This window comes from Chiloscyllium plagiosum, unplaced genomic scaffold (genome assembly GCF_037043375.1).
Source record: "Chiloscyllium plagiosum isolate Xiang-an unplaced genomic scaffold, Cpla_swu_hap1 HiC_scaffold_4, whole genome shotgun sequence".
Lineage (NCBI taxonomy): Eukaryota > Metazoa > Chordata > Chondrichthyes > Orectolobiformes > Hemiscylliidae > Chiloscyllium > Chiloscyllium plagiosum.
In genome coordinates, this window is record NW_028270142.1 from 27,929,287 (window position 1) to 28,215,491 (window position 286,205).

The following is a 286,205-nucleotide window of genomic DNA, read 5'->3' on the forward strand; positions in this document are numbered from 1 at the left end:
TCCCCCGATGTTGGAAGTTGGCATCAACATCAAAGCAGGAAATGCAGTACCAAGACTTTGGCCTTATTTCACCTCAAACCTGAAAGTATCCACAATGTGATCAGGCTGAGATATCAACACATGCTAATTATTTGCATTCCACACTGGCAGTGATTGTTTTCTGACTTGTACCCACTTGCTGACGAATCTCTGGACCAAGTTGAACATTTCAACTAAGTGCAGAAATTGTCTCCCCAGATCGTGCTATCCAGACCAAAGGTATCAGGTGCTGCCTACCCTGGATTATAATGAACTGGCACCTGCCAATATCCATGTATGTAGATTTTTCTTCCAAAGTTGTACAGTAAAGATTAGTGTGCATTGTAAGTGAGAGACTAAATGAGCTCCATCTGTCATAATGTGATGCATGGTGGGCAGTAATGTGATATTTTGATAAAGGTATTTAAAAAGGTAATGAGGCAGGAGGAGGGGGGTTGTTGCATTTTTGGAAATTTTTGCTTGGAACCATTCTGGGTTGTTATGGCATACACAATGAATGCTTCAGTGCTGCTCCCAGTGACCATTCCAAGTATTCCCATATGCCCTTCACATTCTTCAAAAGAATTTTGGTCAGAAGAATTGTTTGAATTCCTAGATTATTGAAAGGTTGAGGGAAATCAACTTGCATTACTTCTTTCATTCTACATTAAGTTTTCAACTTCTTTTTTACCTGCAGAATAACTTACTGTAGTATGGGTGATCCTTTTAAATTTAACTAGTATGCTGTCCACATTTGACCTTCCATAACATAATTGTTCCATGGATCCATTCAAAACTAGTCCTCAGTCTTTAGGAAGATTATCTACAAAATTGGATGATGGTTGATCATTCACATTGTCTTTCTAAAGCCCATTTAAACTATATTTCAGAAAATGACACCAAAGAGGATAATGTATTGTCAGATTTTGGCTCAGGTGACAATGCAATTTACAAGAATAGTCCACGAATTGAGAAACTTCACTTGTGAGGACTGTTCTCCTTGGGGAGGGAATTTGATAGAGGTCTTTAAAACCATGAGCAGGCTGGACAGGGTGGATTGGGAGAAGCTGTTCCTGCTCACAAAATCAGCAAGAGTGAGACGGCATTGATTTAAAATGATGTGCAAAAGAAGCAAGGGTGATGTGAGGGAAAAACCTTTTAAACTGATTGAGTAGTTAAGGTATGGAATACACTACCTGAAAATATGGTGCAGGCAGGTTAGATTAAGACATTCAAGAGAGCGTTGGTTGATTGTATACTATTTCTATTCAAACAAAGATATATGGAAAAAGCAGGAGATTGGCATTAGGTAATGATGTTGATATGAAGAATTGGTGCAGGTACAATGGGCTGTAAAACCTCATCCTGCACCAGAACAATTCTGAGATTCTGTGAAATGCATTCGGAGTTGTTCTGAGACCAGCCATGATAACGTGGTGAGGCTGATGGATTGTGGATGGAGCTGGGGAATACTGGCCCTGGAGCAGTCACGGCCCTATTGGTGAAGAGCCATTAAAACGGAGGCCTGGAGAAGAAAATACCAAATGCTGTCTGCCAGGTGACTGCGCTGACCCAAGATTCACCCGACTGAAAACATTGACTCTGCTTTCTTCCCATTGATGCTGTCAGACCTGCTGAAATTTGCCAGCAATTTCAATTTTGTTCATTCGCTCAATCTATCAATGCCCTTGAGCAAATCTCTGCTTCCATCTTAACCATTTACTGTACTACCTTCAAACAGTCTTCCTGTTCACGAATTACATTGTGAAACTTTGGAATGATCTGCTCTACTCCCAAATTTTAACAAAGAGGAGTTGTACAGGCATTACTGATGAATGGTCACTGTCCAAACCAAATTTCTTTAACTTTTGAGAAATGCTTTCAAAAATATGATCCACTTCATACCTTTATTAATCTGATCATAGAAGCATTTAAAACATGTGACTGATACATGATAAAATGTTTTTCTTTCTCATGAGCATTTTTCCCCGTGTGCACGCACGCATCTAGGGTACACCACTTTGCCCATACGCAGACCTTCATAAAATTTACCTCCTCTTCACCTTCTCGTCGTCCCATAAGCCTCCGGTTCCTCGACAACATTGGGGTTTGAATTGCCTTAATGTCCACTTCGCCTAAATGCCTCAGCCCTTTTCCTTTCCAACTGAAACTGAAACATAGGCTGTCATGCTGATGCATTATTGAGAAACCAAAGGAAGTCTGTTTCTCTGTCTCTCCTCACCACCACGCCATGGTTCATGTGCAGAATGAACTTCCAGAAGATGTGGTGGGTGTGGATACAGTTATAACATTTAAAAGACATTTAATTGAATACACAAATAAATGCTTGGGGGTATATGGGCCAAGCATAGGCAAGTGGGACTAGTTTAGTTTGGGATTATGGTCAGCATAGGCTGGTTGGACCAAAGGTCCATGCTGTATTATTCCAACTCTATATCCCTGTTCCATCCACAAACAAATGTTGCAAGACAGTCCTCTTACAAAAAAATACCAACTAGCAACTTTATTGAAATACATATAAATATGATGGCCAACTTTAAATTTCAAGGTTCCCAGGGACACATATTTACAATATCATAGAAATGACAACATGACATTCAGTTCATTATATAGTCCTGGGTGTATTCAAATAGGAAATTGTTCAAAGTAGTGCTAATTTTTTTAATGCAGTTTTAAATTTTTGGAAAACTTCCAATTTAGCCAACTTCAAAAGTTAGAAGTAGAAAATGAATGAAAATGATTTCTGTAACTGATTCACACTGTGGTATTTATAGCAGCCAATCCGAAATTAAGTATTTTCCTACTATGTTCTACACTTACCATTTTTGGCTAAAACCATTGAACAGATGAGGGAATGTTCCCGTTCTACTGTCTTGTGCAGCAGGAATTTAAAACTTCAAAGGTTATGTAAATATATTTACTGTCAACCTTGAATCTTGTTATGAGCATATACCAGTGGGTTGACAGTAGGAAATGGCTAACTCAGCTGTTACTGTAGACAGACTACACGTCACTATCTCCTGAACATCAGCAGACTGTCTGAACTTTGGGCGCTGGAGTTTTCCTTCTGATCTCATTCCAACAATAGACTGATTGCCGTTCAGTCATAAGGAACTTGATGTATTCTGAGAAAGGACACATTTCATCAAAGTTTAGTTTTGCCTTGTGCTGTTCAGGACCTTTGAATCAGTATCAAACTGACTGCTTTTGGGAGGAAGGTCAGGACATGTGATGGGGAGGAATCTGAAATCCTTCCTGTGTCAAAAATAAGAAACATCTGGAGGGCATGACTGATGTTTCCTGCTGGGAATAGAGCAGAGAACAATTTACCAAATAATGACCTAAGTATTTTCTAAAAAAAAAGAACGGCAGTACCACAACTTTTGTTTTTCCCATGTTAGGAAAGATGCTGGCCAAAACTGAAAGAGGAATCCACGGGCAACAATATATTGAAACTGGGCAGGATTTTCCATGCCCTTGTTGGGAGTGGTCTCAGTAGGAGCATGTAAAATAGTTTGGGTGCTAAATCCAACACCCACCTGTCCATAACATCTGGGTGTCAAAATTGGCAGCCTGTCCACCATACATCAATAATTAACAGCTTATAAAAGGTTTCTATACAGATACAAAATGCAATAAGGAATGCCATTCTTTAATATGAGAGGAATTGAACATAAAACTAAGGATGCTATTGTTCAGTTATGCAAGACATTGGTGAGACCATGTCTCAAATACTGTGTACAGTTTTGATACATTATTCAAGGAAGGATGGAAATGCATTAGAAGTAATTCAGAAGAGATTTGATAACTGGAATGAGGGAGTTCTCTTATTAGATGGACAGGTTAGACTTGTTTCCTTTAGAATTGAGCAGAATGGGAATGATTTGATTAAGGTTTATAAGATCCAGAAAGGTCTTTTGTGGAAAGGAACTTTTGGTCAGGCCAAAACTAGAATCACTCATTTAGAATTAGGGATTAGCCTTTTGAGATGGAGCTGAGGAGAAATATTTTCGCTCTCAGTATTTTGCAACTTTGGAAAATCCTGCCTCGAGACTAGAGGCAGGATCATTGAATAGTTTTAAAATGGAGGTGGATACATTCTTCTTAGGCAGGGGAACCAAAGGGTTATTGGGGTTACTGAGAATGTAGAAATTGAAACACAGCCATGATCTTAATGGTGGAGCAGGCTTCAGGGGCTGAATGGTTGGCGTCTGTTCCTATTTTATATCTTTGTATGTAAATAGTTAAGACCAATTGAGCTTGGTCTGGGTAGGTGGGTGAGAGTAGTCAGCGTGTCTTTTTATCAAAGCTTTTAAAAGTGTGAGGGTAAAGGAAGATACTGTCTTTGGAATGTGGTCTTCGCCCATTGGTGGCACATCATCGCTCCCAACCCCTGTAAATTTCAGCCCAGCATTGTGCATTCTTGCATATTGAATCTCAGCAGAGTAATGATGAATGATGAGATCCCTTATGATTGAGCCCAATTTGCTCAAGCTTTTATAAAAGACAGGCTGACTATGTCAAACACATGCAAACATTGGCTTAGGAGCCCACTGAGCCTATCCTGCAATTCAGTATGAACACAATTATTGGCCCACCCCAACCTCAGAATGTTGTACATCATAGCTGATCAAAAATTTATCAATCTCTTCCTTTATAATTCTCAATGAGTGAACATCTACAGCTCTCTGTTGTACAGAATTTCAAAGATTCAAAACCCTCTGAATTAAATTATTTCTCCTCCTCTTGGACATAAGTCCATGGGGCAATACAGTGTTTCAGTGGTTAGCACCGCTGCCTCACAGCACCACAGAATTGCATTTGATTCCACCCTCGGGCAACTGTGTGTGTGGAGTTTACACATACTCTCGTGTTTGCATGAGCTTCCTCCAAGTGCTCTGGTTTCCTCCTACAGTCCAAATGTGCAGGTTGGGTAGATTGGCCATGCTAAATTGCTCATGGTGTCCAAAGATGTGCAGGGTAAGTGAATTAACAATGAGAAATTCAGGGGGTTACGGGGATGGAGTGGGTCTGGTTGGGTTGCTCTTCGGAGGGTCGGTGTGGACTCAATAGGCTGAACGGCCTCCTTCCACACTGTAGGGAGCCTTTGATTCCCCTAATTTTTAACTTGTGCTCCCTGCTTCTAGAATCTCCAACTTTGGGGACCATCTTACCTACATCTACCCTCTCCTTTTAACTGGGTGGCATGTAGCCCAGTGGTTAACACTGCTGCCTCACAGCTCCAAGGATCTGGGTTCGATTCCCACCTTGGCAATTGCGTGGAGTTTGCCCATTCTTGTCATGTTTGCTCTGGTTTCCTCCCACAGTCAAAAGATGTGCAGGTCAGGTAAATTGGTCATTCTATAATTGCCCATAGTGTTAGGTGCATTAGTCAGGGGTAAATACAGGGTAGGGGATACTCTTTGGAGGGTTGGTGTGGACTTGTTGGGCCAAATGGCCTGTTTACATACTGTAAGGAGTCTAGTCATAATCATTTTCTGAGTTTCAATGAGATCACCTCTTATTCCATGGAAATCTAGAGGATATAGGCCTGGTTTGCCCAGTCTCTCTCTGTAGGACAGTCATGTCATCCTGGAACAAGCCTGGTGTTCCTTTGGTGCACTCCCTCCATCATTAATATCTTTCCTGTGATAATGAGATCAATGCTCCACACAATTATTCATGTGTAGTCTAACCAAGAATTCACTAATCCTGTGCATAAACCTCTTGTGATAAAGGCTAACATTCTATTAGCCTTCATAATAGCTCACTGCACCTGCATGGTAGCCTTCAGTGACTTATCAACGATGACACCTAGATCCCTTTGTATATTTACATTTTCCCACCACTTATCATTTAAGGAATATTCTGCATTTTGTTTCTCCTACCAAAATGGTTAACCTCTCATTTTTCCACATTGTATTTCATTTGTCACGTTCTTGTCCACTCACTACATCTGTCAAAATCCTCCTGAAACTGCTTTACATGTTCCTCACTTTGCACACGTGCCCACTTCGCTTTATATCAGCTGCAAATTTTACAAATATTACACTTGGTCCCTGCCTCCGAAAATGTTGATTTTTTTTGTTTGAACAGCTGAGGTCCAAATGGTGATCCTTGTAGTACCCCACCTATCACAACCAGCCAACAACTTATGAAAAGGATCCATGTATTCCTACCCTGCTTTTACCAGCTTTACATTGCCTCCTACTACACATGCTTTAACATTTCTAACTGATATCCAGCACAGTACTTTATCAGAAGCCTCCCAAAAATCTAAGTACATTACATCCATTGACTTTCTTTTATCCGTTTTGTTTGTGGCATCCTCAAAAAATCGCCACAATGTTAATCAATGCATGATTTTCATTCACAAATCCATGCTATCACAATCATATCATCCTTTACAACCAATTGTAGCATTTTTCATACTAGTGATATAAAGCTAACAGGTCTGTAGTTCCCTGTTTTTCTCTCCCTCCCATCCTAAGCAGTGAGGTGACATTTGCTCCCTTCCATTCTGCAGGAATCATTTCAGAATCTATGGAATTTTGTTAGGTAATCACCAATGTATCACCTTTTAATGTATTTTCTCAGTCCACCTCAGCCAATTGTGCCTCATGCCTTCATACTCTCCCTTATTCAAATTTAGCACCCTTGCTTCAGAGTGAAACATAATGTAAAATTCTGTTACACTGTGGTCACTTACACCTAAGGGTTATTGTTAATTATTAATTGCTACTTTTACATAATACAGGATGTAAACTAACAAGTCCTCTTAATATACTGCTCCAGAAATTAATCCCTGACATACTCTAGATTAGATTCCCTACAGTGTGGAAACAGGCCCTTTGAACCAACAGGTCCACACCGACCCTGCGAAGAGTAACCACCCAAACTCCTTTACCCTCTGACTGATGCACCTAATTGACAATTTAGCATGACCTAACCTGCACATCTTTGGACTGTGGGAGGAAACCGGAGCACCGGAGGAAACCCACGCAGACACCGGGAGAATGTGCAAACTCCACACAGTCAGTCACCTGAGATTGGAATCGAACCCGGGACCCTGGTGCTGTGAGGCAACAGTGCTAACCACTGAACCACCATGCTGCCCCAAACTCTAGAAACTTATCATTCAAACCGCTGGTCCTCCATCGATTTACCCAGTTTAAATGCAGATGGAAGTCATCCATGATTAATGTGTTGTCCATTCTACATGCTTCTCATGTCTCCTCGTTAGGATATTCCCCACAACACTACTAGTTGGTGATCGGTAAGTAACTCCAAACATGATCTGTTACCTGTTGCTTTTCCTTAATTCCACCCTAATAGAATCTACTCATTGTTCTTCCAACCTGAGATCCCCCCCTTCCCAATGTACTGATCCCAGTCCTCAGCACATGTCCATCTCCATTTACTTCTTGTCCCTCCTTCTTAAACATCCATCATCCCTGAATATTCAATCCCAGTCCTAGTCACATTGCAGCCATGTTTCTGTAATGGCAATTAGATACATCCATGTATCTTTATTTGTGCCTTTAATGGATGTACTTTGTTGTGAATGCTGCATGCGGGGTAGAGTGCCCCCAACTTGTCTTGTTTCTCCCATTTTATAGTGACCTGAGTATCTTTTGGTCTTCCGGTTACCAGCTTTACTTCCTCCCAGTTTGGGCCACCCTCACATTTCCAACCTCCTGTCAAGATAGTTTGCACCCTGCCTAACAGCACTAGCAAATCTCTCTGTGAGGGTATCAGACCTGGTCCTGTTAGAGTGTAATGCATCCAGCTTGTACAGATGCCAGAACCAGTCCCAATTCCTCAGAAATCTGATGCTCTCCATCTTACATTAGTTCTCCAACCACATATTCAATCTATCGATCCTCTGGTGCTCACTAGCATGTGGCACTTGAGTAATCCTAAGATTACTGCTCTTGAGGTCCTACTTTTTAAATTTTCTTCAGAATTCCCTGCAATCTGCCTTCAGGACCTCATCCCACTATCTACGTTATTGGGATCAATGTGGACTATGGACTTCTGACTTATCTACCTCCCCAAGAATGATGTCCTGCACACACACACCAACTTGCCAATAGATGGCATCAGAAGCAAGATTTCTACTGCCTCGCCTATTAATTTGCAGACAAATTAAAAGTAAACCAACATTGCTCCATTTGATATCACAAATAAAATCTGGATTTGTGTAATTCAAATCTATGGATCTGAACCTAGTATCCTTGGAGCCCACAATTTGCATTCCTGCAATGTATGTGCATGTTTATAACATTTGCAATGTGCAATAAAAATAGGAGCAGATCTGGAGAGCATTACACTCAGGAGAAGATTGATGCAAAATTGCTGAGGTTATGAATCAACGGTGCGAGCATATTCATAGCAGTAGAGACCAGCGCTAGCATTGTGCTGACAGTTACTCCAGAAACAAAGGACAGGATGCAAATACTGTGGAAGAGTTTGGTATGCTTTCCTTTATTGGTCATAGTATTGAGTACAGGAGTTGGGAGGTCATGTTGCGGCTGTACAGGACATTGGTTAGACCACTGTTGGAATGTTGCGTGCAACTCTGGTCTCCTTCCGATGGAAAGATGTTTTGAAACTTGAAAGGGTTCAGAAAAGATTTACAAGGATGTTGCCAGGGTTGGAGGATTTAAGTTACAGGGAGAGGCTGAACAGGCTGGGGCTGTTTTCCCTGGAGTGTCGGAGGCTGAGGGGTGACCTTATAGAAGTTTACAAAATTATGAGGAGCATGGATAGGATAAATAGACAAAATCTTTTCCCTGGAGTGGGGGAGTCCAGAACTAGAGGGCATTGGTTTAGGGTGAGGGGGGAAAGATATAAGAGAGACCTAAAGGGCAACCTTTTCATGCAGAAGGTGGTGTGTCTATGGAATGAGCTGCCAGAGGAAGTGGTAGAGGCTGGTACAATTGCAACATTTAAAAAGCATCTGGATGGGTATATGAATAGAAAGGGTTTGGAGGGATATGGGCCACGTATTGGCAGGAGGGACTAGATTGTGTTGGGATATCTGGTCGGCATGGGTTGGGTCGAAGGGTCTGTTTCCATCCTGTACATCTGTGTGACTCTATTTTATGATACAAAGTGACCAAGCAAATTCCAGTCATTGCAGCTGGCATGAGTCTAACATTTGGCTTGTAACCCTCAATGTGCTGAAAGAGGTTTGCACTGTGTCCCAGCAAAATAATCCACTGACCATGGAACACATCCCAGATAAATACAACAATGTGTTTAAAGGGTTAGGATGTATGCCAGAAGGTTATCACTTCTAAAGTAGGTGAGAATGCAAGATCAATCTGCTGGGGAAGTGTGCAGTAGCCATAAGGCCAGCCTGAAAGACAAGGTAGACAAAACCTGAAAAAGAGAGTAATCCTTCCAAGTATAATCAAGGAAGAGACAACTATAGAACACATCAGGAGCATGGTCACAGTAAAACAACTTTGAGAGCTGAGTGTGCACACTGACTCAAAGGATCCAAGTAAAGCCCTGAAGAGATCTCACTACCTAACCTAACCATAAAAAGGACTTTTCTATGTCCTACAAATGTAAAAGTTTTCACCAACTTAATTGCAAATGGTTATTGCTAAGAGAAGTAAGTAGCAGCTCTCTAACTACATTCTGGAAGCCCTGCAGGATGATTGTCCATGTCATTTGGCATTTCCACTGCTCCAGGAGAACATCAATGCAGACAAAAATAGTTCATGGCCTATCTGGGAAGGAAGCTACTGGGGAAGTTCTGCTGATTTACAGATACAGAGGCACAATGGAAAAGCCATCGTTGACCATAATCATAATCTAGTCTAACTGATCGACAGAGCTTGCCAGATGAACCTGAAGAAAAACTACAATCATTGGACAGCACCTTCCAAACATATGGTACTGCCATCAGGAAGGACAGCTGATACATAGCAGCACCACCACGTGCACATTCCCTCCAAGCCATTCGCCATCCTGTCTGGGAATATACCACTGTTCCTTCAGTGTTATTGGATCAAAATCCTCAAATTCTCACCTTAACAACATTGTGGGTCAACCTACAGCACATGGATTGCAGCTGTTCATGAAGGCAGCTCACCACCACCTTCTCAAGGCAATAAATGCTGACCTGGCCAGTGGTGCCCACGTGCTTTGAATTAATTAAAAAACAAACTTCTCTGCATTAAAACTCATCTGCCACCTATCTGCCCACTCCATCAACTTGTCAAGATCCTTTTGAGCCCCGCACTGTCCTCCCCCCAGTTTACAATTCATTCAGGTTTTGTGTCACCTGCAAACTTTGAAACTGTTCCTTGCATACCAAGATTCAGGTCATTGATATACGGTAAAGCAACCATCCCAGTGTTGACCCTGGGAAACCCCACGAGAAAACCTTCCTCCAGCCCAAAAAATATCCAAAATATCCGTTGACCATTATTGTCTGTTTCCTGTCAGTCAGCCAACTTTGCATCCGCATTGGTATTGTCCCTCTTATATCAAATTCACTACTAGGTCACTAACTTTTCATCACAACTACAAAAATATATAAAGATGATAATATTTCCCCAAAGGCTTGCATAGAACAAGGACAAATTGCAAAAAGATGTCCTTTTGAGTTCAGCTCTGCATGCTTGCCCTGGTCAGGTGTGCTGGTGCCAGGGAATATGACAGCCTTACTGGCTTGGACAGGCTTTACCCCTAACACTGTAAGCTTTTAACAATAACAAGCCAGTCTGCATATGATTGAGACTTCTCATGATCTGATTGACATCAATTAAGGGTTTGTTCAAAGAAACAGCTTGACTTTTTTTATTGCAGAAGTATACTTTATTCATAAAAAGAATCTTTCTATACATTCATAGATACTAAAGCAGTTCTGTACCGCCTTTGCATATGAAGAGAAACAAACACTGGAATTTGACATTCTCTGCAGTTGTAAAAACCAAGATATTTCTTATTCACGTAGGACAATATTTACATACATCTGAGGCAACAGAAGGGTTTGATAACTGAACAAACTTTTGTTAAACATTGCCAGAAATCCTTCGATGGTGGTCTTTCCCCACTGTATCTTGGCAGCAGTTACCCCAAGTTTTAGTGTCTCTCTCTGGACGTAGTCCTAGACCTTGGAATGTGCCAGTCTATAACACTCAGTCGAGGTCAGCTCTTTACACTGGAAAACCAACAGGTTTTGGGTAAACCAAAAAGTGTCTTTCCCTTGATTTTGAAGGAGCCAAGTAAGTGAAGCAGTTTGTTCTCATAAGAGCTTGGAAGAAATAGTCTACATGATCATGCGCATGGAGAAAGTGAGGACTGATGCTCCACTCCTTGGATGCTGCCTGACCTGCTGTGCTTTTCCAACACCATACTTTCGACCCTGGTCATTCGCATACCTCATAGATATAGTAAGAATTGTGAAAATATGTTTCTCGTTTTTGGCTGATAAATCTGTGCCAATGAACATAATTACAGTGGGTTGGGGTGTTAATGAGTATTCATGAAATGCTAATGAATGCTAAACAGATTCTTGATTAACCTGAAAACTTCTGAGAAGTTATACAGCAAAACTTTTACCTGGGTGTCAGGAAACTGAATATTTGCTTTCCGCTAAAATACACTTACCTCATCCACCTTTCTTAAAATTCTGGCCAGACCTGGAAAATTGTCTCGGAGACCTGGCAAGCATGATGTTTTGTCTTTCTTTGCGAGTGGTATATAACAATCCATGATATAAACCCCAGAAAAATCATGGAACGTAAGATCTGGATAATATGTTTGTCTTCTACCTTTAATCTTTTTATGGTCATGTTATCAGGATGGAAGAGAATACATATTAGGAAGGAATAGGATTAGAACGGAGTGCTTTTGGCTGATCAACGCATATCTCATTGTGACTCACCTTCCTGCATTGGTGCAGTATCCTTAATAGCCTTGCTTAACAAAAATCTTTCACAGTGTATGGAAAGCTGGTTTCCAGTTTGCTAGTTAAAGGGTTAAACTAAGAAGAAAAAAAATGTCAACTTGACAACGCTGCAACAAGATTTGCAGCTGTGAACTCCAACTATATATAGCATTCAATTATATGAGAAAGTTCTACGTACTTCAGATCTTTAAGTAAATTGCTTGAAATTTTGTGAAACCACATTTTTCTTCTTTGATCAACATTTTTGGAAGCTCCTCACAAAAACAACATTTTGCAAGATCAAGTTGATACCAAACTATTGCTTCACTCATTTAGAGCCCAATGACACACTTCAGAAATCTCGCCAAAACCACCTAAAGATATATCAGAAAGTTATAGATAATGGAAAATAAATCATTAAAGAATATGAAGCCACAAAACTCATGGATACAGCAGGCAGAAAAGACTGGTTGTATCCTAACAAATTAATTTGTTACAAGGCAACATGAACATAATGTCAATTTGTTTACATGTCTTGGCACCTAATTTCAAATGAGAACATTCTGGTCTTTTTTAATGTCACTGCGATTAAGCAGAAGTGGAATTCTTGATGGTTTCATATAATTCATGGTTAATCCTCAGAGATCAACTTGGCTATAAATTCAGCCTGCAATCTCACATCAAGAAGATTTTCTTCGCAGACTGTGGGAAATACTGGCAAGGCCCCATTTATTACAAAAATATCTTTCCAATCCAAACATTCAATTTCAGGAAATATGGGCTTTGTTGTCATGTCAGTAGAACTGCCACATTGATGAAGAACTTTCAGCTTTTCTGAACCAATTCCAACACCTGTCATAAAAAAAACCTAAAAGAACTGCAGATCCAGTCTCATTTGTTCCAATGATGCCAACTTTGTCAAGGCAGCCTCTGAAATGTACACCTTCTTCAACCAAGGATTCTCGAGCACCATTGTTGACAGGAGCTCCATCCCCTGCACTTCACCGCTCTCCCTCTATCTTCCCCCTGGCAATAGTGATAAGGTCCCCCCTGTCATAGAACATAGAACAATACAGCACAGAACAGGCCCTTCGGTCCACGATGTTGTGCCGAACATTTGTCCTAGCTTAAGCACCTATCCATGTACCTATCCAATTGCCGCTTAAAGGTCACCAATGTTTCTGACTCTGCCACTCCCACAGGCAGCACATTCCATGCCCCCACCACTCTCTGGATAACGAACCTACCCCTGACATCCCCCCTATACCCTCCACCCTTCACCTTAAATTTATGTCCCCTTGTAACACTCTGTAGTACCCAGGGAAAAAGTCTCTGACTGTCTACTCTATCTATTCCCCTGATCATCTTATAAACCTCTATCAAGTCACCCCTCATCCTTCGCCTTTCCAATGAGAAAAGGCCTAGCACTCTCAACCTATCCTCGTACGACCTATTCTCCATTCTAAGCAACATCTTGGTAAATCTCCTCTGCACCCTCTCCAAAGCTTCCACATCTTTCCTAAAATGAGGCGACCAGAACTGCACACAGTACTCCAAATGTGGCCTTACCAAGGTCCTGTACAGCTGCAACATCACATCACGACTCTTGAATTCAATCCCTCTGCTAATGAACGCTAATACACCATAGGCCTTCTTACAAGCTCTATCCACCTGAGTGGCAACTTTCAAAGAGCTATGAACATAGACCCCAAGATCCCTCTGCTCCTCCACCTTACTAAGAACCCTACGTTAACCCTGTATTCTGCATTCTTATTTGTCCTTCCAAAATGGACAACCTCACACTTGACAGGGTTGAACTCCATCTGCCACTCCTCAACCCAGCTCTGCATCTCATCCAAGTCTCTTTGCAGCCGACAACAGCCCTCCTCACTATCCACAATTCCACCAATCTTAGTATCGTCTGCAAATGTACTGACCCACCCTTCGACTCCCTCATACAAGTCATTAATAAACATTACAAACAGCAGAGGACCTAGAACTGATCCCTGCGGAACTCCACTTGTAACTGGGCTCCAGGCTGAATATTTACCATCTACCACCACTCTCTGACTTCGACCAGTTAGCCAGTTCTCTATCCAACTGGCCAAATTTCTCATTATCCCATGCCTCCTGACTTTCCACATAAGCCTACCATGGGGAACCTTATCAAATGTCTTACTAAAGTCCATGTACACTACATCCACTGCTCTACCCTCATCCACATGCTTGGTCACCTCCTCAAAGTCCTCACCTACCATCCCACCATCATCCACATTCAGAGGATTGTTAGCCACCATTTCTGTCACCACCAGACGCATATTCCTCTCCCCTGTCTTGCCTCATCAGCCTTCTGCAGGGACCGCTCCTTCCCGGAAACTCTGGTCTACTTTTCCTTCCCTCCCAAAAAGTATCCAAAGCCTCACAGCACCTTTTGTTGCAACTGCAGAAGGTGTAACACCTATCCATTCAATTCCTCCCTCCTCAGTGTCCAAGGGCCCAAACACACCTTCCAGGTGAAGCAGTGCTTTACCTGCACTTCTCACAATCTAGTGTACTGCATTTGCTACTCACAATGTAGTCTTGTCTACATTGGGGAAATGAGGCGTAGACTGTGTGACCGCTTCACAGAACACCTGCAGTCTGTTCTCAAAAAAGACCCTGACCTTCCAGTTGCCTGCCATTTCAACACACCACCCTGTTCCCCAGCCAACATCTCTGTCTCAGGCCTGCTGCAGTGCTCCAGTGAAGCTCAGCGCAAGCTGGAAGAATAGCAACCCATTTTCCACTTGGGGGCCCTGTAGCCTTCTGAACTCAATATCGAGTTCAATAACTTCAAGGCTTTAAACCCTCCCATGTCCTTAACCCAACCCCCACAAACCAGGCCTTGTTAGCACAGTCTGCTATTTCATAAACCCCATTGTTAGTCCCTAACAGTCCCCATTAACAGCTATTCACTCTCCTAGCCAGGTCATTATCCACCCCTTTCTCTATCCAACTGCTCTTCTCTCTCTTGGGGCTGTTTCTCCACCTATAGTTTACCCCTTATCCCCTTCCCCCTTCCTATCTTCTGCACATAAACTACATATACCATTAGCTTTTAGGAAGGGTCAACCCAAAACATTAACTTGGATTTCTCTCCATAAATGCTGCCAGACCTGCTGAGCTTTTCTAGCAATTTGTTTTTACCTGTGATAAATAGCCTTGTCAGAACAATTTGAGGGAACCTGATTCCAGAAACATTGAGCTATAAATCCTACATTGACTCTTGAAGGCCTTAGAAAGGAGTAAAAGAAATACCTCTTAACACTAGTCAGAGTACAGAGAGCTTGATTCTAATTGTTGGGCATATTGGATGATGTAGAGCCCTATTCTGCTATAGCCTTATTTGACATGTTCTGACATTGGCTAAAACAAAGGCTCCCTTACCTGGAGTGTTCTCGCTTTTTAAGGAACTTGGATGTGAAATATTGGCTGCTGTTGCACAGAACTATACTGTAAATGTCATCCTTACTGCAGTATATTAAGGATTATGGAGAGGAAATAGTGTGAAGAGATAGGGTTTAATGAATATGCAGATGAGACTGAGGTATGCTGTGATGCAACTGTAGTTATGTGAGAGTACCAATGATACTACAATGGAATAAAGCAGCATAGAACAGAGATATTTGCTGCTAGATCATGTGTATAGTTTGGAAAAAATACCGCTTCAAGAAATACGTTGATATCTGGTCTAAGTCTATTTGAACAGAAAACCCACATTAATATGGATTTTGAAGCTCAGATAATATTTTACAAGCATGAAGGGGATGTCTAGGATTTATTTTTGAGAAGAGGGATGGTAAAGGCAGGTTTGAGGGGACAATGGACAGCAGGTGAGGAGACAGAACTGGGAGCAATATCAGTTAACGTGAGACCTAGAAAGGGAAGAGGGTGGTCAAGTAGTTTAATGGGACTAAGATCACAAGCATTTTCAAAACTAAAAAGCTGAGCTACAAGAGAATTGTGAGGAATTAGGAGAGAAACTAGAGAACAGTACAAGTCCAGGACTGGAGCAGAGGCTGAAATGACCTAGCTTGGCTTACGTTATGAGGAAGTGCGAAAGCAATGACTCCTAGGAAGTTGGCAGCCTAATGGTATTATCACTAGACTATTAAACCCAATTATCCCAAATAATAATGATGTTCCAGGGACCTGGATTCAAAGATGGAAATGTGTTGCTGGAGAAGCGCAGCAGGTCAGGCAGCATCTAGGGAACAGGAGAATCGACGTTTCGGGCATTAGCCCTTCTTCAGGAATCCACCTGGATTCAAATCCTGCTGTGGCAAATGGTGGAATTTGAATTCAACAAAACAATTGTGGAATTTAGAGCCTAATGAAACATTGCCAATTGTCAGGAAACCCACATGCTTCTCTATTGTGCCATCCTTACTTGGTCTAGTCTATATTCAGCTCTGGACCAGTGATGTGATTGACGCCCCATCCTATGCATGAATATTTTTAAAAAACACGAGGCAACTAATGGTTTATACAAGAAACCAAAGAAGTCCATGAGCTTGTTGGAGTTGTGGAGGAAGGCAAGTAGTTTAAAAAAAATTACAGTTGGCAAAAGAAACTGGGTATTATTTTTGCATAGCAGCATGATCCTAGAATAGCGAGCATTATTTATGGATGCTGTTTTATGTGATTAAAACAGATCAGCTGACAGAGGTGGCTGCCTGTCAGTTGCATTCAAGTCTGCGTCCCTTAAACTAAAAAGGGGCAGATATGAGGGGAAGTGGCCAAGTTGGAGGGAGTAATTGTTTTATTAGGGACTGTGGCAACAACTGTGGAGATGTGAATAGAGTTATCCTATAGAACAGATTTCAATCAAAGTAAAAGGAGGTATGTGGTGCAGCAGAAGTGATAATGGACCAGAAACTCTGGAGCTTAAACTGTGAGCCAGGACTTGTTGGTCACAAGGAGAGCACTCATGAAATGTTTCAATAGACTGATAATCAGCACAGGAATCCTTTCACCACTATTCCACAAAAGGCCAAAACAAATTTATGTAAATATATGCCAAAAAATTTAAATAAATGTGAAATAAATTTTGTGCTGCATTTTCTGTTTCTGGAATGTTTGCGACCCATATGTTGAAATAATAAAGATGTGCTTTTTCTTTAAAAATATATACATACTGAAATCAATCGTAATACACTTGAACAGCCTCATCATAACTATAAATCAGAAATGTGCTAATCCATTCAAAGAATTAGTGAGGAAAAATGAAATCCTTTTTCAGAGAATGATAACCATCACACTTTGAACAAATCTTTGGCTCATTCTTGCAACATGCCAAAAAGAATCCTCAACAACATATCAAAATTTGGCAAAATTTATATTCCTCAGATTAAAGCATAACTTGAATATTTGATTAAATACTATTTTTGTATCAACCTTGAAAACAAATGCTCACAAATTATGCTTTTCTAAGCTTTATAGAGTCATAGACTCATATAGAGAGATAGACCCTTGGTCCAACTAATCCATGCCGACCAGATATGCTAAACTAATCTAATCCCATTTGGCATCACTTGGCCAATATACCTCTTAAACACTTCCAATTCATACACACATCCAGATGCCTTTAAAAATGTTGTAATTGTACCAGCCTGCACAACTTCGTCTGGCAGCTTATTCCATACATGCACTTCCCACTGTGTGAAAAAGTCCCTTATGTCCCTCTTAAATCTTTCCCCCCTCACCCTAAATTTATGCCCTCTAGTTCTAGACTCCCTCAAACCAGGGAAAAGACCTTGTCTATTTACTCTATCCATGCCCCTCATGATTTTATAAACCTCTATCAGGTCACCCCTCAGCCTCTGATGCTCCAGGGAAAACAGACCCAGCCTATTCAGCTTCTCCCCATAAGTCAAACCCACAAACCCTGGCAACATCCTTGTAAATCTTTTCTGAACCCTTTCAAGGTTCACAACATCCTTCCTACAGGAAGGAGACCAGAACTGTACACAATATTCCAAAAGTGGCCAAGACTCCACTTTCAAGGAATTAATCTGCACTCCAAAGTCACTTTATTCAGCAACACTCCCCAAAACCTTACCATTAATTGTTTAAGTCGTGCCCAGATTTGCCTTTCCAAAATGCAGCACCTCACATTTATCTAAATTAAATCCCATCTGTCACTCCTCGGCCCACCTTATCAAGATTCCATTGTACTCTGAGGTAACCTTCTTTGATGTCCACTACATCTCCAATTTTGGTGTCATCTGCAAACTAACTATACCTCCTATGTTCACATCTGAATTTTTATTTATGTAAATGATGAAAAGCAGTGGACCCAGCACTGATCCTTGTGGTGCACTACTAGTCACAGACCTCCAGTCTGAGAAACAACCCTCCACCACCACCCTCTATCTTCTACCTTGGTGCCAGTTCTGTATCCAAATGGGTAGTTCTCCTTGTATTCTGTGTGATCTAACCTTGCTAACCAGTCTACCATAAGGAACCTTGTTGAATGCTTTACTGAAGTCCATATAAATCACGCCCACCGCTCTGCCCTCATCAATCCTCTTTGTTACTTCTTCAAAAAACAGTCAAGCTAGTGAGATATGATTTCCCATGTACAAAGCCATGTTGACTATCCCTAATCAATCCTTGCCTTTCCAAATACATGTAAATCCTGTCCATCAGGATCAAATTGCTTTGAAATGAGAAATAGCCTGAAAACCTTCACAAACCTTGCCAAGCCTGAAAAATTACACCATTTCCCAATGTCTTAACTAGAAAGTCAAGATGACTTTTGGATGTTGATTGACACTATCACTTTCATCCATCAAAACCTTGCTGACAATAGCAACCAGCAGGTGAATTGACCGTCAAACTGAGTATTCTTGACAAATAGTTCCCTTCTTACCCCCTTAAAAAGTCTCCACACAACCTAAACAGCTCTTGGAATGAAACAGCTAGCCAGTAACTTATTGCCCTTGAGAAGGTGGTGGTGAGCTGCCTACTTGAACCTTTGCAGTTCACATGCTGTAGGTAGATCCATAATGCCCTTAGGGAGGGAATTCCAGAATTTTGACTCAGCAACAAAGAAATTGTGATATATTTCCAAGTCAAGATGATAAGTTGCTTGGAGAGGAATTTGCAGGTGGTGGTGTTCCTATTGTATCTGCTGTCCACGGCCTTCTAGGTGGAAATAGAACTCGGAAGGTGCTATCTAAAGATGTTTCCTGAATTTCTGCAGTGCACTTTGTAGATAGTACACACTCCTGCTACTGAGTGTTGGTGATGCTTGTGGATGCAACGGCAACCAAGTAAACTGCTTTGTCCTGGATGGTATCAAGCTTCTTGATCGTTGTTGGAGCTGCACCCGAGGAAAATGGGGAGTATTTCATCACACTCCTGCCTTGTAGGCAGTAGACAGGCTTGGGGAGCTACTAACTGCAATATTGCTAGCATCTGATTTGCTGTTGTATCCAATGTGTTTCAATGGCGAGTCAAGTTGAGCTGATCAATGATAACTCCCAGGATGTTAGTGGAGGATTGAGTGATGATAATACCATTGAATGTCAAGAAACAGTGGCCAGATTGCCTCTTATTGTAATTGGTCATTGCCTGGCAGTCATGTGTTCCATAATAAACTTAAATCATGGAGTGTTGTTACTATCACTGAAGTAGGCCCCACTGTCTCCCTTCCAACACCTGTCTGACTTCTTTCTCCAGAATTAGGTCCAGTGCATTACCAACCCCTGTAGGATCATCCACCAGTTGATTTGAAAAGCTCTCCAGTACACATTTCAATAAATCAAATGATTGCAGGAGGACTTGAATGTGTAACCTCCCTGGTTAATACCAAAGCCAGAAACATTAGCCAACTAGATGGCTTTTCCTAACAATTGACAATAGTTGCATGGTCATCATTAGACTCTTAATTCAATAAAAATCTGGAATTCAAATTTCACCATCTGCCATGGCAGGATTTGAACCTAGAATTTTACCTGGGTCAACAGTCCAGCTGCCCTTCTTAATTCAATACTTCTCTTGGCTAGTCGTAAGGTAATGGATACCTGTTGCCAATTCAAGCATATTTATATTTTAAAAGGAGCCAAATTAAGCATTCGTTCAGCTAAAGAAAAGCGTGGGTGAATTAACTAATCATGAGGAAACAATAACAAAGCTTAGACATACACACAGATTAGAGATGTGAATGGAGTTTAAAAAGAAATTAAAAGAAATACAAATCAGTCCCTGGATTCCCCGAAATGTAAATGTAAATGTAAACACAAATGTAATAGCAACACTTTAATAATCAGACTCTACATGCAAACCAATCAGCAATCTCCTTTCATGAAATACAACTGTCCCTTTCCCCTTAAATTAGTATTTTTAAGAACTAACCTGATGAGTGCAAGACAGTTTTTATCTATCAGTTCTTATTTTTATGTCAGTTTCTCTGACACATTGCAGGAGTTCATAGAGCCACTTACAGCTGTCACAAGTCTATTCTCAGGAGTTAGATGATTTGTTTCTTGGCTTGTAGGTTTTTTTGAAAAAATACACACCCTGCATACAATTTCAATATGCTCATAAGGAACGTGGATATGATTTGGAGATGTCGGTGTTGGACTGGGGTGTACAAAGTTAAAAATCACACAACACCAGTTTATAAGACCATAAGACATAGGAGCGGAAGTAAGGCCATTCGGCCCATCGAGTCCACACCGCCATTCAATCATGGCTGATGGGCATTTCAACTCCACTTACCCGCATTCTCCCCGTAGCCCTTAATTCCTTGTGACATCAAGAATTTATCAATTTCTGCCTTGAAGAAATTTAGCGTCCCAGCCTCCACTGCACTCTGCAGCAATGAATTCCACAGACCCACCACTCTCTGGCTGAAGAAATGTCTCCGCATTTCTGTTCTGAATTTACCCCCTCTAATTCTAAGGCTGTGTCCACGGGTCCTAGTCTCCTCGCCTAACGGAAACAATTTCCTAGCGTCCACCCTCTCCAAGCCATGTATTATCTTGTAAGTTTCTATTAGATCTCCCCTTAATCTTCTAAACTCCAATGAATACAATCCCAGGATCCTCAGCCGTTCCTCATATGTTAGACCTACCATTCCAGGGATCATCCGTGTGAATCTCCGCTGGACATGCTCCAATGCCAGTATGTCCTTCCTGAGGTGTGGGGACCAAAACTGGACACAGTACTCCAAATGGGGCCTAACCAGAGCTTTATAAAGTCTCAGCAGCACAACGGTGCTTTTATATTCCAACCCTCGAGATGAATGACAACATCGCATTCGCTTTCTTAATCACGGACTCAACCTGCATGTTTACCTTTAGAGAATCCTCAACTAGCACTCCCAGATCCCTCTGTACCTTGGCTTGACGAATTTTTTCACCGTTTAGAAAGTAGTCCGTGCTTGTATTCTTTTTTCCAAAGTGCAAGACCTCGCATTTGCTCACATTGAATTCCATCAGCCATTTCCTGGACCACTCTTCCAAACTGTCTAGATCCTTCTGCAGCCTCCCCACTTCCTCAGTACTACCTGCCTGTCCACGCAACTTTGTATCATTGGCAAACTTCGCTAGAATGCCCCCACCCAGTCCCTTCATCCAGATCATTAATATATAATGTGAACAGCTGCGGCCCCAACACTGAACCCTGCGGGACACTGCGTGTCACCGGCTGCCATTCCGAAAAAGAACCTTTTATCTCAACTCTCTGCCTTCTGTCAAACAGCCAATCCTCAATCCATACCAGTAGCTCAGCTCGAACACCATGGGCCCTCACCTTGCTCAGCAGCCTCCCGTGTGGCACCTTATCAAAGGCCTTTTGGAAGTCTAGGTAGACCACATCCACTGGGTTTCTCCGTCTAACCTACTTGTCACCTCTTCAAAGAACTCCAACAGGTTTGTCAGGCACGACCTCCCCTTACTAAATCCATGTTGACTTGTTCTAATCCGACCCTGCTCTTCCAAGAATTTAGAAACCTCATTCCAGAATTTTACCAACAACCGAGGTTAGGCTAACATGGTTATAGTCCAACATGTTTATTTGGAAGCACTAACTTTCAGAGTGCTGTTCCTTCATCAGGTGGTTATTAGATTAGATTAGATTAGATTACTTACAGGTCCACACCGACCCACCGAAGCGCAACCCACCCAGACCCATTCCCCTACATTTACCCCATTCACCTAACACTACGGGCAATTTAGCATGGCCAATTCACCTAACCTGCACATTTTTGGACTGTGGGAGGAAACCGGAGCACCCGGAGGAAACCTCCGGGTCTGAGGAAACCCACGCAGACACGGGGAGAATGTGCAAACTCCACACAGTCAGTCGCCTGAGGTGGGAATTGAACCCGGGTCTCTGGTGCTGTGAGGCAGCAGTGCTAACCACTGTGCCACCGTGTCGCCCCATATGGAATAAAAGATTGTAAGACACAGAATTTATAGCAAAAGTTTAGTGTGATGTAACTGAAATGATATATTGAAAAAGACCTGGATTGTTTGCTAAGTCTCTCATCTTTTAGAATGACTATGTTGGTTTCAGTTCTTTCATACGTAAATCGCAAAACTTGTTTAAAAGTTACATTCTCAAGTGAACTTTAACAATAGGTGTCATGTCGGCCCAGATAATGCATTGAAGGTGTGAGCTGCCCTGTGAGAGATGGTCTGTGCCACAACAGTCAGACTGATTCTAATCTAAAAAATGGATTTACAGAATCTTACATGGATTCATGCAGTTTTTTTTAGCTCAGTAAAATGTAATTCTGCAAATGTACATGGAGTTATACTCCATTATACAATTGAAGGAAGACTTCACTACTCCTGTACTCTCACGCTTTTGCATTACAGTGTCATACAGCACGGAACCAGTCCATGCCAAACATAATCCCAAAGTAAACCAGTCCCACCTGCCTCCTCCTGGCCCATATCCCTCCAAACCTTTCCTATTCAAATCCCTATCCGAATGTCTTTTAAACATTGTAAATATCCCCGCATTCATTTCCTTAGGGGGTTCATTCCACATGTGAACCACTGTATGAAAGATTTGCCTCATGTCTTTTTCTTAAATCTCTCTCCTCTCACCTTAAAAAGTGTGTCCCTTTCTTAGGGAAAAGACAACTACAATCAACCCTATGTGTCATTATTTTATAAACTTACCAGGTCACCTCTCAATCTTCCACATCCTAGTGGAAATAAGTCCCAGCCTATACAGCCTTTTTAACTCAAATCTTCCAAATCCAGCAAAATCCTGATAAATCTCTGCTGAACTCTTTCTGGTTTAATAATATCCTTCCTGTAACTGGGCAATCAGAACTGGAGACAGTATTCCAGAAGAGGCCTCATCAATGTCCTGTACAATCTCAAAATAACATCCCAACTCCTATACTCAAACGACTAAGCAATGAAGCAAGCATGCCAAATGCCTTTTTAACCACAATGCTAACTTTTTAAAAAACCTTTGTAATAGCATGATGCAACTGCACATTTGTCTTCAGTGACTTATCAACAGACACCTAGATGTCTTTGAAAGCATACATCTTCTAACCTCTTACCATTTAAGAAAAACTCTATACATGCTTCACCTGCCAACATGGATAACCTCATGTTTGTCCACATTATATTCCATCTGCCATGGTTTTTGCCCATTCACAAAGACTCAAAATTCTCAATCTCATTTACATCCTCCACACAACACGCGTTCCCTCTTAGCTTTGCATAATTTGAAAATACTATATTTGGTCCTGCCTCCAAATCATTGACATATTGCACCAATGGAGCCCAAGTACTGATCCTTGCAATACCCCAGTTCTCACAACCTGCTGCTGAGAAAGACTCATTTATTACTTTTTTTATGTCTGCCAATCATTGATCCATGCCAGTACCATATCTCCTAATCCATTAACTCGTCTCCTGTGGAGGTCCATCACCAAAAGTCTTCTAAAAGTTTAATATTCTACATCTATTGCTCCTTTGTCAGTTTTATTAGTAATATCTTCAAAAAAAACCTCCAAGTTTGTCAAACATGATTTCCTATTCACAAATCTATGCTGACTATCCTAATTAGAGAATTATCAACCACATGTCTATTTATGCCATCCTTTAGAATAGATTGTAGCATTTTCCCGAATAGTGATGGAAGGCTGACAGGCCTGTGGAGCCCCATTTCTCTTGCTCCCATCTTAAACTGTGGGGTGACGTTTGCTACCATCCAATCCACAAGAATCATTATCTCTGGTATTATTCTGTTTGTTTTTTAATGGTTTAGTCACATGATTCTTCTTTGTAATCATAATTATTTTTCAGACTATGCTCCTAATCTCTTAATATTCTTATAGGGGCAGCACGGTGGCTCAGTGGTTAGCACTGCTGCCTCACAGGACCAGGGACATGGGTTCAATTCCCGCTTCGGGCAACTCTGTGTGGAGTTTGCACATTCTCCCAGTGTCTGCGTGGATTTCCTTCAGGTGCTCTGGTTTTCTCCCACAGCACAAAGATGTGCAGGTAAATTGCCTATAGTGTTAGGTGCATTAGTCAGGGGTAAATATAGGGGTCTGGGTGGGTTGCTCTTTGGAGGGAAGGTGTGGACTTGTTGGGCCGAAGGGCCTGTTTCTACACTGTCGGGAATCTAATCTTATCATAGACAGCTGAAGGGTATCTGTACGTAATGTATGCCTCTTCCCTAACCTTTAATTGCTCCACTTTATATCTTAAATTAGTCACAGAGTCAGTCTATTCCCTGATTACTGACTCCATCCCTGTCACTAGCAGATTAAGCCAGTCTGTTTGCAGCCTGTCATATTTGTGTCTATTTCGAAAATCACCTTTTTCTACCTCTGTATCATCACATGACTTGCCTTCTATCTTATTTGCTGTTGGAATCATCATCCATGCTTTTGTTTTTTCTAGACTCAACTATGCTAATGTGTTTCTGCTGGAGGTTATCAAGAATTTGCTGCCTGCACCTCAACTCACAGGCAAATCACATTCCTCTTTCACTTCTGTGCTCACAGACCCATTTAGCTTCAGGTCAAGCAATATCTTGATGTTTAAACGCTCATCCTATTTTTCATATTTCACCATGATTTTGCCCCTCTTTTCCTCAACAATCCCCTCCAATCCCACAATTCTGAGATAGCTGCTCTCCTTGAAATCCGGTCTATTAGTGCATTTTACAGTTCATAATTACTTCAGTGACAATGGTTTGAGGGATGAGGGTCTTTACTTCAGTTATGTGGATTGACTGACATGAGAAGCTAGCATTGTTCTCCTTACAGCACAGAAATTTAAGATGAGATTTGATAGACATGCTTGACAACATGTATGGGTAAGATAACAGGAAATTACCATAATAGTTAGAAGATTGATAACCAGACAGATTTAAAGGTAATTCATAAAAGAATCAGAGTCAACTTAAGGAAAACCCTTTTTTTTTTACACAATGAGTGATTAGGATTTCGTTAGGAATTGCCCAAATATATTGAACAGTAGCTTTCATAAGGGGATTGCCTAAATACTTGAAAGAAAACAATTGAAGGGATATGGGGGAAGGAGCAGTGAGCAACAGTGATTGGATTTCTAGCTGAAACAGCTCATGTAATCTCAAAGATTTGAAGAACCACCTTTTGGACTATACTATTATGATACTATTTCAATACACGAGTGAATTTTCTTCCATATAACTGATCTCTTTGTTAGCAATAAATTTATTAGAATGTAATAAGAAGTCAAAAGTATCATGTCTTTGTGAATACAAAAGGAAATGTTAAACTTAAAAGGGCAGCACATTTAGAATGTTATAGAAGAAAGTGGGGGGAGAAATAGTTGAAGCATGTCACTATCACATCAGACAGAAAGTTCTCAATTATGTCTACAATCTGAAGAAGGGATAAAGTAAACCAACTGTTTGATTGGCATCTACAACACCTAAAAGGCAAAATGCATAAAGGGGAGAAAGCACATCAGTTACAGTACACAGATTTACTTACAGATACAACAAAGAATGCATTGATAGGATTACTGGAAAACCACAGGTACCACAAGAACGAAGCAATTAGGAACCCTTCAATAGTGACTTAAGAAAACTAAAATATCAAATGAGTATTATCAAATATCATTTATTTTTAACAAAAACCAAATCTTACAAAATTTCCATTTATTTTCTAGTCTTTTAATGATTTATATCTATAAAAATGAACCAATGTAATGCTACTAATTACAGAAGCAGAAACTTAGGGTACTGTGGGGTGCAAAGGATAATGGAATACTGTGTGGAACAAATTCATTATAAATAGTCAAAATTAATAACCATAAAGAAACATGCAGCACCAGAATATGTACCCTTGGGACTGAAATCTGCCCTAGGAATGTCAGTAACCATCTAATAATTATTCCAGTGCTCCTGAAGCAAAAGGGTTATCTTGTGGAAGAGAAACTAAGGACATAACATTCTGAATCCCCCTAACATAACCATTTGTGCCTCTAGGTAAGACTTAAAGACTGGGGTGAAGGTTTACATGGAAAGTTTCTTTGTCCAGTATTGGCAAAGGAATTCTTACAGAGGTTGCGTCTCACTGGAGTGGTTCCAGAGAGATACAGTTCCAGTTTTCTGCAAAAGTTTGAAAAAGATCAAATGCAAATCTAAATCTTTGACCGTAAATCATGGAGTAAAATGACTTATGCAATTATTTATTTTAGAAATGAAAAAGTCTCTTCTTCCAACCCTCAAGCTTAAATTCTAAAAGGCTTGTTTCAAGTTCAAACAAATTAGTCTGTAACCTTTAATGTCATTAACGACACCTTTCAGTACTTTATGAAAAATTTACATGCCAGAATTTCTTGAATTGCACCAGCTATTTAATTGGAGATTAATATTTTTTATACTACAAATAGCCACCACCTATCATTCGTGCAACTAATACTTTCAGCAACTCTTCTGAAAATGAATGAATTCAAAAGAGCTTTGAAAAGTAGTTAACAAACATTAAAATCCAAGGGTGCGATGCATAAAGCTGTTCTTATTTCTTTGATTTATATCAGTCAATCCTAAATCTGTCTGGCATTTTAAAAATCAATTTTATGCCCTGTTTTGTTTGTAAATGTTACTAATTAGTCCCAAGCACAAAACGAAAATGGGCATTCCAAATAGATGAAATGGGTCAGCAAATGGCAGAGATTTGATTTGGGGGAAGAAAACTGCAAGTGTAATGGCTCTGGAGCGACAGCATGTAAACCCTCCTTTTACCAGAATCAGCTAGCAATAATTGAGATACAATTCTATCAGTATACATCTGCAAATGTACACAAAGAATGGTAGCTAGTAGGAAGTGTGAAAAAGCTTCCAAGCTATAAAGAGAAACAGAAAAAGCAAAAAATGTAGTGAAAATGTGGAAATCCATTTTTCAATATCCATGTTCAATAGCACAGATGCATTTAAGCTGCAAATGCTTCTAAGAATACAATTAAATTAATGAAGATATCTGCATATGATATGGAAGTCTTTGGTGATACTATCTATACAAAGGTTACTTTAGATGGAACTATAATGTTTAGAAAGCTAATGCAGTAAATCACAATATATGGCTTTGTATTCTCTCCACTCCTCTGTAGGTTTAATCCCACTAACTGTGTGTAGTCATGTTATTCCAACCAGTGTAGGGATTTTTTTAATATAAAGCAATGATACGTTATGAAAAACATTGGAAATGTTAGAAAACCTCAAATGTACATCTTATACAAAATATTTTTTGTTTTGCTTTACAGTTATCCATCTAATTATTCCCACATTGCTTTGTCAATCTGTTTGTAACCATACACTATACACAATTCTGTCAGAATAATAAATATACAAGATTATGTACATTATAACAAGGCCTATTTTTCACATCCTTAATTATGAAATGTCTAAATGTGGATTGGAGATTCAGCACACGAGATGAATTGGGATTTCTATTTAAAATAAATGAATTACAGATATAAAACTAGGCTGAACCATTATTAATCAAAATAAAGTGATTAAAAGGCCACACGCTCAGCACTCCTTCAAGTGTTCAGACATTCAAGTACCTGTGAGCAAAGGCTAACATAGCCCTGCCATTAAAAAATAGAACTTTATATAGTAACAAGGAGCTACCCCTTGTATGAGCACCATATGTGCCATTCACTTTAAAATACACATAGTCAATGTTTCAGATCCAAAGGTCAGCCAAGCGACCCTGTAAAAGCCATACAGGAAGTCATCTGTAAGGCATATTAACATGCAGGTATGTGCACACATTTCAACTAGCAGTTTCTATTTTACGTGGCAGATTCAACCCCCCCCAACCCCCCCACCCCCCTCCCCACAACTGATGAGGATGGAATTCTAATAGTAAACATGCTAATAGTAAACATGGCAGACATTATTGGTGAAACCCAACCGCACGTTCATTAGTCACAACTGCCTTAGTGCCCATTCCTATACAAGTCTGATGATTACACATTCCAAAACATAATTCAGTTTTCCTAACTCGTATTTAGCTTAAGTGGTATAAATAAGCTTTAAGATAAGTTCAGACCAAAATTTAAGACACGCGTTTATGATCAACCGAATAGTGTTTCACTTGGTTCTTCACAGTGCAGATGAAATAATTATTTATTGACTTTCACACTTTCAATTCATGGACTTTGAATTTATATTCCTCCTGAAAAGGTATTAGACCTGTTACACTGGATTGATAAAACGATTTTAAAAAATCCTAATGGTCATATAGATCTGTTAATCAATAAGCTGATAGCAGAAATCTTCTTCAGTCAGTCTGACAGGTTCATCAAGGACTAACTGCCCTTAGTCACTTTGGACAACATTATTTGCTGAGCTCAGGAGGGGTGTTCTTTAAGCTGGCTTTAATCAGAGTGCTATCCAACAATCAATGAGTCATTAGAGCCGCTCAATGTCCCGATACTTCTTTCGCAGTATGGAGACCTGATCTTTGAAGAGAACTGGATCTAGTCGCATCTGGGAGTGGATCAAAGGCATGAATCCAAACCAAGTTGCAAACGTGTTCATGCAGGTTTGTCGCTGAGCAAAATGATCAGGATCAGCCCATCGGGAAGCTCTGGAGGACTGAAAAGTAAAGATCGATCATATATTGACCAGAGTTCAAAAAGAATGTGAAGCAGAGTAGAGGTATAGTTAATAAGTTTGCAGATGACACCAAAATTCAAATGTGCAGTGGACAGTGAAGAGGGTTACCTCAGATTACAAAGGGATCTTGATCAGAAGGGCCAATGGGCTGAAAAGTGGCAGATGAAGTCGAATTTAGATAAATATGAAGTGCTGCATTTTAGGAAAGCAAATATTAGCAGGATTTATACAATTAATGATAAGGTCCTCGGGACTGTTGCTGAACAAAAAGAACTTGGAGTGCAGGTTCATAATTCCTTGAAAGTGGAGCTGCAGGTGGATAGGATAGTGAAGGCGGCGTTTGGTAAGCTTTCCTTTATTGATCAGAATATTGAGTACAGGAGTTGGGAGGTCATGTTGCAGCTGTACAGGACATTGGGTAGGCCACTGTTGGAATAATGCATGCAACTCTGGTCTCCTTCCTATTTCAAAGATGTTGTGAAACTTGAAAGGGTTCAGAAAAGATTTACAAGGACGTTGCTAGGGTTGGAGGATTTGAGTACAGGGAGAGGTTGAATAGACTAAGGCTGTTTTCCCTGGAATGTTGGAGGCTGTGGTTTATAGAGGTCTATAAAATCATGAGGGGCTCGGATAGGATAAATAGACAAAGTATTTTCCCTGGGGTGGGGGAGTCCAGAAATAGTGGGCATAGGTTTAAGGTGAGAGGGGAAAGATATAAAAGAGACCTAAGGGGCAACGTTTTCACATAGAGGGTGGTACGTGTATGGAATGAGCTGGGAGAGAAAGTGGAGGAGGCTGGTACAATTGCAACATTTAAAAGGCATCTGGATGGGTATACGAATAGGAAGTGTTTGGAGGGATATGGGCCATATGTTGGCAGGTGAGACTAGATTGGGTTGGGATATCTGGTCGGCATGGACGAGTTGGACCGTGCTGCACATCTCTATGACTCTAACCAACCAATAGGATAAAAACAATATACACATTATATATAAACATATATTGACATATGAACAACAAAAAATGAAAAAAATAGACAGCCCATTAGCATCTGAAGTGAGAAAATGACAGGTTAATCTTTTGGTAGAGATGTTTTGTGAACACATTCTTAACTTTACTACTTGCGTGACAACCATTTCTCTTCTCAGACCATTATTCCTGAAAACATGCTGTTTGCCTTTATGTTTGTTTCTGAATTCAAGGTTGGGGACCAAATTTGCTTAGTTCCATCCTTTTCCATCTAGGTGAAGCCAGAAACGGCTCCTCTCTCTCTTTCTACAAGTCTGAAATACTCTCAAAACTCTATCAAGGTCTTTTTATTTCTCATCTGAACGTGGCGCATTTGGCATCACCCAAAGATACCAGAAGATTCACATATGCTGGAAACATCCTGTCTCATATGACCACAAAAACTTGTGTGCTGTTTCACTCACTATAATTTGCGATGATGCTTATCCAACATTCAATTCCAAATAAGCGCTGATTTACTCCAATCAATCATGGCCTTCATTCTCCGGTACAAACTTGGTTCCCTAGACAGAGGCTCCATCACTTTCCCTTGTGACCACCAAAGTTAAACCAGATCCACCTACAATACCTCTGTATCATTGCCTGAATGTTGCCTCAGCTCACCTGCTGAAACTTACTCATGCCTGCATTACTTGCAGACTTGGCCATACAAGTTTCATTCGACTGTGTCCTTAACAACACTTAATATCATTCAGTTTGGCAGTCCATAAATTTTAAAATGATCATTGTTTTCAAATCTCTCCAGTTTTCTCCCATCTCTGCACCCAACCTCTAAACCTAGAAGGCACAAACTTTTGACTATATCTAATGTGTCCTCTTGAACATCTGCAATTTTAATCCCTTGACCATTGGCAAACTTCGTCCGTTGAAAATGTAAGCGCTGGGATTTCCTCAAGTCTCTCTCAGTACCCCTTCTCTTTTACGATGTTCCTTAAAACCTCTCTTTCTCATTGCACTTTGTGGTTTGCCATCAAATATTTGCAATATTTTCAGTGAAGAGCCTTCAGACATTTGAACATATTTGTAAATATGAATTGTTAGATATTTACCACAATTTCTCTCTTTCAAAAATGTACAGCTAAAATAATGGACAATTTTAATCTATATAAAGATAGGGCAAATCAAATTAGTGACAATATTGTCGAGGAGGAATTCCTGGAGTGTGTATGGGATGATTTGTAGAATCAATGTGTTATGGAACCAACTAGAGAACAGGCTATCCTAGACTGGATATTGCATAATGAGAAAGGGATAATTGGTGATCTAGCTCTGCGAGAGTCTTTGGGGAACAGTGACCATAATATTAAAGAATTCTTCCTTAAGATGGAAAATGATATGTTTGATTCGAAGACTGGGGTCCTGAAGCTACATTAAGGAAATCATGATGGCATGAGGTGTGAGCTGACTGTGATAAATTGGGGAACATTACTTAAAGGGATGACAATTGATAGACAGTGGAAACATTTAAAGAACGCATGGAGGTAATGCTATAATTGTAAAATGGGAAAGGTGGCCTGATCATGACTAACGAGGGAAATTAGGGACAGTATTAGATCCAAGGAACAGGCATACAATTTGACCAAAAAAAATACCAGCAACCTGAGGATTGGAAGCAGTTTAGATTTCAACAAAGGAGGAGAAAAGAATTGATTAAGAGAGGGAAAATAGTGTATGAAAGCAAACTTGCAGGAACATACAAACTGATTGTAAAGGCTTCTATAAATATGTGAATAGAAAACGTTGTGTGAAGACAAACGTATTGAAGACTACTATCAGAAACAGGGGAAGTTATCACTGGCAACAAAGAGATGGCAAACCAATTAAATGTGTATTTTGGTCTGTCTTCACAAAGGAGGACACAAATAACATCCCAAAAATGTAGGGGAACAGGTTGTAGTGAGGGAGAGGAACTGAAGGAAATCAACATTAGTAGGGAAACGGTGGGGAAATTGATGGGATTAAAAGCTGATACATTCCCAGATCCTGATAATCTACAACTAAGTGTTAAGATATGGGGTAAACCCCTCTGCTAATTCAAATCCAACACACTTAGTGTTGTAATCTGTGAAATTCGGGAGGCAAAGAACTATCCCAAAAGTCACTATTTAAAGTGAAAATTAACAACTTTAATTTTTCAAAGTATAACAGAGAATAATTAACTAAACTATTTACAACTCATTTACCTAAACCTATCTCTTCCCTTCCCCTCTACAATACTAGTCTGATAAAACCCCCGATTAAGATTTACAGAAAAAATCAAATTTTAAAAGCAGCCAGCTGTTGAATCTTCTTTTTGTATCTTTCTCTGTCTTCTTTTCTTCTTAATGATTTATGTTTCATAGGTCATTGATAGATAAAGGTACACCTGGGTTAAAACACACACACACCTGGGTTAAAAACCTCTCCCACAGACAGCTCACAGGCACAGAAAGAACAATACTGGCCAAGGGGCTCAACTACAACCACAGGGACGCCAAGACAGCAGACTTCCTAGCAGCACTAGGATGCACACTCAGGAACAATGGACTGACAGAAGAGACACAACAAACAGTGAGGCAAACTGTCGTACCTATGAAAATAAGGAAAAGACAAACACATAACCTCAACACCAAGGAGAGGGAAGCACTGAAATCACTAAGAAACGATAAGAACATAATCATACTACCAGCAGACAAAGGCAGAATGACGGTCATTCTAGATAAATCTAATTACATCCAAAAAGCACAACAACTACCAAAAGAGGGAGTTTGACCCCACCCCACAGCTCACCAATAGGATAAATAACACACTAAGGAATCTACAAAAAAACGGACAGATAACCAGAGCTGACCTACCAAGAATGAAACCGGAAAGCAACAACACCCCCAGATTCTATGGATTACCTAAAGTACACAAACCAGACATCCCACTCAGACCCATAGTATCACTGCCAGGGACACCATCACACAAACTGGCCAAAGAACTACAACAGAAACTGAAACACCTGGTCAGCGGATCCAAACACTCTATACAATCAACACAGGAATTCTTGGACATCATCAGAAATATACACATAGACAAAGAAGAAACCATGATATCATTCGACGTGACGGCACTGTTCACTTCGATTGACAAAACCCTAGCCAGAGAAACAATAACCAACCTACTGGATATACAGAACAGAAAACAGGACGCTGAACCTATCAACAAAGACGGCATACTTAAACTACTGGACTTGTGCCTCACAACACACTTCACATTCAACAACCAGATATACGAACAAATCAACGGAACACCCATGAGATCACCAATCTCGGGACTCATAGCAGAGGCAGTTATGCAAAGGTTAGAACAAACAGTCCTACCACAAATTCAACCCAAACTCTGGGTCAGATATGTCGATGACACGTTTGTAATCATTAAAAACACGGTAATAGAAAAAACACACCGGATCATCAACACCGCACTCACAGGAATCCGATTCACGAGAGAAGAAGAAAAGGATAGCCAACTCCCATTCCTAGACGTGATGGTACAGAGAACACCGAACGGAGAATTCACTACAAGGGTATACAGGAAAGCCACACACACAGACCAAGTCCTAAACTATGAAAGTAACCACCCCAACACACACAAACGAAGCTGCATCAGTACACTATTCAAAAGGGTCACAACACACTGCAGTACACCAGAACTGCAAAAAGAAGAAGAGGAACACCCATACAAGGTATTCGCCAAAAACGGATACCCGCGCAACTTCATCAACAGATGCCTAAGAGAAAGACCACGGAACGAGGACATACCACAACCAAAAGGACTAGCCACACTACCATACATCAGGAGCATCTCGGAACTAACAGCCAGACTACTGCGACCCCTAGGACTTATAACGGCACACAAACCAACAGCCACGCTCAGACAACAACTCACCAAAACGAAGGACCCGATACCCAACATGAGCAAGACAAATGTAGTGTACAAAATACCATGCAAGGACTGCACTAAACACTATATAGGACAAACAGGAAGACAGCTAACAATCCGCATACATGAACATCAACTAGCCACGAAACGACACGACCAGCTATCCTTAGTAGCCACACACGCAGACAACAAGCAACATGAATTCGACTGGGACAACACGACTATCATAGGGCAAGCCAGACAGAGAACAGCCAGGGAATTCCTAGAGGCATGGCATTCATCCACAAACTCCATCAACAAACACATCGACCTGGACCCAATATACCAACCACTACAGCGGACAGCTGAAACTGACAACTGGAAGCGGCAGGGACAGACCACTATAAACACCGGAGGAAACATCAAAGAAGCGCTTCGCAGGAGGCTCCCAAGCACTGATGATGTCGCCTAGCCAGGGGACGAAACGTTTGCAACAAAAACTTCCAGCTCGACGAACAGAACCACAGCATAAAGGTACCTTTAAGAGAGTTATTCTCTGGGCAGTCTGCATATATTGGTGGATTGGCAGTTCTCCTCCTCAACTATTCAATTTTCCTGGTCTTATACCCAAAAGCATCAGGTCATTTCACTGGTTTTTAATCTTGTCAATATCCTAAATTCAAACTTGATTGGAGGTTGGTAATTTGGGGTATAATTTAAACAGATTGGCCAAATTTGAATTTGTTTTTATCTCCAAGCAACCCAGTCAGTGCTAGCTGTTCTGAACCAAAACTTACATTGTAAATTCTCCAGTACTTTGTGTGCTTCTCTAAGTCCTTGCTAGCTTTCAACTTTCTTAAAGGTACAGTACCCGTTACACCTTCATAACACCAGAGTACTTAAGGAAGTGGCTCCAGAAACAGTGGATACATTAGTGGTCACCTCTCAAATCTCTGTATAGTCTGGAACAGTTTGTATTGATTGGAGGATAGCTAATGTAACCCCACTATTTAAAAACAAAGTTGAGAGAAAACAGGAAATTACGGACTGGTATCGGTAATGGTAAACAAAAACAGAAATTGCTGCAAAAGTTCAGCAGATTTGGCAGCATCTGCAGAGTGAAAACAGAATTAACATTTTAGGTTGAGTGGCACTGCTCAGAACAGAAGGTAACTAGGAAAATGTCAGTTTATATACAAAAGATGGGGTTGTGGAAGACGATAGGGAGTAAATGATAGGTAGGGAAACAGACAGAACAATTGGACAGACAAAGCAGTGGATAATGATCTGGCTGTTAGCGACTGCTGGTAATGGATGTCAATGAAAGATTTATAAGCAGAGCACTTGGAAAACAGAATCAGCACAGATTTATGAAAGTGAAATCATGCTAGAATTTTGAGAGGATATAATCAGATGATAAGAGAGCCAGTGAATTTGGTTTATTTAGACTTTTAGTGGGCTTTTGACAAGGTCCCACGTAAGAAATTAGGATGCAGAATAAAGATAATAAGATTGGGGATAATGTACTGACATGATTAGAGAACTACTTGGCAGAGAAAACACAGAACAAAAATAAAGGGTCCTTTTCAGAATGACAGGCAGTGACTAATGGGCTATCACAGTCATCTGTGCTTGGACCCCAGCTATTCACTTTATATATAGGTGCAGCAGGCAACTGGGATGCTGACCTTCCCAGGTGGAGGGTTCAGTGCAGAAGCAGGATGTCTTGCTGCAATTATACAGGATCCTGATGAGACTACACCTGAAATATTACATGTATTTTTGATCTACTTATCTAAAGTAGTATGTTCTCTCCGCGTAGGGAGTGCAACGAAAGCTTACCAGATTGATTCCTGGTAAGGTAGGACTAATGTATGAAAGAAGACTGGATCAGTTACTACTCTATAAACTTGAATTTAGAAGCAGTGGTATCTCATAGAAACCTATACAATTCTAAACAGGACTTAACTGAGTAAATGCATGAAGAATGTTCCCAATGACTGGGAAGTCCAGAACAAAGAGTCACAGACAAAAGGTAAAGGTAGGCCATTTAAGATTGAGATGAAGAGAAATTTCTTCACCCAGAGACATATGAGCCTGTGTAATTCTCTGCCACAGAAAGCAGCTGAGATCAAAACATTGAATGTTTTCAAGGAGGAATCAGACATAAATTGAGGGATAGAGAGATCAAAGGGCAGGGGGAAGAAAGGTACTTCTGAGTTGGATACTTGGCCATGACATGTTAAATGATATAGCAGGCTTAAAGGGCAAATTACCTACTTTTTTTTTGCTGTTTCCTTGCCTCTTCTGGATTGTGATGATGATAAACAACTTCCCATTTATAAGATAATGCTAATTTTTATTACGTTTTTGGGTTTGACTTACTGACTACGAATTATTTCATCTTTTTTCATTCCTAAATTTGTTTTTGAAAATAGTTCATCTATTGTGTCACTACTTGTACATTTTATTGGCAACTTCAATCTATAATTCTAGAAAGAACTGAATCTTGGCAGTATCAATTTGTATAATGCCTGTCTGAAGACAATCCGACCATAAATGGCAGCATAGTCAGACTCAACCTTATATCTAAACATGTACTACCCAGCAGCAATCACTGGCTGAAAGTTAGAGGTAGATGCTATCAAGAAAGATTGAAGGTTTCTAAGAAAATACATGGCTGAATTGCTTCTCTCATTTGTACTTGGTTCAGATCTTGAAGTAAACCACGTAAATAAGGAAAATTCACATATATCAGAATTGGAATGCAGCAGGAGGCCATTCAGTCCATCGTGTCCACACCAGTTTTCTAACCATTTTGACTTGGTCTTTTCTTTATAGCCCCTCACACTGTTTCTATTCAAATAATCATCCAATGCCCCCTTGAATATATTAATGAACCTATACCCACACACTTCCAGACAGTGCATTCCAAATCTAAACCATGCAAATGTTTGAAAGCTTTTCTCATCTCATATTTACTTCTTTTGCAAAGTACTTTAAAACAATATCCTTTGGTTCTCATTCCTTTTAATAGCAGGAACATCATCTGATTTTGAAAATTTCCATCAAGTCTCTGAACAGTCTTAACTTTTCCAATATATCCTTATAACTGAAATGTCCCAATCTTGAAATCATTCTTGTAAACTATTTCTGCACTCCTCCAATGCATTCACATCCTTCCCGAAGTGTGGTACCCAGAACTGTACACAATACACCAGGTGAGATCTAACCAGTGTCATATGCAAGTTCAGCAAAACTCTCTGCTCTTGTACTCTGTGCGCCAATTAATGAAGCCTACAGTAATGCATTTATTTTTCTCTACCAGTCCTGCCATAATGAATGTCTTATATACATATACACTCAGGTCTCTCTTCTCCTGTATACCTTTAGAATAGTATTCTTTATATAATACTGTATCTCCACATTCTTTATATCAAAGTTTATTAACTGATAACGTTCTACATTGAGCTACTTCTGCTACCTACCATTCTGCCAACTTGTCAATGTATTTTTGAAATTCTACACTGTAGAACTCTGTTGATAGTATTGCCCCACAAACCTTCCAAGATTTGTGTGATCCACAAACTTTGAAACGAGCCCCTGCACAGCAAGATCATTTATATATATTAGGCAAAGGTTCCTAATGCTGACCCATGGGGTAAACCTTCCTCCTGTTCTGAAAATATCCATTAATCACTACCTTGTTTCCTTCACTCAGCCAATTTTGTACCCATAACCTATTATTCTATGCCTTACAACTTACCTGAAGTCCACGTGTGGTACTACAACACCTTTTAGAAGTCCAGGTATACAACATCAACAGCCTTGCCATAATCAACTCTCTCTGCTATCATGTCAAAATACTCCAGCAAATTTCTTGAACACTACTTTCCCTGAACATGTTAATGCGGACTTCTGAAATGAACAACATCTCATGATAATTATTTTGCAAAACCAAAGTTAAATTAAATGGTTTGTAATTTCTGGGCCTACCTTTATAACCATATTTTTTAACGTCGTTTGGAATTTTCCATTCCACATGCATCATCGTGAATGTAGAGAAGATTGAAAGATTATTGCCTATGCACCTACAATTTCTACACTCGCTTCCTTCAATATCCTTGCATGCATTTCATCTGCTCCCTGTGCCTTATCAACTTTAACATAGACAGTCATAGTTATTGAGTTTACAGCATGGAAACAGACCCTTTTGTCCAACTCATCTGTATCGACTAGATATCCTAAACTGATCTAGGCTCACATCCCTCTAAACCTTTCCTATTCATTTATCCAAACAGATGCCTTTTAAATGTTGTAATTGTATCCACCTCCATCATTTCCTCTGGTAGTTTGTTCCATACACGTGCACCACCCTCTGCATGAAAAAGTTGCTCTCAGGTCCCTTTTTAATCTTTCCCCTCTCACCTTATACCTATGCCCTCTAGTTTTAGATTCCCCAACCTTGGCAAAAAGATTTGGCTATTCACCCTATCCATAACCCTCATGATTTTATAAACCTCTATAAGACCATCCGTCAGCCTATTCAGCCTCTTGCTATAGCTCAAACACTCCACTTCCAGTAACATCGTTGCACATCTTTTCTGCACCCTTTTAATTTGAACAACAGCTTATCTAACATCTCACCAATTTTAAATGTCTCTGGTGACAGATTCTTCTTCTATCACCATGGCCTGGCTGGCATCTACCATGTGGGTGAAGACAGATGCAAAAGTATTTATTTAACACCTCTTGTCTCCATATGCAAATCCTCTTTTTGGTCCTGAATCGGATCTACTCCTCCTGAAAACATATTTTTACTGTTAATGCGCTTATAGAAGATGTGGATTTCCCTTTGAGAGAATTGGCAGTTCTGTTTTCTCTCCTATATCTCTTCTTGCTTCTCTTATTTGGTTTATCACCTTGTCTTCTGAACCTTCTGCATTCAGCTTATTTCTGAATTGCATTTACTACCTCACGTGTAATGGCACACTTTTTCTCCTTTACCTTAGTTTATATCTCCTACATCATCCAGGAAGTTCTGGATTTGTTTGTCGTTTTCTTTTGAAGGAATATACCTTGACTACGCCCAAGCCTCCTCCACTGTGACGGTCGCCCATCATTCTGCCGCTGTTTTTCCTTCAACCATTGGCTCCAGCCTACCTAGCCCAGGTCTGTTCTTGCCTGATTATAGATGGTTATCTGCTGGTTGATTATTTTTACTCTGGTTGAATAATGTAATTCCCCATCCTCAAATGTTCTCCCCCACTGTCACTTGATCGACTTGGCTCATCATATTCTTACTAGATATTTTCTAATCAACCCACTGATATGTTATTACACACCTCTGCAGCCAGTGGGACCTTGAACCTGGGCCTCCTGGCTCATTACATTCTTGGTATATTTTTTATAATATCAACCTGCTCAGATGTGGTATTGCAGGTGGCACTTGAATGTAGGCCTTCTGGCTCGAGGCTGAGGCACTACCACTACACCAGAAAAGGCCAAACAAATCCTTGGTACTACTTGGTCATTTTAAGGTTGCTGGTGAAAATTGTAATTGCTCTTAGTCCTCAGCTCTAGCCTTGATCTGTCCTTGAACCCTCTAAAGCCGCTACCTTCTCCAGTACTGCCATGATTGCTTTCACCAAAAATAACACTTCCCCCTGTTTCTTCCCTTCGAAACATTTTAATATTTTCTTATCAGAAGTACCCAGATCTGCCACTTCCATGGACAGCTGTCCATTCTACTCGAGAAATTGGGAACAAAAGTCTTAGGTGACACTTCAGTGTTATATTGACAAATCGCTGCATTGTTACAGAAACAGTTTTTAAAAGATATACTAAGCAGAGGAACAATCTACCTGCTTAGCTAAATGTAAAAGATTCCATAGCATGATTTCGAGGAGAAGAGTTATTCCCAGTGCCTTGACCAATATCTATCCTTCAATCATCATACAAAAAAAATTGTGTATTTTGGTTATGTTCTTCTTAGAACAGTGACTGCATTTTAAAAACACTTCATTAGTTGTAAAATGTTTGAAGATATTCAGTGGTCACGAAAAGCCTGATATAACTAAGCCTTTCTTTCAATCCCTAAACTCTGGTATCACATCAGTATTAAAGTTCAACAAATCCATTTCAAAGACCATAAAATTTACGTTGTCTGGGTTTCTTTACTTTACAGGAGAAAGTGAGGTCTGCAGATGCTGGAGATCAGAGCTGAAAATGTGTTGCTGGAAAAGCGCAGCAGGTCAGGCAGCATCCAGGGAACAGGAGAATCGACGTTTCGGACATAAGCCCTTCTTCAGGAATTTCCTGAAGAAGGGCTTATGCCCGAAACGTCGATTCTCCTGTTCCCTGGATGCTGCCTGACCTGCTGCGCTTTTCCAGCAACACATTTTCAGCTTCTTTACTTTACACCCAATTAAATTACCTGCTGCATCATTGTCTCTTTATACTGTTTTTTCTGAGTGACTTTAACAGGAGGCAGCTTGGTGACAGCTGAAACCAAGAAGTTCATCAATATGTCTTCACAGTTGGCCAGTTGATCCACCATGTTTTTTAGACTGGAAGGCAGATAATGAGTGTACAGGTAATGGTAGTACCTACAATAATAAAAGCAAAGCCAAAGAATTAATCTTAAGTGTCTAAAATACAATATCACTTTTAAGTCAAATACATTACTGAAGTACTAGTTGATAATCTGATTGACAACCAGTTAACTTGCATTCAAAGAAAACACCCTGTTTCCTTAAGTCAAACTACTTCAGTGCAGGAAATCATACAATAAAGGAAATTACTCTATCATAATTTTATCTACACTAAGTTACATGGTTAAGAACTTACAAGTAGAAAAATCAATTAACAGAAAAACTATCAGTAGCTAGTGGGAGGCAAAATCAGGAGGGGTGAATGGTGAAGAATGTATGAAAATATAATTGCTCATACATTTTCAGAAAGAGAATATTTTTCCAATTGTACAAGAGAAAAATGAAATTCATGTCATAAAATTAATGAGAAATTAATCGTTAAGCAATTGATTTAGTTAAAGTTCCTCTGCCAATCAATTTCGAAACTCTTCAGTGACTCTTCATTTTCTTCTAAAAACAAAGTTTAAAAAAACTTTGCACCCCAAAGCTCATATTCACTTCATGTTTCAATTTTAGTTTTCATCGATACATGGCTGAAATGATGCAGGAATGTCACTTGATTTAAAGAGTTCTTGTAATGCAAAGTCAAAGTCATTTAAACTAGTTGCAGGTCTGCATAGATATAGAAAGACATAGAAAGATATAGGAACAGAAATTAGGCCATTCAACCCATCAAGTCTGCTCCACCATTCAATCATGGCTGCTGAGTTTCTCAACTGAAAATGTGTTGCTGGAAAAGCGCAGCAGGTCAGGCAGCATCCAAGGAACAGGAGAATCGACGTTTCGGGCATAAGCCCTTCTTCAGGGCTTATGCCCGAAATGTCGATTCTCCTGTTCCTTGGATGCTGCCTGACCTGCTGCGCTTTTCCAGCAACACATTTTCAGCTCTGATCTCCAGCATCTGCAATCCTCACTTTCTCCTGCTGAGTTTCTCAACCCCAGTCTCTCACCTTCTCCCTGTAAACCCTATTGAATTTAGCATCCACTTACTTATATGACTACTCTGCGGACATAGAGTTTAATAAACATTGAAAATCTCCAACAAAATCAGCAGGAACTAATATTCTAAGCTATTGCATTCAACATGTAGAGTTGTGATACATCATAATGTACCTTTATTGAGATTAGCTAAAGCAAACAAATTCTTTAATCATAAAAGACACTACAGAAAACAATTCACATCAAGACTTATTTGCAGCTTGTATTTATGGCTATAATAGATCATTTTAAAAGTGAAACACTCATGTCCTGTATTAATCCCATCTGTAGTGGAACACAGGGAGAGATTATTACAGACCCCCTACCAATTGCATCTTTCCCATTTATCCTGCACAGCTGCTTACCTTGGGGTAAATAATTTCATATGATCAATCTCAACAATTATAAAAGGTACTGCATAAACTATATAAAATATACTAGCTATTTTGGATCATGAAGCAGCTGTTTGTGCCTTGTTAAAGTGTGATTACCTGTCATTAAGGGTTGTTATTTCTGTGAATTTACCCACTGTTACAGCAGGCTTCACTTTAATTTATTCCCCAAATCTAAAGCATTGTAACAGAAAGGAACAGGCATGTTTGGAAGAGTGATCTGCTGTTCATCCCTGATAATTAGGTTTATCGTAATTCTGGTACAAACTCAACTTTTAATTGAAATCAGACTCTTCCAACATGTTTCTTCCTCATCATATTTCATGGGAAAATCTGCAAGAGGTTTATATGCACTGTAACTCAGGTTTTGCCAATTTGCCATGTAGTGCCCAGCAGATTCTAAAATTTTTAATTGGATGTTAACTGACATCAGAAATCAAGTTCTGCAAAAATATCACATTCATTGACATTGGCTACTGCAAATACATAAAAACATCAGTATCCACTGTGCACTTAGATCTATTAAACACAGATAAACAGTTGAAGCAAAAGGCTGACAAATTTATTGGAATTCTTTGACGAAGGAACAAGCAGGACAGATAAAGGGGAGTATTTCAGATGTAACACATTTGCAGTTAGACTTCACTGTGTTGTATGCTGGAAATCAAACCTCTGTTTTCTTGACTTGTCACAAAAGTTAAAAAAAATTATCCAAATATGCAGTTTACCTTAAAGACTTAGGTTAACAGAAAGCAAGTATTAGAAATAAATAGATTCTAACCAAGCTAAAAACAATGAACTGGTGGCATATAATTTTACTACTTAGAATTCTTACACCTTTCAAAAACTCCCTTACATATACATACAGACAGACCCAGATAGATTAGAAAATATTGATGTTACAGGTCGAAGGAAAACAAAAATTAGGGGAACTATTCAATAACACTAGTCCTCATGGTTCAATGGGGTGCTGCTTTGTTTCCCAAGTCCTTCATATCTTTGATCTTTTCCTCCAGGTTCTTTCACTTCTTCAGAGGAGCCAAAGAGAGACATGTTCACAAATTATAAAGTCTCTGACTCACTGGTTAAAAACAACAGTTTCCAGTAACTGCTGGGAGAAAATAATGGATTTTTTTTCAGATTTTAAGTATTTCACTGGGGGAGGGGTAGAGACACAGAGACGGAGGGGGGAAGGAACAAGAAAGCAAAAGCAAGTGTGTGAAAGGCTACCTCCACTTCCAAAGGCTGGACGGCTTCTCCCTGTATCGTTCGGACCCACAAGCTGTTTAACTACCCAGGAACCAGATAATTGTCAGGTTGATGACTTTCAACATTCACAATTGGGTACAAATGCCCAAAACAGTTACTTGTTGCCGACCACACAAAACCATTTGACTTCCTTAACATCTTTCCCAGTGCTTACAAAGCAACAGCGTAAATATGATTTACAATGAATTTCAATAACTTATATTTCAAAAGTGCAGCAATTCCTTTCTCTGCTCTTTGTTGTGAAAAAGTCCTTTGGTCAATTTTATCCACAACCAAAAATAAATTAAGATGTGATCTTTACACTCCATAGGTGTTTGATAAGGTAGAACCATTAGCACCACACAATAAGAACTGATGATATTGAGTGTAGTGTATTAGTCTGTTTTACAGTACGGAAGAAGGCCCTTCAACCCATTGTGTCTGCTCTGGCCACTGAACATCCATCAATTCTAATCACATTTCCAACCATATTCATACAGTGCAGGAAAAATACCCTTCGGCCCATCCACATGCACCAACAGAAGTACCACTAAAAATGCACTAATCTAAATTTCCTGCTCTTGTCCCATTTCCTGCTCTTGTCCCATCTAAAGCTTTTTTAAAGGTTTTAAGTTTTCCAACCTCCACTACCTCCCCAGGCTGTACATTCCAGATTCCTAACATCCGCTGAGTGAAATCACTTTGTCCCAAATCCCCTCTGAAATCTTCTACCCTTTACCCTGAAACTATGCCCTCGTGTCTGACCCCTCAACCAAGCGGAACAGCAGCTCTCTATTCACCGTATCCATACGTCAATCATGACCCCCACCTCAGTCTAGTCTCTCTTCATAATGGAATCACTCCACCCCAGTCAGCCTCTGGGGTGAATCGCTTCTGAACCTTCTCCAATGCAATCATATTCTTCCTTTAGTGTGATAACCAGAACTGCACATTGTACTCGAGCTGTGGTTTAACTCACATCATAATCTCTTTAATCATGTTGAATGCCTTTACTAATAAAGGCAAGTATTCTGTCCCATAGTGAAGGAGGGTCACTGGATCCAAAACATTACCTCTGTCTTCTCTTCACAGCAATTTCTGTTTTTGCTTCTGATTTCCAGCATCCGCAATTCTTTTGGTCTTTTGTTTAGTGAGTATCCCTATGTCTTCTTAACCACCTTCTATTTTAGTTTAGAAAGCAGTCTTGGTGGGCCAAAGAGCCTGTTCTTGTGTTGTACTGTTCATTGTTTTATCTATCTGTCTGACTACCTTCAAAGATCTATGTACTTGCAAACCAAAGATCCCTCTTATTTTTTGTACTTCCTAGTGTCCTATCATTTAACTTGCCTTGTTAGTCCTCCAAAAATGCATTCTCTCTCATTTTTCAGGATTAAACTCCATTTGCCACTGCTCAGCCAGCCTATCATCCTGCAGTTCATTGCTTTCCACCTAGTTATATATCTTGCCAATTTTGGGGTCATCTACAAATGAACTGATCACACTCCTTACATTCATGTCTAGATTATTAACGTACACAACAAGCAGCAAGAGACCCAGCAATGGGCCCCATAGTATGCCACTGGACACAATTTTCAATCATAAAAATACCCTTCAATCATCACCCTCTGCTTCCTATCAGCTTCTTGGCTCTTCAACAAGCCTGCTGTGCAATACATTGTCAAAAGCCTTACTGAGATTCATGCATCAATCGCATTACCCTCAGCTACACATGTATTCACTCTCTTTGAAAACTTGCATCAAATTTGTAAGGCATGATCTACCCCTTAAAAAGCCATACTGACTATGCATGATTAATCCTCACTTCTTTAAGTGGAGCTGATTTCTGTACCTCAGAATATTTTCCAATAGTTTTCCAACAACAGATATTGGACTTGTAGTTTCCTAGTTTATCCCAACTACCCTTCTTGAATAGTGGTACTACATTAGATGCTCTCAGGCCCACTGACAGCTCTTCTGTGCCATAGATTCATAGAGATGTACATCACAGAAACAGACCCTTCGGTCCAACTTGTCCATGCTGACCAAATATCCCAACCTAATCTAGTCACATTTGCCAGCGGTTGGCCCATATCCCTCTAAACCCTTTCTATTCATACTCCTATCCAGATGCCTTTTAAATGTTGCAATTGTACCAGCCTCCATCACTTCCTCTGGCAGCTCATTCCATATACGCACCTCTGCATGGAAAAGTTGCCCCTTATGTCCCTTTTGTATCTTTCCTCTCTCACCCTAAACCTATGCCCTCTAGTTCTGGACTCCCCCACCCCAGGGGAAAGACTTTGTCTATTTATCTTATCCATGCCACTCATGATTTTATAAACTTCCACGAGGTCACCCCTCAGCCTTCGACGCTTCAGGGAAAACAGCTCCAGTCTATTTAACCTCTCCCTATAGCTCAAATCCTCTAACCCTGGCAACATCCTTGTAAATCTTTTCTGAACCCTTTCAAGTTTCACAACATCTTTCCAATCGGAAGGAGACCAGAATTGCACGCAATATTCCAAAAATGGTCTAACCAATGTCCTCTACAGCTGCAACATGACCTCCCAACTTCTGTACTCAATACACTGACCAATAAAGAAAAGCATATCAAATACCTTCTTCACTATCCTATCTACCTGTGACTCTACTTCCAAGGAGCTATGAACCTGCACTCCAAGGTCTCTTTGCTCAGTAACACTCCCTAGGACCTTACCATTAAGTGTATAAGACCTGCTTTGATTTGCTTTTCCAAAATGCAGCACCTCGCATTTATCTAAAATTAAACTCCATCTGCCACTCCTCAACCCACTGGCTCACCTGATCAACATCCCGTTGTAATCTGAGGTAACCTTCTTTGCTGTTTACTACACCTCCAATTTTGGCGTCATTTGCAAACGTACTAACTATATCTTCTATGTTCATACTGAAATGTGGCCAGAGGGGATTTGAAAATTAATATCAGAGGCCCTGCAATCACCTCCGTTGCGTTTCACAGCATTGTGGGACTAGGGTTTATCCAGTTTAAAAGCCTGCTAAAATTTACCAATACTTTCTCTCTATCAATGCTAATTCAAGTACTTCACAGTCACCCCCTCTATTATATTGGTCATAGTTTTCACTTGTTTCTAGTACTTAAAAGTACACTTTCCTAATTTATAGCAAATTACAGGTAGCCCCAACAGTTGTTTCTTACCAGCCAATTAACTTAGATCTGCTGTGCTGATACTTCTGTTTTTTTTTCAAAAAGTAGTGACTGTAGGGCACACTTTGCAGACTACTTCATTGCAATGCTGATTGCTAGAGACTCTTCCTGGACTGCTTCACCATGATATTGATTGCAGGTATCTCTTCCCAGAGTGCTGCACTGCAGGACACACTTCCTGCAATGTTTTCCAATCACCACTATGGTGAAGCGATCTTCCTGAACTGCTTCACTATTATGCTGACTGTGGGACACTCTTCTTCGATTCTTAGTATGAATGGAAGACAGTGTGGGATAAAAGGGGGTATCTTCAAGGCAGCAACTTGTAACTAGGGCACTGTTACAGGGATCAATGGTGGGGCTACAATTAGTTACAATACGATTAATGACTGGAATGAGAGAAACAAATGTGCTATCTTCTGTTTTGCAGATGATATAAAAATAGGTACGATGGTCAGTGGTGAGGATGTCAGCCTGCAGAAAGATACACAGAAGAACCTCAATTATCCGAAGGACACGGAGAGAGAGTATTTCATTCGGTTAATTGAATGCCGGATAACATAGTTTAGCCAAGAATCAGGACCTTATGATCTTGGTTGGATAATCCGAAATTCGGATAATCAAATGCCGGATAATTGAGGTCCCTTTGTAGACAGGTTGAGTGAGTGAAGAGAAACTTGGTAAATAGAATAAAATGTGGGGAAATTAGAGGTTGTGCACTTCAGTAGAAAGTAGAGGGGAGTGAATGCTCTTTAAATGAAGAAAGACTGCAGAGAGCTGCAGCACAAATGGACTTTGGGCATTCTCGGGCGTAAGTCACAAAAGGCTAGCATTCAAGTTCAGCTGGTAATAGGGAAAGGCAAGTGGTCTGTGATACAAAGCCTCTTTGCTCTTTTTGACACTTTGCAAGCCACCTTCAAGACTGATGCGCCCAGAATTATACACAATACCTCTGCTGAAGTTAAACAGAAACTTTCTTTCCCATCAAAGAAGAATTAAAGCACTCTCAGTTGCCTTCTTAAGTTGTCATGCTGTCTATAAGGATTGTGACTATGAAAAATTTTAACCTTAGAAGAAAATTAAAATACTTTGCCAAAGGTCCGTTGGATAATGACTTACCAAATTCTCTGTATAGTTGAATTCAGCTTTACAGGAAAAATATACATGGTTATTGTACAAGAAAGGTTTAAAAGCAATGTTTTACTGCCATGTACATACCTATGGTAGAAAGCAGCGCCTGTTAGGACCATAGAGTAATCATTGGTCCATTTAGATGTGTAACCCCATCTTTCTTTTGTGCTGTCCCAGAAATGACTGCGAGCTGGGTATCCCACAATTCTTTCAGGGAAGCTTTGCCACACAATGAAGGCAAAATCCACCTAAAATAAGATGAAGCCTAATCATTTTTTTTTCCACAAAATTAGGAACAAATAACCTGCATAATAAAGAAGAAATGTTATATCTGTATGCAGGTGACTTACAACAGCTATAATCTTTTGTCATTTTCACAACTTTTAAAAACAGTCCCAGCCTATTCAGGCTCTCCCTATAATTCAAACCTCCAACCTTGGCAACATCCTTGTAAATCTTTTCTGAACCCTTTCAAGTTTCACAACATCCTTCCTTTTGGAGGGAGACCAGAATTGCACACAATATTCCAAAAGTGGCCTAACCAATGTCCTGTAGAGCTACAACATGACCTGCCAACTCTTATACTCAGTGGTCTGACCAATAAAGGAAAGCATACTAAACGGCTTCTTCACTGTCCTATCTACTTGTGATTCCACTTTCAAGGAACTATGAACCTGCGCTCCAAGGTCTCTTTGTCCAGCAACACTCCCCAGGACCTTGCCATTAAGTGTGTAATGTCCTAATTGCCTTTCCAAAATGCAGCACCTCACATTCACCTAAATTAAACTTCATCTGCTATTCCTCAGCCCACTGGCCAAACTGATCAAGATCCTATTTTACTCTGAGGTAATCTTCTTCACTGTCCGCTACATCTCCAATTTTGGTGTCATCTGCAAAGTTACTAACTATACCTCCCATGTTCACATCCAAATCATTTATATAAATGATGAAAAGCAGTGGACCCAGCACCGATCCTTGTGGCACACCACTGTTCTCAGGCCTCCAGTCTGAAAAGCGACTCTTCTCCACCACCACACCTCTGTCTCCTATCTTTGAGCCAGTTCTGTATCCAAATGGCTAGTTCTCCCTGTAATCCGTATGATCTAACCTTGCTAACCAGTCTCCTATGAGGGACTTCATCAAATGCCTTACTGAAGTCCCTATAGATCACATCTAATGCTCTGTCCTCATCAATCCTCTGTTACTTTTTTCAAAAAACTCAATCAAGTTAGTGAGACATGATTTCCCACACACAAAGCCATGTTGACTATCCCTAATCAATCCTTGCCTTTCCAAATACATGTAAATCCTGTCCCTCAGGATTCTCGCCAACAATCTGCTCAATACCAATGTCAGGCTCACCGGTCTCTAGTTCCTTGGCTTTTCCTTACCGCCTTTCTTAAATAGTCGCAACATGTTAGCCAACATCCAGTCGTCTGGCACCTTATCTATGACTATCAATGATCCAAATATCTCAGCAAAAAACCCAACAGTCACCTCCCTAGCTTCCACACAGAGCTCTTGGGTACACATGATCAGGTACTGGGGATTTATCCACCTTTCCAATGAACAACATCTCATTTTTCACTTGGGTACTTTACAGGTTCTAAGTCCTAACATTGAATCTTATAACTTCAGAAAATTCCCGCCTCAGGCGACTGACTGTGTGGAGTTTGCACATTCTCCCCGTGTCTGCGTGGGTTTCCTCCGGGTGCTCCGGTTTCCTCCCACAGTCCAAAGATGTGCAGGTCAGGTGAATTGGCCATGCTAAATTGCCCGCAGTGTTGGGTAAGGGGTAAATGTAGGAGTATGGGTGGGTTGCGCTTCGGCAGGTCGGTGTGGACTTGTTGGGCCGAAGGGCCTGTTTCCACACTGTAATGTAATCTAATCTAAAATGACTACACCATGCCAGTCTTCCATTTTTCTTTTGTTTTCTCCAACCACCTCCCCACCCCTTTCTGGTTTGTGCTTGGTTTGTTTATTTTGCTCTCAGCAGCAATGACTCATTCCCCGCCTTTCAGACCATAATTTACATGTATTTTACACCTTTTTCTCTTTTGCCATTCTTTATCTTGGGCACTGGGCCTCAACACCATGTCCTTCACCCTTCCTCCATATCTGTCAAAAAAAACATTTTCCGAGACCTTTCAGTTTTTAACCTCACAATGAAACTGACCAGGTTGGGAATGCAGCAGGAAGAAACTCGCTACCCACATCCTTATCCCACACCAGTGATCCCTTGCCCACCATTTTTGAAGGACTTTGGAGTCAGCATAACACTATGAAAATCTGGTCTCGTATTTGTGCTGGATCTTTGCTGTGGTAATCAAAAACAAATCCTATAATCTAGCCTTTTCTTTAAATTTTTGCAATGGAGCTCCACTCTGTTCTCACTCAACATGTGCACAAATGCTTTCCAGCACAGCACATCCAATAGGAATGAGGAACACTAATCCGAGCCACATTCTCTTCTCCTCAGCCAAGACGCATGAAGCCAATTGCGGTGTCCCCATCACCAGCCTCAGTGATGTCCAATAGCTCAGTAGAGAGCAATAACATTCAAGATCTTCTTAAGCTGCACAACTTCCCAAACAGGACAGTAGGTTTCAAGCTGAGCTAAAAGATTGGTGTACCCTTACCTCAGTGGTAGAAAGAACAGTGTCTTCATCAAGGCTAAGTACTGCATGCGTATTGATGGCATCATAGGGAAGAAAACGACTACTCATAACCTATACATAATGTAGAAGAAAATTGATAATTAATTTTGCATCTTTAATGACAATAAAGTCAGGACCTGAATAAACCGAGTGAGGAGATATGAGGGGGCTTGGCAACTTGAAAAGTGGATAAGTCTGTAGGCCCAAATGAGGGGTAACCCAGGCTGTCAAGGGAGAAGATATCAGAGGATCTGGCAGCAATTTTCAAATAACCTTTGGCCACAGGTAAAGTGCCAGAGGTTTGGAACACTGCTAACATTGTCCCATTATTAAAAAAATGGAGGAAGGGATGGACTAACAAGTTACAGGGCATTCAATCTTACCTTCATGGTGATTACGTTTTTAAAAAGAATTCTGAGGGACAGAGTACAGTATATTCCCACTTAGAGACATGCATTAATCAGGGATAGTAGGCATGGATTTATTCAAGGAAGGTCATGTTTGACAAATTTGATCAAATTTATGCAGAAGTAACGAGGAATGTTGATGAGAGTAATGCTTTTAATGGGGTCTACACAGACTTCAGTAAAATTTTAGTGCATCCATCATGTAGACTGGTCAAGAAAGTGATAGCGCCCATGGGACCAAAGGCAAAATGGCATACTGGATCCAAAATTGGCTGAGGGGCAAGAAGCAGACAGCGATGGCAGGGAGATAATTGTGTGACTGGAAATCTGTTTTCAGCGGAGTTCCACAGGGCTAAATATTGCAGCACTTATTGTTTATGGTGTACATTAATCATTTGGACTTAATGTAGGGAATATGATTAAGATGTTTATATAAGATATGAAAACCTGTAGGGTAGTACATTGTGAGGAGGATCACCAAAATCTGCTGGAGGATTATCAATGAACTGGTCAGCTGGACAGAGCAGTGGCAAATAGAATCGAACACATAAAAGTAAGGTAATACATTTCATGTGGACTAACAAGATAAGAGATTATATGATGAATGATAGATTTTTTTAGAAGGAACTGATGATCAGAAAGACCTTGGTGTGAATATCCAAAAATCCTTGAAGGAAGTAGGATAGTTAAATAAGGTGGTTAAGGTGGCATGAGATACTTGATTTTTATTAAACGAGGCAGAAAGTACAGGAGCAAGAAAGATGTACCAGAACCATAAAAAGTACACTGGTTAGGCCACACCTGGAGCATTGTGTACAGTGCTGGCCACTGTGTTATAGGAAGATGTAATTGCACTAGAGAAGATGCAGAAGAGATTTACTAGAATACTACCTTGCTGATCTATGAGGTCTGATCTATGAGGAATCACTGGATAGTCTTTGAAGCAACACATATTTGGGAAAGTTCTGGACAGAGGCATATAAGATTATGAGGGACATTGGTAGGGTGAATAGGAAAGATCCAATAAGAGTGTTGAGGAGAATATTCTTTTTCGTCAGAGAGTGGTAGGAATCTAGAACTAACTGCCTGGAGTGGATGAATTAGAAACTCCTGCAATATTCAAGCAGTATTTAGATATTCACCTACGTTGACATGGCACCCAGAGTTATGGACCAGAAGATAGAAAACGGGATTAATGCAGTCAGATCTTTATTGACTAGCATAGATACATAGGGCCAAACGGCCCTTTTCTGTGCTAACAATTTCAGAAAAATCAGTTTTATATGTGAAGTTTAGAGCCTGTAAAGTGCCAGGAACATTAGAATAGTTGTGCATATGGATAAGACTAATAAGCTGAAGCAACATGGAGATGGGTTTTGTTATGGAATATGGGTGGTCTTGGTGAAGGGAGTGACACTCATAGCAATTCTCTAGGCCTGACAGTACTTGTTAATATTTCCAAGTACTTATTTTAGAAAATGATGAGTTGATGTAACTTATTACAAAATTAAAACCAATGTGACAGACAAACATCTTAGCTGGTTTGAGAGAAAGGACGAAAGAAAGCACTAGAGGACTCTAAACACATTCCCATGGAATTTGCAACCTTAGGATATTATGGGAGAGATGAGAAGGGAATGACATGAATCACAGAGATATCTTAAACATTAAACTCAAAATTGTTTTCATAAATATACATGATAATTTTCAACGTCAAATATGGATTTAATTTTAACATTCTAAAGGTTTTAAATTGTTTAGCCTTTCCCCAAATAGACTTGCATTTTGGAGCACAATTCATACTATACATTTTCAAGCAGGAAATTCATTAGGCAGCAGAAAGGGTTAAAAAATAAAACAAAAATTCAGCATACTTCACTTTACAGTATAAATATTGTATCAATGACAGCCTGTGCTTAGAAGTTTAACTCAACTGTTTAGTTGATAGCTTGAATGTTACTGATTCACTCGCCTGGCTTGCATATTTTCATGGCAGCCACAGCTTGAACTAATTTCCAATGAATGTCCCCCCATGAGCCAAGACACTTAATGTGGTCACAGCACAAATTATAAAAAAATTGATCTACCCACAGTTTGCATCTATGAAAGCTACTGAAACATTTAATTTAAAAATAAACCCTTACATGCAATGATTTCTCTCATTATTACAAATTGCACAGAACACAGATCCTATAAACCATTAGTATTACTGGAATTCAAATTACTGGGCCCAATGTCGTCAGCTATGTTTTAGAATACATTTGAACCTCATTGCATACTCTCTGCATAAACACTGGAACAGTCAGAGTGCTTGGTCATGGAGTTAGGACAGTGACAAATATTGACAAACAGTTGAAAGCCTATAAGCAAAAAATCAAATATACTTTAATCTGATGACAGTGCATTTTTGCTTTAAATACTTACAATTTTTTTGGCAAATGTCAAAGCTATATTCAGAAGTACACAAAGTTATCAAAGCCTGCAAATCCTATGAGCAATCGCCCACTGTCAACACACAGATCATAATGAAGTATTTTGAGATTGAAGTGTGCAATCTAAGAAAACTTACTTTATTTTCCCCTTCAATTACCAACACAGGGACAGTAGTGGAGGGCCACCGATGTTTGGCTGGCAAAGGTTTGTCACAGTCCCATAACACAATAACCTACAACCAACCAACAATTGGGATTAATATACAAAATTTACACTGCCTTTAAGTTTGTGCCAATTAAAATGCTCTATTTCATAAATTATGCATTGACAACATAATTACTTACTTCAAAAGGACAATCATTAATTTTACTTTGACAATACTTTAACATTTCCCAACATTTTATTTGTAAACACATCTTGACAACATTTCAACAAATATAGAGCAATTAGACTAAGATTTCAGGTAAAACAATCCCAATTCAAAAGGAGCAACTAAATGTAGACCTCAAAAGTGCGCACCTTATCAGTTTAATTTTGCATACTATGGTTACAAAGATAAGGGAAGGATATCAAATCAGCCCATATTCAAACTGTCGATTATGTTTTAACCCCAACAAATGTAAAAACACCACAGACAAGTAGTTGTTAACATCTGCCATTAAATACCTTACAGCCAATTTAATGAGGTAACAGTAAGATATTTGACACTTCTGCCTTCCAGAGAGCAGAAAAGAAATTTGAGAGGAGATTTTAAAAGCACAAATGTCCACAGTGTTGAAGAAACATTTTATCAGCTATCAAATAGAAAAAAAATGGACAATTTACCTGGGCACAATATTGGGACTTAGCAACAGCTACTAGGAGCTTTAATATTGGCTGTGACTGCGAAACCAGCGGAGTCACTACGTGGATAACCGCAGTAAACTTAGATGAAGGCTTTATACCTGAAACCAAAAACATAGGAAAAGGTTAAAGATCAAAACTATTCAGATAATTTAAGCTGCTGACACTCGGAAAGAAATTTAAGACAGTTACTTAAGCAGGCAGTGCATTTGACAATATATACTACAGCTCACTAAAACTAGGCGAAAAAACATACTACCATTCACAATCAGGATTCTAATACAAATCCCACATTTGAGCCGAGACACTCATGATATGTTCCATTAGTTACACTGGTTTCCCTCAGCATCAGCTGAAAAGAAAACTTTGTGCACTGCGAATTGCTGACAGTGGAGCTGGTAAGTGTGGAAGGTCAATTTGGCCCTGGTGAAATAAGTGTTGTTATTATATGACTGAGAATGAAACAAGAATATTAGAGAAGAAAGCAAAGGAAAATTGGGTACAAGAAACAAATAGAAGTAAATAAAAACTGATTTTGAGCAAGATACAGAAAGAAGGGAAAATACTGAATTTATTATCTGCAGGAATGAAACTCCAAAATTTTAAATATTGATTTTGTGAGCCAGAAAAAAGTCTGTGAACTTGCAAGAACATAAACACCTGTTATTTATAATATATGTAAATGATCTGGATGAAAATGTTGATGGTCTGATTAGTAGGCTTATTAACAAGACTAAAATTTGTGGAATTCCGGATAGTAAGGAAGCTTACCAAAGCAGAATATAAATCAGCTGAAAAATTGGGTCGGAAAATAGAGATAGGGTTTAATCCGGACAATTGTGTGGAGATGCAGTTGGAAGGTCATATGCAACAGTAATTAGCAGGACCCTTAAGGAATACTAATATACAGAAGGATCGTGGGGTGCAAGTCTATAGCTCCCTGAAAGTAGGAACACAAGTGGATCAGGTGGTAAAGAAAACATACAGCTTGTTTGCCTTTCTTAGTAAGTTGGCAAGTCATATTGCAGTTGTATAAAATTTTAGCTAGGCTTCATCTGGAGCATTGTGTGCAGTTCTCGTTGCGAAATTATAGGATGTAGAATCTTTGGACAATGTGCAAACATAGTTTAACAGGATGTTGCCTGGATTAGAATGTAATTAGCTATAAGGAGAAGTCAGACAAACTTGACTATTAATATGACAGCATCAGAAGCTGAGGAGGCGACCTGACAGATATATATATAAAATTATGAGGGGCATGGAAAGGTGTGCAGTTGGAGTTCTTTTTCCCAGGATGGAAATGTCAACGACTAGGAGGCATAGGCTTAAGGTTAGGGGGTTAAGTTTAAAGGAGATGTGCAAGACAAGTTTCAGTTTTTACATAGAGGGTTGTAGGAGCCTGGAACATGCTGCCAGGGAAGTTGATAGAAGTAGACTTGATAGCAAAGTTTGACAGGCATATGGGCAGGGAATGCAGACCAAGTGCAGGCATACAGGATTTGTTTAGAATGGCATAATGGTAGACACAGGCTTGGTGGACAGAAGGGCCTGTTCCTGTGCTGTATTTTTCTATGTTCTATCAATATTACAGGAGTTCTCCTGTTGTGAGGGATCAGCCTTAACTTTCTGGGCCATGTATAGTTCTTAAGTAATGACAAATGCAACAATTTCTCGAAAGTCAGGTGGTGGTTGGCAACGAGTTACTGTTTTTACAAGGGTAATGTATAGTAGTGCAAATCATCAGTAATTTGAGCGAATATGCAATTAACATAGTATCTTTTCCACACCATAAATAGTTGAAAATCAATGGTAATGTGTGCACTAAATGGTATTTTCAATTGAAATTTGTTAAATACAACTATGAAAAAGCAAATTGTATTAAAATCACAATCTGCATTATTGCAGATTCATTTGAAAAAAACAGGAGGAGGAGGAATCCAACTTTACAATGGTCATTCCAAAAATGTGAGTCAATAAATATTTGGCAATAAATGCTGACCCACAAGTTGGGTTGTATCCAATATCAAAAATCAAAAACTAAAGACTACTACTGAAATTATTATTGCATTCATAAAATTCTTCCACAACTATATCAGCACAGAATCAGTCAGCAGTGAAATTTCAGGTTGGCATGCTTGCAATCCCTACCATTTCCATACAAGGAAGCAATCTAACAATGAGATTAAATCTTGTTTTGTTTGTAACTTATAGCTAAAGCCTTGTGTTGCAAATACATAAATGTGATGTCAATATACTTTGTATAAGAAAAGGATTCAACATATGAAAAGTTACCAGCATATTACGATTCATGAATACTTGCATTTCAGCCTGAATTATTTTGCATTCTACTTACCTAAATAAGAATAATAAAAAGGAAAATCTCCTAGATGCGTTGAATACTGTGGTTGACTAAATAATCCCCCTGGAGGTTTATTCCAAATTAAACCATTGCGAGATATATGGTTAAGAATTCGATCTTGAATTATCTATCAAAAAGATACATCGTTAGCAATTCTACCATTTTCTGACCCAATGACTATGGGGATGCATAATTCCCAAACAAATAGAATTAATGGCGACATATTTTGCAAAATCCATTTGCCAGTTCCTGCTTATTTAGTTTCCAGAACAACTCCATATAAAGCGCATAGATTATGCTTACACAAATATACTTAACTTCAAAGCAAGTACAGTAAATATTGCAACATCATACTTATACATGTTTGAAGATCATAGTTTACTTAATGAAAGCTAAAAGTACACTAAGAGTACCACAATTAAATCTACAGTAAAGTAGCAAAAATAACAATTTAGGAGGCAATGAGCTTTCACTTTTGCCATGATACAACTTAATCCTGTGTTTCAAGATAGAATCATAGAATCCCTATAAGCATGGAAGCAGGTAATTCGACCCATCGATTCCACACTGCCCCTCTGAAGAGCATCCCACACAGATGCACCTCCCCACCCTGTCACTCTACATTTCTCATGTCTAATCCACCTAGCCAAAATATCCCTGGACACTACAGGCAATTTACCATGGCCAATCCACCTAATCTGCACAATTTTGGATTGAGAGAGGAAACCAGAGCACCCAGAGGAAACACACGCAGACATAGGGAAAATGTGCAAATTCCACAGTCGCCCAAGGTGGGAATCTTGAACGAATCCCTGACACTATGAGCTAGCAATGTTAACCACTGAGGTATAATGCCACCCCCAATATAGGCTATTATGCAATTTGTTTTAACAGTCTAATAAGCAAAACACAAAGTCAAACTAAACCAGAAATTTCCAGACTCTATTCCCAGTATATTTAAATAAATTATTTATTTTAGCTAGCGAAATAATTAGAAGGTAAAAATTTGGGGTGAGGGTAAACTGAAAGATAAACCGCGTTCCTCACTGTTGATTGCTATCCAATTATAGAGACTTTATTTCTTTATGATTATAAGGGATGCATACAATCCTGGTTAGGCTAGAAGATGACTGCAGTGAGCAATTGTCTTTCACTACTGCACTAATCCAGCCTTGGATTAAATATAATAATGCCAGTCATCTAGATGAGCTAACAAAAGCAAGATATTTCAGATTTCCAGCACCTGCACTAAGAACAGAAAACTTAGTGAGAAGATTTGTAGTGTAGGTTGAGGATGTATGTTTGCTTGCTGAGCTGGAAGGTTCGTTTTCAGACGTTTCATCACCATACGAGGTAAAATCTTCAATAAGCCTCCACAGGAAGCACTGGTGGCATAACCCACTTTCTATTTATGTGTTTGAGTTTCATTGGAATCCAAGGAAACTCAAACATATAAATAGAAAGCAGGCTATACCACCAGTGCTTCATTTGGAGGCTCGCTGAAGATGTTACCAAGTATGGTGATGAAACATCTGAAAATGAACCTTCCAGCTCAGCGAGCAAACCTACATCCAAGAACAGAAAACATTGGAAATACTCAGCACATCAGACATCACTGTGGAAAGTGAAGCAAAGTTAATGCTTCAGATCGATGATCTTTCACCAGATCTGGTAAGAGGTTAAGAAACATCAAGTTTTAAGTAAGTAGAAATTCGGAAAGTGGTAGCTGTGTGGGGAATAAAAACAAATGGAAATGTCTGTGATTAAATGGAAAATAGGAGTGATTAAGTGACAAATGGGATGATGGTGTGAGGTGAACACGACTGACAATAAAACAAGAAACTACTAATTAATCTAGAGGTGGTGTAAATGGCAACAGTAGAATCCATTACCAACAGTTGCTATTTTTAAAAAAAAGCAGTCTATGCTGAATCACTGATAGAGGTGTTGCACTTTCAGCTTCATTAGATGCTGGAGTGGCAAATTAATATGACTGGTGGTTGGAAGATTAATGTAATGCATGCAGTCTGAATGAAGTGTTCCACACAGCACTCAACCAATCTGCATTTCGTCTTCCCACTGTGAAGACTGCTACATTGTGAACAGCAAGTATAATATCTGAGACTGAAACTACAAATTGATAACTGATGTCCCTGCAAAGAATATTTAGGGTCCTGCACAAGGAAAGATTAATTTACACATTGGTTAAACAATAGGATTGTCTCAAACATTCACCCTGTGAAACCCTCATAGCCAGCCTGTTTGGATCTGAGGTAATGAACTTTCTGTTGAGAATTACATTGCCTATCCAATTTTAACTCCTTACATTATGATTTTAACTATAAAGAATTCACACCAAAAGTTTTTCTAAGCATGTGCTTGTCACATGGCCTTGAAGAATAAGTGCTGTCAAATCCACTTGAGTAAAGTTTGGAAGGGCTGTTTATAGCATCAATGCAGTTTCAAATTTAAGTGGAGTATAATATCATTATTCTTACATCCCTGCCATCTCACACTAAATCTAAGCTTTCAATTATTTGTATTTTGTAGTGATATTCCAGGAAATGATGTTGGATAGGCTTTCTACATTTACTATTTACATTACATTTACACTGGTTAAGTCAAAACTTCATTCGTCACAATTTTGTCATAATAAGCAGAAATTAATCTAAAAAAATCAATTGCAGATAACATGTCTATTTTATGCTGAAATCTTAGAGTTAAATAATTTTCCAAATTAACACCCTCAAAAAAATACAAAGTTATTTAGAACTAGTTAAGCATGCAGAAACTTTATTACTAACAACTAGAAAAGTATAGAACAGATTTCATTGTTGGATTAAAGGATAAATTGGCATATGTTAAACCCATGTCATACTCACTTCTAATGTAGTCAATACTATTCTCTCAACTGAAGAAAAATATGCTTCCCATAAGAATTGTGTCTGTTGCTTAAGTGCTAGGATTTTGTCATGGTTAATAGACCTTATTGTTGAAGGTATCTGTAAGACAAGACAATGAACAATAACCAATGCAGAAAATGTGTGCTAATCATTTAAACATTCTAATTGATGAATAAACCTCCAGGTCAGTGAGAAAATCTGCCAATTAACATAACTACACTAGTGAATTTGCAAGACAGTCATGCAACAGCTATACGCAAGTTAGATCTGTAATTAGAACGACACATAAGGCAATACAAATGCAGGAAGGATGCTCTCAAAGACTGCGAAGTCCAGAACCCATGGCCATCGTCTAAGGAAATGGGATAGGTCATTTAGCATTGAGCTGAGGAGACATTTCTTCATCCAGAGCGTGGTGAACCTGTGGAATTCTCTGCCACAGAAAGCAGTTGAGGCCAAACACTGAATGGTTTCCAGAGGAGTTAGACAGTGTTCTTACTTTATTCATTTGTGAGACCAAGGTACCCTTGGCTGGGCCAGCATTTATTGCTTGTCCGTGGTTGCCTTTGAAAGGTGGTGAGCTTCTTCAACCGCTGCAGTCCATTGACCCACAATGCCCTTAGGGAGGGAATTCCAGGGTCTGACCTTGAGACAGTGAAGAAATGGCAATATATTTCGGGGCAACACAGTGGCTCAGTGGGTAGCACTGCTGCCTCACAGCGCCAGGGACCCGGGTTTGATTCCAGCCTTGGGCGACTTTGTGTGGAGTTTGCACATTCTCTCAGAGTCTGTGTGGGTTTCCTCTGGATGCTCCGGTTTCCTCTCAGTCCAGAAATGTGCAGGTCAGGTGAATTGTCCATGCTAAATTGACCATAGTGTTAAGTGAAATAGTCAGAGGGAAATGGGTCTGGGTGGGTTACTCTGGAGGGTCGGTGTGGACTTGTGGGGCGAAGGGCCTGTTTTCACACTGTAGGGATTCTCATCTAATTTAATTTCAAAGTCAGGAAGGCAAGTGATTTGGAGGGCAACTTGCAGGTGGTGGTGCTCCTACCCTTATTGTTCTAGATAGAAGTGATCGTAGGTTTACAAGGCATTATTTCAGGATCTTTGGTGAATTTCTGCAGTACATGTTGCAGATGGTACACACTGCTGATATTGAGCTTTGGAGATGTGGTGCCAATCAAGTGTGTTGCATTGTCCTGGATGGCATCAAGCTTCTTGACTGAAGTTGGAGATGCATTTATTCAGGCAAGTGGGGAGTCAGGAAGCGAGTTATCCACCACAGTATTCCAAGCCTCTGACCTGCTCTTTTAGCCATTGTGTTTATCTGGTGATTCCAGTTGAGATTTTTGTCAATGGTAACTTTCAGGAGGCTGATAGTGGGGGATTCAGTGTTAGTAACGTCACAAGCAGCAGTGGTTAGATGTCTCTTATTGGAAAAGGTGTCAGCATTTGTCCATCTCAACGTACTCTCAGCAGCTGTTGGACTATACAGTGTACAATCCCAACACTCCACAGGACTGTAAGAAGAAGGTATAGTGGGAGTATTAACATCAAGTAGGACTTCACAGATGTCAAAAGCCTTAAGGTTAAATGCTCCCCCATTCCCTTTGATGAACAGATGTTCCAGAATATCTCAGCCTTTGGTATTCACTGACCTATTTTTCTAATCAACCTGTTCAGAGATTTTATTACACACCTCTGGAGAAGATGGGATTTGAACTCTGGTCTCTTGGTCCAAGGGTAGGGATACTACACTAGGCCACAAGAGTCTTCTGGTATGCACTGAAGTATCCACTGTGTAACAATTCAGGTGTGCACAGTTGCAACAGAGCCTAGAGATCTCTCAAAGTTTCCTTTCTCAAGCAGATAGAACTTTTACTCCAAACAATTTATTGCAAAATAAATATTTCTCATCAATGAGACATGTCAAATAGCAGACACAGTGGCCTCCAAGATGGTCCACAACAAACAAAACAGTAAAGGAAGTATGTATATTGGTTTAGGTCCTGGAAGTGTGTGGCTATGAGGTTTTCAGGTGACTCTGGCTCGTCTAATCATTCCCTCTTATATTGGTGTCTGTGAGGGGTCTCCTGGGCTATCTCAACATTAGCTTCCTCCTCAAATTTAACCCCTCACTTCTTGATCCTTTCCTTGCCAAGAAACTCCTTTCGTCAGTGCAATTTGTGGAGGGCACAGCAAACAACCAGGATGAGAGCCACACTGTCTCGGGATTATATTGCACAGTACTGCCTCAGGCAGAGGCATCCAAATCACATTTTCAGGAGACTGCTCTACTACAGCCCAAATGGAAGTATGAGCAACATTGTACTTTTTAGTTGGTGTCAGTCTGTTGGTTCATTTCAGGGTTTGTCAGATGCAGACATCTGTGGGTGCCCCAGAATTTAGGGAACATGACAGCTCTCTCGATAATGTATGCAGTTTACATTATCTGACTGATGTGGTCACAGATTGTCTGCATATTCATGGACTGGGAGATTTTCCTGTCCATGAACACTACTAGTTACTGATAGTCAGAGCACTTACATGGATACAAGTCTGACTGCTCCAGCTGCCTGACTCACACCATCAAGGGGAAATTTGCCTGCTTGGTACCTTTCCTGGCCCCATTTCAATCTTGGAGGAATGCTCCCAAGACTACATGCTGAGGGACACACTAAAAACTTGGGGCAACTGCTGCCAAGGCACAGTGAGGAAAGACCATCGAAGGTCATTCCACCAAAGTATAATGAGGTTATCAGACTCTCTCATTGCCTCAAAATGAGTACAGTTTTAAAAAAGGTGCAGCATGGTGGCTCAGTGGTTGACAATGCTGCCTCACAGTGCTGGGTTTGATTCCACCCCATGTGCGACTATGTGGAATTTGCACATTTTCTCAGTGTCTGCGTAGGTTTCCTCTGGATGCTCCAGTTTCCTCCTTAGTCCAAATATGTGCAAGTTAGGTAGATTTGCCATTCTAAATTGCCAATAGTGGCCAGGGATATGTAGGCTAGATGGATTAGCTGTGGAAACCGCAGGGGTATAGGGATAGGTCCTGGGTGGGATGCTCTTCAGAGGGTCGGTATAAATTCAAATGGGCTGAATGGCCTGCTTCCATTCTGGAGTGATTCTATTCTATTCCCTTTGGCAACCATACCCCTGCTGCTTCTGTTCCAATATCTTTACTTTCCTCTGGCTCTGCCCTTTGCTTTAGCCCCCTTAATCTGTGCAAGCTTTATTACCTTCTGTGGGATCTTTGGGATTATTTTAGCTCTCTGCATCTACATTGAACCTTGCTTAATCCCTTCAGCCTTGCCAACATCTTTGGACTGTGCTGACCCCCTCTTTGAAGATATCGCCTTACAACAAGCTCAGTCACTATCTGATTAAAAGTCCTATGTAAGCTTTGCATCATTCCCATCAATTCTAGTCCCATAACTAGCTTGCTCTGCAGGTACATCTCTATCAAAGGAACATTCCTGAACCAGTACTCGGCTTCACTCTGCTTTCAGGAGAGAATTGCTATCTCCTGCCACAAGCTGAATTTGCAAACAACTGGTTTCTGAGAATGCTTTTTTTTTTTCTGGCTTTTTAGAAAAACTAGGAGTCATTTTCCCCTCTAAATAAAATAGCCTGGTCAGCATTTTGGCCCTCTGCCCTGTTAAAGCACAAGCCTATGACCTGCGAGGCTACAGATGCTTATGCTCGGAGGGATGTGCAGTTTGGTGAGGCAAGTGGTAGAATTCGTTAAGATGGGAGGCTCATCTTGATGTCAAGACTTGGTGGAAGATTGGTGTCGTCGCAGAGATAGTGAGTGTGAGGTGTCACTTAAGTTGGCAGAGTAAAGAAGGGCACTGTCCTTCTTCGATTACTGGACATTCACTGAAGTGACTGAGACAGCTGCATCCAAGGTAGTAATCTCAGACCAGGCTGATATGGTCTGATGTTGTGGCTTCCACTGCTGGTTCTGGAGGAACAGAAAGTCCAGCCTCTCCACCACCCCACCCAGCAGGAACTCCAAGACCGTGCCTACAAAGTGAGTGTCGATTTCACTTTTGTCAGCTATGCGCAGGCAAATGTCAGGAACTAGGCAGGGCAAGCTGAATGTTTGTCTACATATACAATGATCGTAAGGATGGTATTGATGCCAGCGTTGCCAGTTTATTCCAGGATCTCCCACTTTGGTGAGTTGCTTTAAGAATAACACTCGATAAGATGGGGCAAACGTTGGATATGACACTCACCAAGAGGGCTAAAATGTCAATTAACATGACAAGAAAACTTGTTTTCTTTAAATGCATTCACGGGATGAAAGTGTCACCAGCTGGGCCAGCATTTATTACTCATCCCTAGTTGCCCAGAGAGTAGCTAAGAGTCAACCACATTGCTGTGGTCTGGTGTCATATGTAGGTCAGACCAGAAAGGATGGCAGTTTCTTTTCCTCAAGGACATTAGTGAGCCAGAAGAGGTTTTTTTTGACAATTAACAATGAATTCATGGACAGCATTAGACTCTCAATTTCAGATTTTTTTATTTAATTCAAATTTCACCATCTGCCATGGCAGTATTCAAATCTAGTCTCCAGAACAAAATTGCAGGCCCAATTACACTGTACCTTTCTCAAGCAAACATACATCGGAAGAGACTAATCCCCTCCCCACACAAACCCAACTACCCACTCATGCATTCATGAACTGAAAGACCTTTAGAACTTTAAAAACTTATCTGGATATGGTAGCTACAGTTGTGAAAAAGAGGCAAATCCTCCCTTGTTCTATTTCTTCTTACGCCTAATGACCTTCCCCTGAAGAGGTTGCACTGACCCTTCAACTCTTCAGCCAGGATCCATAGATAATGGTTGAACAATTGTAAAGGGTTTGGCTGTAGAAGTGTTTTCAGACATTGTCAATGCATGCAGCATTGATACTGACTGTAAGATTTTGGCCTTTTTTTGGGAAATCAATACCATTTTTAATTTATAACATGAGAAGAATGCAACAAAAGTTCATTCACATTTTAATTCACATAATATTTTATAAATCATCAGAAAAAATGAAGTAATCTTCGAATTTGAAATCAGTTTGGAAATGGAGAAAGACATAAAAAATTATTCTTTATATATTAGGGCAATGACAAATTTTGGCTAATTCAAACAATTTTCAATTCAAATCTAAACCACGAGAAACATCCTGTTCAAACATATCATACACCAACATTTCATAAATTAAAAGTTTAAATCTCCCTGCAATATATTGATTTGACTAATAGAAGAAGCACCTTCACGAATCTGCCTAATACCATTGCTAATATTTATTATTGAGAAGTCAAAATGTACCATCTCACTTACTGACAGTTGTATTTCCTTTATGTATTTGCATGTATTCCACAATCCTATTTGTGCTTTATAGGATTTCCTTTGGTTATTTGTAACATGCCTCCTATTTTGGTGTTGTCTTGCAAATCTCATCATACATGAGAATAATTAATGCATTTTCCTGTTTATTTGTTCATGGGAAGCAATTTTGTTAACATTGTTGGCCAGACTAGCATTAAAACTCTTGCAGAATTACCCTCAATAAGATGGTAATGAACCACCATCATGAACTGCTGCAGTCTGAGTGTTATGCATACACCCAACATTGCTATAAGGGAGTATTGCAAGACTTTGAATGAACAACAAAGAAATAACGCCTATAAAATTTAATTTAGAATGAGACTTCAAGGGGCATTTGCAGGTGGTGATGTTTCCACATATCTGATGCCTTTGCTTTTCTGGATAATGAAGGTTGTGGAATGCACTATTGAAGGAGCTTTGATGAGTTACTGCAGAGCATCCTGTAGGGACATGGTAGAGGGAGTGGAAGTGGACTCTGTGCAAATTAGGCTGGCTGCTCGGTCTTCGATCTTGTCAAATTTCCTGAGATTTGCTTAAACTGCATTTCAAGGAGGAGGTAATGACTTAGTGATACTATCATCAGACTATTAATCCAGAAACTTAGATAATGTTCTGGGACCTGGATACAAATCCCACCATGGCTAATGGTGGAATTTGAATTCAATAATTCAAATCTGGAATTAAAGAGTCTAATGGCGACCTTGAATCCATTGCTGATTGTCAGAAAATCCTATCTGGTTCACTGATGTCTTTACATGGTTTGGCCTATATGCAACATCAGACTGATAGCAAAATTGTTGGTTCATTACTGCCGTCTGGACAATTAGTGATGGACAATAAATGCTGGCCAGAAGAATAGCTGGACACTCCTTTGTCTGTCCAAATGTTGTTCTCTCTCTTTGGACTTTATCCCCAGCTATCGTTTACTCATTACACACTCAAACCCCCCCCCCCCCCCCCACTTCTATATATATAAATCAATGTTTTCCTAGCTACTATCAATTCTGAGGAAGGGTCACTTGACCTGAAATGATAATGGATTTCTTTCCTCAGATGTTGCGAGACCTTCTGAGCTCTTCCAGCAATTTCTGTTTTAGTTTCTGATTTACAGCATCTGCAGTTCTTTTGGATTTTTTTAAATATAAAGGATCCAGTTACTGGATATTTACAAAATAATTGTCTCCACAGAGTGGGAATGGGAAAATAGGTTTAACAAATCTGATAATTTTTTGAGGATGATAGTTGATTTTGATAAATTCCCCCACAGTAGGTTAGTAAACAAAATTGAAGCCCATGGGATTAGGGGTAACATACTCACACGGATTGAGGATTGGGTAACAGGCAGAAAGCAAATAGGAATAAATAAGTCACTCTCAGGTTGGCAGGGTGTAACCAGTGGAGTATGTCAAGGATGAGTGCTTGGGGCCCAGCTGGTCCAAATCCAAAACAATGACTTGGATGTGGGAGGTCATTGTAATAATTTACATGATACATAACTTGATGCGAATGAGCACTAAGAGAATGCAAAGAGGTTTTCAAGGTGATTTAAACAGGTTGATTTAATGTGCAAAAGCATATAGATTAAATATAACGTGGATAAGTAAGAGTTACCTATTTTGGTAGGAAGAAAAAAGCAGCAAACTATTTCTCAAATGACAAGTGACTGGAAAATGTCAATGCCCAAAGAGACTCAAGTATCCTTATTTTAACTACTGACAGTTAGCATGCAGATGCACCAAACAATTTGTAAGCAAATGGTATGCTATCCTTTATCATATGAGGATGAGAGTACAAGAGCAAAGAAGTCTTAATTCAAATGTGTAGAATACTTGTGAGACCTCATCAGGGATTGTGCGCGCAGTTCTGGTCCCATTGACTAAAGAAGTCCCATTGACTTCTGATAGAGAGACTGCAGCAGAGGTTCAACAGATAGATTACTATTTTGACTAATGCCACAACATAGTGGAAGTTAATTTAAAAAAATTCAAGACAGATTGATGGATTTTCTGTTACTAATATCAATAAGATATGGGAATAGCATGGGAATGCAGCATTCAGGTAGGTCAGCTATGGTTTAGAATTATGAAGGCGACTTGAGGGGCAGAATGGTAAACTCTTGTTCCTGTGTTCCATGAGTTGTTCAAGTACAACTTTCTTTCTGAAATTTGCACAAAGCACTTTTAATGATTTTCTATATTTAAATAATTAATTTCACATTTAAAATCTAAAACCTTCCCCAAATTAATTGGTCTGTAATTGCCCAAGTTCCTGGCTCTCCTTTTGAAAATATGTAACATATTGATTACTCACTGCCAGTGCTACAACAGAACTTTTCCTTATCTACATGCTAGTTCTCCAAACGTTTCCTTGACTTCAAACTGTTTTAATAAGCTGTGCCTGTGAAACTTGCTCGACAATGCTTCTACAAATAGAGAATCCATCTAGTTGCTCAACCAAGGGCCTGTTTTTCATCTATGAACTCAGGCAATTTCACCATCAGTTCATCCAGTTGAGCCCCAGTAATGGTTCAGCAAGGACAATCAGATAATGCTCTGGAACCTTGCTGATCTTCCTCACCTGTTCTGATGTTGAGACATTCATGTAAATTATAAGGTTCTTTCAACATGAGGCAGATATAGACCCCAGAATTTTGTCATTATGGGACTGAAGAACAGGCTATAGGTCTTTTGAATTCAACATTTTGCTATACAATCATTGATGATATAAATAAAAATTTGGAAACAATGTACATTTGCCTATAGTTTCTCTCTTTTCCTGTTCAAAATGGTTGAACATTAATTTTTAAAATATGAATGACGACAGAGCTAAATCCATATTGTTAAATATAATTCTCCTACCTGCAGCAATAACCTTTCATCCCCAACGACAATAGCTTGGTTCCAGTCAATTACTTCTGAAAATGGCAGCTCCCATCCATTACTTAGCATCACTGGAATACATGCAGCCTGTGATAGTTATAATAGAATATGTACAAATATAGGTCAAAGATAAAAATATCTAAATAAGGATGCAAACTTTTAACGAAATATAGCATCTACAGTGAGATTTTAGACATGGGAACATTTTCACAAACCAGCCTGTGTAATATACATATAATATATACATATTGTTGGGCCGAAGGGCCTGTTTCCATACTGTAGGGTATCTAATCTAATCTAAAAGTGAAGTACTAGAAGTGCTGGAAAAACTCAGTGAGCCTGGTAGAAATAGAAACAGGGTCAATATTTTGAATCCAATATGATTCTTCTTCAGAATGGACTTAAATATTGTATTTCTTTTTCCTTCTTATTTGATAAACCTTTTATGGAGGACAAAATATGGAAGTAACAGATTCACTGCTTGAACATAAACATTTAACGCAGAAGAGCTGCACATTTTTACTCAATGTTATGCAAAAAGAAAAGTCACAAGATATTCAATATTAAAAATGCACACATTTTGATAATTTATTAACCATCAGGTAAAAGCTCTAAAGATTGCCACTGAACAAATCATTAACAAATTCCATGACTTGCATGACTAAACAAATGAAAATACAGTTCTGTAAAACAAAAGACAAAATGGAACAAAATGACAAAGGTTTACAAGTTTCTAATTGTGATCATTTTATACCACTTACGGTTTTTAAACAGTTGCTTTCATTTGTGGGATTTTGCATCAGTTAAATGAACACCAGCTATTAGCTTTTATTAAAGAAGAAAATAAAATAAATATGATGCTGTGCCATCTTGCATACAAACTGATAGTTTGAAACCAACACTTAGGATTTGAGTGCAATTGAGGAGCAAGATTCCTGATGTTGTTGTTGCCCAGTAAGGTACTTCTCACTCTCTTCCTCACTACCCTCACATTTCCCAATACCAAAGCTGCTGTGATGGAGAACTCTGTGCTGTCAGAATTTTGGCTGAGACACTTATTTTAATGCATATTCACTTAGCTCCATTTCTTGGAGGTAAAAACAATGTTCACACTTCCTTACTGAATGCTCAATTAATTTGTGAAAATATTTAGTTATCATCTTGAGAGTAAAAACTTGTTTGTATATTGTGCCTTCTGACATTGGAAATATATACCAAAGTGCTTTTCAGCTAATGTATTATTTTGAAGTAAAATCACTTATGTAAGGAAATATGACACCCAACCTAACACAAAGGCCCCACAACAGCAATGGTGATGAATTACACGTTGAATCAGTACTTATTAAACTGCTTTGGTTAATTTGATTAAGGTAAGGAAAAACAGCCTGATCATCTTCCAATAACACTATGGGGTATTTAGCAAAGAAATAAAAGACCATGGTTAAATATCCCATTGTGGTTCTGTGTCTCGTTTATACCATAAATATTTAATTCTAATGTTTAGTATTAACAAAACAATATTCCCCATTAATTATTGAATGTAGAAAGGGACAAGTAACAGAGATTAGGGGATTTACCATGGAGATTGAAGCAGAAGGGTAGAATTCAGAAATAGTCTAAGAGTTAACATTAAAAAAGCCACTATAAACCATCTATGGCCTGCCGCTCAACATAGAATAAGCAGAAAGTAGGCTGTTTTAACAAAGAAGTTCGAAGTGTACAACTGACTTTGATTCATTACAAATTGACTGCCATAACTTTTCACTGGTTCAATGCCTTTCTATTGCCAAGACCAAGTACTGTTAGCCATACCTTACATGCACTAAGTAATCAATTAATCTAGAGCACCAAAAGATGCTATCTCATGATACAATACTGGTTACCCAAGGGAATATCTGAACTGTACTAGCTTTATTATTCATTCACTAGTCTTTAATAGGCTGCGTTTCACCCAGAACCTAAACTGTACAGAACTGATGCCAACCGGATATAAATATGAAACTTAAAATTGACTGAAGTATCCTTTATTTAGCTTTGCTAATCACTATTTCAAGTATTTCATGCTCAGAAGTTTAAAAAAAAAGTAAGAAATATGTGGCGCCAGAATAATTTAGAAATCACTTCAGCTCACTTGAGGTCCTCTACTACACTAACGGTGGTCAGACTTCATTGGAATAACGTCATATCTGAACTCATCCAATCCAGTACTGTAGGTGTCCCATACTTTTTATCTTAGTCGGTTGCATGAATGTGTATTGGGGAATTTCAGAGGCCATGAGTTAAGTTTAAATCTATATTGTCATTAACTTGGATCACAAAATGTTGAAACAGAACGCCGTGCATTTAATTTATGATTTATTTGTGAAAAAAAAGTTATTTCTGAAAAAACTCAAATAGGATAATACAGGTAATATAAAACAAGAATAAATAGCCTCAAGACTGAGTTTGAGGACTGGACAGCTAGACGTCGGGATCACAGTTATACACTGCAAGGCTCTATTTGAGAAGATTACTTAGAGTCATAGAGATGTACAGCATGTAAATAGACCCTTCAATCCAACTCATCCATCCTGACCAGCTATCCCAATCTAATCTAGTCCCACTTGCCAGCACCCAGCCCATTTCCCTGCAAATCTTTCCTATTCATATACCCATCTAGATGCCTTTTAAATGTTGCAATTGTACTAGCCTCCACCACTTTCTCTGGCAGCTCATTCCATACACGTATCACCCTCTTTGTGAAAAAGTTGCCTCTTAGATCTCTTTTATATCTTTCCCCTCTCACTCTAAACCTATGCCCTCTAGTTCTGGATGACTCTACCCCAGGGAAAAGATTTTGTCTATTCATCCTATCCATGCCCCTCATGATTTTATAAACCTCTATAAGATCACCCCTCAGCCTCCAACACTCCAGGGAAAACAGCCTATTCAACCTCTCCCTATAGCTCAAATCCTCCAAGCCTGGCAATATTCTTGTAAATCTTTTCTGAACCCTTTCAAGTTTCACTTCCAATAGGAAGGAGACCACTACAGCATGCAATATTCCAAAAGTGGCCTTACAAATGTCCTGTGCAGCTGCAACATGACCGCCCAATCCGTACTCGATACTCTGATCAATAAAGGAAAGCATACCAAATGGTTTCTTCACTATCCTATCTACCTGCAACTCCACTTTCAAGGAGCTATGAACCTGCACTCCAAGATCTCTTTGTTCAACAACACTCCTTAGGACCTTACCTGCTTATAAAAGGTTATGCACACTTAGTCTGGTTGAAGTTTTGAACCAGTGCAAAAGGATTAGAATTGGCCTTTGCCTTTATATCTTATCCAATGGGACCCTGAATGCAAGTATTTCCAGACAGTAAAGAAATACCTGCAATAAAATAGCATTTCTCACAATGACAGTATCCCAAAGCACTTTACGACGAGAAGTTCTGTTGAAGTGCAGTCACAATTACAGGAAACAGAAGAACAAACCTACGCCATGCAGCTTTGACAAACAGTAATGAGTAAACAGCAAATTGTTATTACTCATGCAAACGAGGTAAATATACACAAAAGTGTCAGCTATATATTTTTCAGCTCAAGATTATGTGGCACAGCATCATCTATATGTGCCATTCATGAATTACCTGTAAAGCCTCCAGAAACCGGAAAGATCCCAATCTACGGCCACGTGGAACCAAACAGAAAGTGGAATTGTGTAACATTTCACGATAATCATACCTGGAAAAAATAGGAAGAAACAGACTGTTTTTTAAAAAAAATACAATCGAATTGCAACACAAAAAAAGGTGTTTAATCATTTCAACATTTTATTCTTGGCATATGATGATGCTCTAACCAAATGGCTTTCCAGGCCAGTACGGAGGCTAATTGGGAATCAGTACATGGGCCAGACCAGTCTGTGGATTTGAGAGGAGTCAATTTAAAAAAAAATTCAAGTTCAAGTTCTGACTGCAGTGTCAGCAAAATATGTAGTTTGGTTTGGACATTGACTTAAGCTTGCTAGTCAATAATAAAGCTTCATAAACACATGCCATACTGATCAGATCTAACTGCTCAAATTTCAAAGAAATGTAGGATAAAATGCCATCAGGTTAATGAACTTCACAGCGCTCTGAGGCAAACTGCTTTTCTGTTATACTTGTTGTTTCTACTGAAGACTGGAGCTCTGCTCTTTCTAGTAACAACCTGAATCTAGACCACAGGAAAAGCAAACTCTTTAAAAGTTTTTAAAAACGTGGGCTCCATTCCCACTATGATTTACTCTTAAACCCATTCCCTCATCCTATCTGCTGCATATTAACAAACATTTTCCCAGCTACCATCAGTTCTGAGGGAGGGTCACTGGACCCGAAATGTTAATTGATTTCTCTCCACAGATGCTGAGTAACCTGCTAAGCTTTTCCAGCAGTTTCTGATTTTGTCCCTTTTTTTAACAAAGGTAAAGCTATTTTTTTTGTTCACACAGGTTAGGTAGAAGGCAGTAAGCCCACTTCCATTCAGAATAGAAAGCTAGTACAGTAGTGTGAATGCACTGAAGACCCATTTTCTGGAACAAACCCATAGAACTAATTTACAATAGAAAGATCACAATAACTAGATTAAGAGTGTTCGTCCCTGAGCAGATAAAACAGATTTTAAAAAATGCTGTTAGTTAAACACAAAATTGATTTCAAAGTGGAATTCTTTTTCAATTACTTGTATTTTTAGCCATCTTTTAAAATGCAGAGACACAGTTAGAATTGTTTTGTACTGGTTCAAATTATTTCAAAATCAAGTTCCATTCTACCAGGTGAACTTTATTCATCCAGAGAAGTCAGGAAAACGAGTGCCAAAAATTTCAGATTCAATAATTTACTGAATAAAACCTACAACCAGCAGCATGCATTAATTTTGGTGATTTCTCAATAGTTATAGCCCAATATTCCAAAATGACAGAACCCAAAACAGCAGTTAACTACCTTCCGTTTCTATGCATGCAACCTTTCCACATTCCACATGAAGCATGATGATTTTATATATAGTGGATGAATAAGACATTCAATTTATCATTATTGTTTGAAGCACAAGAGAAACATGACCGCATCAGCCAGGGGATATGTATGTGCTTGTTTCCCACCCTTTTCCCAACTTAATGCAATGGAATAAAATTAGAGTTGAAGCATTGGAAAGATTCAGCATCCGTTCTATATACTTTCCATTTGCTGGAAGATTGATGTAGTGGTGGGAAGTGGTTTTACTATTATACATCAGGTGCTAAATGTTAATGCAAACAACTTTCCTGCACTTTACTCAAACATCTGAGCCAATCAGTACTTAAAAGCTCATTTTAAAGAACATGGAACATTAAATCTAACAAATCAAAAATGGGCAGAAATAACGACCAGTGATGAAAATGAAAACTGAGAAAGCAAACAAAATTCTTCAAAATACATGCTGTTCATTCTCTCAATCATACTTTTTTTGTGAAGCCGAGTACTTACTACTTCAAGAATTAAACAAAGAACAAAAATAATTTACAGTACAGGAACAGGCCCTTCGGCCCTCCAAGCCTGAGCTGATCCAAATCTTCTGTCTAAACCTGTCGCCTAATTCCTAAGCATCTGAATTCCTCTACTCCCCATCTACTCATGCATCGGTCCAGATGCATCTTAAATGAATTTACCGTGCTTGCCTGTACTACCTCTACTGGGAGAAAGTGAGGACTGCAGATGCTGGCGATCAGAGCTGAAAATGTGTTGCTGGAAAAGCGCAGCAGGTCAGGCAGCATCCAAGGAACAGGAAAATCGACGTTTCGGGCATAAGCCCTTCTTTAGGAATGAGGAAAGTGTGTCCAGCAGGCTAAGATAAAAGGTAGGGAGGAGGGGCGTTGGAAATGCGATAGGTGGAAGGAGGTCAAGGTGAGGGTGATAGGCTGGAGTGGGGTGGGGGCGGAGAGGTCAGGAAGAAGATTGCTGGTTAGGAAGGCGGTGCTGAGTTTGAGGGATTTGACTGACAAGGTGGGGGGAGGGGAAATGAGGAAACTGAAGAAATCTGAGTTCATCCCTTGTGGTTGGAGGGTTCTTAGGCGGAAGATGAGGTGCTCTTCCTCCAACCGTCGTGTTGCTATGGTCTGGTGATGGAGGAGTCCAAGGACCTGCATGTCCTTGGTGGAGTGGGAGGGGGAGTTGAAGTGTTGAGCCACGGGGTGGTTGGGTTGGTTGCGGAACATTTCAGAGAACACCTCTGGGACACCCGGACCAACCAACCTAACCACCCCATGGCTCAACACTTCATCTCCCCCTCCCACTCCACCAAGAACTCGATTAAGTTGGTAAGGCACAATCTCCCCCACACAAAATCATGTTGCCTATCACTGATAAGCCCATTCTTTTCTAAATATAAATAGATCCTATCCCTCAGTACCTTCTCCAGCAACTTTCCCACCACTGACATCAGGCTCACTGGTCTGTAGGGAATATCCCTATTACCCTTCTTGTACAGGGAGACAACATGAGTCCTCCAGCACCTCACCTGTGTTTATGGATGCCACAAAGATATCTATCAGGGCCCCAGCTATTTCCTCTCTCGCCTCCCTCAGCAACCTGGGATAGATTCCATCTGGTCCTGGATACTTGTCCACTTAATAACCTCTAGCCTATCCAACACATCTTCCCTACTTATGTCAACGTGATCCTGAATAATCAAACTTCTATCTCTCATCTCAACATTCATCTTGTTCCTCTCCTCAGTGAGCATTGATGCAAGGTAATCATTCAGAATCTCACCCATTCTCTCAGGTTTGACACACAGCCTTCCTTCATTATCCTTGAGTGGCTCAATCCTTTCTCTAGTTACCCGCTTGCTTCTTATTTAAGAATAAAATGCTTTGGGATTCTCCTTAATTCTGCTCGCTAAAGCTTTTGCATGACCCCTTTTAGCCTGCTTGATTCCTCATTTAATACTCTTCCAATATTCCTCCAGGACCCATTCTGTTCTTAGCTGCCTGGACCTTACATACGCTTCCCTTTTCCGCTTGGCTAGTCGTACGATTTCTCCTGTCATCCACGGTTCACAAATCTTGCCTTTCCTATCCGTTACCTTTAACGTGCCTATCCTGCCCTATCTTTAACCTATCTTGGAAAGCCTTCCACATATCAAATGTGGACTTCCCTTCAAATAGGCGTGTCCAATCCACATTTCCCAGCTCATTAAGTCATATAAATTACAAAAAAAATGTAAACTTATTTAAAACCATTTCTATGTTGAACATCCTCCATCTCAAGCTAGTTTAAAATTAAGTTTCTTTTAAACAGTAAATTTATATGTCTTCAACATTTTTCAATTTTTTCTGACTAAGTTTGAAAGCAAGAACATGCATGCTGTAAACAACTTAATGTCTTGTAATTTCCTTTGGCATTCAAAAGCTAAGATGGATTCACTGTTTCTGGTACATTGTTCTCAAACAAACAAAATCATAATTTATATTTCCAAAGCTTTTCCAAGAATAATCAGCTGTGACATCTTAAATAGGGAATCGAGGGTAATAGGGGCAGACAAGAAAGAGGAGTTGAATACATACTAGGACAATCTTAGATCGCCCCATCCAACATTCGTGAACTGATTGAATAGTGGAGCAGACTCAAAATGCTATAAGGTCTTCTCCTGCTATGTGTAGTTTTGGTCTTCTCATCTGAAGAAGGATGTTCTTGCTATAGAAGTATTCCATCAAAGTTTTACCAAATTGATTCCTGGGGTGGCAGGACTGATGTGTGAGGAGAGACTGAGCTGGTTTAAATTGTATTCACTGAAGTTTAGAAGAATGAAGTTGGATAGGGGGAATCTCAGAAACCTATAAAATTCTACCAGCACTAAACAGGCTAGAGCAGGAAGGATACTCCCAATGATGAGGGGAATCCAGAATCAGGGGGTCACAGTTTAAGGATAAGGGTAAACCAATTAGGACTGAGATGAGGAGAAATTTCTTTACCCAGAAAGTGGTAAACCTGAGGAATTTACTACTATAGTAACTGGTTGAAACTACAACATTGTGTGTTTTCAAGGAGGAAGTCGATATAGCTCTTGTGGCTAGTAGGATAAAGGGATATGGGGAGTGGTGGTGGTGTTGGTGGTGGGGGGGGTGAGCCTAGGGCATTGAGCTTAATGATCAGCCATGAACGTAGAGTCACAGAGCACAGACACAGATGATCAGTCCAACCTATGCCAATCAGACCTAGTCCCATTTGCGAGCATTTGGTCCATATGTCTCTAAACACTTCCTATTCATATACCCATCCAGATGCTTTTTAAATGTTGTAATTGTACCCATCTCTAGCACTTCCTCTTGCAGCTAGTTCCATCCATTCATTCATTACCCTCTGCGTAAAAAAGTTACACCTCAGATCCCCTCCATATCTTTATCCTCTCACCTTAAACCTATGCTCTCTAGTTTTGGACTCCCCCACCCTAAGAACTCTATCTATGCCCTTTATGATTTTATAAATCTCTAAGTTTATATGGAATGGCGGAACAGGCTTGAGGAGTTGAATGGCCTACTCTGCTCCTAGCTTCTACGTTTCTATGTTCCTTTGTGAGTCAATACCAATTGCGGTTTTCAGGTTAACTAGGGTGAGTGGGAAGTGAGCCATGGCTGAGAACAGATTCTGATAAGAGACCAGCAATAAAGGAGAGAAGAAAAAAAAGTATGGACTCAAGGAGGAAAAAAAAGAGTATAACTGGGAAAGGTAGAGTTACAGGTTATGCAATAGTATGTGAAGGTTTGGAATTTGTTTGGGGCAAGGGTGAGGAGAGGAAATCGAAGGTGGAAGTTAAAGAAGGATTACCAAGTAGAGGAGAGGTAGCAACTCAGCAAGAAAGAAAAATTACAGTTGGTTACTTAAAAGCTAAAAGGAAGAGAAAGCTGCCACACTGCTGTCCCCAACATTATCAGTATTCTAAGTATGGGGAGAGCAAGACAGGGCAAAGAAAAGGAAAGGGAGAGGCATGGTAAAATTAAAACAAGAGTCCTTCTGCAGGAACATATGACAATTATATTAAATGACACAGGGCTAAAAGCTTGAATCAATTAGTTAGCAGGTGCAAGGTTGAAAATTTACTATTACAGAACTTAATTACTCCTGTTCAATATTGTAGGTTGCACACAAACTTCATGCTGCCTTTTCACCTCTATGGTTTTGTCATGCATACTTACTTGAAATGAGCTGCTTACAGACTACATGTTTAACAAAAGGTCCAAGTACTTGCACAACTAGCACAACGTACAGCTATATTGTACTTACTAAGAGCAATATGGCCCTCTTACTGTTTTTGAGATTTCACGTTGGAGAACACAAACAATGGAAAAACAGGCCGAAGATAGGGTGCTCAAGATTACTAATGCGGGGCTGGAAGCTCAGTTTCAATACCTGTCCCCATTAACATGTGGCTCCCAACCACCTTCAGGAAATTCCACTAGTCTCCTGCTGCTTTTCTCTGGCTTGTTCAGAAATTTATGAAGACACTACAACCGAACATATCTTAGAAAGTTGGGTTTCTTGTCGGTCATTTCCCTGATGTAAGAACTGTGGTACAAAGCCAGTGTTGCCAACTCCAGCTAGAAAGCAGGTATATTAAGTAAAATGAGAGCAGTGATGATTATCATGGTCATTGGCAGTGTTAACCTCACCCTGTGCAGATGCAGGTCGAGTTGGAGTAGGACAGTGATCATCTCCTTGGCTAAAGATAACTGCTTTAGATACTGTTTCTACACGAAGTGGAGATAGGATGAATCTGTTCCAATAATGCCTTCTTCCATAAGGGAGCCTCTGACACATCCTCCCTTTTCCTCAAATGAAGATTTGCCCCAATGCCACAGTTGAAATGGCTATCAACTGTGTCCAATTTATGTCTTTGTTCTCAAATTCATCAATTAAAAAACAACTTTGTTGCAGGTTAGTATCTCAGGTTGAACCAAACTGTTTGCAAATGCTGGATCCTACTTGACCATGAGTTGAATTGCTGTCATTATATCCTCTGTCCTGTTCACAAATTTCGCACCCAAAGATCCATGAATTTACAGTCATAAAGTCAAAGAGATGTACAGCACAGAAACAGATTCTTTGGTCCAACTCGTCCACGCTAACCAGATATCCCAACTCAATCCAGTCCCACCTGCCAGCACATGGCCCATATCCCTCCAAACCTTTTCTATTCATATACCCATCCAGATGCCTTTTAAATGTTGCAATTGTCCTAGCTCCACCACTTCCTTTGGCAGCTCATTCCATACACGTACCACCCTCCGTGTGAAAAGGTTGCCCCTTAGGTTTCTTTTATATCTTTCCCCTCTCACCCTAAACCTATGCCTTCTAGTCTCTCATCCCAGAGACTTTGTCTATTGATCCTATACATGCCACTCATGATTTTTATAAACCTCTACGAGGTCACCCCTCAGCCTCCGACGCTCCATGGAAAACAAACACAGCCTATTCAACCTCTCCCTAGAGCTCAAATCCTCCAACCCTGGCAACATCCTTGTAAATCTTTTCAAGTTTCACAACATCCTTCCAATAGGAAGACCAGAATTGCCGCAATATTCCAAAAGTGGCCTAACCGATGATATGTACAGCCGCAACTTGACCTCCCAACTCCTGTAGTCTATGCTCTTGACCAATAAAGGAAAGCATACCAAACACCTTCTTCACTATCCTATCTACCTGCGACTCTATTTTCCAGGAGCTATGAACGTGCACTCCAAGGTCTCTTTCATTTAATTGGCATAAATTGGTTAAAACCTAGATTGAGAGAAGTCTTTATTAATCTCGTCATTTTGAATTAGCAGCTAGACAGCCTAGCAAAAAGGCAATCTTATTTTGAAGGTGAATCTGAAACATCTGATACTTAAAAATGTGAACAAACTCATTACTGATAATGAAGAATCCCAACATTAATTACATTAATCATGCAAGTTTCAATGTTTCTATGATTCATAAAAATAGAAATTACATTCAGAAACTCCTTACTGCTTTAAATCAAATGGATTCAGATTTATGTCTGCCCATTTCATCATACTTTCACAATCTGTTGTGCCAGCTGAACAGTTAGTAGTGGCAGAGACATGACAGTCTGAGCTTTGCTGTGATTACTCCTGTGCTGCTTATCCTGATTCCTGACTGCAGTAACTGACATCAACTCCACATTCCACTGATTTCCCAGAAGAGAACAAAGGAAGTACCACATTCCAAAGCACAATAGTTAACGATACATTAAAGGCATTTCATTCCTTTAGGTTTTCCTATCTATTATTCTTGTTCCTTATTTAGGAACACTAAATCATGATCAGGAAGCTGAAAGGTTTGTGCAGAGAAATATAAACATAAGACTAAATATGTAGCCATCCAATGTAGTATTTTACTAACATTTCAAGTACTTTGCTATTCCAGGTTGCAGTGAGTTTCTTAGACAAGATCTTTGAAGTGAGAGAGATACAAGGTTTAGAGGAGCAGAACTCTTCTCTGGAAAATTTAGAATTTACATTTTAAAAATGTGCATTATGATTAATTGTGAACACTTTAAACCCACAGGTCTCAATAAACAGTCTACAAATAACCTCCCATTTGAACTTATCACCTCAAAACCTTCTGTCCCTTTCTTGAAACATTGTAAAATCGTTTCTGACAAGTGGCAATTGGAATGAATGAGTTGGTGATGAAGGAAGTCCAGATTGGGTTGTTAGGGTTTGGTGATGGAGGAGGCCTCCCCACTCACTTCCATCCAAGGCCCCAGAGGACCCTTCCACATCTGACAGAAATTTACCTGTACCTCCACTAATGTCATCTACTGTATCCATTGCACCCGATGTGGTCTCCTCCAAATCGGGGAGACAGGACGCCAACTTGCTGATCGCTTCAGAGAACATCTCTGGGACATCTGCACCAACCAACCACACTGTCCCGTGGCTGAATACTTCAACCCCACCTCCCACTCCAGCAGTGACATGCTGGTCCTGGGCCTCCTCCATCGCCAAACCCGAATCACCTGACACCTGGAGGAAGAATGCCTCATCTTCCGTCTTGGGACCCTGCAATCACATGGGATTAATGTGGATTACACTAGTTTACTAATTTCCCCTCCCCCCCCACCTTATCCCAGTCCCAAGCCTCCAACTCGATACCACCCTCTTGTCCTGTCCATCACCGTTCCCATCTATCCACTCCACCCTATCACCTTCTCCCCCACCTTCAAATGCCTATTGCATTCTTAGCTCCCTTTCCCCTAGCCCCAGTCCCTCCCATTTATCTCTCAGCCCCCCAGCCCACAAGCCTCATTCCTGATGAAGGACTTATGCCTGAAACATCGATTCTCCTGCTTCTCAGATGCTGCCTGACCTGCTGTGCTTTTTCACCACCACACTCTCGACTCTGATCTCCAGCATCTGCAGTCCTCACTTTCTCCAAAAAAAAAACACAATAAAGCATTAAGGAGAGAAGTGTATATAATATATATATCTTTTTGGAAATATATTTCTTCATTAGCCACTCATCTTTCAGTTGGTATAAGCATTCAAGTTCCTTGAATGGTTTGCAGAGATATTTAGAAATTCAGGTGTACTTCATCCATGTTGCCAATGTGACATATAGATACTCATTTTTGTTGCAATGACACCTCATTAGAAAATCCTAATTTTGGCCTTACAGTCTCCAAGTGACTATGGTTTTAGAACATAGAACATTACAGCACAGTACAGGCCCTTCGGCCCTTGATGTTGCGCTGGCCTTTGAAACCAATCTGAAGCCCATCTAACCTACGCTATTCTATTCTTGTCCATATGCCTATCCAATGACCACTTAAATGCCCGTAAAGTTAGTGAATCTACAACTATTGCAGGCAGTGTGTTCCACACTCCTACTATTCAGTAAAGAAACTACCTCTGACATCTGTCCTATATCTATCACCCCTCAATTTGAAGCTATGCCCCTCGTGCTAGCCATCACCATCCTAGGAAAAAGGCTTTCACTGTCCACCCGCTCTAACTCTCCGATTATCTTGTCTGTCTCAATTAAGTCGCCTCTCAACCTTCTTCCTTCTAACGAAAACAGCCTCGAGTCCCTCAACTTTTCCTCATAAGACTTTGCCTCCATGCCAGGCAACATTCCAATAAATCTCCTCTGAACCCTTTCCACATCTCCCTGTAAGGCTGTGACCAGAACTGCACGCAATACTCCAAGTGCAGCCGCACCCGAATTTTGCACAACTGCAGCATGACCTCATGATTCCAAAACTCGATTCCTCTACTAATAAAAGCTAACACACTATATGCCTTCTTAATAACCCTATCAACCTAGATGGCAACTTTCAAGGATCTATGTACCTGGACACTGAGATTTCTCTCTGCTCATCTACACTACCAAGAATCTTACCACTCACCCAGTACTCTGCATTCCTGTTACTACTTCTAAAGTGAATCACCTCACACTTTTCTGCATTAAACTCCATTTGTCACCTCTCAGCACAGCTCTGCAGTTTATCGATGTCCCTCTGTAACCTACAACACCCTTCGGCACCATCCACAACTGTACCAACCAGTGTCGTCCGCAAATTTACTAACCCATCCTTCTACACCCTCATCCATTATAAAAATGACAAACAGAACTGGACCCAAAACAGATCCTTGCGGTATATCACTAGTAACTGAACTCCAGGGTGAACATGTCCCATCAACCACCTCCCACTGCCTTCTTTCAGCTAGCCAATTTCTGATCCAAAATGCTAAATCGCCCTCAATCCTATGCCTCTGTATTTTGTGCAGTAGCTTACGATGGGGAACCTTATGAAATGCCTTACTGAAATCCATATACAACACATCAGCAGCTTTATCCTCATCCACCTGTTTGGTCACCTTCTCAAATAATTCTAAGGTTTGTGAAGCATGACCTACCCCTTCACAAAACCGTGCTCACTATCCCTAATCAACTTATTCCTATTGAGATGATTATAAACCCAATATCTTGTAATCTTTTCCAACACTTTACCCATGACCAAAGGAAGGCTCACAGGTCTATAATTACCAGGGTTGTCTCTACTCCTCTTCTTGAATAAGGGAACAACATTTGCTATCCTCCAGTTTTCTGGTACTGTTCCTATAGACAATGACGACAAAGTTCAAAGCCAAAGGCTCGGCAATCACTTCCCTGGCTTCTCAGAGAATCCTAGGAAAAATCCCATCTGGCCCAGGGGATTTATCTATTTTCACATTTTCCAGAATTTCTAACACTTCCTTCTTGTGAACCTCAATCTTCGTAACTTGTTTCTCAGTATTCTCCTCAACAACGTTGGCTTTTTCCAGTATGAAAATTGACGAAAAATATTCATTTCGTGCTTCCCCTATCTCCTCTGACTCCATACATAACTTCTCATTACTGTCCTTGATTGGCGGAGAAAGTGAGGACTGCAGATGCTGGAGATCAGAGCTGAAAATGTGTTGCTGGAAAAGCATAGCAGGTCAGGCAGCATCCAAGGAGCAGGAGAATCGACGTTTCGGGCATAAGCCCTTCTTCAGGAGTCTTACGCCCGAAACGTCGATTCTCCTGCTTCTTGGATGCTGCCTGACCTGCTGCGCTTTTCCAGCAACACATTTTCAGCTCTGTCCTTGACTGGCCCCATTTAGTCATTTGTTTATCCCTTATATACCTATAGAAAGCTTTAGGGTTTTTCCTGATGCTATCCGCCAACAACTTCTCATGTGCCCTCCTCACTTGTCTTAGCTCTCTCTTTAGGTCTTTCCTGGCTGCCTTGTAACCCTCAATCGCCCTAAGTGAGCCTTTACATCTCAACCTAACATAAGCCGCCTTCTTCCTCTTGACAAGAAATTCAACCTGAGCTCAACTGTCTGACAGGTACATACTTATCAAGGACACACAGAAGCTATTCCTTGAATAAGCTCCACAATTCTATTGTGCCCATCCCCTGCAGTTTCATTCCCCATCCTATGCATCCTAAATCTTGTCTAATCACATCGTAACTGCCTTTACCCCAGCTGTAGCTCTTGCCTTCTGGTGTATATCTATCCCTTTCCATCACTAAAGTGCTCACCTACCTCCAAATCTAACACCTGGTCGGGTTCATTACCCAGTACCAAATCCAATGTGGCCTCACCCCTTGCTGGCCTGTCTACATACTGTATCGAAAACCCTCCTGCACATAATGGACAAAACCTGACCCATCTAAAGTACTTGAACGATAGTATTCCCATCTTTGCTATCCTTTCCTCTAAATCTCTGGAACTATTCAGAGGCCTACAGAAAACTCCCAACATGGTGACCTCCCCTTTCCTGTTTCTAACCTCAGCCCATACTACCTCAGTTGATGAGTCCTCAAACATCCTTTTTGCAGCCGTAATACTGTCCTTGACTAACAATGCCACTCCTGAAGAAGGGCATGTGCCCGAAACGTCGAATCTCCTGTTCCCTGGATGCTGCCTGACCTGCTGTGCTGTTCCAGCAATAAAGTTTCAGCTAACAATGCCACTCCCCCACCTCTTTAACCATCTTCTCTGTTCTTACTGAAACATCCAAATCCTGGAACATACAACAACCATTCCTGTCCCTGCTCTATCCATGTCGCTGAAATGGCCACAACATCGAAATCTCAGGTACCAATCCATTCTGCAAGTTCCAGATGCTCCTGTCGTTAAAATAGACACACTTCAAGCCAACGTTTTGCTTGCCGGTGCCCTCTTGCGACCCTGAAACCTTATTTTGGTTGTCCCTACTCTCAACCTCCTCTGTATTTGAACTACAATTTAGGTTCCCATCCCCCTGCTGAATTAGTTTAAAACCATCTAAAGAGTATTAGCAAATTCCCCCCCCCAGGATATTGGTACCCCTCTGGTTCAGTTGACGACCATCCTGTTTGTAGAGATCCCACCTACCCCAGAAAGAGGCCCTAATTATCCGGGAATCCAAAACCCTCCCTCCTGCACCATCCCTGTAGCCACGTGTTCAACTCATCTCTCTCCCTACTCCTTGCCTCACTAGCACATGGCACAGGCAACAAACCAGAGATAATAACTCTTTGTCCTAGCTCTAAGTTTCTACCCTTGCTCCATGAATTGCTGCCTTAAATCCCCATCTCTCTTCCTACCTATGTCATTGGTGCTGATGTGGACCACAAGTTGGGGCTGCTCCCCCTCCCCCGCAAGAACCCCAATACATGAAAGGAGACATCACAAACTCTGGCACCTGTGATGCAACACACCAACCGTGAATCTCTCTTGTTCCCACAGAACCTCCTGTCCCCCTAACTATAGAGTCCCCAATGACTAATGCTCTGCTCCTTTTCCCCCTTCATGTCTGAGCAACAGGGACAGACTCTGTGCCAGAGACCTGTGCCCAATTGCTTACCCCTGGTAAGTCGTCCCTCCCAACAATATCCAAAACGGTATACTTGCTGCAACAATCTTGTTCCATAAAGTAGCTACACTAACCACCATGTTTGAAATCTTTGCTGGACTGTTCGTTATGCCTAGTTAATTATGTAAATTCCCATTGTACCTCTGACGACAAGGTAATCATTCTGATAATTTTCGAGAATTCATTTCAAAACATGTTTCTGAAAAGGACACATTACATCTTTTGAATCTTCTTCAGGACAAGTTTTTTTCCCTCCCCATATTCACACAAACTTTTCACTAACATCACATTCACAATGCAGGACAACTATTAATTGAGTTAACATACATCACAATTTCCACCTTAAAACCAGCTTCCTATTTCATTATTTTCTCAAGAGGACCAATTTCTGTTTGTTAGTTGCCAATGCGCTGAATTTCAAATCAGTAAGGGGATTGAAGGTTAGAGGATTATCAGATCAGCCATGATCTCATTGAGTGGCAGCAAACTCAATGGGCCTCATACGTCTACTCATCCATTTTATACTCTTATGGCTGGAGGGGAGGAGAGAGAGAGACAGCAGAATTCTGATCCCAAATTATCCTTCAATCTGCGCCCCTCTTTGCTTACAGATGGGGCTGCTATAATGGATTACAAAGTTCTGGTGTGGGTCAAAAAGAAAGAAGAGAATGTGTCTCTCTCAACCCCTGCCAATGACCCAGAGAGAAGATGAACCTTCATGGATGTCAGCTAAGGCAGAGCTTTGCAGTGAGGACATCCTCCTCAACCACGACCCGATCAAGTAGCTAACCAAGACAATATGGAGACTGATACATGATCCTTTGGACAAAAAGGTGGAAGACCATTGACACCCCTAGAATCATACACAAAATTGGATCAGTAAGAGGGTTGCCTGGCATTATCTGAAGAGGATTGGAAAGGCACTCATCCGGAGCATGAACATGCCATGGACCTAACTGGCCAAATGGCCTGATTGTGGGCTGCAAAAACCATGTAATCTTTTTAATATAAGCATAAGGATAAACTAAGAACAGTGGAGTGAATCATTGTTAGTGCACTATTTATCCTCCTGGCGAACTTAAGTTTGAATACGACTCAGACAAACATGCCAAAAGCACAAGAGCTTTAAATGTGATGAGAATAGATACAGTCTTAAACAAGTTTAGTGGGTATAGATCTCCAGCAAACAACTATTCTTTCATTTGGCTTACTGAATAAGACTGTCACAGGAAGATATGCCATAAAGATGGCAACTGCAGGAAACAGAAATCAAAGCAGTAAATTTCTCAGTCCTAGAAACAATTGCAGCAGTGTCAAATGTTTACCAACATCAAAATGTTAACATTAACAACTTGAGACATGAAAATGAATAGTCGCATCAATTCATCATGGTAGGGAATGGTAAGCTTAACTTGTTCATGAAAGCAAATGTCTGGGACATTCAAGCACAGTCCTTCATGAAATCGGAGAGGTAAACAGAAGGGGCTTTGGTCTCTAACTAACTTGCATGGTTACATACTTAAGATTACTTAATGCTGAAAGTTGACAGAAGAATGAAATAGCTTGCTACTCATCACTAACACAGTTCATTTGGTTCAACTCACAATCTTACCTAATATAGAAAATAAAAACTTATCAACAAAAAAATACATGATACATAAAAGTGGAAAAGACTGGAATGAGGCAGCAAACTCACATTTCAGTCAACTGTCAAGTTGTGATGCTAATGTTTGCCAGGCAAATCTCTAATAGAGAGGGAAGGAAGAGTGGGAGCGGTGGGAAATACAAAGACCTATTAATCTCCAACAATACTGACTGGTTAAGAATGGCATCATAAAAAATAAAATCACATGGAGTTATTGAACTTTGTTACTTGAAAATGTTTTTAAAATCCAAAACTAAGAGTCAGTACGATTCAGTTCTTTTGCTTTATCAAAGGTTATAAGGAGTAAGCGACGTTTTTAATATAGAAGAGGAGTCAGAAGCACGAAATCTACTGCCAATCAGAACTATTGGTCAGTATACATACGCTGTGAATTAAGAATTAAAATACAATTTTCTCACATCTCCTTACACTCCCCATCGTTATTTTACACATCCCAGATTCAGTTTTTTGGGAATACAGAAGTGCAATTAGTACATTTGCAATAGCCTGCACACTTTTCCAAAACTGAAGCACAAGCTTTTCTCAATCAACGTACTCAAAATGATTAGTTCAAAGTGGTATGAAGTCTAAAAACTTCTGGATTCATCACAGAAATGTCTCAAACGAGGATCCAAGGTATCAAACTTAACAAGAAATCTGCTGTGCAGAACAACTGAACCTTTCCATAGTCATGAAATGAAATACTTTACATTTATCTATTCAGCATTACAAAAGACAATTTGTCTCTGCAAAGAGGTTGATTAAATTGTATGGTATTGAACTTTATATAAACTCAACCTGATTGGAGATATCTGAGCAAATGGAACTTCACATCAGGTTCTGCACTGAACATGTAACTACCAAATAAACAAGAGTATGTATTTTTTCCTTCACAACTCTGTTGGATTTTGATAGGTTTGTGTCAGCATGGTCCTTCATCTCTCTTCTAGTCCAAATGAACATATTAATTCATATAAAGCCAATAAATGCAAATGTAAAGATTAAACCATAATGCAATGGTTAAATATTTCAATCAAACATAATAAAGTGGTTATTGATGGAATTATTATTATTCACCTTCAAGTAAAAAAATCTACATGGCCGATGCCAGAGGTAGGGAAGGAAGCCAGTTAGCTTTAAAATACATAATTATTCATATTGATCACACCACAGTTGGGAAAAAAATCAAAGGAGAAGACTGAAATTCGGTGCTTGTGTAAATATGTTTGAATATATAAAGTTATTTGCATTTAGCCAGCTTAAGAACTTATAACCCTTCTATTTAGTTTGCAGGAAGGAGGAAAATACAAACTTGCATTAATGGAATGATTTATTGTGTTCTTTAGAAATATCCTAAACACACCAATTTAGAATAAATCGATGTTTAAATTAAGTAATCAAATATGTCAGCACTTTCGCATTTTCCGACCAGACAATACATCAGATACTCACTAAATTTCTGACAAATATGCTTTCCAACACTCTCTAGGTCTCTGAAGGTGTTATATCAGTTTACTCAATCTTTTCTGCAGTTTTAAACAGATATTTTTGAATTTGTATTTAGCATTCCATCTGCTTTCAGGGAAAAAAGATGTGCAGCTTAGCCTTTCATATAAAACATTTGCTATAGTATAAACAACTTCTCTATCAGCAGAAATGGCAGTATTGTTATTTATATAATAAAACATCAATTAATCAGAGCTACAGAAATTGTGTTTTTCCTCAGATGATCAAAATCCCATTACAGCATTTCACACACTTTACATATTTTGCCGTAGTGCACAACATGAAAGTGAAAGCTATTCCAAGAACAATTAAAATCTCAAATTTCAAATCAGTACTTTGAGGAGGAAAGATTGACATCCAAATAGATGTGTAACAGAATTTTAATTGCTTTAATTATAATTAATTTGAAAATTCCAAAATTCTAATTTATTCATCTGTACGCTTTGGTAGACCTTGAATTTAAATAAACAACATCTCCAATAGTGTTAAACAATGTCAAAATTAATGTCATAGTCAAACAAGGTATGAAGGTGAAGAATGAATGACTCAAGGCAAAGGAGGCTGGAAAACAAAGGATACAATTGGGATGGGGAAAGGTGCGACAATAAGGGGTGCTAAGGTTGGGAGGGAGGCTTCGGGGGGCAGGGAGCAGAAGTGAAATGATTTTGTATGTAAAGGTGGACAGGTATGAAAAGTGAAGAATGGGCAGCAAACTGTTTCATGAATAGAAAGAATGCCTGCTGATTGACAATGGATCAATATATAGCTAACCAGAGCTGTGTGTGTCAGTACTTAACTCGACGTTGTAAAACACACGAATGAATGAGACAATGAGAGCCATTGTGACAAAACCAGCATGAATTTTGTTGAGGTTGTACAGGACATTGGTGAGGCCTCTCTGGAATACTGTGTCCAGTGATAGGAAGGATATTATTAAGTTGGAGAGGGTTCAGAACAGATTTACCGGATGTTTCTGGGTATGAAAGATTCAAGTTGTAAAGAAAGGCTGGACAGGCTGGATCTTTTTTTCACTGGACCATAGGAGGTTGAGGAGTGACCTTACAGCAGTTTATAAAATAATGAGGTACAGTTAATGGTAAATGTCTTTTCCCTGGGAGGGGGGTTTTCAAGACTATGGTCACATTTTTAAGATGAAAGGAGAGATATTAAAAAAAAGACACGAAAGGCTTTATTTTTAAAATAGAGGGTGGCTCATATATGGAATGAACTTCCTGAGGAAGTGGTGAATATGGGTAAAATTACAACGTTTAAAAAAAACATTGGATAAGTACAATAATATGAAAGGGTTGGAGGGATATGGGCTATGAGCAGGCAGGTGGCACTTGTTCAATTTGGAATTATGTTTGGCATGGACTGGTTGGACTGAAGGGTCTGTTTCCATGCTGTATGGCACTGAATTCTAAAACAAATCTTTCGCCCATGCCTATGGCAGGAAAAATGCTGTAGTTGCAGAAGGGAACAAAGGCTATTTTACAAATTGAACTTGCATCTCTTTTCAGAACAGTCATTAGAAACAGGTCATACAACCAGATTCCTTTCTAAAGGATGGGCACTGATGTTCCTGACAGTGAACAGAGCATGAACAGATTTTTGAACAACCTATTAGAACCCTTGCTGATTTTTCTTTTTCTCATTTTATTCCTTTAGAATTTTGGTTTGATGTTGTGAACTGCAAACTGAGGTGTGGAAATGATTTGTAGACTTGGGGACAGGAAATAACAGACCAAACTTACTCCAGGGCTGGCCTCACAAAGAACATTGGCCTAAAGGCTAATTGCAGGCTGATTCATAATTAAAAGGATTCAAACAGACACAGTGACCCTTAGAAGAGCATTGTCATAGAGTCAACGTGTTTAAACAGACAGCAGAAGTTGGCCATTAACAAGGATAGTACCTGGAAACTGGTTCCAACAAGTCTGGAAGAGACCATATTTTCATGCAGATAGTAGATACTGATGGCACTGGAGGCCTCAGGAAGTGACAACCTGTTTAGCAGAGCAGAACCAGCTTTGAAGATTTTTTTTAAACTATGTTTTCTGGGAGACTAGCTTGGCTGCCCAATTCTCACAATAGCTTCTGGAAAGGTAGAAAGCAGAGTTAGAAGCATTGCTGCCTTTGCCTAGGTGAACTGAGTCATTGATAATGATAATGTTTCAGAAAAGCAACTAAGGAATCTACATCTATGCTTCTGAAACAACGCATTGTGAAACCTATTTAAGTAATTTGGCCAGTTTTGTTACGTTCTTTTATTTATCCTTTACCCTGGGCTTGCCTGCTTGTCTTTTGTGTCACAGGGGCTGAAAACAAATGACAAATACAGAATAAACTTTAATCAGTTTGCCGTGTTTTGTATTTCCTCTGCTAATGTTATGTGTATTTAATAAATAATTAAGTCTTTTGTTTTAAATATAAAAATGGTGTCTGGAATTAATTATATACGAAGTCCAGGATTAATTACTCAAAAATGCGGTCAGGAACCACTGGAGTAATTATTGGGGGGGTTATTTATGTGTGAGACATGGGTGCCTTTAGCTGGCCAGCATTTATTCCCAGGCCTAGATGCCCTTGAGAAGGTGGTAAGAAGGTCTTCTTGAACCTTGTAGTCTAGTATATAGACACAGAATGCTCTTTGGGAGGGATTTCCAGCAAGGGAATGGTGATATATTTGCAAAATAGAGAGTGACATGGGGGGGGGGGGGGGGGGACGACTCATAGGTGATAGTGTTCCCATGTATCTGGTGTTCTTGCCCCTCCAGACAGAAGTGATTGTAGGTTTGGAAGGTGCAGTCCAAGGATCTTTGGTGAATTTCTGCATTTGACTGCTATCAAATATTGGTGGGGGAGGGAGTCATTGCTTATGGATGCGGTGTCAATCAAGTGGGTTTCTTTGTCTTGGATGGTTTAAAGCTTTCTGAGTGTTGTTGGAACTGCACTCATCTAGAGAAGTTGGGAATATTCCATCACAATCCTGACTTGTACCTTGCAGATGGTGGACAGAGTTTGAGTGCCACGTGGTGAATTACTGCAGTATTCCTAGCTTCTGACCTGCTACTTTAAGCACTGTATTTATATGGTGGGTCAAAGTTCAGTCCACTTCAGGAAACATTCTTTTTACATCAATTTTGTCATATATTTTATATACCACAACTAGATCTCCTTTCATTTGTCTAAACTCCAGAGAGCGCAAGTCTAGTTGATTGCTTTTTGGAGAGTACAAGAGCTGCATTATACTCTACTATCATTAGACAGCAGAAAAATTCCACTAATCCACGAAGAATAGATCAAATTGGACAGACAGAAAGATGTTGTTGTTTCAAAGTCTGGATCCTAGTGTGAGGTTCAAGTGTTGATACCATCCTTGCACTGTGTCGATATAGTCAACCAGTATGAACTTCCAAGGAGCGGCCGATTTATAGCCTGAGCATGTGTTTCTTGTTTAATTTGGGATAGCAGGTGGATTTTTTGACACAAGAGTACCATTAGCAGCTCCTCCAGTATTCACAGTGCATATCTTTTGAAATTGAAAACAAAACAACCACAGCTGTTTACTTATTATTTTGGTGGTGGAAGAAATTTTACGAGGGAGAAGAGTTGTATAATTGGCCCATTATTCACTTCAACTGGCTATCTCCAATATGTGAGCGCATGCACGTTGGGCAGATGGGTTGGGAGAGTGATGTTGCTGCATTGCGAAACACAAATTGGAGGAGAGATTTGCCTGTTATTTAGGCATTACAAACTTCAGACTTTGAAATGAAGGGTTAAATTATTTTAAGATGTTGTATAAATTAAAATTAAATACAGTTATCAATGAAAAGGGGAGGTTAAACAAAGATGGCAAGCAAATGACTAAGGTATGCTTTACAGAACTTTAGTCCAAGACACCTTTGTGTCAATAAAACTAACTCTCTTTTTATATCAGCAATTTCCCAATACAATTCTGAATGGTGCTGGTGATGCCTGTCTGGTGCTAAACAAAACAAACAGCAAGCTAGTCATTTACAACAAGCAAATATATTGCTTTCTCTCGGTTTTCATTGGTAAAGCAGTAAATTCCAAATGTTTTAAAAATATAAAGATGGAGGATAAATAGAGAAATGTATATTTTCTCAGTCTTAACTGCTGAATATTGCACAGAAAATGGTGGTCAAAAGGAGGAGCTTTTCAAGAGGAATATGATATTCTAGAAATTTCAGCAAGATAATCAGCAAGCGAATTTGAAGTAAACAAAGCCCCTATGTGAACAAGAAGAAATTAGGACATTATAAATCATATCAACTTGGAGAAAATGAGGAAACATCTGGTGAATAGGGTTTGAAGGTACAACATCATATTCCTTTCTCTGAAACTGCATAAAATCTTTTAGTCATTACCTGGATTTGAGGATATTTCTGAATTGGCTAATGAGATAAAAGCAGTGTCCATTGAGAAAAGCACAAATAATGAAGTTGTTGTACATTATAGACTTTTAAAATGCAAAATAAAATTCTGTTCAATTCAAATTGGTTAATTTGTCAAACTTCAGATGGAGTACATCAACAAATGCCATTATAATATACAGTCAGTCCCTATGGGTGCATTATGGCGATATTCAGCTATATTTCCATTGAAGTAAGAGTATGTCAGACAACACTGCATAGTCCCTACACAACAAAATTGAATCTTTCTGTAAGGCACCATGAGTAGTTTTCCATGTTGATGTCATATTCATAGAGATTTATCAATCTTTACTAAAGGGAAGAATACTAATGAAGAGGAGAATTCTGCAGTTATGAAGAGCAACAACCAAGAGCTGTGATGGATTAAAGAAAAATCTTTGCTTTCATTACCATAAATAACTAAGTAAAATGCTGGAGTTCAAGAGGATCCTGAGGGACATAAGGGAGGAAACTGCAGCAGTACTGGGAAATAAATTTCAGAACTTAATTGAACACGGATGCATGGTAGAGGACTAGAGGGTGGCTAATGTGGAACCTATTTTTAGGAAGGAAGGCAGGGTTAATCCTACTAATTACAGGCTAGTTAGCTTAACATTTGCAGTGGGGACATTTTCTAAGAGTCTTTAATTAAGGGTTAAATTATTGTGCCAAAAAGAGTGAAAAATGGAAGCAGCCAGTGCCAATTTAAAAATGATGAGCATACATGACAGAGAATAACAGACATGTTACATATGAAATGCAATGGATGTATATACACGGACTTTGGCAAAGTACCACTTGGTAAATTACTGAAGATAATTTTAGGGTACAAAATTAGGGGGTGGATAGCAATCTGCTCTACACAATAGTTCGGAGGAAGAAAATAGAAATGAAGGCTAGTTTTCCAGGAGCAGTTGAAAAGTTTTGGTACTTGCACAAGGTTCACTTCTGGGGCCGTAGCTGTTCATGGTGTGTCATTTCTTGGGATATAGACATAGAAGGAGTGGCATCAGAATTTGCAGGTCATATCAAATTAGGAGGCAAGGGTCTTAGGAAGGGTCACTGGACCCAAAATGTTAACTCTGCTTTCTCTCCACGGACTGCCAGACCTGTTGAGTTTTTTCAACAATTTCTATTTTTGCTTCTGATTTTCAGACTCCACAGTTCTTTCATTTTTTTTTTTATTTAGGACGTAAATCTAATTCTTCAGACTGGGAGAGAACCAGCAAATTAATATTGTTGAGACTGGGAAGGAGTTAAAATGTGACAGGTGGAATTACGTAATCAACACAGCAAAGAAACAGCCATTCACCTAAACAGTTTATGCTGATATTTCTGATCCACTAAAACTCTTCGCATCTTTTATGTAATTCTATAAATGTATCTCTCTAATCCCCTTATCCCTCGTGTGCTTATCTCGCCCCCGACCCCTTAACGTCACCTAACTATTGTATCACTCAGTGGTATTACATTTCCACATTCGCCCACTAGAAATTTATTCCAAGTTTCCTGCTGACTTTTTGGTAATCATCTTATATTGATAACCTGTCCTTTTGATCTTCCCACACATGAAAACTGTCTGCCCACTCTCGGAAAAACCTTTCACAATTTCAAAGTCCTCTATGCCATCAATCCTTAATATTTCTCTTTCAAAAGGCAACCCGGCCTATTCACCCTCTCCTGAAAGGTATACCCATAGTTTTTGATTGTCAGCCTTCTAATTTCCTCTGTTTTTAAATCTATGACAAAATTGTACACAGATTAGACCACATGTAGAATATTAAGTCTGATACAATAAAAGAACAGCTTATGCTGGAAAGCTAGAGCAAAAACAAACTGCTGGAGAAACTCAACAGGTCTAACAGCATCTGTGGAATATGAAGAGGGTTAGAGACTCAAAACGTTAACTGCTTTCTCTCCACAGTTGCTGCTAGACCTGAGTTTCTCCAGCAATTTCAGTTTTTGTTTTAAGTCTGATAGGAATTTAACAAATTCTCCCTAATTTCAATTTTAATAGCCAATGTTGATACAGCTGGTGTTTTGTGTGCTTGTGTGCAATCCTTTACTTTTTAGTAAGTAATACGTGTGACCTTATTTTTCTAATCAAATCACACTCATTTACCAACATATTTTAGAATTATGTACCCATTCTGCAAGGTTATTGATACTTATCAACCTCTTTAGTTTTGACTATGACCTAATTGGTATTTTCTATGAATCTCGAAATGGCTTTAATTTTAAGTCAGAATTGATAATATTGATTGTAAGCAACAATGTTCCCAACATTTGTTCTTGTAGGTCCTCACTCTCCACTTTCGTCCACTTTGTTTCTTAAATGGTAAAGACAATGACTGCAGATGCTGGAAACCAGATTCTGGATTAGTGGTGCTGGAAGAGCACAGCAGTTCAGGCAGCATCTGAGGAGCAGTAAAATCGACGTTTCGGGCAAAAGCCCTTCATCAGGAATAAAGGCAGAGAGCCTGAAGCGTGGAGAGATAAGCTAGAGGAGGGTGGGGGTGGGGAGAAAGTAGCATAGAGTACAATAGGTGAGTGGGGGAGGGGATGAAGGTGATAGGTCAGGGAGGAGAGTGTGGAGTGGATAGGTGGAAACGGAGATAGGCAGGTAGGACAAGTCCGGACAAGTCATGGGCTGAGCTGCAAGTTTGGAACTAGGGTGAGGTGGGGGAAGGGGAAATGAGGAAACTTTTGAAGTCCACATTGATGCTCTGGGGTTGAAGTGTTCCGAGGCAGAAGATGAGGCGTTCTTCCTCCAGGCGTCTGGTGGTGAGGGAGCGGCGGTGAAGGAGGCCCAGGACCTCCATGTCCTCAGCAGAGTGGGAGGGGGAGTTGAAATGTTGGGCCATGGGGCGGTGTGGTTGATTGGTGCGGGTGTCCTGGAGATGTTCCCTAAAGCGCGCTGCCCAACGTACAGGAGACCGCATCGGGAGCAACGGATACAATAAATGCTATTAGTTGATGTGCAGGTAAAACTTTGATGGATGTGGAAGGCTCCTTTAGGGCCTTGGATAGAGGTGAGGGAGGTGGTTTTACAGTTCCTGCGGTGGCAGGGGAAGGTGCCAGGATGAGAGGGTGGGTTGTAGGGGGGCATGGACCTGACCAGGTAGTCATGGAGGGAACGGTCTTTGCAGAAGGCGGAAAGGGGTGGGGAGGGAAATAAATCCCTGGTGGTGGGGTCTTTTTGGAGGTGGCAGAAATGTCGGCAGATGATTTGATTTACGCAAAGGTTGGTAGGGTTGAAGGTGAGCACCAGGAGTGTTCTGTCCTTGTTACGGTTGGAGGGGTGGGGTCTGAGGGCAGAGGTGCGAGATGTGGACGAGATGCGTTGGAGAGCATCTTTAACCACGTGGGAAGGGAAATTGCAGTCTCTAAAGGAGGCCATCTGGTGTGTTCTGTGGTGGAACTGGTCCTCCTGGGAGCAGATCCGGCATAGGCGGAGGAATTGGGAATACGGGATGGCATTTTTGCAAGAGGTAGGGTGAGAAGAGGTGTAATCCAGGTAGCTGTGGGAGTCGGTGGGTTTGTAAAAAATGTCAGTGTCAAGTCGGTCATCATTAGTGGAGATGGAGAGGTCCAGGAAGGGGAGGGAGGTGTCAGAGATGGTCCAGGTAAATTTAAGGTCAGGGTGGAATGTGTTGGTGAAGTTGATGAATTGCTCAACCTCCTCGTGGGAGCACGAGGTGGCGCCAATGCAGTCATCAAGGTAGCGGAGGAAGAGGTGGGGAGTGGTTGTATATAGATTGTAAGAACAGCACTGATGAAACAAGGTTTGTTTTGACTGAACATACAAAGGCCAAAACTATGCAGTTTAAGTGGATTGACCATGCTAAATTGCACTATTGTGTCCAAGGATGTGTAGGTGAGGTATGTTAGTCACTAAATGCGGGGTTATGGCGAGAGTGTGGGATGCTCTTCAGAAGGTTGGTGCAAACTTGATGGACTGAATTGCTTCTATCTGTACTGTAGGGATTCTCAGATACTAAGATAAGCTCAAATTGATTCACATCCTATATTCATCAGCTAAGTTACCTGCACTTAATCCACACTTCTCACTTAGATACCAGCGCGAATAACCTTCTTGTGATACAGTGGTCATATTCTTACCCCTGGCTCCAGAGGTGTATAATAATGTCTCTGAACATTATGGTTAGAAAAATAGGTTACATTTTTTTTAAACAATTAAATGCCAGTTGCAGGGCCCTCTTGTAATACTGTTAGCATCCCTAGCCCTGGACTGGGAGGCTCAGGTTCAAGTCTCACCTGGTCCAGAGGTGTAATAACATCTCTGATCAGGATGATTAGAAAAGTAGGTTAAATAAACAAAAAATGCAGGTGTGTGTGCGCGCACACGTGTTGCATCCCCACCTTTGAGCCAGAAACCCTGGTTCAAGTCAGATCTGTTCCAGAGGTATGTGATAACATCTCTGAACAGGTTGATTAGAAACTAGGTTTTTTAAAAAAAAAAGTAGATGCTTGTGAGAGTCAGGTCCAACTCCCATATACTCCACTGTGTTTAATAACATTGCTCAATACATTGACTAGAAAATAAATAGATGCTAGTGTGCTAAGGAGTCTTGTAGTCCAGTGATAGCATACTAACTTCTGAGCCAGGAAGCCCAGGTTTAAATCCCAACTGCTCCAGAGGTCTGTCATAACATGATTGATCAGGTTAGACTATCTAGATCCATTGTTAGGGCTCATGAGACATAGTTCTAGTGTCCTTACCTCTGGATCAAGAGGCCCAAATTAAAGTTTCTAATAACATCCCGGGTTGATCAGAAAATATGTAGATGGCGATATAATTTTATGACAAAGACAAATAATAGTATAACACAACCGGGCTACCATGCAAGGTTATTTCGGTAGTACAGATGTATAATCAATTACACTACACCAGAAACTTATACATGTTATGAGAAGATCCCTTCAACACTTTCACCTTGGCATTCAATGGACAAATTAAAGCATCATTGTTTACCTCAATTTCTCAACATCTTGCTAAAAGTTTTCAGACTCTCAGTCTCCACTGTAAGCAGATTGTTGTCATCTTTTCCAAGTCTAATACCTTGCAACCTCTTCCCAATCGAACAACCCATTTTAATTTGTTCATGGGGTATGGATATCACTGGCTGGGCCAACATTTATGGTCCATCCTTAAGGGCCCTGGAGAAGATTGTTGTAAGCTGCTTTCTTAAACTTCTGCAGTTCTTAAAGTGACACAGTGCTATTAAAATGGGAGTTCTAGGATTTAGATCAGCATAAAAAGAACAGGATGTGAGAAACTTAGGGAAAGTAGAAACTTATAGGCAATGGCACTTCCAGGTAGTCTTCCAGGTGACACAGATTATGGTTTGGAAGGTTCTGTCAAAGCCTGCCTTTGATCTCTAACAAAGCAAGATCTCTGCTTACTTAGGCAGACTTCAGAATAACATACTTGACCCCCTTATTTCACATTAAATCTAAAGCAAAGCATTACAACCGTATAAACTTCATAACTGTAACACTTGGAACTGCAAGTAAAATTGCAGGTAGCAACTAAAGTGACTATTTGTGCTGTAAATAATCCCTTTACTGCCTTTCTGGCCATTAAAAGTCATTTGCCCCCACAAATTAAAAAAATCCTTATTGTGAAGTAACAAAATATGAAGGATAAATCCTGGTAGTAAATGGAAACCATTTTTTGAAATGGTCACAAGAAAAAGAAAGCAGCTAAAAGTGAATCTGAACTTCAAGGCTCATTTTATAGAGCAGTGCCTGGAGTGAAACTGATCACAATGGGAAACATCTCAACTATGTAAAAGGTCATGGTCAGTCCATTGGTAACTAAGCAACATTTTCAGAAATGGTAGTGTAGGTATGCGGTAATCCTCGCAAAGGCATACACAGAGGAGCAGGCAATAACAATGGCTTAATTCACATCATCAAAGCTTTTAAAGATACTGAGGTTAATCACTAAACTCTTATGTTAAGGTACTTTTCAATACGTGAACAGGGTACCTATCCTCTTACTGCAAAAAGAAACATAAACCTAATCAGTCTGATTTAAAATAGAATGGGAAAATATATACACAGATTACATATGATCAGTATTTTATTAAATTATCCTCGGGTCCTGTAGTACAGATGATTAAAGCAATTGTGATCCAATTAATAAGTTTTATTATAGACTACAAAGTGCAACTTAATGGAATTAGAATCAACAATCTTGAAATCTATTCAGAATATAACCTAAAAATAAAATGCGTTGTTGTATAGAAAAAACTCAAACCCGCTTCAAACCAAACTGACTGAAGAATACAAATGCTACAATGTCAATATACAATTTAGAGTACATTACTGAGAAGATCAGTTTAGGTACACAAATGACTTTCATTAACAAAACAGACATTCAGCATAGTTGTTTAAGTTATTCTTCTGCCTGCTGCAGATATAGAGCAACAGCTATAATTTTACATTCAGGTGGCTAAGCCAGATAACTGCATCAGTAATGTAGCATTTCACTTTGATACCTCTTTTATATGTGTGAATCATATAAAGTTGTTGATTCTTCCATATCTATGCTGGATGATCATTGTTGCATACAGGAGTTTTTAACTTTTCATTAATACTCAAGCACCAACATCTGTCATGCTCTATGATGATGTAATTGAGACTGTCCATGAGGTTTGCAAAAGATTGAAGTCAAGGATCTCGCATCAGGTTTTTCATGATATGTACATTTGTGACTTCATATAACTCCATTTGAATATCTGAATTTCTTAAGGGCTGAAGGCAAGTTTTTGAAGGTTTGGTGCACAGGTCCAGAGCAGCATGCACAACTTCAAGGTATTGACAGACACTAATGAAGTTTAGGTGGATGGGACAACACAAGACATAGCAGAATTAAGCCATTTGGCCCACTGCTCTGCTATTCAATCACAACTGTTGTGTTTCATATTCCCTGAACTCCTGTGGCATTATAGAAAACATGTGAGGAACAATGTGAGAAACAAACAGCACGGGCATCAACGGGATGGGGTTGATTCAGAGGATCCAGTGATACATTGCCTTCACTGTTCAGCTCGATATCAACAAATGGAGAATGATTGGTCGACAAAGCTGCATAGTACTCAGTTGCAGAATACCCAAGGGCTATTGCTGACATCTTAAGCACTGATGCTAATGAACTCTAGCTTATGTTTGCTAGTTCCTGCACTATTTGATCCTAGTCTTTGCCGTGATAGTCACCTTCTTCAAACAGTCATGAAAGGTTAGAGTACAATCCTGCTATACTTAGATTGGTTGGACTTGAGTCACATCAATAGTATTGCTACAGAAGAATGCACTTTGCAGTGTTTCTCAAAATTTTGTGATAGAAGACGACAGCTTTGCAAATCAGTTAGACAACAGATAGTCCAATCTAAATTATAACACTATGTAATTCACAGTGAAATGTTTAATGCAAATGTTTTAATGATGCTTTAAGAAAAGTTATGCACTTGTAGATACCAATGAACTTGTCGTGCCTACTTTGCTCTGAAGAGTATCCTCAGTAGGAGCATGAAGAGACCACTGGCTTAGCATTCCTGTTATCAGGAGGAATGCAGTGACTGTGATTTACAATGATTTAGCTAGAGTTTCTATTTCCAGAAATTTGCTCCGTGGTGCTCTGGAGACCAATGTGGACTCAGTGCTTACAGTACAATACAATGTATCCTTTTCTAATCAAGAAACATTAACACAAGTACAATTTAACTATATTCCCAATTAGGCTTCTCTACATCACGAGACGGCACATGTAAGAAATTTAATTTAAGTTCTGTACCATATTCTAAAGTCAGAATTACACTTATAGAAGACCGTTTATCTGTTTAGAACTTTCGTATTTGCTGGAAAACTTTAAAATCACATAAATGTATCCAGCAAATGTTTTGAATAAAGGTTGATTATTGCAGCATAAAAGATTAAATCTCGAGAACAATGACTTAAATGACACAAACACTGATGTCGCTGAATCCCTAGCCAAATAATCATTAATCATTTGTGGCTATAGAGAACATTGGTTAGTTACTTTTGGAATAGTGCATGCAATTCTGGTATCCCTGTTTAGGAAGGATGTTGTGAAACTTGAAAGGGTTCAGAAAAGACTTACAAGAATGCTGATAGAGTTGAAGGGCTTGAGGAATAGGGAGAGGCTGAATAAGCTGGAGCTATTTTCCCCTCACACATGAGGCGGCTGAGGGGTGACATTATAGAGGTTGATCAAATCATGAGGGCCATGGGTAGAGTGAATAGACAAGGTCTTTTTCCTGGCATGGGGGAGTCCAAAACTAGAAGGCACAGGTTTAAGGTGAGAGGGGAAATATTTAAAAAGGACTTAAGTGGCAACTGTTTCATGCAGAAGGTGGGACGTGTATAGATTGAGCTGCCAGACGAAGTGGTGGAGGTTGTACAATTACAACATTTAAAAGGCATCTAGATAGGCATTTGAGTAGAAAGGGTTTAGAGGGATATTGGTCAAACGGGACTAGATCTATTTAGGATATCTGGCAAGTTGGACCGAAAGGTCTGTTTCCACGTATACAGCTCCAAGACTCTATTAATCAACTCATTAAAGAGTACCTGGACCTAAGAGTTTATCAGTAATCATTACTAATCCTTTCTTTCAAGCTGCCACTAAATCTCATTTAGCCATCAAGATACTATATATGCTGTGTAAAGTAGCGCATGCCAGCATCTCAATTGTTACTTATATTTCAATCTTTCACTGATAAATGATTAGGCAATATATGACCATTGTGGCTGATTATTTGAGACACATTCATTTTAAGCAGTTAACAAATAAACATGTTTCAAAGGAAAATCAGCACTCTAAAAAAGTTAATTTGCTCTATTTCATTTCCTACATTTAACACCCATGTCTTTTCATGCAGATTTAAAACCATTCATGCATCATTCATCTGCCAAAACACCTGTAGAATAATTTTTATCATGGGAACTAGATTTATTCTTTTCTCAAAGTCACTAGGTATCCATATAACATCAACAACAACATTTAGAATGACATTGTTTTAACAAAGCCAGTTGCTGGAATTTCAAACTGTTCCAGCGTTAAAATTGATTGAAGGAGACTCTAAATGCATGCATTCTACACAGGCTTTAAGTAAAAAGAAATCTAAAGTTCACAACAATACAAATGCAGCAGTCAATGGACAGTAACCCTAACTGCTAGCAATACAACTCGGAATAGAAAATTATGCAAAATAATCTGAAATTTTTGATTGATATTTTAATGGGAGACCAAACATTTTCAGAAACTAAACTTTTTGCGAGATTTAAATCAAAATGATGCACTGTAAGTATGTTACATGTTTGATATTGAGCTTATCACAGATTTTGAAATAGATCATCATTTATTCATGCATTTATCTCTGAACAGAGATCAGTTTGTCAACAAAGCAACAGTAAAGTCAAGAATACATATAGGGCTTTTATTCCACACACACAAGCCATCATTTATTTATCAAAATTTAAGTGAGAAGGCTATAAAAGATTTTAGATAGTTTCTAATCAACCTGTTCAGCAATGTTATTACACACTTCTGGAGCATATGGAACTTGAGCCCATGTCCTCTAGCCAGAGGTAAGGACACAATCACTGTGCCCCAAACACGTTCTAAAACTCCAACCACGGAAAACTTCTAATCCTATTTTCCAGCACTTGATCCATCACCTTGATCACAATTTTCTTATTGAAGAGGTGAAATGCTGCAGTTAAGCCAACCATAGTTTCTAATTAAAGAAAGTTACCGTCTACATCCTGCATCACATTCTCTGCAACACTACTGGTGACATCATGACCACACTTAAACCATTTGCAGAAAACAAATTAGCATCTACAGAGTACTTTTTACGAAGACTGAATGTCTAAAAGCACTTTACAGCCAATGAAGTACTTTCATAATGTAGGAAATGCAGCAGCTAAGGTTTACACAGCAAACTCCCACTCAAACTAACGTGATAATGACCCAGCATTGTTTTGCAATGTTTATTGAGGGTTAAAAATTTTCCCAGGACATTAGAGATAGCTCTCTTTCTCTTTCTGAAAATAATGTTATGAGATCACTTACATCCCACCTGAAGCAGAAAACTGTTTTTAGGTTTCACGTTTCATCTGAAAACCAGAACCTCCAAGACTGCAGCACTCTCTCAGTACTGAACTTAAGTGTAACAATGCAAGCTATGGCATTAGACTGCAGCAATTGTAATTGTAGCAATTTGGGAGAATTTCCTGTTCAAATTTATTTACTGCCCAAAATAAATGCGATATTCCAGAGTGGAACAGAAACAGAAAATATATTCAAAGCTAATGATTTATTTGCAGAATTTATTTGGAATGCAGCTAAATCTTTTCATTAGGAATAGAATTTATCCCAAATGATTTATTGTTTGAATATCTACAAATATTTAGCAATAGATAATATAAAACTGAACCATATCATTTTAAAAAGAGATGGTCAATTTTATAGTTTATATGTAGATAATGGCAGGCAGTTTACTGACAAGACAGCTATAAAAGTATTAAACACAAATAAAGAGTTTTGTACAAATTGGCACTTGAATTGTTTTAGAAATAGACATAAGATAGTTAAGCTTCATTCGTGCCATTTATTGTGTTTTCCAGTTTGGAAAAAACAATTATTTTCTGATTTCGATAAAATGCCTTCTGCAAAGGCAAATCACAGATTGAAACCTCTCCTTTTAATACCGAATAGGTCAAGTATCAGTCTGATCTTAGGAAAATTATAACAGACTAAGAAATTAAAATGAATGTGGAAATGGAACACAAATAGAGTCGAGTCATCATGAAGGGAGAAAACAATAACTGGAAAAAATAGAATAAACTGGCACAAAAACAGATATTGCTGGAAAAGCTGGAAATACAATTAAACATCCCAAGGGACTTCACAGGACTGTAACACAACAAAATATGACAATGAGCTATATGAGATGCGGTCAGATGGCAAAAAGCTTGGTCAAGGAGGCAAGTTTAAAGGATCATAAAAGGAAGAAAGTGAATTAGAGAGAGAATTTCAGAGCCAGGCAACTGAAGGTATCAATGATGAAGCAATGATAATTAGAAATGAAGCAGAGGCCAGAATGAAAGAAGCAACAGATTTATTGGAGGGTTATGTGGTTGTGGGTTGAAGGGCAAGACGAAGAAGGAATTTGAAAATATTTTAATAATGTTCACAATCCAGCCTGTTTTATGCTGTAAATAAATAGAATCAAAACCGATTAGAAGTATAAGGTACAGATGAGCATTTAGGTACAGGCTGCTATAAAAATATGCTGGACCATTCTCGAAGATTAAGGTAGTTGTTACTGCTCACTTACTGAGCTACAATAGTTGAGTTTATTCAAGTGCTGTGGTTTGGTTCTGGAATTGAAACTAGTCTTATACAAGCAAATGACCTTCTGATTCTATAATACACTACACCAAATACAATATGTTTTCTAGACTTTGCTGCGAGTGACATTCACATTATTGATTATTCAAACTGTTAGGAACGAGGACTTCTGCACCAGTTTCCTCCCTTTGGGAAAATAGGTTCTAGGCAAATCATTATGCATGAATTTTTACTAAAAATTCCCATGAACTTACAATGCATGTTCATTGTTGTTGTACGCTTACACGCTAAATGCAATAATGGGTTAAGCGAGTATATCAACTATATCCTCAGTTATGACATTAATGCTTAGTTTAATATCTTCAAATTTTTTATATGAGAGATTCCAGTTACCATTAAAGGAGCAAACTAAATAACTAGAATTATATTTTACAGTTAGTTTAAATGAATCTGTGCTCAAACAGGAATAAAGATGTAGTAAATGCTATTTCCACCCCCCCACAATACTTTAAAAAAGTACAAACTTACCCTGAAATTTTTCAAAATAATAATGACTAGACCTTCAAAACTTAACATGCAGAACCTGAAATCATGCTACAGGCATAAACTATTAAGTGAGTCATGCTCATGGAACTTATTAAATGATTCAAACCGACAGGGAGACAAGCAATAACTTGCATTTATATGGTATCTTTCATGACCTTAGGACATTCCAAAGCATTTCACAGACAATTAAGTCCTTTTGAAGACTTCACTGTTGTAAAGTAGAGAAAATTGGGAGCCAATTTATGCCAAGTTAGGTCTTCCTAACAGCTTCATGATAACGACTAGATAATTTCTCTATTTTAGTGATGTAAATTAAGGTACAAGTATGGCGCAGACAATGGAGAATTCACCTATCATTTCTTATACAGTTAAAAAATCACAACACCCAGGTTATAGTTCAACAGGTTTATTTGGAAGCACGAGCTTTTGGAGCGCTGCTCTTTCATCAAGTATGATGGAACAGGATCATAAGACAGAATTTATAGCAAAAGATTACAGTGTCATGCAACTGAAATGATATATTGAACGAACCTAGATTGGCATTAAGTCTTTCATCTTTTAGAATAGGTTGCAGGTTTCAGTTTAACACATAAATCCCAGAACTTGCTTGAAGTCACATTCTCAAGAGAAGGTAAGGTTTTGTTAAAAAAGGTGACATCTCAGCTCAGACAATACATTAAAGGTGTGAGGTTAGAGTCTGTCTGTATCCCAATCTTGAGCCAGATTGATTCAATTTCCAAAGTAGGAATTTATAAAATGTTACGTGGATTGATTGCCTACAGATTGTGCGCCTTTTGAGCAAAATTGAATGTATCTGAAAATGCAAATTCACCCAATAGACTTGTGTGTGCGTGCATGTGTGTGCGCGAGAGAGAGAGAGAGAGAGAGAGAGGCGCGCGTGTTTGGTATAGTGTGAGAGAGTGTGAAGTATAAGCCTGTGAAAGGGTATGTGTGGGATGAGAATGGGGGCTGTATTGTGTGTGCATGAGTGAGAGAGAAGGTCTGCATGAGTGTGAGAGTAATTAAGAGTGTGCGCGCGCACTTTTGTGTGAGAAAGAGTGCGTATAGTGCAGCAGGGTCACATGTAGTGTGACATGAACCCAAGGTCCCGGTTGAGGCCATCCTCATGGGATCCGAACTTGGCTATCAGTCACTGCTCGGCCACTCTGCATTGTTGCGTATCCTGATGTCCACCTTGGGCATGGTCACCCAAGGATCCGAGGCTGAATGCCCAGACTGCTGAAGTGTTCCCCAACTGGGAGGGATCACCCCTGTCTGGCGATTGCTTCGTGGTGTCCATTCATCTGTTGTCGTAGTGTCTGCTTGGTCTCCCCAATGAACCATGCCTAGCGTCATCCTTGCCTGCAGCATGAGATAGACAACGTTAGCCGAGTCACATGAGTGCCGTGTACATGATGGGTTGTCACCCCACGTGTAATGGTGGTATCCATGTCGACAATCTGACATCTTGCAGTGATTGTCATGACAGGATTGTACTGTGTTGTGGTTCATGTTATCTTGAAGGCTGGGCAGTTTGCTACGAATAATAGTCTGTTTAAATTTTGGCAGTTGTTTAAAGGCAAGAAGTGGAGGTGTAGGGAAGATCTTGGCAAAGTGCTCATCCTCATCAATTATGTGCTGCAGGCTACAAAGAACATGGCGTAGTTTCTCCACTCCCAAGACATACTGGACAACGAAGGGTGTCCTATCGGTTGCATCCTGTATCTGTCTCCTGAAGAGGTAATTATGGTTTCTCGCTCTAGCACGTTGGAACTGTGATTGATGAGTTGAGCATCATACCCTGTTCTTACGAGGGCATCTTTGAGCACTTACTGTGTCTTATGATCCTGTACCACAGCTTCCTCATGAAGGAGCAATGCTCCAAAAGCTAGTGCTTCCAAATAAACCTGCTGGATTATAACTTGGTGTGTGAGATTTTAACTTTGCCCACCCAGTCCAAAACCAGCTACTCCACATCATTCTTATACAGTGGCAAAATGAAAAAAAATCTACAGACAGAATCCAATTTGCTTGCCGACATCTGGTTTTAACTATAAGTTGAAGTTCTAAATTGGAGGAAGACAAATTTTGACTATATTAGGGCAAGAACTTTCAAAAGCTGATTGGGGGCAGATGTTAACAGGTAAAGGGATGGCTGGAAAATGGGAAGCCTTCAGAAATGAGATAACGAGAATCCAGAGAAAGTATATTCCTGTTAGGTTGAAAGGAAAGGCTGGTAGTTGTAGGAAATGCTTGATGACTAAAGAAATTGAGGGTTTGGTTAAGAAAATGAAGGAAGCATATGTCAGGTATAGACAAGATAGATCGAATGAATCCTTAGAAGACTATAAAGGCAGTAGGAGTAGACATAAGTGGGAAATCAGGAGGGCAAAAAAGGAACATGAGACAGCTTTGGCAAATAAAGTTAGGAAGAATCCAAAGCGTTTTTACAAGTACAATAAGGACAAATGGGTAACTAGGGAGAGAATAGGGCTCATCAAACATCAGCAAGGCAGCCTTTCTGTGGAGCCGCAGGAGATGGGAGAGATACTAAATGAGTATTTTGCATCAGTGTTTATTGTGGAAAATGTCATGGATGATACAGACTGTAGGGAAATAGGTGGTGACATCTTGAAAAACGGCCAAATTACACAGGAGGAAATGCTGAATGTCTTGAAACACATAAAAGTGGATAAATCCTCAGAACCTGATCAGTTGTAACCTAGAACTCTGTGGGAAGCTAGGGAAGTGATTTCTGTGCCCCTTGCTGAGATATTTGTATCATTGATGGTCACAGGTAGGGTGCCGGAAGACTGGAGGTTGGCTAACGTGGTGCTACTGTTTAAGAAGGGTGGTAAGAACAAGCCAGGGAACTATAGACCAGTGAGCCTGATGTCAGTGGTGGGCAAGTTGTTGGACAGGCAAGGACTGATTAGAGATAGTCAACATGGCTTTGTGCGTGCCAAATCATGTCTCACAAACTTGATTGAATTTTTTTAAAGAAGCAACAAAGAGGACTGATGAGGGCAGAGCGGTGGACGTGATCTGTATGGACTTCAGTAAGGTGTTCGACAAGATTCCTCATGGGAGACTGTTTAGCAAGGTTAGATCTCATGGAATACAGGGAGAACAGGCCATTTAGGTACAGTACTGACTCAAAGGTAAAAGATAGAGGGTGGTGGTGGAGGTTTGCTTTTCAGACTGGAGGTCTGTAACCAGTGATGTGCCATAAGGATTGGTGTTGGGTCCACTAACTTTCATCATTCATATAAATGATTTGGATGTGAACATAAGAGGTATAGTTAGTAAGTTTGCAGATGACACCAAAATTGGAGGTGTAATGGACAGCGAAGGAGGTTACTTCCACTTACAATGGCATCTTGACCAGGTGGGCCAATGGGGTGAGTGACAGACGGAATTTAAGTTAGATAAATGTGAGGTGCTGCATTTGGGAAAGCAAATCTTAGCAGGACTTATACACTTAATGGTAAGGTCCTAGGGAGTTTTGCTGAACAAGACCTTGAAGTGCAGATTCATAGCTCCCTGAAAGTGGAGTCACAGATAGATAGGATCGTGATGATGATGATGTTTGGTATGCTTTTCTTTATTGGTCAGAGTATTCAGTACAGGAGTTGGGAAGTCATATTGCAGCTGTACAGGACATTGGTTAGGTCACTTTTGGAATATTGTGTGCAATTCTGATCTCCTTCCTAATGGAAAGATGTTGTGAAACCTGAAAGGGTTCAGAAAAGATTTACAAGGATATTGCCAGGGTTGGAGGATTTGAGCTATAGGGAGAGGTTGAATAGGCTGGGGCTGTTTTCCCTGGAGCATCAGAGGCTGAGGGGTGACCTTATAGAGGTTTATAAAAGCATGAGGGGCATGGATAGGATAAATAGACATAATCTTTTCCCTGGGGTCGGGGAGTCTAGAACTAGAGGGCGTAGGTTTTGAGTGAGAGGGGGAAAAATATAAAAAAGACCTAAGGGGCAACGTTTACATGCAGGTGGTACGTGAATGGAATTGACCTGCAAGAGGAAGTGGTGGAGGCTAGTACAATTGCAACATTTAAAAAGGCATGTGGATGGGTATATGAATAGGAAGGGTTTGGAGGGATATGGGCTGGTGCTGGGAGGTGGGCCGAGATTGGGCGTGGATATCTGGTCAGTATGGACGAGTTGGACCGAGGGCCTATTTCCGTGCTGTACATCTCTCTGTCCCTATGACAGATGGGACGGGTTAGAGGACAGTTTACAATCAATTCACACACAGGAACCATGCTGTCATTTTAGACATTATGACAGAGCTACAGATCTCATTTGCATTCACCATTTTGAATTCAGTGTTAAGTATTTCTCTTTCCTGTATCTTGTGCTGGGTCAAGAACATTGCCCACCTCACTCCACCCCAGATGATTACAGATTTACATGTTATTTATAGTCTCGTCAGAAGACCTTGTCCCACTCAACTGAAAGGCAAACACAAACTGGCCAGCTATGGGGACATGAAACCTGAAGGTTAAAATTCCAGTGTGGGGTAAGCCCCATACTCAAATTCCCTACATTGTAATGCTACATCCCTACCCCCACAAGATCTTAGGAAGTTAATTAAGTTAAATTCCAGGCCCATGTTATGGAGTAATTTTGGATTTCACAAACTGCTATAATCAGGAAGGCAATGTTAGCATTGAATCAAGAAAAACACTCAAGGTTGCAGAAATCATTCATGGAGCACTGAAAATCTGTAATGGCATACTATGCATCGCATAAAACACTAAATTACATATGTACTGGAAAATTGCAATGCTAAGCCCAATATTAAACAGTTTAGGAAATGCAAATAAAAATTAATTACAGAACGAATAGATTTCAAAACTAAAGGGCAACACCGGACAGCTCCAATTTGTGTGCATTTCTACTGCACACCAAGCAAAAGTACAGTAATACAAAATAGGAGATGTGATTAAGATGTTCACTTTCTAAGTTACATTACATTCAAACAGGTAAAATACTCAAAACAAATTTCTGCATTAAAAGTTAGATCCAGTTTTCCCAGTTGTAGCAAGTTTAATAGCATCTGGAATTAAGAGGAATGTAGCCAAAGGGCTGAATAAAGGTGCTTTAGTCTGATAATGCAGCACTTCCTCCTCAATGATTTTAAGTAAAAGAAAAATGCTACAGTAAATAACATACTACCTATGGTGAACTTCAGTGTGCTTTTCAATCATTTATCTTAAAGATGTAAGTAATAATCTTATATCTAACATGCATCTATAATGTCAGTCAAGAAAACAGTAACTGACTCAAATTAGGTCGAAGCCCTGTCTCCCTGTTCAGTACCAGGGAATCCCTTGGCATTTTTCAAAGTATAGCTTTGGAGTTCTGCCAGTGCCCTGCACATCTATTTGATGGCACAGCCAGCAATTCAACAGTCTCTGAATACTGAAATATGAAATACGATGACGTGTTTCGTTGTTAAGTGGGAGCTGAACCCATGTTCAGAGGAAAAAGTGAGATTCTGAATCCTGACCCAAACTGACCACTATCTCATCATAAGTACAGAGCCTTTAGCTGGAGTGAAAATGACACGTAACTTGAAAGAATGAGGGTGCAGAACGTGGGCAGGTGAAGGAATAACAGAGCAGATTTCTAAAATAAACATGTAGATAGGTGATTTTGGTTTTGCAGGCTGCTGTGAAGGATTGTTTGCAAGCGGGACTCAAAGAATTGGAAGATTATTGTAATATCAAATGTCTAGGAAAGTTAATTTGATACTAATTTTGTAGAGATGAGAAAAGCAGTATTATGTGTTGCCTGATAAGGGTTCTGTGGAAATGTTAAAACAATGCTCACAATTCGCTTATTTCACCTGTTTTGCACAAAAAAGTAGCAGTGTTCAGCTATGTAACAATACATTTCAAAAGTGATTCACAGGCAACAAACTGCTTCAGTGTAAAACTGAAACATGGAACGTGTTAACACAAATTCTACTTGCGTCTTTCTGCAAGAATCTCATGCTTTTGCAATACACTCTATTACATGTTTTAGAATCTTAAAAAAGAACTGTAGATGACGAAAATCGGAAACATAAACACAAATTGCTGATGGACCTTATAGCATTTGTGGAGAGAAAGCAGAGTTAACATTTTGGGTCCAGTGATCTTTTTTCATGCTGAGGAAGGTCACTGGACTCAAAGTGTTAACTCTGCTTTCTCTCCACAACTCTGCTTTCTCTCCACAAACTTCAACATCTTCTGCAATTAGGCCAGATGAATCTTAGATGAAGAAAACCCAAAAGGAATGTGGTACAATGGAGATTTGGGTTGCCTTTAATGAGATACAGTCGAGTTACACTGCCACAAGGAGAAATATAATGTAAGCAAAGTCAGAGCTACCTAAATGGTGAAAGAGATAGTGAATAAGATGAAGTAGTTAAGGGGAGGGGGACCATATCATTAACATCAGGTTGATTGTACAGGAGAAGCAGGTTGAATATGGAAAATTCAGAGATGAAGTGAAAAACATAATGAGAGGCAAATAAAGATTATGAGAAGAGAGTGGGAGTTAATATAAAAAGAAACTAAAACTTTTCTAGAAACATATTGATAGTATAAAATGTAGCAAGTAGACGGGCAGAACCAATTAAAGATGAAAAAGGCTATATGGGTATTCAGGCAGGGTGAATGAGGCATTAAATTAGTATTTTGCATCTGTTATTATCAAGGGAGAAGTCACTGCTGATATCAGAACAAAAGATGAAGTTGTTGATTTGCTGGAAGGTCTGAAAATTAATATAGTGAAAGTATCAAAAAGTTTCTTGGTATTTCAAATTGAAAAGTTTTGAGTGGCTTACTCCTTCTCTTGTGTCTTATAGCATTGTTACCAAGTTTGAATGGGATGTGTCTGAGGATGCTGACAGGAGAGTGGAAATTGCAGAGACACTGCTCAAGGACTGGAGAATCACAAATTACATATTCTTCTTCAAAGAAGTGCAAGGATAATCTAGCAATTGCAAAACGGTCAATTTAGCCTCAGTGACAGGAACATTTTCAGGAACGCTAATTTGGACCAAAATTAACAGCAACTTTCACTAGTGTGGATCAATTAACGAAAGCTGACATGGATTTAGAATAGATTAGACCTCTAGATTAGATCCCCTACAGTGTGGAAATAGGCCCTTCGGCCCAACAAGCCCACACCGACACTCCAAAGAGTAACCCACCCAGTCCCATTTCCCTCCGACTAATGCACTTAACACTATGGCCAATTTAACATGGCCAATTCACCCGACCTGCACATCTTTGGACTGTGGGAGGAAAGCGGAGCACCCGGAGGAAACCCACGCAGACATGGTGAGAATGTGCAAACTCCATACAGAACCAGAGGATGGAATCGAACCTGGGGCCCTAGTGCTGAGGCAGCAGTGCTAACCACTGAGCCACCGTATTGCCCCGAATTAGATTCCTACAGTGTGGAAACAGGCCCTTTACCCCAACAAGTCCACACCAACCCTCCAAAGAGCAACCCACCCAGACCCATTCCCCTACATTTACCCCTGACTAATCCACCTAACAGTACGGGCAATTTAGAATGGCCAATTCACCTAACCTGCACATCTTTGGACTGTGGGAGGAAACCCGCACAGACACGGAGAATGTGCAAACTCCACAGAGAGTTGCCCGAGGCAGGAATTGAACCTGGGTTCCTGGTGCTGCGAGGCAGCAGTGATAACCACTGAGCCACCATGCCACTTTTTTAATGCAAGCTGGTTTCTAACTAACTTAAATTGAGTTTTTGCGAGCTAAAATGTTTGAGGACTGAAATTCCTGAAATAAAAAGGACAGGACAGCTTAGAAACAAAGTTGGATGAGTGACAAGACAAATTAAGTACATGAGCGAAAAGCAAAAGATGGCCGTTGACAAGTTACGTCAAAGTAACATGGGAGAAGGGTCATGTTGAGGATAAACAAAGGCATTAATCCATTGGGGGTAAATAGGCTGCTTTTGTGCTGTAAAATTATGAGCACCAATGTGTGACATAACTACTATTTGAATCCTACTATAAAGCACCATATGCCCAGCTCAAGTGAATTTGTCCATGCAGTTAAAACAAAACAAGACACTGTTCCCATTTGGACCTCTCAAATATACAGCAAATAAGAATTATATTTTGAACTGATTGTTACAAGCTACTTATTAGCGAGCAACCACTTTTACCCTCTATGACTAGATGCTTGGACTGTCACAGACAATTACATGTGTGGTGAAACACCACAGTTACAGTAGGAAGACAAAACCTGTAATAAACATCGAGGCCTTCAATAGCCTGACATTACCACTTGCCCTAGCTTTTTGACCAAGAATAGTACACAACATTCATAAGAAGATACTTCTGTAGGCATAGCTGTGCAGATTTTTGCTCAGACCAAACTTTACAGTGCACAGTTAATCAAATAGATTTAGCACTGAGTTAGCTTAAGCCTGGTAAATAGCTGGTTTGCAATGCAGAATGATGTCAACACAGTCCTTCTCAACTTCTCTCCTCACGGGAGACATGGGACCCTCAGGTTAAACCATCAACAGTCAGCCCTGTCTAATGAGAGTGCAGCCTTATGGTCTGAAGGACAATGGCAACTTTACCTTTACAGTTAATAAAGGTTCAAACCACTTCTTCATAAAACATCACTATCTAATCAAGTCATATCAATACAATAATTCCAAGCGTTGCCTTGATGAATATACCTTTCCTTGCTCAGTACTCTGTGTTTATGGAGAAAAATGTACATAGTACAACAATGTTAACTGGAATATTGAATACTCTTCTTTCTTGACTAAATCAGTAAATATAATTTACTAAGCAAGAGACACAAAGCCACAGCACCCAAGACATGGGAAATTGGGGGTGGTGGGGAGGGAAGAGATGGGAAGGAGTGCAAAAGATAATAAAGAAACAGCAGAAAACAGTCCAGGGCAAGAGTGAAGTGAATAGTACAAAGATAATACTTTCACTTATAAAGTGAATTCCATGCATAGTGCAATCTCAAACAATTCAAAGCCAAATTTAAGTAAAAGCCAAAGAATGCTTGACTGTTGACTGTTGTCACAGTGGAAAAAGGAACAAGTAACATTTCAGGTTGATGGCCTTTTGTTAGAGTTAGAGTCAGATTTACCTTAGCGGCTAATGGAGAAGCAGATTTGTGCATCATGACGTCTAACAAAAAGCACAATTAACCTTATTTGGAAATGTTATTTTAAAAAGTTTATTATTGGTCAGAAAGCCAGGAGAACGCACTGCCTCACTTGTACTTCTCATCTGATGAGTTATGCCAGGTATACCTTCCATACTAGGTAGAATAGTTAGCTTCAATTACAGGCATATTTTAGGATCATGAAAGAAAATCAACAGGGTTTCTGGACACTAGTGACAGTGTAGGAAAATTACATCAAGGAGATCATCAGCCGTGATTTAGAATGGTGGAGTAGATGGAAGTGGTTATGGGTTTGGAAGGTGTTGTCTGAGGATCTCTGCTGAACATCTGCAGTGCATGTAGATAGGACATGCTGCTTCTGAGCATTAGTGGTGGAGGGAGTAGATGCTTATGGATGCAGTGTCAATCAAGCAGGATACTTTGTCCAGATGGTGTCAAGATTCTTGAGTGTTGTTGGGGCTATAATCATCCAGGCCAGTGGGGGGGTGGACGGTATTCCATCATATTCCTGACGTGTGCCTTGTAAATGATGGACAAGTTTTGGGGAATCAGGTAGTGTGTTACTTCCCACAGTATTCCTAGACCCTGACCTGCTCATGTAGCTATTGTGTTTATGTGGTGAGTCCTGTTGGGTTTCTGGTCAATGAAAACACCCAGGATATTGACAGTGGGGGAATTTAGAGATGGTACTGTCAAGAGGCAGTGGTTAGATTGACTCTTATTGGTGATGGTCATAGTCTGGTATTTTTACGGCATGAACATTACTTGCTATACATCAGCCCAAGCCTGGATATTGTCCAGATCTTGTTGCATTTGGACATGGACTGCTTCAGTAGCCGAGGAGTTGTGAATGGTACGGAACATTGCGCAATCATCGATGAACACCCCCACTTCTGAGTGAGGGTCATTGATAAAGTTGAAGATGGTTGGACCTAGGACACTACCTGAGGAACTCCTGCAGAAATGTCCTGGAGCTGAGATGACTGATCTCCAACAATCATGACCATTTTCCTATGTGTCAGGTTTGACTCTAACCACTGGAGTGTTTGACCCTGGATTCCCATTGATTCCAGTTTTGTTGGAGCTCCTTGATGCCACACAAGGGCTGCCACTCTCACCTCACCACTAGAATTCAGTATTTTTGTCAGTTTGTACATCTCTATGACTCTATGTTTGAACCAAAGGTGTAATGAGGTCAAGAGTTGAGTGGCCATGGTGAAATCCAAACTGGGCATCACTGAGGAGGTGCTGCTTGACAGCACTGTTGATGACACCTTCCATGATGTTTGATGGTATACTGAAGGGACGTTAATTGGCAGGGTTGGATTTGTCCTGCTTTCTATGTGCAGGACGTACTTGGGCAATTTTCCACAATGTCAGGTAGATACCAGTGTTGTAGCTGTATTGCACCAGCTTGGCTAGGGGAATGGCAAGTTCTGAAGCACAAGTCTTCAGTACTATTCCCAGAATGTTATCAGGGCCCATAGCCTTTTCATTATCCAGTGTCTCCAACCGTTTCATATGGAGTGAGCTTAAGACTAGTACCTATAATGCTGGGGACCATTGGAGGCCAAGATGGATCACCCACTTGGTGAAGACTTCTGGCTGACTTCTGGTGAAAGCTTCAGCATTATCTTTTGCACTGATGTGCTTGGTTCTCCCATTATTGAGAATGGGGATTTTGTGGAGCCTCCTCCTCCAGTGAGCTGTTTAATCATCCATTCATGACTAGATGTTGCAGGACTGCTCGGCTTAGTTCTGATCGGTTGGGTGTGGGATTGCTTAATTCTATCACTTGTTTCTTATGCTGTTTGGCAAATAAGAAGTCCTGTTTGGTGGCTTCACAAGAATGAGGTTTCAACCTTAAGGATACCTGGTGTTGCTCTTGGCTTGCCCACCTACAACCTCCCCCATTTGAATTAGGATTGATCCCCTGGCTTTATGGTAATGATAGAGTGGGGATATGCTGGGCTTGGAGGTTACAGATTGTGCTAGAGTGCTAGAGTACAATTCTGCTGCTATTAATGGCCCACAGCACCTCATGGATGCCTAGTCTTGAATTACTAGATCTGTACAAAGTCTGGCCCACAACTCACCAGAACAAAGGACCCGATACCCAGCATGAGCAAAACTAATGTAATGTACAAAATCCCATGCAAGGACTGCACAAAACACTATATAGGACAAACAGGAAGACAGCTAACGATCCGCATCCACGAACATCAACTAGCCACGAAACGACACGACTAGCTATCCCTAGTAGCCACACACACGCAGACGACAAGCAACATGAATTTGACTGGGACAACACTACCATTATAGGGCAAGCCAAACAAAGAACAGCCAGGGAATTCCTAGAAGCATGGCACTCATCCACAAACTCCATCAACAAACACATCGACCTGGACCCAATATACCGGCCACTACAGCGGACAGCTGAAACTGACAACCGGAAGCGGCAGGGACAGGCCACTATAAATGCCGGAGGAAACACCATAGAAGCGCTTCACAGGAGGCTCCCAAGCACTGAGGATGTCACCTAGACAGGGGACGAAACGTTTGCAACAAAAACTTCCAGCTCAGCGAACAGAACCACAGCATAGTAACTTAACTTACGCACCCCTCAACTCACTGCTATCCATGTGCACGTCCAGCAGTCGCTTAAAAGTCCCTAATGACTCTGCTTTCACCACCACAGCTGGCAACACATTCCATCCATTCACAACTCTCTGCGTAAAGAACCTACCTCTGACATCTCCTTTATACCTTCCTCCTAATATCTTCAAACTATGACTCCTCGTACCAGTCAATCCTGCCCTGGGGAAAAGTCTCTGGCTATTGACTCTATCAATTCCTCTCATTATTTTGTACACCTCGACCAGGTCTCCTCTCTTCCTCCTTCTCTCCAGAGAGAAAAGTCCGAGCTTATTCAACCTTTCTTCATAAGGCAAGCCGTCCAGTCCAGGCAGCATCCTGGTATACCTTCTTTGCATCCTTTCCAAAGCCTCTGTGTATCTTTCCCATAGTAGGGCGACCAGAACTGGACACAATATTCCAAGTTTGGTCTCACCAGGGACTTGGAGAGCTGCAGCAAAACCCTGCAGCTCAAACTCAATTCCCCTGTTAATGAAAGCCAAAACACCATATGCTTTCTTAACAACCCTATCCACTTGGGTGGCAACTTTGAGGGATCTATGTACTTGCACACCCAGATCTCACCGTTTCTCCAAGAATCCTGTCTTTAATCCTATATTCAGCATTCGAGTTCGACCTTCCAAAATGCATCACTTCACATTTATCCAATTTGAACTCCATCTGCCATTTCTCAGCCCAGCTCTGCATCCTATGTCGCACTGCAGCCTGCAGTAGCCCTCTGTACTATCGACAATACCTTCAACTTTTGTGTCATCTGCAAATTTACTAACCCACCCCTCAACCTCCTCATCCAAGTCATTTATATAAACTCTACAAAGAGCAGAGGCCCAAGAACAGAGCCCTGCTGGACCACTCAACACTGACCTCCAGGCAGAATACTTTCCATCTACAACCACCCTCTGCCTTCGGTCAGCCCACCAATCCTGAATCCAGACAGCCAAACCTCCCTGTATCCCACACTTCCTGACTTTATGAGCGAGCCTACCATGGGGAACCCTATCAAATGCTTTGTTGAAATCCATATACACCACCTCCACTGCTCAACCATCGTCGACCTGTCTTGACACCTCCTCAAAGAACTCAATAAGATTTGTGAGGCATGACCTGCCCCTCACAAAGCCATGCTGACTGCCTTTAATCACACTATGCTCTGCAAAATAGTCATAAATCCTATCCCTCAGAATTCTTTCCAAAACTTTGCTGACCACAGACGCAAGACTGACGGTCTGTAATTGCCCTTTCTGTGGAACAATTGCTCATATGTTATTAGACATGTGCACATAGGTTTTGAACTGGAACTTGCTGGGGATTTTTTTCTTTCGTATCGAATTGTTGCCAGCATTAATATTTGGATCTTTAAGTTTTAATTTAGCACAGAACTATTGTTGCATGACAGGATCCCTTGTTAACTAATTAAAGCAAGTGACTTCTTAATATCTTCACAAAAGACTAAGAAATGACAATGGAAAGCTCAGAGAGAGAGATTGCTTTTGGAGTCATAGGTTAAATGATCAATTACTATACAATTGTGTCACCATGGTCTACATGTGAAGAAATGACACTTGTGAAAAACATTTTTTTTTTAAAAAGTGACTGTGGACCTTTCACAAATTATCAAATGAACTCAATGACAATTGTATAATTTTCTGTATCTCATTTGTACCAATTCAAAAATAACTATTTTAGCTCCCATCAGAATAATGGCTAGCTGGGAGTAAAGGAAATCAGCACGGTGAGGTTACTGCATTTAATTCATAGATAAAGAGTTCAGATCCATCTGCAGTTTTTCTGATTTCAATTGAATTCTAGGTATCACTGTTTTTCTGACAGATTTTCAACATGGGATTCCATCTTAAAATGGTGAAAGAGATCATCTCGTTTGAGTCCAAATTCTTTGTGAAAGCTTTACAGATGTAGAACTACTTCAGATAACATTTAAACATAAACAAATTCATAATCACAACTACCATGGATAAAAATAAACTAATATCAGCCTTACAAGAGTTGGAAAAATGTCCCAGATTTTTAGGAAGGATAAAAAACGTAGTTTTTTTTCCAATATTTTTCTTTTGTATTGACTTGCTACCAGAATTTATATTTGTATCTTGAAGTTTTAATTTAGCACAGCACATTGAAACTATACAGTATAAGACTGTTTTAACTGTCAAAGACAAAAATGTTATAACAGACTATTACAGCGATAACACTTCAGTATACAAATTCTGTTTGAATCTTTTATAAATGTGATGATAATTTGTTATAGTATAATAAAATTAGAATCTAATGAAAATAATAGACAAGCTTTTGCAGTTTTTAAAAATTAAAACTATAATTCGCAAAGATACTGGATTAAGTACGTGCTGAAACCACCCCTCGTGACAATAAACATTGCTCCATCAGCACCCATTACTTCAACTCAGATTTAAGCATTAGTACTACTATTTGTATGAATCAACATTCAACATTCTATATAATCACACAACACAAAATACCACATTCTGAAACTTCAAAGTGTTGTTTTCCAGACAAGGTTCTACCTTAAAGAGGAACATGCAACAGTTAAGTTGTTCTCATAAAAACAAAATACAATGGGGTAGACATGTACAGCCACAGAAGCAGTCTCACAGCACAATGCATCTCAACATACACATTCCACTCAAGGTAAATAATCCCAACAGTTATTTGAAAGGCCTGAAGTGCAAAACATTGAGCGTAAGATTATCTCACATCACAGCATTGTTCAGTTATTACATCTTTATTTGTGGATATGGCATTAGTGCATTTTTGTACCTCAACGATGCTATTCAAGGTTCATTAAAACTGCCCTGCATCCCTGTACAACATTATCAAAAAGCTCATTGTAAAAAAAATGCAGTCACTTTTAACTACAGAATATTATTAATCAGCAAAATCAGCAGTTGTGAGCTGAGCATCACGGAATCCTGGGTAAGAAAGATCCGGCAATGTTCTTGTATCATAGAAAACAAGAAGGAAATGTTTTAAATGAGGAAAACTTATTCAGCAACACTGGAAGTCACATATGTAGAGAAAAGGTTGCATACTTTAGGGGAAGCAACTGTTACTGAACCACTTTATAAGTTGAAAAACAACAAAAAAGGTTCCCACTCTTGATATCCCTGCAAGTGTTACATGTTCTAACTGTATGAGATTTCAAATAAGCATAACTACATGAATGGTTCATTTCTGAAAAGTGCAAACACTAAGTCTCCAAAAGAAAGTGCTAGAAATATACAGTAGCCGAGTTAGCATTTGTAAAGAGACTAGATTTTTTATGCCCTGTATCTTCAGAACTAAGGATATATGGCATACAATGTTATCAGTTGCCTCTTCTCTTTTAAGATGCTGATTGACACACTGCATATTACCAGCGATTTCATGTTCTTACTGAATTATTCCATGCAATTATTTGTAACGTTCACTTAAGGAATGAACAGGTGAGGTTTACTGCCTATAAAACCATTCCAGAATGTGAATCCCTTAAGAATGATACGCTAAACATGTTAGAATTCTTTTCCTCACCTGCAGAAAATAATAAAATTACATAGGGTTCATTCATAGGTAGGCCAGTTGGAAAGGATCAATACAGAAAAAAATCATGAAAAAACATGCAAGCCCAGGATTCTGAATGTATTTCCATATGCCATTGCACTTACTAATAATGCTTTGGTTCAAATTTCACCATTGTACATCACAATTATATTTCATGCTTTTTTTGTACTTAACCCCGTCGCAAGCTTCAGCCTGGTGTCAGTCGAGAAATATTCAACTTTTATCAACAGGAATGAACAGCATTTTAGGTTCAGTGCAGATTTCCAATCAGTTACCTTTAGCTCCTTGCCAATTATTGAAACCAGACACCAGGAACAATCTGTGGCATGAGTAGACAAACCAGCAGAATTTGTCATACATACAGCTATCACACAAATATGCAGACAATTAGAAGTAATCTCACTTGAATGTTTAGCTATTAATAATAGATACCTGAAGCTTCCATCTAAATATCACATATTTTACTTCTAGGAAAAGAATTAAGAACACCACGTCAAATTGACTCTAAGTTCAGCTTCAATTTTATCAATGTCAAGGTTCGGAAACTACGCCTTCATGTTGTATGATCAGCAAAGTAGATAAAAATGATACTGGAAAATATGGTAGCGATGAAAAAATACTGGGGCCAGTAAGCTCTGTTGGCTAGACGGCTGGTTCGCGATGCAACAACGTAAGTTCAGTTGCAACACTAACAGATCATCACAAAGGACTCTCCTTCTCAACCTTCCCCCTTGCCCAAGACCTGCTGACCCTCTGGTTAATGAGACAGCAGCATTATAATCTGTAGCACTGTAGCAACTTTACCTTTACTGCTCATAAGCCATAACTTATTTTTTGAAACTACTGGCAGTGTTGTAAGCACTATGCACAAAACAAAACATGTTTGCAAAACCGAAGAAAGTTCTGATCTTAAGTAGCTGCTTTCCAACATCTACAGTGGGGGTGAAAAGAAAGGTGCATCCACAGATCAAAGTACACTTCTTTAAAGTCGTTCTCAAAAGGGGAGAACACAACATATTATGCAACAGGTTTCCTGAAATTACCATTACGCAGAAATGCCATTCCAGTTATTTTTGGATATCCCTAAGTACTTTGCAGGAAATTAAAGCTTTAAGTGGAGTTACTGCTGCAATACAGAGCACAGCATCCAATATATGCAATGCAACCTGTTGGAAACAGCAATGAGTTAATAACCACGTTGTTTGCAATGATGTTGCTGAATGAATAAATATTGGCCAAGACAGCTTAGCGAACTCCCTTACTCTTCAATTAGAATCATGCAATCTTTTTACAAAAATCAGCTCAGGCCTCATTTTAGCATCTCCACCTACTGAAATGCACACACACTCAGTACTGCATTGAAGTATCAATAAATTTTAGTACTCAAAGGTGTGAAGTGAGGCCTGCATCCATAATCTGACTCAGCAACAAAATAGCTCCTCTCAAAGCCACTGCTGGCATTGTTACTAAATACTAGCACTTCAATTGATAGCCAATTCAAAAATCTATTCAATACTGCACACAAAGAAAACATTCCCAACATGTAGGTCAGGGATGCCTAAATGTGTTAAACCAACGCAACTTCATCAGGCTTTTTAGTTAAAATAAATGGATAACCGAAATAGAAATTAAATGTAATAGTTTGAATGTGGAGGTTTCTGGTTCAAACAAACTCAGCTTTAAAACTGGACTTTTTCACCACTACTGGTGAAAGCAGTTGACAGATAAATTAGTATGCAAGTTATAGGCCAATTGTAAATAATTATACAATAACATTTTCAAATAAAAATGTATATTAAGATAATTGCTTTCTTCTTCCCCATTAATACTGAATTTTTTATTCCTACCCTTTACTTTCCATCTTGAATAGTTATTTTCTCAGACTATGCTGCAATAGCAACTACAACATTTACTCAATTGTGTTATTTGTTACAGCAGTGACAGAGTTTGGGTGAAAAAAAGTCTGACAAAAAATTATTGTTGGGGAATGCCATGTCTTGGCATTTCTGAAACCAGTTTATTTGGACAAATTTCAAATTTTAGACTCATACAGGACAAAAGAATACTTTGCCCCAAAGTTCTTCTAATAGCTCATTAAAAGCTTTCCAGTCATCGAGATGTACAGCATGGAAACAGACCCTTCGGTTCAACTTGTCCATGCTGACCAGATTTCCTAATCCAATCTAGTCCCATCTGCCAGCACTTGGTCCATATCCCTCTTAAACCTTTCTATTCATATACCTAGCCAGATGCCTTTTAAATGTTGTAACTGTGTCAGCCTCCTACACTTTTTCTGGCAGCTTATTCCATACATGCATCACCCTCTGTGTGAAAAGGTTGTCCTTTAGGTCCCTTTTATATTTTTCCCCTCTCAGCCTAAACCTATTCCCTCCAGTCCTGGACTCCGCCACTCCAGGGAAAAAAACCTTGTCTGTTCACCCTATTTCTGCCCCTTATGATTTTACAAACCTCTTTAAGGTCAGCCCTCAGCCTCCAACGCTCCAGGGAAAACAGCTACAGTCTATTCAACCTGTCCCTGTAGCTCAAATCCTCCAATCCTGGCAACATCCTTGTAAATCTTTTCTGAACCCATTCACGTTTCATAACATCCTTTCGAATAGGATGGAGACCAGAATTGCACACAATATTCAAAAAATGGCCTAACCAATGACCTGTACAGCCACAACATGACCTCCCAACCCCTGTACTGACCAATAATGGAAAGCAAAACCTTTTCCACCATCCTACCTGCCTGCCACATCACTTTCAAGAAACTATGAACCTGCACTCCAAGGTCTCTTTGTTCAACAACCCTCCCCAGGACCTTACTATTAAGTGTATAAGCCCTACTCTGATTTGCTTTTCCAAAATGCAGCACTTCGCGTTTATCTAAATTAAACTCCATCTGCCACTTCTCAGCCCGTTGGCCCATATGATCAAGATCCAGTTGTAATCTGAAATGACCTTCTTTGCTGTCCACTACATCTCCAATTTTGGTGTCACCTGCAAACGTACTAACTATACCTCCTATATTCACATCCAAATCATTTATATAAATGACGAAAAGCAGTGGACCCAACAAAGATCCTTGTGGCACACCACTCATTATAGGCATCCAGTCTGAAAAGCAAACCTCCACCACCACCCTTTGTCTTCTACCTTCAAGCCAGTTCTGTATCCAAATGGCTAGGTCTCCCTGTATCCCATGAGATCTAACCTTAGTAGCCAGTCTACCATGAACTTTGTTGAATGCCTTACTGAAGTCCACATAAATCATGTCCACTGCTGTGTCCTCCTCATCAATCCTCTTTGTTCCTTCTTCACAAAACTCAATCAGTTTAGTGAGACATGGTTTCCCACGCAGACAGCCATGTTGACTATCTCGAATCAGTCCTTGTCTTTCCAAAGGCATGTAAATCCAGTCCCTCAGAATTCCCTCCAACAATTTGCCGACCACTTATCTGATTTCAGGATCACCAATCTATAGTTCTCTGGTTTTTCCTTACCACCATTCTTAAATAGTGATACCACGTTAGCCAACCTCCAGCCTTCCAGCACCTCACACATGACTATTGATGATACAAATATCTCAGCAAGGTGCCCAGTAATCACTTCACTCGCTTCCCACAAAGTTCTCAGGTACACCTGATCAGGCCCTGGGCATTTATCCATTTTCATGCATTTTAAGACATCTAGCATCTCCTCCTCTATAATAAGGACACTTTTCAACATGTCACCACTTATTTTCCCATATTCTATATCTTTCATGTCCTTCTCCACAGTAAACATTGATGCAAAATATTTGTTTAGTATCTTCCCCCACCTTCTCTGGTTCCACACACAAGCTGCCTTGCTGATGTTTGAGGAGCTTTATTCTCTCCCTAGTCACCCTTTTTGTCCTTAATGTATTTATAGAATCCCTTTGGATTCTCCTTAACCCTATTTGCCAAAGTTATCTCATGTCCCTGTTTGCCCTCCTGATTTCCCTCTTCAGTATACTCCTACTTCCTTTATACTCTAAGGATTCACTCAATCTCTGCTATCTATATGGTTCCTTCTTTTCCTTAACCAAAACCTCAATTTCTCTAGTCATCCAGCATTCCCTACACCTATCAGCCTTGCCTTTCACCTAAACAATACTGCCTCTGGACTTTCGATACCTCATTTTTGAAGACTTCCCATTTTCTAGCCGTCCCTTTACCTGCAAACATCTGCCCCCTGTCAACTTTTGAAAGTCCTTAACTAATACCTCCTGCTCTATTCCCAAATTTCGTGCAAAACAGCCTTTTCAAAAATATATCCAAACTTACTCTGTCATTTTAAAATGTTAAATTAAACAATTCTAACTGACTATTCTGGCTATTAACTGAACTAATCTTGTAACTTAAAGGAGTGAGGATACACTAGTCATGAGATTGCTGATAGCAAATATTCATTCTTCAGCTAAACCTACAGATGGGGAGGGTCATAGAGATGTTCAGCATAGAAACAGACTTGTCCATGCCAACCAGATATCCCAAACTAATCTAGTCACATTTGCCAGCACTTGGCCCATATCCCTCTCAAACATTCCTATTCATATACCCATCCAGATGCCTTTTTAATGTTGCAATTGTACCAGCCTCCACCAATTCCTCTGGCAGCTCATTCCATATACGTGCCATCCTCTGCGTGAAAAAATTGCCCCTTAGGTGTCTTTTATATCTTTCCCCTCTCACACTAAACCTATGCCCTCTAGCTCTGGGCTCCCCGACCCCAGGGAAAAGACTTTGTCTATTTATCCTATCCTTGCCACTCATGATTTTAAAAACCTCTATGAGGTCACTCCTCAGCCTCAGATGCTCCAGGGAAAACAGGCCCAGCCTATTCAGCCTCTCCCTAGGTCAAATCTTCTAACCCTGGCAACATCCTTGTAAATCTTTTCTGAACCCTTTCCAAGTTTCACAACATACTTCCGAAAGGAAGGAGACTGGAACTGCACGCAATATTCCAAAAGTGGCCTAACCAATGTCCTGTACATCCCAACTCCTATACTCAATATACCGACCAATAAAGGAAAGCATACCAAACACCTTCTTCACTATCCACTTTCAAGGAGCTTTGAATCTGCACTCCAAGGTCTCTTTGTGCATCAACACTCCCTAGGACCTTACCATTAAGTGTATTAGTCCTGCTAAGATTTGCTTTCCCCAAATGCAACACCTCGCATTTATCTAAATTAAACTCCGTCTGCCACTCCTCAGCCCATTGGCTCATCTGGTCTAGATCCCATTGTAATCTGAGGTAACCTTCTTTACTATCTGCTACACCTCCAATTTTGATGTCATCTGCAAACTTACTAACTATACCGCCTATGTTCACAAACATATCATGTATATAAAATGGCGAAAAGTTGTGGACCCTGCACTTGTGCCCCTCCACTGGTCACAGGCCTCCAGTCTGAAAAACATCCATCCTCCACCACCCACTGTCTCCTACCTTCGAACCAGTTCTATATCCAAATGGCTAGTTCTCCCTGTATTCCATGAGATCAAACCTTGCTAACCAGTCTCCCATGGGTAACCTTGTCTTACTGAAGTCCACGCAGATCATGTCCACTGCTCTGCCTTTATCAATCCTTTTTGTCACTTCTTTCTTCCAGAGGGGAAGTCATATTAGAAAAGGAAGCAATACTGCCAAGGAAAATAAAAGGTTTTGGTAATTGGAAAGAAAACATAACTCATTTGAAAATTGCATGTGAACTCAGCACTCTAGTTTTGTGGAAAGGGTTTTTTTTAGTCTGAATGGAATGCAGTTTGATGAAACTGCTCATATTCTTTGCCAATATAGTTCAGATTCTCTCCATTTTACAATGCTTTACACTTTCCCCTTCCTGCTTGATGCCACATTTAGTATTACTAATATTAAATACTGTGATGCAATAGAAGGGCAAAAAAGAAATGCAAGTCAGCACTGTGGTTGCTGATAGTACTGCAACAGCCATTTTCTTCTGTTAAACATTCCTGATTACCTAACTGGTCAACAATTCCTCCAAAGGATCATGTTTAATAGGAGGCTTGTCAATCAAACAAGTGAGATTTTGTTTTGATCCTCAATTTATCATTAATCTGCACCAGTCATTTGCTTTCATTTGCTATACAGCAACTCCAACTGGAAGAAAGCAGCAAATGAATGCACATAAGGCAACAGGGAATGCTCTCAAAGCAAAAGGTACAGAGGAATGTCTTTTAAACATAACATTCGGACAGGCAAAGGCTAACTATTTCAATCCTCCAGGAGGATCTTTGGAGATGGAAAGGCATGCAAACTCTACTAGAATCTATCAGATTCGCAGTGAAATTACCCGAAGCAAACGGTGTTATTAAGGAGCTTTGCTCCCATTTATGATGGCATTTCCACATCTGCACACCTGCCACATATGTTGTGGCTTTGCAGTACTGCTAGTGTAGACATCTATTAGAGGAAAGGTGAATGATTGCTCTATTAATTAGTTTAACTAGTTTCCTATGATTGATGAGTGGACAGATGTAGCCGCTGGGAATCCACCTCCAGGAAACATTCATGAGGGCACATGTCACAGAGGCAAAAGTGACGACTACAGATGCAGATGTCACAGAGACATGTGCCCCTTGTGAACTTTTCCTGGAGGTGGATCCCCAGCAGCTACATCTGCCCACTCATTAACCGTAGGAAACTAGTTAGTCTACTTAATATAGCAATCGATCAACTTTCCTGTAATAGATGTTACACTAACAGTACTGCAAAGCCACAACATATGTAAACTTAATAATCTTTCCCACAAGAGATATTTGGAAATGATAATACACATTAAGATTAAAAATTCACTTTGTTCATAATATGAGGGTGGTGGTGGAGTAAGAGGAAGGTGTGCAGATGTGAAAATGCCATCATAAATGGGGACAAACCTCCTTAATAACACAATTTGCTTCAGATTGCTTTCACTGTGCTGCTTTCACAATTTGCTTTCAATGTGACAACACTTTCATTTCTGGTAATTTGCCAACTATGTATTGAGCAACTCCTAACAGCTTAAGCATTTTCTCTCTTGTGTCTCAACTTGAGATAAGTTTTAAAAAGAGCCACAATCAACTATGGTTTGAGCAAAATGAATGATGAGTTTGGGTATGGAAAGGCACATTATTCAAAGCTTATTTAATAATTACTATCAGGACTTAGAACTTAAGTCTGTTTATCTACTTGGACTGATAAGCTTCAGTCTTTTGGGTACACTTCAACCATTTTTGGTCTCAGTCTCTCAACCAATGGACATCGGTCAGATTTTTTTCCCCCTTTTATAACTTAGATGCTAAATTATGTTAGAAGCTGCTAAATGATTCTCATCTGCTAAAGCGTTACAAAACCTGATCCCCTCTCAAACTTGAAAGTCATGTTACTTTAAAATCCTAATCAATTGAATGGCTAATACAATCTATTGAAATACTGAATTTCAACTGTGGCATTTTTACAAGTAAAGATCATCTGGAAAACGTGATTTGGCAGTGCAAAGGAACCACTGAAGATGTGACAATTATTCTGGTTCTCTCAACAAAATTTTGTTCTGCAATGCTTGTACTCAATAGGATTAAACAGTTAAAATTATCTGTTGAATCAGCTCTTGCTTTTTTCTCCCCCCACATGGTTCAGTCAATCATGATGATTTTCAAAGCAAAAAATCTCTGTTCATAATCAAAAAACCCTTAGCAATAAAAGATCGACTGAGTTTTTTTATCTCAACATTACACCTATTTTACCTACAAATCATAGGATAATATACTGATTTTCAAGAGAGTTGCAGTGATGACCCTTGATGTCAAAGTAACAAATGAATCAGTGGCACTGTGAAGTCCTAGCAAAACTGCAGTGAAAGGGAATTAGAGGGGAATCTCTCTACTACCTAGCACAAAGGAAGATGGTTGTAGTTGTAGGGGTCAATCATCCCAGTCCTCGGTTATTACTGCGGGATTTCCTCAGTGCAGCCTCCTTCGTCCAACTATCTTCAGCTGCTCCATCATTCATGATCACTCTATCAAGTCAGAAATTCTTCGATTATTGCACAATGTTCAGCCCCATGCCAGACTATGCAGATACTGAAGCAGTTTGAGTGACATGCAGCAAGACCAAGATAACAAAGGCCTAGTTAGTACTTAAATAGGAAATCATCTGAGAATACCACCTGTATTTGGGAGAATTCTTGGGGAGCAATGGTAGTGTCCCTAGCTGTGAACCAGTTCCCATCTCTAGAGGGTAGAGGCAGAAAATATCTAGAGGCATGGCACATGTGTGCCACACAAGTGCCAGATAATGACCATCTCCAACGAGAGAATCTAAACGTCACTCCTTGACTTTTAATGACAGTACCACCAGTGAATCTTCACTATTACTATCAGAGTATAAACAATGATGAGAAACTGAACTGGACCAAACATATAAGTACTATGGCTACAATAGTCAATCAGAGGCTAAGAATTCTGATGCAAGTAACTTATGTCTCCCAAATGTCTGTCAATCATCTACAAAGCATGAGTCAGGAGAGTAAAGAGATGCTCTTCATTTGCCTAGATGGGTGCAGCTCCAATAATACTCCAGAAACCTACACCATTCAGGACAAAGCAGCCTGCTTGACTGGCACCACTTCCAGTTTTACACTCTTCACAACCAATACACAGTCACAGCAGTGTGACACTTACAGGAAGAACTACAGTTACTCACCCAAGTTCCTTTACCAGTGTCTTCCAAACATGTGACCTCTACCAACTGACAGGATAAGAGCAGCAGATGCATAGAACATTACCTGCAAGTTCTTCTGATGGACAGGAATTTTAAATAGGAATTTTAAATAGGAGTCTAAATCCCGTGTTCAGTAGCACAAATCGATCTTTATTGGAACTCTTTACATGCAGTGAGATCCCTAGGAGACTCTACCTTTCCCAATAAAGTATATTTATACATTCTGCATGAGTGATTACCACACTTGCCATCCCCTCTCTGGCCATTATGCCCTTCCCCAAACATTTGCCAGCTGCATCATACTGAGTGGATGCTGTTTGTCACTTTGTGAAGCTGCAATTATTTTCTTGAAGTCATAATGACTAAGTAATGCGTTGCTATTGTTCCCTTTTAATATTGTTTGCTGGTATCCTTTCACAAGGTTCTGTTTATATGCCAACCATTCCCTTGGTGTTTATGCCATTTGTCCTTCAATTCCCCCCGCTGATAGGATGGGGGTTTCTCTCTATAACTATTTGTCTTCTAAGCTCTAATGAATAAAATCCTAAGAGCTTAGAAGAATAAGGGGTGAATTTATTGAATAAAGGATTCTGAGGAGGCTTAACAGAGTAAATGCTGCAAAAATGTTTCTACTTGCGGGAAAATCTCACATTTCGTGACAAACTCACAGGGACTCTTAAAACTGAGATTTTCTTCTCCAAAGGAATTTATTCTTCAGGTTAGTGAATTCCTGGAATTCTCCATCCCAGGGCAACATTCCATTTAATTTTCTTACTGGATGCGCAGACCTCTGAGGCATGTGCATGGCATTGACTTCAGGAATTTAAAGTTTATGCTGTGATCGGCATCAGAAACATTGGAATGGCTGCATACGTGCAGTTTCAAGGGAATGTTGCTCCTGGTTTATGGAGGTTAGATCACAAAGTATATAAAGAGAAAGCAGACAGATATTTGAAATCGGGAGTTGAGAGCTATGATAAACTGACACAATAGAAGGTTTTGGCCTAGGGCAGATCAGCCACATCTTATCAAATGACAGTCAGGCTTGAGGGGTCAAATAATCTACTTTGCTCCTTTATCTTATGCTATTTATGACTAAATTGAACAAAATAAAAGATTCACATGAAGACATTTGTTTTTATGATCATTCTTGAAATTGAAAAACAGTGATCATTAAATTCATTAGTCAGATAAAATGATGCCTTTATATTGCTTTACACAGGAGAAAAAGTTTTGAACACTTAAAATTTCTTGCCAGATAGACCTCCGGTTTTGCAGCTGTACAATAACTTTTCTTTCCAATATGGCTATGAAGCAAATAATAGTGCTATGTAATGGATATCTTTCATGATGGGACTGTTAATGATAGATTATTACATCAGTATAATGGTAAGAGGTGGCTAGTTTCGAGCAGAAATACCAATGTAGCCCTATTGGACTGAATAGCATGTTTTTGTGCTAAACACACTGACACTCCAGGAACATAAACAACAGCTGACATTTCCATGCTGTATTGAAAAAGAGTTATACAGAAGTGCCATACTTCACTCAAAGCTTTAAACCAAGACCATATTTGCTCTCTCCTGATTCTATTTCCCGGGTTACAATTGCAGTTTGTGGAACACATTTGTATGAAAATTGGCTGCTGCTTTTCCTGCATTATAACAGGACTTAAGTATTTCCAAAATGCTCGCTGTTGTGTTAAATTATTGTATAAATTCAAGTCAATATCTCTTAGATGATGTAATGGAGTATATAAAGAACACAAAGTGGCTTTATAAAATAGATACGTATCTATCATAGAATGTGGCAGGCTGTAATTTCAATATGGAACATATGGCTGCCTACAAAGACAACAAACAACGGCGTGGTGGCTCAGTGGTTAGAACTGCTGCCTCACAGCGCCAGGGACCCGGGTTCAATTCCAGCTTCGGGCGACTGTTTCTGGAGTTTGCACATTCTCCCAGTGTCTGCGTGGGTTTCCTCTGGGTGCTCCGGTTTCCTCCCACAATCCAAAGATGTGCAAGTTAGTCAGAGTCAAACAACATGCCCTTCAGCCCAACTCGTCCATGCCAGCCAGATTTCCTCGTCCCATTTGCCTGCACATTTGGCCCACATCCCTCCAACCTAAATTAAGCGAATTGAACATGCTAAATTGCCCATAATGTTCAGGATGTGTAGGTTAGGTGCATTAGTCAGGGGTAAATATAGGATAATAGGGTAGAGAAATGCATCTGAGTGGGTTACTCTTTCGAGGGTGGGTGTGGCCCTGTTGGGCTGAAGGACATGTTTCCACACTGTAGCGATTCTATGAATCGCATAGGACAGAGTGTTCATATTAACTTACGGAGACTGTCATAGTACTGCTGGTTATACCAGCTACAAATTGTGCGCTAATCATGTCTGCACAAATGTGGCAGCTATACTATGTTTTAGTCCTTTTACAAGGACACATATTTCCCCTCATTCACATTTCCTCATTCACCCCTTCTGTGACATAGCTCACAATTTATAAAGCAGGTTTGTTACATTTTCCGTTCAGTGTTGGTGAAAAACACTCAAGAGTAATACATATTTGTCCATTTTAAATCACAATTATCTTCAGTTTATTAGACGCTTATTATTCCTGAAGAAGGGCTTATGCCCGAAATGTTGATTCTCCTGTTCCTTGGATGCTGCCTGACCTGCTGCGCTTTTCCAGCAACACATTTTCAGCATTAACTTGAATACACTTGTTCAGTGATGCAAACCCAAAAGTTCCATTTCAAAGGATTTACTGTTAAAACAATCAAATCCTCAACACAAAAATTCATGTGTGAAAATTAGATTTAAAATGATGAGCACTTTGTGCAATGTTTTCAATGTAATAGTGATCAAGATGACTTCAGGCACAATAATGGGAGGTGGCAAACAGTTTCCAAAACATTCAACTCTTAAGAGGGGAAAGGAATTATTCAGTCCTTCTGCAAGGATAACTATAAGATAAATTAACTTCACAACCTGTGTCATTTTGTGATCTTAAAAATTCTTATACAGCCTCAGAATTGAAGGCAAATTACTGACTGGGAAATTGGTCGAGAAGCAGGTGACAAGAAGTAGTATTAATGGGTAGATACTCAAATTGGCAGTATGTGACCAGTGGTGTCCCACAAGGATCTTTGTTAGGCTCTCAATTACTCACATTATTTATTAATGACTTGGATAATGGCATAGAAAGTCACATATCCACATTTAATGGTAATGCAAAGTTAGGTAGTAAGCTAATAGATTGCTGACCTTTATATCCAGAGAGCTGGGAGTATAAGAACAGATGTAATGCTGCAGCAAATCAAAACCCTGATTAGAGCCCACTTGGAATACTGTGAAATCTGAGTACCACACCTTCGAAATGATACATTGGCCTTGGAGGGATTATAAGGTTGTTTTACAAGAATGATACCTGGACTTCAGGTGTTAAGTTATGGGAAAAGATTATACAAATTAGGCCTGTTTTCACTAGAATTGAATAAGCCAAGGGGTGATCTGAAAAAAGTCTTCAAGATTTTAACAGAAATGGGCAAAATAGATAAAGATAAACTATTTCCACTGGTTGAGGATTCTAGAACTAGGGGACATTGTCTAAAAATTAGGGTCAAATCATTCAGAAAAGACACTTAGAAGCACTTATACACAACGGGTGGTAGATGTTTGGAACTCACTTCCATAAACAGTAGTGGATGCTAGGTCAGTTGTTAATTTTAAATGAGATCAATAACGTTTTTGTGAAGCAGAGATATTAAGGGATATAGATCAAAGGCAGGTATTAGGCTATAGATCAACCATGATACCAGTGATTGGCAGAACAGATTCAAGGGAATGCAATGGTTCCTACTGTTCCTACGTAAATAAAAAAAGTTTCCCCTGATACTCTTGAAGTTTAATTCTAAATTCTATATTCTGCAAAGAAAACAATTAAAAACAATTAAATAGATAAATCCAATCACATTCCATGGATAGCAACATTGTGCACACAATTTCTTTTTTAAATTACCAATACTTAAAGTGAAATACAAGACAAAATACAGCTCCATGCAGCAATAAGCACCAAAACTCTAAGTTGTCAGAGGGGAAATATTTAAGAAAGGCCAAATGTATGCCTGCAATGAAGGGAAAAAGTCACAAATCAACAGAAAATCACTTCCAGTCCATGAAGATCACCTACTGCATTAAAAAAAAAATTGGCTTATGCTTACATCCCACAACTTTCAATTATTTAAGACAGTCTGGTGATTAAAAAAAGGAAAGATGAATGATTGATGCCTTATATTCTTATACTTCAACAAGCTTTCCAAAGAAAAACATAACAGTATTTTGCTTTATTCTAAATAGTAACATCATAAAGGTTCCTTTAACTCCTAAATTCCTAAAGCACAGGCCTTATGATCTAGGAATTCCTTATAATTTTGGAATGCCAGTCCATATTGCCAAGGAAAACATTTGTATCACTGCAGATGCAGAGAATGACAACATATAAAAAACAACACACAGAAATTCAACAAAGGTACATACTAAAACAATCTAATGTGAATATGCAAATGTGAGGTAATATTTAGGCAATTGTATATTTTAATAAACAAGGATTGGAATACATGCTCAATGGAAAGACACTGACAAGCACAAGACTTGTCAGTGCTTGTCAGTGACAAGCACTGACAAGCACTGACAGTTCAAATGCATGATTTTCTCAAGTTTTGGTACAGGTAAGACACATCCATTAAAGAACTCAATAAAACTTTGTTTCATAAATATGCACATACAGAATAAGTGAGAAAAAAGTGCAAAAAACATTATACAGAACAGCAGTTAAGCGATAGTTAAGACAACAATTCTTCATCATAGAATGGACAATAAAATCACACATAATACAACATGGATTTTCCAGGTTAATACTGGAGAGGAAACTATAGTTACAAGCTAAGAGGATTATTCCCAGCATTTGAGAAGCTCCTTGATAGAGGCTGCAAAAATACAAAAGATTTGATAAGCAATTTGTTTTTTTTTGTTTAAAGAGACTGTAATGAGGAATTAGTTATGTCAAACTGTCACCAAGAAGGAGAAAAGGAGTCAGGACAATTTTATTACATAGGATTGTTGGGCATAGAATATTCTATTCAAGAAAATAGTGTAGGTGAAGGCTATTGTATCTTTCAACTGAGTAAATATTTGAAGCAGATGAAATAAAGGACTGTGAGTAAATTCATTTTAACTTCTCTAGTGTCAAACTGTTAAAGATCAGATGGGCCAAATGGTCTCCCTTCTGTGCTACAATACTCAATGGTTCAACGATAAAATGGTCAAATTAAAATGAACCAAAATGTAATCAAGACATTTTTAACTGAACTGAGACAAAGTCCTGTGCAAACTCGAGCTAGGTGTGATGAAAACTGTTGACCTTGCTAACTAAAAAACAACGTACACCGGAACATAAGATGTAAACTTACACATACTCCGCAAAGTATTTCTTTTGTTGTGAAGCACGCTTTCACGCTGTCTCTTTACAGAAGACTAAGTGCCAAGTTCAGAGATAACAAACCTTAAACAAAACTGAAACAGCTTGTCATGCAACACAAGCATCATTCAGGATGCCTCAACTCTCCCAGACAGGTGGTAAAATGACACTCCTGTCCAACAATAAAGCTGCAGCCCAAACTCTCTCAGAACTCACTAAATATCATACACTATTAAAAAAAAGTATAGATTTTACTCCTGAATGGAAGTATTACTAATGAGTAATAATCAATAGTGAGTGTCTCAATTCCTCGCAATGTTGCCAGATTGGAAAGGAAATAACACATAGGAAGACTTTTTATTCCTGAAATCACTATTGGGAAAAGGCAGCTGTGAGAATGTTAGGGAAGCAGGACGTGGCTTAATACTGACATTCTTCACCCTCAGATTGTGACATCACATTAATGCATTTTCCACTCACATATAATGAATGGCTGCTTGGCTACTATACCAAGACTCCTCACACTGACTGTATGGATAAATTCCCAATGTGGAATAATTCAACTTGCACATCTGAATGGTGATTGTGGCTTTAAAATGTACTCCTTTAACTGTTCCAATCCATACATTTATATGTTATATGAAACAAATTTGAAGACTGCTCACACTGCTTCATTCTAACTCAACACATTCAAAACAAATTCAAGACTGAAAATCATGTAAAACATATACCAAACTCTCAACTTGGGTTGAATATTTCTTTTAGAATGGATTTGAAAACAACATGGATATGTAAACTGCCCAATTTATCACTGCTTCAACAATCTTTATCCTCTTTTTTCTGAGGTGAGGGGTGCAATTTGATAAATCTGGCTCTCACTACAACCACTAATCAGTGACAAATATGCAAACATACCCTTTGGTCGGAAGTCTGACCCACACTGGTACCCAGTCTGGTACCTCATCAATTTAAAAATGAATAAAATCAGGAAAGAAAAAAAAACACTTTCTTATTCTGGTTTTTAACTTACCCCATAGCCTTGCTACTTTTTAGTTCCGTTCTTCTTTTAGCTCTTCAAATCTTCACAATCATTGTACTTCCTAACTTTGGCCTTTAGGATATCCCAGAGTTTTATCATTATCAATGATGGCCAAACTTTCAACTGCTTAAATCTTAAGTTCTGAAATGTCTCCCTAAAATCGTTCTACCTCTTTTTTTTAAGAAAGTGGGTAAGCTGTATTGAAAGCAACCCATGTAATATGACAATGATGTAGCAATATGCAAGAATGGATGACAGTGCTAAAACCAAACCAAGTCATAACAGGACAGGAGGTAAGGTGGGTAAAAAAACATACAAGGATGTTAATGAGGTTAATGTTAAGTCCTACAGGCTATAGGATCTCCAAGGAGAAAATGAAATGTTATTCTTCGAGCTTACGCTGAGGCTCGATGGAACACTGTAGCAGGCCTATGACAGAAATGCTGGCAGGGAATATGGTAGTGTGTTTGTGCTAGCATTTGGACTGCAGCAGTTCAAGAAGGTAGCTCACTAATTTTAAAAATCACACACCAGGTTATAGTCCAACTGTAGAAACTTGATGTTTGTGTCGATATGTGCAATCTTCTTGGAGATCCTCTCCACTTTAAGCCGGCGGTTAGTGGTGTCGATAGTAGTCATGATTTGGAGATGCCGGTGTTGGACTGGGGTGTACAAAGTTAAAAATCACACAACACCAGGTTATAGTCCAAGATTGGACTATAACCTGGTGTTGTGTGATTTTTAACTTTGTACACCCCAGTCCAAAATTGGCATCTCTGAATCATCACTAATTTTAAAAAGGGCCTATTCAGTTTCTCCAGCAATTTCTATTTTTGTATATTTAACAAAGTTAGATGATCAATTATTTTGCTCCTGTTCTTCTTTACAGAAGGTCACTTTTCTCAGGTTTCCCAAAAGTTCGCCACGCTTTTCTGTTTAACTGATAAAGTCCAAATAGTCACATACTACTCGACAATGATTATTAGACAAGGTTTGTAGGATTCTGAGAGAAACCCCACACCACTTTCTGTTCCTGTGATTTTCAGCTATTTAGCTCAGAACTCAGGGGAAAAATACTCATTTTAAAGTGGTGATGTACACACAAATCAAATGCTCAAGTGTAATTTATATCATTTCTGCAACAAATGTAGCTATAATCAGAAACAGATAGTCCCCTATAGGGCAGGTTGCCTTTTCCAAAAAGTTTTTTGTGACTTGCAGCCCTTTTAACAGTAACATCACTGACTCTTTTAATAAAAACAAAATCAAAACCATTCACAAAATGTGGACGGCACTGGCAATGCCAATGTTTATCACCCATCCCCAACTGACCTTGACAAAGTGATGGTGAGTTATTTCCTTGAATCACTGCACTCTATAATTTGGAGGCACATTCCCAATGTGATCACATAGCTTATTGGAAAGGAGCTCTGGGATTTCAAACCAGCATCAGTGATATAGGCCCAAGGACGGCATGCATTCTGGGAGGGAAATTTGCAGGTAGTGTTTTCCCTTACATCTGGTCTATACTTTTTGGTGGTAAGGATCATATGTTTAGAAGGTACTACTGGACAAACCCAAGTGCTTGGCTGCAGTGCATAGTGTAGAAGGCAGACATCCTGACTGTGCAGGATTCTGGATTAGTGGTGCTGGAAAAGCACAGCAGTTCAGGCAGCATCCGAGGAGCAGTAAATCGATGTTTCGGGCAAAAGCCCTTCATCAGGAATACAGTATTCCTGATGAAGGGCTTTTGCCCGAAACGTCGATTTTACTGCTCCTCGGATGCTGCCTGAACTGCTGTGCTTTTCCAGCACCACTAATCCAGAATCTGGTTTCCAGCATCTGCAGTCATTGACATCCTGCACAGTCAGGTAAAAACAAACAGCCTGTTTTATCCTGGACGGTGTCAATTTTCTTGCATATTTCTGGAGCTATACTCAATGCAAGAGTGCAGCGTTCAATCACACTATTAATTTGTACTTTGTATATGGTAGACAGGCATTAGGAAAACTGGAGGAGAGTCAATTGCTGCAGAATTCCAAGCCTCTGGCCTGCTCTTGTAGCCACAGTATTTATATGGCTGATCCAGTTCAGTTTATGGTCAATAGTATCCCCCAGGATGATAGTTCGGAGTCAATATGGTAATACCATTGAACATCAAAGGGAAATAGTCAGTTTCTGTCTTGTTGAGGATGGTCATAGCCTGGCATTTGAGTGGCCTGTATGTTATTTGCCAATTACCTTCCCAATCTGCATGCTGTCCAGGTCTTTCTATATATGGATACAGGCTACTTCAGTATCTGAGAAGTCACACAGAACAATCAAACATCCCCACTTCAGATCCTATAAATGGAGGAAAGTCATGGATGAAGCAGATGAAGATGGTTGGACAGAGGATACTATGCTGAGTAATTCCTGCGGCAATGTCTGGGACTGACGTGAATGACTTCCAGCAGCCATAATCATCTCCATTGAGATGAGCATGATTCCAACCAACAAAAGGTTTTCCCCTCCAATTCCCAGATTTGAATTTTGCTCAGGATTTCAAGGGTATCTGAATTTCAGATCTTTTATCCACATTTGGACCAAGATGTAGTGAGGTCATCAGCTGAGTGGCCCTGTTGGAACCCGAACTGTGGGTCAATAAGCAAATCATTGATGAGCCTGTTCAGAGAGAAACAGAGTTAATGTTTTGAGTCCAATACGACTCTCCTTCGGAACTGCTCTGCTTGTGATATGATCTTTTGATAGTTGCAGCGTTGAATAATTGTGTGATCATGCTGTTTAGTACGTATACACTGCTTACTCAGGAACCTAATTTGAAAAGGAAGTGTAAAAGGAAGGAAATGGCACACATCCTTTATTATACACTTGGTGAAATATGTCTCTAAATAGCAAACAGTGTATAGCTCAGCATTTAAAACAATGTGGCCTATGATTCAAATTATATATGAATTTAAAAAGCGGAAGGCTATGTATCCTCAATACTGTAACAAATTTAACTCTGGCAAATTTCATAGGGTTTTGTTTTTAGTTCGTAAAAGTATGCATATTAACTCTGGACAAAATTTCAAAGGTGATTTCAAAGGTTTCTTAGACCTTGTTTCAAAATGTTTTTGAAATCAAAACATGCAGACATTTATTAAAGCATTGGTTAAAGGATGGGGTTGGGAAACATATCAGCCATGATCGAATAGTGGAGCAGACTCAAAGACGCTAATTCTGTTCTATATCTTATCACCTTACAGTTCATGACCCCTATGCAGACTGAAATGCAGATGTGGAACATGAGCATAGCATCTGGTTTCTGCAGGAATAACCAGTTAATCTTTTTCTTGTGGTAAAATGGGGGAATGGTAGCAAAACAGCACAACTGCTCATTCTCCCTTCAGTGTCATGGCTACTGCTATAAAAGAAAAAAAGTGCAACTTCTTGAGATTTTTACTATCACAAAACAGACATAGAAACATTGAGACATAGGAGGAGTAGGCCATTTTGACCCTGTTCCGCTTTTCATGATGATCATAGCTGATCATCCAATTCAATATCATTTCTGCTTTTCTGCTACACGTCCTTTGATCCCTTTTGCCCCAAGCTCTATCAAACTTTTCTTGAAATCACCACTCTGTGGATAAAGGAATTTATCATCTCCCTGCCTCCCTTTTAAAATAGAAGGTTCCATAGTCATCCGCCAATCTGTAGAAAGTTTCCAAAGACTGCAGAATTTTGGAAGATGACCACTAGCGCACCCACTACTTCTAGGGCCATTGGGTTGCAGATTACCAAGCCCTGGAGACTTGTTTGCCTTCCATCCCAGTAATTTCCCAAATACCATTTCCCTACTGATACTGATTTCCTCCAGTTCCTCCCTCTCACTAAAATCTGCATTCCCCAACATTTCAGATATGTTGTATATGTGTCCTCCTTTGCGTACACAGAACCAAAGTATGTACAGTATTTAATTGGTCAGCCACTTGTTTCCCATTATAAATTCCCTTGTTTCTGACTGTAAGATTTGACTTCATAATCTTATCCCTTCATATATCAATACGTTTTTTTATGTTCTTCATAAACTTACTCTCATACTCAAGTTTTCCCTCACTTAATCAATCAGTTGTTTCTACTTCGCTAAATTCTAAACAACTCGCACTTCTCAGGCTTTTCTTTAAGGCCAATTGTATGCTTCTGCCTTGGACCTAATATGATCTCTAATTTGTATAGTAAACCACATTTTACCTTGTGCTGAAACTTTATTGCTGGAACAGCACAGCAGGTCAGGCAGCATCTAGGGAACAGAAGATTCGACGTTTCGGGCACATGCCCTTCTTCAGGAATACCTTGTGCCAGAGAGGAATGGAAGGCTGTTGCAATTTGCTATTGCCTTTCCACTATCATTCCTTTAAATAATGTTCCCCAATTAATCACACTCAACTAACGCCTAATAGCATCCTAAATTCCTTCATTTAGAATCATGACCTTAAGGCTCAGAATCAACTACATTGCTCTTCATCTTTATGAGGAACCCTTTTATGGTCACTCATCTCAAGGGGCCTTGCACGATCACCAATTATTTGTTTCACATTACGCAATACCTAGCCCATGATGCCTGTTCTGTAGCTGATTCCTCTAAGTATTGGTCCAGAAAACCATCCTGTATTCACTTCAGGAATTCCTCTGTTACCGTATTGTTACTAATTTGATTTATTGATCTACCAACCATAATTATAAATGTCCTTTATTGCAAGTCTCTACTTTCCTGTTTAATGCCATTCACAACATCATCCTGACAGTTTGGGAGTTTATATGCAACTCCCACTAATGTTTTTTGCCCCTTGATGTTTCTCAGTTCTACCTATACAGATTTCACATTGTCAAAGTTAATACCCTTACTCACTGATGAATCAATTTCCTCTTTAAACAGCAATACTGCATTTTCCTTCTTGACTGTGTATATGCGTCTCTATGGGGTTGGAGTCCCTTCCGTTGAAGACAAATCTGAAGTCAGTGCTAAGATTATACAACTGATTGTGTTTTTATATGGAAAAGGCATCTCCATTTATGAGTAAATGGAAATAGGGTGCTTCAGTCTGAGGCTGCTTGACTTTCCTAGAGTTTAAAGCATGTGCAGCCTGAAGTTATTGCACTTGCGCTTATTTTGAAGTTGCTTGCTCCTTATCTTTGGCAGTTGTAAATTCCTTCTTCAATTGTTAACCTCAAAGTAACTCACAGTGGAGCTAGAAGTAAAGAATTCATTGTAGTTACATGTTAAAAAATCAACATTAAGCTGTAGAAGCTACTAGTACAATTAATGAATTGTGTACTTGCGATCGGTAGCACCACAATCCAACTGTGGATTGATTACTACTTTAATCACAGAAGACGTTCGTTCATTCCTAAATAGTTGAACCTTCACCTCAGTAATGCCTGTTACTTTCAGCAACAACTGCATTAATCAAACTGTATGACTGTCACTATTCCCAACCCCCAGAACCCCGAAGGGAACACTACCCCTACTCATGACTCCACCCCCATTCCCCCCACCATCACACCCACTCCAGTTACAGGTTCCGCCCCCACTCCCAGCTCTACACCCACACCAGATCCGAGCTCCCAGCCCTGCCGAGTTTTCACCATCCCTCCAGACCTTCCCCTCACGGAGGACAAACGATCAGTCCTCAGCAAAGGACTTACCTTCATCCCCCTCCGTCCACGCATCAATGAATTTAATACACACCGTGACGTTGAACAATTCTTCCGTCGCCTCCACCTCCGAGCTTACTTTCACAATCAGGACTCCCGCCCACCTTCCGAGGACCCCTTTGCCCACCTCCAACACACTGCATCCACCTGGACACCCCGCGCTGGCCTATTACCTGCCCTCGACCTCTTCATTTCCAACTGCCACCGGGACATTAACCGCCTCAACCTGTCTACCTCCCTCCCCCACTCCAACCTCTCACCCTCACAACGCGCAGCCCTCCAATCCCAACCTCACCATTAAGCCAGCGGATAAAAGGGGCGCAGTGATTGTCTGGCACACTGACCTCTACACCGCTAAAGCCAAACGCCAACTCGAGGACACCTCTTCCTACTGCCCCCTCGACCATGACCCCACCCCCCATCACCAAACCATCATCTCCCAGACCATACAGAAACTCATCACCTCAGGAGATCTCCCACCCACAGCTTCCAACCTCAATAGTCCGGGAACCCCGCACTGCCCAGTTCTATCTCCTTCCCAAGATCCACAAGCCTGAACACCCTGGCCGACCCATTATCTCAGCATGTTCCTGCCCCACTGAACTCATCTCTACCTACCTCGACACTGTCCTATCCCCCCTGGTCCAGGAACTCCCCACATACGTTCGAGACACCACCCATGCCCTCCACCTTCTCCAAGACTTCCGAATCCCCGGCCCCCCGCCTCATCTTCACCATGGATATCCAATCCCTCTACACCTCCATCCGCCATGACCAGGGCCTCCAAGCCCTCCGTTTTTTCCTCTCCAGACGTCCCCACCAGTACCCTTCCACCGACACACTCATTCGTTTGACTGAACTGGTCCTCACCCTTAACTATTTCTCCTTTGAATCCTCCCACTTCCTCCAGACCAAAGGGGTAGCCATGGGCACACGTATGGGCCCCAGCTATGCCTCTCTCTTTGTTGGCTACGTACAGCAGTTGATCTTCTGTAATTACACCGGCACCACTCCCCACCTCTTCCTCCGCTACATTGATGACTGCATTGGCGCCACCTCGTGCTCCCGCGAGGAGGTTGAGCAATTCATCAACTTCACCAACACATTTCACCCTGACCTTAAATTTACCTGGACCATCTCTGACACCTCCCTCCCCTTCCTGGACCTCTCCAGCTCCATTAATGCCGACCAACTTGACACTGACATTTTTTTACAAACCCACCGACTCCCACAGCTACCTGGATTACACCTCTTCTCACCCTACCTCTTGCAAAAATGCCATCCCGTATTCCCAATTCCTCCGCCGGATCTGCTCCCAGGAGGACCAGTTCCACCACAGAACACACCAGATGGCCTCCTTCTTTAGAGACTGCAATTTCCCTTCCCACGTGGTTAAAAATGCCCTCCAACGCATCTCATCCACATCCCGCACCTCCGCCCTCAGACCCCACCCCTCCAACCGTAACAAGGACAGAACGCCCCTGGTGCTCACCTTCCACCCTACCAACCTTCGCATAAACCAAATCATCCGCCGACATTTCCGCCACCTCCAAACAGACCCCACCACCAGGGATATATTTCCCTCCCCACCCCTTTCCGCCTTCCGCAAAGACCGTTCCCTCCGTGACTACCCGGTCAGGTCCATGCACCCCTACAACCCACCCTCCCATCCTGGCACTTTCTCCTGCCACCCCAGGAACTGTAAAACCTGCGTCCACACCTCCTCCCTCACCTCTATCCAAGGCCCTAAAGGAGCCTTCCACATCCATCAAAGTTTTACTTGCACATCCAATATCATTTATTGTATCCGTTGCTCCCAATGCGGTCTCCTCTACATTGGGGAGACTGGGCGGCTCCTAACAGAGCGCTTGCTTTAGGGATCATCTCCGAGACACCTGCAACCAATCAACCACATCGCCCCAACATTTCAACTCCCCCTCCCACTCTGCTGAGGACATGGAGGTTCTGGGCCTCCTTCACCGCCGCTCCCTCAACACCACACGCCTGGAGGAAGAACGCCTCATCTTCCGCCTCGGAACACTTCAACCCCATGGCATCAATGTGGACTTCAACAGTTTCCTCATTTCTCCTTCCCCCACCTCACCCTAGTTCTAAACTGGCAGCTCAGCACTGTCCCCATGACTTGTCCGGACTTGTCCTACCTGCCTATCTCCTTTTCCACCTATCCACTCCACCCTCTCCTCCCTGACCTATCACCTTCATTCCCTCCCCCACTCACCTATTGTACTCTATGCTACTTTCTCCCCATCCCCACCCTCCTCTAGCTTATCTCTCCACTGCCTTTATTCCTGATGAAGGGCTTTTGCCCGAAACATCAAATTCGAAGCTCCTTGGATGCTGCCTGAACTGCTGTGCTCTTCCAGCACCACTAATCCATAATTTGCTCAATGTGGCCTCACAATTTTTCCACTATGCTAGAAAGAGAAAACTTGTGCATATATAACATCTTTTGCTATATATGCACAATTCACAGTTTATGAAATGCTTTTGAAATTTGCACCACAGAACTACCACAGACAGCTACAAGATAATAACCAGGTAATTTTTTGATACTGAATGAGGGTTTATTGGCATGGACACTGAACAAGACACCCCTGCTCTTCTGCAAACAGTGCGGGGGGATTTTCCATGTTTGAACAGTGTAGACAGGGTCTCCGTTTAATGTCTCACCTGAAATACAGCACCCAAATAACGCTACATATGCTACACCTGAAGGACATACATCACACAAGGTTAATTTGCAGATAATGTGGCTCAGTTAACACAGCTGTCTCACAGTACGAGTGTCCTCAGTCACCCAAGGCTGGAATTGAGCCGTCTGTGAAATTTGCACATGCTCCCAGCGTCTGCATGGGTTTCTTCCAGTTGCTCCCAGTTTTCTTTCACAGTCCAATGATGTGCAGTGGTGTAAGCATGGTAAATGTAGGGCTATGGGAATAGGGTAGAGGACTGGGTTAGGTGGGATGCTCTTCAGAGGGTAGGTAACAGACTCGATGGGTCAAATTATTGCTTTCCAGACTGCAGGGATTCTACAGCAAGCAATATGGATGGTGAATGGAAATTTCTTTATTATTACGGGAATTTTTGCTGCATTTATATTGGTTGAGAGACCACATCTGGAGTACGACAGAGTTTTGGGTCCTTATTTGAAAATGGATATAACTGTACTAGAAGCTATAAAGTGAAGTTTGCCTCAGTATTTACAGTAGAAAAGGACGATAAGTAATTCTTCAACATTAAAAAAAAAAGAACTGCAGATGCTAGAAATCAGAAACTGCTGGAAACACTCAGCTCATCTGCCAGCATCTGTGGAGAGAAATGAGTGCTAAAGTTCCAGGACCAGTGATCCTTCTTCAGAAGGGTCACTGGGCCTGAAATGTTAACTCTGCTTTCTCCATGGATGCTGCCAGACCTGCTGAGTTTTTCCAGGATTTTCTTCTTTTGTTAGTTATTCAACATGCTTACCAGTTCCACATAGTCATTACCAATTTCCCAACTTTCATGGTCTTTAATGTGTCGGTCTTCAATGCTCCTTACCACTCACTTCCTCTTATGTAACTATAAAATTTCTATTATTGATTTTGATGTCCCTTGCAAGTTTACTTTTATAATCAATTTTAGAAGCTCTTATGACTGCTTAGTGGCCTTTAGCTGGTCTGTATATCATTCCCAGCACAGGATCTGTGCTGTTTTAAGCTCTTAATTCTATGCTACCCCATGTTGCTGTAGTTGTGCATGGCTATTTTTTTCTGTGGAGTGAAGCTTTTTCTCTCAGGGACATGAACTGGCACTATATTGCATTAAATGTTTCTTGAAACATCCTCCACTGTTCAATTGTTTTACCCATTAACAGATTTCCCAAATTTACTGCGGACAGTATCTGTCTCATCTCATTAAAGTTGGCCTTTTCTAAATCTGGAATTCTTGCAGCTGATTCAGCTCTGTGCTTTCAAATACTACACTGAACTCCATCATGTTATGATTGTTATTTAGATTCCCTACAGTGTGGAAACAGGCCCTTTGGCCCAACAAGTCCACTCCAACCCTCTGAAGACTAACCCACCCAGACCCATTCCCCTAACACTATGGGCAATTTATCATGGCTAATTCACCTGACCTGCACATCTTCGGATTGTGGGAGGAAACCCACGCAGACATGGGGAGAATATACAAACTCCACACAGACGGTCACGAGGCAGGAATTGAAGCCGGGTCCCTGGCACTGAGGCAGCAATGCTAACCACTGAGCCACCGTGCCGCCCCTAATGGATGAAATAAGAACAGCGTTCACTCTGGCCCTAGGCAGTCTCGAATCTCAAACTTTCAGTTAACAGCCGAGCACACTGACCAATTGTGCCACAGAAATTTGACAAATGCTCATGCACAATTAGGTTAATTAATTAAATCAGGCTTGACACATTGTCAAATTCAATATTCCTATCCCCTTGTCCATCCTCCAGAACAATTTACAGTAGAAAACTATCCTGGAACCTCCAGAAATTCACTATCTTGCTAACAGATTGGGAGATGCAAGCTAGCAAAGTTATAATCCTCCTCAATACTACTCCACCGTTGTGCTTAATTTCACAATTATACAATCTCGCACTTCACACATGCTACCAGAGGACTAGGCACAACACCTATTACAGTTTTAGAGCCTTTACTGTTCCTCAGTTCCACCTATACATTTCAACTGGATGTTTTCTCTTCATTATATTCTCCCTCACTTCTAATGTGGTTTTGTTCCTAATTAGTAAGGCGGCTCCAACCCTTGTACCATTTTCCCTAACATCCTTGGTAACGTGGTTATATTTAGTTCCCGGTCCCACCCATCCTACAACCATGTCTCATTAATTGGTTACTACATCAAGGTCCAATTTGAATTTAAGCCCTCAGCTCATTTAAATTTATTCTTTATCCTGCATGTATCTGTACATAGAACTTGTATTTGGGCCAGACACATTAATCTGTCCTTCAGCACTAGTGCTTTATTCACCTGTTTAATCTTTCTTCTGGTTTAAATCATTACACTTATACTTTTGCCATTTCCTGCCTTGCCTAAAGTAGGATTCCTGACTGCTTCTTTACACACTGTCCTATTAATTGCTTTTGAAACTGTTGATTTTTGAGCCCTACCTCACTTTTTATTAGGTTTAGGTCATTTAAAGTCCTCCCAATGATTTGGACCTGGGGATCAGGAATAATATTACCAAATTTGCAGATGATTATATAGCTATGTCAAGATGTGTGGTGTGAAGGAGCAGCAAAGCAGTTTCAGGAGAGTTTGGACAAGCTTAGGTGAATGGACAAAATTACGGCAGAAAGAAATGTGGAAAAATGTAAGGCTATCCATTTTGGTAGGTGATGCAGATGTGCCAAATATTTCTTAAATAATGAGTCTGGAAAGTGTAAATTTATAAAAAGACTAAGGTGACACTGTTGACAAATCAGAGGGCCAATATGCAGGTGTAGCAAACTATTAGGAAGGCTACTGGAATTTTAACCTTTATTAGAAGAGGATGAGTGGTGAAGTCTTGCTTCAAACGAATAGGAGCTTGATTAACCCGCAACTGGATAGTCGAGGTTTGATCTCCTTATGTCAATGAACATTCACCTGACAAGTTCTTGGGAAGATTATTTTTCGACTCAGAAGACAGTTTTCCCTGTAGAGGGCAGGTCATTGAATAATTTTAAGGTTGATGCTGACTCCTCCCTAGTCAATCAAAACGTGTCTACCGTAATAGTGTGTAGAGAGGCCACCTTAGACAGCTTTGACTATCAAATGGTAGAGCAAACAAGAGAGCCTAATGCTCTGCCCCTGCCCTTTAACTCATACACATGCTCATATGTAATTTCTGATTCAGAAATTAAACTGCTAGCAACTGAACTATAGCTAATGTATTCATGACATGGTGTATTCTGCCAATTTCTCTCAAGAAACATTCAGTCAGTATGCTTATCACTACTATATGAAAGTCAGTGCAATTCACAATAAATCACATTGCTGCCTTTATGTCGTCTGGTTGACAAGTGATCCCAGACTTACAGCAATGTGGTCAACAATTAACTGCCTTCTGAACAATCAAGGATGGGCAAGAAATGCTGGTCTGACCAGAGATGCCTATATCTTATGAATGAATTGAAAATACAGCAATGGATTTAGATTTAAGATTTAGATTTTATTGTCATGTGTACTCAAGTACAGAAGTACAAGAGTTCAGTGAAAAGTATCTAACGTTATCACATATGGTGCCATCTTAGGGACAAAGGTACCTAGGTACTAAAACCTCAGGTACAATGCAGTAAAAGAAACAAAGTTAAAAGTTAAGCATCACAGATCTTCATGGAATAAGTATAAAAATAAAGAAATAAGGTAATAGTTAACATTAAAGTCCTTCTGAATATAATCTAGGAAAATAAATTAATAAAATTAAATGTTCAAAAATCTTTGAGTGCTTGCTGAGGCCCCAATATCCTCCAATTAGTTCACTCCCCAAGAGACTTCAGCTGCCTGTTTTATTAGATTAGATTACTTATAGTGTGGAAACAGGCCCTTCGGCCCAACAAGTCCATACCGACACGCCAAAGCACAACCCACCCAGACCCATTCCCCTGCATTTACCCCTTCACCTAACACTACGGGCAATTTAGCATGGCCAATTCACCTAACTTGCACATTTTTGGACTGTGGGAGGAAACCGGAGTAACCTACGCAGACACGGGGAAAATGTGCAAACTCCACACAGACAGTCGCCTGAGGCAGGAATTGAACCTGGATCTCTGAAGCAGCAGTGCTAACCCACCGTTCTCACCACCGCCAGTTGCCAGGAGACCTCCCTCACTGCGTGGTCTTCCTACATCCTGCTGCTGATGTCACTGAAGCTACTGCCTTGGAACTTGCCTGGGAAGGGCCACTCGCAGTCTCTGATCACCAGGCATGCACTGGGCCCCACTCTCACTGTCAGTCACCTCAAGCGCTGGGATGAGAAACTGCAACGGGCCACTAAGACACCATCATGGGCAGCAAAAGAGTCCTGCACTGTGCCAGGAGGATGCCTCACCAGGCTGAGAGGACAACTTGTCAGGTGCATGTTGAGGCCAGGAGAAGGAAGAAAGAGGAAAAAAAAAGAGAAACAGACGGAGCAGACAAGCTCTGCCTGAAGCATCCTAATCTGCTGCCATCTTAAAAGGTTTTGAGGGTTGATTATCTTTTCTCACCTTTAAGAATTAGACATCTGAAAAATTAGTAACATTATTATTATTTTTTACATTAGGATTAAACCTCGGCACAACGTCGTGGGCCAACTTTCTGTGCTGTGCTTTTCTATGTTCTGTGAATGAACCATGTGGAAACCTGACAAAATTCAGCATTTATCATATGAAGTCTATCTTTGTAGCTGGACATTTCAAGGAAATTAATGCAGACAGTGAATTTGTCAGGAACCACTGCTCTGGTTTTTTCTGTTCCATATGATGACAAGCCTAAAGATCAGTAGCTACTTACTACACAAATTGATCAAGTCGATAATGCTCCAAATCTGCAAGGGAAAATCCCATGCAAGATCCAAGAAGAATCTGCACTATTGTCAGCACAGGGGCTCAGTGGTTAGCACTGCTGCCTCACAGCACCATCAACCCAGGTTCAATTCCAGCTGCAGATAACTGTGTGAAGTTTGCACATTCTCAGTGTCTGCGTAGGTTTCCTCCGGGTAGTCCAGTTTCCACCCACAGTCTAAAGATGTACAGGCTAGGTGGATTGACCAAGCTAAATTGCCCATTGTGTTCAGGGAAGTGTACGTTAGGTGCATTAGTCAGGGGAATGAGTCTGGGTTGGATACTCTTCAGAGGGTTGGTGTGGACTTGTTGGGCCAAATGGCCTGTTTCCAAACTGCAGGGATTCTATGATTCTATGCTGGTTAGATAGGACGACAAATCTGCACGGACTGAAGGCAGATCTTGCATTATTACAAAATGAACTTAATGAGAGAGTCTACAGTAAAACTTTCTGTTCCAGGAATACCTGTTTGTGAACAGGATCTCACAGAAAATAAATGTGAAACATCTATCTACATTGTTGTGTGTTGACATTTGCAAATAATAGATAACCCAATACGGTCAGATGACAAGATGACCAAACATTTCTTTAATTCTCATTTCAGTAAGGGTACATGTAAAGAGTCTGATATTGCAGAATGACAAACTAATTGAGAAGCATCTCTAATACGTTCCGACAACATATGAATCTGCAACAGGAGTAAGTCAGTCATAAGATCATGGTTGACCTGATTAGAACAAAGAAAATTACAGCACAGGAAAAGGCCGTTCGGCCCTCCAAGGCTGCGCCGATCCAGATCCTCTATCTAAACCTATTGCCTATTTTCTAAGTATCTGTATCCCTCTGCTCCCTGCCCATTCATGTATCTGTCTAGATACATCTTAAATGATGCTATCATGCCCGCCTCTACCACCTCCGCTGGCAACACATTCCAGGTACATCCCACCCTCTGTGTAAAGAACTTTCCACACATATCTCCCTTAAATTATTCTCCTCTCACTTTGAACATGATCCCTAATAGTAGAGTCCCCCACTCTGGGGAAAAAGCTTCTTGCTGTCCACCCTGTCTATACTTCATGATTTTGTAAACCTCAGTCAGGTCCCCCCTCAACCTCCGTCTTTCTAATGAAAGTAATCGTAATCGAGTCAACCTTTCTTCATAGCTAGCACTCTCTATACCAGGCAACATAGTGGTGAACCTCCACTGCACCCTCTCCAAAGTATCAACATCCTTTTGGTAATGTGACCACCAGTCAAGAACTGTACGCAGTATTCCAAATGTAGCTGAACCAAAGTCCTGTACAACTGTAGCATGACCTGCCAACTCTTGTACTCAATACCCAGTCCGGCCATATGCCTTCCTGACTACTCTACTGACCTGCATTGCCACCTTCAGGGTACAATGGACCTGAACACCCAGATCTTACCCCAGGGCTTTTCCATTTCCCGTATAGTTCGCTCTTGAATTGGACCTTCGAAAATGCATCACCTTGCATTTGCCCAGATTAATCTCCATTTGCCATTTCTCTGCCCAACTCTCCAATCTATCTATATTGTGCTGCAGTCTTTGACAGTTCCATTCACTATTTCCACTCCATCAATCTTAATGTCATCTGCAAACTTGCTACTCAGACCACCTATACCTTCCTCCAGATTATTTATGTATATCACAAACAACAGTGGTCTCAACATGAATCCCTGTGGAGCACTACTGGTCACAGTTCTCAATTTTGAGAAACTTCATTTCACTACTACGATCACCTACTACCCAGCCAGTTCTCTATCCAGCCACACCCTGGACCCCATTCGACTTCACTTTCTCCATGGGGAACTTATTACTCTGCTACCCCTCACCACCTAGCTTATCAAGAATCTATCCATTTATAGAATCAGAGATGTGCAGCCCGGAAACAGAACCTTCGGTCCAACTCATCCATGCCGACCAGATATCCTAATCTAGTCCCATTTGCCACCACTTGGCCCACACCAGTCTAAACACTTCCTATTCATATACCATGCAGATGCCTTTTTAAATGTTGCAATTGCACCAGCCTCTACCACTTCCTCTGGCAGCTCATTCCATACATGCACCACCCTCTGCATGACAACATTGCCCCTTAGATCCCTTTTAAATCTTTCCCCACCCACTTTAAACGTACACCCTCTGGTTCTGAACTCCCCCACTCCAGGGAAAAGACTGTCTATGCATCCTATGCCTGCCGCTCATGACTCTATAAACCTCGATAAGGTCACCTCTCAGCCTCAGATGTTCCAATGAAAACAGCCCCAGCCTATTCAATCTCCCCCTATAGCTCAAACCCTCCAACCCTGGTAACATCCTTGTAAATCTTTTCTGAACCCTTTCAACCTACACAACATCCTTCCGATAGCAGGGAAACCAGAATTGCACACAATATTCCAAAAGTAGCTCAACCAATGTCCCGTATAGCTGCAACATGACCTCGCAACTCCTATACTCAATGCACTGACCAATAAAGGCAAATATACCAATGCCTTCTTCGCTATCCTATCTACCAGAGACTCCACTTTCAAGGAACTATGAACCTGTACTCCAAGGTCTCTTTGTTCAGCAACACTCCCTAGGACCTTACCATTAAGTCCTGCCCTGATTTGCCTTTCCAAAATGCAGCACCTCACACTTACCTAAATTAAACTCCACCTGCCACTCCTCAGCCCATTTGCCCATCCGATCAGATCCCTAAGGTAACCGTCTTTGCTGTTCACTACACTTCCAATTCTGGTGTCATCTGCAAACTTACTGAGTATACCTCCCATGTTCACATCCAAATCATTTATAAAATGTCAAAAAACAGCGGACGCAGCACTGATCTTTGTGGCACACCACTGGTCACAGGCCACCAGTCCGAAAGGTTACCTTCCACCACCTTCAAGCCAATTCTGTATTCTCCCTGAAATCCATCCAATCCCAGCTTGCTGACCAGTCTACCATGAGGAACCTTGACGAACGCCTTACTGAAGTCCACATAGATCATGTCCACCGTCTGTCCTCATCAATCCTCTTCATTACTTGTTCAAAAAACTCAATCCAGTTCATGAGACAAGATTTCCCGCACACAAAGCCATGCTGACTATCCCTGATCAGTCCTTGCCTTTCTGAATACATGTAAATCCTGTCACTGAGGATTCCCTCCAACAACTTGCCCACTACTAATGTCAGGCTTGCCGTCTATAGTTCCCTAGCTTTTCCTTACCACCTTTCTATAATAGCAGCACTATGTTTGCTAAACTCCAATATTCCGTCATCTCACCTGTGACTACTGATGATACAAATATTTCAGCAAGGTGCCCAGCAATCTCTTCCTAGTTTCCCACATTGTTCTAGGGTATACCAAATCAGGTCCTGGGATTTTTGCATTTATACCCATCTTTATGCATTTTAAGCCAACCAGCACCTCCTCCTCTGAGATACGGACATTTTTCAAGATGTCACCATCTATTTACCCACATTCTATATCTTTCATGTGCATCACCACAGTCAACACTGGTGCAAAATCCTTATTTAGTATCTCCATCTCCTGTGGTTCCACATATAGCTGATCTTCGAGGGGTCCTGTTCTCTCCCAAATTGACTCCCTTTTGTCCTTAATGTATTTAGAAAACCCCTTTGGATTCTCCATAACCCTATTTGCCTCAGCTATCATGTCCCCTTTTTACCCTCCTGCCTTTACACTCTAAGCATTCACTTGATCTCTGCTGCCTATACCTGGCATTTGCTTCCTTCTTTCTCTTGACCAAAAGCACAATTTATCTAGTAGTATTCCCTACACCTACCAGCCTTGCCTTTCACTCTAACAGAGTGTGTCTCTGGACTCTTATCTCATTTTTAGGCTTCCAATTTTTCAGCCAGCCATGTACTTGCTAACATCTGCCCCCTATCTGCTTTTCAAAGTTCTTGCCTAATACCATCAAAATTGGCCTTCCTCCAATTTAGAACTTCAAGTTTTAGATCCAGTCTATCCTTTTCCATCTCTATTTTATAACTAATAGAATTATGGTTGCTGGCTCCAAAGTGCTCCCCCACTGACACGTCAGTCATCTGCCCTGCCTCATTTCCCAAGATTAGGTTAAGTTTTGCACATTCTCCAATAAGTACATTCTCACACAGAATCAGAAAACTTTCTTGATTATCTCAAACATATTCAAAGACTTTGCTTCTATCACCTTTTAAAGGAACAGAAGTCCAAAAACTCCTAACCCTCAGATAACAAAGTTCTCATGTTCATTTTAAATGGGTAACCACTTATTTTTAAACAGTGACCCTACCTTCACAAGAGGAACCATCCTTTTCACATCCATCCATCAAGACCCCTTTGGATCTTTTATGATTCAATCAAGCTGCCCCTTATTTTACCAATAGAAGAATAGAAGGCTTGCGGAGTTAGGAGGTCATGTTGCGGCTGTACAGGACATTGGTTAGGCCACTGTTGGAATATTGCATGCAATTCTGGTCTCCTTCCTATCGGAAAGATGTTGTGAAACTTGAAAGGGTTCAGAAAAGATTTACAAGGATGTTGCCAGGGTTGGAGGATCTGGGCTATAGGGAGAGGCTGAACAGGCTGGGGCTGTTTTCCCTGGAGCTTCGGAGGCTGAGGGGTGACCTTATAGAGGTTTACAAAATTATGAGGGGCATGGATAGGATAAATAGGCAAAGTCTTTTCCCTGGAGTTGGGGAGTCCAGAACTAGAGGGCATAGGTTTAGGGTGAGGGGTGAAAGATATAAAAGAGACCTAAGGGGCAACTTTTTAACGCAGAGGGTGGTACGTGTATGGAATGAGCTGCCAGAGGATGTGGTGGAGGCTGGTACAATTGCAACATTTAAGAGGCATTTGGATGGGTATATGAATAGGAAGGGTTTGGAGGGATATGGGCCGGGTGCTGGCAGATGGAACTAGATTGGGTTGGGATATCTGGTCGGCATGGACGGGTTGGACCGAAGGGTCTGTTTCCGTGCTGTACATCTCTGTGATTCTATGTATTCGGATAAGCATCAGCAACATTTCCTCATTAAAACAACACATCCATGCCAAGTATAAATCTAGTAAAGATTTGTTGAACTGCTTCTGGTGCATCTGCATTTGTCTTCTAATGAGAAGGCCAATACTCTGTACACTACTGCAGATGTGTTTTCACCAAAGCTCTGTATGACTGAAGCACAATCTTTCTACTTATGTATGAAATTTTCTTAATAAACGTTCCATCTTAAGGTAATTTAGATAATTGCCAGATTTATACTGGCGTACTCTGAAGTACAGGTACAAGAATCAATGCCACGTGGATTGCACAGCATTTCTAGTTTATGCTTAGTACTAATTTTAAACTGGAATTATGATACTTTTGAACAACAGCCCACATTTTCCTTCTTTAAGGGTAGTGAATACAAAGAAGCTCACTGTTGATGAGTAATTCTCTGATACAACTTCCAGCCAACTCACTCCAACCAAAATGCAAAAGTTATTGCACACCTGAATAGACTCTGAAGGAGTTCACTCTGATGTTCCTACCGATCCATTCTTAGAGGCAGGGACCACGTTTTCAAGAATTTGGTTTATTTTCAGACTATTTGCAGATACTTTTGTGTGTGTGTCTAAGATTTTAGGCCTAATCACTGAAGTATGCCAGCAAACTGATAGGACAGATGACAGCTTTGCTGTTGCAAAATTATACAATTAACAATACACATTTTCATGATTCCCTGACTTTTTTCATCCCACCTCAGCTCTTCTCCCCCCTCTCAAGTATCCTAGCCGTTTCCAAATTGGTAAACCTGAGCAGCTGGAAGTTTGTAGAGATATGCAATAAAAATAATTGTCAGCAATAAACTACTGCATTTTTTTTTAAGTTTTCAAAATTTTTTTTAAAAACAAGTTATATTTAAAGTAGTTAGAAGAAAGTTTTTAAAAGTTGCAGATTAGGTTAAAAATAATCTAAAAATATTTTACAAATATATTAAGAGCAAAAAAGTAATTAGTGAGATAGGACACTTTAAATGACCAATGAGGTCAGCTTTGAGTTGAACCTCAGGAGATGGGGGGAGATATATGAACATTTTGCATCGGTTTTTACTGTCGAGAAAGAAATGGAGTCTAGAAAATTCAGGGAATAAACATCAATGTTTTGAAAACAGATCATGTTACAGAAGTGGAATTGCTGGAGGTCTTAGAAAACAGATGTCGTTAAATCTCCAGGACATGATCAAGTATATCCCAGGATGTTACGAGAAGCTAGGGAGGAAATTGCGGGGCAGAAACACTTGTATCATCTATAAACACGGATGAAGTACTGGTGAACTGGACATGTGACTTATGTTCTGCCATTGTTTAAGAAAGGCTGCAATGATAAGCTGGAAACTATTGACCGGAGAGTCGGACATCGATGGTGAGCAAGATGTTGAAGGTGATTCTGAATGAAAGGATTTAAATGCTTTTGGAGAGGCAAGGATTGATTGGGAACAGTCAACATTGTTTTGTGCGAGGAAAAGAGTGACTCAAACTTGACTGGGTATTTTTAATGAAGTAACCAAAAAAGACTGATGAGGGCAGAGCAGTGCTTATTGTTTACGTGGACTTCAATATAGCCTTTGATATGGTACCGCATGGTAGACTAGTTAGTAAAGTTAGATTCAGGGTGAGCTTGCCAACTGGAGACAAAATTAGTTTGACGGTAGGAGACAGGGTGGTGGAGGAGGGTTGTTTTTCGGATTAGAGGCCTGTAACCCAGGTGCTAGGTCCATTTTTGTCTGTCATTTTTATAATTGATTTGGATGAGAATATAGGAGGCATGGTTGCTAAGTTTGTGGATGACACCAAAATTGGTAGCATAGATAACCTTCTTCACTTTTCACTAAGGTTACAAAGACACCTTGAAGAATCGGGTCAATGGGCTGAGCAGTGGCAGATAGAGGTATTGCATTTTTGTAAAATAAACAAGAGCAGGAATTATACAGTTAATGGTAAGGCCTGGTAATGTTGTGAAAGAGACACCTAGGGGTTCAGGTACATAGTTCTTTGAAATTTGTGTCATAAGTAGACTGGTGAGGCAGGTTAGGTGGGGGGTGTGGATAGCAGTTAGGAAGATATAAAAATACATTGGAAAAGTTAGAACATTTTTCACTGGAACATAGGAGGTTGAAGGGTGACCTTAGTAAGGTTTATAAAATGAGGGCATAGATAAGGTGAATGACAAGGGTCTTTTCCCTCGTGTAAGGGAGTTAAAAACTGGGGGGCACACTTTTAATGTAAGAGGAGAAAGATTTAAAAAGAGCCATGGAGGCAGCCTTTTTATCTAGAAAGTGGTTTGCGTTTGGAATGAACTACCAGAGGAAGTGGTGGATGCAGTACAGTTACAACGTTTAAAAGACTTTTGGGTGAGTTAGTGAATAGGAAAGATTTGAAAGGATATGGGCCAAGCACAGGCAGGTAGGACTAGTTTAGTTTGAAAACATAGTCAGCACGGACTGATTGGACTGAAGGGTCTGTTTTCATGCTGTTTGACTCTACAACTCCATATCATTGTAAAGCACCAACCTTAATAGTGACTTGACTGTTTGATCTCAAGGGGTGCAAATTCAGCTAATAACATCAATAGCACCATGGACTTGCAGAGAACATAACTGGCCACTAGACATTGGACAGAAGTTCACTGCCAGAATCCTGCAGCAGCCAAAACAGCAAGTTCCCTGTGAACCATACAGACAAATTAAGCTTCATTCCTTTTATGCAGTCAGCACAGCTTCAGCAGACAGAGGAAAAGCTGGGTCATAATTTCAAATTATCAAACAGGCAAATCAAACCTGACATTAAACAGTTTTGTATTTATTGTGTGGCTGAAAATGACTGCAGTTTGCTTAAATTGAGTGTCAGCAACCAAAACTTTAGGCTTATAACAAATTACTTTGAAAAATATTCCAGATCACTAACTCTCACCTCAGACTGTAAAAGCCATCAGGGGCAGTTCTACATGCATAACCGACCCAAACCGTGGCTTTCAGTGACTCTTGCCATCTCTCCATGAGGTGGGAGGAAATTGTTTTGGGAACGGTCATTCCTAACATTTTCTGTTCTAATTCATTTCTTAATTACAGATTTCAGTTTACTTCACAAAACTTAATTTATCCTTTTACTTCAAATGATTAAGTCCACAGACTGATTCACTCTAACTTACATGGTCTCTATGCACATGTAGGAAGTGCTCCCCTCCAGCACAAATACTTCCAGGTTTCCAGATACAGTGATAATCTCTGCAAACCAAATGTGTATGGTAATACAGAAATAATGTAACTTTATGATTCCTTCCTGACTCATCTGAAGATACGGATACTTGTTGTGGTAATATGCAATTGATAGAACAAGCTTTCCAGTACTCAACCTACATTTTTATTTTAGTTTACATCATAGTGACAATTCTGCCAAATCCCTGAAATCCTATTCTGTACAATCATGTGAAAAAGCTAATTATTAAAATAGCTTGAAACACAATGTAACAAAGAAAGCTCTTGTATTGAGGTTATTGTTCAGTTATTATAATTCCACAAATCATAGGCCACAGTAAACTCGACATGCCTTGCTTTAGTGTGTTAAATGGCTCCACCCCCTGGAAAACATGTTTATTGTTAGGCAATTAACTATCACTGCTCAAAGTACTTCACAATAAGAGTTGGTTGCACTTGACCGTTTTCTGGAGGATTAACTTATATTAGAACATTTTAACTATAGCATTTGGAACTTTTTAAAAAAACTGCAGTATATCAATTTCACAAATGTAAACATATTTTAATGCATCATATTTAGCAACTAAAACTCTGCTATAATGTTTCAAATTCATGTGTATTTTGTTTTCAATGAATATATTCACATCGCAGGAGAGGAGAGGTTAAATACTTTTATTTCTCAAAATGCTGGAAAGAATGAAAAACCTGATGAAACACATTTTTCAAGTTGTCTAAAGCAGATCTTATTCTTACATATCTCAATTGCTCTGCTCTTCTAAATCTCAATTCTAATTCTATCAGAATTACTTACAAAATAAAAACCGAAAGAACTGATGCTGTAAGTCAGGAAAATAGAAATTGCTGGTTCTAAGGAGGGTCATAACAAAATATTAACTCTGATTTCTCTCCACGAACACTTTCAGACCTAAACTTTTCCAGCAATTTCTATTTTTACTTCAGAATAAATAACAATGTTCTCTTAAATCTAATTTTAATGTTGATCTTGCTCTCTGCAGCTGTAACATTATATTTTTCGTTCTATTACTCTAATGCATTTTGTATGGTATGATCTGCCTGTACTGCACATAACACAAAACCTTTCATTGTACCTGGGGGAATGTGACAATAATAAATCAAATTGAACTGTTGAGATCAATTCAGTTGTACAAGATATTTTCCCTTCCCACAAGATTTACTCTTGTGGCCTCCAAACAAGATCTCAATGTTATCAATTATTCACAATTCAATGCTATCAGAGATAAGCAGCATAGAAACAGACCCTCTGGTCCAACTCATCCATGCCGACTAGATTTCTCAATTGATCTAGTCTATTTGCCAGCATTAAACCCTTCCTACTCATCCAGGTGCACCTTACATGCTCTAATTGTACTCTCCTCCACCCTCAACTTAAAAAAAGTTGCCCCTTAGGTCATTTATAAATCTTTCCCTGCTCACCTTAAATCTACACCCTTTAGTTTGAGATTCCCCTACACTGGGAAAATAGACCTTGGCTATTCATCTGATCCGTGCCCCTCATGCTTGTATAAGGTCACACCTCAACCTCCGATGCTCAAGAGGTAAAAAGTCCTATTTGCACCCATAAGGATCTCAAACTAACCTTTTGAAAACCTAAGGCACACGCCATACGTAGTAACAGTACTTCAAACAAACAATCAACAGATTCATTTGGAGATGTTACAAAAAGCCACATTGTTGTCTTTTAAAACATTCAGAGAGACCACATGACATTCTAAAACATTTAACAGAGTTCCACAGTACTGTAATTTAACTTTTACATTTAGAATACACAGATATTAAATGTAATTAAATAGTACCTGACAATGGGGATGACAGAAAATAACAAAGCAAAGTCTAAGTTATCAAGTCAAGCTATTATGGAATCCAGCTTGAAAGAACATTGCTCATGACAACATGCCTCCCCCCGCCCCAGAACAATCTGAACTTAATGCCATGATTGATGAAAGCATACAAAAAGATAGCAATCTCCTTGATTGTGCATAGAATGTGACTTTCAATCTAATAGCTTAAACATAGAAAGTACAATATGCAAGTTCATCAAAATAACCAGAAAAGCAGCTTAGCAAAATGGAATATAACAGTGGGCTGACATTCCATCAGTTGGCTGCAGTTCATATCCAGAAACGCAGACAATGGAAGAGGCGAGATTCTGCTCTTCTGATATTATTTTTCATGTGCTGTCAAAGAGTTCACTGCTTATAATCAAACTGAGTTAAATGTGGCACAATGAGAACAAAAATCAAACTGGAAGGAATAACCTCAAGGTACCAAGACATCAAAATGGAAATAGAGGTTATTAGATTTTGATAATCGGCACTTATGACATAATGGGGAATTCAAGGACATGTCACCCTTACACTAAAAGAAGACAACAGACATGTCTCTAAATGCACACAAGGCATCCTCTCATATGTGCTGAAAATGTGTTGCTGGAAAAGCGCAGCAGGTCAGGCAGCATCCAAGGAACAGGAGAATCGACGTTTCGGGCATAAGCCCTCATATGTCTCTGAAAGTAAAGTGTTTCTATGCTGGCATTTCGTTCTGTTATAAATAAGGTGTTTACAAAGCTCACCTGTGCAAGTCTCCAGTGAAATATTCAACGTGTTGCTTTTTACTATCCTCCATTAATATTAGGGCAGATACTAATTATCTACAGTAACATAATTCCACAAATCCAGCTTTTAAGTGCAAACGTTGTTGCTTTTTAATTATACCATGAACTTGTCTAACTAATGTTAGAAAGGAGGACCATTTCTATTTGAGATGCAGTTTGTAAACTGAAATATCACATTTCAGGTCATTTTGATGAGCATAAATGATTCATTAACAAATGACTGACAGTGATTTAATGGATGATTTACATGACAACAATGTAGCACATTCAAATGTAAATGCTGCTGTTCCTGAGAAGCCTTTAAAGAACAACAGTGAATAAAACATTTCTTTCTTGGAGGAGGAATCTGAATAGAACATCCCTGTTTCACATCCATTTGTCACCTGCCCTCGCACCAAGAATTCATAAGTGGCTTTTAATAGAAAATTCTGCCATCCAACGAATAAAATCTTTCAGCTTCCCTCTGTAAAATATTGGCAAAAAATAAAAATCCCAGTATATCATTCCAATCGGCACATAACAAGAGGTATAACAGAAATTGAGACATATGCCACGATGAAACATCAAAAAAATCTTATTTCCAAATTGCCATGAATAAAGCCTCATTAGATGTGTCCAATAAGATCTCAAACAGCAATGAGATATATGACCTGATCATCTGATATAGGTTGAAGAACAAACAGCTAGGATACCAGGAGACTTACCTTGTTTTTCTTAGAATATGGCACGAGATTTTTACCATTGGAGGAACAAATTGGGCAGGCAGGCCTTGGTTTAAAGTTTTACACAAATGGTGATAGCTACAGCTGTGCAGTAATTCTTCAGTGCTTAAAATTGTATTGGCTTTTCAAATCCTAACTGGTATCTTAATTAGCAAAAGATTACAAATCAGAAGATCAGTTACTGCTTCACAGTTGGGAATTTCTTTCGATGTTGAATGCTAAATAAGCACCAGTTTTGTTGACCTTATTAGTTGTAAAAGTTTATATCTCCACAAGCTAACAAATGATTACCACTGCACTCATTACTCAGCTGACCAGCTTTCCCTTTAAGACCCAACTAAACAGCAAATTTTAAGTGAATCAGTAGCTTTTAGCATACTCAGCAGTGATAACTCATGATTGTAAATTAAGTAAATTCACCAAAGTCAACATGCTACAGCTTTGCTTGTTTTGAATTTTTATGTCAGCTTCACTTGGGGAAAAACACCAGGTTACACACATTTTCCACAAATGCAGAAGAAAACGAATTAGTTGCTTCAATGCCAATTAATTCAAGAACAGTTCAGTAACCAGACTAGTTTCCAGTATTCTGACAGGAAGTGAGAGAGATATTCAATTTACAGCAGTGATTTAAAGCACAAAGGTCAATAGAAAATTCTTGACCAGGCTATTATTTGCATCATGAGAGCCAATATTTGTTCGCACACTTATTTCCTGGTCAACAGGCAAAGTTGCTGCTAAGGATTGGAAAGGTTTTTTGAATTCTGTTCCATTCTAAGGCATTAACTGTAAGCATTAGAAATCCTCAGTTAGCACACAGTTGAAAACATCCCACCACCACACCCCAATGCCATCACACCCCAATCATTTCACAGATCAAACAATCTTCATACTCTGGAGATTGCCCACCAATCCCAATTGATGATGATTACAATAAGATATGTGCTACGGAACCCTCATAATTTGGTCAAAAACTCTCAACCCTACCCAAATTCATGTAAAGAACATACAAAAGCCAGTAGTATAACTGCTAATTTTAGGGAACAATGTGGCAGAAGTGTCAGTAGGGGAGTATTTCAGTGATAGTGAACAAAACTCAAGATTTAATTAAGATAGACATGGAAAGGGACAAAGATGGACTGGAAATAAAGATTATGAATGGGGGAAGAGAGGATGTGAGCAACTTTAATACGATAAGACAGGACCTGGCTAAAGTAGATGGGATGTGGCTTCTTGTAGCAAAACCTATATCAGAGGAGAAGGACCCTTTCAGAAAGAAAGTGCAAGACTAGCACGCTCCCATAAAAAGGTGAAATCCAGAGATGCTCGATGTCAAGGAATGTAAAGGATTGGATAGGCAAAGCTAATGGCAGATACCTGGGGCTCAAAACCAGAAATCCAGGAGGTATATAGAATGTGCAGAGGGTTATGCAAAGAAGAAATTAGGAAAGTGAAAAGGGAACATGCAAAAACACTAACAGGTAACATTAAGGAAAATCCAAAGGCATAAGTATAATCAGGGTAAGAGCAGGGGCTATTAGGGCCTAAAGTGGCAAATGGCATGTGTAGACAGAAGACATAGGTGAGGCTTTGAATGAGTATCTTGTATTTGTATTCACTGTAGAGAAGGACAGTGTAAATTCAGAAACCAGAGAGAAAGGCTGTGATATGCTTGAAAGAATTAGAATTGGTTTTAGTAGGTGCAACATTAACAAAGATCCCAAACAAGATGTTGGTCAAGCTGCTGTAGGAGGCAAGAGAACAGATTGTGAGAGCTATGACATTAATTTGCAAATCTTCTTAGTCACGCATTGGATGCCAGAGTCCTGTAGGTCTGGCAATGTAGAGACATTATTCCAGAAGAATGTTAGGGATAAATTAGAGACTACTGGCAGACAGTCCAACAACAGTGGTGGGGAAAAAAAATTGAGGGACAGAATTACTCTCCATTTAGAGAGACAGGACTAATCAAGTTTAGTTAGCATGGCTTTGCCAAGGAGTTTATGTTTAGCAGGTTTGATTGAATTTTTCCAAGGAGATTACTAGATCAATAGATGTGGATAATTCAATTTATGTTGTCTACATGGACTTCAGTAAAGCTTCTGACTAGGTTTCACACAGGACTCTGGTCAAGAAGCTAAGAGCCATAGTATCCATTATTGGTGCAGTGGCAAGAGGCAGGGGGTATTTGCCAAACGTTGCTTTCGTGACTGAAAGCCTGCATCTAATGGACTGCAAAGCTCAGTGCTGGACCCTTTGCTGTTGGTAATGTATATCAGTGATCTAGAAATAAATAATTGGAGGTTTGATCAGAAAGTGCGTAGATCCTACACTCATCAGGACTTAACATTCATTGAAGGGTAAAAACCAACATTTATATTGCACGAGAACGCAGTACTGATTGGTTGGCAAGTGATCTCTGATTGGTAGAGATTGATTATTCATGCAAAATGCACCCATGAATACTGATTTGGAGATGCCAGTGTTGGACTGGGGTGTACAAAGTTAAAAATCACACAACACCAGGTTTAATTGGAAACACAGTAGCTTTTGGAGCGACGCTCCTTCATCAGGTGACAACCACCTGATGAAGGAGTGCTGCTCAGAAAGCTAGTGTGCTTCCAATTAAACCTGTTGGACTATAACTTGGTGTTGTGAGATTTTTAACCCATGAATACTGGTTAACAGATGACTGCCAGCTTCTCAGGTTTAAACCAAGCAGGTTAACTTAAACTGGCCAAGGCATTACCCTGAGAAATTAATCTCAACAGATGCTGCAACTTACTGCTACTGTGCAACAGCACCATTGTGGTGCTTACTACTAACAGAGTGCTGCAACCAAATTTTTAAAATATTCTATCGTACAAACAAGTACCAAGATCTGTATATTTCAGTGGCGAGATGCTAGATTTTTAGGTCCTATGTCCAAAAGGTAGATGGCTAACTATTTCAAGCAAAGTACTGCTGTCCATACAAAAGCAGCTCATGCTTGCAAAATTCATAACTATGTCCAACACAGTGATTCTGCATTTGGATAACATTTGTTGGATAATCTTGTGTGCGAGAAGAATTATGCTGACAATTAATTTAGGATTGTCAGCCAGACTATGTAGAGCACTTGAATGTGCTGGAAGCCTGGCAATTAACTGTTAATCAGCATTAATGGGTATATTCTCCATGGCAATGCTAGAGGATACTTGCCAACCAGCTTTCTACTCTCATGCAACATAAATGGTGACTCTTCCCTTCTTCACGAATGCCGAGTGCAAGACAAAAGCTTTGACAAAATGTATCTCCTTTTAGCAATTCTAATTATGAATCACCAAACGACTAATTTTATTCTGTTTACATTAACCTATATAAAATCAATAGATCAATGGGAAGCTTCATTTCAAAGTTTTCAAGTTATCCACTTCACAACAGTTGTGAACATGAAGTTTCATTTTAAAACGTGAAGTTTTCTTAGGGTAATAAAATTGTTAATTGTAAAATAGACATGCAAAATAAGGAGCTAAGGAAATCATCTACTAGAATAACGATTATGATTACGTAAGGATAGTGCTTATGTTTGTCATGCACCAAGGCAGCAATGAAAAAAAAAGTTGACAAATATATTTTAAAAATCTGAATAAGTGCCCTGTGTTTGATAAAAGCAGGGACAAACAATGTCATTTAATGCCAAGTAGAAAGCTAATACTAAATCAAAAACATTAAACTACTTTCCTAATAGAATGCTAGACATACCTACACCATGTGGACGGCATGAGTTCAAGGTTGTGGATCCCCACCACTTTCACAACAACTGTAGATGCTGGCCTGGTCAAGAACACTCACTTACCATGAAAAAAATTGTATTAAAAAATGTTGGCAACAGTTACATACCTCAATATTCATTTCCACCCTCCTCTACACTGTACACCTGAACCAAAAACAAAACATAAATCCATGATATGGATATTAAGAATTCCTGGCTTCACAACTTGCCAAAATTACATTCTGCATTTGCTCCAAATCCACAATATTGTCAAAAATCACACAACACCAGGTTATAGTCCAACAGGTTTAATTGGAAGCACACTAGTTTTCGGAGCGACGCTCCTTCATCAGATGATTGTGGAGGGCTCGATCGCCACACAGAATTTATAGCAAAAATTTGCAGTGTGATGTAACTGAAATTATACATTGAAGAATTGATTGTCTGTTAAGCCTTTCATCTGTTAGAATACAGTGATAGTTTCACTTCTTTCATGTGTAAATCATCAAAACCCTTTTTATTAAAAAGTTGCATTCTTGGGTTAGCTGTTAACAATGGTGATAGCTAGACAATATGTTGAAGGTGTTAGCCCCCTGTGTTCTCTGTCTATGACCTGATGTTTAGATTGGTTCTAATCTAAAAAGTGAGATAACAGAGTTTTACATAAATTCACACAGTTTTTGAGCTCAGAGTTCTACATTAATGTATGCAGTTTTTGAGCAAAGTGCAATGTAACTCTACAAGTACAAATTCACCCCACAAAATATGTGTGTGCATATGGGTCTTTGTCTGTCTGTCTGTGTGTCTGTCTGGGGTGGGGGCTGTGAGTGCGAGAAAGTGTGTGTGTGCAGAGTGTCTTATGTCTGTGAGGGGGTGCATGCGTGGGAGTGTGTGTGTCTATAAGGGTATGCGTGGGTGTCTGTGTGTACCTGTGTCCGTGTGTATGAGAGAGTGAGAGCGCGTCGCTCCGAAAGCTAGTGTGCTTCCAATTAAACCTGTTGTGTGATTTTTAACTTTGTACACCCCAGTCCAACACTGGCATCTCCGAATCACAATATTGTCATTTGACTTATATGCTGCTGGGCTGTATATTAAGGAGCTCGCACAGTTACAGCATAAAAGACTGATGAAACAGCATGAGGAAGTAGATATATTTTAAACATATGTCATTTGATATCCACCAGAATCTGCAGCCAGATCTGTAAATACAGGGGATTATCTGAAAACTAAATTATCCGAATTTGAAGATATATTAATTGATATTTATTAAAACATACTTGAAGACATTTTAATAGCATATTAAAACTTAGGGAAATTCCAACAAATCTGCATTTATAATGTTAACATTTATAAACTCTTAAATTATACTATGTTTCCTCTTGGTATGAAGTGAAATTAAAGTTGGCATCATTTGAGAGCCAAATTAATTACTTTCAGGTGAGCTCAAGAGTTTCGGTGCACAAACTTTGTGGATGGTTATCAAATTCAACATCAAAAAGATTAATACAGCAGATTTGAAGACACTTTTCTTTACACAGTACAGCTGGTGAAACTAACACTCCATGGTAAAGGTGTTTCTCTCCTCCCCCTTTAGTTACAGCTCCCCTATGAAACTGAAAAGATTGGATCAAAGTAATAGCCAATTCTGAAGTTTTCTTGGTACCATTGTCCCTTATTGACAGTAAGCTGGAAGCTGGGATCACTATTCTGAAAATGCCAACAGCTCTCTGCCCTTGCAGGAGAACAGCTCTTTAACTAAGGTCACCAAGTTGCCTTGACTACAATTACCAAAGTCTTGAAAAATGAAGTGGATTTCTGCATCCAGCTGCTAAACATGACCAGGCTAGAGTATTGAAGCTGCTGACAAAGAAATACCTTTCAGTGAAAAAAAACTGTGTTTTCGTTTTCTTTGTTCATGTCAGTTGGAATAAAAGTACAAGCTACTAATTTTTAGCTTGAGATATAAAAATTAAAAATTTCTTGACAAGCGCTATTTCAATATAATTGTCTAGGCAATTATAACAACTGATTTCACACTGCAGAGGCATAAATTAATATTAAATTATCCATAAATGTCAATTTACTGGTATCAGAGACAAAGTCAGGAACTGTTCAACACATTCCCTAGACATTCCTGAAATGTGCTGAAAGAAAAGGGGAGTCTACCTTGTTCCAAGTACTCTTCCACCCCTTGAGAAATAAACCAGATCACAAATTCAAGATGGAGCACACAAGCAGTGCCCAAAAGTGAATGATTTTGCATTTCTTTTCAAGAAAAACACTCCAACAGTAGGTCTGACGAGAACTGTAGACAATCAGGCCCTCATACTTGTTTCATCATTCAATGGTGATTGCTTTGTACTTGAATTCTACTCTCCTTTGCATTAAACTCCTCAATACCTTTACCTGACAAAATCTCAGGTTTTGAAACTTAATTATCCCAGTATGCACAGTCTAATGAAAAAAGCAATTCCACAATTCCACTACCTTTGAGAGATACTACTACAAATACGCAATGGAGAAAAAGAATACACAAGAAATCAAATCAGTGGAAGAGTGTGTTAAATGGATGGATCTGTGGTTCTGGGGAAGGTTAAAAATGCAGGAGCAAGCTAGCTTGCAAAAGAAATTTAAAACAAAAGGTTTTAAATTTGACACTCTAGGGTCTGACAGTCACATTAGGTCATTTATGACTGATAATTGACTAGGACTTTGTATAGGACAGTGTAGTGTCCTATAAGCTGATGTTTATTGAAATTATTTCAACTATTATTTTCAACTCATAGCCTACCCTTAAATGTCTTCCTTGTTGATTTTCCAATCCTTGAATGGTCTTTTGTGTTTTAAATGTGCCCAATTTTCATCATAAAACTGAAAGAATTGCCATTTCATATGAATTCCACAAAATCATGATTCTTAGAGATTGTATCAGCACCTCTAAACACACGTGACAATTCGACTACTGCTACTGGTGTAGTTTGCAAACATTGCTTTCATCTTCATTCTTGAACAGCATGAAGCAGTAAACAAAATATACTGATAATTTAAAGAAATGAAATAGTGCTAAAACAAAAACAAATGTGCAGGTGTTTCAAGTAACAATATATTCTCTTACCCTGAATTTTTAACTGAATCGTAAAAGGTGGACAGCTCAAAAAATAAAAACAAAATCATTTTCTGAAAAATGCAAATATATGACTTACGCAAACCGAAAGGATGCAAGAAACAGATTCAATTACACAGTTACATCTAACAGTACTGTTATCATGCAAATATGTTGTGTGCTTGGAATGAGCTGCCAGAGGACGTGTTGGAGGCAGGTACCATTACAACATTAAAAAGACATCTGGACGAGTATACAAATAGGAACGGCTTAAAGGGATATGGGCCAAATGCTGACAAATGGGACTAGGTCAAATTGGGATGTCTGGCTGGTGTGGATGAGTTGGACTGAAAGGTCTGTTTCTGTGCTGTATGACTATAAATATATCCTGTGAAGCAGCAATAAAAGTCTCCATGAACAAGCTTGTAAAATCTCTGCATCCAGCCCAGTTCTGATCTCAATGAAGGTTGCAAGACCTGGTGAATTGCACCGACATGCAGGGCAGTGAACCATGGCAATCTCAATTTCACAGACCGGATAAAATACTGAGCAACTGTGGCAGACCCCTTCGTCCTGTAGTTATCCAGACGATGAACATCAATATACATTCCATTACCAAGCTAAACCTGCATTTCACAAAAAGTCACGGTATGACCTATACAGGACAAAATTACCAACACCAATTTAACACTTGTAAATAAACTACTTTAACAAAAATAAATGATCTGTATAACTTCAGGGCAAACTTTAACACAGCTTTCATGAAAATTCAGCTACAATTTCTTTAAACTCCCAACTAGACTTATGAAGTCTTCATTTTCTTGACCTTGCTACAATCTAAGGAATGAGGCTGTTCATAAATACAAACCTTATTTTCTCAGCTACATTATAATGAGCAACACAAGTTAACAGTTTGGATGTTTAGAAAGAAGCTAAATAGAAAAATAAAATGCAAGGCACACCAGGGATAGAATGTTTCCAAAAAGAAATTGGAAATCAAAATTAAATACCTAATAGAAAATTAAGTCAATACAAAACAAAATCAGTGTTGGCAGATAACAATTACTGAGGCAACTTTTATAAAAAGGAAACCCATTGTTGCCAGCAAAGTTCAGAGAGCATAGAACATGGTAGCTTAAGCTGCATCTTACTGCTGTCAAATGCTGGCAGTTTCTTGGCCAGACATTCAAATTTCTCTTTCTGAAAATAACACCAACGACCCATGAATTGCTATGAATTCATTTAAATGAGCCCAAGTAAAGTAACTGGATAGTCTTTATGTGCCTGTAAAGTTCAAAAGCAAATTCTGACAGTGACTGCTCCACGCTAGTTCAATTGAAAAAAGCTCAAGGCCCAGCCAAGCCACAGCTTGAAAACTGTAAAGGCATTTCAACAAACTTTCTCACAGCAAACTGATACAAGGGAAAACCAAGTACTGAACTGGAGGGGCAGTCTATTCAAAAGCACTATTGCTCTGCCTCTCCTCCTCTCAACACATACCATTTATAGCTTATTTAAATTCAACACAGGAGCCTGTGTCAGACAAAAATAAGGGGACACCACATGAAAAATTCATAACAAGCAGCTGCTGAAGATATAGACAACTAAAGTGAGGAAAACTCTCAGACTGACTCTTCAATATTCCTGCAATAGAACAGCCTTTAAACCTAAATGGAAGAAAATACAAAACAACCTAGAACTGTTAAGCTTAACTTTTAGGGAACTTTACAAAAACGATATTGCCTTGAAAGAGTCAGACAGTAAATTTAGGAATGAGTTAATCTAAATAATGTTGTCCTCACTACTTGATATAAAATTCATTGCAAAAATAAAATGCCAGCTCAAAACAGAAAATGACATCAGCTCTGCACAACAGACTGTAAAACTTTACTACAATTCTTTGAGGTGGTAACAAGCAGGATAAATAAAGGAGAAGTAGTTGGATACATTTGGATGGATTTTCAGAAGGTGTTTGATAAAGTGCCACACATTACACTAAGTGTATCAGCGTGCAGAAAGGACTAATTAACTAAAGACAGTTTTTTTTTGGGGGGGGGGGGGGGGGGGGGGTCAGGATGGCAACCTATAACTAGAGAAGTGCTACATGGTAAAAACAAGGACTGCAGATGCTGGAAACCAGATTCTAGATTAGAGTGGTGCTGAAAAAGCACAGCAGTTCAGGCAGCATCCAAGGAAAATCAACATTGCTGGCAAAATGAAGGGCTTTTGCCTGAAACGCCGATTTTCCTGCTCTTCGGATGCTACCTGAACTGCCGTGCTTTTCCAGCACCACTCTAATCTAGAAAGTGCCAAGGTCTCAATTATTTACAATATATATATCAAATCACTTGGGTGAGAAAAGTGAATGCACTATAAATAAATTTGTGGAATACATAAAAATAGGTAGGAAGACAAGTGGTGAGGATGACACAGTCTGCAGAGGGACATAGATAGGTTAAATGAGGGGAAAAGACTTGGCAGATGGAACATAATGTTGAAAAATCTGATTTTTACATGGAGAAAGACTGCATAAAGTTGCTGGAGGGGGATTTGGGAGTCCTCACACGAATCACAAAAAAGCTAGCATACAAATTCAGCAGGGAAGGCAAATGGGATGATGGTCTTTATTTCAATGGAATGGAGAATAGAGGTAGAGAGATTTTGCTAACACTATAAAAGACACGAGTCAGACAAAACTGTCAACAGTTTTGGGCTCCATATCTAAGCAAAGATATACTGGTCTTGGACACAGTCCAGAGAAAATTCATTAGGCTGATATCAGATATGAAGGTGCTGTCTTATGAAGATAGGCTGAGTAGACGGGCACATATTTGCCCATAAGAGGTGATCTTATGGAAACAATAAAAGATTCTTCGAGTGCTTGATAGGATAGATGAGGAAAGATAGTCTTTTGACCCTCTTTGTTTCTACAAGGTGAAACAATCTCAGAATAAGAGAAAGATAAAATGAGAAGGAACATCTTTTAGAGGGTTGTGAATCTGTGAAATTCTTGTCCACAAAAGGCTGTCGTGGCTGGGTCACTAAGCCAGACAGATTTTTAATCTGTAAGCAAATCAAGGGTTATGGAGAAAAGGTAGGAAAGTGGATTGGAGGATAATCAGTTCAGCTATGAGGTCATTGAACCCTGCAGTAGACTCAATGGGCTGATTGATCTACTTCTACTCTTATGGCTTATGGTCTTTTAGCTGCTAAACCTAATTCAAGAACATAACTAAACATTTTAAACAACAAAATTTCCACTTTTTAAGAGCAGCTATATAACAATTTAACAACAAAAAAGGGGGCTCTGCACTAGACCTGTTTCCAGACTCAGTTCAGGATCTTCCCAGAAGCTATAATGTTGCAAACTGCAGCTGCGTGGGGGGGCATGAGATGCAGATGGACTTCTAGGAGTGGAAAGTAGGAGTCAGCTGTGAAATTGTATACTTATGTTAGACCATAAGACAGAGGCAGAAATCAGGCCATTTGACCCTTCGAGTCTGCTCTGCCATTAAATCATGATTATGTTTCTCAACCCCATTTTCCTGCATTTGTCCTGTAACCCCTTAATCTCCTTACCAACCAAGAACCTATTTCTATCTTAAATACACTTAATGACTTGGTCTCCAGGTCTCTGCAGCAACGTGTTCCACAGATTAACCACACTCAGGCTGAAGAAATCCTCATTTCAGTTTTAAAAGTCTACCCCTTCATTCAGAGGCTGTATCTTGGTCCTACTCTCTCATAGGAGTGAAAACATCTTCTCAATATCCATTCTATCCAGGCTTCTTAGTATTCTACAGGTTTCAATGGGAATGCCCAACCCCATCCTTCTAAACTCAAGAGTCCAGTCCTAGAAACAACAAACGCTCCTCATATGACAAGCCCGGTCATTCCCGGGATCATTCTTGGAAACCATCTCTGCACACTCTTCAACATCAGCACATCTTTCCTTGAAATTTAAGACCAAAACCACACTCAGCATTCCAAATGCAGTCTGAACAGAGCATTATATAGCCTCAGTAGTACATTTCTGCTCTTGCATTCTAGTTCTCTTTAACTGAATGCGAGCAATCTTCCTAGTGGCTAACTGAACCTGCATGTTGATCTTAATCAAAACCTGAACTAGGACTCCCAAGTCCCTTTATGCTTCAGATTTCCAGAGCCCTTCCCCAATCAGAAATTAGTCTATGCCTCTAATCATCCTACCAATGTGCATAACCTCATACTTTCCCACATTGTATTTCTTTGCCCAGTCTTCTACCCTGTCCATGTCCTTCCACAGACTCCTTGCTTCCTCGACACTACCTATCCCTCCACCTGTCTTTGTGTCATCTGCAAACTTGGCAACAATGCCCTCACAGTTCCTTCATCTAGATTGTTAAAGCATAACATGACTTCTTGTCTATTACTAGCCAGTTTACCATCATCTTCTCCCCCAACTTTCTTTTTTTGAAAGTTATCTTCTGCTGGCTTTTAAAGGCTTCCCAATCTTCTAGCTTCCCATTAATCTTAACCACAATCGTATACTTTTCAATTTGCTTTTATCTGGTCTTTGACTTCCCTTGTTCGCCTGTTGCTTTATCCTCCCTTTGGTTTTTTCCCTGGGATGAATTTCTGCTGTGTCTCTTAATTATCCCCCAGAAACTCCTGCCATCGCAGCTCCACTCTCTTCACTGCTAAGCTCTCCTTCCAATCAACTCTGGCCAGCTCCTCCCTACGCAACTATAATACCATCATATCTGATTCCAGCTTCTCCCTCTCAAACTACATATACTTATCCAGATGTCTTTTAAATGTTGCAATTGTATCAACCTCCACCACTTCCTCTGGCAGCTCATTCCATACACGCACCACCTTCTGTGAAAAAGTTGCCCCTTAGGTCTCTTAAATTCCCCCCCCCCCCCCTCACTCTAAATCAATGCTCTCTAGTTCTGGACTCCCCTACATTTAATATTATCCATTTAGAAAATATTCTGATCTATCCTTTTTCAGTCCAAAATGGATAACCTCACACTTGCTTACACGGAAACCCATCTGCCACACTTTTGCCCATTCACCCAGTCTATCACTTTAACATAGTCTATAATGCTACCTTTCGGTCCATTAGAAAATTTGGATATATGACTTTCAATGTCATTATCCAAGTCATTAATAACTAATACCCTAGTTGGACAACACATCCAGCAAATTCAGTGATAGCAGGAATCAGTGGATCTGTACTGTGAGCATAAAGAACGATGCTGAGACATCTTGGTCAGTAGGTCACTGAAGTGATGCAGCCTAAGGACCCCTTAAAAATTCGGAGATAAAGAAGCTAACAAAATGACGGTAATAAAGAAACTTGGTTACTCAAAGCAAGTCTGTAATTTATCATTCCTAAGATTTTTGTTAAACTTGAAGCTGGTTGAAGAAAATCTAATGAGAGACAATCAAGCTTGGAAAGCTTCAAGTTGGAGAATGCTCAAGATAATTGCTTTTCAAAATAACTTACTGCTGTCAAATGAATTAATTTCAACCATTAGCAGCATTGAAACTTCTTGCACAGTACAAAAAGAATTAGAAGTTGAGAGTTTGATTTTAAAAAGCCAGGTTACCAAAATAAAAATCACATGGCATGGAAGAGCATTTCTACAGTATTTGTCTCTCATTGTCTTACTATCATGCTTTTTAATGTAATATTTTTGATTGAAGGATTCCAACTAATACAAAACAGACCAGGAGTTGAGCATGTTTAAATCAAAATTTTGCTAGTTTAAAAGAATTTTAAATATATGCAGGCCATCTGGGATGCATAAATCTTCAAAATACCAAACATTGCTTTTCTACATGCCCCTACCCAAGCCCCCCAAAATAATGACTATCAAATTTAGGAAGAAGGGTGAAGCAAGCCACATTTCGTAGCTGAGCGAATGAGGCTTCAATATGCATTAGGTTATTGTCTACTCTATAGGTAAAATGCACTAAATACTGGGCATACTCAATTTTCATGTTACGTTCATTTGCAAGAACAGAAGATATTTTTTAGTACCAAGGGCTGCACATTTATAAAGCTGGTTCTTCTGTGCAATCAATCACTTTGTTAAAGTCAGCAGATTGTTGACTGGTGGTTTTGAAGTGGTAAGGCCATGACCGAACATCTCTACAACTTTATTTTTATGACCAGCTGTTCAGGGTCAAGAGTGACAGCTGCACTTAAAATTATTTTTGTTCAAAATTACTGATGAATTTCTTGATAATCAAGGTGGTTTCACTTTTGTTCATAACAATTAAATAAATAGCAAAACTAAGGTGAGATAACTATCAGGAAGGACTGAAACGGTTCAGATTCTTTTCTCTGAAAAAAATGGCTGAGAAAAAACGCTTTGATGGGGTAAAAGTAGGAAAGATAATTCCACTTGTGGGGGAGCTGAAGAGTCCAAAACTGAAGGTAATAATCTAAGGTAGGCCTTAATAAATTCAATGGAGAATTAAAGAAAAACTTCTAAACCAGAGAATGTGGAGTCCGACACCACAGGGAGCAGTTGAGTTGCAGAGCAGGGATATAACTGAAGAGGAAATTTTAAAAAACGAAGGAGGAATGGCTAGAAAATCATGCTGATATAGTTGAGAGATAGGCGAGGTGGTCCATGTGGAGCATTGTTCAATGAGGCTAAATCTCTATCATTCATTCTATGCAATTTCCACGTAAAGTATCAAAGCCCTCCTATCAATTTTGCATCACTATTTTAAAAATATTACTACATAAATACACTTTTAACAATGTATCTTTTTCAATTTTATTATACATATATATGCTTAAAGATACAAAGACAATCTGAAAAGAACTTCACAAATATAAAACACTTGAGGCCAACATTTAAGCATCCATTAACTGCTTCACTGGTTCCCTTTAGAATGCAATACCCAAGATTGACAGCAGTTGGCCTGCTCTGAGTCCACTCATGATTTCACTTTTCAGTAAAATGGGTATATCAAATCAAATTTGGCAGGAAGCTTGCATTCTGCACAACTTTATGTATTTGCCTACTTTTAGAACCAGGTTACAGAACATTTTGAATAATACACCACAGTTCTTTTGGCAGTTTTCCCAACTGATGGGATTTATTTCAAACTACATCTGGGCATTCCTCCAACCATACAGCACCATCTTCCAACCAAGGGTGGGCAACCTGCTCCCACATTTCTGCCAATTCCACTACAAAGATGCTATTTTGGAAAAATAATTCCACATACATTTGCCCTCTTGTAGAAAGGTCACAAAGCATTCAAAGCAACAGTGCAGCTTTTGGCTCAGCTATGCTGAACAAAAATTATGAAAAATTATTCAGTATACATTTCTCAACACTATCCTTCTAGACAGGTGAAACTCCCTCAAGCTGAGGGAAGGAACATGGGCATTTAAAACTAAAATAATTTACTGACTGCAATCCTTAATTAGGCAAAAGTTAAGAACAATTACAATTATCAAATACAGGTACAAGGCATTCCTTTACTCTTGCCTGTAGTGAGTTTCTAGTCTCACCTAGTCTAATTCTCCCAAGAGAAAATAAAGCACGCCCCTATTTGGTAGAAGGGGGAAAGATGATCTATACAAAATTCAGACTATGTTTGGATTTTTAGCATGAGATTACCAGTGTACAATTGGTAGGTTTCTCACCTATTGAATCGTTCAAAGAGCAAGTTGCAGCTGATAGCCTGTCTTTACCACATATTTACTTCTGACATCAAGTTCGTTTAGATTGGTGTGGTGCTGGAAAGGCACAGCAGGTCAGGCAGCATCCGAGGAGCAGGAAAATCAATGTTTCGGGCAAAAGCCCTTCATCAGGAATGGAGGCAGGGAGCCCCCAGGGTGAAGAGATAAGTGGGGGATGGGGTGAGGTGGGGAGAAGGTAGCAAAGAGTACAATAGGTGAATGGAGTGGGGATGGAGGTGATCGGTCAGAGAGGAGGGTGGAGCGGATAGGTGGGAAGGGAGATTGACAGGTAGGACAGGTCATGAGGACAGTGCTGAGTTGGAAGGTTGGAACTGGGATAAGGTGGGGGGTGGAATTGAGGAAACTGGTGAAATCCACATTAATGCCCTGGGGTTGAAGTGTCATCTGGAACACTTCAACCCAATCTCCCTTCCCACCTATCCGCTGCACCCTCCCCTCTGACCTATCACCTCCATCCCCACCCACATTCACCTACTGTACTCTTTGCTACCTTTCCCCCATCTCTTCTGTTTCCAAAACTTTCACGAGAAAGCTTATAAAGCTTTGGAATAAGAAAAAGTTCATTTTTAGAAATGTAAAAGTAGTACAGCTGTAAAATAAACTCATCTGCAGCTAATGTAGAGTTGCTGCAGGTAAGTCCTTTTGACAGTTTTATTTAACATTTTAAACTATTTGAGGACCAACATTTTGACAGAGCAATTTAATTCAGAATTTTTTGAAAAAATAAGCAATTGTATGAATAATAATGATCTGCACATGCTCAGTGAACTTGATTTTGAGATAGTGATTGCAAGAGGAGAAGTGGAGAATGTCAGGGTGTGTTTTCAATCAAAAGAGAACAATTTAAACATGACTAGGAATTAAGACAGAGCTGAAAATGTGTTGCTGGAAAAGCACAGCATGGCAGGCAGCATCCAAGGAACAGGAGAATCGACGTTTCGGGCATAAGCCCTTCTTCAGGACTTGAAGAAGGGTTTATGCCCGAAACGTCGATTCGCCGGTTCCTTGGATGCTGCCTGACCTGCTGCGCTTTTCCAGCAACACATTTTCAGCTCTGATCTCCAGCATCTGCAGTCCTCACTTTCTCCTCCTAGGAATTAAGACAACAAGACAAGTGAACTGCTTGAACTTTACCCAGTGGTATGATTCAGGTTTCGCTATAATCTATCAAAAACATGTAAATGTCAAATTTACATGAAATTGATTTAATTAAATTCAGCCGATACTTTTAATTAAATTTTTCAAGTTTACAGGTGATGAAAGTGACAGTGGGGGAGCATTTTGGCACCAGTGACCATAGTTCTATTAATTTTAAAATAGTTATGGAGAGGGACAAAAGTGGTCCACAGGTACAAGTTCTAAATTGGGGCAAGACGAATTTTGATGGAATTAGACAGGAGCTTTATAGAGAATTATATGGGCTCAGCGGTCAGCACTGCTGCCTCACAGCACCAGGGACCCAATTTCAATTCCAACCTCAGGCAACCGTCTGTGTGGAACCTGCACATGCTCCCAGTGTCTGTGTGGGTTTCCTCTGGGTGCTCTGGTTTCCTCCCACAATCCAAAGATGTGCAGATCAGGTGAATTGGCCATTCTAAATTGCCCATAGTGTTAGGTGGTTAGTCAGAAGAAAATAGGTCTGGATGGGTTACTGTTTGGAGGGGTGGTGTCGACTTGTTGAGCTGAAAGGCTTGTTTCCACACTGTAGGGAATCTAATCTAATCTAAGATTGCTGAGGTTGATTGGAGTAGCTTGTTTGCAAGCAAAGGGACCTCTGGCAGTTTGGCAGGAATAGGGAACCCTGGATGACAAGAGATATTGAGGCTTTGACCAGAAAAGAGGAGGCTGCGTGGCTCAGGTACAAAGCAGCTGGTTTCAAGACAATCCCTGGAAGTATGCAGGGAATACAGGAGTTTACTGAAAAAGGAAACCAGGAGGGCAAAATAAAGGGCATGAGATAGCCTTGGCTGAGAAGACTAGGCTGAATCCAAAGAGGTACTTGAAGTATATTAAAGAAAAAAGAATGAGAGGGGGAATAGGGCCCCTCAAGGGGTTCAGGTTCACAGTTCTCTGAAAGGAGTCACAGGTAGACAGTGCAGTGCAGGCTTCTTTTGGCACACTGGCCTTCATCAGGCAGGGCACTGTGTATAGAAGTTGGGAAGTTATGTTGCAGTTATGCAGGACATTGATGAAGCTGCACTTACAGTATCGTGTTCAGTTCTGGTCACCTTGTTATAGGAAGGATGTTATGAAACTGGAAAGACTGTAGAAGAAATTTAAAAGAATGTTGTTTGGACTCAATGGTCGGAGTTCCAGGGAGAGGTTGGATAAGCTCAGACTTTTTGCTTTAGAGTGGAGACGACCGAAGGGGACCTTATTGAGGTGTATCAGATCATGAGGCGCGTATAGGGCGAATGCACTCCATCCTTTTCCAAGGGCTCGGGAATCAAGGACTAGAGGTTAGTGAGGAAAGAATAAAATGGAACCGAGGGGCAACTTGTTTTTAAACAGAGGGTGAAACACATATGGAACGCAATGTCAGTGGAAACAGTTGAGGCAGGTACATTAACAATATTTTAAAAAGACATTTGGACAAATACATGGATAGGAAAAAAGGATATGGATCAAGTGCAGGAAAATGGGGATAGCGTGGCCGGACATTTTGGTTGGCATGGACCAGTTACCATGCTGTATGACTCTAACATTCAATCTGTTAAATAAAGGATGATGAAAAATAAATTATTTTACCAAAAGGTTGCAAAGATAACCTCGAGTTATCATTTTCTTTGTGACAGATTTAATTGGTTAGTGTTTCTTTTTAATTTTAAATGTTATTATCACTTCAACAAAAAAAAAGTACCTTAATGAAGCTAAAAACAATAATATGAAAATATTTGTTCAATCGTTAATACAGGAGGGGAAAATCTGTGTGTGACACATTAATTCCAAACTTATTGACAATTTAAGATACCAAATACCATCTAAATACAGAATGGAAGACCAAGAATACTATTTTATGTATGCGCCAGAAAATTTACAATTGATAACTGGAAAAATACAGCAAATTTGAAGCAATACAGCAATTTAATCAATGTTCAAATTTAAAACCACAATCACCAAATCTAACATAATAAACCCATCTCTCAAAAAAACTGTTATACCTGTACATCAAAAAAAAGACAGAAATTGATCTCTTCTCATTCTTACCAAACTTATTTGTTCTACTTGTGAAAACTTAATATTTTCTTTCCATGCTGTATCTGTACTCAATTGAGCAACCTACCAGTGCACTTTATAAAAAGAACGAACAAGAACATGGCAGAGGACATATAACATGGAAAAATGTGAGGTTATTCACTTTGGTAGGAGAAAAGGATGTGCAGAACATATTTTTTTTAAATAGTAACAGTTTGGGAAGTTAGATGTTCAAAGGAACCCAGGTGTTCTTGCAGATAAGATTGAAGGGTAATATACAGGTGTAATAAGCTAGAAGGGCAATGGAATGTTCATTGCAGGAGTAGTGAGGTCTTGCCTCAATTGTATAACAGCATGGTTTGACCACACCTGGAGTACTATGTATGTTTTGATCTCAGCAAGAATACTACCAGCACACAGAGCGTAACAAAGGTTCACCAGACTTACTCCTTGGACAGTAGGTCTTCTGTACAGAGAGACTGGGCCAACTGGAACTGTATTCAGTAGCGTTTTGATGAATGATAGGTGATCCTATTGAAACCTAAAAAATATTTAAAGGAATAGGCAAAGGAGATGCAGGTAAGATGTTGAGTCTAAAACTAGGGGGACAATTTTAAAATAAAAGGAGGATGCCATTTAGGTCCAAGATGAAAAGAAGTTATACTACTCAGTGGGTTGTGAACATTTGGAATTCTCTTCCACAAAAGGCTGTGGAGGCTCAGTCTTCGAGTATGTTTAAGATGGAGACCGATACATTTTTGAATGCCAGTGGCATACATGGTTCTGGGAATGGGGTGGAAAGGTTTGAAATGTTTGATCAGCCATGATTGTATTAAATTGCAGACGTGCTCAACAAGCAGAATGGCCTACATCTGTGCCAATGTAATAAAATGAATTAATGTGGCATATTTATAGTGTACTAGCTTAAATACTTCCATAAGACCAAAGGGGAAATCCTCTAGCAATTTCTGATTAGTGGAATAATAAACCAAGTCTCTCAGAAATAATTATATCACTGTTTTTAAAACGAGATGCTTGGAGCTTAGAAATTTAAGTGAAATAGAGAACTAAGCTACATTAATTATGATATCCACCTATGCAAATTTGAGAAGGAGAAGCATGGGGGCCTCCCTTCGCCCCACTCCTTTTTCTGTCTTTTCTACCACCCAGGCCTTTCCCTATTCTCAACTACTAATACATACGTGGGGAATAACATTCATGCTCTGTCTGTCAGCAAAAGCAGCCAAAACCTTATGGTCAATCAAGCTGGGTTTCACTCTGGAATGTGAGTTGTTCAATATTTCCATCAGCTGGGATAAGATTTGCTTTGTTTTAGTTGTCATATTTCCAAACACAAAATGGGCTATCAAAAAAAAAACTGCTTATATTTTATTATTCTGGATAAAACTAATTCCACACACAGTACACAACTTCAGTTGCCTTAATACAAATCACCACTTTGATATGTATAATGCATTTTTCCAATACAATTTTACGACGTAACTCAAAATGTTGATCCCCCAAATACATTGTAGAAGTCGATGTATAATGCAACTACTCATCAGGTTAGTTTGATATCTCAGTACTCAAGCCACATTCTAATAGGTATGCTTGCTTAGCACTTGGCATCATGCTTCTAAAACAATCAAAATACTTGACTTTAATTTATACAAGCTGAGTGTTGTTGGCAAAACCTGTCAATGCATTCTTCAAGGTAGCCCCAACACACATTCTCGTGTTAAAATATCAGACAAGATGTGTATTATATTTTTATAACTGGGAGCAGAGATAGCAAATTTTATCACAAAGGAAAGGCAGTGGAGTTCCAAAGTTTTCTTAAGGGATTGTTTTACTGAAAGCCTCTGACGATTTGAAACAGTTTGTACTCTGAAACTGTGTCAAGTTTGCAGGACAGAAAGTCAGGATTCAACAAGAAATGAACAAGTAAATTTCTGTGAGCCTGAGAAATGTACAGAAGATGCTACAGCATCATTAGTTTCACATGTATAATGCATTTTTCCAATACAATTTTACAACGTAGATTCGATTTTTACTTTGTCCTCCAAACATTTAAATTATGGCTGTGGTAGGGAAGCACTATCCCTATATAACCATACATGCAGAAGTTTCACTTGGACAATTTAAATCATGCATTCTAAATACAGTTACTGTCTGGTCGCTAAAATTCCAGAGTCTGGTGAATTAAGTATATATGCAGCACCAAAAAAGTTCACTCTCAGCTAGCTCCTTGGATATGAACTACATTTCCCTATTCTTTGGAGGTACCCATATATTAGACATTTATCTAAAAATAAGTTAAAGCCAGTAACAACCCCATACAATACATAATCTCTCCATTACTTCAACAACTGAAATTTCATACACATTCAACTCTATTTGCAATGAGCACACAGCTCTTTTCTTTTCACAACAAAGATTCAGGTAAACTCTCTGGGCTTCCATTAATGCATTTTGTCTTAAAAAATGCCCAAGTTTATTACTGTATGTCACAGTCAAAAACTCTTTCAACTTCAAATCTGAATCAGTTGCAGAGTATCTTACTAAAGGTTTGTGGATTAATTATTGGACCAGTATGGTGACAGTCGTTTTTTTGATTACATGGCTCATATAGTAGTACTTATCTACAACTAATAAATTGTGTTAAATGAAACAGCGAGAAAACTGACAACAGGATTGAAGGATTACATGGTTTGCTACAAAAGGAACCTATGCATTTTGTTAAGTAAAGAACGTTTAGATCACACAGTAGAGGTCACTACTGTAATTAAAAGCATATATAACCATTTAGGACAAAGTCTTAAGACCATCGCTGGTTTTTGTTTCCAGAAACATCCATAAAAATAAAAAGCATGGTGTAAGTAGGAAAAATAATACAAATAATGTATTTTATATGAACTGAACAACAGAATTTACAAACAGGTCCTCAATGTCAATTCTTACCAGAATTGACATTCTGGTGAATTCTTCTATTATAACAGTATATAGGAAACACATCATAATTCAGCATTTGCCATGTATGTTTCTTATGGCAGGAACTCACCATAAAGCAGAGAGTTCTAAAATTAATGGTTATCCGTTATGGAGCTCCTCCTCATATCAGAAATAAATAACTTACATTTATGTTACACTATTACTAACCATAACATTTCATGTTGTAAAAGGGTTTCACAATCAGTGATGGGTAGTCAGAGTCAAACATGGAAACAGGCCCATGCCAGCCAGGTTTCCTAGTCCCATTTGACTGCACATTTGGCCCACATCCCTCCAAAACTTTCTAATCCATGTAACCATCCAAACGCCTTTTAAATGTTATAACTGTATTCACTTCTACTACTTCCTCTGCCAACTTGTTCGATGCACATACCATCCTCTGCATGAAAATGTTGCCCCTTAGATCCCTTTTAAATCTTTCTGCTCTCTTAAACCAATGTCCCTTACTTTTGGACTCCCCTACCCTCAAGAAGAGATATCAGCCATTCACCTATGCCCCTCGTGATTTTATAAACCTCAAAAATCACCCTTCAACCTCTTATGCTGCAGGTAAACAAAGTCCCAACCTATCCTTATAACTCAACTTAGCACAGCAGCTAATTCATGCACACAAGATTCCTAGAACAATAATACAAATCACTAAGTAATGTCTTTTAGTGACACTGCAATAATTCCACTGTTGTTGTGTGATACATGCCATAGGATGCATCAACACTCAGTTGAGTATGGATGATCTTCATTCTGATGAAAGTACCTTTGACAGTACAATACTCCCTAAATACTGCACTGAAATGCTAACTGCATTTTATGCTCAAGATTCTAGAGTACAGATTGAACTTTCAACCTTCTCACTCTGTGCCAAAAATGCTTGAGAGCCCAAGTGTAAATATCACCCTTTCCCAGCTGCTTTCAGTTCTGATGAAGGACTAGAAACTTAACTATTTTTCTTTTGACAGATGCCACCAGATTGGAATTTCTCGAGCACTTTGCTTTTATAATCGAAGACAAGCGACCAGCATGCACTTAGCGCAGACAAAGCACCAAAACCATGGATCAAACCTGGAACCTTCTTAGTTTATATCAAATCTTAAATTACAAAGAAGTTAATTTATTGCTGCCCAACAGTAGATAAAAATTTAACCAGAGCTGGATTAGAACAGCATGCCCAGAATGCATTGTAAAATAATTAAATGTACAAAATAATCCACGACAATATGCACAATCTAATTTCTTGGGAGTAGAAAGGAACAGAATGCTGGTAATATCACTTATGAATCAAGTTAAACTACTTCGAAGTAGTAAAGCTTTTTTACAGCCGAAATTGATGTACTGACAGAAGTTAATTTCATAAAATTTCGCACTGAAATATTAGTACTCGAATCTAGTTTGTTAATGAATCCATGTGCCCACAATGGGATTAAGCAAGGAGTCAGTCTAACTGTTCTTCACATGCCAATATGGACATTAATTCAGAAATTTAGCCCATACTTAGCAAAAATATTTTTACAACTTCAACAAACTGGGTTATATACTGCCATATACCATGTCTACTATAGTAGCTATAAATGTTACAATCAAAATTGAAACAAGGCAATGAAAAGATCAAACAGAATACAGATCCAATTCCATTAACCATTTACTGAGTGCAAAAGCACAAATGCTTAACCCTTTAATAAGAAATCTGAAAGGTACTGTGAAATGTTTGAGTACAATGCTTCCAACTTACAAGTGGGAGGGGTTAGCATTACCATGGTAACAAATCAAACAAATCTATACACAAAATATAACAGTAAAACCTCAGGCAACCATATTGCATTCAGTTTTACAGCATTAGGGAAATTACTCATCAATTCTTCCCAACATGAACATTTGCTATTCAGGCAAAAGCTGATAAGACTATATACCAATTTGAACTTCTTTTTTAAATAGAGAGCGGAAGAAAAAGGAAACATTAAATCTTTTGAGAAATTTCTTATTAGATATGCAAGCTGTTTAGAACGGCAGATTGCCAGTATTTCTTCAGGTATAGAATCATTCGCATATGGTCAGTGACTAGTAGAATGTAATGCATGGCATTCCTGACACCCCTTGGCTGAACTAAATCAATAAAAGCTGCATGACTATAGCAAAGTGTAAAAGCAATTAAGAGCTTTAGGAAAAAAAAATTCACTTAAAAAGGATACAACAAAATGGTGGCGAACATCTCAAAATAATTAAGCAAAGACACGACATTTCCAAAATGTTCTCCCGAGAACTCATTTGACAATATTCCATCTTATTGAAAAGATACACCAAAATTCCAATAGCACTTAGCAGTTTAATTGTCTTCAGTGAGGGCAAAAAGTCTTGATGGCATTAAAAAAGTTCTCGGGTTCTTTCAAAACTAAACCAGGTTGGTAAAAATAAGAATCATTGCCAAGTGGGAAGAAAAATCACTTTGCATGAACTGACCAAATAAATACTTATTTATAAAAAAAAACAGCTCAATTAGAAATCTTTTTAAAGTTCAAGTGCCCCATACACCACTTCTGAACTATCAATAAAATCTGAAAATTCCATTTCACAGTAATACAAGTTAACTAGTGTTTTAAACTTTGTCTCAACCAAACAACAGAATCACACTAATGTTTATGTGGCCTCATACCTTCCCAAATATCACGACAAAAGTAAGTCCATGCTACAACAAAATCTACCATACATTTGGAAGGAAATTTGCTACTGCGGGGCACAAAATACACTGGATGCCTTTTGTTCAGATGCTCCTTTTATTCTCCTGTCAAAGCAGCTCATTTCTGACAGAATTCCTCGAAAAACATGTAGAAGTGGAATTTGGACCTAATACTCAATTGTTAAACCCATACCTACCATGTCCAAGGATAAAGCAATCATTTTTCTAAAATTAACATTTACCTTTCATATTCACTGTTGTCTTTGTCACAGCGGGCATCCTTATGTTTCTGCCAGTCTTTTCCATGTTTACAGGTTGTTAAGAGGACAATATCCTCTGCGTTATGGACATGATATAAGGCATTCCTGGTATCAGAACCTATGCCAGTCAAATACCTTTTCCCTTTAAATACCAGTAAGTACTTTCGCAGGGGAGGGATGTTATTGAAAAGCATATAACCCTTTTCGCCTCCGGTCCTTGGGTGCTCTTTAGAAAAGAGCGGTATGGAAACGTCAAAATTGCTTCTAAAATTTTCAGTACTGATGCTGGCTTTAGCCAACATCGCCTGGCCGATATCGAATCCCAGGTCCTCCGTGTAATCGGGCCAAGTTCCAGAATAGAGATTAAAAATCAAATGGTTCCTGCCATTGTTCCACAAGTACAGACTCTGAACTTTAGTTTTTAGGTTATGTACGTACTGAGGCGAAAGCTGATCGCGATCTAAAGTGTCCAAACTTAGCACGAAGAGACAAGCCTGTCTCGGGTCCGAGGTATAAAACTTAGAGTTCTCGATGGCTGCCAGGATGTTTTGGTAACTTTCGGACATTTTCTCCCCTTTCTGCTGCGGGTAGACGTAGACTTTGAAACCGTTTTTGTGACAGAGAGAGAAGTCGAAGCAAGAGTCCATGCGGCACTTCTTGCCCTTGTAGACACTGGTGTTAATCTCCCTCTTGTGCCGGGGGGAGCCGCGTTGACTGAACTCTTCATTCTCGGGCTGGTCCCCGACCGAGAAACTCTGCAGTGAATTGGACCACTCAGGCCAGCGGTCGGGAGCCGACGGGGAGCCATCGGCCGCAGCCCACCGCCGGCTCTGCCTCCTCGCTGCGGACAGCCGCCCGAACCGCACTCCTGCCAGGTAGATGAGCAACAGCAGACCGGCGCCGGCTGACAACAGAAGGTAGCGTTTTTTGGCCTGCATGTGTCCGATCGCAGAACTCTGGCCGCACGGGGGGAGGAGAATCGGGAGAAGAGACTAAATCAGAACCCGAGCCTCGCCGATCACCTCCAGTCCGCCATCTTCCCCCAGCCACAGAGCCCCGCACTGAATGAAAAAACTTCAACACCTTTTTCTTCTTCTTCTTTTCCCAGATCCTGTTATTCCAGCGCATGTGGGCGATTTATTTTCCTCTCTCTCTCTCTCTCCCCCCGTTTTTTTCCCCCCAAACTAACTAGCTCCCCCCACCACAACGACTACGGCGTGGCATTGCAAGATGCAGCGGGCGGCCGTCGCCTCCGAGCCCTCCCGGGCACCAACGGTCCGCCGCGCGCCAGCCACAGGATGCGGGACCGGCGCGTGCTGGAATCCCGTCGCGTTCTCCTCTCAGCGCGTCTCGAGCCTTGCCCCCCCCCCCCCTCGCCCCTGGCGGCGGCGGCGGCGGCAGCGATCCCTTCCCCACCCCACCCTTCAAAATCGCCGACACTGCACCCACACCATCTCCCCGCCCCTCCGACCAACTACCTCTCCTCTCTGCAAATTTGCGGGATTGCGCCGGAGGAGAAGGTACAGCGATGGAGGAGCCGCTTCTTTCACCCCGAAAGGGGGAGAGAGAGAGAAAAAAAGGGGGAAGACCTCCGTTATTCGGTTTATTTGCGGGTTTGGAGACGGAGGTCACTGGTTGAATGAGGAGAACGTCGAGCTGTGGCACCTTCACGGCCGGTTCCTGCCAGGGCCACCGAACCCTATGTGTGAGCTGCGCCAGCACCGCCGCCTAGACCCGGTGTTCATTGTCAATGCAACCCCCGGATGGATGGATAGACAGACAACCAGCCACTCAACCCCCGCCAGAGTCAGTGCAGGGCCATTGGGCTGCGTCACTTCCTCACACACCCGCTGCGCCCAATGGGACTGCGAGCAGGCGGGGCCTAGAAGGGGGTATTTTGGGGGAAGCCCATTCATGGGGAAGTGAGTGTTTGTTGCAGAATGGAGGGTATGCGGTTGTGAGTGATAAACTCATTCAGCCTTCACCGCAGAACGATTGGCCCAGCTACCTCTGCATGTTTTGCTTTGTTGACCAACCGTGCCACACATATGATATGTCATTTTGTATTTTTTTTTAAAAACGATGTTTTATTTCTGGGCTGATTATTTTGCTGCTTATTCGGATCGTGTTTTCAGTATCAGGAAGCGGAATAGTCTTAATTATTTCCGCCCCCTCATGCTTCATTAACCAGCCAGTCTGATTCCGTTACGAATCAACATTCTTCCCGTATCTATTCGTTTCATGGCGGGGGTGGGGGGAGATTTTGCTTTTAAATCCTAATCTCTGCTGTGTGCGTGGGAACGCAGCCGCCTGACACGGTTCCACAGCTGCACTGTATCGGAACTCACTGTCTATGCAGTGAACCCAGATTGTGCTAAGCTTCACGAAAAACTGTTAAATCCAAACATGAATGAAATTTGCGAATTCAACCCCGTTCAGGGACGTGGTACTCCAATCCTATACGGTTTGAGTTAGCAGGATAATCTAGATTATTTCATATTTGAAGTGCGATTTATAATGTGTTAACTCAAGAAGAAAACGGCTGTAAAACCGGTTCAAATTTAGGACTGCTTTGAATTATTGAGTCAACTCGATATTTTCAGCATTCGAAAGATACAGGGCGTTTTACATTCAAACAAATACGTGGAAGATTTAATCCCTAATCTGGACGAAAGTGAGGACTGCAGATGCTGGAGATCAGAGTCTAGGTTAGAGTGGTGCTGGAAAAGCATAGCATAGCAGGTCAGGCAGCATCCGAGGAGCAGGAAAATCGACGTTTCGGGCAAAAGCCTTTCATCAGGAATGAGGCAGGGAAGGGCTTTTGCCCTAAACGTCGATTTTCCTGTTCCTCGGATGCTGCCTGACCTGCTGTGCTTTTCCAGCACCACTCTTAATCCCTAATCCGTCTTGAATGAGTTTTTATTTATCAGCAGAAAGGTGCACACGAAAATAACAGCAAAAGAACTGTTGATCCACCAAACCTATCTCAGTCAGGTTGTAATTGATTAACTTTTTTTTAAATCAATGCTGCCCACCTACCAGCAGATTCTTCCTCTCCTCGAAGAAAAAAACCAAGGTGAACTCAGGTGAAAAAAAACTCTGGAACGTTGCTCTCCGACCTTGAAAACGATGAAAACAAGTTCCAGCTTGACACAGAGGTATACTAATCACAGAACAACTTGTTCCAAAGGTTAATTGCCCCTTGCAGAAATAAACCGCACCCGATCACCAAACTGGAAATGGGGTGAGGGGAAGATAGGTAATCTCCATTTCTGAATTATGTGGATGTAAAATTAAAATTGGATTAAGTTCTGCGCTGTTACCTTCCGTTGTAAAATACCTTTCTTGCACAACTCCTGGAGGGCGACCAGCATAAGTAGAACCAGACTTCATAAATGATTTCAGAAAGCAGAAATAAGAGAACATTAGAGGAAAGAAGTATGTTCACAGTGCGTTAAATTTATCTTCAGGTGAAATAAAAAAGAGAAATTAAGCGCTTTTCACGTCAACTGGGTGTCTCAAATGTTTTGCAGCCAGTTTAGTACTTTTTAAAAGTGTAATCAGTAAATGATAAGATATCAGTTTGCTCCTAGGACTCTCTACGTCATGCATTCCAGAATTAAACCACAATATCAAGTGAAAGCACTGAAATGAAAGCAAATGGAGAGAAAAAGGAGGGCAAAAGAAAATTAAAGGCTCCAAACGATTAGTTACAGAGCCAAAGTTAATGGAAACGTGAGATTGGTTTGCCTACCTGCTGTTTTACCGGATGATTCATGTTGCAGCGAAGAAGCGCAAATACAAATATCTTACAAAAAAAGTGCTAAACAGTTTATTTATGCCCAGGGATTTTGACTTCAAAAACTAAGTGTCTGAACGTAAGCAAGCAAGCCACACTCATAAACAACGGTCTTTTTGCACTGTTAACTCCTGGGTAAAATACAATAGAACAATTTCCCTTTTATAATTGGATAGCTTTGTTATTGATAATGAATAACAACAAGACTATAAAAGTACAAAGTCTAGGAGGGTGGTTGTGGTAGCTTTTTGTTCAGTCTTTGGTGGTCTAATTTGATGGGGTGGGAACCACTGCTAGAAATCTGTAGAAAACGTAAAGATGTTATCCTGATTTATGAAGGAAGTCAGACAATCCGATTTCCTCACCCAAAGCCACGTTTCTTTTGTTTCGCATTGTAAGGTACTCTGATTCGAAACGATCCATTCAAACAACGCATTCTGTGGTTAAAGTTAGATTTTTTTTATTCGACTGTTATTGGGAAATTTTGGAGGAGATTCAAGTTCCTAAACACCCAATCTCAAACCACTGTCCGTTCCTTAATTCCTATTTATTCCTAATAAGGTTTATCTTTTGACACTTGTAGCCCATTGATATTCTACAGTTAATTCCATTACTGGATTTGAAAGGCCAAGATTATTGCTAACTGGGAACTTTGATTGGAAAGTGGTAGTATGCAGTTATAGCAAGTGATTAAGAAGGTAAATTGAATATTGTCAATTATTTCAAGGGAATGGAAAGTGAAGGTGTAAGATTTTCAATTGTTGCAAAGCACATTGGGAAGATCACAAATGGAATATAGTTTTGGTCTCCTTAAGAAAGGATATTTGGAAGGATATTAGGAATCTGTTTGTTCAAGCAGTGGAGGAGGTTACTGCAGATGAACTGGTGCCAGCGGGTGTGTATGAATGGAAAATTGACTCAGCGAGTAATCAATTCATCCCTGGAATGGTGAGCAGTTGTTGATGGCAAAGGTCTTCTGTCTCATGAAGTATCTGATTGGCTCCCAGGTAGCTGAACAGCTTGTGAGTCCCTGTGCTCAGGCAGAACATGTCTGAGAAGGAAGGCACTGTCCTTTACTCTGAAGCAAAAAGAACACCTCAAACCTGAAGAAAACCAGTTTATTTCCTTTCATCATTTACTGAGAGCTGTGGCTTTTAACAAATAAGTCAGAGACATAATAGGTGTGAACCAGTCATCCTGTACTTTCTGCAAACAAGTGTCTGTATCCAGAAAAAGAAGATTGTGAATCAGCAGAATCTAACAAGATTATCTCAGTAAATCCTGTGGACAGGGAACACTGAACTGCATTCCCAGTCTTCCCCTCTGCCCATAACTCTCATGTTAGTTTTGTATCTGTGTTTGTGTGTACGTAGAGGAAGTTTTATAAGGATTTACAGTTTTAATTAGTAGAGATGTATGTTGACTTATCATAATTGCTTATCTGAAGCTAAAATTTATTTATTTGTAATAAATTGTTATTATTGTCAAGTATAGTCCGTGCTTTCTGTCAACCTGCATCTAAAAGACAGGTAAAAGGCAAATTCTCACCATCCCCTGGCCTGTGACAGAGGTGTTCTATAGGGATCGTTTATGGGTCCTCGTTTGTTTGTCATTTATGAAAATGATTTCAATAAAAATATAGAAGGCATGGTTAGTATGTTAGCAGACGATACCAAAATTGGTGGCATAGTAAGCAGTGAAAACGGTTTTCTAAGATTGCAAGACATCTGGATGGATATATGAATAGGACGGGGTTTAGGGGGATATGGGCCAAGTGCTGGCAAACAGGACTAGATTAGGTTAGGTTGACATGGATGAGTTGGACTGAAGGGTCCGTTTCCGTGCTGTATATCTCTATGACTTTATTACTCTAGATGGGTCAATGGACTGAAAAATGGCAGATGGAGTTAAATTCACTTCTCAGTTATTGCCTTTCTCAAAGTTTTCCAGATTTTTCGCAGAAGACCCAGTATTATGCTTGTGGCTTTTTATACCATCAGAGCTGTTCAATGAATTCGATTTTTGACCCCTTGATTTTGCTGACTTAGTTAGGCTTTACTGAAAGCCTATTGTTAGATCGGAGGATATTGTTTTCATGCTTAGAGCGTTAATTGATATTTGAAGAATTGAAACCAGCCTTGCAAAATTTAAGTAAACTCAGCTTTTCCTCTTAAGTAATTGGGGTCAATATTTCTGATAACATATATTTTTTCATTTTATCTTTATATTTAACCTAATTTGGTCAAACATGTAAAGGTGCAAAATAATGTGGCTGTTGTACAGAGGAATGCAGAATCTATTGAAACAAATAAAGCAAAACAGTGTAATGAAAGAAAGACTGCCAGCTTCAAAAACACTATGCAGCCTGCACACACCAGCTACTATTCAGCTTTGATAGGCATATCACTGAGACACAATGCATGTGCACACACACCACACAACCATTTATCCCTCTCTCTTGCAGTACAAGGTCACTGATAACATTTAGGATCAAAACCTGCAACACCTAACTTACTGAAAGGACTGTTCACAAAATCCCTAGTACTGAGAATATTTAGAATGGTGATCCCTGCCTTATAGCCTTTCACAAATCACCCTCATCCTACATTCTCGCGTGACTACTTGCTTTATATCTGAAACCCCTTTTTTCATCCCAACATTTTTGTTCTGATTGTCTACTTTTAGCTACCCAAGAACTGTCAAAGAGCTGACATGTAGACAGTCAGGAGGCTGGAAGAACTCAGCAAGCCAAGCAGCATCAGAAAGTAGAGAAGTCGGCGTTTCGGGTATGATCCTTCTTCAGGACTGGGGATGAGTGTGGGGGGATCTGCAGCTTACACCTGAAAGTTGACTTCTCTATCTTCTGATACTGCCAGTTTGCTGTGTCCTTCCAGCTTCCAATCTGTGTACTTTGGATTCCATCATCTGCAGTTTTTTTTGCCACTAGATAGTTGTCAAAGCAGTCTCATGTAGAAGGTGTAAGTGCTCCATACCTTTGAGGAAGGTGTTCCATCACATGATCTCACATCCACCAATTCACATACAGGACTAACATGTATCTGAGAGGGTATTGTAGAGGTGGGTGCAAGTTACCTGGTACAAGTGGAATGCAGCAAGACCATGGGCTTCAGGTTCTGAAGAAAAGTCCTATGCAACTTGAAATATTCCACTGAGCGTTTTCAGCATTTTATGTTTTTGTTTCAGGGAAAATAGGGACAGTCTGTTTGCCATCTCACTGAAAGGCAATGTTGCTGATGAGTTCTTCTAGAGAGAAAAATAGAAATCAGCATCCCAACTCTATCAAGGAGCATAGAAGAGCACACTTCCACCATGGCACAAAGTTTTGCACATTGTTTGAAGCTTATTCTTTCTAGCATAGACTTGGTAGCCAACTCTATGAACAGCACTTGTAGACTCTACTGTGATAAGGAGTATAATAGCCATTGGCTCAATTCCACTGCATCACAAGTGGAAGCTACTTAATATCTTGATGCTGTAGTGGAAGAAGGTCAGGCTAAGATAATAAGAGCCACACTTGCTGCCATACAGACTTGGACTGTTGCTATTGTGCCTGTGGATTACATTGTGCAATGGAGATTACAGGGTATCACAACAGTTTGGCAAGCTGTCTGCAAACAGATGCAGTGGCCCAGTCCTTGGGGAATTTAAGCAGCTCCATGGAACACAAAGCTCTCTTGGGGTGACTGCTATTGCAGGTAGCCAGCTCAAACTGCTGCAAAGTTAGTGCAGACTAAACATGAACTGTTAAAGTGCAGAGATGCACAAGGATGTTTCTCAATGCCATCTGCAGTGGATGGAATGGGTAGAAACCAACAAATTTGAATTCTCAAGGAACATTTTGAATGAACTGCATAACAATATTTCGAGCATTAAGCTTTAACTGTAAAAAAAATTCAAGCAACTTTGACCAAACATTACCTAAGAAAAAATGAGGACTGCAGATGCTGGAGATCAGAGTCAAAAAGTATGGTGCTGGAAAAGCACACCTGGTCAGACAGCATCCAAGGAGCAGGAGAGTCAATGTTTCGAGCATGAGCTTTTCATCAGGAATGGGGTTGGGGGGGGGCCAAGAGGGCTGACAGATAAATGGGAGGGGCATTGGGCTGGAGGGAAGGTAGCTAACAACGCGATTGGTAGATGAAGGTGCAGGGTGTAGATACTCGATCAGAGAGGAGGGTGAAGTGGATAGGTGGGAAGGGAGATGGACAAGTAGGGCAGTTCAAGAGGGCAGTTCCAAGTTAGAGGGTTGGATCTGGGATAAGGTGGGGCAGGGGAAATGAGGAAAGTGGTGAAATCAAAATTGATCCCGTATGGTTGGAAGGTCCCAAGGCAGAAGATGAGGCATTCTTCCTCCAGGCGTCGGATGGCTAGAATTTGGATGTGGAGAAGGCCAAGAACTTGCATATCCCTGGTGGAATGGGAGGGGGAGTTGAAGTGTTTGGCCACAGGGTGGTAGGGTTGTTAAATGCATGTGTCCCAGAGATGTTCTCTGAAACATTCCTTAAGTTGGTGTCCTGTTCCCCAATATAGAGGAGACCACATCGAAAGCAATGGACTCAGTAGATGACGTATCTGGAAGTACAGGTGAATCTCTGTCAGTTGTGGAAGGATCGTTTGGAGCTTCGGACAGAGGTGAAGGGGAGGTGTGGTGCAGATTTTGCACTCTACCACTTAACCTGCATATCTTTGGATCGTGGGAGGAAACTGGAACACCCAGAAGAAACTCACCGCTATCCAAGGGTGGAATTGAACTGGGGTCCCTGGTGCTGTGAGGCAGCAGTGCTAACCACTGAGCCACCTTGTGACTCCTTGCTTCAATGAGTCATTATGTCCAACACCTAGAGTAAGCAAGGGAGAAAAGATGATTGGAGCTATGAAGGAGTGAAAATCTGAGGTTAAACTTAGATCAGCCGTGATCTTGTTGAATCCAGGCTCAAACAGCTGAGTGGCCGACTCTTGTTCCTTGTTGCTATGTTCATAACTGTTAACAGTTCCCTTATACAGACCTCTGAGAATTCCCAAACCAACTTTCAACAGTAAGCCTGACTCTGGTGATTTTTTTTTTTCTCCTGGCTTTGGTGGAACAAATCTTTTCTCGTCTTTAGATTGCCAAGGGATTTGTCTGTTTGACCTAGTGTGCTTCCTTCCCCGTTCTGACTCATAGCGTGCTGAGGCCAGCTTTCTGCAGCTGTCATCACTTGCAGTCCTTTATTTCTCTGAAATCTCACTCCCTCTCTTCTGTTCAAAAACTCTGGGACAGAAATTCTGTCGACAATCAGTCTAATGGCTCCTGATTTTTTTTTAGTTATGAACATTTTGGATCTTAGCCTCATTAAATTTCAGCTTGGGTCATGGGATTCAATGATGCAGGGTTATTGTTGGGGAAAATTCATAGCAAATCCCATGTTCCTCTACATTACTTCACAATGCCTTAAATTAGAAATACAGACAAACCACAAAACCTCAACTTCATAAAGGTAGGTTCCATTGCTGGAAGTCAACAGTCATTCATTGCCATGCTGTAACCTCAAGGGTAATGCTATGCAAGTGACACAAAGACACTAAGGGACACATGAAGTGAATAGTCCACTTTTGCATGTATTATTGTATGTCTTGTTGAACAAAGTTGTTACTGAAAAGCTTTTTCTTAGTAACTTCTATTGCAGGGTTTTGACCAAGGAAATGCTGTGATGGAACATAGCAGATGGATATAAAACTGCAAAGGGGTCATTGGATGATATCATAATAAAAGTAATATCTCAGGAAATGCTCACAGATGGACCCAGTGGGGTGAAGAGCTCTTGGATGACTCCTCTCACCTCTACTTTTTCATGTTCTTGAGGTGGCTAACATGAAGGGATGGTGGCTTGAAGATGGAGAATACAGCAAATGCCTCATGATGAAGAGTTTGTGGTTTCTGCCAGGATAATGAGTTCTTACCAACCTAAAGGACTGAACCAAGTTTGACAGCAACTGAATTTACATTTCTTGTACATTTCTTCGTAATATGTGGAATCCATGCAGCTATGAGTTGTTGTCAATGGCTTCCAGTACATTAAGAATCCTGCTACTTTGGTAAAATGATATGTCTCCTCTGCTTGCTGCTCACTGGTTGCAGAAAAGATGATAAAGTTCCTGATGAAGGTTATTCCTGATCTTTAGCATTTCAGTCCTCACTTTCTCCTAGTGGCTCAGGGTAGCTGATAACAAAGGATGCATCTTCATGACAGCAAAGCTGAGGAGCACTCAGCAGGCCATTCTGAATTTAGTGACACCTCTGGCAAATAATGCCGTGGCTCTGGCCAATTGGTCTAAGCAGATGTGCTTGTGAATCCTGAGGGTTTGTTTCATGATGTTTCTGGCTCATTCTAGGCATATGGTCTACAATTAGTTGGGTGGTGATGATGGAGATTCATGAATCATGTATTCAACAGCATCTTCATCCCCAAGCTTCCAGCTGCATGATCACCTTGGTGGCTTGAAGATGGAGGAAACAGCAAATCCCTCATGATGAAGATTTTCTGCCAGGACAATGAGTTCTTACCAACTTGAAGGACTGAACAGAATTGGACATGAACCGAATTTACATTTCCTGGACATTTCTTCATTATATGTAGAATCCACATGGCCTTCAGCTGTGGTTAATGGCTTCCAGCACATTAAGAATCCTGCTACTTTGGTATAACCATATGTCTCCTCTGCTTGCTTCTCTCTGGTTACAGAAAAGATTATGAAGTTCCATCTCCTGTTGTAAATGGCTTCCATTATTTCCCTAATGCAATGATGGATAGAAAACTGAAAAATGCTATATAGAAGTTGAAAGTGATGGCCACAGACAGCATCGTTCTGGCCCACCTCTGAGACTGAAGGGCTTGTTGAAGCAGATGGCATGCTCTGTAACTTCTCCTTGTTGACTCACAGGTACCTCAGATATTGTACCTGGCTGACATAGAGTTGGGAGCAGGGCCTTTAGTGGATAGGCTTCTTCCTCTTGCTTCTGTGTGCATCATCTGTCTCTGCAGCCTCAATTTGATCCCCTGGTCCTGTCACAGCCCAAGAGCAACTGCAATTAAATAACTCATTAACTTATCAGCCTTTCTGTGTGGACATGTTGGAGAATTCTGACCTGCCTGTTAAGACGTAGCAAAATTTCCTTGCAAAAAAAGCAAGTCACCAATGCTCATCCCAAAATGCACCAAGGCTTTACAAGAGTAAAGGTAAGTCATCCCACTGCAAGCTGGATGCCAGCCCCTTTAACTAGCACAATTGGGAGGAGTCCCTGTGCAGTTTTATTTGCTGACCATGAGCTTTAGAAGCTGTTTAATGTCAGAGCCTGTCCTCTTTCAAAATTTCTCATGCACCTAAGGCACACCTGCATGGATCTACTTCCAAGTATCAAAAATCCCACAAGTCATACCAGGGGTAATCCAAGATGGAGGAAAGGAAAAATTTCTGGCTGTAACAGGCTGCTCCTTTATTGAGGTATTTTAGGTGTTGGAGGTGATTTCCTTGAATTCCAGGAGCAGCAATTACTGTTTTATGTGCTGTTGCATTGTGTTGGAACTTTGGAGAAAATATCAGTCAAAACAACGGCACTTTTAAAAGGGAGAGGAACAAACAAAGACAGCTCATGGCTAGGTCAGTGCAGGGGAGGGAGAGAGAGAGAGAAAGAAAGAAACCCACAGTGCTAACTGTTACAGCAGTGAACTTGTGTGTTGAACTCATGTATTGCTGGACATCAGAGTGCGTCTAGGAAAATTAACAAACAGTAAAATTCACAACTGATCTTGGAGGAACCTGTTTGGGAGAGGTCACAGCACAGAAACAGATAAGTGAATAGTTTTAAATATAGCCTTGCTGTAAATCTACAATAGTGGATAGTGTGGGCTCTTTCTTGATTAAATGTTTTATTGAGATATGTCTCTTGACTAAACTTAAAAATATAAGCCATAAATATTAAGTTAATGTTTTGTAGAGGAATAAGATGGTGCTATTTTCTGGTCTGTAGATTGGAAGAAGCAAGAATGGCCCTGAGTAGAGTGATATGCTCTTCTTGTCGGATGTGGGAGTTGAGGGAGAGTTTATGTGTTACTGAGGATTATAACTTGCACTAAATGCCGTTGGTTGCGAATCCTATCAGATCGAAGGGATTGGTTGGAGGGACAGTTAGAGGCATTGGAGAATCTATAAAAGCAAGGGGATGTGATGGATGGCAGTTATAGGAAGGGAGAAAAGTTGCAGATATAGTCACATTGATGGGTTAACTCCAGGAATGGTATGGGAGATAGGCAGGTAGTGCAGAGTCTTCTGTGGCTATTCCCATTTCAAACAAGTATGCTGTTTTGGAAAATGTAGGAGATGATGGATTCTCAGGGGAATGTAGCACAAACAGCCAAGTGTCTGGTATCGAAACTGGCTCTAACACAATGAGGGGTACGTTAGGTTCCAAGAGATCGACTGTGTTAGGGGATTCTCTAGTCCGAGGCACAGATAGATGTTTCTTTGGCCAGCAGCGAAAAATCAGAATGGTGTGTTGCCTTTCTGGTGCCAGGATCAAGGATGTCTTAGAGAGGGTGCAGAATGTTCTCAAGGGGGAGAGGGTCCAGCAGGAGGTCATTGTATACATTGGAACCAACTACATAGGAAGGGAAAAGGATGAGATTCTGAAGGGAGAATATAGAAAGTTAGGTAAGAATTTAAAAAGGAGGTCCTTGAGAGTAATAATATCTGGATTACTCCCGATGATACGAGCTAGTGAGGGGAGGAATAGAAAGATAGAGCAGATGAATGCATGGCTGAGGAGCTGGTGCATGAGAGAAGGATTCACATTTTTGGATCATTGGAATCTCTTCTGGGGTAGAAGTGACCTGGACAAGAAGGATGGGTTGCACCTGAATTGTTAGGGGCATTTGCTAGAGCTGTTCAGGAGGATTTAAACTAGTAAGGAGGGGGTTGGGACCCAGGGAGATAGTGAGGAAAGAGATTAATCTGACACTGGTACAGTTGAGAACAAAGTGAGTCAAATATGTCAGGGCATGCAGGGAAAAAGCAGCGAACAAGGTAGGACTGATAAATTAAACTGCATTTATTTCAATGCAAGAGGCCTAACAGGGAAGGCAGATGAACTCAGGGCATGGTTAGGAACATGGGACAGGTATATATTGGCAATTACAGAAACATGGCTTGGGATGGACAGGACTGGCAGCTTAATGTTCCAGGATACAAATGCTACAGGAAGGACAGAAAGGGAGGCAAGAGAGAAGGAGGAGCGGCATTTTTGATAAGGGATAGCATTACAGCTGTATTGAGGGGGGATATTCCTGGGAATACATCCAGGGAAGTTATTTGGGTGGAACTGAGAAATAAGAAAGGGATGATCACCTTATTGGGATTGTATTATAGACCCCCTAATAGTCAGCGAGAAATTGAGAAAAAAATTTGTAAGGAGATCTCAGTTATCTATAAGGATAATAGGGTGGTTATTGTAGGGGACTTTAACATTCCAAACATAGACTGGGACTACCATAGTGTTAAGGATTTAGATGGAGAGGAATTTGTTAAATGTGCACAAGAAAATATTCTGATTCAGTAGGAAGGGTTTGAGGGATATGAGCAAGTGGGACTAGATTGGGTTGGGATATCTGGTCGACGTGGACAAGTTGGACTGAAGGGTCTGTTTCTGTGCTGTACACCTCTATGACTCTATGTGCAGGTACCTACTAGAGAAGGTGCAAAACCTGACTTCCTCTTGGGAAATAAGGCAGGGCAGGTGACTGAAGTGTCAGTGGGGGAGCACTTTGGGGCCAGTGAACACAATTCTACTAGTTTTTAAAAAGTGATGGTAAAGGATAGACCAGATCTAAAAGTTGAAGTTCTAAATTGGAGGAAGGCTAATTTTGATGGTATCAGGCAAGAACTTTTGAAAGCTGATCGGGAGCAGATGTTCGCAGGTAAAGGGACGGCTGGAAAATGGGAAGCCTTCAAAAATGAGATAACAAGAATACAGAGACTGTACTCCTCCTCTCCTCCTGCTCCTTGGATGCTGTGCTTTTCCAGCACCACTCCAATCTAGAATCTGGTTTCCAGCATCTGCAGTCATTGTTTTTACCATTTCTGTTAGGGTGAAAGGAAAGGCTGGTAGGTACAAGGAATGCTGGATGACTGGTGAAATTAAGGGTTTGATTAAGAAAAAGAAGGAAACATATGTCAGGGATAGACAGGATAGATCATGTGAATCCTTAGAAGAGTGGACGCAGGTTTGCTCGCTGAGCTGCAAGGTTCAATTTCAGATGTTTCATCACCATACTAGGTAACATCTTCAGTGACCTCTGGATGAAGCACTGCTAATGATTCCTGCTTTCTATTCATATGTTTGGGTTTCTTTGGATTGGTGATGTCTTTTCCTTCGGTAGTATCATTTCCTATGGTGATGTCATTTCCTGTTTTTTTTTCTCAGGGGGTGGTAAATCAGGTCCAAATCAATGTGTTTGTTGATAGAGTTCCGGTTGGAATGCCATGCACCTAGAAATTCTCATGCGTGTCTCTTTTTGGATTGTCCTAGAATGGATGTGTTGTCCCAGTCGAAATGGTGTCCTTCCTCATCTGTTTGTAAGGATGTTAGTGACAGATGGTTATGTCGTTTTGTGGGTGGTTGATGTTCATGTACCCTGGAGGCTAGTTTTCTGCCTGATTGTCCAATGTAGTGTTTGTTACAGTACTTGCAGGGTATTTTGTAAATGACATTAGTTTTGCTTTTTGTGTGTATCGGGTCTTTCAATTTCATTACCTGCTGTTTTAGTGTGTTGTGGGCTACCATGATGCCAAGGGGTCTGAGTAGTCTCGCAGTCATTTCCGAGATTTCTTTGATGTAGGGGAGAATGGTTCGGGTTTCTGGATGTGTTTTGTCTGCTTGTTGTGGTTTGTTGCTGAGAAATTGGCATTCTGTGTTTGTTGGGTACCCATCATTACCATCCCCTGAGAAAAAGAACAGGAAATGACATCACCATAGGAAATGGCACCACCATAGTAAATGACATCACCAACCCAAAGAAACCCAAACATATAAATAGAAAGTAGGAAACATCAGCAAAGGTCACTGAAGATGTTACCGAGTATGGAGATGAAATGTCTGAAAATGAACCTTCCAGCTCAGTGAACAAACCTACATCCAGAACTTCAACTTGAGCTCCAAAACTTCTCAAAACTTGAATATAAAGGCAGTAAGAGGGAAATCAGGAGGGCAAAAAGGGGAAATGAGATAACTTTGGCAAATAGGGTTAAGGAGAATCCAAAGGGTTTTTACAAATACATTAAGGACAAAAGGGTACCTAGGGAGAGAATAAGGCCCCTCAAAGATCAGCAATGCAGCCTTTGTGTGGAGCCGCAGGAGATGGGGGAGATACTAAATGAGTGTTTTACATCAGTGCTTACTGTGGAGAAGGACAAGGAAGATATAGAAAGTAGGGAAATAAATGGTGACATCTTGAGAAATGTCCATATTACAGAGCAGGAAGTGCTGGATGTCTTGAAATGCATAAAAGTTGAAAAATCCCCTGATCAGGTGTACCCTAGAAGTCTGTGAGAAGCTAGGGAAGTGATTGCTGGGCACCTTGCTGAGATGATTGTATCGTCGATAGTCACAGGTGAGGTGCTGGAAGACTGGAGGTTGGCTACTATCTGTAGCATTGGCTCCACCATCACTCCAGAGGTAAATTTTATGGCAATTAATGTTTCACCTCATCAAAATCAAGCAAAGTTTATCCTGACACCAGATGATTGAATTGTTTACATAACATATTATATTTCTATAGTATATATTCACAATTTCCTGTGCAAGTGTTTTATATTAAAACACATAGGCAATATAAATCTTTTTAATGTATAATTTTGATTGACATTACATTTAAATAATAAAGGTTCATAATGAGTACTGTTTCAGGAAATTAGGGATAAACTAGTTGAGCTGACCTTGAAATTCTTAATAAGCTCTATAAGTCCCTGGTGAGACCACACTTGGAATATTGTGTCCAGTTCTGGTCACCCTACTATAGGAAAGATGTGGAGGCTTTGGAGAGGGTGCAAAGAAGGATGCTGTCTGGACTGGAGGGCTTGCAGTATGAAGAAAAGTTGAATAAGCTCGGACTTTTTCTCTCTGGAGAGAAGGAGGAAGAGAGGAGATCTGTGAGGTGTACAAAATAATGAGAGGAATTGATAGAGTCAATAGCCAGAGACTTTTCCCCAGGGCAGGATTGGCTGGTATGAGAAGTCATAGTTTGAAGATATTAGGAGGAAAGTACAAAGGAGATATCAGAGGTAGGTTCTTTATGCAGAGAGTTGTGAATGCATGGAATGCATTGTCAGTTGACGTGGTGGAAGCAAAGTCATTGGGGACAGTTAAGCGACTGCTGGACATGCACATGGATAGCAGTGAGTTGAGGGGTGCGTAGGTTAAGTTACTATATTTTACATTAGGATTAAATCTCGGCACAACATCGTGGCCCTAAGGGCCTGTTCTGTGCTGTACTTTTCTATGTTCTATCTCATACTTGAAAAACAATGGGTTACATTTTTAAAATTACTTTAAATATTGGTAACTGTTTCAAAATGGTTGTAATGTAAACTTTTGAGCACCGTACAGGGAGCCACAGCACAGCTTCCAGGGATACATCAGATCACACCAAGATGTCCTCAATTTAGGCAAAAAAAGGAGATTTTTCAAGATTGTCCACAGGAATAATAGCCCACAGAATATTGTGCTCTACATCGGTTTCCGGTAACATTAGGTAACACAATACTGTTATCTGCTGGGAATAATAAATGTGGTTAGCAATAAAAGTTGAATAACTGTGATTGATGAGCATTATACCTACTGCACTTGGAAAGATTTCATTTGCACTGCTTGCATTGGTTTAGTGCAGTCTAAAGTGCTGGAACATAAAATTGTCTCCAGCAACACACCATGGTTTAAAACTATCAAGTTAATATTCATAAATCAATTTGAAAATTGCAGCCTGATTTCCCACCAAGAGCAGTTATTTCTCCCTGGAAATACAGCAAACGAATAGCCATAAACAGTCCAAAGAGTTGAAACAACAAAGCCCTCAGATGGAAACAAGCTATAAATTAATTTGTACTTGTCACAGCGTGAAACATTTTTTCATGAGTTTTAATTTGTAGTTTGTTCTGTTTAGTTTGTAATTCATGTGCTCATCATTGATAAACTAAGTAGCTTAAGAAATGAGTTATGACTAAATCTGTAGTTAAATGCCATAGAATCATCAATGTTTACAGCACAGAAGGAACTAAATCAGTCAATTGTTTGTGCTGACTCTTCAGTAAAACATTTTGTAACTAATGTCAGTGTCCTGCCTTCCTTTGTAATCTTGTATTTCCTTTGTTTCAAGTGTCTGTTTGATCTTTTCTTTAAAGGAACAAAGCTCTCACCATCAATGATTTCCAACAACAAAGTATCCTCTGATAAAACATGCATTTGAAAAAAGCAATGCCTCACAAACTCCCCAGTGTTAAAATTATGATTCTTCTTCACTAATTTATAAATTAGAGGAAACAGTATTTCCTCACTAATATTATGAAAATCCTTTAATATTTTAAACATTGACTTCTCAATATCACCTCAGCTGTCTTTGCTCCTGTGTAACTCGAACAATCTCTTCGTAACTAAGTTTCCTGTGCATGATATTAATCTAATGAATCTGTACAATGTGTTTTCCATGGTTTAATGTTCGTTCTATATTATGGTTTCAAACCTCCAACCCTGCATTCTGATTGTCGGCTGACTATCCTAGTTGACTGTATCAAATTGTTTTTGTCTAAGATGCTTAAGGTAGAAAAGCATTCCAACTTACTCAAGTGTTAGCAATCATGCCAAAAATGGCCGAGAGAAAAAGGGAAATAATAGAGTAAATGATAAAAGATTTGTAAAATTAAGTTTAAATAAATGGTTTAAACTGTCCTTAAAGAAGGAAAAGAATAGGAGAAGGGCTTTATGCAGCTGAAGGCACAGCAACAAATGATAGGACAAATAGGCAAAAAAGATGACAAGAGACTAGAGTCAGAGAAATTGAGCTAAAAATCACACAACACTAGATTTATTTGGAAGCACTAGCTTTCGGAGCACTGTTCCTCTATCTGTGGAGAAGAAGATTGTAAGACACACAATTTATAGCAAAAGTTTACAGTGTGATGTAACTGAAATTATATATTGAAAAAGACCTGGATTCTTTGTTGAGTCTCTCATTCTTTCATATGTAAATTGCAAAACTTTTTTTAAAAAAGTTACATTCTCAAGTGAACTTTAACAATTGGTGTCATGTCGGCCCAGATAATGTATTGAAAGTGTGAGTTTCCCTGTGTGAGGCTGCCTGTGCCACAATGGTCAGACTGATTTGAATCCAAAAAAATGGATTCACAGAATCTTACATGGATTCATGCAGTTTATGAGCAAAGTCAAATGTAAATCTGCAAGTACAAATTCACCCCACAAACTTATATGTGTATGTGTGTGTGTGTGTGTGGGGGGGGGGGGGGGGGGGGAGGGGAGGGGGGTGGGGGGTGGGGGGGGGGGAGGGGGGTGGGGGAGGGTTGGAGGAGGGGGGATGTTATGAGTGTCTGTGAGAGAGAGTGTGTGTATGTGTGTGACTGTAAAGGAGTATAAGTCTGTGAGAGGGTGTGTCTGGGAGTGTATGTGCGAGCGTATGAGAGAGGATCTGTGTGTGTCCATCTGTCTGTGTGTGTGTTTGTATAGTGCAATGGGGTCACCTGTGGTGTGACATGAACCCAAGGTCCCAGTTGAGGCCATCCCCATGGATACTGAACTTGGCTATCAGCCTCTGCTTGGCCACCTTTCGTTGTTGTCTGTCCTGAAGTCTGCCTTGGAGGACGGTCACCTGAAGGTCTGAGATCAAATGTCCCAGACCACCACAGAATTATATTTTAATTTGCTCAAAAGCTGCATGAATCCATGTAAGATTCTGTAAATCTGATTTTTAGATTAGAATCAGTCTGACCATTGTGGCACAAACAGCCTCACACAGGGAAACTCACACTTTCAAAACATTATCTGGGCCGACATGTCACCAGCTGTTAAATTTCACTTGCGATTGTAACTTTTAAAAAAAAATTTGTGATTTACATATGAAAGAACTGAAACGAACATAGTCATTCTAAAAGATAAGAGACTTAACAAACAATCCAGGTCTTTTTCAATATATAATTGCAGTTACATCACACTGTAAACTTTTGCTTTAAATTTTGTGTTTTATAATCTCATTCTCCACAACTACCTGATGAAGGAGCAGCGCTCAGAAAGCTAGTGCTTCCAAATAAACCTGTTGGACTATAACCTGGTGTTGTGTGATTTTTAACTTTGTACACCCCAGTCCAACACCATTGTCTCCAAATCAGAAAAATTGAGGGTTTGAAGTAGATTAGTGCCTAGGACAGATTACAGGAAAAGAGACAAAATCAGAAATGCTGAAAAGTCTCAGCAGGACTGGTAGCATCTGTGTAGAGAAAGTTTTGAGTCCAGTGATCCCTCTTCAGAACTGACTGCAGCCAAGATCAGGCCCTAAAATTATTGAACTCAAGACTGAGTCCAGAAGGTTGCAAAGTTTCCAAGTGGAAGAGTTCTCTCAGCTTACGCTGAGCTTCACTGGAGCACTATAGCAAGCCCGAGACAGATATTGGCCAAGGTGCATAGTGGTGTATCAAAATGGCAGGCAACAGGAAGCTCAGGTTCATTTTTGTGGATTAAATGTAGGTGTCTGCAGGGCAGTCATCCAGTACAGAAATAGAGGCAAGATCGTGAAATGATTTAAACAAGACATAGTTAACTATGTATTATGTCCCTCTGGCACCTCCACTTGTCTGATGTTAGCCTGATACTTCCACTTACCATAAGTGGAAGTATTGACCACTGCTGGATTATCCTGGAATCTCTGGCATTTATGCCATACTTAAAAGTTAGTTGTGCACCACGTAGAATGATGGCAGTCTGGAGCTGCCCTGCACAGTTTGTGAATTTGCCTCTTACATGACAGAGAAGGGGAAATTATTGTGCCACTTTGTGTTCAGGCACCTGGAATCCTGATGGATGGAGTGGTGCAGAGGAGGGATGTTCTCTTTCCCCAGGGCTGCCAGAGAAGGCAATGACATCAGATATCGTTAGCATAGCCCAAGATGCCACCTGCCCAATGTGGTCTCAACGATCCAGAGCAATGCTGCAGGAGGATCAATGATCCTTGCTGCTCCCCCAGGGTAAGTGCCTGTAGAGGCCAAAACCATCTCTCTTCTGTCTCACTGTCACATGTAATGTCTTCCCTCACTTACTCTCATCAACCTGACTTCCCCCACCAGTCTATTTACTATGCACTTCCTCTGCACTCTGACTCATTCACTGACTCTACCTTTAACCTAACTCTGCAATCTAACTACTTGTGTCACACTCAAACATTTCCTTTTTCTCATGACATGAGAAAGCAGCCCACACTAAGACTGAAAGAGCCAAGACAGGCGATGTTTGATATTTAGCTCCTTGTCCCCGGAAAAGGAGATGATGCGATTGTGACCACCCTGAACAGCTGGCTGACAGTGCACTAATTCCTGGACTGAGGTGAAACCAAGACCTTGCCACATGGATCAGTACTGGGTCCAGTGCTTTTCATTATTTATATAAATGATTTGGATGTGAACATAGGAGGTATAGTTAGTAAGTTTGCAGATGACACCAAAATTGGAGGTGTAGTGAACAGCAAAGAAGGTTACCTCGGATTACAACAGGATCTTGATCAGATAGCTCTGTGTTTCTCATGGCTGATCCACCTAGCCAGCACATCCCTAGGCACTATCAGCAATTTAGCATGGCCAATCCAACTAACCTACACATCTTTGGAATGTGGGAGGAAACCGGAGCAACCAGAGGAAACCCACGCAGACATGGGTTGAATGTGTAAATTCCGCACAGACAGTTGCCCAAGGACGGAATCAAACCCAGGTCTCTGGTGTTTTGAAGCAGCAGTGCTAACCTCTGAGCCACAGTGTTACTTGCTTCACATGCAATGTGTTTGCCATGTAGGCTCTGGTGCCTGCTGTAGGTGTTATATTGAGTTTGAATGGTGCCTTTTGGCAAACCATTCATCCCCTTGACTGACAACTGCTGACAGTAATGACAAGTTGTCTGGCTTTGTGTCTGTGGGAATAGCGAGACAAGGCAAACATAGTGTGAGCCTTTAAACTCTAGCTGAGGGAGAAACGTGCAAGCAGGCAAGACAGGAATAGAGTCATTGAGTCATGTGGATGTGCAACATGGAAACAGACACTTTGGTCCAACTCATCCATGCCGACCAGATATCCTAATCCAATCAAGTCTCATCTGCCAGCACCCAGCCCATATCCCTCCAAACCCTTCCTATACATATATCCATCCAGATGTCTTTTAAATGTTGCAATTGTACCAGCCTCCACCACTTCCTCTGGCAGCCCATTCCACACATGCGCCACCCTCTGCATGAAAACATTGCCCCTTAGGTCTCTTTTATATCTTTCCCCTCTCAATCTAAATCTATGTCCTCTAGCTCTGGGCTCCCCTACCCCAGGAAAAGACCTTATCTATTTTCTCTATCCTTGCCTCTCATGATTTTATAAATCTCAATAAGGCCACTCCTCAGCCTCTGACGCTCCAGGGAAAACAGCCCAAGCCTATTCAACCTCTCCTTCTAGCTCAAATCCTGCAAACTTGACAACATCCTCGTAAATTTTTTCTGAACCTTTTCAAGTTTCACAACATCTTTCCAATTGGAAGGAGACCAGAACTGCAAGCAATATTCCAAAAGTGGCCTAACCAATGTCCTGTATAGCTGGAACATGACCTCCCAACTCCTGTACTCACTACTCTGACCAGTAAAGGAAAGCATACCAAATGCCGCCTTCACTATCCTATCTACCTAAGAATCTACTTTCAAGGAGCTATGAACCTTCATTCCAAGATCTCTTTGTTCAACAAAACTCCCTAGGACCTTACCATTAAGTGCATAAGTCCTGTTAAGATTTGCTTGCACAAAATGCAGCACCTCGCATTTGTCTAAATTAAACTTCATCTGCCACTTCTCAGCCCATTGGCTCATCTGATCAAGATCTTGTTGTAATCTGAGGTAATCTTCTTCACTGTCTATATAGTGAAGTCCATATAGATCATGTCTACCACTCTGCCCTCATCAATCCTCTTTGTTACTTCTTCAAAAAACTCAATCAAGTTTGTGAGACATGATTTCCCACGCACAAAGCCATGTTGACTATCCCTAATCAGTCCTTGCCTTTCCAAATACATGTACATTCTGTCCCTCAGGATTCCCTCCAACAACTTGCCCACCACCGACGTCACAATCATTGGTCTCTAGTTCCCTGGCTTGTCCTTACCACCTTTCTTAACTAGTGGCACCACGTTAGCCAACCTCCAGTCTTCTGTCCTCTCACCCCTGACTGACTATCAATGATACAAATATCTCAGCAAGGGACTCAGTGATCATCCAGGTAGGAGTTTGCACTAAGGGAGTGAATGGGCTGCCTGACTTGCAGTCTGGTCCAATTTGTCAGCTGGGTAGCTGTCCCTGTGTACAAGTGCAACAGTATTACAATAAAAAATACTGGTACATTCTAAAGTGTAACATTAATGTGCAGAACCATACTGTAAATAGATCATAAATGTGCCATGATGAAGCAGAGGCTGGTATCAATGTCCTTGGATGTGGGATGTATACAGTCCCTACTCATGGAGTGTGGCCCGAAATGTTGGTGCTAGCCATGCATGGTGACTTGCATAAGAATGCCAAGCACGATACTGACTAACAATTAAGACCCCACTGTACATGGAAATCAGAGGCCTGCGCAGCTCATAAGAAAATTTGAGGGAAAGCTGGTGTCAGGTGTCAAAAATGGAGATCTAGAGGAACAAGTGATGAACTGGAGTTGTCAGATCCCCGCTCTGTCGTTCATGTTGGAAATTCTCAGCTTTTACTTTCTATCCAATGGGTGGGGGAATGAAAAACTGCGTGTTAATGCGGTATGATTAGGTATTAATGAGCCACTCATTAGTAAAAAATTGCAGCACAATGTCCAACATTTTGTTAGAAAATTTGATTTTTTTGTCTCAACAACAAGAACAGCCTTGCTCAAGTTCATAAGTTCATTAGATATAGGAGCAGAATTAGGCCATTCGGCCTATTGAGTCTGCTCCACCATTTGATCATGGCTGATAAGCTCCTCACCCCCATTTTCCTGCTTTCCCTCCATATTCCTTCAACCTATTATCAATTAAAAATCTGTCTAATTCCTTAAATTTACTCACTGTCCCAGCATTCACTCCACTTTGGTGTAGCGAATTCCACAAATTCACACCCCTTTGGGAGAAATAGTTTCTCCTCAACTCTGTTTTAAATTTGCTACCCCTTATCCTAAGACTATGACCTGTCGTCCCAGAATGCCCTATAAGAGGAAGCATCGCCTCTATGTCTATTTTATCCACACCTTTTGTCATAGAGTCATAGAGATGTACAGCATGGAAACAGACCCTTCGGTCCAACCCATCCATGCCGACCAGATATCCCAACCCAATCTAGTCCCACCTGCCAGCACCCGGCCCATATCCCTCCAAACCCTTCCTATTCATATACATTTCCAAATGCCTCTTAAATGTTGCAATTGTACCAGCTTCCACCACATCCTCTGGCAGCTCATTCCACACATGCGCCACCCTCTGCATGAAAAAATTGCCCCTTAGGTCTCTTTTATATCTTTCCCCTCTCAATCTAAATCTATGCCCTCTAGTTCTGCACTCCCTGACCCCAGGGAAAAGACTTGTCTATTTATCCTATCCATGCCCGTCATAATTTTGTAAACCTCTATAAGGTCACCCCTCGGCCTCTGACACTCCAGGGAAAACAGCCCCAGCCTGTTCAGCCTCTCCCTGTAGCTCAAATCCTCCAACCCTGGCAACATCCTTGTGAATCTTTTCTGAACCCTTTCAAGTTTCACAACATCTTTCTAATAGGAAGGAGACCAGAATTGCATGCAATATTCCAACAGTGGCCTAACCAATGTCCTGTACAGCCGCAACATGACCTCCCAACTCCTGTACTCAATACTCTGACCAATAAAGGAAAGCATACCAAACACCTTCTTCACTATCCTATCTACTTGCGACTCCACTTTCAAGGAGCTATGAACCTGCATTCCAAGGTATCTTTGTTCAACAACACTCCCTAGGACCTTACCATTAAGTGTATAAGTCCTGCTCAGATTTGCTTTCCCAAAATGCTGCACCTCGCATTTGTCTAAATTAAACTTCATCTGCCACTTCTCAGCCCATTGGCTCATCTGGTCCAGATTCTGTTGTAATCTGAGGTAACCCTTTTCAATGTCCACTACACCTCCAATTTTGGCGTCATCTGCAAACTTACTAACTGTACCACTTATGCTCTCATCCAAATGAACAATGTAAATGACAAAAAGTAGAGGACCCAGCACCGATCCTTGTGGCACTCCACTGGTTACACGCCTCCAGTCTGAAAAACAAACCTCCAACACTACCCTTTGTCTTCTACCTTTGAGCCAGTTCTGTATCCAAATGGCTAGTTCTTCCTGTATTTCATGAGATCTAACCTTGCTAACCAGTCTCCTATGGGTAATCTTGTTGAACGCCTTACTGAAGTCCATATAGATCATGTCTACCACTCTGCCCTCATCAATCCTCTTTGTTACTTCTTCAAAAAACTCAATCAAGTTTGTGAGACATGATTTCCCACGCACAAAGCCATATTGACTATCCCAAATCAGTCCTTGCCTTTCCAAATACATGTACATTCTGTCCCTCAGGATTCCCTCCAACAACTTGCCCACACTGAGGTCAGGCTCACCGGTCTATCATTCCCTGGCTTGTCTTTACCACCCTTCCTAAACAGTGGCACCACGTTTGCCAACCTCCAGTCTTCCGGCACCTCACCTGTGACTATCGATGATACAAATATCTCAGCAAGAGGCCCAGCAATCACTTCTCTAGCTTCCCACAGAGTTCTCGTGTACTCCTGATCAGGTCCTGGGGATTTATCCACCTTTACCCGTTTCAAGACATCCAGCAGACTTCAACAGCTTCCTCATTTCCCCTTCCCCCACCTCATCCTAGTTTCAAACTCCCAGCCCGCACGGTCCCCTTGACCTGTCCGGACTTGTCCGACCTGCCTAGCTCCTTTTCCACCTATCCACTCCACCCTCTCCTCCCTGACCTATCACCTTCATCCCCTCCCCCACTCACCTATTGTACTCTATGCTACTTTCTCCCCATCCCCACCTTCCTCTAGCTTATCTCTCCACGCTTCGGGCTCTCTGCCTTTATTCCTGATGAAGGGCTTTTGCCCGAAACGTCGATTTCGCTGCTCCTTGGATGCTGCCTGAACTACTGTGCTCTTCCAGCACCACTAATCCAGAATCTGGTTTCCAGCATCTGCAGTCATTGTTTTTACCTCGTTGATTTTAACCCTACTGCGAATCCTCTTGTAAGGATGCCTGCCTTGAAGAAGTTTTCCTCCTCTCTCTACAAGAATCTCAGGGAGTCCCTCTCCCACTTCAACTCCCAGGTCATTTCCTCTGCCCTGAAGCTCTTCAACCATGTCGTGGAACAAACTCGCTACCACAGCCACATCTGCTTCCTCAGTACCTACCTCCGTAACCAACTCATCCCGCACAGACTCCGGCCCACCTTTAAACCAGCAGAGTTCGGACCCGAACAGGACAAACAGTACAGACTACAGATTCAAAAACACCAGCAACAGTTCTCCTTCAAGATCCTCCGCTCCACGCTTGCAGCAATGCGCCGGCACCTAACCTCTCTACAGTCTGCTCTGCCTCAGCTGAGGTCCACACTCTCTCAGAATTGCAAAGGACCCACTCTGTACTATATCCTCAGGAGAATTCATACTCTCAACAAAGTATTTCAATTCCATTTCAAACATCAAAAACTGTAAGTACAACAAACTTTTATCCACCCACCTCCATAACCAGTGCTCCTCAAACATTCCAGAAGATTCCCCTGGCTTCGGAAACGCCATTAGCCATGCGGCTGATTGATGATGTCACTTCTGCCCCCATCATGGCCACTCCCACAGCCACTTCCGGCCCTCACATCATCGCCGATGACACACGCTCAGTGACTTCCGCCACCCCTACTGCCGTGTCTGCCACCACTTCCGACCCCATCAGCGCCACTCACTTGCATTCTGCTGACAGGCCCCCCACAGACCCCACTGTCACTATCCACACCCCCCCAGAACCCCAAGGGGAACACTACCCCTGCTCATGCCTCCCCCCCCATTCCCCCCACCATCACACCCACTCAAGGTACTGGCTCCGACCCCACTCCCAGCTCCACACCCACACCAGATCCCAGCTCCCAGCCCTGCCGAGTTTTCACCTTCCCTCCAGACCTCCCACTCACCGAGGACGAATGATCAGTCATCAGCAAAGGACTCACCTTCATCCCCCTCTGTCCACGCATCAATGAATTTAATACACGCCGTGACATCGAACACTTCTTCCGTCGCCTCCGCCTCCGAGCTTACTTTCACAATCAGGACTCCCGCCCACCTTCCGAGGACCCCTTCGCCCACCTCCAACACACTGCATCCACCTGGACACCCTGCGCTGGCCTATTATCTGCCCTCGACCTCTTCATTTCCAACTGCCGCCGGGACATTAACCGCCTCAACCTGTCGACCCCCCTCCCCCACTCCAACCTCTCACGCTCACAACGCGCAGCCATCCAATCCCTCTGCTCTAATCCCAACCTCACCATTAAGCCAGCGGATAAAGGGGGCGCAGTGGTAGTCTGGCGCACTGACCTCTACACCGCTGAAGCCAAACGTCAATTCGAGGACATCTCTTCCTACTGCCCCCTCGACCATGGCCCCACCCCCCATCACCAAACCATTATCTCCCAGACCATACAGAACCTCATCACCTCAGGAGATCTCCCACCCACAGCTTCCAACCTCATAGTCCGGGATCCCCGCACTGCCCGGTTTTACCTCCTTCCCAAGATCCACAAGCCTGACCACCCTGGCCGACCCATTGTCTCAGCATGCTCCTGCCCCACTGAACTCATCTCTACCTACCTCGACACTGTCCTATCCCCCCTAGTCCAGGAACTCCCCACATATGTTCGAGACACCACCCACGCCCTCCACCTCCTCCAAGACTTCCGTTTCCCCGGTCCCCGACGCCTCATCTTCACCATGGATATCCAATCCCTCTACACCTCCATCCGCCATGACCAGGGCCTCCAAGCCCTCCGTTTTTTCCTCTCCAGACGTCCCCAACAGTACCCTTCCACCAACACTCTCATTCGTTTGGCCGAACTGGTCCTCACCCTTAACAATTTCTCCTTTGAATCCTCCCATTTCCTCCAGACCAAAGGGGTAGCCATGGGCACACGTATGGGCCCCAGCTATGCCTGTCTCTATGTTGGCTACGTAGAACAGTTGATCTTCCGTAATTACACCGGCACCACTCCCCACCTCTTCCTCCGCTACCTTGATGACTGCATTGGCGCCACCTCGTGCTCCCGCGAGGAGGTTAAGCAATTCATCAACTTCACCAACACATTCCACCCTGCCCTTAAATTTACCTGGACCATCTCTGACACCTCCCTCCCCTTCCTGGACCTCTCCATCTCCATAAGTGATGACCGACTTGACACTGACATTTTTTACAAACCCACCGACTCCCACAACTACCTGGATTACACCTCTTCCCACCCTACCTCTTGCAAAAATGCCATCCCGTATTCCCAATTCCTCCGCCTCCGCCGTATCAGCTCCCAGGAGGACCAATTCTACCATAGAACACACCAGATGGCCTCCTTCTTTAGAGACCGCAATTTCCCTTCCCACGTGGTTAAAAATGCCCTCCAACGCATCTCGTCCACATCCCGCACCTCCGCCCTCAGACCCCACCCCTCCAACCGTAACAAGGACAGAACACCCCTGGTGCTCACCTTCCACCCTACAAACCTCCACATAAACCAAATCATTCGCCGACATTTCCGCCACCTCCAAAAAGACCCCACCACCAGGGATATATTTCCCTCCCCACCCCTTTCCGCCTTCCGCAAAGACCGTTCCCTCCGTGACTACCTGGTCAGGTCCATGCACCCCTACGACCCACCCTCCCATCCTGGCACTTTCCCCTGCCACCGCAGGAACTGTAAAATCTGCGCCTACACTCCTCCCTCACCTCTATCCAAGGCCCTAAAGGAGCCTTCCATATCCATCAAAGTTTTACCTGCACATCCACTAATATCATTTATTGTATCCGTTGCTCCCGATGTGGTCTCCTCTACATTGGGGAGACTGGGCGCCTCCTAGCAGAGCGCTTTAGGGAACATCTCCGAGACACCCGCACCAATCAACCAAACCGCCCCGTGGCCCAACATTTCAACACCCCCTCCCACTCTGCCGAGGACATGGAGATCCTGGGCCTCCTTCACCGCCGCTCCCTCACCACCAGACGCCTGGAGGAAGAAAGCCTCATCTTCCGCCTCGGAACACTTCAACCCCAGGGCATCAATGTGGACTTCAACAGCTTCCTCATTTCCCCTTCCCCCACCTCATCCTAGTTTCAAACTTCCAGCCCGCATTGTCCCCTTGACCTGTCCGGACTTGTCCGACCTGCTTAGCTCCTTTTCCACCTATCCACTCCACCCTCTCCTCCCTGACCTATCACCTTCATCTCCTCCCCCACTCACCTATTGTACTCTATGCTACTTTCTCCCCACCCCCACCCTCCTCTAGCTTATCTCTCCACGCTTCAGGCTCTCTGCCTTTATTCCTGATGAAGGGCTTTTGCCCGAAACGTCGATTTTGCTGCTCGTCGGATGCTGCCTGAATTGCTGTGCTCTTCCAGCACCACTAATCCAGAATCTGGTTTCCAGCATCTGCAGTCATTATTTTTACCTCTTTATTCCTGAACCCATTTTAGAATTGCATATTTATCATATATTGTCTCTCTTTGTTCTTCCATCAAAATGTATGGTTTCATATGCCTCTGTATTAAATTTGATCTGCCACATGTCTGCCTGTAAAACCAACCTATCTATTTGTTTTAAATTCTGTATCATTATTATTGTCTCAGTTCATAATATTTCCATATTTCGCTTCATCATTAAATTTTGTGATTGTTCTCTGGTCATTCACATCTCGCAAAGCAGTTCACCTGGTACTGATCCCAATGAAACCTACTGCATATCTTCATCTGAAAAACAGAGGAACAACCACCTGGAGAAGGAGTTGCACACCGAAAGCTAGTGCTTCCAAATAAAAACCTATTGGGCTATAATCTGGTGTTGTGTGATTTTTAACTCTGAAAAACAGGCATCAGTGAGGCAGCGTCTATGTCATTTGTGTATTTGTAGAAACTGATTGCATATCTGCAGGTGGTGTTGTTAAATGGATTCTCTGACTATAATCAGATAGGTAAGAGTGGAACCAAATGATGGTACCCTGACTGGAAAATTGAAGGTAATGAGAAGTGGCTCAAATACTACCAAGAAGCTGAGGACATGAAGGAATAATATAGTTATAGTAACATCTTTTATGTGTACTCATTACTATTCCAAAATGGTCTTTTTTGTGGATTTATTTTTCTACATTCATGCATTCAAGGAGCTGTTTATTTACACTGAGGTATCTTAATTGCTGTAAACATTTCAGCGTCTTCCTGTTGAGGCTTCACACTGACTCTTTAGCTTTCTTGCCGAAATGCATCATTTCTCTACATTAAAGTAAATCTCCTCATTGTAATTTTAGAAATGAACCTAAGTTAGCACTTCTGTCAAAATAATAGCAAAGGGGTTTTAATATCAGTACACTATACAGCAATTTAAAAACATTGTTCATATGTAGTAATTTTCAGCTTGTGTTGAAAGAAAAATGACATGTTCTATTATAGTGCTTTGCATTGTCTCAGGGTATCCCGAGTTCATCATGTTGAATTACTTACAATCCTTGTTCTTTCAAAACACAAATTTGTGCATAACAAAGCTTTGCAAATGGCAAATAGGAGGGGACGAGTTAATCTGTTTTGCTGGAGTTACTTAAGAGATAAATATTGGTCAAGAGAATGTAAAGATTCCCTGCCTTTCTTCAACTGATGTTATGGAACCTTTTACAGACACTTGAATAGGCAAACATTCAGTTTAACATTACATCTAAAATTTGCACCTCTTAAATCAATGAAGATTGTCTGATTGAGTCCAGGAGGGTGTAACTTCTTGACTGAGGCACTCTTTGCTACTGTACCAAACTGATAATTAAAGTCAGAGTCGAGAGTTTAGTGCTGGAAAGGCACGGGCCTGCTACCTTCCATACTCTCGGCTCTGATCTCCAGCATCTACAGTCCTCACTTTCTCTGAGTTAATATTTACGATAAGTTTCTTGTAAAATTTAGTTTACAGGCGCTGTTGTTACATCCACCTTTTCATTAAAATTAATCATTTTTAATAAATTATTTCAAATTTGAACTGGTTAAATATTTTTGAAAATCTCGCTTTATCTTTTCTGAAGATATTAAATATTTTCTGGGTATGAGGCATGCAAACACTGTCACCATTCCCAAGTAACTATTATTCACATGGGAGATTTGGGAGGATAATTTATATGAAAGACAGGACATCTTACCCACGCCATTGTAGCCGTCAGCCTATAGGCACCTGCCATGCCAGCAAAGTTGGTAGATAGCAATCAACAGTGATTTAGCAACTCTACTCCTCACTAATCAAGTATCCTAATGTCATAGTTAATATCAGCTGACACTGAGGATTGAATTAGGAACTTAATTGCACTATATACCACAGTTATCTGCTGGATCAACACAATGTGCCAACTAGAAAACTGGAGAAAGTTCAGTATTGAAAAACAGATGAACATTTTTTTTGTTAAGAAGAACAATATATCACATTGGAAGTCATGAAGAAATTGTCTTATTTTCTGTGGTGATCTTAGGTTTCTGCCAATCTCCCACTGAAGTATTGCTGGAGAACCTGTGTTGAATCTAGAGTCAAGTGTTTAATGATTGATTGATTCATTGTTGTCACACATACCAAGATACAATAAAAATGGTTGTTTTGCATGCTGTACAGGCAGCTCTTACCATACAAAATGCATCAGGGTAGCAAAACAGAGCGTAGAATACATTATTACAGTCACAGAGAAAGTGCAGAGAGATCAGAATTAACATTTGAGACGTCCATTCAAAAGTGTGATAACAGCAGAGAAGAAGCTATTCTTGAATCTATTCATATGTGTATTCAAACTTTTATATCTTCTGCCCAATGGAAGAGGGTGGGAGAGAGTGGAACCAGTGATTTAGGGGTTCCTAATTATGTTGGATGCTTACCCAAGGCAGTGGGAAGTATAGATGAAGTGAATGGATTTAAGGTTGGTTCATGTGATTGCTTGGGCTGTGTTCATGACTCTGTGGTTTCCTGTAGTCTCGGGAAGAGCAGTTGCCATACCATACTGTGGTGCATCCAGATAGAATGCTGTAAACAAAATAACTAACTTGCAAGTTAAACAATTAGTTTGACCCTTGTATATTTATAAATAAATGTGTTGCTCAGAAGTATTGCTTTGGAAGTAATCCATCATGATAATGCAATTTATATTAACCTCAGCTGACACTATTATCCAATTCACTCAATTAAAAGTCAACTGAGGCAAGTTAGGTCTCATATCTTATTAAAATATATTTTAAGAGTGGTTTTGAGCTTTGAAACTGGGTGAAATTAAAAGTATTATTTATGAGTTGGAATCTATGATGTCAATTCAATTGAATAAATAGATTCACAACATCAAACTGTACAGTGCACACATTATGCACTCACGTGTCATAATCTGACAGTATTTAAAGGGACAATGCATGAATGGAAAATGATGATGGCCAGAAAGGTCAGGTTACAAAGAATGAGGATATTTTAGATTCAATGACATCATGAAATTACTATCGAGGACAGCCGGGATGGTGAGGGAAATACTTGTCCCCAGCATTTCAGCAAGAAAGAAAACATGGACACAGCATAGAAGATGAGCAGCAGATGTATAGAATCCAGTTCAAAGATGCAGGACAGGAAACATTTCTGAAGAATATTGATATTGGATTCGAAACATTAACTTTGTTTCTCTCTCTGCCCATTCTGCTGAACCTGTCGAGCATTTTCTGTGTTTGTTTCTGATTTCCAGCAGCCCCAGTGTTTTGCTTTTTTCAAAATCTAATCTCCTCCTTTTACTCTTAGGCAGAGTCCAGTATAACACATAGTCCTGTTCAGAGGCATTATATTCCTGTTAGGGTGAAGGGTAAGGCTGGTAAGAGTAGGGAACATGGGTGAATAAAGATATTGAGCCTTTGGTCAAGAATAAGGAATCAAATATCAGGTATGGACAAGTGAGATCAAGTGAACCTTTTGAAGAGTATAATGGGTATAGGGGCATTCTTAAGAAGGAAATCAGGAGGGGAAAAAAGAGGATATGAGATAGCCTTGGCAGATAAGGTTAAGGATAATCCAAAGAGATTCTACAAGTACATTAAAAGCAAAAGAGCAATTAGGGAGAGAATAGTGCCGCTTAAGGATTGACGAGGTCGTCGATGTGTGGAACCACAGGTGATGACAGAGATACTAAACAAATATTTCACCTCAGTTTTTACTGTGGATAAAGAAATGGAGGCTAGAGAACTTGTGAAATAAATATTAATGGCATGAAAACAGTCCGCATTACAAAGGAGGAAGTGCTGGAGGTCTTAACAAACATAAAGGTGGATAAATCTCCAAAACTTAATCAAGTGCATCCCAGGACATTGTGGGAAGTTAGGGAAGAAATTGCAGGGTCCGTATCAGAGTTATTTGTATCATGTACAAGATGAGGTGCTAGAAGACTGGAGAAGACTAATATTGGGCTTTTATTTAAATAAGTCTAGAAGGAGAATCCTGGGAACTATAGATCGGTGAGTCTGATATCAGTGGTGGGTAAGTTAGGGGAGGGGATTCTGAGAGATAAGATTTACATTTGGAGAGGCAAGGACTGATCAGGGATAGTCAGCATGGTTTTATACGTTGGAAATCGTGTCTTACAAACTTGACTGAGTTTTTTGAGGATGTAACCAAAAAGATTGATGATAGCAGAGTGGTAGACATTGCCTACATGGACTTTAGTAAAGCCTTTGACAAGGTTCCACGTGGTAGACTAATTAGTTAAATTGGATCACATGATATTCAGGGGGAGCTTGCCAAATGGATACAAAATTGGCTTGACTTTGGGAGTTAGAGGCTGTTCGTAGAGGGTTGTTTTTCAGACTGGAGGCCTTCTGGCCAGTGTGCTTCCACAGGGATAATGCTGGGTCCAATTTTGTTTGTCATTTATATAAACAATCTGGGCAAGAATTTAGATGGAATGGTTAGTAACTTTGTAGATGACTGCAAAATTAGTGGTATAGTGGACAGTGAATAATATTATCTAATATGACAAAGGGATCTTGATCTATTGGGCCAACTGGAAGAGGAGTGGCAGATGGAGTTTAATTTAGACAAATGTGAGGTTTTGCATTTTAGTAAAACAAACAAAGACAGGACTTATACAGTTAATGGTAGGGCCCTGGGGAGTGTTATTGAACAGAGAGACCTTGGGTTCCAGGTACATAGTTCTTTGAAAGTTGCATCACAGGTATACAGGGTGGTTAAGAAGGTGTTTAGCACGCTTGCCATCATTGTTCAAATCTTTGAGTATAGGAGTTGAGATACCATGTTGAGACTGTACAGGAATTTGATGAGGCCACTTTTGGAGTACTGATCACCCTGCTATAGGAAGGATATTATTAAATCTGGAGAGGGTTCAGATAAGGTTTACCAGGATGTTGCCATGGCTGGAAGATTTATGTTAGAAGAATAGGTTGGATCGACAGGGACCTGTTTCAATGTAAAGTAGGAGGTTGTGGGGTGACCTATTAGAGGTTTATAAAATCAAGAGGGACAAGGATGTTGTGAAACTTGAAAGGGTTCAGAAAAGATTTACAAGGATGTTTCCAGGGTTAGAGGGTTTGACCTATAGGGAGAGGCTGAATAAACCACGGCTGTTTTCTCTGGAGTGATGGAGGCTGAGGGGTGACCTTATATAGGTTTATAAAATCATGAGGGGCATGCAGAGCATGGTGCATGTATGGAATGAGCTGTTAGAGGAAGTGGTGGAGGCTGTTACCAGTTGTAACATTTAAAAGGCATCTGGATGGATATATGAATAGGAGGGATATGGGCCAAGTGATGGCAAATGAGACTAGATTAATTTGGGATATCTGGTCTGCATGGATGAGTTGGACTGAAGGGTCTGTTTCCATGCTGTACATCTCTATGACATGGATAAGATGAATGACAAAGGTCTTTTCCCTCGAGTGGGTGAGTTCAAAACGAGGGGGCATATTTGTAAGGTGAGAGGAGAAAGATTTACAGGGACCTGGGGGGCAATGTTTTCACACAGAGGGATAGTTCACATATGGAATTAACTGCCAGAGGAAGTAGGAGATCCAGGTACAGTTACAACATTTAAAAGACATTTAGATTGTTGCATGAATAGGAAATGTTCAGAGGAATATGGGCCAAATGCAGGAAAGTGGGATTAGTTTAGTTTGGGAAAGTTGGTTGGCAATGCCGAGTTGGAATGAAGGGTCTATTTCCATGCTATACGATTCAATTACACTATAGTAATCACTTTTTATGCACTTCCTCATGCCCTCATTTATTCATTTATAATTGTCATTCACCATAATGTTAATGCAATGTGATACTTCTGTTCCACAATCACAGTCAGCCAGTTCACATATTGCCCATTATTGCCTCCTGAGCATCAACTTGGACTTTCTCTTGTTTCCTGATGAATGCCACAATTATTATGGGATCTATTGCACACAAATGCAATGTGTGTATGTGTGTTGAAAGACTATTTAGCACAAAGAGTCCATTTCATTTGTCATGTTTTTCACATCATGATGGCATCCCAGCAGCATTGTAAGTGCTTCGTTGTCATCCTCCTTCTCCTCCTTCACATTCACCTCACCTGAAGATGTTGATGAGCCACTATTATTCTCTCTGCTGGGCAGCACTGTGTAGGATGCAGCACACCATTATCATGCTTCACCCACTGATGTGCCTTTTGACATATGTAAGCACCTGAAGTACATTTTCAACTTTCCATTCTGTTGTTTTATGATACACATAGCGGTCATTCAACTGTCGTTACAGTGCTCCTATCCAATATTAATGGGTTGCTTCATATATTTCATGAAGTAAGTTTGAAATGGGTATGCCTTGCTTCCCATGAGCCAGATCTTAAGACTGCTTCCTGGAAGAAATGGTCTGGAACTTCAGACTGCCACAGTATGAATCTACCCCAAGGAATTTGGCATGGATTAGCATGAACCCCTTCTTGTGGCTGCATACCAGCTGTGCACTGATTAACAAACATCCCGTGTGGTTCATAAAAGCCTCAGTTGCTGTGGCCCATATGTGCAATCAGTGACATTCTGTCAGAAAATATCCAGTTAAAGAAGTAAATCCGAGTGACTACTTGTTCTGTTTACTGTCACCACAGGAAGATTATATAATTGTCAGCCCTGCCAAATAATAAATCAGTGTAAAATCAAAAAAATTGTGGCTTTTTTTCATCTCCATTGAGTTTCTTACCCACCACTGCCCAGGCAGTTTCCAGTTCGTAGATATCCGAAATATAAAAGGAACAAGGGTTGCATTATTTTTGAAAGGAAAAACGAAGGCAAGAGACTTACACATTCTGCACTGTCATACAGAGAGAATTGAGAGAAGAGCAAAGAGTAGGATTGAAGAAGGAAGATACGCTCTACATCACATTGTTTCAGTATCACATGGTCACAGCCTCAATGATTCTTCATTCTATGATAAACACCACTGTTTCCTCCATGGCTGCTGTAGGGCACTTTCTCCTGCAAGAAAGAGGGAAATTTAGCAGTGGAATGTTGTGCAATATCTTTGAGTGATATGACTCTTGTGTTTGTATCTTTGCCAACATGTGTGAGCACTGTGAGCCAATATATGGAAGGCTAGCAATTGTGTTGTGCATGTGAAGGTGGAATAAAGTGAATGTCAGGGTTGAATCCTGATCTATAGAGATTGCAGATAGGCGGGTGATGAGGATGCAGCAAATTGAGCAGTGGATAAGAATGGTGGTTTCGGTATCAGGATGCTCCTTGTGATAAGAACTCACTGAGCTGCTGACTCTGTGGAGAAGGACTGGCAAGTGGGAGTACTGGTAAAATGGCAGCAGAATGTATCAGGGAAGGGGACAAATGTCTTCTTGCTACCACAGCACATTATCGTGGTAGGAAGCTCAAGGTATGACCATTCATTGGATGACCAATTGAGTCAATTAAGTATTTAATTCAGGTCCACTTCCTGCCCTCTGACAATTTACCTGAGTTGGATAGATCACTGTGTGTCAGGTAAATATTGGAACCTCCCAGAAGCATGCTGGAGGAGGGCTCTTTATGGTTACTCCACGGCTTACAGTCAGAGACCTTGGCCAGCTCCATATCAATGTCAACACAACTGTAAAATACACCCCCAGTCTCCAGCTTCAGCCTGATTGCCTGGCCCTGGTTTGGAACCAGTGCCTTCTTACTACAGTCTTAGCAGCGTGCACCTCTATCATCGATACTGCCAATGAATCATCCTCAGTTCAACAGTGGTCTTAACAGTGGCCTCTTAATTGATCAATTTTTTATTTCATTCCTGGAGTGTGGAAATTGCTGGCCAGCCCAATATTTTTAATTAGCAAGCTTTGATTGGCCTGGAGCAGTTGGTGGTGAGCTGCCTTCTTGGACTGCTGCAAGTCCTTAGTATGTAGGGATATCCACAGTGTTGTTATGAAGGGAGAATCAGGGATGGTGCAATTTGGAATGACATTGAAATGACTACATTTCAAACTTATGAAAGTATCAGCAGAAGAAAAAGTACTGAAAACTGGATAAACAAATAATTTGAAATTATTTCCTTTGCTTATCCTTTGTCACAGATTTTCTTCGGTCACACAAAATCAAGTGTTGGATGGGTATTCCAGACCATTCTAAAGTTTGCTCATAAATCATCTACTGTAAGACAGATATAAGTAATATGGTCATCATTCCATGGATCTTCCAAGGGACAGCTGCTGTGTGTGTGATATGGCTAAACAGGAATTCTAACTAGATGCTAAATGCGTGTAAACAACATCATGTCTAGATGAGGCTCAAGATAAAGACTGTACCTCTCTTATTGATGTTTGAACTGAGTTATCTGTCTTTGGTCCTGCCATCTCTCTGTGGAAGGGTAGAGTTTTGTGAGCAACAATGACAATTAAATGCCTCAGTCAAATTCTGGACAGCAAATGCAAATCTATTCATTGAATTCAAGAAGTTGTTTTAACATCACGTTCTTGTTCTTTTTTAGACATATAAACTATACTGTAGCACTTTTTTAAAGGGAGAGTTGGAAAATGTATATCTGACAGCAGATCATTAGGGATGGGCAATAGATGCTGGCCTTACCAGCAAGCACATTTTGGGTTGAGCTTAATCTGTGGAATTCTTTATCACAGAGGGCTGTTGAAGCTGGTCATTAGGTTCATTCAAGGCTGAGATAGACAGATTTTTAATTAGTATTAAGGCTTATGGGAAAAAGGTAGGAAAGTGAAGTTGAGGATCTTCAAATCAGTCATGATCTTACTGAATAGTATTGAATAGCCGACTACTGCTCCTATGTCTGGTTTCTCATGGTTTAGGTATGTTCACATATACTACAGGCTATTCAAGTAAATTATTGTGAAACTTGAAAGGGTTCAGAAAATATTTACAAGGATGTTGCCAGGGTTGGAGGATTTGAGCTATCGGGAGAGGCTGAACATGCTGGGGCTGTTTTCCCTGGAGCATCAGCAGCTGAGGGGTGACCTTATAGAGATTTACAAAATTATGAGGGGCATGGATAGGATAAATAGACAAAGTCTTTTCCCTGGGGCGGGGGAGTCCAGAACTAGTGGGCATAGGTTTAGGATGAGAGGGGAAAGATATAAAGGAGACCCAAGGAGCGTGTATGGAATGAGCTGCCACAGGAAGTGGTGGAGGCTGGTACAATTGCAACATTTAAAAGGCATTTGGATGGGTATACGAACAGGAAGGGTTTGGAGGGATATGGGCCGGGTGCTGGTAGGTAGGTCTAAATTGGGTTGGGATATCTGGTCGGCATGGTCAGGTGGAATGAAGTGTCTGTTTCCATGCTGCACATCTCTATGACTCTATGATTCTATTAAAGAGCCACAGGCATGAGTAAACCTATGCCTAACACAGGAAGAACGGGGAAGTAGTAACAGACTTGGTGGGGAACTTCAACATCTACCATTGAGCTTGGCCTGGTGGCACCACTCCAGATTGTGGTGAGGGAAAAATACAAGGGAAAAACCCACTTGACCTCATCTCGTCACTCTACCGAATTTGATTCATTAGTCCATCCTTCATCACACTGTGTGGAATATCACTGTGCGAAATGGAATAGATTCTGAAAGTTTGAGTAGCTCAAAATTAGGCATTCTGTGAGGTGCTATGGGCTCACTTCATCTCATCCACCAGTTTAACAATTCATTCCCTCCTTCACCAGCCTACCATGGGCGCATTATGTGCCAATTACAAGATGCACTAGGATTGTGGGAGCACTTTCACAACACAGATTGTGGTGATTTAAGAAGAATGTCTTACCACAATATCACTCTCTTAGATGCATCGGGAACATGCATCATGTACAGCAGACATTTCACATCCCAGGAGAGTCATCCCCAGTACTGCCTTCACAAAATTCTTTAAATCCACTGGCTGGATAGGTGTCCAATATGAGCATCGTCTCCCTGGCTAATATTCCCAGTACCGGGGCAGTGGTCACACGTGATGAGCAGCGATGGGCAGGCCACATTGTCCACATGTCTGACTCAAGACTCCCTAAACAATGGCTCTGCTCCAAGCTCCACAATGGTAAATTGTCAAAAACAAAGGAAATGATACAAGGTTACCCTGAAAGCCTCCCTAAACAAATGTGACATCCAACTGACACATGGGAATCGCTTGCCCTAGAACACACAAACTGGAGAAGAAGCATCTGTGAAGGTGCCTCAAGTGTCACCAAGTGGAACCCGTGGAGGTCAAGCACAAGCAGCAAAAGAGAGCACAGAATCTACAGTACCCCACGTCCCCACCTCCTTAAACAGCACAAGGCAGAGTCTACAGCCTCAGGATTGAACTATTTAGAAGTGACCGCAGAACCAAGCTTCCAGCACTCTGGAGTGAAAGCAAGTCATTCTCATTCTTGATGGACAGCCAAAGAAATAAAAGAAGGTTATTGCTTAGCCATATGAAGCATAGTGAAGCATATTCATGTTGGATAAATAAGAAAGTCAGACTATTGTATTGCTTGTGTGTATATCACTTTATTTAATTAGAAGTGAGATATAAATGACAGCAATGCGCATATTGAATTGTATTCAGTTAACTAAATAAATCTGGAATAAAATGCTAGCATGAGTAATGGTGCCCATGAAGCTATTGTATTGTTGGAAAAGCTCAGTTCATGTTTGGTAAGGAAAATGCTTTTTTGCTATACAGACTGACCGACAAATAATTCCAGATCTGCCTCAATGTGATTGACTCCAAACTGACTTGTAAATTAACATAGAAGCCAGTTGAGGAGTTTAGTATACCACCTTCTCAAGGAGTGTTAGGTCTGGGAAATAAATGCTGATCTTGTCAATGATGCCCACATTTCATAAATGAAAGAAAGTAGCCATATTGTATACAGTACAATCTCAAATGAATGAATGATTGGATAATCTGTTATTGGTGGTGTTAGCTATGGAAGGAATGCTGATACCAGGTATCATTTACTCACTTGGGAACTTTGAGATTAAGCCTCACTTGAAAGATAGCAGTTTGAATAAAATCAACAGACTTTCAGGATTATATTGCTGTCATCCAAATATGTTACCAACCAGAAATGAATCCAAACAATAAGAAATAATGATTTGAAATGATAAATCTCAATTATTGCACATTGATAAAGGAACCTATAGCACATTCTAAACATTAGGGGTAAATTTTACATTTCTGCATTCATTGAGTGGACTTTTACAATGCCCTGCCAGGGACTTTGCTGGGAGGAAGTGGGGAGGAGCTTGCAAAATCCTTTGGGTGACCTTCCTGCTGCTCAGCCACCTGCCCTATTAAATGCGTGGACAGTCAAGATTTAGGATGTCCCGTCTGCCTCATCCCAATTATTGGCAAAGTGATGCTTCCTGCCCAGCTTCAGAATTAGGCCAACAGGGGATAGGTGGGTGTGGTGGGTGAGTGGGGGAGGCATGGAGTTGGGGGGAGAGCTGAGCAAGTCAGCCTGGTTGGGTCTCAGGCAGGATTGGATGGGGTACCTTCCTCAAATGCCCCTTTCTGTATCAGGTACCCATCAAGGTCTGCCCCAGCAAGTGCTCCCTGATTCCCCAGTTTCCCCTCAAGGTTCGGATGTATCTTCCCTTTCACCCATTGGCCATAGGGTTTTCCAGTCATGACAACCTCTGCACCACACTTTCCTGATTCTCAACCCTGGAATTTAGAACACAAGGACTACACGTAATCTCAATCCCTGTTTTTGCTGGAACTACAAAGCTCCTGCCCTATCACTTTGGTCAGCAGCATTCTGCAGCAAGACTTCTTTCCAAGTGTTGGAAGTCTCATCTCCAGTCAGTCAATGAATTTCATAGATATAGGGTTGCTGTGAGTACCCAAGATGCATTCCCCAATAAATCTTCAACTGGCTAGAACTGAAGACCCCATCAGCTAAAAGGTCCTATGCTTAAAATTGCCACAAGGTCAGAAAATCAGTTAGCATGTCTATCTAAAGTTCCAATTTCTTGAGAAGGCTCATAAAATTGCAATTCTCTCATTACAACGATGACTACACTAAAAGTACTTCATTGGTAGTAATGAGACATTTGGTTATTGTAAAAATGCTACACAAACACGTATTCCTTTTCCATTCTTTTTACTTTGTGTTTCTCTTTCTAATTCAATACAAATAGGTTCTTCTTATCAAACTTACATGCAGATGTGGCTTCAAAATCTTCCCTTCAGACTTGTTTGTTTCCTAAGCCTTGAACATTTATCTTTTGCACTGCAAAGTCATTGGCACATGTAAAATCACATGTAATTTCACCATCTGTTGTTCCTGTCTTCAATTCACCTTCATTAAATTTTTACACTTTTTTTAATTCTCATGTTGAAATTCCTCCAAGACCTCTTCTCTCCCTGTCTCTGTAACGTTTTTGCAAAATCTCAGTCTTTCTCCAACCTCGGATTCTTGTGCAATCCCATTTTCTCACTCCACTAATTGCAGCCAGGTATTCAGCTATCTACTCTCTGATCTCTTAAATTCCTTTCCAAACCCGTCCAATCTTTCCACCTTTCTCCTCTCTTTCTAGCCCATCCTGAATTTTTAAACAAGCTTAGTCATCTGACCCCTTCTTGGCTTGGCGCCAGTTTTTGTCATATTACACTCCTGTGAAAGGGACTCAGGATGTTTTGTTGTATTAAAGGCAGTATAAATACAAGTTATTCTTGTTGCTATTTTGACATTGGGAAAACATAGAAACAACAAACGACAGTGAGATAAATACCAGTCATACATCTGAATAATCTATGAAGGAAACCAATACTTTATTTAATATAGAACTTCTTTGAAGCTTTGCCAACATGGGGATAATTTCCTTTGGTTTTTTTTGTTCTAGCAAAACTGTAAACATTGCAGGATGATTGCCTTCAATCACTATTTCTGGTTCAACCAATCTTAATGACTTTTAAAATCTTGTGAGAATTAACTGTTATAGGGTGTATTTGTGTTAAGTTTACAACAGCATTGACTCATAGTAACCAGAGGAAACAGTCCTCCAGGTGTTAGCACAGATTGAGACAACTTTATTGTATCACAGATGAAATTTTAACCCTCAAGAAAATGTTGGAGAGGGTGGGGGTGGAGGTGGGAAGGTGATTAAATCAGGAAATTTATGAAATCAAACACCAAAGCACTGCAGACAGGGTTTGCTTCTACTTTAACCATGGGAAGATCTGGACAGAATAAATACGCTGTTCTGGAGATGTTGTTCTGTAATGATTGATGTAATGTGATTGATCTCCCATTCCTGATGTTTTGGTTGCAATTTTAATTTAATTCCCCTTGTAGATTCCCAGAGCTTTGGAAATCCATCAGCTAAAAGATGCAGCAGGCAATTGTTCTTTAGAGCACTGTTCAGAGGCCAGCAGACTCGGGGAAATCCCTCCAATCCTGCAAGCAAATTTTCTGCAGTGGTCAGCCACCATCTGTCTTTCAAATTCACCTCACCCTGTTACCCCTTTCAATTTCTCTGTCTTAATTACTTGTTCAGCCACCTAACTCCCTGCCACCAAGCTGCAATGGATCCCGATTTCCAGTGTCTGTCCCTATTGTGTTAACAGCGAATAACATTTACTCTAAACAAATGGAAAAAGACTGTGTAGCATAATTAAAATAAATAGTAAATCCATGACTCAATGATAACACTCTCATCTGAGTCAGAAGGTTACTATTTTAACTCTAGATAACTGACTACACAATGCAGCCCCATTCCCTAATGCTGTACTAGTAGAGAGCTGCACTGTTGGAGAAGCCATCCTTCAGCTGGGTCATTAAGCCATGCCTGCCATCTCAGATGACTGCAATAGATCCAATGGAACTATTTTGAAGAAGAGTGAGTGAATTCATTCCAGTGTCCTGGTGAATATTTAATCTTCAAAGAACAGTGCAAATAGATTATCTGGTTACTATCATATTGGGGTTTGTGGGACAGGAATAGACCATACAGGCCATTCCATCTGCTCCACCTACCAATATAATCATTTATGATCTTTGACTCCACTTTCCTGCTTACGTCTTATATCCCTTGATTTCCCGAGAGGCCAAAAATCTAACACAGCTTTAAATCTATATAACAATGAGGAATCCATAGCCCTCCCATATCTGCCTAAAGCTATTTATATAATTTACCAATTTAGCTGATAATTTCATGTGCTTAACAAAAACAGCTACAGAAGGCAAAACAAAAGGTAAAAAGCAAGGCCTCCTTCTCTCTCTGCACAGAGTTACTACTTGCAACAAATTCCCAAATTGATAGTCAGTTCATGAAGCATTTCATTGGTCAATCATATTCTTTATTCAGGCAACCATTTTTAGTTGACAGACATCTACTTGACATAGCTCATCATTTTCTGTTCACTTGCTGTCTTAACTAGCTTGCAGCTTTAAAGTTCTGAGTTAGAACTGTCACAGAAGGTAAAGATCAGAGCAGAGAGTTCACAAGGGCCTCCTGTCAGTGTAGGATAGTACCATAGGAAAGGGTAGGAGTGGGGTGGTAACAAAAAACTAGGTTGAAAGTGAAGTGGTTTCAAAGGATATAGTTAAGAGCAGAGTTATTAGAGGTCTTGTGTAATGCCTTGGAACACGCTACTACATTATAGGTGCTATAAAAATACAAGTTGGTATTGTAGCTCAGAGAGATGGTATGGATAACATTTGGAGGGAGGAAAGAAAGTACTTCCCAGTTGAAATGTCAGAACTTGAAATTAAGGGAGATGAAACTCTGAATATAGGAATGAAATTCCAAAGCTATCCATTTGCTGATCAATTCTGGGATATAATGGGCAGACCAGTAAAAAAATTCACATTATATATTAGTAATATATTCAAATCTTAAAATGTAGTGAGTTGAAACAATTAACTTTGATTTGACATCTTCATGTGGTTCTTTTCAGAAACTTCTTCCTCTATTGCATAATTTCCTGGAGCAACACATCGACTACTTATGCTTCCCACTCCAGAGCATATTCCCAGAGGATTCCTGGTCTCATGCAGATTTTCAGTTGCAGGAGTGCACAAGCAGGAATGTGTGTGCACATGGAAGGTGATACTTGGTCTCAATACCTCTGGATTTAGAAAGAGAAGGCAGAGATCTGGAATCTCACTCACCACTAAGTACTGGCCCATTCGGCTTTTTGAAGAACTTGTTCATTGGCTGCAGAGCTCTGTGAAGCAATTTTCAAGTTGGTAATCACTAAACCTGAACACTCTAGCACATAGGACTACACAGTTGTCTACTTTAATGGAGCTTTTATGCAAGACAATAAAAACACTACATTGGGCAAACAGGCAGAAAATTAACCACCAGGATACATGAACACCAACCAGCCACAAAAAGACATGACCCTCTCTCACTAGTATCCTCACATACGGATGAGGAAGGACACCACTTTGACTGGGACAATACATCCATTCTAGGACAAGCCAAACAAAGACACGCACGAGAATTCCTAGAAGCATGGCATTCCAACGGGAACTCTATCAACAAACACATCGAGTTAGATCCCATCTACCACACCCTGAGTAAAGGAACAGGAAGTGACTTCACCACAGGAAATAACATCACCATAGGAAATGGCATCACCAACCCAAAGAAACCCAAACATATAAATAGAAAGCAGGAATTTCAGCATTGCTTTGCATGAGGTCCACTGAAGACGTTACCTAGTAAGGTAACAAAACATCTGGAAATGAACCTTTCAGCTCAGCGAGCAAAGCTACATCGAAGACAATAAAAATGTTTACCAGCGAGGGTTTTTCAGCAACCTTGACTGCAGTGCCATTTGGCTGGCCCATTGTTCAAATCTCTGAACTACTGGCTTTCTGAATTCTCACTTCCTCTGTTGTGTAATGCTGTGAAAGGCCTTGTTGGACTGTCATCTGCCTTTGACACTTTTGCTCCAACAAGCTTCACCGATCTCCTCTTCTAATTGGGAGTCTAGATTAGAGTGGTGCTGGAAAAGCACAGCAGGTCAGGCAGCATCCGATGAGCAGGAAAATCAACATTTCAGGCAAAAGCCCTTCATCAGGAAGGGTGATGAAGGGCTTTTGCCCGAAACATCGATTTTCCTGCTCATCGGATGCTGCCTGACCTGCTGTGCTGTTCCAGCGCCACTCTAATCTAGACTCTGATTTCCAGTATCTGCAGTCCTCACTGTTGCCTACTTCTAATTGAGAACCAAGCTCACCTCTAGTTGAACTCAGGCAAAACATTTTGAAATTGCAGCACATGAGCAACACAGACATGATGCTTGCCAAGATCCAGAGTTATCTTATTGCTGAGTTCCTGATCCTGAAAGTCAAATCCAGGATATCAATTTTTCTTTTCCAATCTCGTTTAAAGAACTCCAATGAATTGTCTGAAAACCTTGATGCTTGCTCTGCATGTGATGCCATTTCTCAAAGTCAGGTCCTCTTTTCTGTTTTTTACAGCCACAATGCTTTCAGTGATATAGATATTTTTAATCAACCTCTCAGACATTGTATGATGTACCTATGAAGCAGGTTGGACCTGGACCCAGACCTGCTGACCCAGAGATAGGGACACTACCAATGTGCCACAAAAAGGCATAGGCTGTAGGCAATTAAAATAACAGGCCTCCTACTAACACACGTAACCGATGAACAATATGGGTAGTGCCAGATGCGTGTATTCATTAAAAACAGCAGGCAGCAGGAAGTCAAAATGCTGCCTGCTTTGTAATAAATGAGTATGGATTAATGGTATAAAAGAAAGCAAAATCTTGCTGAGGCTGGAGAACTGAAATAAAAATAGTGTTTGAGTAGTTCAGTCATTTTGACAGAATCCGTGGAGAGAAATTTCTGTTTTTCCACAGATTCTGCCAGACCTGCTGAGTTTTACCAGCACCTTCTGTTTTTCTTTCAGATTAATCAGATACCAGGATCTCCACATCCGTCTTTGGGAGTTAATTAATGTAACACCACTTTGGTGAAGCTATATTGGAGATCAGGATTTTACCATGACAACATTAAATGGTCAGATGTACCACATCAACAAGTTTTACAAATTTATAGAAAAGTTGTGACTTTAATCGCTCACAACTTTCATAACATAATAGCATATTAACAAATGATATCGCATATGGGAAGTTTAAACCAAATGTAGTATTTAAATGAAACAGGGAAATAACTGAACCAGGGCTACAAGCATAATTCAGTTCTCATTTCAAAGCCACATATTTTCTTACTTTCATTTTGTTATATTTTCATTTTAAATTTCCATGTGGAAATATTTATGTACACGTATAACAGTAAAGTTGTACATAGTTTTTCCATGGATAAAATGGTGTAGTTATATGATATGTATACTCAAAAACATATATTATATATGAAGTTGCAGGATAGAAACAGGACATTTGGCTCAATTTGTCCACACCAAAGTACTCCATGTACCCTATTTCATGTAAACTGGTCAGTATAACCTTATGTTCTTTTCTCTTGTGTGTGTTTATCTAGCTTACTCAGTCATTTTTCAGTGTTAACAGCAGACATGGGAATTTATAACGGATGAAATTGATAGGTGGTGCATGCAGAATTATGACTTTTCATATATTATAAATATTTAAATTATATCACTCCATTTATTAGTAATAAGAATATGCAATACACGAAAGTGAAAATTATTTAAGCATTATTCATTTTAAACCTGGTGATGCCAGGAAATAAAGTCAAACGCTTACACAATTGCATATGTTGCAATATGGAATTGACTTTTCAGCTTACGCCACTATCATTTTGAACTTTCCCCTCAATAACTGATTCCTACAAGGTTACAGCTTTGGGATTCCTCACTCAATAGACCATTTCTCAGTATTGTAATTTTTTAAAAAAAATCTCTTCTGAAAATACTGACCCACTACAATGGCCGCATCTTGTTATTTTTACTTTTAATTTTGATTGTGGACTGAAATGCAACAATTTTACAACAAAGGACTGAGGAAAGAATTGCTGCATTTTTAAACAGCACGTTATTAAATCCTATTGTGTGTGCTTTGATCAAGCTGTGGGGAAAGTTCTTTGTAGATGGACTGGCCCAGGCCATGTATGTAAAGTGACATTTGGGTAGCAACAAGTTGCTGATTGGTTTGTGGAATTGTGATCAGTTGTAGGTGCCAAAGCTTGACAATAACAATCTGAGGAGCTCCAAGGTGACGTTAACAGCACGTCAGTGTTACACCCCACTGGGGTAGTGCACTAGAGGTGAAGTCCCGCTATTACAAGAATCATCACAAAAAGTACACAGAATTCCCAAATTTACCTGTCTTTTAGATCCTGGTTGACAGAAAACACAGATAAAGTTTATTTAAGAAGGAAAACTATTACAAATAAATAGCGTTAAAAATCACATAACACCAGGTTATAGTCCAACAGGTTTAATTGGAAGCACACTAGCTTTTGGAGCGACGCTCCTTCATCAGGTGATTGTGGAGGGCTCGATCGTAACATAGAATTTATAGCAAAAATTTGCAGTGTGATGTAACTGAAATTATACATTAAAGAATTGATTGTCTGAAGTGGTCCAGGACATTCAGCCTCAGACCTTCGGGTGACCATCGTCCAAGGTGGACTTCGGGACAGGCAGCAGAGGAAAGTGGCCGAGCAGAGGCTGATAGCTAAGTTCGGTACCCATAGAGAGGGCCTCAACCGGGACCTTGGGTTCATGTCACATTACAGGTGATCACCATTGCACTATACACACACACAGATATTCCTACACACACACACTCTCACATACACACAGACACAGGTACATACAGACGTGCACACAGACACCCACACACACCCTTACAGACACACGCACTCCCACACATGCACCCCCTCACAGACTTAAGACACTCTGCACTCAATACACACACACACACACACACTTTCTCACACTCACAACCCCCACCCCAGACAGACACACACACAGACAAACAAAGACCCACATGCACATATATATTTTGTGTGGTGAATTTTTTTGTACTTGCAGAGTTACATTGCACTTTGCTCAAAAACTGCATACATTAATGTAGAACTCTGAGCTCAAAAACTGCATGAATTTATGTAAAACTCTGTTATCTCACTTTTTAGATTAGAATCAATCTAAACATCAGGTCATTGACAGAGAACACAGGGGGCTAACACCTTCAACATATTGTCTAGCTATCATCATTGTTAACAGCTAACCCGAGAATGCAACTTTAAAAAAAAGGGTTTTGTGATTTACACATGAAAGAAGTGAAACTATCACTGTATTCTAACAAATGAAAGGCTTAACAGACAATCAATTCTTCAATGTATAATTTCAGTTACATCACACTGCAAATTTTTGCTATAAATTCTGTGTTACGATCGAGCCCTCCACAATCACCTGATGAAGGAGCGTCGCTCCGAAAGCTAGTGTGCTTCCAATTAAACCTGTTGGACTATAACCTGGTGTTGTGTGATTTTTAACATTGTACACCCCAGTCCAACACTGGCATCTCCGAATCATGACAAATAAATAGATTTTAGTTGCAGGTAAATCATTATGAACCATTGGCATACAACTCTACTAGTTAAAATTCTAGCCCCTTTATACTCTCCCTTTACTCATATACAGACAGGCACAGACAAAACAAAAAACACGGGTTGCAGATTGATGGAAAGACTGAGAAAGCAGCCTAGTGGTTCCTGTTAACAGCATTTGCTGAGAGGATTCTTGTGCAGGTCAGAATGCTGCTTCTCAATCTCCTCACTCTGGATGCTTTCAGTTGCTTGCAGGAGGCATAGGAGTGACTAGTTTACATTTAAAAAAGTCTCTGACTCATAAATTAAATTCACAACTTACAGCAACTACTGAAAGGGGCACAAATTGGTTTTCTTCAGGAGAAAGCAGTTTTTACTACAGAGATCAGAGGCAGCTCTTGAGATTGAAGAAATCTGATAGCTTCTCACAATCCTTATCACAGTTCGAAGCTGTTCAGCCACATAGGAGCTAATTACGAGCATGGTAGACAATGGGAACCCAGTAGATGTGGTGTATCTAGATTTCTAAAAGGCATTCCACAAGGTGCTGCACAAAGGTCTGCTGCATAAGATAAAGATGCATGGCATTACGGGCAATGTGTGAGCATGGATAGATGATGGTTCATTAACAGAAAGCAAAGAGTGGGGATAAATGAGTGCTTTTCTAGTTGGTGAAGAGTGATGACTGGTGTGCCTCAGGGATCAGTGTAGGAACTGCAATTATTCACAATTAACATAGATGATGATTTGGAGTCTGGGACCACGTGTATTGTGTCAAAGTTTGCAGATGACACTAAGATGAGTGATATAGTAAAGTGTGCAGAGGATTGTGGAACATTGCAAATGAACATAGGTAGTTTAAGTGAGTGGGCAAAAGTCTGTCAGATGAAGTACAATGTTAACAACTGTGAAGTCATCCAGTTTGGTAGAAATAACGGCAAAAAGGACTTTTACTTGAATGGTAAAATTTGCAGCATACTGGTGTGCAGAGACACCTGGGTATCCTTGTGCATGAATCACAGAAGGTTGGTCTGCAGGTACAAAAGGTAATTAGGAAAGCAAATGGAATCTAGTCCTTCATTGCTAAAGAAATTGAGTTTAAAAGCAGGGAGGTTATATTGCAGCTGTATAGGGTGCTGGTGAGGCCACACCTGGAGTACTGTGTACCGTTTTGGTCTCTTTACTTGAGAAAAGATGTACTGGCAGTAGTGGGGTGGAGAAGAGGTTCACTAGGTTGATTCCAGAGTTGAAGGGGTTGGTTTATGAGGAGAGACTGAGTAGACTGGGATTATATTCATTGAAATTTCAATAATGGGTGGGGGTGAGGGGGTTCTTATAGAAACATACAAAATTATGAAGGGAATAGATAGACATAGAGAGGATGTTTCCACTGGCAGGTGAAACTAGGACTAGATGGCATAGCCTCAAAATTAGGGGGAGCAAATTTACGACTCTAGTGAGAAGGAACTTCTTCACCCAAAGGGTTGTGAATCTATGGAATTCTCTGTCCAGTGAAGTAGTTGAGGCTTCCTCAGTAAATGTTTTTAAAGCTAAGATTAGATAATTTTTTTCAGCAATAAAGGAATTAATGTTCATGGTGAGAGGGCAGGGAAGTGGAGCTGAGGCCATGAAAAAATCAGCCATGATCATATTGAATGGCAGAGCAGGCTCGAAGGGCCAGAAGGCCAACTCCCACTCCTAGTTCTTATGTGCTCGTGTTCACATGGCTGTTGACAGCAGAAAGTTGTTGTCATCAATGACTGCACACTAGTCCGTAGACCAAACAGCTACTTGTTGCCAGCTGATATTCCATTTGTATACAGCTCTGGATGTTAGCTTGTCTTCAAACTTCCACTACTGCTTTAATCAGGTGCTGCTGAAGAGTGGTGACCACATGGTGAAGGGAATTCATGCCTGGCCACCTGGCCCCAGCCCGTGGTGGAGCGCTTAACAAGAAGGACTGTAAAGTTGAACACTTTACATTATTTCTTTATTTTTCTGTCATTATATTCTTTGTTTTGGTTTATTTTTCTGTGTGTTAAGGTGGTGCTAGAGAGTGGTGACAACATTTTCACTGTATTTTATAACAAAATAAATGAGACAATAAATAAGTTAAATCAAAGAATCTGTGTAAACAGCACTTACATGCTGACTGAACAGCATGGGGTACAATTCTAAGTTGGGAGGTGGGGTACAGAAGCAGAGGGACCTGAGTGTATATATACACCAATCATTGAAGGTAGCAGGACAGATAGAGACAGCACAGTGTTCTTTGCTTTGTTAATAGGGGCATACTGTACAAGAGCAAGGAGGTGATGTTGAACTTGTATAAACACTTGTTCGACCTCAGCTGGATTATTGTGTACAGTTGTAGACAACATGTTATAGGAAAGATGTGAATGCATTGGAGAGAGTGCAGAATTGTTTACCAAAAATGGTTCCAGCTATGAGAAACATCAGTTATGAGGATAGATTGAAGAAGTTCCCGTTGGAGAGAAGAAGGCTGAGAGGGGGTTTTCAAACTTATGTGTAGGCTCAATACAGCAGATATGGAGAAGCTGTTCATGATCATAAAAGGAACAAGAACAAGAGGACATAGATTCCTAGCCATAGTTGCAGTGGATAAGTTGCAACGATGGGTTTGTAATTCTTTTGACATTGGTAATGCATGAAAATACAGCAATACAAAAACCTTGCTTTAAAGTTCAACACTTAATCATCATTGATTTGATGGTACATACCATCCATTCTGTAACCATATTTGAGCATAGACAGTGGGGTGACAATGTGATATGTGTCACTTCCCATTTAGTCAACTTCTTTAAATGGTTTTCCAGTGTGATGTGGTCCATTGTCAGACATAATCCATTCTGGGAATAAATGGTATAAACTGTAGATACGTACTGCTCATAATGCCAATGGTGTTTGTGTTTATTGTGTTGCTAATTTGTTGACCAGTGGGTCATCTATCACAAGGATATAATCTTTCCCATGTGAATCTGTTGCCACTTTCAATAAGGAGTGGCATGAACATCACATGAATATAGAAGCTCCCTCCACTGCGGGATGTGCTACATTTAGCATGCCTTACATGCATTCACGAGTTGTTGAATTTTCTGACACATTGCGTGCAAGTACACAGATTCACGTGTTAGCTGCTGTCTTGTGTGTACTCATGTATCCCTGACATAATGTGAACATGGTATTTTGATGTAATGCGTTTGGTATTAGAAATTGTCTGTTCTTAAAAATAACTTGTTGAAAATAGATCTTTAATACTGTTATACTATCCTGAATAATGATCTCGCGAAACTTTTATAGGTGTTCATCTTCAGCAGTTGTCGAGTGCAACTATTTATACTGGCTCTGGTAAATGTGTGACAGGTTATTTCGAGAATGTCTTGAACAACATAGTCTAGAATGGGATTTAATGCAAATTAATACATCCAGCTGAGTTTTAGATGACCTCAAGGGTGTATTGGAATAGAAAGGTACACAAGTCACAAAGACAGAGATCATGGATAAGCATCAGAGAGGCACAGATTTCCTGAGCAAGTCTAGCAAACTACTCACATGAGACTTGCAAGTGACGAATAGGGACAGTGGTTAAGAGATCAAACTTTGAAAATTGATAGGGACACAGCACATGTTTTGGTTTAATGCATGCCCATTGGGTGGCTGGTGGCTCGATCCTCACTGTTCATCCATTTCTCCTGTTAAGTTCAACCCAACTCCTGCTGTCAAATTTGATCAAATTTTAATCCAATCCCAATCTTGAAGGAGCTTTAAACTGGCATTAGACAAACAACACATGTTTACTCAAAGTTGTTGATGCCCCTGGATTGGGCTGGAAGACTCCAGTCAGGGTCAAACTGGGAACAGGAAGTAGCATAGGGAAGTTAGACAATTGCCTAAGTGTCTTGTAAATGGGATGAAAATATAACATTTTCTGTACTACACAGTTTTAAAATGCACATGACTAATATCTTAAACCATTTACAATAGATGAACAGTAATTAAAATCAGGAACAACTCTTTCTTTATACTCACTTTATGTGTTTTGCTTAAGTCAGCCTTAGTCCAACTTTGTTCCAAATATATGCCTGCATTTCATCGTAAGGTGACAGCTTAATGCAAGGGTATCCAAACTGACCCATAGGTCAAATGCAGCTCTGGTTTCTTAACTTATGACCCTAACTCAAGCAAGGTCTGTTCTGTTTCCATTTTATGGGCATGTTTGAACAGTGCTATCTCATGGCAGATAAATCATAAATCAGAACACCAAGATCTGCTAACGCGAGTGACTTTAGGTCTAAATAGGCTAATGGTAATGTGGGTTTGAAATTTCAAGTGACCCTTGAGGTTTCACTGGATTAGGCTTATGTGTCCCACAATGACAAAAGCCTTGGCACAAAGATTATTGACTCATAATGATTCCTTGTGAACCTACAAGAAGTAACTTCAATGCTGCAGCTGAGTTTAATATGTGTAACTAACATTTTAGCATTACATGGTGTTACGGTTGTGGCCTGATGAGACACAGAGGAATAAATATTTTATGGAAATATCAGTTTATATATTTCAGTTAGCCCCTGCCAAAATATTGTTTGAATGAGATTTTAATGACAAGTGGAACCAGAGGTAAAAGAATATCACAAATGACAAATAATTCTGGAAACTGTGAGATTGGAACCAAGCTGCAGTTTTTTTTGGCATCTGTAACATAAAAGGCAATGTTAGAAAGGAGGCCAGTATTGCCCAATTAAATGACTAAAAGAAACTGGTTTGCCAAACAATTATGTAAAAAAGACGCAGTTACTGGGAGTTAACTGGAAAAATCCCAAAATACAAGCATGGGGATTGCAATATCTAATTAACTTGTGGCTGTTCATTGTGATCCAGGCAGCATGTTGAATTAGAAATGCTAGCTATTTAAATGATTGGTTGCACACATCAGAGGGTGCATGATAGTGCAACTGGCTAGGTCTGCTTAAAAGCAACTTGCACTCCTTTGAGGGGAAGTGATGAGAATTTTGTAAATATTCAATCTGATCTGTCACATTAAGACATGGCTAAATATATAAGAGAGTGAACACCAAGGTTTCTGAATGATGCAGCTGAGGAGTGGGTATGAAATATTATGAGAAGATGATCCATATACCGGGTGTGCTGGTTTCCTCCCACAGGCCAATCATGTGGAGGTTAGGTGGATTAGCCATGGGAAATGCAGGGGTAAGGGGGTCTGTCTGGGTGGGATGCTCTTTGAGGGGTTGGTGTGGACTTGATGGGCCAAATGTCTGCCTCCACACTGTAAGGATTGTACGACTTCTACGAAACAAGTTGTTTTGAGGAGTGAGTTAATCTTCAAATGGGATATTGTATCCCCTCAAACACAAAATGGTACAGCATAGATGAGGATAGCCACTCAAGACTTATTGAGTAAACACTAGGAAGCTTATTGTATGAATGTAACTATATGCAGGCCACATGAATAAAATCTACTTTTAGGTGCACATTAGCCTTAGGGTCTGTCTCTTCCCAACTCCTTTACTTTACCCATGACATGACCATAGTGATATCTGATATGCTTACTGTGTTCAGTCAAGCAGAAAAAGTTTCAACCCTATCAGACTCATATGCAAAAGGTACCTTCCCAGCTGCGCTACCAGTCTCCTACATTCATAGAGTCACAGAGATGTACAGCATGGAAACATACCCTTCGGTCCAACCAGTCCATGCCGACTAGATATCCCAACCCAATCTAGTCCCACCTGCCAGCACCCGGCCCATATCCCTCCAAACCCTTCCTTTTCATATACCCATCCAAATGCCTCTTAAATGTTGCAATTGTACCAGCCTTCACCACATCCTCTGGCAGCTCATTCCATACACATACCACACTGTGTGAAAAAGTTGCCCCATAGGTCTCTTTTATATCTTTCCCCTCTCTAACTGAAGGGGCTAACTGAAATATATAAACTGATATTTCCATAAAATATTTATTCCTCTGTGTCTCATCAGGCCAAAACCTATGCCCTCTAGTTCTGGACTCCCTCACCCCAGGGAAAAGACCTTGCCTATTTACCCTATCTATGCCCTTCATAATTTTGTTAACCTCTATAAGGTCACCTCTCAGCATCCGACACTCCAGGGAAAACAGCCCCAGCCTGTTCAGCCTCTCCCTATAGCTCAAATCCTCCAACCCTGGCAACATCCTTGTAAATCTTTTCTGAACCCTTTCAAGTTTCACAACATCTTTCCGATATGAAGGAGACCAGAATTGCATGCAATATTCCAATGGTGGCCTAACCAATGTCCTGTACAGCCGCAACATGACCTCCCAACTCCTGTACTCAATACTCTGACCAATAAAGGAAAGCATACTAAATGCCTTCTTCATTATCCTATCTATCTGCGACTCCACTTTCAAGGAGCTATGAACCTGCACTCCAAGGTCTCTTTGTTCAGCAACACTCCCTAGGATCTTACCATTAAGTGTATAAGTCCTGCTAAGATTTGCTCTCCCAAAATGCAGCACCTTGCATTTATCTGAATTAAACTCCATCTGCCACTTCTCTGCCCATTAGCCTATCTGGTCAAGATCCTGTTGTAATCTGAGGTAACCCTCTTTGCTGTTCACTACACCTCCAATTTTGGTGTCATCTGCAAACTTACTTACTGTACCTCTTATGTTCGCATCCAAATGACAAAAAGTAGAGGACCCAGCACCAATCCTTGTGGCACTCCACTGGTCACAGGCCTCTAGTCTGAAAAACAACCCTCCACCACCACCCTCTGTCTTCTACCTTTGAGCCAGTTCTGTATCCAAATGGCTAGTTCTCCCTGTATTCCGTGAGATCTAACCTTGCTAATCAGTCTCCCATGGGGAACCTTGTCGAAGCCCATATAGATCAAGTCTATCACTCTGCCCTCATCCATCCTCTTTGCTACTTCCTCAAAGACCTCACTCAAGCATGTATTTTTTCTTTGTACTTTTTCCTGCTTCTGTGGGGATCCTCAGGATCCAATGTGTGGCAGTGGTTTTTGGAACAGGAATTCAATATGTCAGCACCTGGATTGGCACCTGGGAAACCTCAAGCAGCTGTGTGGTGGCTCAGGTTCTGGTCATGTAAGTTGTGAAGAGGATAAGAGTAGAATATAGATAAGTTACCTGAGCGTGCAAAGATCTTGTAAATAGAAAATAATGTGGGAAAGTATGAAATTGTCCATTTTTGCCTTTTGGGGATAGGGTAAATAGGCAAGGTCTTTTCCCTGGGGTGAGGGAGTCCAGAACTAAAGGGCATAGGTTTCGGTTGAGAGGGGAAAGATATAAAAAAGACCTATGGGGCAACTTTTTCACACAGAGTGTGGTACGTGTATGGAATGAGCTGCCAGAGGAAGTGGTGAAGGCTGGTACAATGGTTGCTGGTGCCAACCATTGCTTAAATCATTACACCTATCACTCATTCTTTCAATCCCTAATGATGAAAGTTCAGTCTTTTAAATCATCGGCTTTAGCTCACACTTACATGCAGAAACCTGTTGCCAGCCTTATGCTCACAGCTCATGAGCCTTAGCAGCTCTTTACCATTTCATCCATATCATTCAGGTACTCTACAGGTCTCTGACTGACCTACCTCCCTCTTTTTGCTGAAGAAGATGGTGCACAGTAGGATTCAGAAGCATAAAACTTTTCTTGTAGATTTAAACCCCACAATGCTGTTCAACCATAGGAAAGCCCGTATTGCTAAAGTCATGGACATTGGTGGACCAGGAGAAACTGGTGAAATGTCAGTAGTTATATTATTGGGTTAATAATCTAGAGGTTTGGACTAATGATCTGGTCACTTGCTTTGTAAATAGGACATAAGTAGGATATGGATAGGCTAACCAAGTGGTCAAATATATGGCAAATGGTGTGTAATGTGGGAAAGTGTGAAATTGTATGAGGTCGCAGAGCTTCAAGATGCAAAATGATCTGGGTATCCTAGGGCACAAATCACATAAGATTAATATACAGGTACAGCAAGTAACAAGGAAAGCTAATAGTGTGTTATTTTTTTGTTGCGAGGAGAACCGAATGCAAGGATAGGGAGGTTTTTCTTCAGTTATACAGGACATTGGTGAGACCACATCTGGAGAATTGTGTACAGTACTGGCCATTGTACTTACAAAAGTAAGTTAATGCATTGGAAACTTTTCAAAAAAGTTTACAAAACTAACACCTGAAACAAATGCCTTATGAAAAAGGACAAGACAGGCTATACGTGTATTCTCTGTTTAGAAGTGACAGAGGTGACACATATGGAAATATTTAGAATCCTGAAGGGACTTAACCAGGTAGATATAGAAAGGATGTTTCCTTTTCTGGGACAATCTAGATATAGAGGTCATGGTTTAACAATAAGGATCATCCATTTCAGACAGAGATGTGAAAAACATTTCTCTCAAAAGGTTGTGAGTCTTTGGAACTCTTTCCCATCAGAGGCAGTGGATGTAGAATCTTTAAATATTTTTAAGGCAGATGTGGATAGATTTCAGATTACTAAGAGAATGAAAGATAATTGGGTGTGTGCAGGAACATAGAGTTGAGCTTAAAATCAGATCAGAGATCCTATTATTGGTGGAGCAGGCTCAAACAGCTGAGTGGCCGACTCTTGCTCCTTGTTTACATGTTCATATCAGCCGCATGATAGAAGCCAGATATATAAAGGTTAATAGTTACAGGCATCTAAAGAGCTAAATCCCTGCCTTAATTTAAGGTTACAGTTGTTGTACATCAATTGATAGATTTCAGTCATGACATCACTTTTTTTAAAAAAGGACCTCTCATAAATTAACCTTCACTGAAGTTGTGGTCAGAGAATTGCTCCCTAAAGCCTCCTGCCAGATTTGGACTTTCCATCTTTATCCATTTCAGCAACTTACTGTGTCCTGCATAGTCTCTCAGATACAAAAATTCCAAGCAGAATGTCTATTGGGCCATCTATCCCTGGATGTAAAAATAACCCAACAATTAAGCTGTAAGTAGTTCATGTAGTTTATTCAGTTGTGCTGGACACAGAGACTATTGGAGTCTTCATTCCATTTAACATAATGTTCAGCTCTGGTAAGTTAAGGGATGTTAAGCAGTGTTATCACTGAAATTTGCAGTCTTCATGACGTTGCTACACTGCATCATAGATCTGGCTCAATGAAAATGATAATGAAATATGTAGCCTTCAAGATTAAAACAAAAGTGAGCAGCCTTCATTGACTGGCAGAGCAAACCAAGGTCACAAGTCAGGATGGCATCATTCCAAAGGCCCAGGTCTGATTTGCAAAGACAAATTGGAAAAAATAACTAACTCTGGTAGAAAGAGAAATCCCAAGAAACCCAATAACATACTCACCTTGCAAAACTTTTTGAAACCATAAGGGTTTCAAAATGGCAGCAACTTGGCCATCATACTGCGTCATGATTTGAGTCTCCACAAAATCTCCACATCTTAGTGCTAAAGCAGATGAACAGAAGAGAGGAAAAAGTAAATTCCATTCTGGAAACCACTACCACATGGGAGATTCTACCGAGTGTGTGCAAAGATTTATGTATCCAGAATTGGACTGCGGATCAGTCATGTGCAAACCCATGGCAGAAATGCATGAACCTGAATAGACTTCATCTTTGAATCAAGGAACAGCAGAAGATAAAGGCTGCCAACTCTTTGCCAGTAACCAATTCTATCAGAATTTGTGGGGTGGAATTTGTTGAATGGTGGAGGTTTTACCCACTGGCTAGAGAGGTGGCAAGAGAGCCCTGCTATTATTTTTCAGGAAGGCCTGAACCACAAGCCAATCAGGAAATGCCAAGGCCACCAGTAGGCCTTCACCTGAAACCAAGACCCTGGGAGATGAAATCCTCCGAGAGCTACCAGCCAGTCAGAAGATGGCATTTTTTGTGCTCACTAGTTCAACAGAGGGGCAATGACTGCTGCAGGAAAGACAATAAGGACACCAAGGTCCCATTCATCTCCTCTGTTACATGAAGCATACAGAAAACAAGAACTGAAACATAGATGTGCACAATCCACAGTAGGTTGAGAGATAGGGACTAATTTGTAATAGAGAACCAGAGGGCTGAGTTCTCAATGGAATGTCTGGAACTGGGACAGACAGATGGATCCTGGATCCTCAACAGGCACCTATCTTATGCAAGGCTATTTTGAAATGCAAAGTAGCCTGATTGGCCAGAAGGCAAGTTTGGTTCCCAATTCAAGCCTTCAGGGAGGGGAGCTCCCTCTTTGATGCCAACACCTTGCCAATTAGGCTAGGCAGTCACTTGGTTTAATGCACAAGGAGGAGAGGGGCGGTGCTTGTGCTTGTTGGACCCACAGAATAAGTTTTAAAACTAATTCAAAGCAATTTACCATGGCTGTGGAGTGAACCAGCAGGTATGTATAATTGTGCAAAGAACTGTTTGCTCTCCAGAAAAAGATTTTAAAATTCTAATCTTGGATCCAATTCTTCTTGCCCTATGGTGACCCGCTGGGATTCCAAGCCCTGGGAAGCCTGGCCTCCATCTGTGAACAGTGAGAAAGCAGTTAAACTGGAAGCACAAAATCTCTGTAAACTACTGAAAATTTACCCCTGTTCTCACCCCAACATGCCTCTGTTAGAATTGGAAGCGGGTGTGGAGAGGCAGGACTAGACCAGGTCAAATACCTCCTGGTTTTTGGTGGAGTTACAATTTTCTCAAAGCTGCCATTGGTGGACAACTGGCCCTCTTTATAGATAAATGGACTGCTTGGCAGGAACTGTGCTTGTATCTATTTCATGTGACATTTTTCTGACAGAGAAGACAACAATTAGATGTTGCTGAAATTGAAAAAAATACATAAACGGTTTACCGAGGCATTGACAATAAACCTTTTTTGCAGGATCACTGTCATGCCAGTAGCATCTGCTGGCAGTTATCTGATGGTCTCGAGCTGCTTGATTTATGTGCCCTGTTAGGAACCAAGCAAGTGGCAGCAAACAGACTTCGTTAAAATGATTTGGAATGAATATGCAAATGTGAAAAGCTAAACATTTGCTTGAATATGTTACACACTGCTAAATGAAGCTGCACCAAATTGACACCAAACTCTGAGATTAAATTTATAATTTTCATTTAGTGTGTCTTATATCCATATAACCTCGAGGAAGAAAATTGCAAATAATGTTACTGAACTCTTAATTAATTCCATCTAGGTTCATTATCTACAAACAGGGGGACTGTATTATCATATTTAACCACCTCTCCCCAGATATAAAAGATAATACCTCATTGAAAGGGACCGCGCCACACGTTAGGTCAAGTCTGCATTGCTTCAACTCCTGGAATTGGGAGGTGCTAGAGAGTGATTGAGGGAACAGCAGAGGAAAATGTCAACTTAAATGGGGAGGGAAGAATAGAAGTAAAAAACTGGGTTAAATTGAGTAGCATAAAGAGACATGTAATCAACATAAAAGAGAGTAAATGTTAACTTCTGCACAACATAGGTTAATCTCTCCACAATATCACACCCAGAACATGGGTTTGGGGTGGCACGGTGACTTAGTGGTTAGCACTGTTACCTCACAGTGCTGGGGACCTGGGTTTGATTCCAGCCTTGGGTGACTGTCTGTGTGGAGTTTGTACATTCTCCCTGTGTCTGCATGTGTTTCCACCAGGTGCTCCGGTTTCCTCCCACAGTCCAAAGATGTGCAAGTCAGGTGGATTTTCTGTGCTAAGTTGCCCATAGTGTTCAGGGTTGTGTGAGTTAGGTGTATTAGTTAGGGGTAAATATAAGATAGGGGGAATGGGTCTGAGTGGGTTAATTTTCAGAGGGTCAGTGTGGACTTGTTGGGCCGAAGGACTTATTTCTACACTGTAGGAATTCTAAAAAAAAATCATACTTTCCCCATATATTGTTACCCATAATTTCTGCAGTATTCAAAACAACAATCTGTGTAATTGATTAAAATGTGCACATATATATAAAATGAGGCTCTACTTCTTGGCTGCTCATTGCTTTTATTTCACGGTTTATTGAAAGAAAACTTGATTTTTGTGGGGGTGGATGGAGTACACTTTGTTCTTGAGGTGCAACACCCACGTCCTGTGAATGCATAAAATGTAATGCTACAGTGGGAGTAAAGTTCAGACTAGTTCTAACAGAAAATTGTCTGAAGAGGAAGACATTTCTAAAATAATGGGTAATTAGCAATACTGGCAGCTGCCCCAGTAAGAAGATAACAAGAAAAGTAGAATGGATAGATTTGAATTCAATAAAAAAGTTTTTTATGCTACAGATCAAAGAACTGCTCCAGATTAATAATAATGTTTGTGAACAGTGGAATATCATATGGTTTAATATGTATGATAAACAAGTACTGTAATGTGATGCTGACAAAGTTTGCCTTGGTATGGTGATAATTAAACGGTCAAGGTGCTTACTTATCTTTAGTACCATGGACCTTACTAAGTAAATCACCTTTTTAGTTCCATTGCCTAAATCACCCTTTTAATTAAATTTGTAATTTTGTAAGACAGAACTTGAATATTGCTCAAGAAAATACACAATTTATTGAAACTTTTCATCTTGCGCTCATCAGGACAATTTGCAAGAATACAAGCTCAAGGGGAAATCCAAGTCGATGCGAGGAGAGTTGAAAGTGGACTGGTTGGTAAGTGGACTCTGATAGATCAGGGTAGTGCCATTGAGCATACACCCATAAGTGCTGACTGTCAGTTAACTGACAGTCATCTTTTACATTTTAAACCCAGCAGGTTGGCTTAGATTGCTCAGGGCATCACCTGAGAAGTGAACCAGTAAACTAATGTCATCTATTTTGTTAAAACAGGTGTAATGAGTGTACATGTTCTTTATTTCTGTAAGCAACAGGGCCTTGTGCACTAATGTAAGTAACTTCTCGTGCACACAATCTTAAATTGGTTTCAGTGTAATTCTTTGCAAACTCATGATTACCCAAATGATGTTGTTCGATTTCAGAATCGTATCTGATGTTCAACACTGTGTTGCATGTTTTGCAGGCACAGGCTAGTTGTGTATGGTTAGTATCTTGCTTGTTGCGAACTGTCAAAGAGATAGGCTATTTGATATGATCAATTTTCAGTCCCAAAGACTAGCAGATACTATCAAACCCTTTCTATTTATTTTTCATTTTTTGGTGGATACCAAAGGTTTCATGGCAGAGTACACAAAAAAGACATAAAGACTTATGCCAGTGTGATGGTACCATCCCTCCACAAACAGCAGCCTCAAAACAGATATTGTGGTGACTCACCCATTGAGGAGATATTTCTATGCAGAAAACATCTGGTATGTTTGCTTAGAAAACAATTATTATTGCACTTTATGTAATATGTTGTAGGTGAAGTAATTTGCAATATGAATATAAATATGAGTTTTCTTTTGATGCTGTAATTATTTCTCCTGTTACCTTTTTATTTAGATTTCATTTTTGATGTACTCACTTTATTCATCTCTGGAACTTTAGCCTTTCTTTTCTGATCTGTAATTCAGAACATGGTCATCTTATCCTGCAGCACTGGGTGGAACAATCACAGTGGCACCAGAATTTCATAATCATTCATTCTTTGAAACTTGTAAGGCATAGCAAGTCTGGACTTGTGTGCTACGTGTCCTGGTAATAGAAAATGCCAACAATTGCAAATTAATTAGGAAAATTAATGTTTAGAGCTGAGAAACAGTAACAACAAATTCTGCTCTGGGGGTAATATCTTGGGAGAGTCTGGAGAGTTCTACAATTGAATGAGTCAGAATTGCTTCTGAATTACTTTGTATTAAGCAGCTGAATTGTGATGATGACAAAATTATACTGCCATAATTGCCCTAGACTGGGAGACTTGGATTTAAGTCCTCATGTGGCACAGTGGTAATGTCTCTTACCCTGGTCCTGGAGGCCCAAGTTCAAGTCCCTTATGCTACTGAGGTGGGTAACAACATCTCTGATTAGCTTGAAAAAAAAGTTAATAATTTTTTTAAAAAGTTTAAAAATATACTGCCTGAATATATGTTTCTTCTGGTGCAGTGGTAGTATCTCTTCCTCTTGACCAGGAGCCCAGGTTGAAGTCCCACCAGCTCCAGAGGTGGGCAATGACAAGTTGATTGAAAATATTTATGCTGCCCAAATATATGTCTCTTCTGATGCACTAGATAGTGTTCCAATCTCAGAACTAGGAGGCCTAGGTTCAAGTCCAGAGGTGTGCACTAACATCTCTGAACAGGTTGATTAGAAAATATAAATACACTTTCCCGATAGCTCAGCAGGTTAAACAGAGGTAATTGAAAACACGGAAACCCGTCCAATATGGATCCAGCTGTGTTTACAGTTTATGTGGCCAGCCTGGGTGAGAAAAGTGAAATTTGTTCAAACTTGTCTTTCACTGATGGTAGTGCTTCCCAAATATTTTTCCATTGCCACCCCATTTTGCTGCCACAACCTCTGTACGTTAAGTGGGGTAGGTGGAAGATGTGTGAGGCTGCAGTAGCCTGTTGGAGTGAAGGAGCTAAGGTGAGGAGACGTGTGCTGGAGCTGTATGCCAAAGGTAAAAGTTCATGAGAGCAGCAAGTGAGGCGGGGGGTGGGGGGAGGGGGGGGGGGGGTGGGGGGGGGGGGGGGAAATGATGGTGATGGGGAGTGGTGGGAGGTTCGTGGAGTGGGGATTCAAAATTATTTCATTCCAATTATGACTCAACCAGCCTTTCAATTAGCTTTCTCAGGCCTCCAGGATCAGGCAATTAGGTTACACTCACCACTAGAAAAACTCCAGATATTTAAAGGGCTGTTAGCACTCAGAGCTCAATGGCAGCCATTGTTGACTCAGAGCTTGTGGCTGTAATAGTTGGTCAGCTATCCACAAGCTACAGGGGTTTGTGACCCAGAGTTTGGGAAGGCCTATGACCCAGCCTGTTTTCACAAGTAAAAAAGTGTATGTGACGTAAGGATAGGATTCAGCGTAGACAAAATATCATTTTCAGTTGAACAGCAACAAAACCTTGCATTATATAGCACCTTTAATACAGTAAAAATGTTTCACAAGAGCACTGTCAAACAAAATATATTGTGGTGAAAGATCAGGACAAATGAACACAGTCTCGGTTAAAACACTCCTGACCTGTGTCTTATGGATGGTGAACAGGCTTTGGAGAATCAGGAAATGAGTTACTTGCCACATACTCCTAGCTTCCAATCTGCTTTTGGTGCTGCAGTATTTATGTGGCAAATTCAGTTGAGTTTCTGGTCAACAGTAGCTCCCAGGATGTTGTTAGTGGGGGATTCAGTGATGGTAACGCCACTGAATGTCATGGTGTGGTAATTTAGATTGTCTGTTATTGGAGATGGTCATTGCCTGGCATTTCTGTAGCACAAATGTTACTTGACATGTGTCAGCCCAAACCTGGATATTACCCCGATCTTGTTGCATTTGAACATGGACTGCTTCAGTATTTGAGGAGTCATGAATAGTCCTGAACATTGTGCAATCATTGGTAAATATCTCCACTTCTGACCTTATCATGGGAGGAAGGTCATTAATGAAGTAGGTGAACATGGTTGGGCCTGGGACATTACCCTGAGGACCTTTTGCAGAGATGTTCTGGAACTGAGATGATTGACATCCAACAACTAAAACCACCTTCCTGTGTGTCAGGTATGATTCCAACCAGAGGAGAGTTTGTCCGCAATACCCATTGATTCCAGTTTTGGTCCTTGATGCCACACTTGGTCAACTGTCAAGGGCTGTCACTCTTACTGCACCTCTGGAATTTTATCCAAGGCTGTAATGAGGTCAGGAGCTGAGTGATTCTCACGGAACCCAAACTGGGAATCACTAAGCAGGTTATTGCTGAGCAGGTGCTGCTTGATAGCATTGTTGATGAATTCTTCCATCACATAACTGATGATCGAGAGTAGACTGACAGGGCTGTAATTGGCCGATTTGGGTTTGTCCTGCTTTTTGTGTACAGCGCATACCTCAACTATTTTACAAATTGTGGGTAGATGTAATTGAATTTGAAGGGATTGGTTCAAAGAGTGGCAAGTTATGGAGCACAAGTCTTAAATACCATTGTGGAATGTTGTCAGATCCCTTTGCAGTATCCAGTTCCTCCAACCATTTCTTGATATCACGTGGAGTGAATCAAATTGGCTGAAGACTGATATCTATAACGCTGGGGACCACTGGAGGAGGCCAAGGTGAAGCATTCACTTACAATCTGGCTGAAGATTGTTGCAAATGCTTCAGCCATATCCTTTCCCCTAATGTTTTGGACTCTTGCATCATGAGTAGCCTCTTCCTTCAGTGAGTTCTGTATTTGTCCACTACCATTTACACTTGGATGTGGCAGGACTGTGGAGCTTAGATCTGATCTGTTGGTTATGGGATTGCTTAGCTTTGTCAATCACTTGCTGGTTATGCTGTTTTGCATACAAGTATTCCTGTTTGGCATCTTCATCAGATTGACATGCATCTGGTGCTGCTCCTGGCATGTATTCCAGTACTTTACACTGAACCAGGGTTGATCCCCTGGCTTGATTGTAATGGTTGAGGAGACATATGTCAGGCCATGAGGTTACAGATTGTGCTGGAGTATCGTTCTGCTGATGATGATGGCCCACAGTGCATCATGGATGGTCAGTCTTGCATTGCTAGTTCTGTTCAAAGTCTTTATCATTCAACATAGTATGACAGTGTCACAAGACATATGGAGGGCATTCTCAGCGTGAATATGACATTTTATCTCCCCAAGGACTGTGCAGTGGACATGGACAGATGCATCTATAGTTGGCAGATTGGTAAGGATGAGGTCAAGTATGTTTTTCCCACTTGTTGGTTCCCTCACCAGCTGCTGTAGACCTAATCCAGCATCTATGTACTTTAAGACCGAACCTGTTCAATCTGTCGTGCTGCTGCTGAGCCACTCTTGGTGGTGGAGATTGAAATCCCCCACTCAGAGTACATTTTACACCCTTGCCACCCTCAGTGCTTCTCTGAGTAGTGGTTCATCAGTGAGGGAGTACGGTATGTGGTATTCAGGAGGACATTTCCTTGCCTATGTTTAAACTGAAGTGATTAAATTCATGGGGTCCAGAATCAAAGTTGAGGACTCCCAAAGTAACTCCCTCCTAACTGTATCCGACTCTACCGCCACTTCTGTGGGGTCTGTCCTATCGGTGGGACAGAACATATCCTGGAATGTGGTGATGGTGTGTGGGATATTTTCTGTAAGGTATGATTCCATGAGAATGACTGTCTGGCTGTTGCTTGATCAATCTGCGAGATAGCTCTCCCAGTTTTGGCATCAGGCCCCCAGTTCATAAGGATGACTTTGCTTTGTTCAGACAAGCCAGCATCAACAAACCACCAGCCTCACATCATCGTGCTTGCTCTCAGACCAATTCTCACTTTCCATGCTCGTGGCAGGTCACTTTTTGTGTAGGGACATGATGCACCTCACACATCTGCACACAATGGACTTCTTTGGCTCTTAGCTTAATTTCTCAGTGCTCATTCACTTTGCGGTTACCTGGAGACTGCCAGCATCTGTAGCTTGTATTGTATTTAAACACAGATGCAAAGCCAGGTTAGCTTGTGATGGTGGATAGTACTGAACAGTCAAGTGTGTGGATATGTCACTGTGCTGCATCAATATCACACCTGTAGCATCTACCAGCGATAAATGTGACACTCTGATTACCAATTGGCCATGTGTGAAAGTGAAAGAGGAACAGTTCTTTATGGGTTGAAGGGGGACCATGGTTAGTCCAGGGTGATGCCACAGTCAGTCAAGGCACCTATCCAATTCCACACCAGGGAGCTGGCCAGGTTAGTCAGGCACTGAGTTCTAAACCAATACCTTTTTATTTTTCTGCATTTTTGATTGTGGACTGAAATCGGAATAAGACTGTTTCAAATACCAAAGACTGTTGAATGGATTGCTGCACTTTTTAAAAGCAAGTTTCCTGTCACTCAATGTAAGTGTTGTTTACAGAGCTGATGGTTCAAACAGTGGGAAAAAGTTAATTACAGATGAGCTGGGACCAGTGGCTGTGAACAAAGGGAGGTCTGACCAGCAAAACTTCACTGATTTGTCTCTGAAATGTTGTCCATTGTTGATGACAAAGGTCTTCTGCCTGTTAACAGCTATGTGATTGACTCCCAGATATCTGAGCAGATTGTGGGTGTGAATATTTGGATCAGAAGCTCTCAGACCTCCAGCAATGAAGGAGCTGTTCTTTTCTCTCCAGGAAAAAGAAGAAACATTTGAAACTGAAGAAAGCCAAAGTAATTCCTCTTAACTGTTGCTTTAACCAACATATCTGAGACATTATGAACGTGAACCAGTCAGCCTGCCTCCTGCAAGCAAGTGAAAGTACTAGAGGAAGGAAGATCAAGGAACAGCAAGTCTTGACAAACCAAAATGATCATCTCAGTGAACCCTGAGGGCAGGGAACACTAAGCTGCCTTCCCAGTCTTTCCCTCTGCCTATAATATCCATGTCTCTTTTTGTGTCTGTCTGTGTCTTTCTGAATGTGTGTGTAAAGAAAGTTTTATAAGGAAGTTAGCATTTTAACTATGTTGATGGTTCATAATTGTTTATTTGTAGCTGGAATCTAATTATTTGTGATAAATAATAGTCATTGTCAAGTACAGAAACCTGGTCTATGTTTTCTATCACCTAGGGTCTAAAAGACAGGTAAATAGGGATTTGTGCACTCTTACAAAATCTTTCGCTTTTGTGATGACTGGAATAGCAGAACTAGATTGCCAGATTGCAGTGAGGTTCACCAATGGGATCCATGTCCTTGTGTACTGGGGATGGCTCGTGGTCAGTCTGCAAGTCAAGTGGAACCAAATCTACGAATGACAGGAAGATCTGTTAGGGTGCAATGGAGACATCAGTCTGAAGTGGAAAGGTTTTTGCAACGAGACAAAGAGAGGGACAGAGTAGGATGGAAGTGGATAGTAGAGCAGTTTGTTCTGATGCATTAACAAGAGTGGTGGTGAAGTGCAGAGGGCAGGACAGTTTGCAGTTTGGGAGGATGATGTGGGTGACTTGTAGCCCATGAGCCTTTTTGAAAACAATGTGCAGTGGTTGCCTTGTGAGTGTGAGGTTGTTCAGAGAAGATGGTGGCACATTCCCTTGCACAGCACCTTTTTTCTGTCATGCTGGATAGGTCTTTTTCACCTGGGACTAAATTCATCAAGACACCCAGGTCCCTGTCCATGAAGTGGGGAGCGAGCTGTCCTTTCCTTTGGGTCATGCCCTAAATGTACCAGTGTGTAGTGACATTCCTGTTTGTCACTTTCTGAAATGGTGTGCAGCTGGGCTTTAAATATGGCTCCTGCAGCATGTTGCCAGAAAGTTCCAGTGGTGGCGAACACTCCTCTTCTCTGACCACATGATTCTTCAAGAAAGGAATCCAAGAAACTGATGACATTGTTAACGAGGTGAAGAGTGGAAGATTGCATAAGAAAGGTCACTCCAAGTCTTGGCAATCAGAGTGCCATGAATCTCACTTGAACTGCTTTAACTCAAAAACAGAAAAACTCTACACAGTATTAAAGACACCCTCCATGTTCTATTCATTGTTATGACTTGGAATAAAAATGCTCAAAAAAATTATCAGTTTTCATCTTTCATGGTCTTGATGAATTGCCAAGCTGTGTGCTTAGCATTCCTTCAGAAATGCTGCAAGTGGAATTTAGCTCCAGTATGTGATGCCTTATTTAAAAGTTGTATGATGATGTACACATGCTACCCTGAATAACCTGTGTGAAAGAGAATAACATTCTTCTGTACAGTATTATCAAAATGCACTACATTTAATGGATTTAAAACCTTGAAAATAATTGGACTAAGTGGACTGGAAGTTCTCAGGATAGTGATGGTGTGAAGCTAAGCCTGAAGGGGCGGAGCCTTTCTGCATTAACTGTTCTGGGAAACCCTGACTGGACTTTGTAGCAATCAGGCAGCTAATTTTGTGGCATCGAGTCTCCTGTTCTTTTAAAGGTCAAGATTCTACTGCCAAAGACAGTCAGCTACTCGGAAGGTCAGCAGGTGTTCGGCCCAATAGTGCCCCTGGGAGTGGTGGCCATAGCTAAAACACTGGTTTGGGTCAAGGTTGCTGAGAGCAATCATTTGGGGTGAGAGGTAGTCAGTGAGGGGAAAATGTTGCCTCAAGTGTGGTCATTGCTACAGGATAGATCCTCCTTAGGTCACAAAGTGCTTGAATAGGAGCTCCCCATGCAAGCCACCAACTTCCCCTACCCTCAGGGAAGTCACCAGGGTTTCCAGGCAGTTTCTTTGGGCAATAAAATAGCTTCTCCCTGTGGGTACAAATTCATATTGTTGGGAAGGATAAGGATAAAAGTACTGAATGACCACTCTCACTTTACCTTACCACTACACAATCAGTCAGGCCCTAGAAGTCCCAGTATTGCAATATTTCATTTAGAGAGTTCTGTAATGAGCACACCTAATTATTGTTTCTTTTGTTAACTCTGAAAATCTCACTGAATGAAGATGATTGCAAACTTGTACAATAACGTCAAAGGTGTGGCTATGGTCTCACCATTTTAAATAGGCTTAGTCATTTTCATAAAGAATTCCATATGTACACTCACATAATGCAGATAAATGGATATCGCTATTAGAGTATTTTCTTAGCAAACATTTAATATCATACAGTGACCAAAGAAATAAAGCATTCATAATGAGAAACCACTTGCACTGTCTTATAAACAATGTCTAAAAAGGTTCATGTCCTCACAAAAAAAGTTGTGTCAATAAGAGTACTCAGTGTCAGTAACAAATCCTTAATTTAGAATTAGAATTGCATTTTGCCCCATGTGGCTAGTGACTAAAGCATTAAACAATGATAAATTACAAACAATTAAACAAATGGGGTGGAGGCACAGTGCCTCAGTGGTTAGCACTGCTGCCTCACAGCATCAGGCACCCGGATTTGATTCCAGACCCAGGCGACTGTCAGTGTGGAGTTTGCACATTCTCCCCATGTTTGCGTGGTTTCTTCCGGGTGCTCCAGTTTCCTCCCACAATCCAAAGATTTGTAGGTTAGATGAATTGGCCATGCTAAATTACCTGTAGTCCTTAGAGATGCCCCAGGTTAGGTGCATGAGGCATGGGAAATGCAGAGCAAAAGTGAGGACTGCAGATGCTGGAAATCAGAGTCTAGATTACAGTGGTGCTGGAAAAATCACAGCAGGTCAGTCAGCATCCGAGCAGCAGGAAAATCGACGTTTCGGGCAAAAGCCCTGTCAATGCAGGGATTTAGGTAGGGAGATGGGTCTGGATGAGGTATTCTTCAGAGGGTCAGTGTGGACTTGTTGGGCTGAATGGCCTATCTCCACGCTGTAGGGGTTCTACGATACCATGACTGCCTAGGCAAACCCATTGTTCTGCCCCACAGAACTCATCTCTTCCTACCTCAACTTAGTTTATCCTCTCCTTGTCCAGTCCCTGCCCAATTACATCCACAATTCCTCTGATGCTTTATATCAGTTTCAGAATTTCCAGTTTATGGGCTCCAGCCACCCCCTCTTTACGATGAACATGCAATCCCTTTACACGTACATCTCCAATCAGGATGGTCTTGGCATTCTTCACTTCCTCCTGGAAAAAAGGCCTGAACCATCCCTGTCCACCACCACCTTCCTCCACCTGGGTGAGCTTATCCTCACCCTGGACAACTTCTCCTTTAACTCCTCTCACTTTCATCAGGTCAGAGGGGTGGCCTTGGGTACCTGCACAGGCCTCATGTGTGCTTGTCTCTTTGTGGTGTAAGTGGAACATTCCTTGTTCTAATCCTACTCTGGGCCCCATTCACAACTCTTTCTCCAGTTTCTCGATGGTATCATCAGTACTGCTTTCCTCTCTTGTCTGGAATTGGAAAAGTTTATCAATTTCACTTCCAATTTCCACCCCGCTCTGATCTTCACCTGGTCCATCTCTGACTCCTTCATTCCCTTCCTCAACATCTCTGTTTCCATTTCTGGGGATCAGCTGGTCATTGGTACCTGCTACAAACCCACTGATTCCTACAGCTACCTTGACTGTTCATCCTCACACACTGCTTCCTGTAAAGACTCTATTCCATTCTCCCAATTCCTTGGTCTCTTTTGATGATGTCAGCTTCAAAAAGGTGGACTCTGAAATGCCCACCTTCTTCCTCAAACTGAAGATTCTCCAGCACAATAGTTCACAGGGCCTTCCGACCCAAGTACCCCACCTCAGCCCTCACCCCCTTCCCTTCCCTTCCTTCTTGTCCTCACCTACCTTCCAAACAGCATCCACATCCAAAGGATCATTAGCTGCCATTTCTGTCACCTCTAGTGGGATGCTACCACCAGACACTTATTTCCCTCCCCTGCCTTGTCCACCTTCCACAGGGACCAATCCCTCCGGTACACCCTGGTCCACTCTCCTTCACTCCCAACAACCCTCCCAAAGTCCCACCGCACCTTCTCCTGCAACCGCAGAAGGTGTAACACCTGTCTGTTCACTTCCTCCCACCTCAGTATCCAAGGACCCAAACACACCGCCCAGGTGAAGCAGCGCTTTACCTGCATTTCGCTTAATCAATTCTACTACATTTCCTGCTCATAATGTCATCTCCCCTACATTAGGGAAACTAAGCACAGGTTGACCACTTTGCAGGACACCTATGTTCTGTTCTCAAAAAAGCCTCTATGCTTCTTGTTGCCTGTCACTTCCATTACACTACCCTGTTCCCTGGCCAACATCTCTGCCTCAGGCCTGCTGCAGTGCTCCAGCAAAGCTCAGCCCAAGCTGGAAGAACAGACCTCATTTTCGATTTGGTAATTCTACAGCCCACTGGAGTCAATATCAAGTTTAACAAAGGTGCTTGAGGCACCATTTCCAATGTTCTTACCCCAAGACCCTCATACCAGGCCTTGTTATCACATGGTCTACTATTACATACAATCCTTTGTTAGCCACAATAGTCTCCAGTAGTAGCTATTTATTTGCCTAGATTGATCATTATCCACTCTTTTCTCTGTCCAACTGTTGTTTTCTCTGGGCTCTAATTCCATCCTTTGTTTACTCCTTAATTCCTTTCCACCACCTTATATTCTGCATTTAAAAAAAAACAACTTTTTCCTAGCTACCATCAGTTCTGAAGAAGGGTCACTGGACCTGAGATGTTAACTTGGATTTCTGTCCACAGATGCTGCCACGGCCTGCTGAGCTTTTCCAGCAATTTCTGTTCTTGTTTCTAATTTCCAGCAACTGAAGTTCTTTCAGTTTTCATCAAACATTAAGCTTGTGTCATGGGAATACAAATTGAAAACGGAGATGTATTGAAAGATAAATGCTTAAATTGTAAAGAAAGGATTACTTCAATACATAATAAAGCAGGTTTCCAATAACAGCACAGAGTGGGCAATGTTGACTGTATTGAAATAAATGTTCCAGAGCCTGAGACTAATGAAATGTCAGCACAAATGATATGTGTAATTACACAAAATTAATTTCCAGGGTGTGGTTCAGTTTAACTTATTTCTTCTATAACCTTAAGGCTTTGAGGGATTTCTTGGCAACACTGATTGCCAATAAACATATTGCTGCAGTAATTGTTAAATTAAATTGTCTAAGGTAAAATGACTACACAAATTCAGCAAGTGCGACTGTGGTATTGATTTTAAAAAGTTTAGTAGTCTAATTTACAGAAGTTACAGACAGATTGTTAATTGTAAAAGATTAATGGTAAAAAAAATACTGTGGCACCAATTAAGAAAATTGACAATTCAATCAATAAGAAACCTTCAAATATCCTTCCTAAAGCTTTTCTGGTAGTCATGATGTGGAGGTACTGGCGTTGGACTGTGGTGGACAAAGTCAGAAGTCACACGACACAGGTTTATTTCAAATCACAAGCTTTTGGAGCACTGCCCCTTCATCAGCTCCCACTTCAACTGACAAACGAGCAGTGCTCCAAAAGCTTCTGATTTCAAATAAACCTGTTGGACTATAACCTGGTATTGTGCGACCTCTGACTGAATCTTTTCTGATGTATTCCCTAGTTCTAAAACAACCTTGTGTTTAAATTTTACTCAATTGAAGGAATTAAGACACTTGTGTGATTTTGAAGCTAAATACATGGTCATTTAAAGAAAAATATAATGTACTGGAAACTTCACGTTCTGCAAATTGAATATAGTAGGCTGAGTGTAACACATTTCGAGTTTGATGGTTGAAGTGATTTATTCAGGTAAATTTCAAATTCAAATTCAAATTTTGGTTAATTCCTATTGAATCCTTTTAAAAGGTTTGTGTGAGTTGTTGGTACATCTTTGCTAAATAGAAAGAATTCTGAAGGAATATATTAAGACAGAGGAAGAAAAGGACTGGAGAGGAAGCAATCAGTAAAGAAATATCTGTCTGGATTTTCCCTGGGGTGGGGAGTCCAGAACTAGAGGGCATAGGTGAGAGGGGAAAGATGTAAAAGGGACCTAAGGGGCAACTTTTTCACACAGAGGGTGGTACATGTATGGAATGAGCTGCCAGAGAAAGTGGTGGAGGCTGGTACAATTGCAGCATTTAAAAGGCATCTGGATGGGTATATGAATAGGAAGGGTTTAGAGGGATATGGGCCAAGTGCTGGCAAATGGGACTAGATTAGGTTAGGTTGGCATGGATGAGTTGGACCAAAGGGTCTGTTTCCTTGCTGTACATCTCTATGACTCTAAATAGGTGCTGGGGTATCATGAGCAGGATACTTTTTTAGTTGTCAACAGGTGCCCCAAGACCATGCCTAAAATTTCGGACTCTAGGGTAATTTTAATATACCATGCCAGCTCCCAGCCAGTGTCCTATGCTTGTGTCAAACTGTAATATGGAAAAGCTGGTGTTGGACTGCTCTACAGAAAATTAAAAATCACACAACGCCAGGTTATAGTCCAACAGGTTTATTTGGAAGCACTGGCTGTCGGCTACATGATGAAGGAGCAGCGCTCTGAAAGCCAGTGCTTCCAAATAAACCTGTTGGACTATAACCTGGTGTTGTGTGATTTCTAATTGCGTCAAACTGTAATTGGAGACTTGTTGTTGCTCCTCTTGTGGGCCTGCTGTGACAGGACAAAGAGAGTTGTGATCAAACTATCTCAAGAAGAGTTATTTTGTTACAAAGTGTTGAGATGGTACAATGTAAATGTAGGCAGAAGTGAGGACTGCAGATGCTGGAAACCAGAGTTTAGATTAGAGTGGTGCTGGAAACGCACAGCAGGTCAGGCAGCATCCGAAGAGCAGGAAAATTGACATTTCGGGCAAAAGCACGATTTCCTGATGAAGGGCTTTTGCCCGAAACATCAATTTTCCTGCTCCTCAGATGCTGCCTGACCTGCTGTGCTTTTCCAGCACCACTCTAATCTAAACTACAATTTAAATGTGCATGGCCAGACTGTGACTGATCTATCCTCAGCCTATTGATAATTGTTCCTTGGGGAAAACAGGTTTGGGATCCTGCCAATAGTTTTGAATATTGGGTGCATGGGCAAATGTGTTTTTAGCTGCTGGGTCTTTCCACTGGGAAATGAGTGAGATATGTTGTCAAGTAAGTTTCTACCTCGTGGACTTATGTAAGTTCAGTGTGTGGGTAGCTGTTCTAGTTGGTAAAGCGGACAAAGAATCTAACCCACTTTAATTTATGTTTAGAACTTTATACGTCCCATTATGTAAATCAACAAAACTTGTTAAGCAAGAAATTGGGATGCAAACATCCAATTTCTGGATGACGTTAAGTGTTCCAAAATAATGTCACAACCCACACACACCCATAGGGAAAATTACAGTAAATGTCGTATTTGTGAGATTGTTGTAATGCACCCTCAGCAGAAGTGTAACAGCAGACAGATGATGACGTTAAGCAGCATATAATGTTGATCTGACACAAGCCCTTTCATTTTTTAGCTGATGTTCCCTTTTAAATATGCCGAGTTGAACATTCATTCAGCAGCAGAAATGATAGCTCTTCAGTGCGATTGAAAGGATTTGTTTTCTCTCTAATCATTCATGGGATGTAGATGCCACTGATAAGGGCAACATTTAATGTCCATCTCTAATTGCCTTTTGAACTCAGTGGTTTGCTAGACCATTTCAGAGAGCAAGAGTTAACATGTTGTTGTGGATCTGGAGTCACATAAAGATTAGACCAGGTAAGGATGGCAGAATTCCTTCCATAAACGACAGTAGTGAGCCAGAAGGAGTTTTATGACAATTGATAATGGTTATATGATCATTATCAGTCTAGTTTGTAATCGCAGGTTTCTAACCAATGTTCCCAGAGCATCAGGCTGGGTCTGTGGATTAGTAATCCAGGAACATTACCACTAGCCACTCACACCTCCCATTAACTACTTGCAGGTTAGTTGTTGGTTAATTTATTCTGGTTGTAACTTTAATTGTAGTGCATTTGGTGTTTTCTGTAGTTGTTTGAGGTCTATACTATGGTAGGTGCTGGTCAGCATTTTGCTGACTCAAGTCATCTAGACAAGCCAGTTACTTGCAGAGATGGGTACACTCAAACAAGAGGCTGGCAGAACAAGTCAGGTAGCATCAAGAGGTGGAGAAGTTAATGTTTCGGATACCTGGCTTGCTGTGTTCTTCAAGCCTCCCGTTTGTCTACCTTGGATTCCAACATCTGCAGTTCTTTTATCTTTAACGGGTACACTTACAGACATTTACTTTGGAATTCAATTCGACCTGGGGAAAGACCAGAGATAAATTACAGCGGGACAAACTGATAGAAGATGGAGCAGGAAGAGGGGAGAGAAGAGTTCTCAGCAGGTGGCTATATCTCCCAAAATGTTAAGGGAGTAATTATCCTTCCTGATTATCAGCGAGTAACATTAGGGTGAATTCGATATGGATGCCATGAGTCACACAGCAGCAGAAGAACAATGTTACCCCTTCCACATGTGGTGGCTTAATGTGATCATGTGGCATTTGACCGATTGATGATCTGGAACGGGGGGCATGAGGCCCATGCAATAACCGAGACGAGGCAGTCCATGAGTCATCAAATGCCAGGGTCATCTCACTGAAAGGCAATGTTTTGAAAAAAAGCTGCTAACCTTGTATGTAATATTGTCCCTGAACATTGGCCAAACAACATCACTGAAGATCCCTGTGACTCCTCAGTCGACTTCTCTGCTCTGGTGGCTTACCTGAGAACCTAAAGGATAGACTGGGATGGTGTCACTATGGCAAACACAAGCCACAGGGTTGTCACGTACTAACATGAGATGGTGCACCCAAGTGTGAACAGTCAGGGGCTGGCAAGGAGTTCTGGCAACAGATGTTTTCTGCATGGCTATATCTTGGAGAGAGGGGGCCATCTGTCTTTGCTGCTTCTTTGAGAGTGGAGAGATGGAGGAATCATGATGGAGCCCTATCATGGGCCAAATGCTTCCAACTGCATAAGTTTATGCTATTCTTCTGCAGAAAACTCACATTGCCCCTTGTTTTGCTTGCAGGAGAAATGGGCCCACAATAAAACTAGTGGAAGTATTTCAGCCATTTACGCCCAGCAGAGAAGGAGCTCCTGAAACTAAATGGTTCACAAGGTGGCTGCGTAATGTTTTGATGGTGTGAGAGAAAGAAGAGAGTGAGAAAGCATTGAGCTCATGTGCTCATCTGTGGATATATATGGAAATTGATAGCAGGCTTGCATTGTTCGAGAAAATGTGAACTCTTGAACCCCAGTACTCTCCCACAGGTCTCAGCACTCAGGAAGCACATCACCCACGGAGATTGGGTGTGTGCTGTTTCCCTTTGAAGAGAAGGACTATTCCTCAGTGGGTGCAGCATCACATCTTCCCCGTCATCAGTGCAAATACTCTCTGGGCAGTGAATCTGCACTGGTGATTAGATTCTGAATCTCAAACTAGTAAACATTGTCCACCTGCCTCACTTGCAGTCAGAGGCTGTTACAGCCAGAAGGCTGTAGGAGGTCAGGTCCACGCTGAGTTCCAGGCAGATGATATGCTTCTGGAGTGGCCAATGAGAGATGAGGGAATATTTCGTGGAACCACCAGCAGCTTTCTGTAGCTCCTCCTGGACAATAGAAGAGTTCACCCCAACCATGAGTGTTACCATGTTTCAGGTATATGCCTTTTTATGCTTAAGTTCTATCCACAAACCCTCACTTGACAACTTTTCTAAGATATCATCCCTCCTTACAGCATTAACTGACCCCCTAGCTAAATTACAATCCCATTTCTACTTTTGTACTCTCCCCTATTTTACCTGAAGATCCTTTACGCTGGAATGTTAAGTCAACAATCTTATTCTACCCTCAACCACATCTCTATGATGGCAACAACGTCTTAGTTCCATCTGTCAATTCACACCCTTAATTCAACTGTCTTACCTCTAATATTCCTTTTTTTATTTCAAAAGTATACGTAATTCCATAAAACTATCTTTATATAAATGCATAGTCACTCAAGTAGTTCAGTTCTGTACAGTAGCAAATGAAAAAAACCAAGTAAACATTGGAGTTTGACTCTGTCCAACAAACAAACCAAAGGCATCTTTTATTTGTGCAAGACTATATTTACATATAATCGAGGCACTGGGAGGGTTTGATAACTGAACAGACCCCAATTTAACTTCAGCAGAAAGACCTCAGACAGTGGTCTTTTGTCACTGTACCTCTCTTGCATTATAGTAGAGATCATTCAGACTTACCTTACTCCCTTGAGACACCTGGATGAACCTGGTCTGCCTTGGTTCCTTTCTAAGTTATGTTGTGTTCCAAATGAACTAATGCACTGTGCCCCTGCCCCTGCTGAACTAATATAACTTTTTAAATTAGTACCCCCTTAATCAATATCACACTTACTGTTAGTCATTGCAGCACTTCCAGCTGTCTTGTCGGGTATCATCGACATCCTTGCTCCCTCAGTAAGGCTGCTAGTATTGGATAGGTTGCACATGGTTAGGTCCTTACCTTAATCAATGTGTACTGTCAACAGGCGGAATGCAGGAGTTAACTAACGGGTATGTATCCAGGCAAATGTTGATTGTCCACTTAGAGAGAGAAGGCTTGAGAGTCTCACAAAACAATTATCAATGGTAAACTAAAACAGAAAGTGTTGGAAAAACACAGCGTATGTTGTAGCATATGTGGAGAGTGAAACAGGGTTCTCATTTCAATTCTAATATGATTCTTGTTTGGAATCTCTACAGGTGCTGCTCACCCTACTGAGTTCCTTCAACATTGTCTGCAAACCAAATACATACTCCCTTTCTCTTTGTAGACTAAACTACAACATCGCTCATTATCCAAGATTCCAAAATCTTGCCAGCCACAACTTTCATTCTTGTAAGAAAATGCTAGCCCTGAACTCTGGTCAACTGGCTTTTAAAATACTCTTACATGTCAGATGTGGACCTATTTTCAAACAGCTGCACCCAAACCAATTTTTCTAGTTCCTGCCTTACATTTGTAATTAGCCTTCCCTAATTTAGCACTTTCACCTGAGAACCTGTCTTATCCTTTTCAAAAACTGTCCTAAAACTCAGAATTATGATTACTGTTCCCAAATTGCTCCCTCACCAAAATTTGGTTCACCTGAAACTGGCTTATTTATCCAATAAAAGGTCTAGTACAGCCTCTTCCCCTGTTGGATTATCAACACTTTGCTTCAAGAATTCCTCCTGGATGCATCTAAACAAACGCTGCCCCTTCTTAACCTCTGGCACAAAGGGAGACCCAGTGAATAGCAGTGAAGTTAAAATCAGCTGCTATAACAATCCTGAATCATGAACTACTGATATATCTGTTCCTGTTGTAATAGTACATGCATCCATCACTGCCTCTGGCAGTTCATTCCATACATAAACCACTCTTTGTATAAAAAAGTTGCCCCTCATGTCTTTTTAAAATCTTTCTCTTCTCTCGCCTTAAAAACTATGTCCCTGGTCTTAAAGTTCCCCAACCTAGAGAAAAGTAATCTGCCATTCATTTTATCTATAACCCTCATGATTTTAGAAATATCTATAAGGTCACCCCTTAACCTCCTACCCTCCAGTGAAAAAGTTCCAACCTCTCCTTATAATTCAAACCCTCTATTCCCAGCAACATCCTGGTAGATCTCTTATGAACATTCTCCAACCTAATAATATCCTACCTATAACAGGGGAACCAGAACTGGACACAATAGCCCATAAGAGGCCCCACCGAGGTCCTCTACAACCTCAACACTACCCAAGGTGTTACTTTCAATTGTATAAGACTGGCCCATGTTTGATTTAAGAGTCAAAATCTGCTGATTCTATGACCTTACCAGTCTTCAGTATTGTCAACTCACACAAACATAACTATACTAACCAGACAGACTCTTGTTGCAGATTAAGCTCCTTTTTAAAGACAACATATTCAATAAAGTATGATATGCTATCATTTGTACTGAGTTAGCGGGTTGAGAACTGAAGCTGGATTGGACACCGTAAAAATAACTTGGTAAAGAAGACAAAGCAACCTCATTGAAGTAAGTGCAGGAAAACTGCATTTATGACCAAAGAAAATCATGAATTTTATCTATTATCTTAACTTTTATTTTTTACTGCCAATTATTTTGTCATCAATTTCACATGACATTTATTTCCTCTCAATATCATTTCAGATGGAGAAAGCAAGAACTCATCTTTATGTTGTATCTTTCTGCTGTTTTGTAGACAATAGACAATAGGTGCAGGAGTAGGCCATTCTGCCCTTCGAGCCTGCACCACCATTCATTATGATCATGGCTCTTTCTTAAACGAATCAACTCTTTCTTAAACAAATCCAGAGACTGGGCCTCCACTGCCTTCTGGGGCAGAGCATTCCACACACCCACCGCTCTCTGGGTGAAGAGGTTTCTCCTCATCTCTGTCCTAAATGGCCTACCTCTTATTTTTAAGCTGTGTCCTCTGGTTCGGGACTCACCCATCAGCACACATGGCATCCAACAAAATTCCACATACAGCAGAGATAAATAAATAGATAACTAATTGATTTAGTTCTGATTTTGGACAAATTACCTGAGAGAGAAAAAGAAACTCACTACTCCCCTTCAAGCAGTACAAACTGTTAACATCTGCTCGAATAATTCAGTGCCAAGATGGCCATTTATGATGAAGTACAAACATTTTTACAGTGATTGTAACAAGGTTGCGACAGAATATCCGTTGCCTAATTGGGAATCTGGTCCAATCAGGGAGTCCTGGCTTACAGATATAAACAGGATTGTCAGGGGTCTGTTCACTCTAGGAGCTGTCTCCGTGCTAGCTGGGTCAGTGTCAAGTACTATGTATGTGTAAATAAAGGATAACTTGGGACAGGATACCAACCTTCATGGAGTAATTTCAATTTATTGTGGATGAAATTTAATTTAGGTGATGGAGGTCTTGACCAGCAGATGGTCAGCTTGCAAATGCCCACCACACCAACCTACCGCCCCCCCCCCCCCCCCACCGCCTTGCTAGTTTTCTCAGAACACTGCCATATTTTTATTTTTAATTGAGTACCAACAAGTCTCTTAGGGGCCAAAGTCCTGCCCACTGAGAGCTTCTAGCCAATGAAAAGCCAACATATCATCATTACTTGGCAGTGTCACTATGGATACAGTGACTGTTCTAGACTAGCTCTCCAAATCATTTCACTTAATGCCATTCTCTGTCTACTCCCGCAAATCCTGCACCCTTTTCAAATAACAATTCCCACTCCCCTTGGAATGTCTTCACTGAAACTTCCTCTCCCCCAATCTCCCGCTGTGCATTCCAGATCCTAACCACATGCTGTGTGAAAAAGCTTTTCAGCAAAACAAATCACATCTAACCACTGGATTTCAAATCATGAAAGTCTTGAGAATTTGTGCTGGCATTCCAGTGAGGGTCTTCAAAACTTGTAAGCAATCGCTCACATCAAGACTTTATGTGTTCACCAACAGACCTTGAAGCAAGTGCTCTACCCCACCCCAATTTTAAGAATTTGACAACGTAACTATCTTCAAGAAGGGAGGTAAATCACACTGTGGGAAGTGTTGAGGCATTTCCTGTTGTCCACAGTGGGGAAAATTCCTGACACACATTCTCCTGAACCACATATTCCTGTGGCTGAGGAATTCCTGCCAAAGACAGAATGTGGTTTTAGACCTTCCAGAAGGACCAGTCAAATCGAAGAAAACTTTTCGATTTGCTCAGAATTCTTTATTGCATGAAAGCTTGGAGAGTGGCAGATGAAGGAAGAGGTGTCCAATGGTAGCAGCAGCAACAACAGCGTGACCGGTACACAGCTCTACTCCAACCCGAATCTCCTGGCAAACGACAAGAAGGTAGTGTTTGTGCTGAGTCTGTCCACACCAGGCTAACACATTCTTTTCATCCCTCTCTTTTTTGTCCTTTTTTTCCTTTTCTTCATCCTTCTGATGTCACAGGGAGGCCAAAGTATTGTTGGCAGCAACTCCTGAATTCGTAGGCCCAGAGCATGGGCACCTGGCATGATGTCGGGGCGCCAGCTGCAGCAGTGGCAGAGTGGGGACTTCTGGCTGTTGTAGTGGTGGCTCATTGACTATGGTGATGTTGGTGCCCAGAGCGGGGACCTTGTAGAAGTCCTGGAGCCATGTTTTGGTTCCCTGTTGAGGGAGACAAACTCTATTTAAGTACATTATTTTAGAATCATAGAGTCCCAACAGTGTGGAAACAGGCCATTCAGCCCAAAACACAACAATCCTCCAAAGAGTAAACGACCCAGACCCAATTCCCTACATTACCCCTGACTAATGCACCTAACCTACACATCCCTGAACGCTATGGGAAGTTTAGTTTGGCCAATTCACCTAACCTGCATATCTTTGAACTGTAAGGGGAAACTGGAGGAACAGGGAGAATGTGCAAGCCCCACACAGACAGTCACCCAAGGCTAGAATTGAACCCAGGTCCCTGGTGCTGTGAGGCAGCAGTGCTAACCATTGAGCCACCTTTATTTTATTCTTCCTGTACCTCAAAATGGCACCAGATTGTTGTGACGGAACACTTTTCACCACATCTCCCTAGACATAAGTGACAATAAATAAATCACTCAGTCAATCTGACCAAAGAATGGGAAACACAAGGTTCTGCAAATTGTTCTCCAGAGACTTATAGGTTCAAGAAACTTCATCACAACCTTTCCACTGTGAGGATAAGACAGCAGAGTAAAGTTTAGGATTATCAGAGCAGCCAAATGGCTCACTTCTACTCCCAGTTCCATGAGGTCACTGCTTCAAAATGGCACAACTGCAACTGTCCCATGTGGGAGATCTGAAAAAGTTACGCTTGAATTCAAATCCGTGCAGAGCAACATTGTATGATAGCCTTCTTTACTATTAACCATCTAATTTACAATGAATTAACTTCAAAAATAATTGCCCTCCATTGTAAGCAATAAATCCCATCTCTAGTAGAAAACATTTTAACCTCAGTTGCCTCTGTGCCAAAACTAAAACCAATCACCACATTCCTATGGGGTCTATTTGGATAACTACAATGTCTGTCCAAGGCTTGTATGCCACTATCAAACTTTCCAATTCTGCAGATGTGATTCTACAGACTCAGCTTGTCCTTGAATGGTGTCAAACTAAAAGTCATATCAACCCAGACCAGGTTAGTCAAATATTCCAGTTCCCATAAATGTTGAAAGACAAGACTCTGGAATACATTTAGTATTTTTCATACTACAACAACCACCTCCCCCAGAAGGCCACTATTAACCAACTTCACAGAAATGGAACTCAAGGCTTTAATTTTTCAAAAATAACTTATAAATCAAGTGAATTATATATCAGAGGTTAACATATGATAACCTGTTTCCTAACTTCAGTCAATGTCTGTCTTCTGAATCTATATCTCCAAATTAATATGTGCAATAATTATTTTAAGTCATCCGTACTTCTATTGCACACAGTTAATTGGAACAAGCAGAAAATGTAATCGTGCATGATCTGACACTTTAAGTGCAATATAAAGTGCAGAACTAGGATTTTGGAAAGGTTTATGTGAACTGAGATACTATTAGGATTTTGCTTCATCAAGAATGTTATTAACATAGATTTTTGAGGCTTAACAAATAAATCAGTTTCAAACTCAATTTTGTTTCCTCTATACAAATACAGTATAAACACTGCTGTTACCAAGATACCAAAGACTACCAGAAATCAGCACAGTAGGTTATAGTACCACTGGGACATGAGAGTGCACTGTTTCTACTCCACCATTCTACATAACAGCTCCAGAATCAGTAAAGCATTCTCATCTATCACGAGTTCTATATATCTCCTCTTTGCTTAATTGACTAATGTACCTTGTTAAACTGCTGCTTCTCAATAAGCTATCAGAAAATAGCTATAAATCATTGACTGGCTACATTAGATAACTTTGATCACAAACACCTTAAAATCAACAGCACAGGTTGATTAAATTTCAGAAAATGAACAGGTATTTCTTATAAAATAACAACTAGTCAGTAGTAATATTAAAGGTGTAAAGGTAAATTCACCATACTCCTACCGGAGCAGAGAATGACTCTCTTATTAGAGAGAGAAGGATGGTAGTGGCTTAACTGGACGGTAACCACACCTCGATAAGGGCAGAGATTGAGAAGGAGAATACTTCATGGCAAGAACTGAACCAGTACTGTTGGCATTACTCTACATTTTATAGTGCAGCCCAATTGAAACTTAGATACATCTTTTACATCTGGATGTGAAATATTGAATATTTTGCATGATCCTGCTTTCTTAGTATACAATGACCAAGAGCCAAAAACACGTGTAATCAAGACCCAACCAGTATATTACAGCTCATACTGAGGATCAATCTCACTCATGACAATGTGACATAATGTAACAATATAGAGAAAGTGAGGACTACAGATGCTGGAGATCAGAGTCAAGAGTGTGGTGCTGGAAAAGTACAGCAGGTCAGGCAGCATCCGAGGAACAGGAGAATTGACATTTCGGGCATAAGCCCTTCATCAGGAATAAGGCTTGTGGGCTGGGGGGCTGAGAGATAAATTAGAGAGGGGTGGACTGGGGGAGAAGGTAGCTGAAGATATCATAGATAGATGAAGGTGGGGGAGAAGGTAATAGGTTGGAGTGGAGGGTGGAACTGAAAGATGGGAAAGACAATGGACAGGTCAAAAGGTCCGCTCCATCCACCTCTCCGACTTATCACCTTCTCGCCGACCTTCATCTACCTGCTGCATTCTCCGCTCCCTTCCCCCAGCCCCACCCCTCTCCCATTTATTTCTCAGCTCCCTCGGCCACAGGCCTCATCCCTGAAGAAGGGCTTATGTCCAAAACATCGATTCTCCTGCTCCTCGGATGTTGCCTGACCTGCTGTATTTTTCCAGCACTACGCTCTCGACAATGTAACAATATGTCCAAACATGTTACCCACAAAAGCATACATGTTAATCATATTATTTCCCAAGCTAGCTCAATAGTTGTCAATGAAAGCCACCACCTGAAGTTACTTTAGAATACTGCAAAGATCTCTTCTGCACATGTGCAGGCCTTCTGCATCGACACAGTTGCAAACTCAAGCATCACAAATACCATCACTTGAGGAACTAGCATTCAGTGCCATCTATGTTCAGTAAACTTTCAATGCCTTCTGCAGAGTTAATCATTTATAAGAAGGATAAGGCAGACTACATGAACAAAGTAGATAAGAAGCAAAAATTCATGGAGAAAACAAAATTGCATTTACATAGCACCTCAGGTTGTCCCTAAATCCTTTCAAAATTGTTTTATTGTTGTCATGGCAACAACAGCCAGTGTGCACTTAGTAAGGTCCTTCAAATAGCTATATCTGATCATCTGTATTTTCTGTGATGATGTTTGATGGACAAATATTAGGACATCCTGGAAAATGTTCCTTCTCTCCTTTGAGTAGTGCAGTGGGATCTTTTACAACCATCTGAGAAAGCAGACAGGGCATTGATTTACCACCTCATCTAAAAGATGGCAGATCTGACAGCTCCTCTCAGAATTATGTTGAAGTGTCAACCTTGATTATGCATTCACGTCTCTGAAGTGATGAAATGTGTACAACTAAGGAAGAAATACATAGAAGTCAACAGTGAACATTTCACTGATGTTGCGGGCTCAGGGAATTGGTAGTAATGGCCTTGGAGAAATACCAGTTTGACTTGGAGTTGGAAATCAAAGGTGAAAACATGAAGCTTGAGAAATAGACAGCAGGCTCACAAACATCGGCCAGGAAAAAGGCAACTAAAGATCAGAGAAAGCCAACAAGAAAGAAATGGCAGCAGTCAGGAAATAATGAAATGAGACACAGAGAATCCAGAACATCAAGAAACAGGACTAAAGAAGGAAAGGAGTGGCATTGATTTTAATTCTAATAACATAAGGTGAATGATAGCAATTTGACTGCCCATTTCACATGTCTCCTGCCATTTTCTAAATGACAGTTGAAAAGATAATACACAGAATCTGGCAAATACATGCTGCTGCTTAATGAATCTATTACACATTTGTTTAAAATCTTGAGAATACAACTGTTAACTTTGTATTACAATATTAGAGATTTGAATTTTTCTGTGTGGAAATTTAACAAACAATGAAAATCATAGCTCCTCCCTCACCTCCATCCAAGGCCCTAAAGGAGCCTTCCACATCCATCAACGTTTTACCTGCACATCCACCAATATCATTTATTATATCCATTGCTCCCGATGCGGTCTCCTCTATATTGGGGAGACTGGACATCTCCTAGCAGAGCGCTTTAGGGAACATCTCTGGGACACCCGCACCAATCAACCACACTGCCCTGTGGCCCAACATTTCAACTCTCCCTCCCACTCTGCCAAGGACATGGAGATCCTGGGCCTCCTTCACCGCTGCTCTCTCACCACCAGACGCCTGGAGGAAGAACGCCTCATCTTCTGCCTCGGAACACTTCACCCCCAGGGCATCAATGTGGACTTCAACAGTTTCCTCATTTCCCATTCCCCCACCTCACCCCAGTTCCAAACTTCCAGCTCAGCACTGTCCCCATGACTTGTCCTGACTTGTTCTACCTGCCTATCTTCTTTTCCACCTATCCACTCCACCCTCCTCCCACCCCCGACCTATCACCTTTATCCTCTCCCCCACTCACCTATTGTACTCTTTGCTACTTTCTTCCCACCCCACCCTCCTCTCACTTATCTCTCCACCCTTCAGACTCTCTGCTTGTATTCCTGATGAAGGGCTTTTGCCCGAAACGTCGATTTTACTGCTCCTCAGATGCTGCCTGAACTGCTGTGCTCTTCCAGCACCACTAATCCAGAATGAAAATCAATGACAAATATAACATTTGTAAACCCATGTTCTTTCTTTTCTTCTTGAATAAATTGAAACATTTTTGTTAGTTTGTGTCTCATTCTAAAGGGATTTGAAACGTTCAGCCATTGATTTAATTAAGTCTTAATTCAGCTTATACATATTCCATTCATAAAGAAGTTGACTGAAAAACTCCAGGCTTTAGTCACTCCTATTCTGGAAAATGCAAGAATTAAACCTTTACGAGTTGAATTGTGCAAGTCTGTGGGGAAGCCAAGTATCAGTTGTATATATCTTTCATCAACCTGTTCAGTCTGGGAAAGGTCGGATTTGAACCTTAATCTTCCGACCAGAGGTAGGGACATTATCACACACTAGAAGATATCAGTTGTATACTTGCTATCTACCTCATGAACTGCAACATCTTGTGCAGGTATCACAATAACCTGGTTACCCAGCTCAATCTCCCAAAGGAAATACAGCTTATCTCACACTGTGAGCATACTATAACATATGTGACAAATTTGATTTCTAACTTGGCACTTTGGATTTTGAAATCTTTTTACACCTTGCACGGGCCTCATGTATTGATCCTAATTATTCATCAAGAATCTAGCAACTGCGGTCTTGAAACAGTTTTATCAACAGATCTTGCATGATGTTGCTTGTAAGTGAATTTATTACTTTATTAGAAATGCAGATGCCTGATTTCTCCTAATGTGGCTGTGTGTCAGCATTTGATGTTACAATTAGAAGCCCTACAGTGTGGAAATTGGCCCTTCAGCCCAACAAGTCCACACCAACCCTCCATAGAGTAACTCACCAGACCTGTTCCCCTCCCCAATATTTACCCCTGACTAATGCACTCAACTTACATATCCCTGAACACTATGGGCAATTCACCTAACCTGCACATTTTTGGATTGTGGGAGGAAACCAGAACACCCAAAGGAAACCCACATAGACACGTGGAGAACATGCAAACTCCACACATACAGTTTCCCGAGGCTGGTATTGAACCCAAGTCCCTGTAGTTGTGAGGCAGCAGTGCTCACCATTGAGCCAAAGTGCCGCCCTGTAAATCCACCTTGGGATACTTTATTACACTAATCACCACAAAAAATGCAAATATGATTGATCTTACTAAAAAGGATTTCTGTATGTGGATCCTTGTAATTATTTCTGTCTCTCTGATATCTGTCTCTCTTAAGATATTGGAAAAACTGACTGCTTTGAAACTTCAATTGAGTTTTTTATATCAGGTCATCAAGTCACTGTCTGAAAAGTTAACTCTGTTTCTCTCCACAAATGCTATCAAACCCTGTTGACTATTCCCAACATTTTTAACTCACAGTAAGTTGAGTTAAAGAAGAAAAGTTTCCAAAATCTGTTCCAAAGCAAAGTCATACTGGATTCGCAACATTAAATCTATTTATCTCTCCACAAAGACAGATCTGCTGAGTATCCCCAGCACTTTCTGTTTTTATAAATTGCTTATAAAGTAGGGTGTGGATGTGGGGAGGGCATTGAATGGTGGGTACCATGAGGGACAACTGTTGGAGGGCCCTCTGATTAGTGCCAGAGATATGGAAGTGAGGTAACCTCTCACTCTTTCAGTGGTCAACAGACTGCAGAGATAAACCTGCCAGGCTCCATGACAGTCGCAGAGCTCCCCAGCACCTATTAAACCTGAGTGGAAGTTGGGTCTTGCCCAGCTGACACCTACTCCTTGCTCCACGCAAGGGCGTGGAAAGTGGAAGTGGACAGGCTAGTGGTGGGAATGCCACCAACAGCTCAGAGACTCATTTTACAGGTCCTTTGGCCTGCTTTCGTTTCTTCGGGTGGTCTGTAAAAACCCAGCCTAGTTTTATTTGGGGGGGAGGGGTGCAGGGCGGCATGGAGACATTCTGTTGTAAAGAACAATTCAAACTTAATTTTTCCAAATTGGTTTTACAGATTCTTTGCATCTCTGAATAATGACTAAAAGTAGCAAACGTAGCTCTGTACTTACTTAATGGTTTATGCAGGCAAATGTTCAAATATGATACTTGTTAAATGGTTGTCCTAAGGGAATTATTTTATAGTTAATATGATTTATGTAACCAATGGAGTGAAAAGGTGTTCCATTTATAACCCAAAGATTGTAGTTTTGCACACAATAGCAACAAAAGTTAACAATGGACGGAAGTTTTGAATCATTTTCCTTAGCAGCCGTGTGTGCACTTTTCAAAATAGCAAACTTGTGAAAGCCATCAGAAAAATATGAATAACTGCTGCCAAAAATCTCTTCTTCTTCAATTGTACAATTTTGTGGATTGGTGATTCATGTCCAATAATGCTCTTGTATTGCAGCTGGTCTGACTCATCTGCATCTGTGATACCAGTGAGTAGGCGGCTGCATTAACTGGGTTTGTTTTACATAAATCACTCAGTTTCAAAATACAGCAGCTAAAGATATGGATATATGTATGCATCATCTCATAACCTTTACCAGAGATCCAATAAGTCTTTAATTTCCTTTGCTGATTCTATTAATTTTGCAGATAATTAATCATGGACTGAGGCTATCAGTGCTCATTGCTAGTATTGAGTAAAATGTATAGCAATGTCTGGTACAGTTGAATGCAAAAATCAGGAGATTGCTCTTCCAGTTGTCCTGCTGCTCCACAAACTTCACGACAATGATATCTTCCTGAGAAGTTCTGCAAACATACAAAGGTCATGAAGCTGCAGTACTGACAATATATATGTTATACATTTGAAAATGTTAGGACTTGTCTGTTCAAATATAATTAACGTTTCAATACAGTGATCAGTCTTAATTTCTATCAAACAACTTCTCTGGCACTGAAAAGTTACTCCTATGGCGGTGTTACCTAATTCTTTCAGTTTTGAGTCATTGTTCCAGTGTTAAAAATTGTGATTAAAATACAAGCTCTTTATGCCTCTTTTACATTTATCTCTCAATCCTATCTTTAACATGACTAAAACAAATTGAGAAGTCAAAGCTTTTCACCTACTAGGAGCTATAGGAAGTCACTTCGCTCTTTAAGCCTGCTCCACCATTCTGACCATGGCTGATCCTCTTATCTCTTGCCAACTTCCAATTTTCTCAGGAATATAATGCAAGAAACAGACTTGAGGAAGGCAACACCAATTTATGGAGCATTAGAAGTGCTGATTGGTTCAGCCATCATTGGTATGGAGATGCATCAGGAACAGTTAATTGTCAATCTTCATTCTTAGTCCAGGCTTGTAGATTCTGATTGGTCAGGGTGTTGCCATGACAATGCAGCAGAGATTGGCAGTCCCCAAGACCGTTTTTTTCTTCCCAATGAAAGCGGTGCAATGTATGTATAAATCCTTTTTGTTTACCTATCTATTAATCTATAAAGCTTCTGGCACATACAAATTCATCACACTTCAGGCTTGACTGATAACCTGAACTAAATTTCTATTGTAATTCTTAGTGCAGTCCAGTCTATTTAACAAATTATGTCCAATAGCAGAATCACATCTAATGGTGGATCAACTATTCTGAAACATGCAGACCATTTGGGAATGTGGCTGCAAGAGCAGGTCAGCAGTGATAAACCTTTTGGCTCTCAAAGCTACCTGCCAACTCCAAGGGACAAGTCAGGAGTGTGATAGAATACCTCTCACTTGCGGGAAATATATATAGCTGTAGCAATATTTAAGAACAAAGAACAATACAGTACAGGCCTTCAGCTCTGCAAGCCTGTGCCAGTACATTTTGCCCTTCCATTCTAAAACTGTCTTGACTTACAGGATCCTTTTCCCTCTATTCCCTTCTTATTCATGTATTCATCCAGCTGCTTTTTGAATGCTGCAATTGGGTTTGTTTCCATTACCTTTTCTGGCAATGTGTTGCAGGCACTTACCCCAACTTTGTGTGAAAGACCTGCCTCGTATAGCTCTTTTAAACTTGCCCCCTCACACCTTGAACCTGTATCCCACAGTAACAGACCCTTCCACCCTGAGAAAAAGCCTCATACTTTCCACTCTTTCCATGACATTTACAATCTGTGATTATGCTTTTCCTTGATCAAGGTTAGGTTGTCCTTGGGTTTTTTTTCCAGATGTGTTGTAAAGGCAGAGGTTCTGTTTTGTCTGCATTTATCGACTTGAAGAAGCTTCTAAGTTTAAAAAAAAAACACTTGTACAATAAAAGGGGAGTGGCCAGTTCTCCCAGCTCAGCTTTTTTCCATTTTTGTTGGTTTTTAGCAGTCTGGCTGCTCAGAGCTGCTGATCAGTTGTTAGCTGAGAATCCAAAAGAAACAGCAACATGGAAGTAGGTGTTGCATGCTGAATATCTCTGCCATCTCTCTCTCTCCTATAAGACCTTTGCTTGATTTTACCCTTTTTGCCAAGGGGTGTTTATGGGGATTGTTGCAGGAATTTGGAACAATACCATTAAGTTGGGTTTTCCGATGGGTTAAGTTATTCTGTATTCTGTTCTCTTTTGTTTGTGTTTCATTCGGTAATCTGTAAATAAATTCTGTTTTGTTTAAAACTAAGGGGTTTTCACCAACGGCATCACTCCTGGAATATCTACTATTCACCTGCTCAAAACAACTAGAAAATTGAGGGTCTGGGCTACCTTTTGAGGGTCTGGCCTGGTCCATAATACAATCTCATAGAGTTCTATCAAGAATTTCAACATTACCCAAAACAAAATAGCCCGAGTTTTGAGAAGATTTGTAGCTCAGGTTGAGGTTCTGGATGTAGGTTTCCTCGCTGAACTGGACGGTTCATTTTTAGATGTTTCGTCACCATTCTAGATAACCTCAGCAGTGAGCCTCTGGATGAAGCACTGGTGGCATGGCCTGCTTTCTATTTATGTGTTTAGGTTTCCTTGGGTTGGTGATGTCATTTCCCATTCTTTTTCTCAGAGGGTGTTAAATGGGATCCAAGTCAATGTTTGGCTTGTGCTAGGATGGATGTATTGTCCCAGTCGAAGTGGTGTCCTTCCTCATCTCTATGTAAGAATACTAGTGAGAGTGGTCATGTTTTTTTGTTTTTTTTTAGTGTTTGTTACAGTTCTTGCAAGGTATTTTGTAAATGACATTAGTTTTGCTTGTTGTCTGTATAGGGTCTTTCAAGTTCATTAGCTGCTGTTTTAGTTTTTTGGTGGGTTTATGGGCTACCATAATGCCAAGAGGTCTGAGTAGTCTGGCAGTCATTTTCAAGATGTCTTTGATTTAGGGGAGAGTGGCTAGGGTTTCTGGACGCGTTTTGTCTGCTTGTTTGGGTTTGTTGCTCAGAAATTGGCAGACTGTGTTCATTGGGTACCCGTTCTTTTTGAATACACAAATGATTTTCCTCTGCTCTGCGTAGTTCCTCTGTGCTGCGGTGTGTGGCGGCTCATTGAAATAATGTTCTAATGCAGCTTCGTTTGTGGGTGTTGGGTGATTATTTGGTCCATATGTGTTGTTTTCCTGTAGACACTAGTTTGAAGTTCCCCATTGGCTGTTCATTCTACTGTAATATCTAGGAATGGCAGTTTGTTATTGTTTTTACTTCCTCTTTAGTGAATTTTATGCCAGTAAGGATACTATTGATGGTCTTGAAGGTTTCCTCTAATTGGTTTCATTTAGTGATGACAAAGCTGTCATCCACGTAGCAGACCCAAAGTCTGGGTTGGATGGTTGGCAGAGCTTTTGTTCGAGTCTCTGCATTACTGCCTCTGCTAAAAACCCTAATATCGGATCCCAGGGAGCTCCATTATAGCAACCTGCCACACCTCCTTGAATATTACCTTTCAAATCCACAACCGTTGCCACGTGGAAGGTCAGGAACAGCAGACACATGGGAATACCATCACTTGCAAGTCTCCCTCCAAGCCATACAACATCCTGTCTTGGAACTGTATCACTGTTGTTTCACTATTTCTGGATCAAAATCCAGGAACTCCTTCCTGGATCTCCTCAATAGGTTTAGCTACACCAAATGGACTGAAGGTTTTCAAGAAGGCAGCTCAATCCTAACTTCTCAAGCTCAATTAGGGATGGACAACAAATGCTGGTGTAGGCAGTGACATTCACTACAAAAAAAACCTGAAGGTTAAATAATAAAAAGGCCAACAGAATTTAGGGTTTTTGAGTAAATGTAAAGAAGCAATGATGACTTCAATGAAAAATTTGGTCAGGCCAGTCAGAGTAATCTGTAAACGTTTGGGTAGGCCTTACAGTAAGGTCAATAGAGATATTATATAAATTCAGAAGCATGAAGGTTTAGATATTGGGATTATTTTCACTGGGACAGAGAAAGTCATGATAAAATTTACTAGAAATGCTTGAATTCATGAGGGATTTTAACAGCAAGATTAACATGTATTGTTTTATCTGGCTGGGGAGTCGGAGAGAAGGGCTTCAAGAATGAGCTATGAGATCAGGAGAATTCTCTTAAATTGAGAATTTTTGGAGAATAGAATCCATTGCTACAGAATTGTTCAGGCAGAGACTGTTGCTTATTTAAAAGGAATTTAGATTAATAAATGATGCAGAAACTACAGCCCTGGAGACAGATCAAGGCAGTAGGGTTAGTTTTATACTAGTTGAAAAGTGTGGTGCTGGAAAAGCACAGCAGGTCAGGCAGCGTGCAAGGAGCAGGAGAGTCAACGTTTCAGGCATAAGCGCTTCATCAGGAACGTTCCTGTTGAAGGGCTTATACCTGGGACGTCGACTCTCCTGATCCTGAAATGCTGCCTGACCTGTGGTGCTTTTCCAGTGTCACACTTTTCCACTCTGATCTCCAGCATCTCACTTTCTCTTTAGTTTTATGCTATTCTATCAAAGAGCCAGCCCAGAAATTAAATGCTAATTGGTCACCTTCTACGTTGGTTGATTTTTTGGCAATTCTTTATTGCAAAACCCATGGGATATTGAGTACACCTGATGCCTGCTGGTTGCTATTTAATGGGCCAAATATACACACTGTCAAATATTAACATTGTCTTGATACTGATCAGGACAAGAGTGAGAGTTAATTTATCCCCAGTCGAATATGATAGTTCTAGTACTGCCTCGATGGGATTGAATAACACATATCAGACTGGACAATTGATACTGAGATTGTGTGGTCTTTTTATATCAATACCAAAAGGTGTTTTCTTTTCCTTTTTAAAGGTTATTTGTCAGTTTCTTTTGCTTGCAACTTATCAGGAGCTATATAAAAAGATGGTCTGTAAGAATCACAGGAATTATAGTGAAATAAATGGTTTTCCTTTGCTGTGTAGATATTTTCCTAATCAACCTCTCAGAGATGCTATTGGACATCTCTGGAACATAAAAAGGTCCAGAAAGGAGTTCTTCCTGGATTAGGATCCAGACATAATGAAGGAAACATGATATAGTGAATCTGCATCTCTTGGTCCACAGGCATGGACAATACCACTGCACTGTCAGAACACACCTTGACAGGGTATCCAGTGAATAAAAGACACATCCATTAAGAATGTTTGTGAGTTTCACTGACCTATATGCAAATTTGCAGTGGAGCAAGGATCCTTTAAGAGAGTGAATTTCAAAAGTACTAAAGTTTGCCTATCTTTTGAATGAGAGAATCACACTCCATATTTTGAACAATTTATTTCACAGCTTTCCTAAGAAAACTAGTAATAATTTAATATAGGATACATCCTACATTTCAACCTGAACTAACATACTAAATAATTGCATGAAAATATTTGCCTCTGATCTGAAAACTAAATACAAACTTAGTGTTTTATTGACTGTAATGTAATTTTCCCTTATGCACAAGCAAGTTATGATACTTCAGAAACTTTTATTATATGATTAATGAACAGTAAGAACAAACAATTTCATGATTCACTTTAATCTTAACTTCCGGAGAACATGCCCAACTTGTTGCAAGTACAAGCATGCATCTTGTCTGCTTCATTTGTCTTTTCTGATGAATTGAACCATAGGGTTTAAATGATTTCAGCCAGCACAGATCAATCTAGTGACTATGTTATATCTGCTGAAGGACTACACTGAAGCAAGAGAAATTATAGCTTAAAATGTTTAAATGCTGGTATATAATACATCTTGAACAGAGAGGAAAACGTTAAATTTATTTTCTTTTTGTCTAACTTATGAGTCTGAATTATATCAGAATCCCAAGCATCATCTTCTCATTTACTTTCCTTAAACAGTACTGGTGTCTCCTCAACTGACTGTGATTCATTCATTTGATACCATGAGGAAGTTGGAAGAAAGCTGCACTCTAAGTAATTGTTCATGAATTTCTCATAAAAATAAGAAGATTCAATTTTATAAATGAACTGAGCAAAAAAGGATATGGAGCATAAAATAGTCCATGAGTCACTGAAAGCTATGACGCAAGTAATTAGTTGCAGCAAATTATTAGGAAGCCAAATAGCCTTCATCTCAGGGGGATTTCAGTGCAGGATTAATGATGTCTGGCTGCAGTTATATTGCATATTGGTAAGATCTCGCCTAGAGAATTGTGTACAGTTGTGTTCTCCTTATTTGAGGAAAGATAAGATTGTCAGAGAGGGATTTTAATGGAGGTTCAGATTAATCGCATGGTTGTCTTATGAGAAGTGACTGAGGAACCTGGGTCTATATTTCCCAGAGCTTTGAAGAATAAGGGGTGACCTCAGCAAAACTTATGAAATTCTTTCAGGCCGTGACATAAATGTTTTCTCTCTGCCTGCTGAGTATAAAATCAGGGGATATAAATAATGTCAGTATAAAGGGGAGGTTGAGATTTAAATGAGGAAGAACTTCTTCACTCAACTCCACAGGGATGAGGAAGCTTAATCATTCGGCATATTCAAGACATAAATCATACATTTCTGGAGACTAATGACATCAATGGATAAGGAGATAGTGTGGAAAAGCGGCATTGAAGTGGCTGATCAACTGTAATCTAATTGAATAGCACAGGCTATTCAGTAGGCTGAATGGCCTAAACCTGTTCCAATTTTCCTATATTCCATTTATGTCCATACAAATAAAAAGAAAGAATGAGTCATTTGATCCCTTTGTGCTTGCTCTGTTAATTGATAAGAGCACGGTGGATCTGACTGTGACTTTCTGTGTACTCCGTCCAGCCTTGTACTCCCTTATAAAGAATCGGAGTAAAATATTCAATGACACCACCTCCACCATTCTCTGAAAAAGAGAATTCCACAAAATATTGATCCTTTGAAGGAAAAAGAAAGCCATCTTTGTTTAGGGGAGTTCTCGTATTTCTAAAAATGCATTCCCAACTTCTAGTTTTTTTCCAAAAGGTGCAACATGATTTCAGCATTCACCCTGCCAAGTTCCCTCTGGATATGATATGTTTTAATAAATTCACCTCTCATCTCCAGTGGTTACAGAGCCAACCTGTCCACCCTCTCCCAATTGGATAACATCCTTCATTCCAGAAATCACTTGAATGAATCTTCTCTGAATTGCTCTAACCAAAATATATTCTTTCTTCCATTAGGAAACCAAAATTATACATAATACTCTAGTTTTGGTCTCACCAATGTCCTATACAGTTGTGGCAAAACTTTCTTACTTTTATATTCCATTCCCCTTGCAATAAATAACATTCCATTTATTTTTACAACCATTTTCTGTATCCTCATACTCATTTTATATAAATTATCTGTCAGGGCAGCCATATCACTGAGCTGTTGAGTTTTGTAGTTTCTTTCTAGTTCAATAATATGTTGCTTTTCTATTTTTCTTGCCAAAGCGTACACATTCACACATTTACCCACAATACGTCGGTAACACACTGGCTCAGTGGTCAGCACTGCTGCCGCACAGTACCAGGTTTGGGTGACTGTCTGTGTAGAGTTTGCATGTTCTCCCTTATCTACATGGGTTTCTTCCCGCAGTCCAAACATATGCTAAACATAATGTCTGGGGATGTATAGGTTTAGTGAGTAAGGTATAGTTAAGTGTGGGGATAAAGGTTGGATCTGAGCAGGATGCTTTTCAGAAGGTCAGTGTTGATGGGCTGAATGGCCTCCTCCTGTACGGTAGGGATTCTATGATACATCCTACCTGTCAAGTTTTTCCCACTCCTTTAACTTCTCTGTATTCCTTGGTAGATTCCTTACGATTTCTTTAGATTTACTCTCATGCTTTGATGTGCATTTGCAATTCTTAGGCATACGAGGCTATGGACCAAGTGCAGGGAAGTTGGATTAGACTAGTTAGGTGATTATTTTTGACTCGTGTGGATGTGATGGGCTGAATGGCCTTTTTCTATGCTAGATCTCTATGAGTGTCTGATTGTCCTAGCTATTTTGGTGTCCAAGGGAGAAGATGGTGGTGTAGTGGTGGTATCCTCGGAAATTACGCTCAGACTAAATATTTGGGACATGGATTCAAATCCCAACACGTCAACTGGTGAAATTTAAATTCAATAAATAAAATCTGGAATATAAGGTAGTTTCAATAATTGTAACCAAAAAACCCATCATTTTGGTCATAAAAAAGTCATCTGATTATCTAATACCCTTCAATGAAGTAAATCTGGCTTTCGTTAGGCTACCTTAAATGTTAAAACCATGACATCTACCTGGCAATATGAAAGTTGCCCAGATATGTTCTGCATGCAACAATCACGACAAATCCAACCCAGTTAACTACCACGCCAGCAGACTATTCTCAATCATCAGCAAAGTGATGAAAGACATTGTAGACAGTACTATCAATAAGAATTTACTTGATGATGACCAACCCATGACACACAGATTGAGTTCCACTAGGCCTACTCATGACCTTATTATAGCCTTTAACCAAATATGGACAAATGTGCTGAATTCATGAGGGAAATTAAGGATGACTGCTTTGACATTCAAGCAGAATTTCACTGGGTGTGTCTGGTTGGAGGTCAATAATCTCACCAATTATAGGACATCACTAGAGGAACTCCTGAGGGTAGATATTTTTAAGCAACCTGTTCAATATTATTCGACACTTCTGAAGCAGATGGGACTTGAAAGTGGGCCTTCTGGTCCAAAAGTAGGGGCACCACCTTTGCACTGCAAAAGCCCTGTAGGGCCATAGAGTAGAGTCCTAGGCATAAATATTTGAGGCTGTTTCATCAAAGCCCTTCCCTCCAAGATGAGGTTGGAACTGGGGCTGTTTGCTGATGATTACAACATGTTCAGCACCATTCGTGACTCCTTGCAACACTAAAGTAGTCGACCTCTAAATGTAGATAGACCTGGACAATATCCAGGCTTGGGCTGATAAGTAACAAATAAGGTTGTAACAGGTTTAGAGTTCATTTGAGGAATTTTCTTCACACCCAGAGGATGGTGGGAGTCTGGATTATGCTGCCTGGGAGGATACTTGAGATGGAAAACCTCTCAGCTTTTAAAAGGTACTTCAATGTCATACAATTCCAGCCTATGGGCCAAGTGCAGGAAAGTGGGATTAGTGTGGATTTAGAGTAGATTTGTGTTGGTGCAGATTTGATGGACCAAAGAAACTCCTCTGTATTGTATGGTTCTACGGTCCTTCTCGCACAGCACTTCAGGGAACATCTCCGGGATACCAGCATCAATCAACGCCACCGCCCTGTGGCTGAACATTTCAACTATCCCTCTCACCCTGCCGAGGATATGCAGATCCTGGGCCTCTTCTACTGCCACTCCCTAACCACCCGACTGCCTGGAGGAAGAACGCTTCACCTTCCACCTCAGAACCCTTTAAGCCCAGGACATCAATGTGGACTTCAGTAGTTTCTTCATTTCCCCTCCATCCCCCCCAAACCTTACCCCAGTTCCAAACTTCCAGCTCAGCACCATCCTCATGACCTGTCCTACCTGTCAATCTTCCTTCCTACCTATCTGCTCCACCCTCCTTTCCAACCTATCACCTTTACTCCTTCCTCCATCCACCTATTGCACTCTCAACTACTTTCTTCCTAACCCCACCCCCCCTCCCATTTATCTTTCCACCCCTGAGGCTTCCAGCCTCATTCCTGATGAAGGGCTCCTGCCTGAAACGTCGATTTCCCTGCTCCTCGGATGCTGCTTGACCTTCTGTGATTTTCCAGAACCACTCCAATCTTGGTTCTATGAATGCCTGTCACTTGTGTGGTGCAAATGATCATCTTCAACAGGAAGGAATTCAATGACCACCTCTTGGCATCCCATGGCATTATCATCACTGAATCCTCATTATCCAAAATCCTGGGGATCACCATTGACTAGAAACTAAATGAACCTACCAAATAAATACTACAATTAAAGCACAGATCAGGGGCTGGAAATTCTTCAGTGAGAAGACACAAGTTAAGAATATGATGTAATGTGATGTTATGTAATGTTACCCACTTGCCCGGATCCAACAAATTCAGGATAGCTGAACATCATCCATGGCAAAACAGCCAACTTGACTGGCACCCCATCTACCACTTTCAACATCCAGCAGCAGTGTGTCCAATAAGATGTACTGCATCAAAACATTAAGGCTGTAGTTTGGCTAAGTTGGCTAGATGACTACCAATACAAAATGTTGCTAACATCTCACATGAGCTAAGGTTATCATGAAGGATTCTCCTTCTCATCTCTCCCTTTGCCTAAAGCGTGGTAATCCTTAGATTAAATTACCACTAATCGTTGCTCTGCAATGAGAGAACAGCCTTATGGTCCGGTAAGGAGAAAGTGAGTACTGCAGATGCTGGAGATCAGAGTCAAGTGTGTGGTGCTGGAAAAGCACAGCAGGTCAGGCAGCATCTGAGAAGGAGAATCAACATTTCGGACAAGAGCACTTAATCAGGAATGAGACTGGTGAGCAAAGAGGGCGGAGAGATAAATGGGAGGGAGGGGGCTGGGAGGAAGGTAGCTGAGAGTGCAATAGGTAGATGGAGATGGGGGTAATGGTGATAGGTCAGAGATGAGGGTGGAGCGGATAAGTGGGAAGGAAGATGGATAGGTAGGGCAGGTCATGAAGGTGGTGCAGAGTTGGAAGGTTAGAACTGGGATTAGATAGGGGGAGTGGAAATGAGGAAACTAATGAAGTCCATGTTGATGCTGTGTGGTTGTAGGGTCCCAAGGCAGAAGATAAGGTGTTCTTCCTCCTGGCGTTGGGTGGTTAGGGTGTGACAATGGAGGAGGCCCAGGACCTGCATGTCCTTGGCCATGGGGCGGTGGCATTAGTTGGTGCGGATGTCCTGGAGATGTTCTCTGAAGCACTCTGGAAGTAGGCGTCCTGTCTCCCCAATATAGAGGAGACTGCATCAGGAGCAAAGTGCAGGTAAAACTGCGATGGATGTGGAAGACTCCTTTGGTCCTCACCTTCCACCCCATCCAGCTCCATATACATCGCATCATCCTCCACCATTTCTGCCACCTACAAACAGACCCCACCACCAGAGATATATTATTTCCCTCCCCATCCCTATCAGCTTTCCGTAAAGAGCATTCCCTCTGCGATTTCCTTGTCAGGTCCATCCTCCCACTAACCCAGCCTCCCCTCCCAGCACTTTACTCGGCCACCTCAAGAATTGCAAAACCTGCACCCACACCTCCCCCCTCACCTCTGTCCAAGGCCCCAAAGGAGCCTTCCACATCCATCAGAGTTTTACCTGCACTTTCACACGCCGTTTACTGTATCTGTTGCTCCAGGTGCGGTCTCCTCTATGTATGGTCCCAGAAGACCAGACTGACTTTTTATGCCTTTACTTTTAAATACAGCATTGTAATGTAACTAAAGTATCAGCAATTGTCAGTGACTAGTAGATTAACCAGTGAAAAATGAAAATGAAATAAATGAACAGCCATTACTTCAACTGTCTTTAATTTTATTTGGAAAAGCGTGTTCGTATTAAATAATAAGGGCAGAATATGCAACAATGGCACTACACCCCTGTTTTAATGATGTGCAGGCTGCAGCTTGTTTTATGCATTCGCATTGAGAAACAGAGAGTCCAGAATTTGCCAATGTAAAACTGGTCATTATTACTCAATGCCTTTTCTCATGGTTTTTAGAACATTTTTTCCCACATGGAGGATTGTGAACCAAGTTACATCAAAATATTGGAATTCTGAAGCAAAATTTATTCTCAGCTTTAGTCAGATGCCTGAGTGAAGTGCGGTTAAAATGCTAATAATCTAGACAATGCATTTAATGCCTCAAAGACCAAAAACAATAAGTAATTTGTGATCCAATCTTTCCCAAAATCTACTGGGAAATCCTCTGCTCCAAGTTCTTCGTAGAAGTTTCTTACCACAAGCGCATTCCTTTGTGAATAAACACATTGCATAAAATAAACTCATTCCTCATTACTCACTGATTCATTAGCCATGGATCAGGACCACATCCCATGTTTTCAATATCCCATGTTTTCCTTCCCATTGACTCGTCCAGTCTGACTGCGCTGACCTTTGCAGTGCATGGGAGAGTTACATTGGAGTGGTTATCCATTTCTTATATTATCTACAGACAGTCTGTGTCCCTAACCCCAATAGATTACGAGGATTTGGTGTTGAGAGACAGAGAGAGAGAGATACACACACATATTTAATAGGCAGGGCTTTAAATGGTAAACAAAGAAAAAACAACAAACTGCAGGATGCTGGAAATCATAGAATCAGATAATGCAGAAAAGGCCCTTTGAGTCTGCGCCAGCACATGAGAAACACCTCACATTCAACCTAATCCCATTGACCAGCACTTGGCCCACAGCTTTGAATGTTATGATGTGTCATGTCCTTATCCAGGCACCTTCTTAAAGGATTTGAGGCAATTTGCCTCTACCGTCCTCCCAGGCAATACATTCCAGACTGTCACCACCCTCTGGGTAAAAAACATTTTTCCTCACACTTCCCAGACCTCATTTACAGGACAACCGCGGTCAGCCGAACATCGATTATCCAAATTTTGGATTATCTGAATAAGATCTCAAGGTCCCAACGCTTGGGCCGCTCCCCACACCTATCACATCAGTTATTCGAACATTCTATTATCCGAACAAAGTCCTCCCCACCTGTGTCATTCGGATAACCAAAGTTGCCCTGTACTTCCTCTCTCCTCACTATCCATGGCCTCTGCCACACCAGGCAGGTGAAGCAGCAATTTACCTGCACTTCACTCAAACTAGTCTACTGTATTTGTTGCTCACAATGTGGTCTCCTTTACATTGGGGAGATGAAATGTAAACAGGGCAACTGCTTTTCAGAACATCTGCAAAAATGACTCTGAGCTTCCTGTTGTCTGCCACTTCAACGCCCCATCATGTTCCCTGGCCAACATCTCTATCTCAAGCCTGCTGCAGTGCTCCAGCAGAGTCTAGTGCACATTGGGAGAACAGCATCTCATTTTCCACTTGGAGATCCTGTGGCCTTCAGGACTCAATAGACTTCAATAATTTTAATGCCTGAGCAACTTCTCCCATCTCCCCAAGCCCCGCAAACCAGACTTTGACAACTAACTCATTGACAGCCATGAACAACTATTGATTTCCCCAGGCTGACTTTGAGCCATTTATTTGTTTGCCCAACTATTGTTCTTCCTGGGCTCTGGGCTTCATCTCCACCTATTGTTTAGTCCCCCCTCCCACCCAATCTTCAACACATACGAATCATTTCCAAACTACAATCAGTTCTGAAAAAGGGCTACTGGACCCAAAACGTTAACTCTGCTTTCTCTCTACAGATGCTGCCAGACCTGCTGAGTTTTTCCAATGCTTTCTCTTTGTGCTTCAAACAGTAAATTGTGTGAAAATGTTACTGCCCAAACTCAAAGTTCAACTCCAGAAGGATAAATACAAATGACTTACTTTAATAAAGCAACAATGACTCACTATTGCAAAATATAACATATTCATGACTTTCTTACCACGTGAAGACAAATTGTATTGAATGAATTAAATGAGTTGGAATGTACTTACTGCCTTGTTGTACATGCTTGAAGCTGTGCAGTAAAGCATTTTAATGATAAAACCATGTCATAAATGAATCATGAATTTGTTTGCGATACTTTTGGAGAGATTGCAGAAGTACAAGTGGCAGCATGTGTATAAGACACACATTTCCAGTGAGTACGTCAAGTAGTCCAATTGTTCGTTACTGCTTAGTTAGATATTAGGCAACAAGGGCACACCTTTAAATGCAAGATGAAGAGACTACTTACAAATTTGACTAACGTCATTGTACATGGGGGAACACCTAAAACAAGATTCATAGGTTTTATTACTGACATCCAAAGTCGTACCTCATACAAAAATGCTGCTTTTTGTGCATTTTGTTTAACCCCTTACTAAGGTTTGCCACTTGGGAAGTGATCAAGTTCGAGGAGGCAGAGATATAAAGATAAATTTCCTGTACCCACAAACCCAGCTTGAAAGGTTGTTCAGTGATGAAAAAGTACAGATTTTCATTACTGTAACAACAGGAGCTGGCTCTGTCACCCTGAAACAGTGCAAAAGCAGTGATTGGCTGTGTGAACCCACCTCAGTGATCCGGCATTTTATTCTTGATGCACATATAATAAAATCCCTAGTCTTCACTGTCATACCCTGTCCAGTTCTGTCACCTCATGGCTCCATGACTGCTCAAAGTTGCCATGCAAGTCGAATACCAATTCATGTCCACCATGTAGCCCCTGCACGATATGCCCCCCATGTCTCCACTCCACCCCCATTTTCTTAACATCCTGCATGTAAGCTCATCCAGCATCCATCTTGGGTAGGCCTCAGGAGACTGGAGTGAAATAAAATAAATTCCCATAATGTTACTATTTTAAAAAGGAACACTCAATGATAAACATCAATCATTACATTTAAATTACTTGCATAACTGAATCTCTTGGAGAAAAATATTCATATTCATAGCCCTACAAAATTTCTTTGTACCCCTTGGAGCTGTCAAATTGTCAACTGACAGGCTGTGTTAAAGATAAGATTGTGAAATTAGTCCCATTGCACAAATCCTGTAATGATTATCAAGAATCAAGGTGAAACAGCATTATTTTTTATATGACTGCACACACTTCTTAAATTTAAAGGACGGGAGGCCTAACATACGATGAATGGCTGAGGATCCTGGGATTGTATTCATTAGAATTTAGAACGTTGAGGGAAGATCTGATAGAAACTTACAAGATAATGCATGGCTTAGAAAGAGTGGATGCTGAGAATTTGTTTCCGTTAGGTAGGGAGACCAAGACTGAGGGCACAGCCTTAGAATTAGAGGGGGTCAAGTTAGAACGGAAATGTGGAGACATTTCTTCAACCAGAGAATGGTGGGCCTGTGGTATTCATTGCCACGGAGCGCAGTGGAGGCTGGGACGTTAAATGTCTTCAAGACAGAAATTGATAAATGCTTGATCTCGCAAGGAATTAAGGGCTATAGGGAGATTGTGGGTAAGTGGAGTTGAAATACCCATCAGCCTTGATTGAATTGCGGAGTGGACTCGATGGGCCGAATATCCTTACTTCCACTCCTATGTCTTATGGTCTTAAATGTCTTGACAATTCCAATGAATTTAAACACTTCACATTTCAAAAGTCGTTGCTGGCCTTGAAGGTTTCAATCATTCAGAGGATGTAAAAAAGTGCCAATGCAAAATATAAGATGTCATCTTTTAATCTCATTTCGTTAAAACAGCTCTGCTGAGATTAATGTATGAAGGCAGACATATT

General features: G+C 40.5%; 1 protein-coding gene across 1 annotated transcript; it reads right to left on the minus strand.

Annotated features, from left to right (window-relative positions):
- Nucleotides 1–26,071: 26,071 nt before the first annotated feature.
- On the minus strand, nt 26,072–184,121 carry LOC122549339 (exostosin-1-like). Its single transcript, XM_043688988.2, has 11 exons — nt 182,725–184,121; nt 71,122–71,215; nt 67,469–67,576; nt 59,195–59,314; nt 56,307–56,439; nt 53,936–54,054; nt 53,247–53,342; nt 50,253–50,342; nt 47,701–47,861; nt 40,443–40,614; nt 26,072–29,074 (listed from the first exon to the last, which is right to left on the minus strand). Exons 1-11 carry the CDS (start codon nt 183,678–183,680, stop codon nt 28,889–28,891), a joined length of 2,235 nt encoding a protein of 744 aa, XP_043544923.1. The 5' UTR covers nt 183,681–184,121; the 3' UTR covers nt 26,072–28,888.
- Nucleotides 184,122–286,205: the final 102,084 nt, after the last annotated feature.

What these genes read in the sequence shown, in the direction of transcription:
- LOC122549339 (XM_043688988.2), bottom strand. Translation starts at nt 183,680, where the DNA reads ATGCAGGCCAAAAAACGCTACCTTCTGTTGTCAGCCGGCGCCGGTCTG. An exon ending in TAGTATTGACTACATTAGAA is followed by an intron (nt 56,440 to 59,194) that starts GTGAGTATGACA and finishes TCTTTTTGATAG; the next exon opens with ATAATTCAAGATCGAATTCT. An exon ending in TTTTTATTATTCTTATTTAG is followed by an intron (nt 54,055 to 56,306) that starts GTAAGTAGAATG and finishes TTTTGGTTTCAG; the next exon opens with GTATAAAGCCTTCATCTAAG.